This window comes from Macaca nemestrina, chromosome 11 (genome assembly GCF_043159975.1).
Source record: "Macaca nemestrina isolate mMacNem1 chromosome 11, mMacNem.hap1, whole genome shotgun sequence".
Taxonomy (NCBI): domain Eukaryota; kingdom Metazoa; phylum Chordata; class Mammalia; order Primates; family Cercopithecidae; genus Macaca; species Macaca nemestrina.
Window position 1 is genome coordinate 2,572,663 of NC_092135.1, and position 276,857 is coordinate 2,849,519.

The 276,857-nt window shown below is 47.3% G+C and overlaps 2 protein-coding genes, 1 long non-coding RNA gene and 1 pseudogene across 5 annotated transcripts; 2 read left to right on the forward strand and 2 right to left on the reverse strand.

The window, feature by feature from the left end:
• The first annotated feature begins 890 nt into the window (after positions 1-890).
• LOC105492412 (heparan sulfate 6-O-sulfotransferase 1) lies at positions 891-57,655 on the forward strand. The gene is made up of 2 exons (XM_011759462.2): positions 891-1,723; positions 54,295-57,655. The coding sequence occupies exons 1-2, from the start codon at positions 1,197-1,199 to the stop codon at positions 55,001-55,003; spliced, it is 1,236 nt and encodes a 411-aa protein (XP_011757764.1). The 5' UTR covers positions 891-1,196; the 3' UTR covers positions 55,004-57,655.
• A 5,167-nt stretch (positions 57,656-62,822) lies between these two features.
• Positions 62,823-100,871, reverse strand: LOC139357052 (uncharacterized). Its single transcript, XR_011609649.1, has 3 exons — positions 100,724-100,871; positions 96,916-97,006; positions 62,823-63,465 (listed from the first exon to the last, which is right to left on the reverse strand). It is a non-coding gene; the product is annotated as an uncharacterized lncRNA (long non-coding RNA).
• Positions 100,872-115,963: 15,092 nt separating this feature from the next.
• Positions 115,964-224,470, reverse strand: LOC105492633 (UDP-glucose glycoprotein glucosyltransferase 1). Of its 3 annotated transcripts, XM_071072506.1 has the most exons (42): positions 224,267-224,368; positions 220,266-220,391; positions 218,649-218,784; positions 213,174-213,256; positions 208,712-208,842; positions 206,679-206,791; positions 203,167-203,341; positions 201,410-201,506; positions 200,314-200,392; positions 196,029-196,129; positions 195,184-195,283; positions 193,192-193,252; positions 188,999-189,090; positions 187,122-187,272; positions 182,423-182,542; positions 180,748-180,833; positions 176,655-176,790; positions 172,298-172,429; positions 166,894-167,058; positions 159,859-159,979; positions 157,199-157,297; positions 156,368-156,391; positions 155,439-155,533; positions 152,827-153,033; positions 151,955-152,086; positions 151,201-151,331; positions 147,980-148,075; positions 142,448-142,550; positions 141,550-141,629; positions 139,880-140,069; positions 138,709-138,867; positions 137,793-137,878; positions 135,774-135,858; positions 134,756-134,844; positions 134,096-134,200; positions 132,784-132,868; positions 131,271-131,453; positions 130,065-130,225; positions 128,564-128,678; positions 125,106-125,222; positions 124,303-124,468; positions 115,964-121,914 (listed from the first exon to the last, which is right to left on the reverse strand). In XM_071072506.1, the coding sequence occupies exons 3-42, from the start codon at positions 218,768-218,770 to the stop codon at positions 121,889-121,891; spliced, it is 4,599 nt and encodes a 1,532-aa protein (XP_070928607.1). In that variant the 5' UTR covers positions 218,771-218,784; positions 220,266-220,391; positions 224,267-224,368; the 3' UTR covers positions 115,964-121,888. The 3 variants fall into 3 exon arrangements, with proteins under 3 accessions (XP_070928607.1, XP_070928609.1, XP_070928608.1); XM_071072508.1 differs by lacking the exon at positions 220,266-220,391 and having other exon boundaries at positions 224,267-224,470; XM_071072507.1 differs by lacking the exon at positions 220,266-220,391 and having other exon boundaries at positions 224,300-224,428.
• Positions 174,923-175,768, forward strand: LOC105492413 (spermidine synthase pseudogene; annotated as a pseudogene).
• Positions 224,471-276,857: the final 52,387 nt, after the last annotated feature.

Consider the following 276,857-nt stretch of genomic DNA (forward strand, 5'->3'; position numbering starts at 1 on the left):
GCTTGCCAGGCTGGGCAGCGACGAGCGAGGAACCCGCACCACCGGGGCCACACGTGAGCCAAAGGGGAGCGAGGCCTCCGCAGCCAGGATGGGCCCGGGCCGCTGGACTCTCCCGCCGACCCACGAGAGCCAGAATCTTTGGTGGGCACTCACGATTCTTAAGACCTGGCTCAATGTTTTATAACTCTTTCATTGGAGTATCATAAGCATGGAAGGGGGGAAACGCACCGTGTCTGAAATTGCTTTCAAACAAGGAGGGAGCCATAAAGCTGGTCCGCAGGCCTCGGCAGACAGCCCAACATCTCTCAATGCCGGGCTGCGGGGCACCGTCCCAAAGCCAGCCGCAGGGGTGAGGGGGTCGGGGAGGAACGGAAAGCCTGGTTTTCCCTCTCGGCTCCCGCGGTGCGCGGCCCCCGCCGCCCTGGTCCCTGGAAGTGCAGCCCAGTCGGCTGCGTCTCACTTCAGCGCCCCGGAGTGCAAGGTCAAGGCCTTTCCTCCCGCGCGGGCTGCAGGGACGCGGGCGGCGGGACTCGGGGAGGAGGGGGTACGGACCCAGGCTTCGGAGGCTCCAGCCGCCGCGCCCCCCACCCCCCACCGCGGCCCCAGCCAGGACAGCCTCCCACGCCTGGGCTCCGCGCGGCCGGTTGGTCCCCCACGCCCCTGTGGGAGGAATCACCTCCCAGTCCCCGGCTGCCCGCCCGCGAGCGGCCCTGCCACCGCCGCAGACCCTGGTCCCGCGCCCAGCACCCGCGGCGGCCCCCGGCACTCCGGGGGCGGGGCCGAGGATCGGCGCGGGCGGCGACGTCAAGAGACGCCACGGGGGCGGGCCGGGGGCGGGCCGGGGCGGGGCGGCGGCGGACTGCGGAGACGCGGCGGCGCGCTGGGCGGCGCAGAGCGTTCTCGGCGCGGAGCGAAGCGGAGCTTGCCGGTGCGGGGGGCGCGGGGCGCGCCGTGCGGGCCGGGGCCGGGAGCTGGGCCGAGCGGGAGCGGAGTCGGGCGTCGGGCCCGGGGAGCTGGGGCCGGGCGAGGAGCAGCCATGGCGCCGCGGAGGGTCGTGGCCCGAGCCGCTGCGGGCGGCCTGGGCGCCGAGTAGCCGGGCCGGGCCGGAGCGCGGGTGGCGGCGGAGGCAGCTGCGCCCGCGCCCCCCGCCCTCCCAGGCCCCGCGCCCCGCGCCCGGGCCCCGGCGATGGTGACACATGCGGCGGCGGCGCGCCGGCGGCAGGACCATGGTTGAGCGCGCCAGCAAGTTCGTGCTGGTGGTGGCGGGCTCGGTGTGCTTCATGCTCATCTTGTACCAGTACGCGGGCCCGGGACTGAGCCTGGGCGCGCCCGGCGGCCGCGCGCCGCCCGACGACCTGGACTTGTTCCCCACGCCCGATCCCCACTACGAGAAGAAGTACTACTTCCCGGTCCGCGAGCTGGAGCGCTCGCTGCGCTTCGACATGAAGGGCGACGACGTGATCGTCTTCCTGCACATCCAGAAGACGGGCGGCACCACCTTCGGCCGCCACCTCGTGCAGAACGTACGCCTCGAGGTGCCCTGCGACTGCCGGCCCGGCCAGAAGAAGTGCACCTGCTACCGGCCCAACCGCCGCGAGACTTGGCTCTTCTCCCGCTTCTCCACCGGCTGGAGCTGCGGGCTGCACGCCGACTGGACCGAGCTCACCAACTGCGTGCCCGGCGTGCTGGACCGCCGCGACTCCGCCGCGCTGCGCACGCCCAGGTGAGCGCCGGGGCGGCGGGATCCTCGCGCAGCTGCGCCCGCGAGGCCGGGCCGTATGCCCGCCGTGCAGTGCTGGGTCGGCCCTGCCTTCCTCACCCGCTTCTGCCCTCTTGGGGGCCCCCACTCGCCGCCACCCCTCCCGACCTGCCGGGCACCCGAGGCTCCCAGCTCCTCTGGTTTGGCCGGCTGTCACCGCGCTTTCTGAGCTCGCTCTCACCCTCTTTTCCTTGCATGGTGCTGCCCCACTGCCGGCTTGGCTGCGCAGCGCCCGGGTTTTCTCCAGGGTCCCCGCCCGCTGCCCTCGGGCCACCTTACCTGCTGTGCGCCGCGATGTCTGGCCCGCCGGACTTGGGGACGCGGGCTTCTGGGTGTATGCGTGGCCCACCTGGAGTATTGGCTTCCCCGTGCCGCTTCGGTGCTGTGGTCCCAAAAGTGCAAGGGAGAGTAGTGAGGTGCCGCCCCTGTGCCTGGAGTGCCTGCCTTCAGAGGGTGGGGGAGCTGCCAGGGAAGGGGGCTGGCTCTGCCCGCCTGCTTGCCGGTGTGTGCAGGTAGAACAAAGGCCCTGTTGACCTGGGGCTGGGGGCGGGGAGGAGGCAGTACCGCCTGTCCTCCCAGTGGGGCCTTCCAGCCAAATTCTTCCAGGCACAAGCTTGCCTGAAGAGAGGAACAAAAGCCAGCCGATGGGGGACCACCTTCCCCAGGAAGCCACCAGCCAGGATGGGGGTAGCTGAGCTGGTCCAGGGAACCTGTGCTGCCACACCTCTTTCTTGGGGTCCCCCAGCCCCATGTCTGCGGGAGTTGGGGAGCACAGAGCTGAGCTGCGTGAGGACACAGGGCATGGGAGGGGTGCCGGGGAAGCTCTCCTGGGAAGCCGTTTGTAGGGGAACCTGGGGTGCTGCTGGGTTTCAGGCAGTTAAAGTTGGGTTATTCGGGGCCTTCCTCCCCAAAGTCTGGGCTGGGAAGGGCCAGAAGCAGGGCTTCTTGTCTGCCTTTTGTTTCTCTTCCAAATTTGCCTTCGGGCTGAGTTTGCAGACAGGCTGGTGATAGGAGGCTGGGTGGTTGTAGGCATGTTGGCTGGCACTCTTGGGTCCAGAGGCTGCAGGCTCTCAGGTGTGCTTGGGGAGCCTGGAAGGTCCGGCCAGCCTGGAGCTGAGCAGAGTCCAAGTCACTGCTCCCCTGCACAGCCCTCAGTCCTTGCTCTGGTCTTTCTCAGACTGTCAGGAAATGGGGGTCCTAGAGTTGGAGGAGCATCTTCCCACTTTCCTTTCTCCCCCCACCCCCCACTGTACACACACACACACGCATGCACACGCACGCATGCACACGCACGCACAGCAGCTCCCAGCCTGGGAGGTGATGTTCCGAGCCTCTTTGGGCCACATTCTACACTTGGTGGTCACAGAAATGCCTGTCTAGGGCCCATGAAGGATTACTTCCGGCCCAGCACTTGGTCTGCTTTGCACAGATCCACGTTCCTGCTGCAGGGCCCCCCAGCCCCGGTCCAGCCGCTCTATGCTAGACTGAGCTGTGCCTGGGACTGCCGCCATGCCCCCACCGCCTTTCTGCCAGCCGGAGCAGTAGGCTTCCAGAATTGGTCACTGACCAGTACCAACAGGCGCCTCCCTACCTGTGGCGGGTAAGAGGGTGGGGGCCACCCCCTTTGCCAGAGGGACTTGGAACGGCAGCCTAAGAGGAGTGCGTGGAAGCTTCAGGCTGCCAAGAAGCCAGAGCCTTTGAAGCAAGCCTGCTCAGCAGAGGCCACCTCAGCCCTAGATTGCAACCAGCACACTCTCCCTGCAGCCCCGCATGCCTGTGGGTCCCCACGGTGAAGGGCCTTGGCCTTCTTTCTCTGGAGTTTGTCCATGAGAGTGGGAGGACCAGGTGGGGCTGATGGGGCGCCAGGTGCTGTGCCAGGGCGGCCCGGCTCCCCCTGCCCAGGGAGCATGTGTGGAGCAAGAACGGAAAACACAGATGCCTCTCGCGGAGGTGGGCTGCCAGCCTGGAAACTGCTAGCTCAGCAGCGTGCGGCGGGGTTGGGAGGGGCTTCCAGGGCCTTCAGGATGCCCCCTCTGCCGCCCACTCTGGAAGTGGGTTGTGCTATCAGGCAGGTGACAGCATCCTGCCCCCGGAGTCCCTCTTCTCTGCCTCCACTCCCTTCATTTCTGTTGCAAGCACTTGGTAGATTGCTTTTTTAATGGGCTTCCTCAGGAGGCCAAGGGAATCTTGGCTTTGTGCTGGCAGGGCCGAGCTGCACCGAGGTCCACCTGCTGAGTGCTACCCCGCCACCTGAGTCCTCTGGCCCAGGCTGGGGCTGGGCTAAGCCGCTGTGCTGTGGCGGTTGGGATGCGCTTCCCCCATCTGCCCAGGGACCCAGCTACTCTCTATCAGGGGCAGTGCCCGTCCCTGCTGGGGTGCCTGGTGTTAAGTGGGCTTGGTGTCAGGAGACTCAGGTGTCACCCTGGCCCTCCTGCGATGTCTTCACTCTGACTCTGCACTGCCCTCTCCGTGTTCTCTGGGGACTGAGACCCTCTTTTCCTCCTGTCTCTGCCCACCTCCCTGCCCAAGGCTGGCTCCTGGAACCTCTCCACCAAGCCCCTCCCATCCCCTGCCGCGGTTTGTGAGGGCCTCAGTGGGCCTGTGGTGCGTGTAAGAGAGGTGGGCTCTTCCCGGCTGCCAGCCTCCCCATTGCACAGCATCAGCCTGGGCTGCTCTCAGCTGGGCGTACACTCAGGTGACACATGGAGATGAACAGGATTTTGACATCTTCCTGGAATGTGGTTTGGAACTTCTAGTGGCTGTTAGTGCTTGGCTGCCTTGGTAGAGAGAAATGAGTGTGAGCAGAGCGTTGGCGGGTCCCTCTTTGGTCCTGTGTTCACTGTGGCGGCTGCCTCATCCGCCAACATCAGCCAGGGTGCGTGTAAGACTGCCCTGGAAGGACGTTTGCTGGCTGGCCTTGAAGAGGTGTGGCCATCCCCAGACAGCAGCCAAATAGCCAGCCATTCCAGGGACCACTCGGTTAGAATGTCTCAGCACCGCATGCTCTGCTGTCACTCAGAGGGTCCGGACGGTGCTCCAGAGCGAGAACCTCCCCCCTTCCTCTTCCCGTCTGCCTGACGGCAACACAGGAGGAGGTGTGGTCAGGGTCTTGCCTGGGCCACCCTGGAAATGTCCCTGAGATCATGTAGGCTTCATTTGGAGCCATGGAGGGCATCTGGAGCCCAAGTGTGGCATCTGGGCCACCTTGGCCGGGGTCCCGGGCCCAGCTCACATCCTCTCTGCACCAGGGCCTCTCTGGAGCCCTCAGTGGGCTCAAAGCCTCTGTGACATTGGCTTACAGAGACAATGCTTCCTTGCAGGAGGGTTGGCGCAGGAGGCCGCAGGTTCGTGATGTGCCCTCTCGGTGCCTGCAGCCTCGCCTTTGACCTGCCCTCCGTGATCCTGAAGCCTTCTCAGACTCCGGAAATCCGCCTGGTGCTAGGCCTGTGTGCCCTCTACCTGGCGTGCCTGCTCTCCTCTTCCACTGTTCTGCCTGCTCCTCCCCTCCCTTCAGTCTCTGCTCAGATGCCCCTTCCTCCAGGAAGCCTTCCCTGGCTTTCTGTTCCTAGACTCCCCTGTTGCCTTAGGCGCCTCAACTGCTCTCCCATCTGCCACCCTGGCACCTGCACAGTGCATTGGCACTGCTGTGGCCTGATGCTGAGTAGGCACTGCCCTCTTGCTGGCACCATGAGAATGTTTTTTCTTCCTGGGCTCTGCAGGATCTGGGCTCTGTCCCCGCCCTTTCCCTGTGACTCAAGTTCACGGAGTCGGCCTTGAGTGTCATGCTGTTCCCTGAGAACCTGGGGGGCTCTTTGGTGAGGCACACCAGGCGGGGGTGGGCTTAGATGAGAGCCTTTGTTTCTGTGGCACACGACAGTTCCCACCCTACCTGCATAATCCATTTCTTCTTTGAGATCAAGGGACAAGCCCTCATCTGCTGTGATGGGGACAGATGTTACCCAGAGCATGTGACTGGGGCCAATGAGCAGGACCTGGGGACCGGGCTGGGGGTGTCACTGTTGCCTGCATTGCCTAGAGAGTCCTTGGTTACGATGAGAAGGGAATCTGTGGTCAAGATGCTCCTGGATTTTCACTAAAAACAGATTTTTTTTTTTTAAAAAAGTCCTTTTTTTAAAGCAGACACATGATAAGGCAAACTTACAAATGGTTTGGTGACGGGATCATTTTAGACGGTCCTCTGGCTTGGGAGATCATTTCTGCTGTGCTGCTCTGGTGGTCTTCAAGCCAGAGTTTCCTGTCCTAGGCACTTCATCCGTAAAACGTGGGCTGCGGGGAGCCCTGGGGACTCCTGCTCCTGCATCAGAGAGCCCAGTCCCAGAGAGTGCAGCGCCCACCTGGGTCCCCAGGGCCAGGGAATCCAGGTTTCTTCCTCAGCGGGAGTTCGGCTGCCATGCGGGGGGAATGGCCACGTCGGGTCTGGCGTCCTCCAGGGCCTGGTTTTGTCGTCCTTTCAGGACTTGGAGGCTTTTTCTTTCACGCCCCCTTTGTTGTGGTTCTAATGATTGTTTGGTAGGTGAGTGGGAGGAAAGTACGAGGCAGAGGAAGAGAAGGAAAATCATCCATTCCCCATGCATGGTTTTTCCACTGTAATCGAAGCCATCGCATAAATTACACCATAAATGTTGTCTGTTGTCATTAAAAACTTAATATTTGAGTGGCTGCAGCTGCTGCGCTCTGGGTGTGCCACCGCTGGCTGGCAGTGGGTGAGCGTGCAGGTTGCCCATTCTGTACTCGGTGGGGACTGCTCCTTGTGTGTGAATATTCCGCTTAGCTCTGGTTTCCTTTGGTGATTGCTGGGAGTGGAATTTCTGAGTTGAAGAGTCTGAATGTTTTACTGCTCTCGGTGGAAGCGTTACCTTCCTCTTCGGAACACCCGCTCCTGGTGTGCTCCCACCTGTGGTCTATGAGCACCCACGTCAGGGACACGCTCATTGGTACTGAATAGCTTGTGAATTTTTTTTTTTTTTTTGAGACGGAGTCCCACTCTGTCCAGTGCAGTCTGGACCATGGCACAATCTCAGCTCACTGCAACCTCTACCTACCGGTTTCAAGCGATTCTCCTGCCTCAGCCTCCCACGTAGCTGGGATTACAGGTGCCCGTCACCACACCTGGCTAATTTTTTTATATTTTTAGTAGAGACGGGATTTCACCATGTTGACCAGGCTAGTCTCGAACTTGGGACCTCAGGTGATCTGCCCACCTTCGCCTGTGAAAGTGCTGGGATGACAGGTGCGAGCCACTGCACCAGCCTATTGTGAATTTCTTTTTTAATTTATTTTCTTCAATCACCCAAAAGTACCAATCTTCTGGCTTTTATTGCAAAGCCTTGCCCCACGAGTGCACCCTCGGGGTGGCCCATCTATGTAGGGCGCTTGGGAGCAGCCGTGCCCAGTCACCCACGTGTCCTCACCTGCTGACAGGTGACTGAGTTTCACCCCTGCTGAGAGAGGGGTGCAGCTCCCAGGGGCCTGGGATGCACCCTCTCTGGGTGCCCATCGCTGTCCCACGTGGCATTTTGTGGGACTGAATTCCACCTCTCTGAGGCAGGCGTGACAAGCCATGGGGCTTGTAGAGAGGCTGGCAGGGTGGCTTTTGTCCCCTGAGTGCTTAACAGGCACTTGGAATGGGTCATCTTTGGCCCCAGTACTCCCACAAGACACGTATATGAAGATCGGCCCCATTTTCCACACAAGTCAGGCCCCAGAGATGGTGGAGAATGTGTCAGCCCCTCAGCCTGGAGGGCCAGGAGCTGGCATGTGGACATCTGTCTGTCTGTCTGTCCTGAAGGCGGTATGCCGCAGCCAGCCCTCTGCTCCCCGCCACGTCTGCATGCCTGTGGAAGGCTGTCTGCAGGCGGGAACGATCGCCGCCGGCCCAGGCCAGCCAGATGCGGAACGCCGGGGCTTCTGAGACCTGGGCAGACCCGGGCAGTTTCCCACGTGGGCCTGTGTTGTAGCGTTTACTGGAAGACATCTGGCGGCCTTCAGTCAGAGCAGAAGGACGGGCATCACGCCTGGGCTCTGGGCTCTGCAAAGGTAGTGCTGGTGAGGCTGCCTGAGAGTCGGCCCCCTGGCAGCAGAGACTGCCCATGGCGGTGCCTGACTTCTGGCGCAGTGTGGCCAGCCCCTTCCGCCACCTCCCCGTAAGATCGGGCTGTTTTCAGGTACTCCTCTGGTCCTGCACCACCGATGCCACCACCAGCCCAGGGAGGGTCAGCCGTGCAGGGGCAGTCCTGTGAGCGTGTGTGGGTGCAGTTGGGTCTAGGCCATCCCTCTGCTCCTATGTCCTTGCTCTGCCCCAGTGGGTGCTGGAGGGTGAGGAGGTGGGAAGCCCAGGAGTCTCCACAGCCCCTCAGCTTCCCTCTCTGGGTGCCATCACCATCCCACGTGGCATTTTGTGGGGCTGAATTCCCCTATGAAAGACTTGGGGGTGTTTCTGGGTCAGACCTCGAGCATCACGGAGGCAGCAGGACTGGGCTCAGCCCCCACTTGGTGGTAGCGTGTGGTGGGTCTTTCGGGTCTGAGACGGGAAGAGCGTGAGAAGCCGAGCTCCGGGGAGCAGTTACCGAGTGGTGGCATGCGGGGCCCCGTCAGAGGGGAGCCCCACTGGAAGGGCTGCGTGATTCAGGCGGGAGGCAGACTCGGGCCATCCCCTGCCAGCTGCTTTTCGGGCACTTCTCTGCAGCCACCTGGACACTCATTGGCACCTGCTCTCCTGTCCTTGAGGCCCACTCCACACGGCAGCACTTATAGGTGAGGTGACATTTTGTTTGCAAAAAGGTTTTCATCTCTTAAGACCATTGTTCTGTTGCCTTTTCAGAGACTCAGTTGGCTCTTTCTATGAAGATTTGCTGTCTGTTTGGGGTTTGGGTGGGGTATGTTATGCTGAAAAAATAGGTCTAGATCTAGGGGATAAGGTTGCTCCACCCAAATGACAGTGAGCTGGTGGCAGCGAGAGGCATGGGCTGCAGTGCCCTGAGCGAGTGGAGAAGCCTCCCACGTACACGGTTTGCAGGATGAGCAGGGGTGTGGAATGGAAACCGCGCTTGGAAAGCACAGTTGGGTTTCAGACACAGCATCCGAGACCCGGCCAGTCACAGCAAGAGGGGCCAGTGGAGATGGGACGGCGTGAGTGGAGACAGGCCCCTGCATGCAGGCCGGCTGCTTTCTGACTGTGGGACTTGTGGCCTAATCTCTCTGTTCCTTTCCTGAAAGTGCCTCTTTCGTGATAGGGCATTGTCCCAAGTCCCCAGCGTGCAAGGGCTGTCGTTTTGGAAAAACATGGCAGGTACATGCGCACACAGGAGCATTCAAGTGCTGATCCCAGACCACCCAACCCAGGGTAGAGGCTGTTAGAGGGCATTTAGGCTCAGCAGATGGGTGGAGGGAGGCTGTCCAGTCACCAGAGACCACACACGTCCTACCCCAGCCGTGGTGTGAAGCTGGGGCTGTCTTCCTTGACCATGGAGCGAAAACCATGCAGGACAGCTCTCCCCCTCCGCGCCACCAGCTACTCCTGAGCCAGCTCTGTGGGTGCTGGGAGCTGCGCTGAGGATTTGCACCCGTCCCTGCCAGCCTGTGGCCTTCTGCTGCCGTGGTGCCCCTGCCCTGAACTCCCTCCAGGGCGCAGGACCTCTGGGGCCTCACACCCACCCCACTGTTGGTCCTTGATTCTTTGACTCACAGTGTGTGCTCTGGGGCTGGGGCTGGGGCCTGGCTCCCTGGGGGAGGGTGCCTGTGGGGGTGACACGCCCCACGTTCCTTGCCTCAAGGCCACCTCGGGAGCTCTTGGGTCCTCTCTGTGCAGACCAGGCACTGAGGCTGCAGTGGAGGGCACGGAATCCGTAGGGACTCAGCTGTCTGCTCAGGACCTGGGATGTGTGTTGGGTGGGCTTCTTCTGGAAAGTTCTGCTGAGAGTCCAAGGAAGAGAGGAGTGCCCTGGGCAGCCCCTCCTACCTTGTGGCTGGACCCGGTGGGTCTCATGGGCCCAGGTAGAGATCTGTCTGAGCCTCAGTCTTCCCATCTCTAAAAGGGGGTGGCAGTCTGCCATTTGGTTCTGTAGAGGAACCAGTGATTTATTAACCGTGACCCCTGTGACCTCATGATCCCTCAGCCCCGGACCGTGTCCGTGTCCTATGGGAGCCATGGCCTCTCATAACCCTTTGGCATTCCACAGCCTGGTGCAGGCCCAGTTCCTCATCGGGAGAGCGAGCCGTCAGCAGCTGTCCGCGTGCCGTGGGGGTACTGGCCGCGGGGCCAAGGCTTCAGTGAGAGGCAGCTCCCACGGCCTGCACCTGGCCTGCCTTTGAAGGCCACACGTGACCAGCGCAGCTGCCTGGGATTGTTTACACGGAGAACGTTAAAAGGCCCAACAGGAGGGCCGTCAGAGCAAACCGCTAATTGTCTGGAAAGATACGAACTGGAGAGACTGAAGCTCTGGAGTTAATTGTTTACGAAGCCTTGAAGACCACAGAGGTCGGTGGCCGTGGGTGACCGCCCCCGCTGGTCATCGGCAGGGGCAGGGGCCTGTTATCTCCCTGTGACAGGGCCTCCTGCTGAGGCAGGCCTGGTCCTTGTCCAGGATCCCAGTTGTTCCCTGGGAGTGGCTCTCCACTGGTCAGCCCAGGCCACTGCTCGGAAGTTGTGTCAGGTGGACATTGGAACGTCCGATCTCTGGGGCCAGCCCAGTTTGCATTCTAGCTCTGGCCCCTTTCCCGCCTAGAGAAGTTGGGAATACTTAGCCTTGTTTTCTTCTCCTGCCTCATGGAGTGGTGGGAGATGAGAGTCCACTCTGTAAGCTCCACGCCATCCTTCACCCTCCACAGCAAACAGGGACAGAAGGTTCTATGGGTAACCCAGCAACAAGGAGGGCAGGCCAGGCTGGCCGGGACCCACCTCGGGGCTGGGGAACCCCGGGACCATACCAGGGGTGGCAGCAGAACGAAAGAGAGGCCCCAGGCTTGCAGCCAGACCAGCTGGGCCAAATCCTGGCTTTGCATCTCATAGGCTTCTGCAGCTCAGGTTCCCCGTCTGTAAAATGGGCACACTGATAATGCCTATGCGGTGCGTAGGCACTTGGAGTTGCACCCACAGTTCCACTGTGGTCTCTGTACTGTAAGAGGCTAATGTGGCCCGGCTCTCCTGGAGACAGGGAAGAGACCTCCAGAGCCAGCTAGGAAGTCAGCCCTTGTTCTCACTCCATGAATCGGTTGGTTTGCAGGGAGCTTCCCGCAGAGCAGCTGAAGTCTGGGCAGGTTGGGTCCTGTGATCTGGGACATCACCAAGCGTCATCACTGGCCTTCCAAGGTGATGACCTGGAGCATGTTGTGCTTTGGCTGTGGGGGTCTCCTGCTTACCTTGGGCTATGGCCTTGGGACCGCCCAGTGCCTTCCTGACTGTGCCCACTTGACAAAAGGCTGTCTCTACCAGGATCTCCCAAAAGCTCTGGCCCTCCCTGGCCAGCAGCCAGGATATAGAGACTGTGCACGTCTGTCCTGCTGCCCAGGTCGTGAGACCCTGTGGGTGGCAGCCCAACCCCACCCCCAGCCATCTGAGAACCTAGAGACCCAACCAAGAGGAACTCAGGGTCAAGAGGAGGAAGGGGTGGGTGCCGCGTGATGCTGGCCCTGCGCAGAGGCCCTCCTGGCTGAGGGCCCAGGCCTTGTTCCTCAGATGCAGTGGTTCCTCCCTTCCCTGGACCCCACCAGCTGCCATCGCCCCCTACATGGCATCTCCGGGGGTGTAACTGGGGAGCCCTGTGGAGTTTCACCTCCGTTCCCGCTGCAGCCTCAGAGCTGGGTGCGGCTCACAGGTGAAGACCCCACGCAGTGTGCTCCCCCGCCCCGGCCTCCCCGCAGCCTCGCTCAGCACCACTGTCCTGCGTTTCGCGTGTTTCCTGCCCTTTTGTTTATGCTTTCGCTGTAGATGTGTGTATTCCTTAAACGATACACACTGCCATTTTGATGTTACTAATTTTCCAGAACCCTTATCAAACTCTGCTTGACCTTCTGCAACTTGCTGTCTTCACTCAGCTTTGTTTTGAGATCTATCCCTGTTGGTCCCTGACATGCATGTTTAATTCATTGACCGCTGGACTTAACATCAAGGTAGTCCGGACGGATCTGTGCTCGGTTGTAATGCAGCTGCGGGGAGCATTTCACTTCGGCTGTCACAGTCCAGGTGCGGCCACGGTGCTCGCACACCGTCCTTACGTGTCCCTAGGAGTGCGTCAGAGGGAGGTTCTCCTCACCACCATGCTGTGCCTGTGGTTCCCCATTGTTTGGGCGGGCACACTTGGCTCATTTCTGCCAGGCCAGGAGCCGGGAAATGGGACCTCTGTGCTCTTAGTGCGTGTCTTCCCTTGGCAGAGAGATGGCATCTCACCATGTGTTTATTGGCCACTGAGGTCTCCTCCACCGAGCTGTTCGTGTCTTTGGCCTGTTTTCCCTGCAGGGTTGTTTGTTCTTTGCACATCGGTCTGTAAGGGTTCTGTGGGTAGCATGCCGTCCGCTTCTCTCCTCCTGTTCATCGTTTCTCCGTGTGTGGGCTCGGGCCTGGGGCATCCCGGTGCCTGCACCGGGTAGGGCCAGGCTGGCACAGGCACATCCCATCCTGCAGCTGAGACAGATGCCAAGAAGAGGTATGCCTGCTGACCTCTGAACCCCATGGGACCCTGCTGGCGGTGAGAGCTCAGCCGGGACTTGTTAGTGTGAGCGGGTGGACAGACGGCAGCTGACCAGCATCCTCCCTGCAGCACGCACCCTCCAGGGCTTTCCCTGGAGATCCTCAGTAGTGCCCACAGTGGCACCTGCATGGCCCCGAGCCCAGGAAGACCAGATGAGCAGGCAGTTCTTCCTGTGCCAGGGCCCCCTCACAGCGATTTTGCCCCATGTATTGGGGTCCCTTTGAGATTGAGTTGGAAGGAAACCCAACTAACACCAGCTAAAACCAGAGCCTGGAACCCACAGCTCTGAAGTCACAGGGTCCCCCCACCCCAACTCCCAGTGAAAATCTGGGTGGGCCTTTCCCAGAGTGAAGCCTGCCTGTGTCACCCCCCAGCCCTGCCAAGGAGCTGGATGTCCACACCCTGTGCCTCAGCCTCCCCCCATGACACTGACGACACTGCTGTTTGTGCCTCCAGCCTGGTGCCTGGCCCTGCCCTCAGTCCCCAGGCCCCTTGGGCACTGTCTGCTGCGGGAGCACCCAGGGCTGCCCCTGCGGGACACTGCTCTGTGGATGAAGCTTCTCGCACCCCCTCAGAAAGGAGCGGGGGGGTGGCAGCCCCCCCATCATCCCAGCCTTGGAATGTGCCCCCACCCCACGTGGCCCCAGCCGCATGTTTGCGGCACCCCTGCTGCCGTGCCCCTACTGGCCTCAGACAGAAGGGCCTACGCCTCACCGTCCACATGAGAATTAGAAAGCGCCTTCTGCTGTAGGGCTTGCAGGAACAAATGTTTGCAGCCCCTAGGCAGCAGGGGTAGCATCTCCCCTCTGAGTTATGAGCTTTAGAGGCTCCCGTGTAAATATTTACCTCTCTGGAGCATTGGTGACCTTGGGAGATCGGGATCTGTAAGCACTGAGGTTTTGTGTTTGCGTCATCGTGGCCAGGGTGAGGTGGGGGTGTCGTCCTGGAGCAGGGAGCCGCCGGGCTGCGGAGTGTGCAGCTGCATTCTCCCTGGAATCCTGGTCCACATTTCCTGGCAGGGAAACCTTCGCAGCGGTGCAGCCACGTCCTCCAGCCCGACCGCAGCTGATGGAGGGAAGGCCAGGGAAGGTGCTGTGCTGTGGGGTGATGCCAGCGTGGTGGCACTGCTGAGGAGTGGAGGCACAAAGGAGGGCATTCCTGTCCCAAGGGTGCAGTGTGGGAGTGGAGAGGGTCTGTGACCGACTGCCACCCACTCCAGGCCAGGCCAGTCTCATTCAGGCCTCACTGTCAGGGGCCCCGTTTTGCAGATGAGAAAACTGAGACTCAAAGAGCCTAACTCACTCATCACCTAAGGCCACCGGTGGCAGAGCTGGGATTCACACACAGGCCCATGCCTCCAGGATTTCCCCCAAACTCCTCCCAGTGACAAGGTGCAGGCAGGTCACTCCCCAGCGTGGGAGCCAGGCATCAGCCAGGCATGGGGCTCGTGTCCACCACGGTCCCTGCCTCTGGGAGGGTAACGCAGCTGTTCTGTGAGTGGTGGGCTCTCCAGGGAGCCCAGGATGGTGCAGGGACCCTGGGCAGGTCCCAAGGGACCGCCGGCCCACCCTCCTCAAGGTCCAGCAGAATGAGTGGCCACCTGCTGGAAGCAGCTGTCACCAGGTGTGATGCGTCAGCTCCCCTGAGAGGATCAAGGGCAGGCAGAGCAGATGGTCTCCCGGGGAGTTGAGAGGGTTGTGATGTCACCTGTAAGGAGAGGCCCTGCCCAGGCCCTAAGCCGGGGAGAAGGTGGGCCCCGGAGTGAGAGCAGGTTCCAGCTCTGCCTGGAGAACAAGGGCCTCAGTGGGCCAGACTCCAACCCTTGCCACAGCCTCCTTCCTTCCCGCCCACCACAGCCCCCAGGGCTCCAGGCCCCTCCTCTCCTGCCTCTGTTCCCTCCTGGCAGGCAGGAAGGTGAGCAGGTCTGAGCGGTTGGTTTTGCTCACGCAAGTCCAGACAGGGGTGCTTGTCGGCCCACATCCTGAACCCTGCGAAAGTATACACCTCCCAAGTCATGCTTTCACCATCCAAGCAGGCCCGTCGGGAAGCCAAGCCCGGCAAGGAGGGGTTTGTTCCTCTGCTTTCCTGGAAGCTGGGCTGGCAACCTTCCCAGCAGAGAACATTGTTCTTATAAAGTGAGGGGTGTCAGCTTTCACCCAGTGGGTAAAAGGCAGGTAGTGGGACTGGTATGGCTGTTCCAGGACAGGAGCAAACCCCCATCCTTAAGCAAGTGGGTCAGATGGGGACCCAGGCAGGCAATGGGTCAGGCCAGCAAAGGCTGGAGAATCCCAGAATGGAGAGCTTAGGAGGCCCTCATCGCAGGGAGCCGCCTCCTGCATGACATTGACCCTGTGCATTTCACACAGATCACAGGTGCTGCCCTGGGCCACCAGGAAGACCCTGGGGACCACATTCCATGGTTTGCCACAGAGCCAGGGGATGATGGCCTGCAAGTATGTGTGGCTGCCCAGTCACCCGTCCTCCCCAGTGCAGCCCAGCCCAGCCCGGGTGCAGGAGAGGAAGGCAGCCACTCCTGAGTGTGGTGAGATGCTGAGTGCTCCAGGGTGGGTCCTCTCACTGACCCCGTGAGGGCTGCCACCGCTGTGCAACACTGCCGTGAGCTCTCTGATGGGACCGTGTCCCTGTCACTGTCCTCTGGTACCTGGGTGCCTCCATATCTTCCCAGTGGCAGAGGGGTTTTGGGCAGCATCTGACTGCAGTGATTGTGTGCATTGCTGCAGTGCTGGGCTCCTCTCCCGAGGGCACCCGCGGGCAGAGGTCACCAGCCAGATGGGCAGGGCCAGGGTTTGAACCAGCCAGCCCAGGGACCTTTCTGGAGTCCTATGCAGCTGTCCATTAGCAAGGCAGCCTCCAAGGGATGCCAGGGCCTTGCAGTCTGTGACAGGTACTTGTTTCGTCCTCCTGCCCCTTAACCAAAGACAACCTAGCACCCAGGCAGTGGTCCTTGTCCTGAGGGGCTAGAGGCCCTCCTCTCACCAGGCCTGTACCACGCACCATCTCCGTCCCTGGGGAGCACCCACACGGGGGAGACCCAGTTTCTGAAGGCTCGGACACACCTCCAGAGGATGAACATGGCTGGCAGCATCCCCTGGGGTAGGGGTCAGGGAGGGGAGCTGTATTCGGGTTCTCCAGAGGGACAGAACTTACAGGATATATAGAGGCAGGTGACAGAGGATTTGTTAGGGGAATTGGCTTATGCAATTAGGGAGACTAAGATGACCCGAGATCTGCCATCTGCAAGCTGGAGAACCAGGGAAGCCAGCAAGGAGGCTTAGTCCAAGGCCAAAGGCCTGAGAACCTGGAGGCTGCAGTGTTAGGTCCCAGAGCCCAGAGGCCTGAGAACGTGGAGTTCTGATGTCCGAGGGCAGAAGATGGGTGTCCCAGCTCCAGAAGAGAGAGGAGATTCGCCCTTCCTCCACCTTCCTGTTCTGCCGAGGCGCGTGGTAGATGGGAAGATCCTGCTCACGTTGGGGAAGGCGGTCTTCCTTTCTCAACCCACCGATTCAAATGCCAATCACAGACACACCCAGAAACAAAGCTTTACCAGCAATCTTGGTGTCTCTTAACCCAGTGAAGCTGACACCTAAAAGCCACCACAGTGGCCTTTGAGTGAGGACCTGAGCACCCACACTGGGCTGCAGTGGCATTCTCCCAAGGGAGCCTCAGCCATTTATTTCTAGGCACCTCCCAGATGTCGCCTTTAGCAGGCTGGATGTCATGAAGCAGAAGGACGTTGGCAGGGCCAGCTGGTGGCACGTGCCCACTTGACGGGGCTGCCCAGCGGTGTCCCCCCACCGTGTACGCAGGAGCGTCTGGGCCAGACAGGTGCATGTGCAGGTGGGACTTGAAGCTCAGGGTTTTGCGTGATTGGGTGCTAGACCTGGAAACTACGTTTTAGATACTTCGGTTTTGTTCTTACTGTAACAGTAATGCATGTTGATTCTAGAACTTGTTCGCAAGCACAGAGGCACTACATAGAGCTGTCCCCAGCCCTCAGGCGGCCCCGTGGGTGTTGTGCTGTTAGGGTCAAGGTCAACCTGCTCCCAACTTCTCCACGTGGCCCCGTGTCCCTGGCACTTCACACACCCTCCTGGCCCTGCCTTTACTGTTCTCTGGGATGCTGCAAAGCACGCCTTGGCTGCATGTTTGGTCTGCATCTTGGGGCGTCCTTTCAGAGAACATGGAGAGTGGAGGTGTCCTGACTGTGTGCCTCGCCCTTGAGCATCGGGGTGGGGCAGGCCAGGCCCCGGAAGAGCCTGGCATTCCGGTCGTGTGTGGGCCCGGCTCCCAGGGTTTACACTGTGGGGGACTAGAGAAACCTGTGGTCAGCACTGTGGAGGAGCACGCAGGGAGGGTGAGGACAGGAGGGCGTTGCAGGCAGAAGGTGCTGTGAGCAAGGCCCTCAAGGGCAGGCAGTCAGGGGAGAAGGGGCTGGAGCTGGTGAGAGGCCAGGCCTTGCCCTGTGCAGAGCAGGGAACTGGCCGGCTGTCTTCCCAGAAGAGGCCTTGGGAGGGTGGACTGAGATGGGGCCAGTGCAGAAGAGGCTCCACCACAGAGCCGTTGCAGTGGGAGAGCTAGCTGCCAGGGCCCGGAATCAGGAAACGCCCGAATCAGGAAATGCCTTGAAGCCCAAGGGTGGCAGGGGCTTGGTGGGGAGGATCCCATGTGCAGCTTGAAGGAGTGAGGGGAGGGGAGCCAACCACCAGGCACAGGAGTAGCGGGGGTTTGCGGAGGGAGCCACTGTGTCCAGGAGCCGCTTCTGTGTACAGAGCCATTCCTGGGCCCCAAGAGAGGACTGGGTGCACCCTTGGGGAGCCGCTAGCCCTACACCTAGAGGAGCTGCGGACGGTCACAGGGCCGGCGCTGGGAGGGAATGGATCAGATGGGAGTGTCCTCAGCTGGATGCTTAGTGAGAGAGCCCCCCACACGCACTCCCACAAGCGAACACACCAAGCATACATCAGTAAACATGCAGACACATACGCACCCCCAGCCTTGGCTGCACAGCCCCAGCTCAGCCTGACCCGTGTGATCTCAGGGTCCCCAGTTTAGCAGGTGGCCAGTGAGTCATGGGGCCTGAGACCAGGTGTCCTCCCCTAGCTATGCCTCTCAGACCCCCTGAGGCAGCGGCGCCAGCCCGGAGCACAGCACCTGGCCAGAAGTTCCCAGGCACAGCCTCCACTCTGGTCACACCGAGCGGCGACACCCACTGCCTCAGGATGTCCTGAGGGATGGGACTGGCTTCAGGACTCTGGCGGGAATATCTTCTGATTGGGGCATGACTTTATCCGGGGAGAGGAGCTGGCGGCACCGTGGAGAGCCCAGTCCTCTGCCTTCCCTCCCCTCAGGCCAAGCTGGAGCCTCTGAGCTGTTCCCATCAGGGAGACACCAGCCGGCACGGTGTCCCTGACTGCCTGGCAGCCCTGATGCCTGCGTGAGCCAGTGGGGCCCGGGGACGCATGCTGCCCAGTGTCCATGAGTGCAGGAGACCCCGTGGAGGCTGGGCCCAGCGGGCAGGATCAGCTGGAGGCTTCAGACCAGCACACATGTACCCCTGAGGGTGCAAGGCTGGAGGACTCCCAGGGCTGAGCAGCGGCTGACAAAGCAGGCATGCTCTCACACACACACGCACGCGCACACTCGTGCACACACCCCCCGCAGCAGCTCATGCTTTGGTGCCGGTGGTGACTCAGAAACATTCTGGAACAAGAATTCCTCTTTTCCTTACAAGTGGTTGGCACTTGGGGACGTTTCCTCGTGTTTGAAATTCCTTCCCGCTGGTCCCTCCAAGAGCTGAGCAATTTTCCACTCTGAGCCAGGCTGCTCTTCCATCCCGAGCCCTCAGAAGTCTTTGGAATGGTCCAAGGATATTAGAGGAGATTCTTTTCCAAAGAAGATCTGCTGTCACTGCAGACACAGGAAGGGTGGCCTGGAGCCACACGCCCCTGGGAATCCCTGCCTGACACACAGGGGGCAGGAGCCATGGAGCCCCTGGGGATGTCTGCCCCACACAGAGGGGTGGCTAGAACCATGCAGCCCCCAGGGACCCCGCCCCGTACAGAGGGAGGGAAGGCTGGTTTCTATAGATCGTTCAGGAGGCTGTCGCTGCGTGTGTCCAAGCACCCAAAAGCCCAGACTTCTCAAACGTTGTGATCCAGGGCTCCCGTTCCTTTCTTTTGCCCTCCTCAGCTAATGACAATGACAGAGACACTCATTTCTTGTCAGGCACATGCCATTGCACCCACCCCCATCACACACAGCACACGGTGGCAGCTCTCTCTGGCCGAGGCTAGGACGGGTGTGGGACTAGCCGCTCTGGAGGGCGAGACACGCCCTGAGCAACTGGGAGGAGGGTCTGCGCCAGGCACCTCCACTTTGTGGGACTCATGGATTGACTATGGGGGCAGCTGGCACGGCAGGGGCCCTGGGTGTGGCCAGATGATGATGCCGGGCAGGAGCTGGGCCCAGTCCTGGGCATCCGCGTCCTCCACCTGCGTCACTCAAGGTGGCCTGCCCACCCTGCCCTGCGTTTTTTCAGTCTCAGCCGAAGAGATTAATTACCAACAGGTGCTAGACAGACGGTCCTGTGGGGGTCCCAGCTGTCCTTCCCTACTTGCTGGGAGAGGGACTGGAGCTGCTCAGCTTCAGGGACCAAGAACCCAGAGAAACCCCCGTGTACACAGCACCCCAAGTAGACACCTCCGTGAACACACGGCCCCCTTGGTGTGGCCCAGGTGCAGGGCTAGGGGCAGGCGTACCCTGGAAGCCCCAGCTGGTCACCAGCATGGCCCAAGGCGACGCTGGTTTGGGAGAGGGTGGGTGGTCCCTCCGTCTTCTGCAGTGTCCCATCCCTGCCAGGGTCCAGGTAGGGATGGTAGCTGGGTCCTGGGGCTGCCGGCCCTTTCCGGAGGGCAGGCCTCCCTGCGTGGGCCTCCTGCACAGCCTCGTCCGTGCCAGCTCTGCCTTCAGCTTATGCCGTGGGTTGGGGCTGGGCCTGTAGTTCCGGTTTCAGGAGTTTGAAGTCTGCTTGGGACTATGGAGAAGCCCCCCATTTTACAGACGAAGCCGCTGGGGTCCTTGGTTTGGTGAATTCAGCAGTAGAAGCAGAGCGTTACCCAGGCCGAGGTCTGACTCCCCCATGCTGCCCCAGCCTGGGCTTCACAAGACAACTTAAGTGCTGATGGGAAGGGGCTGGCAAGACCCCAACTTGGAGGTGGGGTGTAGCCCTCTGCCCACCCAGAGCCACCTGCGTTACTGCGTGTTTGTGCTGCTGCAAGCCGGGTTTCCTCCGTCTGCTCAGAGCCCGGGGTCTGCCGCCCTCGCCTGCACCCCTAGCCTCCGCCTGGCAGATGGGCTGTGTTAGCCGGGCCGGGATGGGTGAGGGGTTGTGAGCCTCCCGGCCACAGCTTCCTACGCTGTGTGCCTCTGTCTCTCCACCAGCTGGGTTCCCTCCAGGGAGGCCCGGACCACTGTGATTACCCTCTGCGCCCCAGCTCTTTGCCAGGGCCCTGGTGCAGGTTATGCGTGGCCTTCAAAGACAGAGACAGGCAGCCCAGGCCCCGCTGTGCTGCTCACCGGCATGTGAGCTCCCTGCTTCAGTTCCCTCGTCCACCGCATGGGGCTGGGCCTCAGCGTGCCTTCCGCTGCTGCTGTGGCTCTTCCCCGCTGGGCCTGGGGTGTCCAGGGTAGGAGTCTGGAGGACAGGGCACGGCCTGCCATCCACTCAGTGTCCCCACATGTCACACTGAGACTGGGGCCAGCAGAGCCTCAGCAGCATAATTTGCAGTCTACGTTGTGTTGACCTCTTATAGTTTGCTAAGATTGGGCCGGCCAGGGCGGAGGGTTTGCTCCTGCTGGTGGGCCCAAGGCCGAGGGCACAGCCGCAGCCTCAGTTTGCTCTGGACGGGAGAGCAGGACACCTCCTCCTATGCTGTTGGGGTGCGTCGGGAGGCATGGTGCAGAGCAAGGAGGGAGCTGTGAGCTCCCTGCTGCATGGCAGGAGGCAGGCACTTGCGGAGCCTGCTCTGTCCCTCCAAAGGATAGAAACTGGGTCCTAGGTCCCACCTGAGCCCTGGGCCACGTCCAGGTGTGTTTCTGCCCCGTCTGAGGCTGATTCTGGTGTCCTTAGCCTCTGGGCCTCTCATTCCGAGAGCCGAGGAGTACCCCACGCACTTGTGCAGGAAGGAGAGGAGGTAAGGGGTGGGTTAAGCCTGGGCCAACCCCACTGGTGGACCGGGGGTGGCAGCACCCAGGGAAGTGCTCTTTTCCTTCCTGAGAAGCTGCAGGGACTTGGCTCTTGAGGACACTCATCGTGGGAAAGGCTTTTTTTGTTTTTTATTGTGGTGAAGTACACATAACATAAAATTTACCACTCTAACCATTTTTAAGTGTACAGTTCAGTGGTATGAAGTACATTCACACTGTACAGTCATCACCGTCATCCGTCTCCAGAACTTTTTCATCTTCCCAAACTGAGCTCTGACCCCATTAAACACGAACTTCCCATTCCCCTCTCTCCAGCCCCTCACGCCCTCCGTCCTACTTCCTGACTACGAATTTGGCTGCTCTAAATAGCGGATCTAAGTGGAATTATATGATACTGTCTTTTCAAACTGGCGTAGCATAATGTCTTTAAGGTTCATCCATATTTTATCCTGTGTCAGAATCGCCTTCCTTTTTAGGGCTGAATAATATTCCATCGTCTGTATGTACCATATTTTGCTCATCATCCCTTCATCTGTCGATGGACACTTGGGCAGCTCCCTTCTTGCTATTGTGAATGATGCTACTGGGAACATGGGTGTACAAATATCTGTTTAAGTCCTGCTTTTAGATTGTTTGGGAATATATCTAAAAGAGGAATTGCTAGATCATACGGTAATTCTATATCTCTTTTTTTTTTTGAGAAACCACCATACTGCTTTCCACAGTAGCGGTACCATTTTACCTTCCCACCAGCACTGCAGGAGGATTCCAGTTTCTCTACGTCCTTGCTAACATTTCTTCCTGTTTTTTGATAATAGCCAGTCTGATGGATGTGAAGTGGAATCTCATTGTGGTTTTGATTTGCATTTCCCTATTGGCTAGCAATGCTCATCTTTTATGTGCTTATTGGCCATTGGTCTGTCTTCTTCCGGGAGATGTCTACTCAAATGTCTGTTGCACATTTTTTAATTGGGTTGTTAAGTTATAGGAGTTCTTTATATATTCTGGATATTAATCTCTTATCAGATGTATGATTTGCAAATATTTTCTTCCATTCTGTGGGTTGCCTTTCACTCTGTTGATACAATCCTTTAATGCACAAACGTTTTTAACTTGTTTTTGTTGTTGTTGTTGTTGTTTGTTTTTTGAAACAGAGTTTCACTCTTGTTGCCCAGACTGGAGTACAATGGCACAATCTCGGCTCACCGCAACCTCCGCCTCCGAGGTTCAAGCGATTCTCCTGCCTCAGCCTCCTGAGTAGCTGGGGTTACAGGCATGTGCCACCATGCCCTGCTAATTTTTTTATTTTTAGTAGAGACAGGGTTTCTCCATGTTGGTCAGGCTGGTCTCGAACTCCTGACCACAGGTGATCCGCCCGCCTTAGCCTCCCAAAGTGCTGGAATTACAGGCATGAGCCACCGCGCCCGGCCTAAACGTTTTTAATTTTGATGAAGCCCAATTAATCTAGTTTTTCTTTTGTTGCCTGTGTTTTGCTGTCATATGCAAGAAATCATTGCCAAATCCAGTATCGTAAAGCTTTTCTTCTATGTTCTGAGAGTTGGCAGTTTTAGGTCTTATCATTAGTCATTAATCCATTTTGAGTTAATTTCTGTGTATAATATTAGATAAGGGTCCAATTTCATTCTTTTACGTGTGGAAATCCAGTTTCCCCAGCACCATTCGTTGAAAAGACTGTGTTTCTCCATTGAATATTCTTGACACCGTTTGACCATATATGCAAGGGTTGATTTCTGAGGGCTCTTTATTGTATTCCATTGGTCTATATGTCTATCTTTATGACAGTACCACACTGCTTTGACTAGCGTAGTTTTGTAGTTAAGTTTTGAAATCAGGAAATGGGAGTCCAACTTTGTTTTGTATTTGTTTTGGTTTGGGTGTTTTTTTGTTTGTTTGTTTTTGAGACAGGGTCTCGCTTTGTCATCCAGGCTGGAGTGCAGTGATGTGAACATGGCTCACCGCAGCCTTGACCTCCCGGGCTCAAGCAATCCTCCCACTTCAGCCACCACAGCAGCTGGGACTACAGGCACTCCACCATGCCTGAGTAATTTTTTAATTTTTTGTAGAAACAGCATCGCACTGTTGGCAAGGCTGGCCTCGAACTCCTGGGCTCAAGCAGTCCTCCCTCATCGGCCTCCCAAAGTGCTGGGATTACAGACATGAGCCACTCTTTTTTGTCAAGTACTTTGGCTATTCAAGATCCCTTGAAATTTCATATGAATTTTAGGTTAAGTTATTCTGTTTATGCAGCAAATACTGTTGGGGTTGTGATAGGGATTTCATTAAATCCATAGATTACATGAGCAGTATTTATATCTTAATGATAGTAGGTCTTTCAGTTCATGGATATGGGATGATTTTCCATTTATTGGTGTTGTCTTTAATTTCTTTCATCAGTAGTTTTTAGTATACAAGTATTTCACTTCATTTGTTAAGTCTCATCCTAACTATTTTATACTTTTTGATGCCATCAAAAACATAATTGTTTTGTTAATTTCCTTCTTGTATTGTTTGTTGCAGTGAATAGAAATACAACTGATTTCTTTTAATTTTTATTTTCTTAACAACACTGTTAAGTTAGTTTATTACTTCTAACAGGTTTTTGTGTGTGGGGGTGGATTCTTTAGGGTTATCTACATATAAGATTATGTCATGTGAGAAGAGAGATAACTTTCCTTTTTTGTTTCCAATCTAAATACCTTTTATTTATTTTTCTTACCTAATTGCTCAAGCTAAAACTTCCAGTACTCTGATGAATAGCTGTGGCAAAAGTAGGCTTCTTTGCCTTGTTCCCAATGTAGAGGAAAGCTTTCAGTGTTTCACCATTGCATATGATGTTAACTGTGAGTTTTTCGTATCTGACTGTCTTAGTTCAGCCTCTATAACAAACACTATAGCCTGGGTGGCTCAAGCAGCAAGCATTTATTTCTCACAGTTCTTGAGATCCAAGTCCAAGATAAAGGAGCCAGCAGATTTGGAACTGTTGAGGGCTTGTTTCCTGGCTTGTGTATCCTCTGTATGTCCCATGGCCAAGAGAGAGAAAATCATCTCTCATGTCTTTTCTTATGAGGCCACTGGTCCCATTCATTATGACTCCACCCTCATGACCTAATTACGTCCCAGAATCCCCACCTCCAAATGCCATCATATTGGAGATTAGGACTTCAACAGGAGTTTCGGTGGAACACACACATTCAGTCCATAGCAATGGTCTTTATTACATTGAGGTAGTTTTCTTCTGGTTCTAGTTTGTTGAAAGTTTTTATTATGCAAGTGCATTGAATTTTGTCAAGTGATGTTTCTGCATCAGGTGAGATGATCATATGGTTTTTTTCCTTCATTCTGTTATTGTGGCATACTACATTGATTTTCATATGTTGAACCATCCTTGCATTCTGGGGATAAATCTCACTTGGTCATGATACATAATCATTTTTATATGCTGTTCAATTCAATTTGCAAGTATTTTACTGAGGATGTTTTCATCAGAATTTATAAGGGACATTGGTGTGTAGTTTTCTTGTCCTATCTTTGTCTGACTTTGCTATCAGGATAATGCTGACCTTATAGAATGAGTTAGGAAGTATTCTTTTCACTTCAGTTTTTTGGAAAAGTTTGGGAAAGATTTGTGTTAGTCCCAGGAGAGCCTCTCGGGACTCAGCATGTGCTGGGAGCCTAGTCACAATGCCTTGCAGTCAAGGGTGTGGACACCCAGTCAGCTGCCTGGCTGTGTGGCCCTGAGCAAGGCCTCACTGTGCCTGATTCCTCAACTGTAAACAGAGAGGAATGGTACCCCCTGCCCTAAAGTGGAGAGAAGAATGGTACCCATTGCCCTGGAGTGAGGAGAGGACCAAACGAGGACAGGGGAGGCAGCAAGGATGCTGCTTGTGCCATCAGCTGGCAACATTTCACGGTGTTCACAGTAGCCCTTGAGGACAGAGGGACCCAGGGCCCAGAGGGCACTGAATCTGCACATGATCACTTGGCTGCTGGTTCCTCACTGGGCACATCCAGACCCCTCTGCCTTCAGAATCCTGCATTTCTGCCTTGCCACATAGGAAAGCCAAGAAGGGGAGGTGGGTTGGAGTAGGTCATGGGGCCCACTGAGCCTTGGGTATCCTGGCAACTGCCTCTTATTTTCCTTGTTCCTCTTGGAGCCTGTCTGGGGAGGCCAGGGCTGTGTCCATTGAGAATCAGCACAAATGTGCCTGAAGGAAGTAGTTTTAGGAAGCAGGAGGCTCCAGGGCCTGCCCACCCAGGCTGACACCCCTGTACCTTGTGGGCCACAGCCAGGGAATCCCAGAGCCTGAGTATGGGAGGGTGGTCCGAAGACCTCTTTTGTCTCCCCCTCCACACACACACACACACACACACACACACACACACACACGCCTCCCTTCTTCATGGTGGAGCCTCTCTACTGCCCAGTAGCCTGCCCTCTTCTCCTAGCTCTCCAGGCCCCGAGCACTTGTCCTCAGAGGGGCTGCAGCTCCCAGGTGGGAGTGTGACGGTGTCTCTGTCCTGCCTGGGCCACCAACCTATTGAAACTGGTGTTATCTTAAGGACAGCCAGCGCCTCTTGACTCTTAACAGGCTGCCCCAGGGTGAACAAGTTTTTAAAGGTGGCAGGTCCCACCCGCCCAGTAGACAGGCTGAGAACAAAGGAGGACCCAAGCACTAGCTAGGGAGAGCCCTCCCCTCCCTCGGGGGCTGTGGCATTTCATGGGCGGGGCCCTGGGCCCTCGATCACAGCCCATCCCGCCCTGTGCCCCCTCTGATGCAGTAGAGTCTCAGTGAGTTGTTACTGGCCTGGTGCAGGCCATCCAGAGCATGGTGCCAGGGCTGGGCAGAGGGCGTGTATGACAGAAGAGCCACGTGGGATCTCAGAAGGAGGCTGTCAAGTCCAGGCTCAGGTTCCATGGGCCCAGCGGCTGTGACGTGAAGGACAGTGCTTCATGGAGTTCGGGGCAAGTTTCCAGCAGAGGGTCTGGGCCAGCAGGGCAGGTGCAGAGAGGAGAAGGCAGGGCCCTGCCCTCAAGGAGGCCCAGAGCCAAGCCTACTGGCTTCGGGGCCCAGGAATGGTGCCATCCTGGTGCCCCTGTCTGTGTCCCTGCAGTGTGGTCTCAGCATGGACCCCCCAACCTGTGGCCAAACCATTGCCCTGGGATGTTCAGCAGGTCTGGGTCAGCTTCTGCCTGGCTCAGCATGGCCATTCCGCACCTAGAGGCTGACCACAGGACTAACTGGATCCCATGTGGCCACAGACCCTGCTCACATAGCGCTGGTCGCTGGAGCTGGTAGTTAATCCCACCTTCCTCAACCCCCAGAGGACCCCCAAAACAGGTGCTTGGTATAAATGGAACTCGCCTTCCGGTGAAGGCACTGGTGACTTGAGGCCACCTGATGGCCCCTCTTTGCCCTCTGTCCCCGTGGGCCCCAGAGAGTCTGGGAGCAGGTTCCTCCTCTGGCTCCGGGCCCCCCAGGCCTGAACGCCATCCACACCAGCCCCGTGGTTTTGCTAAACATCCCCCGAGGCTGTGGCCCCGGGAAGCGCCCCTCAGGACCGTGGTCTGCTGCTGCTCTCCCTCCAACTTCGGAGGTCCCCTCCCCTCCTGGGGTACGAGGAACGGTGGTTTCTGGGAAATCTGGAGCCACCCCAGTGTTCGAAAGGAAAGTGCCCAGCAGCTGGCGGCAGCCACCACCACCCCTCAGACTAGCTTTACTCATGGCTTTAGGGAGTGACAGTCATGCTTCATTCCAGGCCTCAAAGCCTCAGCCATTCCCAGGCCTTGCTCTGCCCAGGCCCAGGCTGGCCCTCGGGCAGGCTAATGGGGAGCCAGGCCAGCAGAGGAGAAAAGCGTCCTATTGTGTGACACGCCTGTGTCTCAGAGCGGGCTGTGCCTGGGAGCAGTGTGCTTCCACGGGAGACGGGGTGTGCGGGTGGGGCACTGGAGTGCCTGGCTGGTTTGGGTCCCACTGTGTGCAGAGCAAGGCCTGGCCTTTGGGAGGGAGGCCCGGAGTGGAGGGGCAGAGCAGGGACCATCTCCACCGGGCCCATGGGTGGAACCACACAGGCTGCGGGCAGGTGGGGGCCGCAGCCACGCCAAGGACCCCAGACCCAGGGTGGTCTCCAGGGCCCTTTTGCAGTAGGAGTGGCAACAGAGTTGGAGAGGCGGCCAAGTGGGAGGCCTGCCTGGGCTCGCCCTGCCCGCTGCCCTCCCCCATACCCCATGTCTCAGGTGCCCTCCTGTGAGTCGAGCCGCCTTTTCCAGCAGGAGCCTGTCAGCTGATAGCACCCCCGCCTGCCCTTCCTGCTGCCCTTGTTCCTCTGCCCGCCCCGTGGCCTTGTGAGTCATGCCCTTTCCCGTCCGCCCTGTTCCCCCCGTGCCATTTGCCCTGGCCTGCGGCACACTGAATGCCCTCGATCTGGAGCCTCTGCACGGGGCACTGACCTCCCTGCTTCCCGCAGCCCTTGCTGGGCTGTCCCTGCCCACTCACATGCCCACATGCCACAGCCTCCCTACGAGCCTGGCCGCCCTCCCCGAGGCAGGGGTGGGTCCTCCACCACCCTCCACATCCTCGCCGGGATGCCTGGCTGGTCCCTTCCAGCTCCTGGGAAGCGAGGTCCCAGAGCGCCGGGGTGAGGAGCACCGGCTTCTCCAGTACGTGTCTCGCCCCGGCTTGTTCTGTGTCCAGACTGGTGTGGGCATCCCTGCCCTGAGAAGGTGTTGGGTAGATAGCTGGGCCTGGAGCACAGGGCCCACCTCACCTCATCAGGAGCCCAGCCACAGTTAGAGCCGCTCCAGGCCAAGATCCTGCCAGGCATGGGTGCCATGGAAGGGCGGGCACACATGGTGTGAGCAGGCCCAGAGTGCCTGACATGGACCCTCTGGGGACCCCTCTCCCCACACCTTCACCGGGTGGTCTCTGTGGCCCTGGGAGGGCCTAGAGCTGGGCAGGGCCGGGAATCCCTGGCACTCTCTGGGCCCAGCCCCCTGGCCTCAATTCAGCCTCCTCACTGTTGCCCTGTGCCGCCTCCCCTGCCGGCTCCATCCAGGCCCCTCTTCTGGCATCCAGGGGCCTCCCCCTGAGCCGGACCCTTCCCCACACAGCCACCCTGGGATGGAGGAGCTTGTCAGGGTCTCCCCTGGGCGGGCCTTGAGAAGAGTGTGCATTCAGAGGAGCCTGCCAGCCCTGAGCAGGGAGGGTGTGGGACGGAAGGAACAGAGGGCAAGAAGCACTTATGGGGAAGCGTGTGTAGGCTCTTGGGGAAGAGCCTGTGGAGAGACGCCTGGCAGGCTACAGGGCCGGCGCCCCTGCGCAGCTGTTAGCCACGTCCTTGCTGAGTTGCCTCCGTGCGGTCTGTCCAGGGCCTCCCCGTGGAAGGAGGAGGGGCCAAGTGATGGAAAGCAGCAGGACTGGTATGAGGCAGCAAGAGCCCCAGGCTGGAGAGGCCATGCCAGGTGAGGCACACAGCCTGTGCCCGGGCTCCCTCGAGCTCCACCTTGCCCAGGCAGAGCATGAGCCTGTGGAGGGCCAGGTCCTGCAGCCAGGGGCTCTCCCTCAGGCCTGCGGAGCCCATTTAGAAGCCACCTGCTCCCGCTGACGCACCTGCTGAGCTCACCCAGTGCCTGGGGCCCTCCCTGCCAGAGGTCTAGCCCCCAAGAGACACAGTGAGGATCCAGACTGAGGAGGCCACTGCTTCCTCCTGCCGCTCCGGTGCCGTGGCCACCCCAAACCTCCAGGACTCACACCTCACTGAGCGCAAACCCATAGCCCTAACTATGGGGTGTTCTGGACCCAGGGCAAGGGCAGTGGGCAAGAAAAGTAGCCCTCCCCCATGCCGGGACTCCGGCTGTCTGAGAGGGTGTGTGAAGCCCCCAGCCTGGTAATGCCTTCCCGGGTGCTCAGTAAAGACAAGAAGGACAGGCAAGGGGACTCTACTGGGAGTTAGGTCCCTAGTTCCTCCTTGTTTTATTGTGTCAGCTGAGATCCCCAGTACGTGCAGAGTTGCCTCAGAGAGAGCGGACATCTTTGTCCTATTCGTGATCTTAGAGGGAATGCATCTGACTCTTCCTCAAGGGGACCATGCTTGCTCTAGGTTTTGGGGATACTTTATCAAAGTAAGGAATTTTTTTTTTTCTTTGAGACAGTTTCGCCCTTTTGCCCAGGCTGGAGTGCAGTGATGTGATCTCCGCTCACTGCAACCTCCACCTCCTGGGTTCAAGCGATTCTTGTGCCTCAGCCTGTTTATAGGTGCGTGCCACCATGCATGGATAATTTTTTTTTTTTTTTTTTTTTTTTTTTGTATTTTTAGTAGAAACGGTGTTTCGCCATGTTGGCCAGGCTGGTCTCGAACTCCTGACCTCAAGTGATCTGCCCCCCTCAGCCTCCCAAAGTGCTGGGATTACAGGTGTGAGCTACCACGCCCGGCCAAATTAAGGGACCTCTATTCCTAGTTGCCTGAGAGTTTTTATTATGAATAGTGTTTTTAGCAGATGCTTCTTACACATTTACTGAGATCTATAGTCTGTTGCTGTGATGAGTCACATGGATGGATTTTCTCCTGTTAAGCCATCCTTGCATACCTGGGGTTACTAAGTATGGTCGTAGTGTAATATCTTTCATCTGCTCAGTTGGGTTGGATTTGATAACATTTTTGTTCAGGAATTTTTGTATCTATATTTGAACTCAGTGAGCTTAGCAGATCTGTCCACCAGGCTGCAATTTTCCTCTCTTTTGCGTTTTTCCAACTTTGGTCTTGGAAGATTATGTTGGCGTCATAGAATGAATTGGGAGTGTCCACTGCTTTACTGTTGTCTAGGAGGGTTTGCTTACAAAAATCTGTTTCTTTTAAAACTTGGTAGAGAGAGCCTGGCATTTTCTTTGTAGGAATTTTCCCCCTAACTTTTTGTCTTGAAAAATGTCAGACTTACAAAGTCATTGAAATAGTAGCAAAATGAACCTCATACCTTTCACGGAGACCCACTGCTTGTTAACATTTTGCAGTATTTGTGCTTGTGAGTGGGTGCTCTCGCTTGCTGTTATATGTGTATTTATATATGTAGTTATATACGTGCTTTTGCATTTTAGTAGGAGCATTTGAAAGTAAGCTGCAGACATTTCCTCAATGTTTTAGGAAGATTTTAAACTACTGCTTTGATTTTTGCTTTTTGAGACTATTGGGCTGTTTGTGACTTTTATATCTGGACATTTTACACAAATAATTTGACAGTTATCCTCTCTCTGTCTCTTACATGTTCTCCTGGTGCCTCTGACCTGTGGATGGTGAAAGCAGGTAAGTCTGTTCCGGCAGCTTCCTCTCTTTCCCTGCCAGCTGGGGTGGGCCCATCCTCACACTGGGCGTCATGCTGTGACCTCCAGTAGGCATATTGTCTTGTCTTATGCAAGGAGGAAACAGATGCCAGATGCATTCCTTGGGGAACTCGTCAGGGCCACACGGCTGTTGGGTGGCAGATCCCTTAGCAAGCTGGAGACCTGTTTCCTGGTGCTGCCAATGGCACACCGGGTTCCCCTGGGAGCCCCGTGCTGCTCATCTCGGGGACCGTGCACGTGGGTGAGCGGCAGACATGCCTTGTGGCCTATGAAGTCAGACACCTCTGGTATCTGGGAGACTTTGGCTGCAGAAGGATCTCTGAGTCTCCATTTGCCCGTCTGCAGGAGGGATCTAATGGTGGTGACCATACCGGGGTTGCAGGAATAAAATGAGCAAAGTGCTTGATGGGGGGCCATAAAATGGCTGAGGGAGTCCTGGTTCTAGAAGAGTCAGCATTCCCGAGTCCCCCGGGTCACTGCTCAGGTGACAGCTTTCTCAGTGCATCACCCAGAGCTGTCGCCCTTCCTGTGAGTAGAGCCAGATCAGCAGGGCCACAGGAGTGTAGAGTTGGATGCTGCAGTTCGCTTGGGCACAGAATGGCTTATCTCTGCGGTACGCTGTTTAGGCTCTGAATTTCTCTGTCTGGGGAAAAATAGTCTACATTAAAGAGCATGCAAGGCCATCTCTCCCCAGCCCCCTCTGTGTTTATCTGGACTCGGGGCTTGAGGGGGCAGGCGTCGGCCCCTCTTCTCTACAGAGAGGCTCTGTGGGGTCATGCGGGTGAGAACCAGGTGGGCTTTGCCTGGGACCCTGAGATGAGTTGCTGTAGGGCGTGGCGCCTGCCACCAGCTGTGGGCTCAGCAGGAGGTGGAGCCTGGAAGAGTCCCAGGGACACTCCCAGTGATCCTTAGATGAGCTCTCACCCTCCTGTCCCTGAGACAGGCTGATGACTGGTGATGGTCCTGTGGCTTTGGAGATGTCCTGAGAGGCTGCTGGGGAGGCCCTGAGCCTCCCAGGCCTCCCTGACTCTCCTGCCTCCTGTGAGAAAGTCCGGTTCGATCGTGTACATTATCCTTTTGTTGTTTGTTTGTTTTCTAATACATGATTGGTTATATAAAACTGGAAAAATACAGCAAAAGAAAAAATGGCCCAGGGAGAAGCCGTCTTCACACCTGGCGCGGGTTGCATTTCTGCTTCGTCTCTGCAGTTCATGTGTTTTCCAGAGTTGGCATCAGGCTGTACCCACAAGCTTTAATGTGGCTCTTTTGCTCACTGCGCCTGCAGAAATGAGCTCCTGTGTTAATGCAGAGTCCCCGCCCCGGAAAGGGCTGTGCGTTTCTACTGCCATGGAGTCACCAGGCGTAGGTATCAATTCGTGCCGGCTGGTCTCAGGGCCCTGAGCACTTTCTCACCTGGCAGGGACAGTTTCATAGCTGGGTACGAATACTGCACACCCCGGCAAGACCTGACACTGCCTCCAGCCTCCGTCTCGGGCCTCCGCGTCTCTCTCTCTGGGCCCAAACAGCCATGGTGGGTGTGTAGTTACAGGCTGTGAGGAAGGGGAAGGGCCATGTGAGTCCCTGCAGTAGCCTCAGCAAAAGGCCTGGAAGCAGGAGTGAGGAGTGAGCCCCAGAACTCTTGGCCAGGGCAAGAGGAGGCTGCCGCTCTGGAGACAGGTCTCAGGCCGAGCCAGCCCGCCCCTAGCCGACTGCCCTGCTGCTCGACTGCGCGCCCTGGGAAGAAGCAGGGCACCGTCACCTTCCCGTGACCCGGAGGTATGAGTGTGTGCGTTCAGGCAAAAGGGACATCTCGCCTGCTGGCGTCAGAAGCCAGAAAGTGCCAGGCGGGCAGGCGTGCAATATGAACGGGCAGCCTTCATGCCCGGCAAGCAGCCCCGCAGGGCCCTCACGCCCTTGCTGGAGCCCTGCCTTGGAGCAGCAGGCAGGAGAATCTGAAGGGCAGTGGGACACAGGTGAGGAGGTGGTCCTCACCCCTTCTGCTCACGGAAGACCTCAGCAGAGCCCCATTCCAGGTGTCCAGTCAGCAGCATCTGGGGCCAGACTGCCCACAGCCATGCTGGGCTTTTTGACAGGTGTCAGGCTCCCAGAAAGGCACCCGCCTGTTCTCCCCTCATTGAAGAGGGTTGGTGGAGAGCACCCCTGGACCCGGCGTCTCTAGCTGGCCCTGCTAGGAGGATGTTGCCAGCACCTCCTCTTGTGGTCCTTACGCTGGGGGTGACTTCTAGGACCTCCAGCAGTCACAGCCTTCCCTGACACCTGCCAGGTGGGGGCGGTCCTAAGCCTCACATCCCAGCCCTCCGCCCAGTTCTCTGTGCACCCCCACTTCAGTGCTGTCGGAGGAGCAGCCCATCAGGGGCCTGCTGGGGTCTTGTTCACCCTCACTGAGTGGGGGGGCAGCTGTCCCTGCCCACAGCTGGGGACTGCATCTCGGGGAAAGAGGCCTCGCCTGCACCTTCTCTGGGGAGTGCCCCGGGCCCTGGGTATATCCACAGAGGTGGCTCTTGCCGGGGGACTGCCCTGGTTAGGAATGGCAGTGACCATTCCTGGGGCCAGGAGGTTGGGCGCTTCCTTCCCATCTGTGCTTTTGTGGAGGTGTGGTGGGTGTGGCCTGCGCAGCACCCCACAGTGTGTGTCCACCTTATGGCTCAGCCACCCCCTGCCCCAGAGGGTTCCTTCTCAGGGCCCAATGAGATCGTGCAGGTCAGGGGGCTTTGAAGGAAAACCTCTGGGCTTCCCCCAGTGTGGGGCCTCTGCTTCCTGGTCACTTGCTCCCCCACCACCCCAAGGGGAAGATGGGAGTTTCAGGCTCTTAGGAGACATTCATAGGGGCCTCCTGCCTTGGGGAATGCTGTTCCCCAGGCAGCCAGGTGGGGCTTTGGTTTCTCTATCTGGGAGGGCATAGCTTTACAGGGGGCGAGGCGTATCGTGGCCAGCAGCCTGCTCTGTTTTCTGAAACCTTTGCTGACCTGCACAGATTTTCATCCGCCTGCAGACATTGTGAGGGAGGAGGCTGAGAAGGTATTTCCTAAACCTACACTAATAAAGCCTTTTGTTTTTTATTTTTTGACAAGTCAGTATTTTTAAACAAAGTCAGAAGTTTTCCGTTTTCCCACCATTTAATAGCAGGGTCCTGTCCTTGAAACCATGAACTCATTTCCTCTTCTGACCGACCCGTGCACTTGGATGGCCTGCAAAGCCTGGGCGTGCAGTGCAAGCTCCCAGGGGCCCTCCCCGGCTTCCTGCATGTCCTCTGCTACTCTGCAGGTTTGTCTGAATTCAACCCCCGGCCCCCTTGCCAGGCCTGCTCCTCCTCGTCCTCCAGGCTCCTGACCTGGAGTCTGATGAGGCCCCTGACCCCCCTCTCCCTGGCGCTTGCTTGCCTGGGTCTTTAGTGGCCATGTTCCCATCCCTCCGGGATGCTGTGAGGGCAGGACCCTGACTCCAGCCTGCAGACATCGGCCGCGATAGATCCCCTGGGAGGGAGGAATAGGAATGGCAGATGGGATGGGACTGGGACAGGGACTGTGATGAAGTGAGGTCACACAGTTCACACCTGCTGCACCTGCTGGGGGCAGGGACTGTGACGAGGTGAGGGTCACACAGTTCGCACCTGCTGGGGGCAGGGACTGTGACGAGGTGAGGGTCACACAGTTCACACCTGCTGCACCTGCTGGGGGCAGGGACTGTGACGAGGTGAGGGTCACACAGTTCACACCTGCTGCACCTGCTGGGGACAGGGACTGTGACGAGGTGAGGGTCACACTGTTCGCATCTGCTGGGGGCAGGGACTGTGACGAGGTGAGGGTCACACAGTTCACACCTGCTGCACCTGCTGGGGGCAGGGACTGTGACGCGGTGAGGTCACACAGTTCACACCTGGTGCACCTGCTGGGGGCAGGGACTGTGACACGGTGAGGTCACACAGTTTGCACCTGCTGGGGGCCCCCACGCCTGTCCTGGGCTGGATGAGCCCTTACCCCTGCAGGGTGTTGTAGGCTATAATGCTCTCTACATATGCCACCCACCAGATCCTTGCCAGCCTTGGAAGTGGGTTTCTGTCTACCTGTTTTATGGAAACAGTCCCTGGGGCTCAGAGGGGCCAGGTGACTGTCCCTAGGTCACACAGGGGATAGCTGGCGGAGCAGGAATCCCACCTGTTCATCCATCTGACACTGGGACCTGTGTCCCCTCTGACTGTCTCATCCATTTCCTCAGCCCCCTTGCTGGACACAGCTATTTTGGGGCAGACGGCACCCGTCCCACTGCCGGCCTGAGGGTGGGGTGGAGGCCCTCAGCTCCCAGCACCACCCATCAGTGGAGAAAGGCCCTGGCCCATGGGGATGGTTGCCCAAGCCGGCGGGAAGCAGTAACTGGCAGGCAGGGACACCCACCACGGGCAGGGAGACAGTGTATGGACCCCCAGGCAGGAGTCAGCCTGGCAGGGTGGAGGCAGAGGCAGGGGTACGGCAGACGGGCCTTCCCTCGAGCCTCACTGGCCCAGGTGCTGGTCAGACAGCCCTGCCCATCCCCCAAGACCGCCCCAGTCCTGGAACCTTCCCCGCACAGTGCAACTGAGCCCTCAGGGTAGCAGCGCTGGGCCGTAGCGGCAGGCGTCCAGGTTAGCAGCTTGACTGTGAGGTGGGACGAGGTCTTGGGAGACTGGCTGCACAGGTGCCCAGTGCAGGGCAAGGTGGGGCCTCACACGGCTGGGCCCCAGTGGCGTCTGTGGACGCTGCCGCCAGGGCAGGCCAGAGAGAGCCACCTGCCCTGCCCATGAGGGGAGTGGGGAGCGCCCAGAACCCGGGGGCTGCCTCGTTCTCCCCACCTCCATACCACAGTCAAGGGCATAGGACAGAGGGGTCACACTTCCACCAGACCCCTGGCCGGGAGGCCACAGAGAAGAAGGGGAGAGCCCAGAGAGCGGGGAACACGCAGCTCCCTGACTCTGGGAAACAGGCTAGACGGGGACTGCGGCCCCGGGACCTGGCTGGTGGTCGGTGACCTAAAGCATGCAGTAGGCACTCCATCAGTGCGTGTTCTCTGGCATGCCGCCTGTTTCCTGGAGGCCAGAGGTCGGGTCACAGCACAGGGTGTTCTGGTGAGGCCTGGGCACCAGGCTTGCCAGCGGGGCCGCGGTGGTGGCATCCAGGGAGGAGTGCTTAGCAGGAGCACTGGCAGGTCCAGAAAAGCTGAGCTCAGCATTTAGGCCCAAACCACCGGGTGGGGGATGGGGGACTGCAGCCATGGGGTGCCTCTCCCTTTCTGGCTGTGGCCCTGGGAAACTCACAGCCTCTCAGGGGCTCAGTCAGCCCCATTGTTAAGAGGGACAATGGGGCCGGGCACAGTGGCTCATGCCTGTAATCCCAGCACTTTGGGAGGCTGAGGCAGGTGGATCACCTGAAGTCAGGAGTTCAAGACCAACCGGGCCAACGTGGCAAAAACCCATCTCTGCTAAAAATACAAAAACTAGCCAGGTGTCGTGGCACGGGCTTGTAGTCCCAGCTACTCAGAAGGCTGAGGCAGGAGAATCGCTTGAGCCCGGGAGGCAGAGGTTGCAGTGACCAAGATCACGCCACTGCACTCCAGCCTGGGCGACAGAGTAAGACTCCGTTTCAAAAAAAAAAAAAAAAGAGATGGTACCTCCACAGTGTGGTAGGTGCTGCTGTGTGCACAGCACCTGGGGCACAAGGATGAGTGACTGGGGCACAGGCTGGTGTGTGCCCGTGGGTGTAATGTGGGAGAGATGGCAGAGACTTGGGGCCTTGTGTGACTGAGGACAGGTGGCAACAGGTGGGAGGGAGGCAAGAGAAGGCCCCTAGGGTGGGGGCTGCCTGTGGATGAGGGGACCAGGTGCCTGTGTTAGCAACCTGGGCACAGAGGCCATTGGAGGGTGGAGCCGAGATGCCTAAGCCGGGTGCCCCTGCCCTTGCTGAGCACCTAGTTGCAGACATGGCTGCAGGAGCCTGAGGGCAGAGTCCAGCCAGGAAGCCTACATCCTTGCAGGAAAGCCCCCAGGAACAGGGCGGGCAGGAGGATGGCTGCGGGGCCCTGGAAGTGGGGCGAGGCTGTGGGGCTACCCCATGGGTATAACTCAGCCCTGCTCCAGCTCCGTCCAGGCCTGTGTCCCTCGGCAGGCGAGAGGGCCACCCAGCCTCCATTGCTTGACCTAGAATGTGGGATTTACAGCTGTGGGGTCGGTTTTTGCCATTTTTATATCCAAATCTCCACAGTCCCAGGAGTCAGTTGCGTTGTAACCCAGGCTTGCAGTGGGAGAGGTGTTTCGGGAGGAGTGGCGATAGCTCTGGAACTCAGGAAGCCACCAAGAGCTCCCTGCATCTTCCTCAGGAAGGAGCCGAGGTCGTCTTGCCAGCAGGCACCTCACACACAGGGGTTGACCCACACCCCGGCAGCCTGGCCAAAGCCCACCCCTGTCACCCCTATAATGGGGGAGGGAGGGGTGAGGCCGAGGCTGCAGAAGGCATGCTCATGAGGACCAGGCCATGGGGCCCAGCACCCTCCAGCTCTCACACAGTTCCAGGTGTAAGTGGCACTGCTGGAGGCCACCCCCTCACGTGAGACCTGGCCCGGGGTCACTTCCGCCATGGACCTCTCCCTGGCTGCTCCGAGTGGAGCAGACCGTCTCACAGCGTAGCTGCACAGTGACTCCTAAACCACCATGTCCTCTGCCGGGGGTCACTGGGATTGCCCCCCATCATGTGGGGTCCCTGCCACCAGGGAAGAACTAGGCCAGTGGGGAGACAGAGATGTGAGCACTGCTAAGCCCTAGGGCTGGAAACCTACCAGGGCCCCTTCTGTCCAGACAGGGAGCTGCTGCGGTGACAGAGGCCTGCAGTGCCCCCAGCTGTGAGCGGATTCCTGTGCAGTGCCCCGGAGCTCCTAAGCAGTCACCCGGGGGCTCTGGGGACACTGCCCCAGCTCTGTGATGGGGAGCAAGAGAGTCCTGGCGTTTTTCACCTGCAGGAAAGTGGGCTCACAGGGGTGGCCTGCCCAGGACACGCAGCTGTGGGCCTGGAGCCAGGTGCTTGGAATCTGATAGGACACCTGGTTTTTATTTGCTGGAGAGGTGACTTTGGAGGTGGAACTGAGTGGGTCAAAGTGGGGATGAGAGCCCCCTGACAGTGAGGACGGAGTCAGTGAGCCCCTCCCCAGGGTGTCTGGTCCCCTGAGGTCCAGAGGCCCCCGATGTGGGGCAGTCAGCACCGCCTGTGTTAGGAGCTGTGGCCTGCAGCACTTGGAGCCCAACATGCAGGGCTGGGCTGTGCATCCTGGGCACGCTCAGGCTTCCGGGCTGGGCCCTCTGCTTCTCCGCAGTGCCCAGCTCCCCTCCGAGTAGGAGCTCCTGGCAGGCACAGGTGTCTCCCCTGGATTCCAGGCCTCACCGGCTAGCGGGAGTTGGAAGGGACCGGGGCAGCTGCAGAGGCACAGAGGTGGGGTTCAAGCAGCCTGTCCCTGCCCTGCCACATCCTGCCTTGCAGGGACACACAGACCTGCCCCTGACATGCCCTCCTGCCTCGGGGTCTCTGCCCATCTGGCTTCCCAGCAGGGGCTGGCAGTGCTGTGAGGACGCTGGCCGAGCTGCCCTCAGCTCCTCGGGCCACAGCCCAGCTCTGCACCGGCAGCGTTTTCAGCCATCTGCCGCGGGCCGGTGGGGGCTGGGGGGCTGTGAGGGATCAGAGAGACCCTGTCCGGGAGGCTGGAGGGAGGCCCCCCAGCGAGCCACAGCGAGGTACCACCGGGTTGGGCCACAGTCCAGGGCTTCAGCTCTGTCCCTCCGGTGCCGCTAGACGGCTGCGGCTCCTGTTTCAAGTGGTTCAGCCCGCTCCTGCTGCGTCTTCACTGCGGGGCCGAAGGCGGTTTTTTCTTTATGCGACCACTCTGAGTCTTCACTGATTCACTGTGCTCTACGGGCTGTGTTTTCTGTTCCTGGTCAGGTTTGGGCATTGGTCAGCAGGGCGTCCTGAGCAGCATTGCTGGACCGTCGTATCTGCGTCGCCTCCGGAACTGGCGAGGTCAGCCTGCCCTTCCCAGCCCGGAGGCGGTGGCTCAGCAGGCGAATGGTTCTCTTCAGTCAGTCACAGCCTGGGTCCAGGTGGGTGTGGGCTCCAATCCCAGTGCCGCCCTGACCAGCCCTGTGGCCTGGGCTAGTTATCGAACCTCTCCAGGTCTCAGTTTCCTCATCTGCAACATGAGAATAATTCGTCCTATGGGGTTACTGGGTAAAGCGCCAAGAGTTCAGTAAATTAATAATTCAGTTACTCCTGAGCCCAGGCCTCGCCCGGGAGCCCAGCCTCTCCTCTCATTCAGGTCCTTGGTGTATCTCCCTGAATAGATGGATTAGGTTCAGAGGCCAAAACGGGGCAGCAGTTTATTTTTCATTTCCGTCCCTTTGGAAGGGAGCCCAGCATAAGCAGACCGGGCTGGTGGAAAGCCAAGGAAGCACCAGGAACCCAGGCTCTTTTTCTTTGCTCTGCAAAGCTCCTGCCTCACGGTCCAAGGGGACTGCTGGTGCTCAGCAGTCACGTCCGCTTTCCAGTCAGCAGGAGGAAAACAGGGCAGAGAAGGCTGTCTCTAAGGACATCGTGATGGCCAGTCACACAACCACACCTGGCTACACATCATCTCCTGGGCGTCTTCCTCCTCAGGGACTTTCTGCAGTTTTCTAGGCCTGTCTCTTGAGGGCCACGTGAGCACAGAGCCCTGTACCACCTGGACTCCCTTCCCACCCATCCCATCCGTAAGAATTCAGCTCCCCTGGATGAGCCAAGGAGGCTCCCCCGCGCCCCCATGCCACACTTTGCTGGAGGTAGGCAGGGCAGGAGCAGCGTCATGAGGCCAGCAGGCACCAGCTGGCCAGTCCTGTCCAGACCCAGGTGCCTCTGTCTGCCAGAGGGGGCAGGGCAGGGAGATGGGCCTCAGCCCTGCTGCTCCCTTCCTGCCAAGGGACTGGGCTGAGGCTGGACCTCAGCTGACCCAGCTCCAAGCCCAGCCCACGCTTGAGGGGCTGCGTGGCCTTGGCCTCTCTGGTGTTGCTTCCTCATCTCTCCAGCTGGGACACGCCCAGGCTGTCAGGTCACTGGCAAGGGGCTCCCTGGGGTTGGGTCAGCCTTGCCTGCCCTGAGCGTGTCCTGAGGCGAGAGGGGGCTCTCTGGAAGGGGTGTGGGCAGCGAGGACTGCCCCGTGTCCACACAGCACCTGACCGCTGATGTCATGGGGCCTCTCTCCAGACCTGGGTATGTTTGGAAGCAGATTGAGTTAATGAAAAAAAAAACTCACTACTCTTCTGCAGACGTTACCAAGAAGGGACAGCCTTAGCCCAGCATTTTCTGTGCTGCATTTGGAGAGGGGCTCCCCAGCCTGCTGCTGCCAGCTCAGAACTTGATGATCTGGGTTTTTCTGCAGGCAGAGGGGAGGGGCTGCCTGCCCTCGGGCCAAGCCAGGCCTGTGCTGCGGCACTGGGTCAGGTGCAGGCACACCCGCGCAGGGTCACACCAGAGCGATGGGGAAGCCGTTCCCTCTCAGGCCGTGGCTCACATGCCTGTGCCTCCTGGGAGCGGGTCGTCTCCTCGGGGCTGTCTCCCCACCCTCACCCTCCTGGACCTGCAGCTGCCCCCTCTCAGAGGGAATGACACCGTGGACAGCCAGCCCGGCCTTGTGGCCCTGGAGAGCCGTGCCTGAGGGCCCCTTCCTGCCACAGGAAAGAGGAGGCGGTCACCCGCCCCACGTGGGGTGCTCAGCGGCCTCCACCCCGCAGTGGGACTTGGAGCCAAAGTCAGACTTCCACTTTTTCTAACAAACTGAGTAGAAGCTGGACTGCTTGGTGCTGTCAGGGGCATAGGCACCAGGGGCCCCTGGTAGGGTTGGCAGCAGACAGTGCCGATGAGGGTGACGGTGGCGTGTTATGCCGTGAGCTCCCAGTTTTGGCATCCTCCTAAAGGTTGTCATTTCCTTCCTGTGATGAGGACCCAGGCCTCAGGGAGGCCCGGTCGCTTTCCGGAGAGAACCATCCTGGTGCCCTGTGGTGTCCCATGGGCCTGGGGCAAGGCCGGCAGTCAGGGTAGGCTGGGGTAGCAGGTGCCGTTGCTGAGTGCTGCCAGGTGCTCATGCAGTCCTCGGAGGAATGTTCTCCCAGGTTGCCTCTCTGAATTTCTGATGCCCCTTGGAGTCCAGGTTTGGTTTTATTTAGAGACAGAGTCTCGTTCTGTTGCCCAGGCTGGAGTGCAGTGGCAATCACAGCTCACTGCAGCCTTGAACTCCTGGGCTCAAGTGATCCTCCCACGTCAGCCTGCAGGTAGCTCGGGCCGCCCGGAGGTGCGCGTCACCATGCCTTGCCTGGAGTAGGGTTTTTAAAACTAATCATTGAGATGCAGCCTTCATGGTAATGGCCTCTGTCCTCATAGTGGGACCCCTGGTCCCTGAGAGATCCAAGCGCACTATTGGGAGAGAGGACTTTCGGGGCCCCTCTCAGAGCTTCCCTCACCACACCATGTCCTTGTCCTTGGGGGCTGGAATGTGACAGGCATGCTTGTGGCTTCACTGAAGCCGGCCCCGCAAGGACTCTTCCTCTGAGCCACGGAAAACCATTTTCTTCCAGTAACTGAGTCAGAAGAAATGCAACAATATTTCTTAAAAAAAAAAAAAAGTTCTGTCATTCTGACTCTAAATGGCAGTGTCCTCACTCCCTCAATTAGGGAGCTTCCCCTCTGCTGGCACTGGTAGAAAATTTGCCATTGTTTCAGGATCTGAGTTTAGGAACGTGCGGGTTCGACCCGTTTCATGGAACCCACCCCCGCACCGCCATCAGCTTCGGGCATGGGAGGGGAGGGGCACACCCTGGACAAATGCAATGCAAGCAGGACTGGCACGGCTGGCCCCGCGTGATGGCCCCTTTGCACCCTGTCCCAGGCAGCAGGGAGGCTTTTGTGATCTTCATTATTTCATATACATCATTCCTTCTTGGGCCAAATTTCCTGTTAGGTTGTTTATGTAATGTTTAATTACAGACAATATAGAAATAGACAAAGAAAACGTTATGGTCACATTTGGGCTTATGGGTTTTCACTGAGCTCTCACCTCCTGTCAGTTTAAACATTTTTATAGTAAAATGCTGAAAAAAATTCATCATCTCACTGCTGAGACAGCCACTGAACAGTCCATTCCTGTCTGGGCGGTGTTTTTTCTGAGCATGTGTGTATCTTACAAAACCAGGACCACAGCGTGCTGTTGTCCTGCACGTTGGAAAGGGACAGACCTTTGCTTGTGGAACCCCATGGTCAGCTCCAGGGCTGGTGCAGCATGTCTCCATGTCTTCAGGTCTTGCTGGCACCCCCGCCGTGGGCTGCGGGACCGTCCACTGTGTGCCTGCCCTCAGCCTCCACCTGCATGGCCGTGACTCCCTGTGACAGCTCACACTCCAGTGCACACCCTCTGAGGCAGCCCTGCCATGTCTCAGCCCTTCCCTCCAGGGCCAGCACCTTCCTAGAGGTGGAGTTACTGCACCAGCCCCTCACCAGGCTCGAGTCTCCTGTGCCCCTCCTTCCCCACCCCAGCTCTGGACTTCCCACATGCCCTGAACCAGGTTTGAAGTCTCATTTCTGGCTGGAGTCCTGAGCTTCCGGAAGGCAGAGTCAGCAATAAGAAGATGCAGGCGTGAGTTTGGGTCAGAGCAGCACTCGAAGGCAGAGGAGACAAAATGAAGCCCCCTGCAGCCATGGGCGTGAGCCACTGGAGGAGCGAGGGACAGGTACCATGGGCTGCAGGGCCCGGCCTGGTTGATGCTGGCCTCAGCTGTTACCTGCCTGCCCCGCCCTCCTGCCTAGAAGACACTCAGAGCGCATGGGCTGTACCTGCAGTATTTCCCTGGGGTGTTCTGTGTTTGAGTGGGGGCTCCCAGGCCAGGTCTAAGTTTGTCCTGTAAGAATCCAGACTCTGGATTTTAGAACTCGCCACGCCCTGACAGTAGTGTCTAGATCTTACCCGATTGTGGGACGCACTAAACCAGTGCCCAGAAAAATGTCAGAACAGCTTCAGGTCGCAGAGGGCATTAAACCAAGCATAATTAAATGCCAAAGTGCATGATCCAGGCGATCATTGTGTGCTATGTCACAAGAAGCTGCAGTTTGTGCAGACTAGAATTATTTCGTAGCGCATTTCAAGTCCTTTGACGTTTCATGCTTCATCTTTGAAATCCATGTGAGTTTTGCACTCAGGGCCATTACTCATCCAACCTCATTTTCCTATAGAGTGAACCAGACCCTCCTTGGTCTGGCCCTGCCTGTGTGCCTTAGCCTCACTGGCCATGCCCTCACCTCACCCGCCTTGGAGAAGCTGCCCTGTTACCCGCAGAGGGTCTCAGGGGCTGGCCCCTCCCGCCACTTGTGAGAGGGAGGGACGTTGGCCGGCGGCACAGACACAGACAACCCCAGCTGCCCCCATGTGGCGCCTCGGGGATGGCCACACGTCACAGCTGCTGCCCACTGACTGGACGGTGGTAGTGAGCAGCCAGTGGTGCGGACAGGGTCTCCCCATCACCCTCGAGTGACCAGTGTGTGCCCCATTCAGGATTGAACGCTGGGAGCCCTGGTCTGTCCCAGTACATGGCATGCACAGGTGTCCACAGAGATCTGCTCTGGCGGCCAGGGTGCTGTGAGTGCCGTGCAGCCGGACCACAGCTTGGGGCTGTGCTCACAGAAGATGCCAGAGGTTTGCCACCCTGAAAGAACATCATTTGCCAGCAAAGTCACTGGGCAGGGTCCCCAGCCTCCCGCATCAGGTTGGCAGCAATGAGGGAGATCCCTAAGGAGAGAAGTGGCCCTGTTTGCATCCCCAGGGCACTCCTGGACGGTGAACCAACCACCAGCCAGATGCTTGGGCTGGGCAGGACCTGTGGTTCCTTCCCAGAGTGGCCACAGAGCATTCAGACTCATTAATGCATGGTTAGTTACTAAACCTCAGGGCAACCCCCACTGCCTTGGAACCCGGCCGCCCTTGAGGTGGTCCGCCTTCACTGATACCCACAGGGGCCCTCCACCCCTTTTGTGGAGCCTGTCTTGCTCACCACAGCAGCATAGTTCGTAGGAGGAGAGGAGAGGGGAGAGGAAGTGCTGCAGACGCCTGGGATTTGCTGGGCATGGAGGTAGCAGGGGGTTGCAAGCAGAGCAAAGGGTAGAGACGGGGCGGGGAGCTCTGGGGATGCTCTGGCTTGACAAGACTGGTTCACCTGGAAGGCCAGCTGGGCCTCTCAGGCTGCCTTCTAGGGTCTCACTCTTGTCTGTCTTCCTTTCTTTAAACTTTGATTCACACGAAGTGTTTGGGACATACAAAAGAACTTCATAATGTACATAGGAAATAAATGGTCACAGTGAATACCTGTACCCCCAGCTGCTCACCGGAGGCACGAGAACATGATCGGCACCACGTAAGGCACTGTGAGCACCCGGTGCCACCCCAGCCCCACACCCCAGGGCTAGCCTCTGATTTGAATTTTCCTGTTTCAGCTCATCACTTGTTTAAAAAACAGGCCAGGCTCAGTGGCTCACGCCTGTCATCTCAACACTCTGGGAGGCCGAGGCAGGCTAAGCACCTGAGGTCAGGAGTTCGAGACCAGCCTGGGCAACATGGCGAAATCCCATCTCTACTAAAAATACCAAAATATTAGCACACACCTGTAATCCCAGCTACTCAGGAGGCTGAGGCAGGAGAATTGCTTGAACCCAGGAGACGGAGGTTGCAGTGAGCCCAGATCACGCCACTGCACTCCAGCCTGGGCAACAGAGCGAGACTATCTCCATAATAATAATAATTTCGGCCGGGCGCGGTGGCTCAAGCCTGTAATCCCAGCACTTTGGGAGGCCGAGACGGGCGGATCACGAGGTCAGGAGATCGAGACCATCTTGGCTAACACGGTGAAACCCCGTCTCTACCAAAAAATACAAAAAACTAGCCGGGCGAGGTGGCGGCGCCTGTAGTCCCAGCTACTCGGGAGGCTGAGGCAGGAGAATGGCGGGAACCCGGGAGGCGGAGCTTGCAGTGAGCCGGATCTCGGCCACTGCACTCCAGCCCGGGCGGCAGAGCGAGACTCCGTCTCAAAAAAAAAAAAAAAAAAAAAAAAAAAAAAAAAAAAAATTTCAACACATATATATGTTGAAAATATATATGTTGAGATATATATATATATCTCTCCCTGAATAGTGTTTTCTGGGGATTTATTTTTGAGAACTTGACAAAATACACGTTACCATCCTAATCCAGTCTTGATGTGCAGAACCACCTTCGTCACGTTTCCCATGGTGTTGTGAGTAGCTGCCGTTTGTTCATTTTTATTGCTGAGTGGAGTATGCCACTGTGGAGGTGAGCACACCACCGTGGTGGGCATTTGGAGCTGTTACCAGAACGCCACTGCAGCCTCCCCCACACCTCCTGTGTACACAGCAAGGTTTCTCTGCGATGTGCATCTGAGAGAGGACTCGCTGCGTCTTGGGGTATATGTACCTTCTGCTTTCCAGTGAAGACACTTGGAGATGGCTGTTCTCACTGTCTCATTCACATCCGCAAGCAGATGGCAGGAGGGTCACCCTGTATTCGTGCCTACTCTTTGCCGCTGCCCGGCTTTGCCTTCCCACCACTCTCCTGGTATTGCCTGTGGCTTCCTGTGCCACTGCCTTGGTAACTGACGCATGGGAGCCTCTTTCCATACGCTTTGTTGGTCAGTTTCCTCATTTTCTTTTACTTTTAATTTTTTTAAGTAATTCATATACGTACTTAAAAACAGATAGTTCCAGTTGGCTTATGATGAAAACCAGCAGATCTGCTTTCTCTTTCCAGCCGCTCCAGAGAACCGTTTGCAGGTTTCTCAATATACTTCTGGTGTTTACCTTCATATTTCTAAATAACGTATAGTGCCATTTCTTAATTTATTGACTTAGATATTCTTTTTTTTTTTTTTTTTTTTTTTTTTTTGAGACAGAGTCTGGCTCTGTCGCCCAGGCTGGAGTGCAGTGGCGCGATCTCAGCTCACTGCAAGCTCCGCCTCCCGGGTTCACGCCATTCTCCTGCCTCAGCCTCCCGAGTAGCTGGGACTACAGGTGCCGCCACCACACCCAGCTAGTTTTTTGTACTTTTTAGTAGAGATGGGGTTTCACCGTGTTAGCCAGGATGGTCTTGATCTCCTGACCTCGTGATCCGCCCATCTCGGCCTCCCAAAGTGCTGGGATTACAGGCTTGAGCCACCGCCCCCGGCTGACTTAGATATTCTGTTTACTTTGTTTCGATAGATGGTGAAGCGTTCTTACACCCTCACACAGTCTGTCCTCACCCCACCCATCATCCACATACAGTTAAAGCTCACGTTTTATTAAATCAGTATTCACTGTTACAGTAATCACCGTTTACATGATGATGCCTTCAAAACCATCATTTACCTCTGAGGCAAGTAGTATACTTCATTTTCTTTTCTATGTAGCTTTTTGTTTTTCCTGGAATTCATGATTGCCTTGTATTTTTACTTATTTTCTATCTTCATGGATTTTTTCCAAATGATTCCAGAATCTGCCACACACCTACCGTTCATTTTTTCCCACCAACTACTCAGTTGCGTCAGGCCGTCTGTCCATCCCCCACCCCACCCCCTTTTTTTGAGACTGAGTCTCTGTCACCCAGGTGTGATCTCGGCCGACTGTAGTCTCCGCCTACTGCATTCAAGTGATTCTCCTGCCTCAACCTCCCAAGTAGCTGGGAACACAGACATGTGCCACCACACCCAGCTAATTTTTGTATTTTTAGTAGAGACATGGTTTTACCACATTGGCCAGGCTAGTCTCGAACTCCTGACCTCAAGTGACCCACCCACCTCGGCCTCCCAAAGTGCTGGGATTACAGGGGTGAGCCACCGCGCCCGGCCTTTGCCCCTTTTTACCTAGAGCTTCTGTCCCCTTGCTCGTGTCAGGCCCAGTGGGATGTGTTGCTGACATCCTGGAACCGCCCCCGGGTTGGAGCTCCCGGCTCCCAAGTTTGCTTTTTTTTTTTTTTTTGAGACGGAGTCTTGCTCTGTCGCCCAGGCTGGAGTGCAGTGGCGCAATCTCGGCTCACTGCAAGCTCCGCCTCCCGGGTTCACGCCATTCTCCTGCCTCAGCCTCCCGAGTAGCTGGGACTACAGGCGCCCGCCACTGCGCCCGGCTAATTTTTTCTATTTTTAGTAGAGACGGGGTTTCACCATGGTCTCGATCTCCTGACCTTGTGATCCGCCCACCTCGGCCTCCCAAAGTGCTGGGATTACAGGCGTGAGCCACCGCGCCCGGCCTAAGTTTGCTTTTTTTTGTTTTGTTTTGTTTTGTTTCTTTTCCTTTTTTGCTAAATGAGATACCTACTCCAGGATCTTCCTAAAATAAGATTCACAGAAGGTGAATTTCCTAAGTCTTTGTATGTCTGAAGACATCGCTACTGCCCACACTTGATTGATAGTTTGGCTGGGTATGAGATCGCATTGGTCATTTTCCCTCTGCCTTTTGAAGACCTTGCTCCATTGGTTTCTAACATACGGCATTGCCATGGAGAAGCATGCCCTTTTTGTATTGTTTTTTCTGTTCAGATGCTTCAAGGGTCAACTTTTCAGTCATCTGTTCAGTCCCCACATTCATTTTCTCGGCACTTGGTAAGCCATTTCAGTCTCAGTGAATGATGGACTCCAATTCTGGTTATTGCTCTCATCATCTCCTCTCCTCTATTTTTCTCTTCCCTCTTTCCAGAAGCCTTGCTGGCAGGCACTTGGAGCACTTGGATGGATAGACCCTGCTGGATAGTGGTAGGCACAAAGCCCCCTGCTTTGTGGGGTCCCAGGCGTCACTGCAGGGAAGACTGGTCTGGGGCACAGACCCTTCCGCAGGGGGTGCAGGGCAGGGATTAGATGAGCCTGGGCACCTGAGGGCAGGGGCTGGGGACCACCTTGGTGTGCAGACCATTCCTCGAACATCTGAGCCATGAGCCGCCCCCTTGGCACCTCCAGAGAACACATGTCAGAGAGCTGACTAGATCTGGGGTGGGCCATTTGGGGAGTCCTGTGCACCTCACCACACCCCGCCCTCTTCCCACTTCTGTTCGACACCTCCACCCCACATTTTGGCAGATGACAGACTGGAGAGTAAACAGCAGATGCATCTGGCAATGCATGCAGTGGAGGAAAGAGGACAGAGCACGGGAGGTGGGACAGGGCGAGGTGGAGCTGAGGCACCGAGGCAGTGGATAGCCAGGACGTGCCTGTGGCCAGCAGTGCCTGCAGTGTTCGGCAGAGGGAAGGAGACAAGGCAGAGGGGAGGGGAGGGCTCTGCGTGGTGGGCATGGGACTGGACGCCTCTGGCTTGTAAAGAGTGCCACCGGCTCTGGAGGGTGTGCCAGGTAGGGCTTCCATGCTGTTTAGGCAGGGGTAGGTAGGAACTAGATGGTGGCCAAGGGCAGGTCACCGTCCCTGGCTCAGCTGTCACATCTGCAGAAAGGGACAGGAACAGACACATTTGGCTACTGGCCTCACAGGCAACTTCTAGAGTCTGCGTGGCCGTTTGTCTATACCACAGGCCGTGTCTGGGGGACAGAACCAGGGAACCCAGGGCATGGCAATGTTCTGAGCAGGGAAGGTGCACAGGGAGCCGTGGGGACAGTGTAAGCCCCTGGGCCTTAGGACGTGGGCTTCGGTCAGCTCCTCAGGGTCCCCCAGGCGCAGTGTCCGTTGCATCATTTTGTTGCAAGATGCAGAGCCGCTGGACCGGCACTGCTAATGAGAACACGCGTGTCTTTGCACACACCTGCCTCCCTGGTGTGGGTCCCCAGCAGCTGTCCCTGCAGCGGGAGGCCTTGGTCCAGAGGGTTATTTGGGAAATGGACGCAGGAAGGACAGGTGAGGCTGACAGGCTTGGTCATTCTAGGGACCATGAGAGTTTCGGCTGGCTCAGGTGCCCCTTGCCCCCACCGTTGCCCCTGTTGGTGCCTGCTGGGCCTTCTGTGCACAGAAGTCCTTGGCAAAGGAGAGAGCCAGGCCTGGGGTTGTCAAGGAGAAAGTGTCACCTCCAGTGCTGTGAGGGCCCCAGACTTAGATGGCTTTCAAATGAGTGTCTGTCGGAAGCAGCTCACCCTCCCAGCTTTTTCAGAAACCAAACAGTAAATTGCTCACGGCTTCTCTAAGTGGCTCGCACACGAAAAACCTAAGTCATTTCAATGGCTGGAGCCAGAAAACCGAGCCCTCTCCTCTCCTCCTCCCTGTCTCTGGCCCCCAGTTCTGCCTCAGTTGTACCGGGGTCTCACTGTCCCCTCAAGACACTGCCCCTGCAGGGAGGCCTTTGTTCCCCTCAGCTGTGTCCCGTAGAGAGGATGCCACCGTCGGACACGTGATAACTGAGCCGGCTGCCACCCTAACCCACGATGGTCAGTAGGTCGTGTGCCATCTGGGGCTACTAGAGCCGGCCCACTGTGTACACCACACGTGCCCGCTGGGTGCTCTGGGCTCTTCTTGCACTCCTGCACTGGCAACCGCTTATCTTTTTGAGCTGGGTCTTAAAGGTAGAGAGGTCTGACCAAGCGGCGGTCACTCACACTGGCGTTCCAACGGAGGGCATGGCCCATGCAGAGACCGGGGTGGTGTATCTATGTGCTCCTGCCTGCAGACCACGACGGGGCTGGGAGGGGAGGGCCGCAAGCCACACGGGGCGGGTGGCAGGTGGGTGCTCCAGCCCCTCCCCGGCAGAGGCCCCAAGCTTCGCAGAGGTGAGGAGACTGTCATTCAGAAAGGTCGCTGCCAGGGAGAAGGGACTCAGAGAAGGGAGCTGTGGCTGTGGCCCCTGCTGCCCTCACCACCAGGCTCCTGCCTTCGAGTGGCCAGGGACCACCTGAACTGCCAGGGGACCTGGGTATGGGGTTGGTGTAGACCGTGTCCTGGCCCTTCCCACGGTGCCGGCTTCACCTCAGTTCCTCCGCACTCTGCTGCTGACCTGGCATTTGCGGTCATGTGCCCTAGTGGCGGCTGCTCAAGCTTGGCTGCCAAGACCCACGGTGTGGTCAGACCGTGTGCAGCTGAGGAGTAAGTTCCTCCCCGGAGGGGGAAAGCCCTCAGGGGTCCGTGTGGCCGTCACTCACCGGGTCATTGGCTGGGGCTGGGAGGGCAAGCCTCTCTGTTGGTTGGCACATCACACTGGTTTTCTGTGTTCAGAAGAAACCCCTCACGCTGCCCTGTCTCCATCCGTTTGGTCAGGGCCCCACAGGGTGGGGAGCGGAAGTCCATGCAGCCCTATGCCTCCTGGACACAGGGTCAGCTAGGAAGGCATGGATGGCCTCTCTTCTGAGCGGTCAGGGCCTTGTGAGCCCGAGGCGGGAGACAGAAGCCTGCCCCGGCCGCCTCAGGCCCTTACTCCCTGGCCCCTCGGTCATTTTTGGTTCTAAAGCGTTTGTCTCACCTGCTACCTGAAGAAGGTCCCACCCTCTGGCCCTTGAGGCCCTGAGTACCCAGGAGCTGCTGCCATCAGCACGGATGGGTGGTACCAGGCAGGCGATGGGTGCAGGGTGCTCAGGGAGGGCCAGGTGTGCCTTGGGGCGTGTGAAGTGGGGAGCCTGGAGCAGGGAAGCTGAGGCCTGCTCTCGCCCCTGCTGACCACAGCTTGTCTGCCCCCTGGAGACCAGCGGTGCCTGACCCTGGGGTTGTCAGCTCAGTCCTGCCGGGTCCTCCCTCCACCCCCATCTGCTGGGAGCTCCTCAAGGGCAGGGTCTGGGCCTGCCAGGCCACAGAGAACACCGGGCGGGTGACAGCTGCCTGTCCCTTCCTGAGCAGTTTGCATGCAGTAGTGCTGGCTTTGCTGCCTGCCCCCTGGAGCCATCACTGGCCACCCCGCCTGCTTCAGAGCTGCCCCCGCTGGGGCTTTCTGACATGTCCCCACAGGCGGGGGTGGCCTGCAGTGGCACCGCACCACTTGCCAGGCACTGTGCCTCCCTCCCCACATAGGGAGGTGTGCGGTCAGATCAGGGGCAGCTGCCAGTGGCCTGTGTTCCCTGGGGCCCCCCCATGCCCCCCCCATCCCCACCCCTGCCCAGGGCAGTGTGAGGGAGGAGGAGAGCAGTGTGGGTACACTTCCATGCCAGGGCAGTGTGAGGGGAGGAGGAGGGCAGTGTGGGTACACTTCCATGCCAGGGCAGTGTGGGGGAGGAGGAGAGCAGTGTGAGGGAGGAGGAGGGCAGTGTGAGGGGAGGAGGAGAGCGGTGTGAGGGGAGGAGGAGGGCAGTGTGAGGGGAGGAGGAGGGCAGTGTGAGGGGAGGAGGAGGGCAGTGTGAGGGGAGGAGGAGGGCAGTGTGAGGGGAGGAGGAGGGCAGTGTGAGGGGAGGAGGAGGGCAGTGTGAGGGGAGGAGGAGGGCAGTGTGAGGGAGGAGGAGGGCAGTGTGAGGGGGGAGGAGGGCAGTGTGAGGGGAGGAGGAGGGCAGTGTGAGGGAGGAGGAGGGCAGTGTGAGGGAGGAGGAGGGCAGTGTGAGGGGAGGAGGAGGGCAGTGTGAGGGGAGGAGGAGGGCAGTGTGGGTACACTTCCATGCCAGGGCAGTGTGAGGGGAAGAGGAGAGCAGTGTGAGAGGAGGAGGAGGGCAGTGTGAGGGGAGGAGGAGGGCAGTGTGAGGGGAGGAGGAGGGCAGTGTGGGTACACTTCCATGCCAGGGCAGTGTGAGGGGAGGAGGAGAGCAGTGTGAGAGGAGGAGGAGGGCAGTGTGAGAGGAGGAGGAGGGCAGTGTGAGGGGAGGAGGAGGGCAGTGTGAGGGGAGGAGGAGGGCAGTGTGAGGGGAGGAGGAGGGCAGTGTGAGGGAGGAGGAAGGCAGTGTGAGGGGAGGAGGAGGGCAGTGTGAGGGAGGAGGAGGGCAGTGTGAGGGAGGAGGAGGGCAGTGTGAGGGAGGAGGAAAGCAGTGTGAGGGTAGGAGGAGGGCAGTGTGAGGGAGGAGGAGGGCAGTGTGAGGGAGGAGGAGGGCAGTGTGAGGGAGGAGGAAAGCAGTGTGAGGGAGGAGGAGGGCAGTGTGAGGGAGGAGGAGGGCAGTGTGAGGGGAGGAGGAGGGCAGTGTGAGGGAGGAGGAGGGCAGTGTGAGGGGAGGAGGAGGGCAGTGTGAGGGAGGAGGAAAGCAGTGTGAGGGGAGGAGGAGGGCAGTGTGAGGGAGGAGGAGGGCAGTGTGAGGGAGGAGGAAAGCAGTGTGAGGGAGGAGGAGGGCAGTGTGAGGGAGGAGGAGAGCAGTGTGAGGGGAGGAGGAGGGCAGTGTGAGGGAGGAGGAGGGCAGTGTGAGGGGAGGAGGAGGGCAGTGTGAGGGAGGAGGAGGGCAGTGTGAGGGAGGAGGAGGGCAGTGTGAGGGAGGAGGAGGGCAGTGTGAGGGAGGAGGAGGGCAGTGTGAGGGGAGGAGGAGGGCAGTGTGAGGGAGGAGGAGGGCAGTGTGAGGGAGGAGGAGGGCAGTGTGAGGGGAGGAGGAGGGCAGTGTGAGGGGAGGAGGAGGGCAGTGTGAGGGGAGGAGGAGGGCAGTGTGAGGGAGGAGGAGGGCAGTGTGAGGGAGGAGGGGCAGTGTGAGGGGAGGAGGAGGGCAGTGTGAGGGGAGGAGGAGGGCAGTGTGAGGGGAGGAGGAGAGCAGTGTGGGTACACTTCCATGCCAGGGCAGTGTGAGGGGAGGAGGAGAGCAGTGTGAGGGGAGGAAGAGGGCAGTGTGAGGGGAGGAGGAGGGCAGTGTGAGGGAGGAGGAGGGCAGTGTGAGGGAGGAGGAGGGCAGTGTGAGGGAGGAGGAGGGCAGTGTGAGGGAGGAGGAGAGCAGTGTGAGGCGAGGAGGAGGGCAGTGTGAGGGGAGGTGGAGGGCAGTGTGAGGGGAGGTGGAGGGCAGTGTGAGGGGAGGAGGAGGGCAGTGTGAGGGAGGAGGAAAGCAGTGTGAGGGGAGGAGGAGGGCAGTGTGAGGGAGGAGGAAAGCAGTGTGAGGGGAGGAGGAGGGCAGTGTGAGGGGAGAAGGAGGGCAGTGTGAGGGGAGGAGGAGGGCAGTGTGAGAGGAGGAGGAGAGCAGTGTGGGTACACTTCCATGCCAGGGCAGTGTGAGGGGAGGAGGAGGGCAGTGTGAGGGGAGGAGGAGGGCAGTGTGAGAGGAGGAGGAGGGCAGTGTGAGGGGAGGAGGAGGGCAGTGTGAGGGAGGAGGAGGGCAGTGTGAGGGAGGAGGAGGGCAGTGTGGGTACACTTCCATGCCAGGGCAGTGTGAGGGAGGAGGAAAGCAGTGTGAGGGGAGGAGGAGGGCAGTGTGAGGGGAGGAGGAGGGCAGTGTGAGGGGAGGAGGAGGGCAGTGTGAGGGAGGAGGAGGGCAGTGTGAGGGAGGAGGAGGGCAGTGTGAGAGGAGGAGGAGAGCAGTGTGGGTACACTTCCATGCCAGGGCAGTGTGAGGGAGGAGGAGAGCAGTGTGGGTACACTTCCATGCCAGGGCAGTGTGAGGGGAGGAGGAGGGCAGTGTGAGGGGAGGAGGAGGGCAGTGTGAGGGAGGAGGAGGGCAGTGTGAGAGTTGGAGGAGGGCAGTGTGAGGGGAGGAGGAGGGCAGTGTGAGAGGAGGAGGAGGGCAGTGTGAGAGGAGGAGGAGGGCAGTGTGAGAGGAGGAGGAAAGCAGTGTGAGGGGAGGAGGAGGGCAGTGTGAGGGAGGAGGAAAGCAGTGTGAGGGGAGGAGGAGGGCAGTGTGATGGGAGGAGGAGGGCAGTGTGAGGGAGGAGGAGGGCAGTGTGAGGGAGGAGGAGGGCAGTGTGAGGGAGGAGGAGGGCAGTGTGAGGGGAGGAGGAGGGCAGTGTGAGGGGAGGAGGAGGGCAGTGTGAGGGAGGAGGAGGGCAGTGTGAGGGAGGAGGAGGGCAGTGTGAGGGGAGGAGGAGGGCAGTGTGAGGGGAGGAGAGCAGTGTGAGGGAGGAGGAGAGCAGTGTGGGTACACTTCCATGCCAGGGCAGTGTGAGGGAGGAGGAGAGCAGTGTGAGGGGAGGAGGAGGGCAGTGTGAGGGGAGGAGGAGGGCAGTGTGAGGGGAGGAGGAGGGCAGTGTGAGGGGAGGAGGAGGGCAGTGTGAGGGGAGGAGGAGGGCAGTGTGAGGGGGGAGGAGGGCAGTGTGAGGGGGGGAGGAGGGCAGTGTGAGGGGAGGAGGAGGGCAGTGTGAGGGGAGGAGGAGGGCAGTGTGAGGGGAGGAGGAGGGCAGTGTGAGGGGAGGAGGAGAGCAGTGTGAGGGAGGAGGAGAGCAGTACACTTCCGTGTTGCCATGGGGAGTTCCTGACGGTGGGTCATGGCCCTTCTGGAGCAGCTCCCCCGGGCAGTGAGGGGCCCTGTGGGCTCCTAGGCTGTCTGCCCGGCCCTGGTACTCCTTGACCTGAGGCCCGCCCACCCACCCCGGCATGGGCAGGAGCCAGGAGGAGGAACCGTCTAAGAATGACTGCAGCCTCCCCAGGGCTGACCCCCCCCACACACACACTGGGCACATCCGCAGCTGCCGCCACATTTTACCCACCTGTCCAGTGTCCTGACGCCTCCAGCCCAGCGTCATCGCGAGCCTGGCAAAGACATGCTCCACGCTGGGCTCCTGCCGTGCAGGGGACGGTGGGAGGTGGAGCCGTCCTTGGGTCGTTTCTCCCTTGTGCACGCACCCGTACATACTGTGCAAAGCGCTGGCGTCTTGGGGGACAGCCCGCCAAGTAGAGTCGGAGACTGTGTAAGTCATGGCTTCCCCTGGGGTCCTGGGCTGGATGGTCCACTGGGCCCAACCACCAGGCCTTGGCAGGACCCTGGGACTGGGACTGGAGGTGACCCTCCCTGACCCCTGCCCACCCTCTGCTCCTGCTGAGTGGCTCCTTGGGTGGCACCGTGCCCAGGCTGTAAACAGCTGGCGAACACTGCTGGTCTCAGGCGGCTGTGGCTCTGGGACCTCCCTGGATGAGGTATTGGCGGCTTCACCCACCAGCAGGAAAAGTCAGGTTGTCCCCCCAGAGGAGCCAGGCCAGGCACTGCAGGGCGCCGTGGTGGTCACCCTGGGGAGCCGTGTGACCGTGGCGTGCTCCTTGGCATCTCTGATACCGGGTTTTGAAACGGCTGTTGGAGAGCTAAATGCAGGCATTGGTTGGCCTCGGAGGTGAAGCCCAGACCCCTGCAGTGGGGACTTTGACTCCGAGCAGCCCTGGTAGCACCCCTCATGCTGCCACAGCCCTCACCTCCTCTCCCCGTCTCCTTGCAGGAAGTTCTACTACATCACCCTGCTACGAGACCCCGTGTCCCGCTACCTGAGTGAGTGGCGGCACGTGCAGAGGGGTGCCACGTGGAAGACGTCGTTGCACATGTGTGACGGGCGCACGCCCACGCCCGAGGAGCTGCCGCCCTGCTACGAGGGCACGGACTGGTCGGGCTGCACGCTGCAGGAGTTCATGGACTGCCCGTACAACCTGGCCAACAACCGCCAGGTGCGCATGCTGGCCGACCTGAGCCTGGTGGGCTGCTACAACCTGTCCTTCATCCCCGAGGGCAAGCGGGCCCAGCTGCTGCTTGAGAGCGCCAAGAAGAATCTGCGGGGCATGGCCTTCTTCGGCCTGACCGAGTTCCAGCGCAAGACGCAGTACCTGTTCGAGCGGACGTTCAACCTCAAGTTCATCCGGCCCTTCATGCAGTACAACAGCACGCGGGCGGGCGGCGTGGAGGTGGACGAGGACACCATCCGGCGCATCGAGGAGCTCAACGACCTGGACATGCAGCTGTATGACTACGCCAAGGACCTCTTCCAGCAGCGCTACCAGTACAAGCGGCAGCTGGAGCGCAGGGAGCAGCGCCTGAGGAGCCGCGAGGAGCGCCTGCTGCACCGGGCCAAGGAGGCGCTGCCGCGGGAGGACGCTGACGAGCCGGGCCGCGTGCCCACCGAGGACTACATGAGCCACATCATTGAGAAGTGGTAGTGGCGGTGGTGGCCCCGGGGAGGCCTCTTGGGGGGTGTGGGGGTTAAAACAGGACAGACAACAGGTCCACCCAAGACTGTCACGGGGAGACTGTCCCACACCTGCTCCACAGAGATAGCTGCGTCCTGAAAATAAACAGAACAGGGACATAGTGGGGCTGGGCGGGGATGGGGGCTTGAGGAACCGACAGGTGCAGCCAGTGGGTCAGAGGAAAGCATGCTCGGAGGATGCCATGGGCAGGGCAGGGCCTCCAGAGCAGGGGTTGTGCCTGCTCTCCTGGCCCCCTTGGATTTATCACGAAAACTGAAGGTTTGCACAAGAGACAAGGACAGCAGAAAGTGGACCTGCCAGGCCAGGAGTGTGTCCCTCACCAGCTATGCACACGGCACTCGCTCTTAGCTCCTCTGTCCAGGCTACTAGGAGTGAGACCAGCTTCTGGCAACTGCCCCAGCTCCAGGCCATCCCATAGGCCCTCCCCTTCTGGCTGCCCCCGATGCCCCAAGGCCTGGGGAGCCCCCAGCTCACCCATGTGTAGCTCCCTCAAGGTCAGGGCCCACCCCATCTGAGGCAGAGAAGACTCGAGTCCAGCCCCCAGGAAGCCCACTCCGCTCTGGTCCATGGTCCTGCTTCATGCTTTGAGTCAGGAGGCCAAAGCTGATGTTCAGGCCCCACCCTCTTCCCACAGTCCTCAGACCAAGGAGGGGTTTGGGGAGTGGGCCCAAGCTGCATTGCCGGCCTTCCGTGGGCCGACTGGCAGCCCAGGAGTGGGGAGGCTTTGACCGGAGATGCTGCCACTTGTGCCTGAGTCCCTGGCTGGCCTTTGGAGGTGACCACCCAGGCAGACCTGGCTCAGACTGGAAGGGCTGGGGACCGAGCACTCCCCTGCCTCTGTTCTTTCTGACCCACTGGGATTTGCTAGCAGGCTGCCCCAGCCCCATCACCAAGACACGTACTCAAGAGCTCAAATACCACTGCTGCCACCAGCGTGTGGATTAAGTTCATCAGGCCTCCATGGGCTGGAGCGTGGGACCGTAGCCCCTGCCCAGGAGCCATACCCTCGGACCACAGTGGCTCTGGATGGCCAGGAATGGGGACTTGAGTGTTCAGATTCTCAACTAGCCTTGACAAAACAGCTGTAGGTGGCCTCCCTGACACCAGGTACTCAGCCCTCCCCACCCTGGCTCTCCTTGCGTTTCCCCGAGCTGCCCACCCCCTGGCAAAAGGCTGGCCAAGCTCTGTTCCCAGCAGCCCCGCAGGGTTCCCCACTGGCTGCAGTGGCCCTAGTAAAAGCCATGTTGCATATCCGCTGTAAGCACGGGCCCTGTGCCCTATCCCCACCCCTTATGCCCTAGGAGGCCAGGCTGGTGTCTCTAGGAGGGCCCCCGCAGGCGCCCTGGGTCCCCCAGAGGGCAGACGGGTGTGCTTAGGCCGCAGGCTGACTCCGATGCAGGGCAGTGGGCTCTGCAAGCCGCCTGGCTGGGGTTGGCAGGGGCCCTCTCTCCTGCCCCAGCTTTCACTCAGCCACCGCAGCTGCCCCACTGTGGGGTAGAGATGTGAGTCACCACGGGCTTGGGAGCAAGCGCCTTCTGCAGCACAAGAAGGCGAAGGTGTGGTCAGATGAGGCTGCTACCCCTGGAGGTGTGGCATACGGCCCCACCCTCAGGCCTCCTACGCTGGCCCCATTTTACTTTGGGGTCCAAGGACAGGGCAGTCAACAGGGTAGGGTGGGCAGCGTGCTAGCGCAGGGGCACCTCCCTGGGTGGATGCATCGCACTAAGGAAGTGAGTGCCAAGGGGATGTAGTGGTGTGGTTCTTTCAAAGGGAGGTCCGGGTCAATGGGAATCTGCTCGGACACTCGACACTGGGGTGGGTGCACTCCTGGGAGGAGCATGTTCAGGGGAGCCTGGGGTCTTGCACAAGCCACATGGGGCACCTTGGCCTGCTGGCAGGAGGTGGACACCCAGCCAGAGGCCTGGCTCAAGGTGGCCTCACCTGGCCACGGGCGTCCTGGGTGCACAGGCCCGAGCGCAGGTGGTTTTGTACATATTAGAGTATGTGTTAACTTATGCCCCGCAGCCCAACTCACACGGAAGCACGGGTCTCGTCTCAGTCTCCGCTGCATTTGGAAAGCAGTCTCGGGCCCGCGCCGGGCTGAGGTGTCCCAAGGTGGTGGCAACTGGCAGTGCCCTCAGCCCCCAAGTCTCCAGCCTGGCACTTCCCGTTCAGGCCACCTGCTTTGGGTCAACGGTTCCCTGGCCAGCAGCATCTCCTAAATTGTAAGAACTCTGTCCCCCAGGGCCCTTCCAGGGCTGCGAGGACGGAAGCAGGCAGGCAGTGGAGCTAACAGCTTAGTCACCAGGACCCCCAGGCCTGCAAACGTCCCTTCCTGGAGGGGGAAGCCAGGAACAGCAGAACTGCCCACGAAACAAGGCTGTGAACTTTTCGGGAACTGGAACTGTTTAACTTGAACCCAGGATCGTTTAAAGCTTTATTTATTTATAGCTTCTTAAAAAAAAGTGTTGAGAAGAAATGTTTTGGTTATTCATAACAAAAAAAAATGAGTTGATGATGGAAAAGCAAGTCATAATCATCTAATTGTTTTTGTCTAGGTCGAGAATGAATGTTAGCCGATGAAATAAACTCTGACAAGGAGTGGTGGGTGTGCTGTGGTCTCTGTGGCATAGCTGCCCCTCCCAGTGGGGGTCTCACACCGAGTCCCAAGGGCGGGGTGTGTGGCACAGGTGCAGGGGGCTCAGTGAGGAGTCACATGAAGGCATTCTGAGGCCGGGCGCGGTGGCTCAAGCCTGTAATCCCAGCACTTTGGGAGGCCGAGACGGGCGGATCACAAGGTCAGGAGATCGAGACCATCCTGGCTAACACAGTGAAACCCCGTCTCTACTAAAAAATACAAAAAAAAAAAAAAAAACTAGCCGGGCAAGGTGGCGGGCACCTGTAGTCCCAGCTACTTGGGAGGCTGAGGCAGGAGAATGGCATGAACCCGGGAGGCGGAGGTTGCAGTGAGCTGAGATCCGGCCACTGCACTCCAGCCTGGGTGACAGAGCGAGACTCCGTCTCAAAAAAATAAAATACAAAATAAAATAAGGCATTCTGAAAGAAAAAATGGGACTTTGTCATCACCATAAAGAGTAACCATTTATTCATCATCAGTGACAGTGTTTGGGAAGAACACCCAGCTGAGAGGGAGGCAGGTGCCACTGAGTTACATTCCCATTAACCTCTTCCCTCCCTGTCTTTTGAAATTTTGAAAGATTTCAAATGACAAAGAGGGTGGAGGAATAGTTGATGGACACCCACATGCTCTTAGCCTAAATTCTTCACCTTCTTTTATCCTGTGCCCACACTTTCTCATACACGCACACATGCGCACGCCTGTCTGAAACATCTGAAAGTAGATTGTGATCATCACAATACCGCACTTCTAAATCCATCAGCTCGTGTCTCCTAAGGACGTTCTGCCACAAAACTCAACCCTGTTATCCCAGCCCCCAAATTTTCTAACAATACAATATTTTCCAATATCCAGATCTTCCGCTTGTCCTAGAGATGTTTTCGGAGCATTTCGTAGCCCCAGGACCACACGATCCTCTGTGTGCCTCTCCTGTCTCCTTGAATGGAGGAGAGAGTCTCGGCCACCCCTTCTTTTTTCCCATCTTTCTCAGGATTGACTTATTTGACTAATACGGGCCAGTTGTCTTAAAAGGTCTGCACATGCAAGTTTCCCAGTGGTCAGATTTGGTGACACTGGGCAGGAAGGCCCTCGGGCGAGGCACCTTCTGTCAGCCCAGGTGTCTTCTGGCTCTGTTCCCTGGATGAGGGAAGTCCAGCCTCCCCACTGGGGCCCTGGGGAAACCCAACCATAATGGTCACCTGCCAGCTCGTATCTGCCACCATCCCAGTGACAAAGGTCACCATGGTGTTTCTAGGAGGGTCAAGGCTTGTACTCGCCACCATCCCAGTGACAAAGGTCACCAGGATGTTTCTGGGAGGGTCATGGCACAAGTAGGGCAGGAGTCAGAATGCGCCAGAAGGAGGCTGGGCGCAGTGGCTCACACCCAGCACTTTGGGAGGCTGAGGCAGGCAGATCACTTGAGGTCAGGAGTTCAAGACCAGCCTGGCCAACATGGTAAAACCCTGTCTCTACCAAAAACATAAAAAAATCATCCAGGCGTGGTGGCACGTGCCTGTAATCCTAGCTACTGGAGAGGCTGAGGCAGGAGAATCGCTTGAACCCAGGAGGCGGAGGTTGCAGTGAGCCGAGATCGTGCCACTGCACTCCAGCCTGGGCAATAGAGTGAGACTCCATCTCCAAAAATAAATTAATAAATGAAGTCCACCTGAGCCAAAGACCCAGGAGGCTCGGGTCTGCCCCCTGCCCAGCCCTCATCCCCACTTCCTGCCCACTGCCACAGAGTCCCGTGAGCGTCAGGCTCACCCGATTCTCCGAGGTCCCCTACCCCCTTCTATCCTGCCAGGGAAGTCCACATCTGTCCTTGCTCCTGGGCCTCTGGGTTTGGACAAAGGCAGCGCCTCCACCACCCAGCCTCATGCCCAGCACCACATGCCTCATCCCTCCTGCCCCGGCGTTCCGTCTTCACACAAGAGGCTCCAGCCATGGCCAGCCACGGCCCCATCCCTACTGGGCCTGCTCCCCACTGCTCCCCCTTGGGCTTCATGCCAAAGCCATCAGGCCAGTATCAGTCCTCACACCCTGCTCAGCTGGGGGCACCTCTGCACACAGCGCTGGGTTCTCTTCCTCGGGGAAGCTGGGCCCCCACGACCCCTACGTAGGTGTGGTCTCCCAGGTGCCTGGCTTGGGGCCCCTGGTCCCCTTCATTGTGGCACAGAGAGGAGCCCATCCTCAGGCCACCCTCGCAAAGGTGGGAGCCCCAAGACCTCTCCTGGGAGTGTACACCTGGACTTGGGGAGCTTCCAGACTAGGAGGATTCGGGGGGCACACAGTGTATTCATGACATGAGAACGCCTTCCTAGGAGGGCCTCACCTCAGGGCTCCAACGACACCCCTACAGGGAGAGCCTGGGTCTGGCTCCCCTGACATGTAGCGGCAGCAGCAGAGAAACCTGCAGGAGTCGCTTTGTCAGATCAGGTCTTGGGTTCCAAGTGGACCGCTGGCTGCTGTTCGCTCCTGTGCCTCCATTTCCTTCTCTGTGAAATGGGAAAGCTGGGCCAGGCACAGTGGCTCACGCCTGTAATCTCAACACTTTGGGAAGCCTAGGCAGGCGGGTCACCTGAGGCCAGGAGTTCGAGACCAGCCTGGCCAACATGGCAAAACCCCATCTCTACTAAAACTATAAAAAATTAGCCAAGAGTGGTGGCGGGCGCCTGTCATACCAGCTACTCGGGAGACTGAGGCAGGAGAATCACTTGAACCCAGGAGGCAGAGGTTGCAGTGAGCCAAGATCATGCTACTGCACTCCAGCCAGGCAACAGACTTCATCTCAAAAAAATAAAAAAATAAAAAAAAAGGGAAGGCTGCCGTGAGGATCCGGCTGAGGATCCGGCTGCATCGGGGGAGCCAGGCCTGGCCCTACACCTGCCCACAAAGGCGGACGAAACGTGGACCACAAATGAGCCACCTGGGGGCCTCGTTGAACACACAGAATCCTGGCCCCACCCACTGCCTTGCAGCTGCCAAGCAAAACCACGTGGGCCCAGCCCCTCCTGTGGGCACACCGACGCACTGTCCCTCTCTCCCCCCTTTCTTTCCCCGAAAGGGCCATGACAGTTTACCACGCAACCCTGCCTGGCCCTGCCATCCTGCCCCCAGCCCCACGCTGGGAGGACGCCTGTCTGCCTCCCTCCTGCCAGCCCTGCTGCCTCTCACTGGCCTCCAGCTCTGTCTGCACAAACACTCCCAGCTCAGCCCCGGGCCTCGGGCTTCAGGTGGGACCTGGGCTCCTGGGGCAGATCCAGAGGAGGGTCTGAATTCACTACTAAAATTCACTACTGAAAATACAAAAACTTAGCCGGGCGTGGTGACGGGCGCCTGTAGTCCCAGCTACTCGGGAGGCTGAGGCAGGAGAATGGTGTGAACCCGGGAGGCGGAGGTTGCAGTAAGCCGAGATCGCGCCACTGCACTCCAGCCTGGGTGACAGAGCAAGACTCCATCTCAAAAAAAAAAAAAAACCACCTACATCCTGTTCAGTCAGTCATCCCCCTAGCAGGGACAGGACGTTCACACATGGTCCCCCTCACCCCGCCTTGTAGAGGGGTCATTGGTCTCGCCAGGACCGCCAGCCTCTGCCCTCAGCAGCTCCACTGCAGGCGCGTCCAGGGCGGCCGGAACTCAGAGTCTAGTCTCTTGGCTCCGGCGAGACACAGAGACCCCTCTGATGCCCTGCTCTGAGCCCCCACCTCAGCCCCAGGTCCCCCTTGCACCTCAGCCGTGTCTGAGCGCCCACGGCCGTGTCTACTGCACTGCACCCCGCCAGGCCTGCCAGACGCCCCACGCAGGATTCCAGGTGGATGCCACGGCCCGCCTCCCAGCGCCCGGCCCCGGCAGAGGCCACAGCCGTGGAGGGCTGAGGTGGGGTGTCTTCCCTTTCACCTGTGCCCCCAGACTTCCCCACCCCTCGCACATTCTCACTGTCCCCTGCGACAGGGCGTCCTCACTGCCCCGTCCGCCCACCCCACACACTGTGGCTCCTCGGAACTCTGTGATTTCTATGCAAGAGGAAGCCCGGGGACTTTGGAAAACACTTTTCTTTCTCAAACAAAAAGCCAGGCATTCAAGACCAGCCTCTCCAAGACTCCAGGGAGTCGGCCTGGAGCCGCGTGGCTCAGGCTCAGGAACGCCTCTTTGTTCCCCGCGGTGCCCGCCCAGCCCAGAAGCCGCAAAGGCCGGGTCCCAGGCTGGGGAGCACCAGGCAATGTGGTTCATGAGGCTGAGCGGCTGGGCTCACTGCTGCACTGCGTCCTCTGCCTCGGGCGCAGGAAGAGCTGGACGGGGCCCTCGGCTCCGGGAGGAGGACTCCAGGAGAGCTGGCTGAGCTAACAAAGGCCGCCTGTGTGACTCATGCGCTTGCTTAGGAAGCGGCCCTGCGCAGCCTGGCTGCTGCTTCTGAGATTCACCCAGAGGTGCCGCTGGGGAAGCGGCCTGAAGTCGGTCCCTTTCTGGCGGGCACTCCATGAAGGCAGGGGTTTTTCAACCTGGAATATCGGAAACTGAGGCATGGTGGCAGAGCCTGCTAGCTGTGCCTTGGTAGGCGTTCTTCCCTCCTTTCTTAGCGGTAGAACCACTACGTATCAGCGGTGACACAGCCAGCCAGGATCGAGACTACATTTCCCAGCCCCCTTTACAATGACCTGTGCTGTCACTACACCCTGTGGCCAACAGTGTGCAAGAGGAAATGTTCCTTTCCGCTTTGGGAGACAATCCTGAAACAGAAGTAACTTCCTCCCTTTCTCCTACTGAATGGCTACAATGAGGATGTGATGACTGGAGCTCAAGCAGCCATGTTGGACCATGAAGTAGATGCCATGTGGTGAGGGTGCTCGAGCAACAAGATAGGTCCTTGATGATTGTGGAACCACCCTAATAGCTGTGGGATGCCTACCTTAAGACTTTATCCATGTCAAATAGAAATGTGTGTTCTGGCCAGGTGCGGTGGCTCACATCTGTAATCCCAGCACTTTGGGAGGCCAAGGCAGGTGGATCACCTGAGGTCAGGAGTTCAAGACCAGCCTGACCAATATGGTGAAACCCCGTCTCTACTAAAAATACAAAAATTAGCTGGGAGTGGTGGTGCACACCTGTAGTCCCAGCTACTCAGGAGGCTGAGGCAGGAGAATCGCTTGAACTTGGGAGGTAGAGGTTGCAGTTAACTGAGATCATGCCACTGCACTCCAGCCTGGGTAAGAGAGTGAGACTCTGTCTGAAAAAACGAAAGAAAGAAAGAAAGAAATGTGTACCTTGTTAAGGCCAGTGTCACTTGGGGTTTCTGTCACTCTCAACTGAACCACTAAAGATCAAATTCCTACAAAGAGCATAGCTGGAGGCTGCAGCCCATGTAATAACACCTTCTTTCCACCAACTACGCAAGACACTGCTGCTGTTCCTGGCTTCATTTATGTGCAAGTGTTAAAAGGCCCAGAGAGGGGAAAGGAGCTTTTTCCTTTTGTACCTTTTGATTTTTGAAACATGTGAATGAGGCCGGATGGAGTGGCCCACACCTATAATCCCTGCACTTTGGGAGGCTTGAGAGGATTGCTGAGGCCAAGAGTTCCAGACCAAGCTGGGCAACATAGCAAGACCTCGTCTCTACAAAAAAATAAAATAAAATTAGACAGCAGAGGTGATGCATGCCTGTAATCCCAGCTACTTGGGAAGCTGAGGCGGGAGGATCACTTGAGCTGAGGAGTTGGAGGTTGTCATGAGCCGAGATCGAGCCACTTCATTCCAGCCTGGGCGAGAGAATGAGACCCTGTCTCACAAAAAAGAAAGGAAGGGAAAGCAACGGGAGGGGAGGGGAGGGGAGGGGGAGGAGAAAGAAAAGAGAAAAAGAAAAGAGAGAGAGAAAGAAAGAGAAAGGAAGGAAGGAAGGAAGGAAGGAAGGAAGGGAGGGAGGGAGAGAGGGAGGGAGGGAGGGAAGGAGGGAAAGAGAAGATGAAGACAATGACGTTATGTTTGAATTACCCATTCAAAACATAAATCGCTGGAAATAAAAGCAAATGCAAAATGGAAGGGAAGATAAACACTAAATTCGTGACAGGAATTTTCTCAAAATTGCAAAATGGGGACTTCTCAGGTTGGAGGAATAAGAGAACATCAACTTTATCTGTAACAGTTTACATATTTTCATTAGAAAATAAGACAAATAAGGACAGCAATCATCACCTCTGAGTGATTTTATAAATTTATAAAAATTTATAAATTTATAAATCTATTAATCAATAAGTATAAATATTGGAATCATAAATATGTATATATCTTATATAACAATAGTATATATTAACAATATAAATACATATAATAAAGCATAAATACGTACTAAGGATACACGTTGTTCTTTGGACTTTCCTGTGTGGTTATGTGTCTCAAAATAAAGTCATAATTTGAATAAGCCTGCCTGTGAGGCCAGCGCAGAAGCCTGGGCTACCCCAAGCTACCCGCTCCCGAAACAGAAAGGGATCTGGCACCCACAGCCAGGTCCAAGCACTCCCAGGACATGGACAGAGGCCAGGCTGGTTGGCACCTCCTGGGTGGCCAGGTGCCATGAAGGCAGGGGAGACCAGGGACACGGGCTTTAAGCCGTGGCACATCGTGTTGCTGGATTAATCATAGAGCAATGGTGACACTGGTCCTGGTTCCCCCAGGGTGGGCCCACCTTCCCCCACACATCTGTTTTGTCCCCTTTCACAAGAGCCCCCAAGACCGGCTGCCATAGCCCTACCACACACAGCGTTGCTGGGTGAGGGGAAGTCCACTGAGCCAGCAACGTGGAGGCGGACACCTTGGGGGAAAGGGCCCTGCCTCCCAGCCACAGGGATTGGCCGTGTTGTGGTCACATGACACAAGCAGAACCAATCAGATCACTGCCCAGGATTTCTTATTTTTTTATTTTTTTCAGATGGAGTCTTGGTCTGTCCCCAGGCTGGAGTGCTGTGGCATGATATCGGCTCACTGCTACCTCCACTACCTGGGTTCAAGCAATTCTCATGCCTCAGCCTCCCAAGTAGCTGGGATCACAGGTGCGTTACCAAGCCCAGCTAATTTTTTTTTTTTTTTTTTTTTTTGTATTTTTAGTAGAGATTAAAGTTTGGCTATGTTGGCCAGGCTGGTCTCGAACCCCTGACCTCAGGTGATCCACCCACCTTGGCCTCCCAAAGTGCTGGGATTACAGGCATGAGCCACCGGGCCTGACCTGGGACTTTAGATTCTTGATTTGAATCTTTTCCTCTTCTCTAATGGAAACATTTCTTGCTGTACATTTGCCTCTCAACACTGCTTAAGCTGCCTTCTATAAATTTTACTGTTACATTTTTATTCTTAGTTCAATGTTTAAATTTCATTTAAATTTTAAATTTCATTTTAAACCTTCCTCTTTAACTCATGGATTACTCAGAACGACATTGTTTAGTTCTCAAATATTGGGAGATTTTTCTGTTATCTTTCTGTTATTGATTTCTATTTTATTTCATTGTGGTCAGAGAACATGCTCTGCATGATTTCAATTCTTTTAAACTTGTTGAGATTTATCACCCAGTATATGGTCTGTCTTGGTATATGTTCCATGGACACTTGAAAAGAAGGTATATTTTATATATACCTTCTTTGTTTTATAAATGCCAATTTATAAATTGGCTGTTGTTTTATAAATGCCAATTAAGTCTGTTTGTTGTTGAATTCTTCTACATCCTTGCCAATTTCTGTCTAGCTGTTCTATCAATTTTTGAGAGAGGGGCATTAAAGATTCTAACTATAATTGTGGATTTATCTATTTCTCTTTTCTCAGTTTTGTTTCACGTATTTTATAACTGTCTTGTCTGGTGCATAAACATTTAAAATTACAATGCCTTCCTGGTGGATTTTGACCGGTTTAGCATTATATACTATCCCACACTATCTCTGGTAATTGTCTGTGCTCTGAAGTTTGCCTTCTGATATTAATATTGTCACTCCTGCTTTCTTTTGATTAATCTTTACATGATATACCTTTTTTCATCCTTTTACTCTCAACTTGCCTATATTGTTTTGTTGTTGCTGTTTTTGGGTTTTTTGTTTGGTTGGTTTTGTTTGGTTTTTTGCTTTTTTTTTTTTTTTTTTTGAGACGGAGTCTCGCTCTGCCGCCCAGGCTGGAGTGCAGTGGCCGGATCTCAGCTCACTGCAAGCTCCGCCTCCCGGGTTCATGCCATTCTCCTGCCTCAGCCTCCCGAGTAGCTGGGACTACAGGCGCCCGCCACCTCGCCCGGCTAGTTTTTTGTATTTTTTAGTAGAGACGGGGTTTCACCGTGTCAGCCAGGGTGGTCTCGATCTCCTGACCTCGTGATCTGCCCGTCTCGGCCTCCCAAAGTGCTGGGATTGCAGGCTTGAGCCACCGCGCCCGGCCGGTTTTTTGCTTTTTGAGACATGGTCTTGTTTCCTCACCCAGGCTGGAGTGCAGTGGCACAATCATAGCTCACTGCAGCCTATACCTCCAGGGCTCAAGTGATCCTCCCACCTCAGCCTCCCAAGTACATGGGACCACAGGCATATGCTGCTACACCTGGCTAATTTTTGCATTTTTTGTAGAGATGGGGTTTCACCATGTTGCCCAGGCTGGTCTCAAACTCCTGGCCTCAAACAATCCTCCTTGCCTCAGCCTCCCAAAGTGCGGTGATTACAGGTGTAAGCTACCACACCCAGCCAGCTTATACTGTTTTATTTGAAGTTAGTTTCTTGTAAGCAACACAGAACGGAGGGATGTTTTTTCATCCACATTTTCTTTGTCTTTTAATTGGTATATTTATACCGCTTACACGTAATATAATTATTGATATGTTAGGTAGGGCTTAAGTCTAACATTTTATATTTTGTTTTCTGTTTGTCCTCTTTTTTCATTTTTCTATTTTGTTTTTCTTGCCTTGGTGTGGCTTGGCTGAACAATTCTTTAGAATTCTATTTTCATTTATCTGTAGTGTTTTTGAGTGTATCTCTAGATACAGCTTTTTTAGTGGTTGCTCTACTATTACATAAGTATACACAATTTATCACAGTCTACTAGTGTCATCATTTTACCAGTTTGCATACAGTATAGAAACCTTACCTCCCTTTTTTCTCCCCCATTTATAATTATCTTAATAAATACTTCTTCTACATACACTGAGAACCACATCAATGTTACAATTTTTGCTTCAACCATCAGATACAATTTGGAAACTCAAGAAGAGAAAAGCCTATTGTAGTCACCCAAATTTTTGCTTACCATGTTCTTTATTCCTTCCTGGTGTTTCGGGGTTCCTTATTTTATTGTTTCCTTTCTGTTTAGAGACTTTCCTTTAGCCACTCTTTTAGGGTAGGTGTGCTCATGACCACCTCTCTTGGTTTTCCTTCATCTGAGAATGTCTTGGTTTATTCCTGAAAGATCTGGGGAGCAGGGGTAGTAATGAGATTTTGGGTTGACAATTCCTTTCTTTCAGCACTTGAAAAAAAACTATGCCACTTTCTCCTGGCTTCCATGATTTCTGATGAGAAATACACTGTCATTTCAATGTTTTCTTCCTCTAGGGGTAATTTGTTGTTTTCTCTGGCTACTTATTAAGATTTTTTTTTTATCTTATGTGTTCAGAAGTTTAATTATGATGTATCTTGGAGTGGATTTCTCTGAACTTATCCTGTTGGGCATTCATTCAGCTTCTTGAATACATAAGTTTATGTCTCTTGCCAAATTTGAGAAGTTTTCAGCCATTATTTCATCACATACTTTGCCAACTCCACCCTCTTTCTTCTCTCCCTCCAGGAGTTGGATGGTATTAATGTAAGATCTTGTTATAGGCCCACAAGGTTCTGCTCATTTTTTAAAGCTCTGCTTTTAATCCCTGTTTTCAGATTGGGTAACTCCTTTTGTTCTGTCTTCCGGTTCATCAGTTCATTAGTTCTTTCTTCTGTCCCCTCCATTTGCTATTGAGACCATCGGCTGAGATTTTTACTTCAGTTATTGTGTTTTCAATTCTGAAATTTCCATTTGGTTCTTGTTTGTTTGCTTGTTTTTGCTTTTTGAAAGACAGTCTTGCTCTGTTGCTCAAGCTGGAGTGCAGTGGTATGATCTTGGCTCCTGCAACCCGTCTCCCAGCTTCAAGCAATTCTCATGCCTCCCAAGTAGCTGGGACTACAGGCGTGTGCCACCACACCTGGTTCATTTTTGTATTTTTAGAAGAGACAGGGTCTTGCTGTATTTCCCAGGCTGGTCTCGAACTCCTGGCCTCAAGTGATCCACCTGCCTTGGCCTCCCAAAGCACTGGGATTACAGACGTGAGCCACTGCACCCAGCCTGGTTCTTCTTTATAGCTTCTATTTCTTTGCTGAGACGTTCTATTTTATCCTGTGTTTCCAGAGTGCTCATAATTATTCATTGAAGCATTTTTATCATGGCTGTTTTAAGAATTATTGTCAAACTTCTCAAATAATTCTGACATCCCTGTCATCTTGGTATTGGCATCTACTGATTGTCTTTTTTTTTTTTTTTTTTTTTTTGAGACGGAGTCTTGCTCTGTAGCCCGGGCTGGAGTGCAGTGGCCGGATCTCAGCTCACTGCAAGCTCCGCCTCCCGGGTTTACGCCATTCTCCTGCCTCAGCCTCCCGAGTAGTTGGGACTACAGGCGCCCGCCACCTCGCCCGGCTAGTTTTTTGTATTTTTAGTAGAGACGGGGTTTCACGTTGTTAGCCAGGATGGTCTCGATCTCCTGACCTCGTGATCCGCCCGTCTCGGCCTCCCAAAGTGCTGGGATTACAGGCTTGAGCCACCGCGCCCGGCCCTGATTGTCTTTTTTCATTCCGCTTGAGATGTTCCTGGTTCTTGATATGATGAGTGATTTTCTGTTGAAATATGGACATTTTTCCTAAGACTCTGGATCTTATTGAATCCTTCTGTTTCAGCTTCCAGTCACTGGCATGGCTCTGGAGGTGAAACAGGGGAGGCGCTGATGCTGTCCCAGCACTTCCAGGTGTAGATGCAGGTTCCTCGCTTGGCTCTCCTGACACCTGAGGTGAGGGGCTCAATGTTACTGAAACCTGGGAGGGGCCCATAACCAGCCACTGGGGATAGAAGTCCCAGTCCCCTATTTGGCCTTCTCTGACACCATCCCAGCAGACGTTGAGGTGCTTTGTTATAGTTTAGGATCTCACCTTGGCCTTTGCTGGTGGGGGTTCGGGGGACTACAGATTTTTCTGTGGTGTTCAGCGGGGTTAGAATGGTTACTGCCTGAGACTTTTCTGTTCTGGTAGGCGACACTTTTCCTGGTCTTTGGACTAAGATAGCAGACTTTTGGCCGGGCGCGGTGGCTCAAGCCTGTAATCCCAGAACTCTGGGAGGCCGAGACGGGCGGATCACGAGGTCAGGAGATCAAGACCATCCTGGCTAATACGGTGAAACCCCGTCTCTACTAAAAAAATACAAAAAACTAGCTGGGCGTGGTGGCGGCGCCTGTAGTCCCAGCTACTCGGGAGGCTGAGGCAGGAGAATGGCGTGAACCCGGGAGGCAGAGCTTGCAGTGAGCTGAGATCCGGCCACTGCACTCCAGCCTGGGCGACAGAGCGAGACTCCGTCTCAAAAAAAAAAAAAAAAAGATAGCAGACTTTCTTGGGGTTTTAGTTTTTCCTATGTCCATGAGCATTTCTGGGTTGCCAGCTGCTTCTCCTCCAAGTCTGGGACACATGAGGCCAAAAAGAAAACCCAGGGACTCACCACTATTTCATTGGATATGATTTGACTCTGTGTCCACATCAAATCTCACCTTGAATTGCAGTTCCCATAATCCCCATGTGTCACAGGAGGGACCCAGTGGAAGGTAACTTAATCATGAGGGCCGTTACCATCATGCTGTTCTTGTGATAGTGAGTTCTCATGAGATCTGATGGTTTTATTAATATAAGGGGCTTTTCCTTGGCCAGGCGTGGTGGCTCATGCCTGTAATTCCAGCACTTTGGGAGGCCTAGGCAGGCAGATCACCTGAGGTCGGGAGTTCGAGACCAGCCTGACCAACATGGAGAAACCCCATCTCTACTAAAAATACAAAATTAACCAGGCGTGGTGGCACATGCCTGTAATCCCAGCTACTCGGGTGGCTGAGGCAGGAGAATCGCTTGAACAAGGGAGGCGGAGGTTGCGGTGAGCCAAGATTGCGTCATTGCACTCCAGCCTGGGCAACAAGAGTGAAACTCCATCTCAAAAATACATATATATATATAAAATTATATATAGATTATATATATACACACACATACACACATACACATATATATATGGATATGTGGGGCTTTTCCGCTTTTACTCGGCACTTCTTCCTGCCATCATGTGAAGAAGGATGTGTTTGCCACCCCTTCTGCCCTGATTGTAAGTTTCCTGAGGCCTCCCCAGCCCTGAAGAACTGAGTCAATTAAACCTCTTTCCTCTGTAAATCTTGGGTATGTCTTTATTAGCAGCATGACAATGGATTAATACATCATTCCTTGGGTCTCAAGGTCCCTAGCTGGTCTATCTTCTCTCCACCTTTCAGAGTATATACATGATGGACAGAGTTTTTAGTTTTACGTAGCAGGAGGAGGGGAAAGCATGTCTACTCCACATTCCCATATTACCAGAGGTGTAAGTTTCCTATCTAGAAGACTTTTATTTTAATCAACTCACCTTTAGGACATGGTTGGGTTTTTTTGGTTTGTTTTTTGTTTTTTTGAGATGGAGTCTCGCTCTTGTTGCCCAGGCTGGAGTGTGATCTCGGCTCACTGCAGCCTCTGTCTCCCAGGTTCAAGAAATTCTCCTTCCACAGCCTCCTAAGTAGCTGGGATTATAGGCAAGCGCTACCGCATCTGGCTAATCTTTTTGTATTTTTAGTAGAGACGGGGTGTTACCACATTGGCCAGGCTGGTCTCAAACTCTTGGCCTCAGGTGATCCGCCCGCCTCGGCCTCCCAAAGTGCTGGGATTATAGGCATGAGCCAACGCACCCAGCCTGGGACATGGTTATTCTTACCCCAGGACAGGCATCCACATTTCCTTTGGTCAATTCAGGGAGGCTCCCCTCAGAAGGCCCTTTCTCACGGTCACTGAGAAAGTGGCTCTGCGGCCATAAATAATGACCATGTCAGATCTTTGCTGCTCCCACCCTCAGCCAACAAACCCTGCCTCAGGTCAGCACGTGCAGCAACCATTGGCTGCAGCATCCCACCGTCTGGCTGGGCCCTCCTGACATGCTGACCGTGTCTGATTTTCCCCAGCAAGGAGAACTGTGTTCTCAGGACCTCCTGAGGGCTGTGTCATGGGCCGTGGTCACTCATATTTGGCTCTGCATAAATCTCTTCAAATATTTTACACAGTTTGACTCTTTTTTTTTTTAGATGGAGTTTTGCTCTTGTCATTTGGGCTGGAGTGCAATGGCGTGATCTTGGCTCACTGCAACTTCCGCCTCCTGGGTTCAAGTAATTCTCCTGCCTCAGGCTCCCGAGTAGCTGGGATTACAGGTGCCCGCCACCACGCCCAGCTAATTTTTGTATTTTTAGTAGAGATGAGGTTTCACCATGTTGGCCAGGCTGGTCTTGAACTCCTGACCTCAGGTGATCCACCTGCCTTGGCCTCCCAAAGTGCTGAGATTACAGGCGTGAGCCACTGCGCCCAGCCAAGTTTGGCTCTTTTCGTCAAAAGTTTCTACTGTAAAATGAGAGCTGGGAGTAGATCACTCCTTGAGAACTGGTGGTTCCACAACAGACAAGGATAAGTCTCCAGGATCCCCATAGGGATTGGCCCCACTTGCCCAGTGGAGCCTGCGTGATAAGACGCCCGCTCTATCCTCCCTCACTTCCCCGTTTGCACACTGGAGGTTCCTGAGATGACCTCCTGAATAAGCCACCTGCAATTGAAGCCTTGCTGAGTCTGCTCCTGGGGGAACACAAACCAAGACACCCTGATTTCAGGGCAGTCACCAGAAGCCCTCTTGCCAAGTTGCTTCTCCCTTGAGAGAAGCATAGCGGGACTGAGGAGAAGGAAGTCAGCCTTCTTCACACCCGCAGCCTGGGGGCCCGGTCGCAAGGCAGCCAGAGTCCTGGTGCAGCCAAGTGACCTCTTCTAGTGACTCCAGGGGCCAGTACAGAAAAGAGCCTCCTGGACTGTTCTCCACTCACAGCCACATTACAAAAGGCCCCTTCTTTATCCCAGCTTATTTGGGCCATGTCCCAAGAAGGAAATAAAGGGTAGAGGGTGAAGGGTGAGGCAAAACAAGCCTAATTAGGCCTGCTGGGAAGAGCTATTCCCACCCTCAGGCCAGTCCAACCAGGGGAGAGGACGTTCCTCACGGAAAGACAAACCACAGGCCAAGGTGCCATGCATGTATACACGCTATATCTGCGACATGCTATACATGGTATCTGCTGCATGTGGTGCATGCTATATATGTTACATGTTATACCTATTATGCAGTATGTATATTACTTGCTATACATATGTGTGTGTTATATGTTAAACATACATGTGTGTTATGCATTCTTTATGTATGCTATGAGTTATGTAGTGTACATGTTGCTATGCATGTTGCATGCCATACATGTACACATGCTGTCTGTTACATGTCATGCAGCTTGTGTTATATATGCTGTGCATATTATGTACTACATGTGTTGCACACATATGTGTGTTACAAGCTATGCATGTATGCATGCTATGCATGTTATATGCAGTATATATTACATGCTATATATGTTTCATGCTATTCACGTTGGGCACCATGTGTGTTACCTGTGACTCCTCACAGACACTGGCTGGCTAAGTCCAGTCTCCCTAGAAGAGGTGCCACTGGCTGCTACAGGCTGCACCATCTCCAACTCTGAGCTCCCTCTGGGCTCTCTGCCTGCCAAGATGCTGCTACAAGATCCTAGGCCAGGCCCAGAGCCTTTCAGGGTTCAGGACAGCGGATGCTACTAGCTGGACCTGGCCAGGCCTGGCTAGCGGCAAGGGACCTTTGCTGTTTTTTATGTGTCACATGAATGTACCATAATTTGTTTATCCATTCTCCCGTTATTGGACGTAGGGTTGTTTTGAGTTTTTACCTATTTATAAATAAAGTTGATACTAAATTCTCTCTGTAGACCTATCTTTTTATTCCTCTTGTGTAAATACCAGAGAATGTAATTTCTGGGCCATAAAAAGTGAATTTTAACTTTATACCAAATTTGCAGTTTTCCAAAGTGCTTGAACTGATTTACCTGTGTAGACAGTGGATGAGAATTTCCATGGCTCTACATCCTTGCCAACCTTTGTTGATGCCAATCTTTTCCATTTTAGTCATCCTAATTGCATAGTGGCATTTCATTCTAGTTTTTAATTTTTATTACTCAAAGAAGTAATGATGTTGAACACTTTTTCATATGCTGTGGGCCATCTGGATATCTTTGGATATCATAGCAAAATTAAGAGGGAGGTACAGAGATTTCTCATATAACCCCTGCCACCACGCTGGCCATTATCCACATCTCCAAACAGTGTGGTAGATTTGTTACCGTTGATGACCCTACATCATTAGCCTCCAAAGTTCACAGTTTACCTGAGGACTCACTCTCGGTGTTGGACATTCTATGGGTTGGACAAATGCATAATGGCATGGATCCACCATCAGAGCATCACACAGAGGATTTTCATTGCCCTAAAAACCCTCTCTGCTCTGCCTACTCATCCTTCCCTCCCCACGAACGCCTGACAACCACTGCTCTTTTCACTGTCTCATGGCTCTGCCTTCTCCAGGGTGTTGGAATCATACACTCGGCAGCCTTTTCAAATTGGCTTCTTTCACTTAGTAAGATGCATTTAAGGATCCCCGGCCAGGCGCGGTGGCTCATGCCTGTAATCCCAGCGCTTTGGGAGGCTGAGGTGGGTGGATCACCTGAGGTCAGGAGTTCGAGACTAGCCTGCCCAACATGGTGAAACCCCCGTCTCTACTAATAATACAAAAATTAGCTGGGCATGGTGGTGGGCACCTGTAATTGCAGCTACTTGGGAGGCTGAGGCAGGAGAATCGCTTGAACCCAGAAGGCAGAGGTTACAGTGAGCTGAGAGTCCAGCCTGAATGACAGAGCCAGATTCCATTTCAAAAAAAAAAAAAGGATCCTCTGTGTGCTTTTGTGGCTTGATAGCTAAAATCTTTTCAGTGCTAAATAACATTCCATTATTATGCATGAACCACCATGTTATCCAATCACCCACTGAAAGACATCTCGGTTGCTTCCGAGTTTTAGTAATTATGGGTAAAGCTACTATAAACAGCATTTTGTCAAATGTTTTTTCTGTATAGATATGATCATAATTTTTTCTTAGCCTGTTGATATGATGGATTACATTAATTCCTTTTCAAATGTTGAACCAGCCTTGTATACCTAGGATAAACCTCAGTGGGTCTTGGTAAATAATTCTTCGTATACATTGTTGGATTTAATTTACTAATATTTTGTTGAGAGTTTTTGCCTCTTTGCTAATGAGGGATATCAGTTTTCTTTTCTTGTGTTGTCTTTGTCTGGTTTTGATATTGTGGTAATGCTGTCCTCATAGAAAGAGTTAGGAAGTATTCTCTCTGTTTCTACTCTTTGAAAGACATTGTAGACAATTTGTAGAATTTCTTCCTTAAATGTATGTGAGGCTGGGTGAGGTGGCTCACGCCTGTCATCCCAGTACTTTGGGTGGCTGAGGTGGGCAGATCAGTTGAGGCCAGGAGTTTGAGACCAACCTGGCCAACATGGCAGAACCCCATCTCTACTAAAAATACAAATATTAAGGCCAGGCACGGTGGCTCACACCTGTAATCCTAGCACTTTAGGAGGCTGAGGCGGTGGATTACCTGAGGTCAGGAGTTAAGAGACTAGCCTGACCAACATGGAGAAACCCCGTCTCTACTAAAAATACAAAATTTGCCGGGCATGGTGGCACATGGCTGTAATCCCAGCTACTTGGGTGGTTGAGGCAGGAGAATCACTTGAACCCAGGAGGCAGAGGTTGCAGTGAGCCGACATCGCACTATTGCACTCCAGCCTGGGCAACAAGAGCAAAGCTCCATCTAAAAAAAACAAATACAAATATTAACCAGGTGTGGTGGCACAAGCCTGTAGTCCCAGCTAGCAGGAGGCTGAGGCATGACAATCATTTGAATCCGGGAGGTGGAGGTTGCAGTGAACTGAGATCATGCCACTGCACTCCAGTCTGGGTGACAGAGCAAGACTCTGTCTTTAAAAAAAAAGAAAGAAAAAAGTTTGGTAGAAGTTGCACTTATCTGGGCCTAGTGCTTTATTTTTTAGAAGGTTATTAATTATTTATTCAATTACTTGAATACCTATAGGCCTATTCAGAATGTCTATTTTTTTTCTTTGGTGAGTTTTAGCAGATTGTGTCTTTCAATAAATTGGTTCATTTCATCTGTGTTATCAAATTTGTGGACAGAGTTCTTCATAGTATTCCTTTATTCACCTTACAATGTCCATAGCATCTTTCATTTCTGATGTTAGTAATTTACATTCTCTCTTTTTTTCTTAGCCCTGCTAGAGACTTACTGATATTATTAATCTTTTCAAAGCACTGCTTTTGCTTTTGTGGATTTCCTCTACTGATTTCCTGTGTTCAGTTTCATTGCTTTCTGCTCTAATTATTTTATTTCTTTTCTTCTGATTACTTTGGAATTAATTTGCTCTTCTTTCTCTAGTTTTCTACTGTGGAAATTTAGATTTTCGATTTTAGATTTTTCTTCTTTTCTGATGTATGCATTCAGTGCAATAAATTCCCTTCATGTACTGCTTTTGCTGCATCCCACGATCTTGGATAAATTGTGCTATGGTTGGAATACACCCCTCAAAGTTCATGTGTTGGAAACAATCCCCAATGTAACAGTTTTGGGAGCTGGGCCCTAATAAGAGATGATTTGGTCCTGAGGGCTTTGCTCTCATTAATGGATTAATGTCATGATCACGGGCATGGGCTAGCAGTTATCTCAAAAGTAGTTTGTCATAAAAGTGAGTTTGGCTCCCCTCTTGCTTTCTTGCTCTTGCTCTCACCCTTTCTTGCCCTTCTACCTTCTGCCATGGGATGACACAGCACAAAGGCCTTTGCCAGATGCCATCACCATACTCTTGGATTTCTGAGCCTCCAGAATTGTGAGTCAAATAAATTTCTGTTCATTATAAATTACCCAGTCTGTGGTATTCTATAATAGCAACATAAAATAGGCTAAGACATGTTGTATTTTCATTTTCATTTGGCTCAAAATATTTTCAAACTTATCTTGAGATTTCTCCTTTAATCCATGTGTTTGTTGGTTTTTTTCCTAAGGAAGCGTCTTGTTTAATTTCCATGTATTTTGGCATTTTCCAGTTATCTTTCTGTTACAGATTTGTAGTTTGATTCCATTGTGGTCTGAAAGCAAATACTGCATGATTTCTATTCTTTTAAAGTTGTTAAGGAATGCTTTATGGCCTGAAATGTGGTTTATCTTGGTGAATATTCTGTGTGAGCTTGAGAGTATTTTGCTGTTGTTGAAGGAAGTAGTTTAGAGATGTTAATTATATCTAATGATTGATGGTGTTTTGAGTTCAACTACACTTTTACTGATTTTCTGCCTGCTGGATCTGACCATTTCTGATAAAATGTGGTTAAAGTGTTCAACTATGTTCATAGATTTATCAATTTTCCTTTCAGTTTTATTAGTTTTGTATACATGTAAAGGATTGGAGAACCTCAGTGGATAAGAGGGCATTACATAATGACCAAGGGACAAATGACCCCCTTTGTCATTATGCATTGCCTTTCTGTTTTTTTTTTTTTTTTCTGAGACAGAGTCTCGCTCTGTCACCCAGGCTGGAGTGCAATGGCACAATCTCAGCTCACTGCAAGCTCCGCCTCCCGGGTTCCCGCCATTCTCCTGCCTCGGCCTCCAGAGTAGCTGGGACCACAGGCGCCCGCCACCATGCCCAGCTAATTTTTTGTATTTTTAGTAGAGACGGGGTTTCACCGTGTTAGCCAGAATGGTCTCGCTCTCCTGGCCTCGTGATCCGCCCGCCTCGGCCTCCCAAAGTGCTGGGATTACAGGTGTGAGCCACCATGCCCGGCCTATGTATTGCCCTTCTTTATCCTTGATAACTTTCCTTGCTTTGAAGTCTGCTCTGTCTCAAATTAATAGACCTACTACTGATCTCTTTTGATCAGTGTTAGCATGGTGTATTTCTCTTCATCCATTTACTTTTAATCTATATGTGTCTTTATATTTTAAGTGAGTTTCTTGTAGACAACATATAGCTGGATCTTGTTCCTTGATCCACTGTTCTTTGTTCCTTGATCCACTCTGACAATTTCTCTCTATATCTATAGATATAGCTATAGATATAGGTAGATATATAGAGAGATATATAGAGAGAGAGAGAAACCTAGGAGGTGAAGGTTGCAGTGAGCTGAGATCGTGCCATTGCACTCCAGCCTGGGCAACAAGAGCGAAACTCCATCTCTCTCTATATGTATTTTTTTAATTGGTGTATGTAAACCACTGATGTTCAAAGTGAATATTGATGTAACTAGATTAATATTTACCATATTTTTTTTACTATTTTCTATTAGTTGCCCTTGTTCTTTATTCCTATTTTTGTCTTCCATTCTTTTTCTGCCTTTTGAAGTTTTAATTGAGATTGTAGGTTGGGTGCAGTGACCCACACCTGTAATCCCAGCACTTTGGGAGGCCAAGGTGGGCGGATCACATGAGGTCAGGAGTTCAAGACCAGCCTGACCAACATGTTGAAACCCCATCTCTACAAAAATACAAAAATTAGCCAGGCATGATGGCAGGTGCCTGTAATCCCAGCTACTCAGGAGGCTGAGGCAGGAGAATCCCTTGAACTCGGGAGGCAGAGGCTGCAGTGAGCTGAGATTGCGCCATTGCACTCCAGCCTGGGCAACAGAGCAAGACTCCATCTCAAAAAATAAAAGAGATAATATATGATTCTGTTTTCTCTAGACCATTAGCATATCAGTTATCTCCTTTTTAAACTTTTCTAGTGGTTGCCCTAGAGTTTGCAATATACATTTACAACTACTCCAAGTCTACCTTCAAATAACACTATACCACCTCACAGTCAGCATGAGATGAGTACCTTGTAACAAAATGATACTAACTCTTCTCTCCTGTGCTTTGTCTTATTGCTGTCATTCATTTTACTTATGCACATAAACTTACAGTATGTAGCTGTATTGATCTGTTAGATATTAATTGATCTGTTAGATCCATTAAGAATAAGAAAAACTAAAAGTTTTTTGTTTTTTGTTTTAAGATAGAATCTCGCTCTGTCACCCAGGCTGGGTTTTGCCATGTTGGCCAGGCTGGTCTCGAACTCCTGACCTCCGGTGATCTGCCTGCCTTGGCCTCCCAAAGTGCTGGGATTACAGGCATGAGCCACTGCGCCCAGCCCTCTTCCTTTCTTTATGTAGAGCTTGAGTTTCTGACCTATATTATTTTTCTTCTTAAGACTTCTTTTAACATTGCTGCAAGGCAGTTCTGCCAGCAACATAGCCCTTCGCTTTTTGTTTGTCTGAGAAAGTTTTCATTTTTCCTTCACTTTTGAAGGATAATTTCACAGTATGTAGAATTCTAGGTTGGTGCTTTTTTTCCTCCCAATATTTTAAATATTTCACTCCACTCTCTTCTTGCTTGCACTGTTTTTAAAGAAAAGTCAGATGTAATTATTATCTTTGTTCCTTGTAGGTACGGCGCTTTTTTCCTCTGACTTCTTTCAAGAATTTTCCTCTATCTTTGATTTTCTGTGGGTTCTAAATGATATGCCTAGGTGTGGGGGTTTGGGGGGCATTTATCCTGGCTGGTGTTCTCGGAGCTTCCTGGATCTGTGGTTTGATGTCTGACATTAATCTGGGGGAAATCCTGTCATTATTGTTTCAGATATTTCTTCTGTCTTCTCTTTCTGGTATTCTCATTACACATAGGTTACACCTTTCTATAGTTGGCCCCATAGACCTTGGATATTCTGTTCTGATTTGGTTTGGGGCGTGTTTTTTTGTTTTGTTTTGTTTTTTTCTTTTTTTCAGTCTTTGTTCCCTTTGCTTCGCAGTTTTGAAAGTTTCTGTTGATATATCCTTAAGCTGAGAGATTCTTTCCTCAGCTGTGTCCGGTCTACTAATGAGCTTATCAAGGCATTCTTCATTTCTGTTACAGTGGTGTTTTGTTTTTTTGGGTTTTTTTTTTTTAATCTATAGCATTTCTTTTTGATTCTTATGTAGGATTTTCATCTCTCTACTTATATTACTCATCTGTGCTTGCACGCTGTCTGCTGTATCCATTAGAGCCCTTAGCATATCAATCATAGTTGTTTTAAATTCCCGGTCTGATAATTCTAACATTCCTGCCGCGTCTCATTCTAATGCTCTGTCTCTTCAAATTGTGTTTTTTGCCTTGTGTTATGCTTTGTATATAGTTTTCTTGATGGTGTACATGGTGTACTGAGTAAAAGGAACTGCTCAGCCTTTAGCGATGTGGTAATGCTGGGGGGAGAGGACGTGTCCTGCTATGATTAGGACTTCTTGTGAGCCTATCGCTCTGTACCATGAACTTCACGGATCCTTGTCTTCCCCCTTAGGTGGAGCAGAATAGCTACTGTGGGCTGGAATTGCTACTTCCCTTCCTCCAAGTCAGTTAAGCTCTAATAATACTCCAGCAGGTGAAGGTGTGTGTGGCGGGGGGTGAGGGGGATGAAGAAAGGTTGATTAATGCATGCAAACATACAGCTACATAGAAGGAATAAGTCTCAATGTTCAATAGCAGAGTAGAGTGACTATAGTCAACAACAGTGTGTTGCATATTTCAAAACAGCTAGAAATGTTCCCAACACAAAGAAATGATAAATATTCCAGGTGATGCGCACCCCAAATACCCTGACTTGATCATTACACATTCTATGCATGTAATAAAATATCATATATACCACTTAAATATGTATAATTATAAGGTATCATTCAAAGAAAAAATTAGGGCCGGGCGTGGTGCCTCATGCCTGTAATCTTAGCACTTTGGGAAGTCAAGGCAGGAGGATCACTTGAGCACAAGAGTTTGAGACCAGCCTGGGCAACACAGTGAGACCATATCTCTACAATAATTTGTTTTTTAATTAGTCCAGTGTGGAAGCATGACCTGTAGTCAACAGCTACGAGGGAGGCTGAGATGGAGGGATTGCTTGAGTCTGGGAGGCCAAGGCTGCAATGAGCCATGATTATGCCACTGCACTCTAGCCTGTACAACAGAGCAAGACCTTGTCTCAAAAAAAATTTGAAAATAAAATATCCCTGCAGGTAGACTCTGACTGACTAGTTCTCCTGAGGGCAGGTCTATTAAGAACAGAATGCTATGGCTTATTTCAAAATAGTTCCTTTTCCCCTCCTCCTGCTAGAAATACAAGATTTTTCTCCAATATCCACTGTGGAAATCTGTTCAAGGTCCTGGAAGGAAATCTCACAATATTCTTCCCCTTATCCTGTGAATGGGTGCCCTGGAGTTTCGAACTCTCAGACTCATCCCCACTAGCCTCCAGCAACTGGCCACTGGCAGTTCAGGTTTCCTCCCGGCATTGATTCCTGTGGTGGTTTCTGCCCACAGTCTCTGCTTCAGTCAGCTGAGACTCCCTGTGTCTGCCTGTCAGTGCCTCCAGTGCTGGGGACGATGGTCTACCCTGTGTCCTCACCTCTCTGAAGGATCCAAGAAGAGCTCTTTGATTCTTCAGTATGTTCAACTGTGTACTTGTTGTTAGGATGGAGTGATGGCTTCTAAGCTCCTTAGAAGGAGCTTAGAACTGGAAATAAAAAGTCCCCATTTCCTCTTCTGCTCATTTTAAAAAATTGAATCATTTGGCTTTTTCTTATTCATTTGTAGGAATTCTTTAAACATTTTTACTAAGAATACTTTGACAGATACATGTTTTCTGAATATCTTCTCCTAGTCTTTGACTTGATTGTCTACTCTTTTCATGAACTCCTGATAAAGTGAAGTTTTCCATTTTAATAGTCTATTAATTTTTGTTTGTTTTATGGTTAGTGCTTTTTGTGTCTTTTTGGCTGAAGAAATGTAAACATAAATGTTATATAATACTTCTAGGAAGCCTCCTTTAAAAAAAAAAAAAAAAAAAGGCATGCCCTTCATCCTTCTTTCCCCTGTCCTGCTGCCTGGAACACACATATGATGACTGGAGCACTAGCTCCCATTTAGACATTGAGAATGAGGTGATCTTGGGAAGAGAAGTCACAAGATCAAAGAAGCCTAAGACATCATGAAGATGCTATTGTAGCCCTGAAACTGTCTACTTCCAGACTTCATTTACATGGGACATAATAAACTTCTTTTACTTTTTTTTTTTTTTGATGAAACAAGGTCTCCTTCTGTCACCCAAGCTGGAGTGCAGTGGCTCGATCTCGGCTCAATGCAACCTCTGCCTCCCAGGTTCAAAAGATTCTCCTGCCTCAGCCTCCTGAGTAGCCGGAATTACAGGTGCACACCACCATGCCCAGCTAATTTTTCTATTTTTAGTAGAGACGGGGTTTCACCATATTGGTCAAGCTGGTCTGGAACTCCCGACCTCAGGTAATCTGCCTGACTCAGTCTCCCAAAGTGCTGGGATTACAGGTGTGAGCCACCATGCCCCACCAGAATAAACTTCTATCTTGTGTAAACCTCTATTATTCAGGACTTTGTTCTTCACAGCTGAAACTAATCATAAACTGATGTATAAAGAAAGATCAGTTAGCAAACTCACTAGTGACCCTTCTGTTTCCACTTCAGTTCCAAAACTTTCTCTAAATCAGTGGGTCTTAATCCTCCATATCCATCACAGTTACCTAGTGAGCCTATAAAAAGTGGAAAAGTGGCCGGGCGCAGTGGCTCACACCTGTGAGCAAAACTCCATCTCAAAAAAAGAAAAAAAAAAATGATGGGGAGAAAGCCCTGAGTCAGGTTGGGCCTGAGTGAGGAGGCCCAGGCTTCCTAGTTTTCAAAGTCTCCCCAGGGGACCCTACATGGATTATCAAGGTTGAGAACTGGTGCTTTGAGTCAATGCTTTGCTCTTGGCATGGAAGTGTGAGCACAGTGGTCTAGGTGGCTGTGCTTTGGCCTCTGGTGGGAAATGAACTGACATACAGAGATTTATGAAATACAAATAGAACTGAACTCATGGATCCTAACTTATGCCTTGAAATATAGGCGTGAGCCAGCCACACAAGCACAACTTACTTAGAGTGCACAGGCAGTGTGAGGCCATGGAGCCCTGGGATCAGGAGCCAGCAGCTCTAGGCTCCTAGTGGGATGACCCTGGGCCAATTGTAACCTCTGCGAGCCAATTCCTCCTTTGAAATAGGGGTCTCAGGGATCTGTCAATAACAACAGCTGCCTGCCTCACCCTGGATTGTTGTGAGGATCATTTAAAGTAAGGGACTGTTTTTTGTTTTTTTTTTTGAGACAGAGTTTCGCTCTTCTCACCCAGGCTGGAGTGCAATGGCACCATCTCACCTCGCTGCAACCTCCACCTCCCAGGTTCAAGCAATTCTCCAGCCTCAGCCTCCCAAGTATCTGGGACTACAGGCTTGAGTCAGCCCCCCCCCCCCCCGGCTCATCTTTGTATTTTTAGTAGAGATGGGGTTTCACCATGTTGGTCAGGCTGGTCTTGAACTCCTGACCTCAAGTGATCCGCCCGCCTTGGCCTACCAAAGTACTGGGATTACAGGTGTGAGCCACTGTGCCCAGCCTAAAATAAAGTGTTTGGAAGTGCCTTGTGTATAACGCCCAGGTACGTTTCTGACATCTCTGTACCACAGGCATGTCAGAGATTCTGTCCTCCTCCACGTACTGTTCTAAAGGGCCACATGCACAACCTTACTCCTTCCGGGGCTTCGTGTGGACTCACCGACCCCAGCCACCTGGAGCAATGGTCCTTATCGATTTTCCCTTGGAGAATAAAGTGAACGTCGCTCACCTTCTCCCTGAAAAGTGCAAAAGGCATAGACTCACTTGTCCACAAAATATGCCACAGCCTGGGGTTCACTATAGTCAGGAAGCCCGCTAGGGACCTAAAGTAAGGACACTGGTTCTATAGTATACCACTCCACTAGGACCAGAGAGAGAGCAGCCACTCCAGGCAGTGGGACAATCTGCTAACTAGAAGGGGGCAGAGCATAAACCCGTGAATGTCAAGTCCTCAGAACTGGGACTGCTAGCTAGGCATGGTAGCTCACGTTTATAATCCTGACACTTTGGGAGGCCAAGGTGGGAGGATCACTTTTGGCCAGGAATTCAAGACCAGCCTGAGGAACATAGAGAGGCCTTATCTCTACAAAAAAAATTTGAAAATTAGCCAGGTGTGGTGGCCTGCGCCTGTAGTCCCAGCTACTCAGGAGACTGAGGCTAGAGGATCACTTGAACCCAGGAATTAAAGGCTGCTGTGAGCCCTGATTGAACCGCAGCGCTCCACTTGAGTGAAAGAGTGAGATCCTGTCTCAAAATAAAAATAAAAAAGGAACTGGGTTGCTCATGGACACCTTGGGCATATGTCTCTGACCACCTGTTATGGACTGAATTCTGTTCCCCCAAATTCCTGTGGTGAAGCTCTATCCCCCAGTATTTTAAAAGGTAATAGTATTCAAAGATAGGGCATTTAAAGAGATAATTAAAATTAGCCGGGTGTGGTGTGGGTGCCTGTAATCCCAGCTACTAAGGAGGCTGAGGCAGAAGAATCGCTTGAACCTGGGAGGCGAAGGTTGTGGTGAGCTGAGATCGCGCCACTGCACTCCAGCCTGGGCGACAGAGCAAGACTCTGTCTAAAAAAAAAAAAAAAAAAAAAAAAAAAAAGAGGTAATTAAGGTTAAATGAAGTCATAAGATGGGGCCCTAATTCAACAGGACTGATGTCCTTGTAAGAAGAGAAAGAGGGCCGGGCGCGGTGGCTCAAGCCTGTAATCCCAGCACTTTGGGAGGCCCAGACGGGTGGATCACGAGGTCAGGAGATCGAGACCATCCTGGCTAACACGGTGAAACCCCGTCTCTACTAAAAAAAAAATACAAAAAAACTAGCCAGGCGAGGTGGCGGGCGCCTGTAGTCCCAGCTACTCCGGAGGCTGAGGCAGGAGAATGGCGTGAACCCGGGAGGCGGAGCTTGCAGTGAGCCGAGATCGCGCCACTGCACTCCAGCCTGGGCGACAGAGCGAGACTCCGTCTCAAAAAAAAAAAAAAAAAAAAAAGAAGAGAAAGAGACAGCAGGGAGGGATGTGCACAGAGAAAAGACCACGTGCGCATGTGCGGACACAGCTGGACCATGGCTGTCTACCAGCCAAGGAAGGAGGGCTCCGGAGAAGCCAACCTGCTCACACCTTGATCTTGGACTTCCAGACGCCAGAACTTTGGGGAAATAAACTGCTGTTGTTGAAGCCGCCCAGTCTATGGTCTCAGTTCTGGCAGCCTGAGCAGACTCGGTGTCCACTCAAGTCTGAGGTTTGTTCTGAACGGCTGGGATCGGGATCGGGAGTGGGAGGCTGGAATGCAGGACAGTGTTGCGTCCACAGGGCACGGCCTCCCCCACCTGGCTCTATGTTCCATGTTCCTCTTAGCAAGGTCGTCCCTCTGCCCCTGGCCTGGGAGAGTGGGGTCCCTCCTGAACCCCCACCTCCAAATCAAGTTCCTTCCCACCCCACCCTGCCCACAACATCTGCTCATCTTCCGGGCTTGTGGATCTCATTTGGAAACCACCATTTTTTTCCCTGGCTTTAAAAGGTAGATTTACTCAGAAAATTTCATGCAGAAGAAAATTATAATCCCATTGTGGAAATAAACAAAGACCAGCCAAATGAGAACAGCAAGGCTATTGATTGAGAGCTTGCTCTAGCAAGGGAGTCGGCCATCCTCACTTTTGTTTGGCAGAGACTCAAAGGCAGGCTGAGGAGGGGAAGCCTCATGGTGGAAAACGGGAGGCTTCAGGGGTGCCCTGATGGAGGCTGCCATCATGGAGAAACTGGAGGCAGCTAACTAGAAGAGGGCATTTTATGGGATTGGTTAGGGGCAAATATTTGGTTTTCTTTGGTTGGTCCTAAGTTAAAAGGGTTGGTCCAAAAGTTAGAGGCTGAAGCCGCCTGGCCAACATGGCAAAACCCTGTATCTACTAAAAATACAAAAATTAGCCAGGTGTGGTGGCACACACCTGTAATCCCAGCACTGGGAGGCCAAGGTGGGCGGATCACTTGAGGTCAGGAGTTTAAGATCAGCCTGGCCAACATGGCGAAACCCTTTCTCTATTAAAAAAACAAAAATTCAGCCGGGCGCGGTGGCTCAAGCCTGTAATCCCAGCACTTTGGGAGGCCGAGACAGGCGGATCACGAGGTCAGGAGATCGAGACCATCCTGGCTAACACGGTGAAACCCCGTCTCTACTAAAAAATACAAAAAAAAAACTGGCCGGGCAAGGTGGCGGGTGCCTGTAGTCCCAGCTACTCAGGAGGCTGAGGCAGGAGAACGGCGTGAACCCGAGAGGAGGAGCTTGCAGTAAGCTGAGATCTGGCCACTGCACTCCAGCCTGGGTGACAGAGCAAGACTCCGTCTCAAAAAAAAAAAAAAAAAATTCACCGGGTGTGGTGGCGCGTGCCTGTAATCCCAGCTACTTGGGAGGCTGAGACAGAAAAACTGCCTGAACCTAGGAGGTCAAGGTTACAATAAGCCAAGACCATGCCACCGCACTACAGCCTGGGTGCTGGAATGAGACTCCATCTCAAAAAAAAAAAAAAAAATTTAAATTACAAAGGCAGGCAGTCATTAATCCTGGACATTTGGGGCTGATTGTCACAGGTGTCATTGTTTAGCGTGCTGGAGATGGTGGGCCAACTTTCTATCAGCCTGATATATAGGCAGCAGGCTGCCTTCCTGGGCTAGTTCCGGCAGGTAACGGGTCAGTTTCCTGGCCTGGTTGCTGCAGATTGCGGGTCTGAGTTCTAGTTTTATACATGCTCTGGCTATTGTCTGTTTGTATATTCATTCAATCTCTCACCAGGAAGGTTCCAATCAAGGCCTCACATTGTTATATAAATACCAAGAGCAAAATCCTAAAGTAACTATGTCACATCTTATTTTCACCAATAACTTTTTTTATTAGATAACTGGAGGAAAGCTGACATTTGTTGAGCAATCGTTCTTGTTCAACCTCCTCATTATATCTGGGATTGGGTAAAAAAATACATAGATGAATCAAATATGGCAAAAGTTAGGTGCTGAATCCAGGTGGTGGGTGTATGGGTGTTAAACTATTTTCTCAACTTTTATCCATGTCAGAAAATTGTCAGGATAAGTTGGGGAAAAATGCTGGACCTGCATTTTTACTTAAACACAGCACTGACCAGCAGTTGCAGAATATGAATCACCAGCTTGAATCACAAAACCCACAGCTTCATTTTAAGTTATGTATCTACATATTTCTTTGTACAGAGCAGTGCCCAAGAGTCGGGGATCGGCCAGTTGTGGCTTGTCCAAGCTGGACGGCCCTGCCACTGTGCTCCAGGACCACAGATGGCCAGCCCTTGCCAGAATGGCTGCCCGCTCCTTGGACCCCCACACAGCTGGCAAACCAGCCCTCAGCACTAGGGCAGCCTGGCCCCAGGCCCTCTTTCCAGACACTGGCCTCCCTGTTGGGTAGAATTGCTCCACCTAACTCCATCTCCTCTGGCTGCAGCTGCCCTGCCCCACTCACCAACGGCCACCTCACACTCACCCCCTGAGTTTCTTGGCCATCTGCGCTGAGCTCAGGATGACTACATGGGGCCAACTATAACAGAGCATTTTGATTTGTGTTTCTTCCTGAGTAAATGAATTAATCAACCAATCCGAGTCTACCCTCAAAGTACATCCAGGAGCCCCTTCTCACCCCATATTCACCACCCTTGTCCCCCAAGATCACACCTGCTCCAGTCTTCTGGCTCCCCTCTTGACCCCTCTGTGTGACTCCCACACAGCAGCCAGAGTGCCCCTCTTAAAACTGAGCCAGGCCTAGGTGCAGTGGCTCACGCCTGTAATCCCAGCACTTTGGGAGGCTGAGGCGAGTGAATCACCTGAGGTCGGGAGTTCGAGACCAACCTGACCGACATGAAGAAACCCTGTCTCTACTCAAAATACAAAATTATCCGGGCATGGTGGTGCACACTTGTAATCCCAGCTACTCGGGAGGCTGAGGCAGGAGAATCGCTTGAACCCAGGAGGCAGAGTTTGCAGTGAGTCGAGATCATGCTATTGTACTCCAGCCTAGGCAACAAGAGTGAAACTCTGTCTCAGAAAAAAAAAAAAAAAAACTGAGCCAGGATCATGCTATTGTACTCCAGCCTAGGCAACAAGAGTGAAACTCTGTCTCAAAAAAAAAAAAAAAACAACTGAGCCAGGCCAGGTTATTTCTTGCTCAAGTCCCCCAGCGCCTCTCCATGTCTCTCAGAGAAAAGGTCAAAGCTTTAACCATGGCTCCAAGGCTACGTCGGGGTCACTAAACTACAGCCCACAGCCACCTGCATTCGATTGCCCTATCTATGGCTACTATCTGTTTACCACAGTTCACCTGCGGCTGCCCGACACTGCCATGAAGACATCAAGTAACCCCACGAAAAGGCCAGCAGTTAACACCACGCTGCCAGCTGTGTGAGGCTCCACCTTGGAAAGGGGGTCCCCAGCACAGATGAGCCTTTAGATGGCATCTGACGCCAAGTGCAAACTCCAGCTGCACCTTTCCCCAGTGCCTGACCCACAGACTCCATGGCCATCTTACATTTATTTTGAAACAACAATAATGGTTTTTCTTCTCATGCCACTATATCTTGCCACAGAACTGTGTGTAATCTCCCTCTGTCATAAACATATCTGTATACACATTTAAGTGTGTATGTGTACATATATATGTGGATGTGTGTAACACCTTATAGAAATATATAAGCAAGAATTTTGCTTTAATTTACTTTAATTAGTCTTCTTTTCCTTCTTTTCTTGGCTGTATACTTCCCTTTCCTCTCCCGTCTCTGTCTCACCACCCACATACCCTATGTCAATAACCTAATTTGTATTCCATCTATTCTCTGTATTTTTCCTTTATCCTTATATATAATAATCAAGCACACGTGTGCATATTGATGTGTATATACCTCTACACACGTGCATCCACAGAGGTATTCTGTTAATTCATTACACAGTGGCATCCTGTTTCACACATTTTTCTGTATCATGATGTTCTCAGTCAATGATGCCTTGTAGAAATCCCTGTGAAATCTACTGCTCGCAGCCTCCTCACTGGGTCCTTTTTGTGGCTGCATAATATTCCATGCTGTGGGTGACTGTAATTTACTCATCCAGCCCTGGGTGACAGGCAGTCACTTTGCTACCAATTTGGGGCCCCATGGTAATGTCTCTGCACACAGGCCCCACCCACTTGTGCTTCATTTCTAGGTCTGGTTGCTCAGAGTGGGGTTGCTGGCCTGAAGACAGAGGCATGTTAAATTTTAACAGATGCTGCCCGACTGCTTTCCACATGGCCTGATGTCCAGCCCTGGGAAGACCTGAGCTTTTTCGTGCCGTGGACACAGGGCCTTCCAGCTGTGCCAGGCTATCACCGGCCGCATGGAGTCCCCACACAATCACCACAGCTCAGTGTGAAGCCTTCAGCAAATCCATGTCCTGTTGTTTCTCCAATTTTTCTCAGGCCCAACTAAACTTCACAGGCTGGTCAACACCACGTGGGTATAGAAAAAATGCACACCTGAATTTCTCTCTTTTTTTTTTTTTTTTTTTTTTTGGAAACAGAGTCTCTGTTGCCCAGACTAGAGGGCAATGGCACGATCTCAGCTCACTGCCACCTCCGCCTCCTGGGTTCCAGCGATTCTCCTGCCACAGCCTACCGAGTAGCTGGGACTACAGGCACCCGCCATCATGCCTGGCTAATTTTTGTATTTTTGTAGAGATGGGGTTTCACCATGTTGGCCAGGCTGGTCTTGAACTCCTGACCTCAGATGATCTGCCCGCATCGGCCTCCCAAAGTGTTGGGATTACAGGGGTGAGCTCACACCCCGCCTGAATTCTTCTTTTGAGTTTTGCTTTCAGAAAAGAAATGCTGCCCATCAGGGTTCAGCAGGGCAAGGGTAGCTTAGACATCCACCCCCGCCGGTTCCTGCCTGACATTAGGCCCCTCTGGTGTCCCGCTTGACCACATGGAACTGCCAAAACGCACCTGTGGCCACCCTCCTGAGGAAGAAGTTAATTCTTATATTTGGGAGCCTCCAGTTCCCAAGTTCAGTTCATGGAGCCCTCGGTGTCTGAAAATGTTCAGGGCCTCCTAGGGGCAGGCAACACCTGGCAGGTGCGTTTATTAAGTAGTTAGGTCAAGCCACCCAACAAGCACGTGTATGCTAATGACTTAGCTGGCGTTTGAGAAAGTGATCCACATAAGTAGAAAAGAGAATCGTTTTTCTTTAATTCTTAAATACCTGCAATTCCTTTGTAACAGGATGTTGGACACTGCGCAGCTTCTCAAACCCACCCACCTGGTGCCTGTTCCACGGTGATTTCCACGTGGTACTGAGCGCACCTTTGCACAAGGAGGAAGGAGGACGAGGAAGGAGGAAGGAGGACGAGGAAGGGCTGGCTACAGCCTGGTGACTGCAGGGGAGCCCGCCGTCCCCACCGCGGCCAGCAGAGGGCTCCGCCCTGCCCTCCAAACAGAGCCCCTCGCGCAGCCGCGCCACCCCCGCGCGGCCTCTCTCCCCGCCCCCCAGTCCCCGGGCCCTGTCCTCGAACCCCGAGGCCCTCAGGGATTTAGAAAGGGGGCTGGAGGCTGGAGGCCGAGGCGGGTCCTGTGCCGAAGCAGGAGCCTGGCTGTGGGGTCGCCCCTGGCGGAGGCGCAGGCGCCGGGATCCGAGCCCCAGGGACCCCACGGCACTCCCGAGACCGTCCCGGGAAAGGTCGCGCGGCCGTCGCCTCGCGGGCGCGCGAAGGGCAGGGCGGGCAGGGACCCTGGCGCTGTGTGCAAGTGGGGACAGCGTCTACCGGTCTTCTGTTTCTGCACCTTTCCCATCTTCCAACCCGGGCGGCCCTCCCAAGAACGGCCTCCTAAGGCAGTGGGGCCCCCAGCGACCCCCTGTGCTCCCCAGGAGGGCTGGAGGCTGCCGAGGCGGGCGCGGACGGGGCAGCCTCTCCGGGAACCCGCCGCTGGCGAGGAAGCGGGCGCTCGGGCCGTCCTTGTCCCCAGGCGAGCCTGGAAGGGAGAAGCAGGGAGGCGGAGCGCTAGGTGACTCCACCACAGCCACCGCAGCGCTCCTCCCAGCGCTCCCGCCTCGGCCCGAGGTGGTTGCGCGGGTGACAGGGCGCGGCCCCTCGGGCCTCCTCTCCCCTGCACAACCAAGCCGGCCCCGCAGCCTCACGGGGGAGGGGAGGGGCGCACTTGCGGGGTGCAAAACTCCCCAGGCAGCAACATGGGAGTGCGCCCCAGAAACGTCCACCAGCACCAGGGAAAGTCCAGACGGCTGCAGCTAGGGGTTCTTAAACGAGCGAAGAGACCAGAAGCCCAAGGAAAAGACTGATTTTTAGTCGGGCGCGGTGGCCCACGCCTGCAATCCCAGCATTTTGGGAGGCGCTGTGGCGGGAGGATTGCTTGAGCCCAGGAGGTCGAAGCTGTAGTGAGCTGTGAGAGAGCCCAGGCTGGTCTCCAACTCCTGGGCTCAAGCACTCCTCCTGTCCCCGGCCCCACGAAGTGCTGAGATTACAAGCGCGAGCCACCGCACCTGGCCCCAAGTTCTGTTCTTTAAAAAGACACCACAGGGCCGGGCGCGGTGGCGTACACCTGTAATCCCAGCACTTAGGGAGGCTGAGGCGGGAGGATCACTAGATTAGGAGTTCGAGACCAGCCTGGCCAAGATGGTGAAATCCGGTCTCTGTTAAAAAATACAATAATTAGCCGGGGTTAGTGGCGCGCGCATGTAGTCCCAGCTACTTGGGAGGCTGAGGCAGGAGAATGGCATGAATCCGGGAGGCGGAGCTTGCAGTGAGACAAGATTGTGCCACTGTACTCCAGCCTGGGCGACAGAGCAAGGCTCCACCTCAAAACAACAACAACAAAATGCTATTCCCTAAACAAAAAGGAAATGATAACAAAAGGAACCCTGGAACATCAAAAATAAAAGAAAGGTGGGGTGTAGTGGCTCACACCTCTAATCCCAGTACTTTGGGAAGTCAAGGCTGGTAGATCACTTGAGGTCAGGAATTTGAGACCAGACTGGGGAATTTGGCAAACCCTACCTCTACAAAAAATACATAAGTTATCCAGACGTAGGCGGGTGTGGTGGCTCACGCCTATAATCTCAGCACTTTGGGAGGCTGAGGCGGGTGGGTTATCTAAGGTTGGGAGTTTGAGACCAGACTGACCAACATGGTGAAACCCTGTCTCTACTAAAAATACAAAAATTAGCCATGTGTGGTGGCCGGCACCTGTAGTCCCAGCTACTTGGGAGACTGAGGCAGGAGAATTGCTTGAACCTGGGAGGCAGAGGTTGTAGTGAGCCGAGATCATGCCACTGCACTCCAGTCTGGGCAACAGAGCGAGACTCCATCTCAAAAAAAAAAAAAAAAAAAGTTAGCCAGACGTGGTGGCACATGCCTATAGTCCCAGCTACTCGGGAGGCTGAAGTGGGAGGATCGCTTGAGCCCTAGAGGTTACAATGAGCCGAGATTGCATCACTGTACTCCAAACTGGGTGACAGAGTAAGACCCTGTCTCAAAAAAAAAAGAAAGAAAAAGAAAAAGAAAAGAAAGAACAAATAAATTGGTTTTAAAAATAGGGTTAAGTAAAATAAGCTGTCCTTATAGTTTTTAATATCATGTTTGATGGCTGAAGCAAAACTTACAGTCTAATGTGATACTCAATATATGTACAGGAAACACAGTCATGTGTCACTTAATGACAGGGATACATTCTCAGAAATGAGTCATTAGGCAATTCTGTCATTGTGCAAACATCGTAGAGTGTAATGGCATGTGATTATACTGAATAATAGGCAATTGTGGCACAACGGTCAGTATTTGCTTATGTAAACATATCTAAACATAGAAGAGGTACTATAATCTTATGGGACAGCTATCTTATATGTGGCCCGTTGTTGACCTAAGTATCATTATGTGACACTAAGACAATTATATTTTTTAAGTGGGGAGGAAAAAAGGACCTAAATGGGAATAAGTTTTCCACGTTTTACTTGCAGTGGTGAACTATCAGTACCAATAGACTGTGATAAGTTGTATATGTATACTGTCATACCCAGAGCAACCACATACACAAAAAGTATACATAGAAAGCTAATTAAAAAAAACTATATGGCCCTTTCCTCTTGGAAGTCCCCTCCCTCTCTTTCCTTTCTCTTTCTTTCTCTTTCTCTTGCCTATTAAACCTCCACTCCCAAACTCCTTAAAAAAAAAAAAAAAGAAAGAAAGAAAAGAAAAAGAAAGAAAGAGGGAAATTGTAATGTAGACCACTCCTCTAAGTAGCCCAGAGGAGAGCAAGAAAAGGAAACAGGAGGCCGGGCGCTGTGGCTCACGCCTGTAATCCCAGCACTTTGGGAGGCCGAGGCAGGCGGATCACAAGGTCAGGAGATCGAGACCATCCTGGCGAACATGGTGAAACCCCGTCTCTACTAAAAATACAAAAAAATTAGCCGGGTGAGGTGGCGGGCACCTGTAGTCCCAGCTACTCAGGAGGCTGAGGCAGGAGAATGGCGTGAACCCGGGAGGCGGAGCTTGCAGTGAGCGGAGATCGCGCCACTGCACTCCAGCCTGGGCGACAGAGCGAGACTCCGTCTCAAAAAAAAAAAAAAAAAAAAAAAAAAGAAAAGGAAGCAGGAAAAAAAATACAAAAATATTGGAAATATTGAAATATTAGAAATATAGATGATCCCTAACTCTCTTATCTGAATATACACATAATAATAACGTCTTTTGGGACAAGCTTCTTGACCACTAAACTTTATTTATTTATTTTTATTTTTTATTTTTTTGAGACAGAATCTGGCTTTGTTGCTTAGGCTGCAGTGCAGTGGCATGATCTCGGCTCACTGCAACCTCTGTATCCTGGGTTCAAGCGATTATCATGCCTCAGCCTCCCAAGTAGCTGGAATTTCAGCACTTTGGGAGGCCAAGGCAGGTGAATCACCTGAGGTCAGGAGTTCGAGACCACCCTGGCCAACATGGTGAAACCCCTTTCTCTACTAAAAATACAAAAATTAACTTGGTGTGGTGGTGCACGCCTGTAATCTCAGCTACTCGGGAGGCTGCCTGAACCTGGGAGATGGAGGTTGCAGTGAGCCGAGATTGTACCACTGCACTCCAGCCTAGGCGACAGAACAAGACTCTGTCTCAAAAAAAAAAAAAAATCATATTAGTAATTTTTTTAAGTGTAAATAGTTTAAATACACCAATTAAGACAGATTGGCAAAGGGGATTTTTAAAACACAAACCAACCATGTGCTATCTACAGAACACTGACTTCAAACATAACAACATAGGTAGGTTGAAAAAGGATGAAAAAAGATATATGCGTCTTGGTTCATTTTCTGTTGCTTATAATGGGATATCTAAAACTGACTAATTTATAAGAAATCAAACTTATTTCTTATAGCTCTGGAGGCTGGGAAGCCCAAGGTCAAGAGGACTCATCTGGTGAGAATGTTCTGGCTGGTGGGGACACTCTAGAGAGCCCCAAGGCAATGCAGTATATCACAAGGTGAGGGGCTGAAGTGCGAATGTGCTTGCTTAGGTTTCTCCTCCTCTTCCTGTAAAGCCACCAGTTTCCCTCCCATGATAACCCGTTAATCCATTAACCCATTGATCCATTCACTAGGGCAGAGGCCTCATGAGCCAGTCACCTCTGAAAGGTCCCACCACTCAATACTGCCACATTGGGAATTACATTTCAACATCAGTTTTGAAAGAGACATTCAAATCACAATAGCAAACAAACATTGATTTTTTAAAAATCAGGAGTCACTATCTTAATATCACATAAAGCAGACTTCAAAAAAAAAATTACTAGAAAAAAAGAGGGATATTGTGTAATGATAAAAGAATCAATCTACCAGGAAGATAACAATCCCAAATATATATGCACCAAACAACAGAGCCCCAAAATACATGAAGCAAAAACTGAGCTGAAAGGAGAAGTAGACAAATCCACAGTTGCAGTTGGAAATACATAGAAATTAGATAGAAAATCAGTAAGGACATTTATTAGGCCATTTTTGTATTGCTATAAAGAAATAGCTGAGACTTTGTAATTTATAAAGAAAAAAGGTTTAATTGGCTCACAGTTCTGCAGGCTGTACAGGAAACATGGTGCCAGCATCTACTTGTGGTAAGGGCCTCAGGAGGCTTCCAATCATGGCCGAAGGCAAAGGAGGAGCCAGTGAGAGAGGAGGAGCAAGAGAGAGAGGAGGGAGATGACACATAGGTTTTTTTCTTTTTCTTTCTTTTTTTTTTTTTTTTTTTTTTGAGACAGGGTCTCATTCTGTTGCCTAGGCTGAAGTGCATTGGCGTGGTCACAGATCACTGCAGCCTCTACCTCCTGGGCTCAAGTAATTCTCCCACCTTTGCCTCCCAAGTGGCTGGGACTATAAGCGCATGCCACCACGCCCAGCAAATGTTTTCGATTTCTAGTGGAGACGAGGTCTCAGCATGTTGCCCAGGCTGGGTCTCAAACTCCTGAGCTCAAGTGATCCTCCTGCCTCAGCCTCCCAAAGTGCTGGGATTACAGGCATGAGCCACCGTGTCCAGCCAATGCCACAAACTTTTAAATAACTAGATTTCATGTGAACTAACTGAGAACTCACTCATCACCAAGGGGATCGTGCTAAACCATTCATGAGGGATCTGCTCCCATGATCCAATTCACCTCCCACCGGACCCCACTTCCAACATTGGAAATTACATTTCAGCATGAGATTTGGAGGGGACAAACATCCAAACAATATCAGACATGGAAGAACTGAGCAACACTATCAAACAGGATTTAACTGATGTTTATCAAACAGCCTATAGCCAACAACAGCAGAATGCAGTCTTTTCAAGTGCCTATATAATATGAATCAAGACAGACCATATCTTGGGTCATAAAGCAAACCTTAACAAACTTAAAATAATTAAAATCATGTAGAGTATATTCCTTGACCATAATGGACTTAAACTAGAAATCAGTAACAGAAAGACAACAGGAAAAAATCTCCAAATGCTTAGGAATTAACCAACACACTTCTAAATAATTCATGAGTAAAAAACAAAGCCTTAAATAAAGTAAAACATACATAGCCAGGCGCGGTAGCTCACACCTGGAACCCCAACACTTTGGGAGGCCAAGGCAGGTGGATCACCTGAGGTCAGGAGTTGGAGACCAGCCTGGCCAACATGGTGAAACCCTGTCTCTACTAAAAATACAAAAATTAGCTGGGCATGGTGGCAGCCCCTGTAATCCCAGCTACTCAGGAAGCTGAGGCAGGAGAATCACTTCAACCCAGGAGGCAAAGGTTGCAGTGAGCCAAGATCACACCATTGCACTCCAGTCTGGGTGACAGAGAAAGACTCTGTCTGAAAAAAAAAAAAAAAAAAAAAGTACATAGCGCTAAATTCAAATGAAAATACAACATGTCAAAATTGGTGGGATACCTCTAAAGCACTGCTGAGAGGAAATTTTTTTTTTTTTTTTTTTAGATGGAGTCTCACTCTATCGCCCAGGCTGGAGTGCAGTGGCGTGATCTCGGCTCACTGCAACCTCCACCTGTTGGGTTCAAGTGATTCTCCTGCCTCAGCCTCCTGAGTAGCTAGGACTACAGGCTCCAACCACCACGCCCAGCTAATTTTTTGTATTTTTAGTAGAGAATGTTGCCCACTCTGGTTTCAAACTCCTGAGCCCAGGCAATCCGCCTGCCTCAGCCTCCCAAAGTGCTGGGATTATAGGCATGAACCACTGTGCCCAGCTGAGAAGAGAAGTTATAGCATTAAATGCTTACATTAGAAAGCATAATAAGATTTATATCAATAATCTAAGCTCTGACCTCAAGAAACCAGGAGAAGAAGAGCAAAATAATCCCAAAGCAAGAAGAAAGAAGGAAATAAAAATAAGAGCAGAGGCGGGGCATGGTGGCTCCTGCCCGTAATCCCAGCACTTTGGGACGCCAAGGCAGAGCCAAGATAACGCCATTGCACTCCAGCCTCAGTGACAGAGAGGGACTCTGTCTCAAAAGTTAAAAAAAAAAAAAAAAAAAGCAGAATTCAATGAAATTGAAAAGGGGGCCAGACACCATAGTTTATGCTCATAATCCCAGCACTTTGGAAGGCCAAGGCAGGTGGATCACTTGAGCCCAAGAGTCCAAGACCAGCCTAGGCAACATGGCAAAACCCCATCTCTACAAAAAATACAAAAATTAGCTGCACATGATGGCATGTGCCTGTAGTCCCAACTACTCGGGAGGCTGAGGAGGGAGGATCACTTGAACCCAGGAGGTCAAGGCTGCAGTGAGCCAAGATCATTCCACAGCACTCAAGCCTGGGTGACAGCAAAATCTTGTCCAAAAAAAAAAAAACACAGTCTCCATGCCCAGATAGTTAGATAGTTTCACTAGAGTGTTCTCCAAAACATTTAAAGAATTAACACCGGCCGGGCGCGGTGGCTCAAGCATGTAATCCCAGCACTTTGGGAGGCCGAGACAGGCGGATCACGAGTTCGGGAGATCGAGACCATCCTGGCTAACATGGTGAAACCCCGTCTCTACTAAAAAATACAAAAAACTAGCCGGGCGAGGTGGCGGGCGCCTGTAGTCCCAGCTACTGGGGAGGCTGAGGCAGGAGAATGGCGTAAACCCGGGAGGCGGAGCTTGCAGTGAGCTGAGATCCGGCCACTGCACTCCAGCCTGGGCAGCAGAGTGAGACTCCGTCTCAAAAAAAAAAAAAAAAAAAAAGAATTAACACCAATTTTATACGATTTCTTCCAGAAAACAGAAGAGTTGGGAACACTTCCAAACTCATTTTATGAAACCCCGAAATCATGAACAGACAAAGACAGTACTGAAACATAAATAAATAAAAATCAAACTATGGGCCAATATCTTATAAACTAAGACACAAAACTCCCCCACCAGCCAGAAGACTCTTACCAAATGCAACCCCTCCAACTTGGACTTCTCAGTCTCCATAAACGTAAGATACAAGTTCCTTTTCTTCATAAATTACCCAGTTTCAGGGATTCTGTGGAAGGAAATCAAAATATTTTACCCCAGATATATTTGTTTGATGTATTTTGAAATGGCTGTCTCAGGGCCAGGAGGCTGAGGTAGCCTTGCAAAACTGTCTTTTGGGGGCAATTCTTACATCTTAGAAAATCTCCCTAAGGCCAGGTGCAGTGGCTCACGCCTGTAATCCCAGCACTTTGGGAGGCTGAGGTGGGCGGATCACCTGAGGTCAGGAGTTCGAGACCAGCCTGACCAATATGATAAAATCCCATCTCTACTAAAAATACAAAAATTAGCCAGACGTGGTGGCATGCACCTGTAATCTCAGCTACTCCTGAGATAGGAGAATCGCTTAAACCCGGGAGGCAGAGGTTGCAGTGAGCCGAGTTTGCGCCATTGTACTCCAGCCTGGGCAACAAGAGCAAAACTCCATCTCAAAAGAAAAGGAAAGAAAAGAAAATCTTCCTAAATGCCAGGCCTTCCCTTTCTAGCCCTTTCCTGGATCGCGGAGAGATTAACGCACTCTGACGCCTTTAAAGGTCTGAACAGAGCCATTTACCATCTATTCTCTCCGAGCTCTGCTACCTGTAAGGCTTCATCTGCATAACAAGCCCACCTCTGCCAGCCAGGCCGCTTCCTTTCTCCCTCCCAGGACCTGTTTTTGCCAAGATCCAAGCTCCCTTTCTTATTGTAACTGCAAGATGGTATGGAAGCTTCTATACCTTATTGGGAGGTGGAGTCTTCGTTCTGAAGGCTCCCATGGATACACCAATGTGTATGCCTTTTCTCCTAAATGTGTGTGCTTTTTCTCCTATTAATCTGCCTCATGTCAGTGATTGTTCAGCAAACCTTCAGAGGGCAAAGGGGATGTTTCCCCTGGGCTCCCCTACACTGTTAAAGCAACAGAAAATGGGCTAGTCTGGGAGACAGAGATGGAAAATAAGCACATGAAAAGATGTTCAACACCATCGGCCATTAGAAAAATGCAAACGGGCCAAGTGCGGTGGCTCCTGCCTGTAATCCCAGCACTTTGGGAGACAGAGGCGGGCAGATCACCTGAGGTCAGGAATTCAAGACCAGCCTGGCCAACATGGTGAAACCCAGTCTCTACTAAAAATACAAAAAGTAGCCAGGCACGGTGGTGCATACCTGTAATCCCAGCTACTCGGGAGGCTGAGGCAGGAGAATCGCTTGAACCTGGGAGGCAGAGGTTGCAGTGAGCCGAGATCGAGTCACTGCACTCCAGCCTGGGTGATAGAGTGAAATTCTTCTCAAAAAACAAAGAAAGAAAGAAAAATGCAAATGGAGACCAGAATAAAATGTCACTACACATTTTTTAGAATGTTCAAATAAAAAATCGGGATAATACCAAATGCTGGCACAGAAGCAAATAAACTGGAATGGAAAATGGTACAGCCAGTCTGCAAAATAATTCAATGGTTTCTTATTGTCGACAAAGAGTCAAACTGTAAAATATTTGAAGAGATTTATTCTGAGCCAAATATGAGTGACCATGGCCCATGACACGGGCCTCAGGAGGTCCTGAACATATTGCCTAAGGGAGTCGGGATATAGGTTGGTTTTATACATTTTAGGGAGACATGAAATTTCAATCAAATACATTTAGGAAATAACATTGGTTCGATCCAGAAAGGCAGGACAAATTGAAGTGTGAGAGTGGAATTGCAGGTTATAGGTAAATTTAAAATTTTTCTAATTAGCAATTGGGTGAAAGAGTTATTAATAGAAAAGAATGTCTGGGTTGAGATAAGGAGTTGTGGAGACCAAGGTGTTATTGCACAGATGAGGTCTCTAGGTAACAGGCTTCAGAGAGAATAGATTGTAAATGTTTCTCATCAGACTTAAGGTCTGTGTTGATGTGAATGCCAGAGAGGTATAATGAAGCATGTCTGACCCCCACTTCCTATCATGACCTGACCAGTCTCTCAGATTAAATTTTAGAGTACTCTGGCTGAGGAGGAAGTCTATTCGATGATTGGGGGCCTTAGAATATTATTTTTGATTTACATTATAAACTACACATGTACCTATAAAACAACCAGCACTAACACTCTTGGACATTTATCCTAAAGAAATGAAAACTCGGCCGGGCGCGGTGGCTCAAGCCTGTAATCCCAGCACTTTGGGAGGCCGAGATGGGCGGATCACGAGGTCAGGAGATCGAGACCATCCTGGCTAACACGGTGAAACCCCGTCTCTACTAAGAAATACAAAAAATAGCCGGGCGAGGTGGCAGCGCCTGTAGTCCCAGCTACTTGGGAGGCTGAGGCCGGAGAATGGCGTGAACCCGGGAGGCGGAGCTTGCAGTGAGCTGAGATCCGGCCACTGCACTCCAGCCCCGGCGACAGAGCAAGACTCCGTCTCAAAAAAAAAAAAAAAAAAAAAAAAAAAAGAAATGAAAACTCACGCTCACACAAAAACCTGTGCACAGGGCCAGGTGTGCTGGCCCACACCTGTAATCCCAACACTTTGGGAGGCTGAGGCAGGCGGATCGCTTTGAGCTCAGGAGTTTGAGACCAGCCTGGTCAACATGGTGAAACCCCATCTCTACTAAAAATACAAAAAAAAAAACCTTAGCCAGGCACGGTAGCACACACCTGTAATCCCAGCTCTTAGGAGGCTGAGGTGGGAGGATTGCTTGAGCCCGGGAGGCGGAGGTTGCAGTGAGTTGCGATCGTGCCTTTGTGCTCCAGCCTGGGCCACAGAGCCAGCACCTGTCTCAAACAAACAAAAATCCTGTGCACAAATGTTCTTCCAAACTTATTCATAATGTAAACCAAAAATAAAATTCTAAGCCCCTCAACCAACTGAATGGACCCCTCCTCTCAGCCAAGGGCTTTCTAAAATAAACCTGAAACACTAGCTCAGGCCATCATGGAAGTGGGATGGTCACTCCCTTCTACTGATTCCAAGGCTTTAGATAAACTCTCAACCAATTGCCAATCAGAAAATCCTTCAATCGACCTATGACCTAGAACCCCACCCCATCCCACCCACCTCCGCTTCCAGTTGTCCCGTCTTTCCCAACCAATGTACATCTTACACGTACTGATTGATGTCTTAAGTCTCCCTAAAACGTATAAAACCAACCTGTAGCCTGACCATGTTCTCAGGATCTCCTGCAGCTGTGTTGCAGACCACGGTCACTCACATTTGGCTCAGAATAAATGTCTTCAAATACTTTACAGAGTTCGACTTTCTTTGTCAACAATAATATTCAGAAGCCAAAAAAAAAAAACAAAAAACAAAATTTCCTTCAGTGGGTGAATGGTTTAAAACTCTCTGGATAAGGCTAGGCACAGTAGCTCATGCCTGTAATCCAGCACTTTGGGAGGCCGAGGCGGGAGGATCGCTTGAGCTCAGGGATTGGAAACCAGCCTGGGCAACATGCAAAACCCCAACTCTACAAAAAATACCAAAAATTAGCCAGGTGTGGTGGTGTTACCGGTGACCGGCAGCTGAGTTACCAGTGGCGAATCCTGACGGGTCTGCAGCAACCTCAATTCTTGCCTCCTCAGAAGAAAGAATTCAACTGAGGGGCATAAGGCAGAAAAAGAGACCGAGGCAAGTTTCAGAGCAGGAGTGGAAGCTTATTGAAAAAGCTTTAGAACAGGAGAGAAAGGAAGGTACACTTGGAAGGGACCCAGGCAGGCAGCTTGAAGAACAAGTGCACTGCTGAACCTTGCACCTGGGACTTTACAGGCTGACCCACCTCCAGCATCCTGCGCTCCTTTCCCATGATTCTTCCCTCAGGGCGGGCTGCCCGCCTGCAGTGCCCTCCTCACCCGTGGGAGGCGAGCACGCACAGTGGGTTTAGTAGCAAGTTGCATGCGTGTCCCTCTGAGGCTTTCTTCCCTTTTCTGGCGTCCCCTGGAAAATCACACTCAGCCATCTTGTCTCTCAATGCGCATGCCCAGGTGCACTCGCCCAATCCCTGAGACTTCATTGGAAGCCCTTTGCGCTTCTCCCTCGTGCCTGCATTCAATTCACACTTTAATGTTAACAGCTGTGGATCAGCAGGAGCTTGTCTCTTTTTGGTGCCGGCTGCCGAATTACCATTTTGAGAAAGGCAATGTGAATATTGTCAAACCATCACCTGACATTTCTAGCGGGTGGGGGAAGAGTCCTCTCCTGCCCCACCCGTGCCTGTCTAACTACCTGTAACAGTGGCATGACCCTGTGGTCCCAGCTACTCAGGAGGCTGAAGTGGGAGGATCCCTTGAGCCTGAAGGTAGAGGCTGCAGTGAGCCTACCTAAAGATCGTACCACTGCACTCCAGCCTGAGCAACAGAGTGACACCCTGTCTCAAAAAAAAAAAAAAAAAAAAAAACACCTCTGGATACTCTGGATACACACTCTGGATGGAGTGTACATCCATACAGTGGAATGCTACTCAGCAATACGAAGTAGCAGCTATTGATCCACTCAACCACTTAGACGGATCTCAAGGCAACCGTGTTTACAGGAAGAAAGTCAGTAGCAAAAGGTTACATACTGTAGTATAGTTCATATATTGTATGATAACATTTTGAAAATGATCAAACTATAGAAATAAAGTACAGATTAATAGTTGCTGAGAGACAGGGGCGGGGTGCAGGAGGTGAGTGCAACTATAAAGGGTAGCCCAGGGAATTTCTTCATGGTGATGAAATACTTCCATATTGATTGTGGCGGCAGTCCGGTCATTCTATACGTGAGATTAAATCACAGAGAACCACACACACAAATGAGTACATATCAAAACTGATGAAAGCTGAATGAGGCCTGAAGTCTAATTACCAGGATGGTAGCCTGTCAGTTTCCTGAGTTAGCTATTGTACTACGGTTACATAAGTAGTAACACTTGAGGGAAGATGAGGAAGGGTAATGGCACTCTATGTACTGATGTTGCAACTTCATGTGAGTCTATAGTTATTTTAGTTTTATAAATTATTTCTTCCATGATAGAACCCATGAGGGACTATTTTCAAACCAGTAAAAATGTTTCATAAATAATATCTGGCCATTTTCTTTTTTTTTTTCTTTTGTTTTTGAGATGGAGTCTTGCTGTGTCACCCAGGCTGGAGTGCAGTCGTAGCTCACTGCAACCTCCGTCTCTCCAGTTCAAGTGATTCTCCTGCCTCAGCCTCCCAAGCAGCTGGGGTTACAGGCACCCACCACCACACCCGGCTAATTTTGTATTTTTTGTAGAGACGGGGGTTTCACCATGTGATCCACCCACCTCAGCCTCCCAAAGTGCTGGGACTACAGGCGTGGGCCACTGTGCCCTGCGCCTGGTGTCTGACTGTTTTCTAACCAGTCGAGCAATTTGTTGCACAATAAGCTACCTCACATCTTTCAGCAAGAAATACATTAAATTTGGAGAGTAAAGACATTACAGAATGAATTAGGATCCAATTAAAATTTGCTTTAAATATTTCTTTGGGGGGAAAGATACCACACTTTGACTCGATGAAGAGAAACATTTTCACAGTCCAGAGGTCTTTTTGTTTCGTTAACACCTATGATGCCCTGAATCCATAGGGAATAGGTTCCAGCGGCTCAGACTCCTTCCCACTGGTTCTCACACAGTGTGCTTCTCTGGGTGGAACAGGCTGGCACTTCAGTTGAACACAGGCACCTTTCTCTTTGGCTTCTTTCTTTTTCTGATCATTTTCCTTCACGCATTTCAGGAAGTTATCTCGGCTGCACATTAATTCTCTTGGCAACAATCTGGCCCCGAATGTGTTTGTTTACAACAATGCCAACAGCATGCTGGGTAACACTGTAAACTCTTCCAGTTTTGCCGTGGTAACACTTGTGGGCATTCCTTTTTGAACAGTACCTTCCCTCGATGTCTACAATATCACCTTTCTTATAGATTCACATACATGTGACCAAAGGAACAACTCCATGTTTTCCAAAAGGCATAGAGAAAATATATCGGGGGCCTCTCTTCTTTCCTTCTGTGTTAGTCATTTTGGCGAATTACTGGAAGACGGTGCCATCCGAAAAAGTTACAGTTACTTTATCTTTTTGAGACAGAGTTTCACTCTTGTTGCCCAGGCTGGAGTGCTATGGCACGATCTCAGCTCACTGCAACTTCCACCTCCCAGGTTCAAGCGATTCTCTTGTCTCAGCCTCCCGAGTAGCTGGGATTACAGGCATACGCCACCATGGCCGGTTAATTTTTGTATTTTTAGTAGAGATGGGGTTTCACCACATTGATCAGGCTGGTCTCGAACTCCTGACCTCAGGTGATTCATTCACCTCAGTCTCCCAAAGTGCTGGGATTACAGACCAACAACTAGTTGGCCGGGCGCGGTGGCTCACACCTGTAATCCCAGCACTTTGGGAGGCCGAGGCAGGCGGATCACGAGGTCAGGAGATCGAGACCACCCTCGCTAATACAGTGAAACCCCGTCTCTATAAAAATACAAAAAATTAGCCAGGCGTGGTGGCGGGTACCCGTAGTCCCAGCTACTCGGGAGGCTGAGGCAGGAGAATGGCGTGAACCTGGGAGGCGGAGCTTGCAGTGAGCAGAGATTGTGCCACTGCACTCCAGCCTGGGCGACACAGCGAGACTCCGTCTCAAAAAAAAAAAAAAAAAAATTACAAAAATGAAAAAGCAAGCCACAAATGGAAATTATTTCCAAAACATATACTTGGATCTAGAATACATATATACAGCTATTATAACATAGTAAGACAAACAGTTCAATTTTTTTTTTTTTTTGAAAGAGTTTCTCTCTGTTACTCAGGCTGGAGTGCAGTGGTGCCATCTTGGCTCACTGCAACCTCCTTGCCTCCCAGGTTCAAGCGATTCTCCTGCCTGAGCCCCCCAAGTAGCTGGGATTACAGGTATGTGTCACCACACCTGGCCGATTTTTGTATTTTTAGTAGAGATGGGGTTTCATCATGTTGGCCAGGCTGGTCTCAAACTTCTGACCTCAAGTGATCCACCCACCTTGGCCTCCCAAAGTCCTGGGATTACAAACGTGAGCCACCAAAGCCCAGCCAGTTCAATTTTTTTAAAAGGACAAAATTTTGAACAGAGACTTCACCAGAGATGCTCTACAGATGGCAAATGAGGACGTGAAAAAATAATCTCACTATCATTAGGGAAATGCAGATTAAAACTTCAATGAAAACAAAAACTTCTATAAGATACCACTGTATCTCCACTAGAAAGGCTAATTTTCATTTTGAGAGACAGGGTTTTACTGTGTGGCCCAGGCTAGAGTGCAGTGACAGAAACTTGCGGTAACCTGTAACTTCTGGTTTCAAGTGATCCTCCCGCCTCAGCTTCCAGAGGAGCTAGGGTACCCGGAGTTTGGTTCCTGCCACTGGGGGTTCATGGTCTTGCTGACTTCAAGAATGAAGCTGCAGATCTTCACAGTATTTGCGGTGAGTGTTACAGCACAGCCCTTAAAAGTGGCATGGACCCAAAAAGTGAGCAGCAGCAAGATTTATTGCGAAGAGCAAAAGAACAAATCTTCCAGAATATGCAAGGGGACCCGAGCAGGTTGCTGCTGCTGGCTTGGGGGGTGGCCAGCTTTTATTCTTATTTGTCCCCACCCATGTTCCGTTTCTGTCCTATCCGAATGCCCTTTTTTAAATCCCTCCCTGCGATTGGCTACTTTTAGGATCCTGCTGATTGGTGTGTTTTACAGAGCACTGATTGGTGCATTTTACAATCCTCTTGCTAGCTACAGAGCACTGATTGGTGCATTTTACAATCCTAGCTACAGAGTGCTGGTTGGTGCATTTTACAATCCTCTTATAAGACAGAAAAGTTCTCCAAGTCCCCACTCGACCCAGAAAGTCCAGCTGGCTTCTCCTCTCAATGGGACTACAGCTGTGTGGGCTAATTTTTCATTTTATTTTATTTACTTATTTTTGTTTTGTAGAGACAGGGTGTCGCTATGTTGCCCAGGTTGTTCTCCAACTCCTGGCCGCAAGGATTCTCCCATCTTGGCCTTCCAGGCACTGAGATTACAGGCATGAGCCATCATGCCCAGCCCCAGAACGGCTAAAATTGTAAAAGCGAAAAGTGCAGCAAAACAGCGAGTCTCATACCTTGCTGGTGGAAATGAAAAACGGTAAAATTATTTTTGGAAATCAGCCAGGCAGTCTTTTAAAAAGTTAAACATTTACCTTTCATATAATCCCACCTTCCCATTCCTAAATATGCACCCAGGAGGAATGAAAATCCACATCCATGCAAAGGCTTGTACATGAATGTCTGTGACAGCTTTTTTTTTTTTTTTTTTTTTTTTTTTTTTGAGACGGAGTCTCGCTCTGTGGCCCAGGCTGGAGTGCAGCGGCCGGATCTCAGCTCACTGCAAGCTCCGCCTCCCGGGTTCCCGCCATTCTCCTGCCTCAGCCTCCGGAGTAGCTGGGACTACAGGCGCCGCCACCAAGCCCGGCTAATTTTTTGTATTTTTTAGTAGAGACGGGGTTTCACCATGTTAGCCAGGCTGGTCTCGATCTCCTGACCTCGTGATCCACCCGCCTCGGCCTCCCAAAATGCTGGGATTACAGGCTTGAGCCACCGCGCCCGGCGACAGCTTTATTTGTAATACCTGGCTGCCACCGTGACTTATCCAGGGTTCCATGGCCAGGGCGGGGTGAGCTACATTTTCACCCTGGAATTCCCTCTTGGGTCATGTGTAGAGCTTAGGTTTACGCCCATCTTCATGTTCGTAAGTATACTTGCACAGAGGGATAACAGGAAGCAGAGCATGCCGGGGACCCCTGAGGGGACAGCACTTGCCCTGCTCCGTCCTCCCGCCAGCCCTGGGAGCACAGCAGAGACGGGCGGGCTGGCGTCCATCTCCTGGAGCTGGCAAGGAAGGTGGGAGCAGGCCCAGGTCCTGCCTCATACCTCACGGTAAGGAAGGAGACCAGTACTACTCCTGCTGCCCTCCTCCCCCAACCTTGCCTAGTTCACAAGACAGGAGGAAAGTGAGAGAGAAACAAAAGTAAGATAAATAGCCAGACAACCTTGGCACCACCACCCGGCCCTAGGAGTTAAAAAAAATAACAACATCAACCCCTGGCCTAAACTACTTGTGTTATCTGTACATTCCAGACACTGTATGAAAAAAGCATTGTAAAACTTTCTGTTAGCTGATGCATGTAGCCCCCAGTCACGTTTCCCACGCTTGCTCGATTTGTCACGGCCCTTTCACGTGGATCCCTTAAAGTTGTAAGCCTTTAAAAAGGCCAAGTATTTCTTTCTCGGGGAGCTCGGTTCTTAAGATGTGAGTCTGCCGACACTCCCGGCCGAATAAAAAACCTCTTCCTTCTTTAATCCGGTGTCTGAGGAGTTTTGTCTACGGCTCGTCCTGCTACAACGGCACCTCCCACCCTCCTAGAGCCAGCTCTCTAAACAGCATTTTCGTCATCAAGACCGCGAACAACTTTTTAAAGTGTTGATACTCAGGTCTGATGGAAATACAAAAACAGCACAAAACAAAGGCACTCAAATAGGGTGGTGCTGGAAGGGCGTCGTGCAACATGTATCGTTTTAAACCTTTAAAAATGTGTCAACCTTTGACCCATTTAGGACTTTATCCTAGAAAATTGGTTTAGCTGTTTTTAAAAAAAAAAAAAAAAAAGCACTAGGCTGGGCATCGTGGTGTGCACCTGTAGTCCCTGTGCTTCGGGAGGCCGAGGCAGGAGGATCACTTGAGCCCAGGAGTTAGCAATTACAGTGAGCTGTGATGGCCCCACTGCGCTCCAGCCTGGGCTACAGAGCCAGACCTTGTCTCTTCCAATAAAAAATAAAGTGAAATAGGTAGCACCTAACACAGCCTTGATAATATGAAAAAGTAGAAACAACTGAAAATCCTCAACAATAATGTAGGAAAATAACTCCCAGCCTCAAATTTCATTTTCAGCCAAGCGTCAGGGAGACTTAAAACATCTTCAGGTGTGCAAGGACTCCAAGACACCTGCCGTGCATTCTTGTTCACAAAGGATGTCCTTTGGGAAAACAAGGTGGGAAGCCAAAAGTGAGGAAGCCGTTGAACCCGGAACACAGGCTCCACCAGGGGAGAGGCAAACAGAAGGGTGGGCTGGGGAGGGGGAGTAGAACCCTGGCCTCGAGGCCACCGGCCAGAATGGGGCCCACCTGAGGATGGAGGGTGGCAGGCACAAACCGTGGATTTGAGGTGTGGAGTCGGAAAGAAGATAGAAAGGCATTTTCTGTTGGACTTCTTGTGGGAAAAACTGATGTATAGAAAACTGGACGTGAGGCCCTGTGTGGTGGCTCACTCCTGTAATCCCAGCACTTTGGGAGTCCAAGGCGGGTGGATCACTTGAGATCAGGAGTTTGAGACCAGCCTGACCAACATGGTGAAACCCCGTCTCTACTAAAAATATAAAAATTAGCTGGGTATCGGGAGGCGGAGCCTGCAGTGAGCTGAGATCCGGCCACTGCACTCCAGCCTGGGCGGCAGAGCGAGACTCCGTCTCAAAAAAAAAAAAAAAAAAAAAAATTAGCTGGGTATGATGGCACGCGCCTGTAATCCCAGCTTCTCGGGAGGCTGAGACAGGAGAATCGCTTGAACTCAGGAGGCGGAGGTTGCAGTGAGCTGAGATTGTGCCATTGCACTCCAGCCTGGGCAACAGAGTGAGACTCTGTCTCAAAAGAAAAAAAGAAAACTAGACACAAAAGAGAGAGAGACAAAGACAGAGAGATTTTACCCTCTGGTTAAAACAAAATAAGTTATTCCAGAAAGGAAAAAGGTTGCAGTATACAGCTTGTTTCAGCAGCAAACAACATTTGCATAATTAGAATTATTAAATCACTATTGATTTAGCCAAATTGATACTGTATTTGTCTAATAATTACTAATGATTAACACTGTATTAATCTCCTAGGACTGCCATAACAAAATACCACAGACGGGGAGGTGTAAACAGCAGACGTTGACTTGCACACAGTTCTGGAGGCTGGAGGCCCACAATCAATGTGCTGGCAGGGTTGTTTTCCCCTGGGGCTGCTCTCCTTGACTTGCAGCTGGCCATCTTCTGTCTTCTCCCTGTATCCTGACGTGGCCCTTCTCTGTGTACACCCACGCCCAGTGTCTCTTCCTCTCATATGGTCCCTTATGACCTTATTTAAGTGTAACTACCTCTTTAAAAGCCCTACCCCTGAATACAGTCACATGGGGGCTTGGGGCTTCAACATATGTAGGGGAACACAATCCCAGTCATAATGGCTCCTAAGCTTGATGCCGTAGGAGGGGAAGAGGGGAGGCGGGAGATGCAGCTGTAGGGGAGCGGAGGGAGTCCTCAGTCTCCACACTAGGTACCAAGCAGTGGTAGTGCAGGAGGATAGGAGGATATGCTTGAGAAACTTGGAGGGGAATCCTGGGAAAAATAGCATAAAGAGTTGAAAAATATTTGCCACTAGATGAAACACAGTGGGTCAGCTTGCTGGGGGTGTGTGTGTGTGTGTGTGTGTGTGTGTGTGTGTGTGTGTGTGTGTGTGACTTTTAAAAAACAGAGACAAAGTCTTGCTATGTTGCCCAGGTTGGTCTCAAACTTCTGGGCTTTACTGATCTGCTCTCCCTGGCCTCCCAAAATTCTGGGACTGCAGGTGTGAGCCACAGCGCACAGACTCATTGAGATATATGTATTTTTTTCTTTCCTTCTTTTTTTTTTTTTTTTTTTGAGATGGAGTTTCATTCTTGTTGCCCAGGCTGGAGTGCAAAGGCGTGATCTCGGCTCAGTGCAACCTCCGCCTCCCGGGTCCAATTAATTCTCCTGCCTCAGCCTACCAAGTAGCTGGGACTATAGGCACACGCCACCAAGCCTGGCTAAATTGTGTATTTTTAGTAGAGATGAGGTTTCACCATGTTGGCCACACTGGTCTGGAACTCCTGACCTCAAGTGATCCACCCACCTCAGCCTCCCAAAGTGCTGGGATTACAGGCATGAGCCACCGCGCCTGGCCGGCTCATTGATATTTTTAAGCACTACTTGACTTTTTGAACTTTGGTGGTGCACACTGTGATGGACATGCTAAAGCCACACCCCTCTCCCAGCCCACCTGAAATAGCAGTAACGAGGCTGAGTAATTAGCCTCAGTTCAAGGGACAGGCTTGGTTTGTGCCAAGTGGCTGGCTCTGGAAGAGGAGAGGCTTGCCAGTCTTCGGGAAAGGTCTCTCCTGACACTAAATCCAGGGTCATCACTGTGGGAAGCCAGGTCCTCCCACCATGCGGACAAGCGAGCATGTAGCGCCGCATGCTGCGGGCAGCCATCCTAACACAGAGCTGATGTATGGATGACGGGGCAGGGAGGCAGGAAGAACCTGAGACCTAAGGACATCTCGGAACACCTGAACCTTTCAGACAGACGACCATCCTCGCTCTGGCTTCTGATGTGTTAGCATTAGAATATTTTCTGAGTGGGTATGCCAGCCCGAGCAGGGCTTTCTCTTACACGCAGCTTTAAGGACCTGAAGAGACATACAACTGCATTCATATGCAAAATTGCTACGTAAAACTGTCTTTTAAAAAGTGGTAGATACAAGGCTAGACGCAGTGGCTCATGTCTTTAATCCCAGCCCTTTGGGAGGCTGAGGCGGGGGGATCATTTGAGGTCAGGAGTTCGAGACCAGCCTGGCCAACATGGTGAAACCCTGTCTATACTAAAAATACAAAACTTAGCTAGGTGCAGTGGTGGGTGCCTGTAATCCCAGCTACTTGGAGGCTGAAGCAGGAGAATCGTTTGAGCCCGGGAGGCAGAGGTTGCAGTGAGCTGAGATCGTCCACTGCACTCCAGCCTGGGCAACAGGGCAAGACTCTGTCTCAAAAATAAACAAATATAAATGAAAAGTAGTAGATACAATACGTCGTACTTTTAATATAGATGTATATGTGGATATAGATGCAAATATGTGAAAATGTTAATAGTAGTAATCGCTGATAGCAGGCTTTTCTTTTTTTCTTTTTTTTTTTTTTTTTGAGACGGAGTCTCTGTCGCCCAGGCTGGAGTGCAGTGACCGGATCTCAGCTCACTGCAAGCTCCGCCTCCCGGGTTTATGCCATTCTCCTGCCTCAGCCTCCCAAGTAGCTGGGACTACAGGCGCCCGCCACCACGCCCGGCTAGTTTTTTTTGTATTTTTTAGTAGAGACGGGGTTTCACTGTGTTAGCCAGTATGGTCTCGATGTCCTGACCTTGTGATCCGCCTGTCTCAGCCTCCCAAAGTGCTGGGATTACAGCATTTTGCTTACAAATTGCATGCTTGTCATCTAGCACACTAATAAATATTACTCTTTTTTTGAAAGGATACACTAATTCTTTTTTTTTTTTTTTTTTTTTTTTGAGACGGAGTCTCGCTGTGTCACCCAGGCTGGAGTGCAGTGGCACAATCTGGGCTCACTGCAAGCTCCGCCTCCCGGGTTCACGCCATTCTCCTGCCTCAGCCTCCCGAGTAGCTGGGACTACAGGCACCGCCACCTCGCCCAGCTAGTTTTTTGTATTTTTAGTAGAGACTGGGTTTCACCATGTTAGCCAGGATGGTCTCGATCTCCCGACCTCGTGATCCACCCGCCTCGGCCTCCCAAAGTGCTGGGATTACAGGCTTGAGCCACCGCGCCCGGCCAGGATACACTAATTCTTAAATTAATGGCTTTAGCCCAACATTTTTAGTCAGTTACAGAACAATAGCAATGGCAAAAATGTTGACAATACAGTTCATGGTCTGGTTCTCCCATCTTATGGTACAGGTTCCATCAGATGTGGTATTCCAAAAACAGGAGCTGGCTGTTTGAAAGCCATGTGTGCTCTTCTGGACCACTGCACAGGTCACAATATATTTACAAGCTTTTCCCAACTTAACCAGATGTGTTAAGGATTGTTCCACTATGCTTGGTTGATATTGTTGTGATTATAATCTTCACCAGCTGAAACCCTATCTACACACTCTTCGACAATACTGTGGGCTTCCTTAGCGCTGAAGCCAACCTCAGGGTGGGGACAACGGGTCAGGCGGGGTGGAACCCAGGCCCATTGGAGAGGACCAGGGCTTGGAGGACACTGAACCCCAACTCTTGGGACCACCCCCGCTGGGAGCCTTTTTTTTTTTTTTTTTAGCACTTTTTTGTAGTACTTGCCTCCTACAATGAACTCTGTCAGCATTCAGTTACTCCAAAATGTTTTTATTCCAACTTTTTTTTTTTTTTTTTTTTTGAGACGGAGTCTCCCTCGGTCACCCAGGCTGCAGTGCAATGGCATGATCCTGGCTCAATGCAACCTCCGCCTCCTGGGTTCAAGCGTTTCTCCTGCCTCAGCCTCCCGAGTAGCTGAGATTACAGGTTCCTGCCACCACACCTGGTTAATTTTTGTACTTTTGGTACACATGGGGTTTCACAATGTTGGCCAGGTTGGTCTCAAACTCCTGACCTCAGGTGATCCATCCACCTTGGCCTCCCAAAGTGCTGGGATTACAGATGTGAGCCACCGCGCCTGGCCCCAAGTTCATTTTTGAGGAATATTTTCCCTGCACGTAGGATGTTAGCTCTTCTTTCAGCCTTCCATGATGTCACTCCCCCGTTCCTGATGGAAAGTCAGCTGTCACTTTCCCCTACACATCAGGTGTTTTTTCCCCCGGCTACTGCTTTTTCATGATTTTATCTTTAGTTTTCAGCATCTGACTATGATGCACCTAGGTGTGGCCTTCTTTATATTCATCCTGCTTTTGAGGGGAGGGGCTGGTGATTCCGATGAGGCCAGATGCAGATCAAGAGAGAAACGGTAAATTTGACATGGCGCGCTCAGTTCCCTGGGGAGAAACAGCACTCCACGCAGGGCCACTCAGGGGAAGCGACCACTGGTTATGGGGCACCGGGACCAGGGGAATGTGGGCAAGACCCCTGATTGTGGTTTCCCAGGAAGGAGCAGGTGAGGCAGGGGCAGCAGACTGAGGCGGACTGGAATAATCTCAGCGGGCGCTGGGCCACAGGGACTGTTGCAGGTTGACACCGCCCTGAGGTGTCAGGGTGCTGGCCTGGAGCTTGACCTGAGGAAGGGAGGTAGTTCAGGGCGTAAACCTGATTGGCTGCTCTAGAGGACTGACTGGCCTCTAGCCAAGACCTCAAAGCTAGGGCCTCAAAACTGGGTCCAAACCACATTTTTTTTTTTTTTTGAGACAGAGTCTCGCTCTGTCGCCCAGGCTGGAGTGCAGTGGCGTGATCTCGGCTCACTGCAAGCTCCGCCTCCCGGGTTCACGCCATTCTCCTGCCTCAGCCTCCCGAGTAGCTGGGACTACAGGCGCTCACAACCGCGCCCGGCTAATTTTTTGTATTTTTAGTAGAGACGGGGTTTCACCGTGGTCTCGATCTCCTGACCTTGTGATCCGCCCGCCTCGGCCTCCCAAAGTGCTGGGATTACAGGCGTGAGCCACCGCGCCCGGCCCAAACCACATTTTTAAAAAACAGAATTTTGGCCAATATTTCTCCGTATTTTTTTTTTCTTTTCTGCCACATTTTCTCTCCTCTCCTGGGATTCTAGTTACGCATTTGTTATACTGTCTCACAGTTTATTGAGTCTCTGCTCACTCTTTTTCAATCTCTTCTTCCTCTTTGTTTTTCAATTCAGATACTTTCTATTAACCCGTCTTCAAGTTCACTGACTTTTCTTCTGCAAATGAGGAAATGAGGAGATGCTGATCAAAGAGCACAAACTCTCAGTTTAAAGACAAGTTCTGTGGGGACTGGGCGTGGTGGTTCATGCCTGTAATCCTCGCACTTTGGGAGGTCAGGGTGGGCGGACTGCCTGAGGTCAGGAGTTTCAGATCAGCCTGACCAACATGGTGAATCTCTACTAAAAATACAAAAATTAGCCAGGTGCAGTGGCAGGTGCCTGTAATCCCAGCTACTCGGGAGGCTGAGGCAGGAGAATTGCTTGAACCCAGGAAGTAGAGGTTGCAGTGAGGCCAGATTGCAACATTGCACTTAAGCCTGAGCAATAGGCCAGGCGTGGGGGCTCATGCCTCTAACCCTAGCACTTTGGGAGGCTGAGGCAGGCAGATCACGAGGTCAGCAGTTTCAGACCAGCCTGAACAACATGGTGAAACCCCATCTCTACTAAAAACACAAAAATTAACCGGGCATGGTGGCGCATGCCCATAATCCCAGCTACTCAGGAGGCTGAGGCAGGAGAATTGCTTGAATCTGGGAGGCGGAGGTTGCAGTGAGCCAAGATCACACCACTGCACTCCAGCCTGGGCGACAGAGCGAGACTCCATCTCAAAAAAAAAAAAAAAAAAAAAGATCAATTCTGGGGAATCTAATGTGTAGCACAGGTGGGGATGGGGTCCTAACTCAGTGGTGACAATCACACAATGCACATGTGTAGCAAATCATCACACTGTACAGCTTGAATATACACAATCTTTGTCAATTAATACATATATATATACACATATACACACACAAACTCAGGACATATCAAAAGTAAGGACAATAAAAAAAGCATCCACTTATGTCTAAGAAAAACGTTTATAATTATTTTAACATTTTTATTGAATGATTTCAACACCTTGATTTATGGGTGGTTTGATTTTGTTGTTTTTTTGAGACAGGGTCTCCCTCTGTCACCCAGGCTAGAGTGCAATGACAGCTCACTGCAGCCTCACCCTCCCAGGCTCAAATAATCTTCCCACCTCAGCCTTCTGAGTAGCTAGGACTACAGGCACACACCACCACGCCTGCCTAATTTTTTGTATTTTTTGTAGAGATGGGGTTTCACCATGTTGCCCAGGCTGGTCTCGAACTCCTGGGCTCCAGTGATCCATCCACCTCAGCTTCCCAAAGTCCTGGGGTCACAGGTGTGTGCCACCGCACCAGCCTGATTTCTTTTCTTGATTACATGTCACATGTTCCCACTTCCTCTCATGCCTACTGACATGGTTATATACTGGACATTCTGAATAATATACTGTCAGGCCTCTGAGCCCAAGCCAAGCCATCGCATCCCCTGTGACTTGCACGTGTACGCCCAGATGGCCTGAGGTAACTGAAGAATCACAAAAGAAGTGCAAATGCCCTGCCTCGCCTTAACCGATGACATTCCAACACAAAAGAAGTGAAAATGGCCGGTCCTTGCCTTAAGCGATATTATCTTGTGAAATTCCTTTTCCTGGCTCATCCTGGCTCAAAAAGCTCCCCCACTGAGCACCTTGTGACCCCCACTCCTGCCTGCCAGAGAACCACCCCCCTTTGACTGTAATTTTCCTTTACCTACCCAAATCCTATAAAACGGCCCCACCCTCATCTCCCTTCGCTGACTCTCTTTTCGGACTCAGCCCGCCTGCGCCCAGGTGAATAAACAGCCATGTGGCTCACACAAAGCCTGTTTGGTGGTCGCTTCACACGGACGCGCATGACATATACTATAGAGACTCTAGATTCAGTTTTTCCCACAAAAACTGTTTGTTTTAGTCGAGTTCTGTTAAGCCTTCATTTTAGGCTTTATGAAGGTAGGTCTATTTTAGTTTTGCTCTCAGTCCTAGACCCTAGATTGGAGTTCTGTGATGTGGTCCTAATCCTAAGGCCTACAACCTGGGTTTTCAATGGAAAGTCTGAAATAGTTACCAAATTCCTCTAATTTGATGAAACATGAACTCTTAACTTCTTCTCCCCAGCACATCTTCTGAAATCTCTGCTCAGCTTTTCCAGCCTTCCAAGTGTGGCTTTCCGTTTGGAATTCTGCCCTGTTTATGTACAACACAGGAACCCGCCAAGAACCTGACGAGACTATACAAGGCAAAGTTGGGGGCTTCTGTGGTTTCCTCCTTTCTGGGATGTGCCCCCACACCAGTGTGCAGCTGCCAAGAATGTCCTGAAGTGACTTGGCTCCTGGGCCTAGTAAGACTGCCACCTTCTGTTTCATTCCCTGTGAGCCACATGAGGAACAGCCCCTCAGACGTGGCTCTGACCCAATGTGCTTCCCTTCTTCTGATGGCTGGTCCCCTCCCTCTTGCCTATATCTCAGCAGGCTTCAGTGCATGTCAACAGTGCGTGTAATGATCAGGCGTAGGCTGGTCTGATACAAGCTGCTGGGCCCTTCCTGGAAGTCAGACTGTAATCAGATGTTTAAATGTTAAAATAAACTCCAACTTCCTTTTCTTTATCTGGATGATACGCTAGTGCTTTCACTTTGTGAAAATCAATCAAGGTGTATGTTTATGTCCTTTTCAACATGTGCTACAGACCTCAATACAAAGTTTACTACAAGAAGAAACCCATTTCCTGCCAGCACCCAGTTTAAACCCCTCAGGGGCCTTCTTGTGCCCCCAGGATCAAACCCATTCCCCCTCTCCTGGCCATGAGCAGGCTTCCATGCAACCCCCTCGATGACACTAGCTCAAGCTCCTCCTCTCTGCCCACCCCTCGCCCACAGGGATCGCCCTCCTTAGTCCTCAGGCTGCAACCTGAGCACCACCTCCTGGTAGCAGGTGTTCCTGACCAGCAAGTCCCTGCTCCTGCACCTTAGGGCCCTCTCTTGTGCCCTCACAGGCAGCAGGCCCCCCTCCCCGCCCTCCCCATCATCACACAGAGCCTACATCCTCCATGCATATCCACCCTGGAGTAGGAGCTCAGAGAACTGGCAAAATGCAAAGTCCATGCCACCCGCCTAAGGAACTCCACGGGCCCAGGGGTCTCATGACACCTTCTTGCCTTGAGGTTCCCCCTCCCAACCCACCCGTTATGCCAGCCTGCCGAGTTCTGCCTGGGGCAGCTCCCAGAGGCTGAGGACCTGGAGGAGACCTGGGTGCTATCCTCAGATTCCAAAGAACTGGCTGCCACCCGAAGCCAGCCCCAGCAGCAAACAAGACTCAGGTAAAGCCCTCGTTCCTCCATCGGGTTTGCAGCTTCCACCAGATGAACAGGTCGGACTCTGCAGTCTACCAATCTGCCCTCCCTAAACACAAACGCCGGATGACTGCGCAGGTGTAGAGAAGAGAGGAAAAGTTTATTGTTGAGCAGACCTTATTTTCATTACAGTACCACGAAGTTCCTTCTCAGTTCCCTTCGAGCGCAGAGATTCTGCAGACATTTAAAAGCCCAATGCTGTTCCCAAGCAAGGGCAGCACCCGACAACAATGTTGCATTTAATGGAGCAGGATTACAGTAAATTTGGATATTCATAAAGAAAGTACATAGTTTCCTTAAAAATTCTAACAGTTTCCCACCTTTCTTTTGTTATTACCATGAATAACTGGTTGGCTGAAAAACATGGTACTTGAGATCATCTTTTGTTGTCAACCTTAGGTGAATGTGTTTTGCTTTTTGTTGTTGTTGTTAAGAATTGTTATGCCCATTTCTCTGGAAATCTCAAAGGTGACAAGTAAGGCAAGGCGCACAGTACACTCCTGTCCCACTGCAACCTTCCCCGGCCGGCCCCTGCACTGCTGAGTATCTGTGAAAGACTCAGGAGAGGACCACTTGCAAATCCTCAAACCCCTGGCCTCGGGTGATCTGCCCGCCTAGGCTTCCCAAGGTCCTAGGATTACAGGCGTGAGCCACCATGCCCGGCGCTTGCGAACACTGACCATGGAGTTTAACCTTCATGGGCTTCTTCTAGGAAGCAGGTGGCTGCTTGCCGCACGCAGACTTGTAGTTTGTTTTTATAAATTGTCACTGATCAATGAGAGCCTGAGGGAAGGGACCCTCTACTCAATTCATAGACTTCCTGCTACTGCTGCCTCCCAGAAGTGTCATTTCTGTATACAGAGAAATGAAAGATCGAAGAATGAACGAGAAATCTGTATCCTCCAGGCATTTCAGGTGTATACCCTGAAATACCAACCACCACTGAACTTCATGATGTCTCATTTGTTTGAATTCAGGTAATTACCAAAATCCTGATTAAGATCTTTCCCTCACTACCTCAAGGCAGAGAAAACATGAATTTAAAAAAGTCATCTTACCAAACTACACACATGACAAGCTATATTTGATTAACTCCAATCATCCCACAAAAATGTGCCCATAAAATCAAGTACTTAAAAAACTAATTATTAAAATTACACAACAATGGGCCAGGCGAAGTGGCTCACGCCTGTAATCCCAGCACTTTGGGAGCAATGTGGGTGGATCACTTGAGGTCAGGAGTTTGAGACCACCCTGGTCAACACGGCAAAACCTTGTCTCTACTAAAAATACAAAAATTAGCCAGGCGGGTGGCGGGCACCTGTAATCCCAGCTACTCAGGAGGCTGAGTCAGGAGAATCGCTTGATCCCGGGAGGCAGAGGCTGCAGTGAGCTGAGATCGTGCCACTGCACTCCAGCCTGGGCAACAGGGCGAGACTCCGTCTCAAAAAAAAAAAAAAAAAAAGCAAAAATTAGCTGGGCGTGGTGGCGCACACCTGCAATCTCAGCTTCACTTGGGAGGTGGAGGCAGGAGGATCACTTGAACCCAGGAGGCAGAGGTTGCAGTGAGCCGAGATCACACCATTGTACTCCAGCCTGGGCAACAGCAGCAAATCTCTGTCTTGGGGGGAAAAGAAAACACACTCAACAACGGAATACAAATATTTAAATAACTGCACATAATACACCCTCCATTTTTGTTACCAAGAGAAGGCTTCCATCAGGTGGCTTTACCAACACATTTCCACTCCCATGAAATGCAATACCATAGTACTAATATTCTATTCAGAAAAAGACTAGAATGCCCTTGTAACTCTTTTTCTTTTTTCCCTTGTAACTCTTGAGTTATTTCTTTTAATCATTCAGGCCAAATTAGGTATGGCAATTTTAGAAAAGGATTGCTTTCAAGTATCTAACTAGACTTCCGGAGGGTGGGGGAGGAAGGGGGTCATTTTACACTTGTCACTATCAGGGTGGCATCTGACTGTCCAGGTCACGGGGTCAGTGGAGTAGGTTTCCTGGCTAAGGGAAACTCTGGGAGTTCTTTCCTCTCTACCACCTGGGCCAGGATCTTCCCCGTCCCTAGCTCTTGGCCCTCTACTCAGGGACTTGGTCCCCACAATCAGATGAAAACTCATTCAGGCAGAGCCTTGACAAGGTTCAGAACACGAGGGCTTGGCCGGATGTAGTGGCTCACGCCTGTAATCCCAACACTTTGGGAGGCCAAGGTGGGCGGATCACCCGAGGTCAGGAGTTCGAGACCAGCCTGGCCAACCAACATGGTAAAACCCGTCTCTACTAAAAACACAAAAATTAACCGGGCATGGTGGCAGGCACCTGTAATCCCAGCTACTCGGGAGGCTGAGGCGGGAGAATTGTTTGAACTTGGGAGGCAGAGGTTGCAGTGAGCCAAGATCGCACCACTGCACTCCAGCCTGGGTGACCACACTGCACTCCAGCCTGGGTGACGGAATGAGACTCTTTCAAACAAACAAACAAACAAACAAAAAACCTCATGAGGGCTTAAGGACAGCCGAGCAAATCAAGCTCCATTTATGGAAACCAGTTTTTTTTTTTTAATTTAATTTTTTTTTTAGACGGAGTCTCGCTCTATCACCAGGCTGGAGTGCAGTGGCGCGATCTTGGCTCACTGCAACCTCTGCCTCCTGGGTTCAAGTGATTCTCCTGCCTCAGCCTCCCGAATAGCTAGGGCTACAGGCGTGCGCCACCATGCCCAGCTAATTTTTGTATCTTTAGTAGAGACAGGGTTTCACCATGTTAGCCAGGATGGTCTCAATCTCCTGACCTCATAATCTGCCCGCCTCAGCTTCCCAAAGTGCTGGGATTACAGGTTTAAGCCACCGTGCCTGGCCGGAATCTGTTTCTTAACATACATCATGCATGTAATCTGTGCTCTCCCGAGGCATTCACCCAAGTAGACAGGCAAGCATCTATGTGTTCAATTTGAAATGCAACAATGACAGATGTACAACTTTATCACTCTTACAGAAACTAACATGCCATCCATTACTCTCCATGTGGGAAACATTCAGTAAACTTCTAAAACCAAACACAGGACTCTGGCATATCCCCACACCCCCAGCAGCAGCTGTGACAGGCTTTGATCTCAACCAAATGCCACTGTTCACAGAACACAAAAACAGGCTCATGGTGCTGCATGTCACTCTGACGTATCACAGTATTTCATATTACTCTGTCACTTACTCAGAAACAAAAGTCTCCACTATGGCATGATTGAGAGAAAATAATTCATTATATATAAATAACAGCTAAGAACAACATACTGTGAACAGTTTCCAGACTTTGAACATTCAACACAATCAATTCTTACTTTTTTGGGGAAAAATCTCTTACCTATCTTTTCCGTTACAGTATGCCTTCTTGGAGACAATATTTTAGTGGTAACATCATTTTCTGGGGCATTCAGTTAATTCTGAAAGATGACTATGCCACATGAACCAAAAAAGAAACTGGCAGGAGGAGGAGGGTCCTGGACCATTCCAGAAGTAAGCTGGGTCTTGCATTATTCAGAGTCAACTATTCAGCTGACTTTTGTCAGGGTGGTGACAGAGAAGAGGCAATGAGTGACACCAGGACATACACAGCACACAGAGAACATGGTCTACTCTTTGTCTTCCTTGCATAGAACAAACATAAGAGGCTTGGTAGAAAGACATGGGGAAAGGTGCCATGGGGGCCAGCATCTGGAAAACATACACCTCGGCGATTTGAGTATTTCCCGTTCAACCTCCTGGACGATAAACCGGGAAAAGGCACCCTTCTGCCCACAGTTGTGGACAGCAGCAGCCACCTCTCTGAATGCTTCATTCAGTGTGAAGATGCAGCTTGAACAAAAGTTTTTTTTTGTTTGTTTTCTGAGACGGAGTTTTGCTCTGTCACCCAGGCTGGAGTGCGGTGGTGCGATCTCAGCTCACTGCAACCTCTGCCTCCCGGGTTCAAGCGGTTCTCCTGTCTCTGCCTCCTGAGTAGCTGGGAATACAGGCATGAGCCACCACACCCGGCTAATTTTTGTATTTTTAGTAGAGAGGGTGTTTCACCATATTGGCCAGGCTGGTCTTGAACTCCTGACCTCATGATCCACCAGCCTCGGCCTCCCAAAGTGCTGGGATTACAGGTGTGAGCCACCACGCCTGGCCAAACAAAAGTTTTTTAATCTCACTGATTCCATCTCTCAGCTGCTCTGACCAGAGGGGCAGGGCGGGAAAAGTCATGCCACAGACTCTGCCCACAGCAGCCATTCTGAGGTGCCTTTTCAGTCTCTTATCCTTTTTTGAGCTCTCCTCTCCTTAATTTTTGTTTTGTTTTGTTTTCCTTGTACCCGTTAATCCCCTCAATTTTTTCTTGAATTATAAAAGCAAAGTCAAAAGGCCCTTCGGGATGACTGGGAGGCTTCCTAGGCTAACTTTTGTATTTGAAAATGGAAAAAATAAATTACTTGATATTTGTGATAAAACTTAAGATTTCTTAAAAAGTCTGCACATCAATATATTACCTGGCTTAGAAGGGTGAGGGCACAGCTATCCATCTGCACCCTCTCCTATTTTTTAAAAACAGGCAAAATATGTAAGAAAAGGCTGGTGCACATTGGAAGACAGAGCGTGCCTGTCTATGTCAGTGCTGCTGTGCCCTGCAGCCTGGCAGATGGAGTCAGATGCCGAGGCCTCACGCCCACTCAGACCAACAACATACCCAAGACTCGACAGCCCGTTCACCAGCACAGGCTGCCCCGAGGGGCAACACTTGCTGTGGAAGTGAAGACACACAAAGCAGGGACTAAAGGCAAATGGGGCTTCATGATGCAGAGACATGAAGACAGAATTGCTGTGGGCGCCAAAGGTAACCTGCAGTGCTCAAATAAAAGGAAAACAGGACAGAAAGCCACATGTTCCACAAGCAGAATCATTCCTGGTCTTAGATCTGAGGGCATTTGTAGAGGAAAGTCCAAGGCAATGTCCCCTGGGTCTGAGAGAAAATCCCGCGCAGGAGAGGGCAGACAATGCGATGCTCGTCTTGAGGGAGCCTGACCCTGATCCTGACGGGCTGGATACGAGGGAGGTTGAGTATGGCTGTATCCAGTAAGGAAACTGGTAACAGACTTTTCTAGAAAGTGGAAAGAAAAAGCAAAGACTTTCACAGATATAAAATTTGTTTTCAAAACAATTTCCTAGAAAGTTCACTGTGGTTGGGTGGGGAATAAGTGTAACATTTTCATTTCAAATGAGCCGTGGTGCTACTAATGGATTATAAAAGAGGATGGCCAGTTCTGGTCTTCCTTCCCTTCCCATAACCCCCGGAACGTTCCTACTCCTGATATTTTCCCTACCCTCACTGCAACCCACCGCCATCCCAGCCCAAAATTAATTTGCCCAGCCACCGCACTGAACCAGCCTTGACACACAATTGTCGGTTGGATTTCAGTTAAACAATGCACCTAATGCGTGGGAAGAGAAAGTGGGGAGGGCACAAGGAGCATGTTGGCATCAACCTGGAGATGTGTGGACCTTGGACAGAGCTTCTGCCGGCCAGACCCTGGGGAGCATGGGCATCTGCAGCGCAGCGCAGGCTGCAGGTAAACTGAGGTAAGGAAGAACATGGCGGCTTTAGCTGGCCCTGCTTTCTGAGACACCGCAGCATGTGTGTGCTCTTGGGTGTGGGCACCAAAAAACCCATTTCCTTCCAGTTGCTGCTGCCGTTCCACCCTCTGGCTAGAAGAATGCTCTTTACAGAGTCCAGAAGATCAGCCACTTGGTCTTCCTCTGAGGTACAATTCCAATAGAGCTTTAATCCCAAAGATCCAGCGGCCACCAGAGTGCAGAAGTCAGAATCAAATGCTCAGAATCAAAAGGTGTGGCACTCTTGCCCAGCCAGTTTATCAGCAGTTGTATAGACAGATCAGAAAAAACTAATATTTAGTATAAAAACTGTTTTTCAAACGGGGTAATTTCCTGTCCTTCTCCAGAGATCATAATTCTTCATGTTTCTGAGGACCTAAGGAAAAGGAGAACCACAGAAAAGAAAACAGATGATCTTCAAATTACAAACACCACTGAGTGGGCATTTTTCATCGCTGGAACTTAGTCTTTGTACCTCCACCTCCATCTTATCTCACTTACTACATCTTTGGGATTTGTGTTTTTGTACTGTATTTTGAAAGCAAAAACTAAATTAAGGATTTTTTAAAAATGGAAACTATCTGTAAATCCCACTCCAACTGAATTGGTTTTTTTTTTTTTTTTTGAGATGGAGTCTCGCTCTGTCGCCCAGGCTGGAGTGCAGTGGCCGGATCTCAGCTCACTGCAAGCTCCGCCTCCCGGGTTCACGCCATTCTCCTGCCTCAGCCTCCCGAGTAGCTGGGACTACAGGCGCCGCCACCTCGCCAGGCTAGTTTTTTTTTTTTTTTTTTTTTGTATTTTTTTAGTAGAGACGGGGTTTCACCGTGTTAGCCAGGATGATCTCGATCTCCTGACCTCGTGATCCGCCCGTCTCGGCCTCCCAAAGTGCTGAGATTACAGGCGTGAGCCACCGCGCCCTGCCAACTGACTTGTTTTTACAAATACAATATTTACTTTCAGTAAACATGCATGCATTTTTTTAGTCGGGATTTTTCTTTTATCATTTAATAGCATCTAAACATTTTCTGTGTATCAGTGTAGCTCATTCTTGGATGTTTAAACTGTTTTTAATGCTTTTGGCTTACAAGTAATAGTAAAATAAATTTTTTTCATGTATATAACTTGATTATTTCTTTAAGATATATTCTCAAGAGAGTAATTACTGAGGGTATAACGCCTTGAAGGCTTCTAATGGCAGGTGTACTGCTTTTCAACAAGGGCGATTCGAATGCACAAAGCTTCATCAAGGTAGATCCACAACAGTTTCGTCACCACCTCCCAAACAAATGGCATTATCACTATGTCTGTTTTCTTCCACGTCGCAGATACTAGTGACGGAGCGCTTTAATTTGATTAGTTTCCTCAAATTCATTTATGATTTGTGTTTCCTCTTACTTGAACAGTGTGTCCACATTCTTTGCCCATTTATCTATGGAAATTCTCAGGGTTTTACTGACGAATCTGAATTAATTATTGTTATGGTTACTATGTAACCTTCCAGCTGTGATATTTAGTATCATAGTACAGTCTGAGGGATATACAGGCAAATCACTCAAGATCCATGTTCTGGATATTTTTATTTTGAGACAGGGTCTTGCTCGGTCACAGGTTCTCTCTCTGTTACCTAGGCTAGAGTGCAGTCGCTCACTGCAACCCTGACCTCCCAGGCTCAAGCAATCCTCCCACCTCAGCCTCCTGAGAGACTAGGATTATAGGCATGAGCCACTGCGCCCAGCACTTTTTTGGAATTCGTCTAAAGCAGAATAAATCTAAAAAATCCAGAGCCCATCTACATATCAAAACATCACTATGGACTGCACAAATATGTACAATTATTATGTGACAGTTTAAAAGTAAATACGTTTAAATTTTTTCTTAAATCTAGAGCCCAGCTTATTAATATTTTAAGTCACTTTCGTATTCTAATGATTTTTTCAAGTAGCTATTATTCAAGACACACACAACAGGGAAAACATTAAAAGACTTAACGCTAAATTAAATACAAGCATTCCATCTCCATCCCAACATGCTTGTTTTAAAGAATACTTTTTTCGGCCAGGCGCAGTAGCTCACATCTGTAATCCCAGCACTTTGGGAGGCTGAGGCGGGTGGATCACTTGAGTCAGGAGTTCAAGACCAGCCTGGGCAACATGGTGAAACCCTGTCTCTACTAAAAATACAAAAAATAAAAAATAAATAAAAAGTTAGCTGGGCATGGTGGTGCATGCCTATAATTCCAGCTACTTGGGAGGCTGAGGCATGAGAAGTGCGTGAACCTGGGAGGTGGAGGTTGCAGTGAGCCAAGATCATGCCACTGCACTCCAGCCTGGGCAAGAGTGAGACTCTGTCTTAAAAAAAAAAAGAATAGTTTTTTCAAATACATATTTGTCTTGATCTAAATTTATTCATTCACTAGTACACTGACAGATTTAATGAAAAAAACAAGGAATCTGACAAGAACTCCGCAAAAGGTTTGGTTTATGTATCACAAAACTCATGAACTTAAATAATTATAATCATAATTAAAATCCCTTTCTCTTCCTCACAAGAAAATTGAAAAAAAAAAAAAAGGCAATTGCATTACTAAATACTGCTTAGAAGACCAACATAAAAGGAAAATGAAAAATATACACCGGTCGATGTCAGAATGGAAGAATCAATAGGAGATTTTTCTCTTCCTTTTATCCATTATTCTATTGTCCTTACAACAAACAAATCATAAATGGAAAGAAGTACTGTCCCAAAGCCAGCGGTTTGTGTTTACCTTCTCGGCGGGGTTCTTCTGCCTTCTCCTTGTACAGCGTTCCCGTTTCCTTCTCCTTCTGAAAGCGGAGCTGGAGCTGTTTGATCTCTTGGTCGTAGTCCTGCCACTCTGGGACAATTCGCACGGCTGCTTCCAGTTTGGGCTCTTTGGTCATTGGATTATTACACTGTGAAAACCAAAAGAACACACTTCAGCTGAGTTGAAGAAAGGCCACATCATAGAGAATTCAAAGGTTCTTGGGTTACAAGTCCTAACTAGACAAAAACACAATTGTAAGGAACCAAATGATACACTACCGGAAGCAATATGGTAGTGCGCTATGGAAAGCTGTATTTACATCTGCAAAGAATGTGTGAGTGGCTACTGGAAGGCAGAAAAAGTAAAAGTCCATTTGGAAAAACTACAAGGCGCAGAGATCAACTGGAAGCCAAGGAGCGGCTCAGCAGATTGTAAGTCGTGGGAACAGTCCCATTAAGTGCTCAGGGGTTTGGTTTCCTAACGTAAGTGGGGAAATAAAACCACTGAAGTATTCTATAAGGTAAGAATATTCTGTAAGAATAGCCCTGAAAAACCAAATACTTATACTTACTATACAACAAACGATACTTATTCTATAAGATAAGAATATTTATAAGAATATTCTCTAAGATAATTATAGCCCTGACAAAAACTATATAATTACAGAGAAAGTCTAAATAAGAATCTAGGAAATTCTGAAATTTAAGAATCTAAATAAAAATCATTAATCATGATTCGCTCATACATCCACTGGATGAACATGCAGAAGCACCGCACACACTTACCAAATCAATGGTTTTTGCCCTTTTCTTAGAGGCGTCATCACACCACGTTTCACACCAAAGCCATTCTTGAGGGAGGGATTTAATTGGCACCTGATGGATCATGTTATTGGGCAGATCCTGTTTGGTTAAAAATAAAAATAAAACACATGTATCTAAAGTTCTGGTGGTACTTATTTATTTATTTATTGAGAGATGGGGTCTCGCTCTGTTACCCAGGTTGGAGGGCAGTAGTACGATCTCAGCTCACTGCAACCTCCACCTCCCAGATTCAAGAGATTCTTGTTCCTCAGCCTCCTGAGTAGCTGGGACTACAGGGGCCCGCCACCACGTCTGGCCAATTTTTGTATTTTTACTAGAGACGGGGTTTTGCCATGCGGCCCAGGTTGCTCTCAAACTGCTGAGCTTAGGCAATCCACCCACCTTAGCCTCACAAAGTTCTGAGATTACAGGCGTGAGCCACTGCGCCCAGCTAGTTCATGGGGAGCTTAAACGCACAGAACATCAGTGATGTGTACACCTGCTCGTTACGGATCACATGCCAATCACAAATGTTTAAAATGGAAAAGGTCCTTACCAATGCCTTAGAGAAATTATTCAAAACTACAAATTTTAGAGGATCCATAAAACATCTGCCCATAATAAGCAACTGAAAAGCTCTGGCTTAAAACTTACAAATAGCCTGCACCTAACCCTCCCTTCATTAGGGCAATCCTAAGAAAAATACTCCTACTGACTTCTGAACGTCAACTAGAGTGGTGGTTCATAAATTTTACAGGCTTCTGTCAAGGAAGTTCTGAATCTACCTCGTCTTTTGAGACTTGCTCCCAAATAGGTGACATATTTTCTAGCCAATTCTACTCTATGCTTTAAACCTTTTTTCTGAGGAGACCTTCTGACTTTGCCACAATAAAATGTTCCACTGTCCTAAGACTTACGTGGAACAAGGAAATGTACAGAAATGATTGACTGCCATACTCGTAAAGAATGTTCCATGATGGTACAAAAACAAATAGATACTTCTCTACAAAACCCTGTCAACAAACTAAAATTTAAAAATACCTGCTGAAGTGGGTAGATCGCTTGAGCCCAGGAGTTCCAAGACTGGCCAGGGCAACGTGGCAAAACCCCATCTCTACAAAAACTTAGCCAGGCCTGGTGGTGCAAGCCTGTCGTCCCAGCTACTCAGGAGGCTGAGGTGGGAGGATCGCCTTTGCCTGGGAGTTCAAGGCTGCAGTGAGCCACGATCGCATCACTGCACTCCAGCCTGGGTGACAGAGTGAGACCTTGTCTTAAAAAAAAAGAAAGGTGGATTAAGGTATCACATACTCATCTTGATTTATCTTAATTTCACTTAAAAGTCTTACACACTGTTGACCTTGTGGTACTGCTATAGAAAGCTGAATCAAGAACACAATATGAGTTCCAACTCTGTACTCTGCTGGAAAAAGAGCAGAGCTCTACTTTCAGCATTGGTGGACTTAGGTAAATGAGACTAGCTCACCTCCTGAGGAAAACTAGAATAGCTGAATGAATTACAAAAAGCACACACCTTTTGAAGGCACCAGAGAACTACAAGACAGTAATTACTGGTCCGGGGGAGAACAACGGCCAGAAAAGATAACTCTGGAATCAGGTTTTTCCCTCAGGATCTATGCTGCTTGGTGAGGCTTTCTGAGGCTTTCGACAGCTACTCAGGCCTGAGGTAACAAAGCTTTGTATGGAAGATCTGTGGCGGTTGAGGGGAGTTCTAGCGAAACCCTTTGCTTTGGGTTGGCATACCAAAAGAACATACACTCCGATTTCGAGTGAGCCAGAAAAGGCCCGAGAAGAATGCAGCTCAAATTCCAATCATCAGAATCTTTAAAACGGATTAAAACACTCCTGGATAGCCATTGCCAAGTTTCTGACAAAAAGTGTGACAAAAAGAAACAAACAGGCCGGGCGCGGTGGCTCACGTCTGTAACCCCAGCACTGTGGGAGGCCGAGACGGGTGGATCACCTGAGGTCAGGAGTTCGAGACCAGCCTGGCCAACATGGTGAAACCCCATCTCTACTAAAAATATAAAAAAATTAGTGGGGCGAGGTGGCTGGCACCTGTAATCCCAGCTACTTTGGGAGGCTGAGGTTGCAGTGAGCCGAGACTGTGCCACTGCACTCCAGCCTGGGCAACGAGAACAAAGCTCCATCTCAAAAAAAAAAAAAAAAAAGAGAAACAAAAACTGTTAGGTGATACCATTTTTGAACTCAAATTATTTCCCAAAATAATTCTGCAAAAACAGCGCCTGACACACTACAGAAGATAAACAGATATGTGATAGATAATATGAACAAAAGAATAACAGAAATAATACAACAGAATCAGATCCACAGTCACTCCACAAATTAGAAGATACCAGGTATCGCACAGATTTTTTTTTTTTTTTTGAGACGGAGTCTCGCTCTGTCACCCAGGCTGGAGTGCAGTGGCCGGATCTCAGCTCACTGCAAGCTCCGCCTCCCGGGCTCACGCCATTCTCCTGCCTCAGCCTCCCGAGTAGCTGGGACTACAGGCGCCTGCCACCTCGCCCGGCTAAGTTTTTTTTTTTGTATTTTTAGTAGAGACGGGGTTTCACTGTGTTAGCCAGGATGGTCTCGATCTCCTGACCTCGTGATCCGCCCGTCTCGGCCTCCCAAAGTGCTGGGATTACAGGCTTGAGCCACCGCGCCCGGCTATCGCACAAATTTTAAAGCAAGTAGAGCCAGGCACTGTGGCTTCTGGGATGCTGAGAATGCTCTAGTTCTTGAACTAGGTTGTGGTATCTGGGTATTTGCTTCACAATAACTCCTGGATGTATGTGAATATGTGTGCATGTTTTTTGTATACTTTTCTTTATGGATGTTACATATCACAATAAAGGTTTAAAAAAATTTAAGTAGACTTAAGCAAAACAAAATGCTTAAAATATGTGAAATATGTATCCAAAACCCTTAAACTACAATCTCACCTCTGAAAAATGCTTCACATTAACAAACAGTAATTTAGCTAGCCTTGAAACACATCATGGTTTCTGACATAGAAAAAGGGGAAGTTGTGATACTATACTGTGATTCTCTACTACGAATCCTGAGCTATTTAGTTCCTACAGCAGAAAAACAAACTGACCCAAGCTGGTAGAAAAACAAACCTACGAGGTTAGTTTGAGTACAAAATACAAAGATATGCTAATGGTTCAGAGAGGCAGCATCCTCCTTCCATCTCTCTCCCCAGCCAGCATCAGATCTATGACATTTTTCATGCTGATACGTCTTCTCTTGAGGGCAGATAAAAATCTCTCTCACACACACACGCACACACACACCATGAAAAAACAAGACACCGTCTTGAGAGGAGAGGATTGAGGACACAAATAATACTTCATTTTCTGATGCAACTCTGTATACCCGCCACTCATAGTTAACCATAAAAAATGGACACTTACTTGATCAAGATTTGAAAGGCTGTTAGGGTCCTGACTCAGACCTTGGTACTGTCCCCTGAGTCTGTCACCAGCAGCTATTTTCCTAAACTTCTTCAGATCCACAACATATAGTGCACTGAACAAAGAAGACCCGCTTGTTACAACCAACCATGGAATACGACAGGAAAACTAAACCCCATGAATAATGGAACAGGCCACTAGCCAAATATTCCGGCTTTTCTTTGAAAAGGTATGCTGCAGCCCTACAGTGGAGTTAAACTGTGCTGCTTTAAGATCTCTAAGAAAGTCATTGCAAAATCTATCCTGTGCCATGCTTTTGTTACTGTTCCGTATTTGCCATCCAAAAGAAATAATCTCAGACAAAAGATTTCTAGCAAATGCGGCAGTAATAAAAGCCATAGTAACTGGTAACTATTATTCAATGATATCCTGATGATGTCTTCAATGTTACAAGGGAGAGAAAAAAATCCCAGAGTGTTTCAGTCCTTACAGTTCTTTTGGACCAGGACTGTAAAGAATGAAGCCGCCATCACTACACTACACGTGCAGCAGTGATGCACGAGCCGCTTTCTACAGGCTCCTCTTCCCTGCACGTCTTCAAATCACACTTCTCGCAGAGAAGAGAATGGAGTGCTCATTAGAAATGTAACAATGCACACAGTTCGACCTAAAAGGTCTACTTCGAGGAATTTATCCCACAAACATATCTGATATGAAAAATAATTTATTTATTCACTGCAACATGGTAGGTCATAGGAAAAAACTATAAATAACACTCACGCACTGGAATAATATGCAGCTATGAAAAGGAATCAGGTCTCTTTCTATTCACTTAGAAGATGTATATGACATTAAGTTAAAAAAAAAAGCCAAGTTACAAAATGTATAAATAGGTAGCATATTTTGTGTGAAAAAAGAATACACATTCACAGCTGTTTCTGTAAGAATTAAGAAAATCTGGAAAGACAGACAGTCAAAAGTTGGGAGGTTATCTGTTGTGAGAACAGGAACTGAGTAGGAAAGAGAGAGACAGGATTAGGACTTTTTTTTACACTGTGTATTTTATTTTATTTTATTTTATTTTTATTTTTTTGAGATGGAGTCTCTCTCCGTCACCCAGGCTGGAGTACAGTGGCGTGATCTCAGCTCACTGCAACCTCGGCCTCCCAGGTACAAGCAGTTCTCCTGCCTTAGCCTCCCGAGTAGCTGGAATTACAGGCGCCCATCACCACGCCCAGCTAATTTTTGTATTTTTAGTAGAGACAGGGTTTTGCCCTGTTGGCCAGGCTGGTCTTGAACTCCTGACCTCAGGTGATCTGCCTGCCTAGGCATCGCAAACTGCTGGGATTACAGGCATGAGCCACTGCGCCCAGCCACTGTGTATTTTTTATAATTTTTATTTTTCAACCATACCAATGTATTACCTATTCACAATTTTAACCACACAAAATCAATTTTAGGAAAACCCCATCACGGTGTTAGGAGTGCTTCTTTTCAGTACCTGATATGATACTTTCGCCCAGCTAAATGACTGGCCCAGTACCCTGACTTCCAGAACCTGTAGCCGTCCATTTCTCTTCGGCTGTCACAGAAGGGAGTGTAACCGTAAGGAGCACCATCCAAACTGAAATCTCTCAACTCTTTCAGATCTGTTCGGACAATCTGGAGGATATCGAGAGTCATTCGTTAAGCAACCATGCAGACAGCTCTAATGCCGTTTTCTTAAGATACAGAGTGGCTCGCTTAAAGCAGCATGGAAGGCTGCTCAGTGGTGAGTGGCACAGGCACTACCGGCAGATGGACTTTGCTTCCTCCACTTGTCAGTAGGTTGACTCACTAACATATAAGACGCTTAGCAAGGTGTGTGGGAGTAGGAATAAAACAAATTTCAATTGCTTAGGCTTTCTGTGCCTCAGTTTCTTCATCTATAAAATGGAGATAATGACAGTACCTATGTCATGGGGTTGTTGGGAGGATTATGTAAGTTAACACACGGATGGACAGATGTAGAATAATGCCTTGCCCATCTTAAGTACTCAACAAGGATTAAATGTGGCTATGTTAGAATCAGGAAGGCACACTTCAGGCTGAGCCAGTGGAAGAGAATTCCAAAGAGGTGAGTGAAGTCTCCGTCCCAGTGACTTTCACACACATTACATCCTTCCACTCAGGTGGCTGACTCAGGTTTCCGCCCGCTTGGGCTGAAGTGGAAGGCTGTGGGCAGAAATACATTTATGCTGTTTGAGTTTGTACGCTCTAAAATCACATGTTCCCTTTCATTAAGTCAAACCCTGACAGCTGGAAGAATATCCGGAGGTTCCCTATTGCCAAAGCCATGCATCCACTTAAGTTTCGTCTATTACCCGTGACAATAACTCCTACCTTTTGGGCAGATAATTAGAGATGATGACAAGCACTGCTAAACGTTAATTTTCTAATTTTTAGTTTTCAAGTTAAATGAATTAAGTCAGATACAAAATTGCACACATCATGTTATCACAACGATGTTAAAAAGACAGAGAAAAAGATGTAAAGGAGATAAGCTAAATGTTTAAAAAGTGATCACATCTGTGTGATACATATTTCCATATTTTCTAAATGTAAAATAAGCATGTCCTTTTCCATAACTGGAAAAAAATAGCATTTAAAAAGAAGCAATTTGTTGCTTTTAATACAAACTGTCAAAACTTGGCCTTTAAGGGCCTACCTGATCAGCATCCACAAACAGGAACTTGTCAACAACTAGTGGGAAAAGTACATCCAGGAAGAGGATCTTGTAGCCCCAGATGATGCGCTGTTTTTCAGTCTGTTGATGAAGCCACCGGGGCCATTTGTACTGAACAAGCTCATACTGAAAATTGTATTCGTTTGCCATGTAAGGTATAAACTCCTGTTTTGAGACATGAGAACAACAAATAATCATTTCTTCTGATTAAGAAAACTGCTTTCATAATGTAAGCCAACCACCATGATACGGGACAAATAAAACACATTTACCAAAACAGTGGTCTTACAAAGACTGGCCCTGAGCCACTCATGACTATAGGGAAGAACAGATATAAACCTGTGTGAAATCCCCATTTCTTTATGACTTCTGGTCACCACATGAAATCAGAGAATGTTCAAGAGAAGGATTTTAGATGTACATCCCTCTGTGTGTGTTTTTACCGCACATGAACTTTAAGCCCATTTGTCTGAACTTGATTTCAGTAAGGCATTTACCGAGCTTGATGACAAGCCTTCCTCAAGGCCAGATCTAATCCGGGGAATAACACTGCAAAGCCAGAACTCTGGACAAATACGTTGTCCTTTATGAATAAGTCTTTCAGATTCTAAGTACAAGCACCTTTAGGGGCCCAGCAGGAAAGTGCTTATCAAGGAGAATGGTTATTGAATATATTAAAAGTCATTTAGTAAATTCTACAGGAAAAATAAGGATGCAAATAAATCAACTTAGATGACAAATACTGGCTGATATAAATAATGCAGAAAGCATTCCAAGGACGTGTTTTGTTTGGCACAGAGGAAGCATGACTTCCATACATCATCTGGGAGTGGTTCATGCTCACACCAGTCATGCTCCTGAATGTAAACCATTGCTGTGCTTTCTAACTGAAAGCAAGCACGCAGGCTTCCGAGGAAGGAAACGTTATCTCCTAAGACACCGCTCCTAATAACAACAACAACACGCTCTCCTACTATATTATCCAAGTTTTTAAACACAATTTTTTTTTTTTTTTTTGAGACGGAGTCTCGCTCTGTCACCCAGGCTGGAGTGCAGTGGCCGGATCTCAGCTCACTGCAAGCTCCGCCTCCCAGGTTCCCGCCATTCTCCTGCCTCAGCCTCCCGAGTAGCCGGGACTACAGGCGCCCGTCACCTCACCCGGCTAGTTTTTTTTTGTATTTTTTAGTAGAGACGGGGTTTCACCGTGTTAGCCAGGATGGTCTCGATCTCCTGACCTCGTGATCCGCCCGTCTCGGCCTCCCAAAGTGCTGGGATTACAGGCTTGAGCCACCGCGCCCGGCTTTAAACACAATTTAACTGTTTCCCTCAAACAGACCAATCTGGAAGAATAACCAAAATAGAAATATGCAACCAAATTAGGGTATCTTAGTAAATGGAAAATTTGCTAAAGTATACAGATAAAACAAAAGTCATGAAACATATACAGTAAATATCTCCTTAATAAGAATGTTTTCCCTTCCTCTGCGAAACAAACCTTAAATGTGGGGGACAAGTAATTCTTCAAGAACCAGAATTTCACAGGAGTCTTGGTATTCTTCAGCACGGATAGCATCATTATGCTGCCAAACAAAAGCAGAAAATTAATAATAGTTTTCCAATGGGATTTAACCTCCACATGATGTAGAGTCAATCACGAGACACCTAAATGCTCTTTACGGCAGAGCTAACTAATGGCTCAATTAGGCAGAGGGAGATGCTCAGTCATGGAAAATGAAAAATTGTACTTACTCCAGCTTATTAAGTTATCACTGAAAAGAAGGGGCATTCCTCACCTACAAAACTACACTTAACTGACAGAGGCAAATGTTTTAATTCTGTTACACCTCTAAATAAACTGCTTCATGAACTGGTAAGTTGGTTATGGTCCAGATGAACACTGGAGATGGGGGTAACTGACATCACTCTCCAAAACCCCTGTCACACACAGCAGCATCTGGTGCTGAGGGAAGAATGTGTAACCACAGCGCCTCCTGCAGCCTACACAGAGGTCCTGCTTCAGAGAGGAAGGCTACCAGCTCCCGCCTCCTTACTCAGAAAACAAAACCACATTTATGAACCGAGGAATTTAATCAAATTCAGTTGTTATTAGTGTCACTATTTTAGGTAGGCTATTATTTCTTGGAAATAAGAGGGCTAAAAATATGAAAAATGACATTTTGATTTTCTATACTAGATCTGTAGTGAAAAATTAAGAGTGAACAGAGCCCTGGCAATGAGAAAAGTGACTCTCAGGCCTTCCTGACACTGTAACAAGGCACTCCCGAGTGCCTCTGGTCACCACTACATCAGTCAGCCCTGGCCTGTGGCCTCTTCTGCCTCTAGCTGTGTGACCTTAGACAAGTCCCTTCACACTTGAGGCCTCAACCTGTTTATAAAATAGAAGTGTTCGTATGTAAGAACTAAGGTCTCTCCTGGCTCTAAAATCCTGTGAATCTTTAGAAGGCAGCGAAGTACCATGGTTCTGTTCTCATTCTATTCTCTATGTCAACCTCCTAATCTCCGGGTTAAGCTATGCTTGGCAGGCAGTAAACATTAGCACAGTCTATGAAGGTGTACAGTGATGTTAAAAGGCTACAGCCTTGTAATATCCAGAGGCACTCACTACATAGCTCAACTTCACAGAGATGACGGGATCAAAACAAATCCAATTATAAATGGCAAGCCAGTCACAATGCTCAGAGTGCTTCAAACACACAGAAGTATGAGCAGAATCCCATAAAACCTTTCCTCTCTAAATAAGAACACTGACAAATTCATTCATACATAATGAAATCATCAAGACTGACCGAAGAAATCTTTCGTAGAGATGACCAGATGCAACGGAGAAAATATTAATTATGTCATCTTTATCTTGCTTCATTTCCTCAGTCTTCTGTCCTCCTGTAAAGCCCCTATAACAATAAGAGTAAAAACAAGACCACTTGAAACACTGGTACAGACACACAGCCTTTTAAAGTAAGAGGAAAGAGATGGCGCTTCCCATCCTTCCCTAGCAGGTGAGCTGCAGCAGGAGCAGTTATGAAGCTTCCCTCACATCCTGGAGAGAGCACGAGACCGACAAAACCAACCTATGGGAAAACAAAAAGAATGCTCACTCCCTGACAGTGGTGCTTTAGGAAGAGACTGAACACAGGCTGCACCAGAATACAGCTTACACAACGGGAAGTCAACTGAGCAGGGAGCAGTCAAATTTCCAAAGAGCAGGAACAGGTAATGAGAGTCACAAAGTATGGAGCAGAAGTAACTTCCCCATTAGGAGACACGAACCTCTTTTGGATTAATCAAGTGAAAATATTCATCTATGCCAAATATAAGTGTGAGATGTAGCTGCACGAAGGAGAATGTGAAAGGCCCAGATGGGATCCCAAGATGCAAAAAGAAGGGATGGACGGTGCTAATATCTCAGTTTTTCCTTAAAAACATAACTCTTTATAATGTCAATTTACCATTTGAAGGAATCCCAAAATCCAGATTCATTCTCACTCGTTCCATCACTCAGCAAGTCTTCGTTCACCATGTCTGCCTTCTTCTGAACCTGCAATCAAACGTGGTAAACCTTACTCCCAGTGTGTCTCACAGGCATAAAACTGCCTCTCACTGGGTGTACGCTGTGAGCCTGTCAGCAACAGGGAATTATCAACCAATTCTCTCACAAATAGGCACGACCCCACCCAGAGTCTAGAAGGATTCAACAGAAGTATCTCCACCAGGACATTCACATCATAACCTTATGTGAGGAGACAGCAACCACTTTTAATTAGATGAACCCCATTTTCAGCTTGCAACATAGGCAGAGAGCCGCAAACTCAACTGTGCAGTGAAATGAGAAGCACGATTCAATGAGCCAACAGCTAGTTCCAGGGAAGAGTGTGGTGCTGGGGCGCTAGCTGTTGGGAGGGAGGTATTTCATGCTACGACCAGTTTTCAGATTCACTGGCACAAACAGGGGTTTCTTCTTGGCAGCACAGTGACCATTTTTCTGCTCGACTATGCATAGCCTATTTTAGGTTTCACTGTGTGTAATGATCATTTATTCCAGAATACACTGTACTTGAATTTAAGGTACTAAACGCGTCAACATTCAGAGAACGGAAAGTAGAAGTCAAAAGAAATTAAATAGGACTATCATTTTATTATTGAAAATTTTCATGGCCATTTCTCCCAATATTCTGAGAAGAGAATCATCAACAATACTATGAATTGTGGCTATATAAACAACATAGCATCTGTGAGAATATTTTATAGAAAATGGGACATGTTCTGCACACTGAGATTACCCAAAAGGTACAATCTTCCAGTTGAGGAAAGCCACAAACTCACACTTACCAAGACATTTTGCCTTAAAGCAGTATCCCTGTAATTGCCACAGCAAATTCCAAAGACACTCTTGGGCTGGTTCCAAGATACATATTTTTACATGACAGCTGTCCAATAACAGAATGCCACTACTTTTACCAAACTCACCTTCACTTTAATAATTTTGCTTTTGAAGTTGTTGAGGACGATAACCACATCATCAGCATCAGGGGGAGAATCGGTGCCATCATGGCTTTGCGAGAAAAGAAAGGTCAATATTTACAAGGTACAATTCTCAAAAGGCAGCAAATGCTCTCAGAGCATCTGAGTCCATCATCCTTCTCATAAAGGAGTTTTCCAGATCCAACTATCTTCTTGCTCCTTAAGCTCCTTCAAGCTGCACAGAAGCACGTGTTGAAATCTCTCTTTATATAAGGTGCATGCCCAAACCTCCTTCGTGAGTCCTCTTTCAAATTACCCATCACGCAGTGAGAGGAGCCGATGTGTGGTAACCACATGGTGAGTACTAAACAAACGCCTGTGTTCAGAAGCTCTGAGCCAAGCAGTGTCTTTGGTAAAGGAGTGCAGGGGGAACAGGACCCCTGAACCATTACTGGAACCACACTGCTTCCGTTTTTTTGTTTGTTTGTTTGTTTTTTGAGACAGAGTCTTGCTCTGTCACCCTGGAGTGCAAGTGGAGCAACCTCAGCTCAATGCAACCTCCACCTCCCAGGTTCAAGTGATTCTCCTGCTTCAGCCTTTAGGTAGCTGAGTTTACAGGCGCCCACCACCACATCTGGCTACTTTCTGTATTCTAGTAGAGACAGGGTTTCACCATATTGGCTAGGCTGGTCTCAAACTCCTGGCCTCAAGTGATCCACCCTCCTCGGCCTCCCAAAGTGTTGGGATTACAGGCATGAGCGATCACGCCCGGCCACTACTCTTTAACTGGAACAGTGTTGTAAAGAAAATCTGCTTGCTATTTCTGCCTGGAGGCAACAATCAGTCAACAACAGGCCCTGTACTCAACTCAGTGTCTATACGCTATGAGAAGAACTACAACAAACTCTATTTGCAGGGAGACAGGAGCAGAGGAAGAAAAATTAAATTTATGTTTCCCTATTAATCAACAGCAATGCCTAAAATTTCCAGTCACCAAATTTCAAGGTGCGGAAAGTGATAATTACAACATGAACTCACTGCATTTGCTGTCAGCTAGCAGAGAGTGGCGTTCTCAGACAAAGGAAGATTCTGTGGGGGGGAGCCCTGAACAGCTAGGAAGAGGGGGCACCACGCTCCTGGGAAGGGGAGGGCTGGCAAGGGCCACGGCATCCAAAAGGGAAGGAGTTTGGAAGTGCATCCAAAATTTTGTAAAACCTTATCTGAAGAAAATGTTATTTGGAAAAAAAACCTTCTACTGTTTACAATGGTGTTATTATAACACAGAATGCTTCTCTTTCCTAGGTAAGAACCAGGCACTAATCCACTGTTTCATGTGTGTCACTACGGAGCTAATTAAAGCAAGGATATACTATAGGGTGCTTCCAATGTGCCCTAATGGAAATCATCACCTAAACAAACCGGCAGGAGGTCTTTTCACACAGCTTAAAACTAATTTAAATTGTGTTAAGCAGAATTTATATCAAACTCTTTTAAAGGCAACATAATTATTTTTAAACTAATAAATATGTGCAGTACAGCTTAAGGTAAAAGCTGGCCACAGAGGGAATGTTCTTACTATACCACCACAGACCAAGGAAGACCACACGAACAGCACGAAGTTTCCATGTATGGTGCATTTGCACATCACTCAGGGTCAACACACACACTCCCTGGGCAGAAACGTTTGGCTGTTCTTTCTTTCTTTTCTCCTTTCTTCAAGTTTCTCATCTGCCTGTCTATGAGCTGCATCACAGTGATAGAATGATTAGATTCTGGGATATTGTTAGCACAAAGGAATAATTAAAGAATAAAGCCTGACTATACTCATTAGCATCTATACCTCTTATTATCTAATTCTACTCTAACAATTCTTCTCTATTTAATTTCCTGGGAAAACCACGGTTTCATCACACATACAACTGCAAATTAAATTCAGGTTGCCTGACTGCCAGGGTAGAATTCAATTAGAGCTACTGCTCATTTCTAAATGTTCTGGGAAAATGTACCTGCATCACTTACTCCTACCTGTAAATTCTATAAATATCTTCAGAGCGTCCCTTCCTAAGTCTGAGGATCCAAGCTCCTGGGTTGGCTTTCAGCTGAAAGTAGCCCTAGGACAAGAAGAAAAGTCCAATGTTAGCTCTCTTCAAAACACCAAAATGCTATTTCTGAGGAACAGTTACTTCTATCTCTGAAATATCAATCAACTATAATGTGAATAACACAGTAAACAAATCAATGTAACTCTTAAAAAACCAAAACTACACATTAAAACCTCTAGCACAGGCCAGGCGCGGTGGCTCACGCCTGTAATCCCAGCACTTCGGGAGGCCACGGCAGGTGGACCACTTGAGGTCAGCAGTTCGAGACCAGCCTGGCTAACATGGTAAAACCCTATCTCTACTAAAAAAGTACAAAAATTAGCTGGGCGTGGTGGTGGGTGCCTATAATCCCAGCTACTCAGGAGGCTGGGGCAGAAGAATCGCTTGAACCTGGGAGGTGGGGGTTGCAGTGAGCCGAGATCACACCACGGAACTCCAGCCTGGGCAGGAGTCTCAAAAACAACAACAAAAATCTGGTACAATAAAGGCCAGTCGCACCAAGAAATCGTCTGCTCTTTAGCTGTGCTTCAGGGAAGAATCAACGTGTGATGCATGAATTTAAGTGTCGCACTTCCAAAGAAAAGAAAAAGGCTGTCAGCTCGTGAGCAATCTATTTTCAGGAGCCAATTCAGTTACAGTATTCCAGCATGTTTTTTCTTTTGACATGTAATTCCAACCTACAAATTTAGCTGAACTAACGATTTCTATATTGACCAAATTCACCCCATAATGAATTTTAATCTCACTCTGTGGTTAAGAACGCTAACTGCTCCATCGTAAATTACAGGGCCCAAATTAACGTAACTACAATATCGCTATCTGATGAATAGATTATTTACCAGATTGGCCATAACAATGGTGTCCACGATGACCGGGTTGGCTGAAGTTCCTAAGGTAAACTGCAGTCCCCGTGGAGGCTGGCCTGTGGTGATGTCGTAGCAATGACCTTCCAGTAACAGGTACTCCAGCTCATACTCAGCAGCCACTATACTGTCCACCTGCAAGCCAAAATCCAATCACCTGAAGGCACTCAGAGACAACATGAATAAATCTGAAATGCATTATGCAACGTAAAGGAAGCAGACAAAAATGACTTACATAATATATGATCATATTTTAAGAAATTCAAGAAAAGACAAAACTATAATGACAGAAAGCAGATCAGTTGCTGCCTGAAACCAGGCGAGAGGAGGCTAATGTCTGCAAAGGGGTATAAAATAACTTTTGGGGTAATGGAAATGTTCTGCATCTTGGCTATGGTGGTAGTTAATGACTGCATACAATTATAAAAACTGGGTTGGAAAGAGAAAGGAGGAAAAAAAATAACGAAGTTACTCTAAAAATACGAATGAGGATAAGACACTAAACGTTGAAAAAAATTAAAGACCTATATGCAAAGACATCCTGTAGTCACATATCAGTAGAAAAACTTGCACACAACCTTCATAGCAGCATTATTTACAACAGCCAAAAAGTAAAAACAACCCAAATGTCCATTTGTGAAAGGATAAATGTGATATGTCCATAAATGAAATATTATCTAGCAAGTTAAAAAGAATGAAGCATCGATATATACTACAACATGGATGAATCTTGAAAACAATCTGTTACGTGAGAGCAGCCAGCTACAGAAGACCACATTTGATTCTGTTCAGACAAAATGTCAGAAGAGGCAAATCCACAGAGATAGAAAGTAGACTAGCAGTTGCCAGGGGCTGGGGAAATGGAGAGTGACTGCTAATGAGTATGGGGCCTTTGCTGGGGATGCTGAAAACATTTTAAAATTACATAGTGGTGATGGCTGCACAACTCTGTGAGGACACTAACACCTCTCAACTGTACACGTTAATGAGGAAAATTTGATGGTACATGAGTTCCATGTGAACAAAGCTGTTGTTTTAAAAAATATCTTCCCTGAACACTGATGTCTCAGAGGCCCCCTAGACTGGGATTCAATCTGCTCTATTACACATGATTAGGTATTTGGAAGCAATGATATGATAGTCTTACCTCTTCTAAATAAATATTATCAAGATCATATGGTGTTCTGACAGATTCTACCATCCAGCTTTCAGGTGTGTTCAAATTCAGAGTGAACAATGGAGACTGAGGCATATCCAAAAATTTTGCTATTGGACCCTTAGCAAAACTATTGTCTGAAGTGAAAGAAATCTCTGGTTCTAAGACATAACGGTAAAAGCTGAAATTGAAAAGGAAAGTGTTAGATATTTTTCTATGTGACAACAGTACTTGAGTGTACAAGCCCTTACACAGGTAAACAACTGGTTAAAACAAATTAGATTTGGAGGAGTACCCTTCCAGATTGGGAAACGTGTTTCCAGAACCATCTTTGACCTAATGATGCCTCCTGTGGTTGCTACAGATGTAAGAAAAGGCAAACAAGGACAGCACTGAGGAGGAGGCCACTCTTTCACATGGATGGCCGTCAGGGTCACAATTAGGTCCTGGGCATTTTCCTCCCTTCAGGGAGGATTCATTTTTCTCTTTAAAACCAATTCCTAAAAGCTGATTGGACTCCCAGGCTAGTCCTGAAAACACTAATAATTTAAACGTTTCCCCTGTACAAGAATAATGGTGGAAGCTGGGAACCCTTTGGTTACTTGCAAATGCTGTTTCAATCCACCTAGAAGCTAATCTATAAAACACAGCACACTGGCAAGTTAGAAATTTCCCACAGCCACAACATTAACTGCTTTTTGTATCACTTTTTTCATAAATAACCATTCCTAAACTCATGACAATATACAGCTAAGCAAGCCTCCTCTAACATGTATATTCCAACTTGAAATGAATATTCTTCTTCTTTTTTTTTTTTTGAGACAGAGTCTTGCTCAGTCGCCCAGGCTGGAGTGCGGTGGCGCAATCTCGGCTCACTGCAAGCTCCGCCTCTTGGGTTCACGCCGTTCTCCTGCCTCAGCCTCCTGAGTAGCTGGGACTACAGGCGCCCGCCACCTCGCCCGGCTAGTTTTTTTTTGTACTTTTAGTAGAGACGGGGTTTCACCGTGTTAGCCAGGATGGTCTCGATCTCCTGACCTCGTGATCTGCCCGTCTCGGCCTCCCAAAGTGCTGGGATTACAGGCGTGAGCCACCGCGCTTGGCCAATATTCTTCTTTTAAGATGAAAAGCACAAATGGGGCCAGGTGTGGTGGCTCATACCTGTAAACCCAGCACTTTGGGAAGTGAGGCAGATGGATCACCTGAGGTCAAGAGTTCGAGACCAGCCTGGTCAACATGGTGAAACCCCGTCTCTACTAACAATACAAAAACTAGCTGGGCGTTATAGTGTGCACCTGTAATCCCAGCTAGTAAGGAGGCTGAAGCAGGAGAATCGCTTGAACCTGGGAGGCAGAGGCTGCAGTGAGCCAAGATCATGCCACTGCACTCCAGTCTGGGTGACAGAGCAAGACTCCATCTCGGGGGAAAAAAAAAAAAAAAGAAAAGGCACAAATGCAAGCAGCCTGGATTAATGCCACCTAAATGCTACAAACACACTATGTTCCTAGAACTTCTGAAAATGAATCTGGCAAAACTGAACATTTAGTAAATGACCATTTCAAACATGATGTCCACCTATAAATCCATCTGATCCTCCGACATGCAATATCAGACCTTGGATTCAGTACTATTCTTCAACTGTTTTCTTACATAGCATGTTTTACCTTTTTAAAGGCATGTCGGAAAGTTTGGATTGGCAGTTCATAAATACTCTCAGATTCATGTTTATCAGCTGAGCCAAAACCTAGAAGGAAAACCAGATGACAAAATACTTAGGATTTGTTTCTTCAGAAATTTATTATTTGACACTGAGATATTAATATCTCAAGAAAAGATATAAAGATAACAGCCATAGAGTCTGCACTGGAGAAACTTCTGGAAAACACAACTCTACTGCACAATCTACATCACACATACATAGGACGTAGCCAAAAATAATGGGAAGTAGGCTGCTGCAGCTCACTGCTCCTCACACAAAGGCAGTTCCTGTGGGGAAGCAGCAGGCAGATCGTGGAAAAACTACAGGCCTCAGAGTCACCACTGACATGCCAAACGATGAAAAAACAGAGATACCAACACTCACAAAAAAGGTTAGGGATTTATTTGGCAATGAATGTTGGACTGACTGTCTTTGTCAAAGCTCTTTTAAATGTCCTAAAATTGTAACACACTATACATGTCTAAAACACATGCCAAAACAAATAATCCATGGCAGTTATAAAAAAGGAAAAATGAAAAAGCATATTTATTTTACCTCTTTGCCATTATAAATTAAAATACAGCACAACTTAATTCCAGGATGTTTTACTGTAAATGAGGATGTTAATCACTTTTTTAAATTACATGAGGCAGCCACCCACATTTGCACCAACGTTCCAGGGCTGTGAAGCTATTTCAGAGCCACTGTCAATCTTTGTGAAGACTGCTCTGCCCTAGAACCCCATATAGCATTGTCCAGTGCCTGCTGAAGGTAACTCAAGGAAAATGAAGCTCTCAGTGAATCTCAGAGCATGTGACAACTTCAAACAAAGGTGATGTGCACTGCCTGCACAGCGTTCCTACCAAGAGCAAGGGAGCAAGTCTCTGTGCTTCTCTGGTGACAGGGTCAACGACAGCCACGACATCAAAGTACGTCTCCCCTTCCTTCGGCCTCAGTTTAATTGCACTGAAAGATCAAAAGGATAAAACATTAACCTGGAGGACACAGGAAACAAAAGCTTTTTTTGTACAATATAACCTTCAACCTTCTTAGCATTTCAAAGAACTTTAGATCTAGAAAGACTAGACCTTGATAATGGCCAACTATATGATTCTGTCTATCCCAAAGATTGCAAAACCTTAATAATGGATCTGAAATGGATTGAAAGGTCCATGGGAAGAAAGGAAGAACAGCTTGAAATTTTATTTAACCAAAAACTGAGAAAAGCTACTGAAGTTAGCTTGTGATAGTCATTAAACATTATGCCAATTTTTACTTCTTGGCAAGAAGAGTACGAAGAGAAAAGGAATAAATCAATTTTTAAAAAATAATAAAAGAGCATTCCAGAAAACCTGCAAAGCAAAGAAAAAGGAAAAATATCACAAAATATTCACTATCTCAGCCCACTTAGCTGCATCTCTATGTAATCCTTTCTAGATCCCTGTATAAACATTAGTTGTAGATACAGATTAGCAATTTCAAAACAGTTTCCTTCCATCTCCCACTACTGTAGCATAAAGATTTCCACATGCTGTTACACAACAAGCACCCTGAGTAAGAAATAATACGCTATTTACCAAATGAAGCTGTCAGAGTTTACTCCAGCTTTTCTTTACTGCTGGACATACAGATGGCTTCCAACCTGTAAACAATTTGTACGACCAACTTTCTCCACATTTGGAAATTTCTTTAGAGTCAAGGAAGTGCTAGACATGAGATGACAGAGTCAAAGAATACAAATACTTTTGTGGCTAATAAGTATTGTCAAGCACATTTCCTGAAGAACTAAACAAATTTACAAGGCCAAAAAATAAATTGCACCATATCCTTTGTCAGCATTAAGTTATAGGTATTTTGCCTGTTCTTTTCCTTATTTACTTTTTTAGAGACAAGGCCTCACTCTGTGGCCCAGGCTGGAGTGCAGTGGTGTGATCGTGGTTCACTGAAGCCTCTAACGTCTGGGTTCAAATGATCCTCTCAACTTAGCCTCCTAAGTAGCTAGGACTACAGGCACATGCCACCATGCCGGGCTAATTCATATTTTTTTGTAGAGATGGGAGTCTCACTATATTGACCAGACTAGTCTCAAACTCCTGGCCTCAAGTGATCCTCCTGCCTTGGCTTCTCAAAGCGCTGGCATAAGCCACCACACCTGGTCCTCGTCTTTGTTTTGTTTTGTTTTTAAAGACAGAGTCTCGCTCATTCACCCAGCTGGGAGTACAGTGGCATGACCTCAGTTCACTGCAACCTCCACCTCCCAGGCTCAAGCAATCCTCGTGCCCCAGCACCAAAGTAGCTGGGATTACAGGCACATGGCACCATGCCCAGCTAATCTGCGTATTGTTAGTAGAGACGGTGTTTTGCCATGTTTGCCAGGCTGGTCTTGAACTCCTGGCCTCAAGTGATCTGCCTGCCTTGGCCTCCCAAAGCACTGGGATTATGGGCGTGAGTCATCATGCCCAGCCCCCTTGTCTGTTCTTAACTGAACGGTAACTTCCTGTTGCATGGACTCCCTGTGAAGTCACACTGACTTTGGTGACTTAAAAGGAGCAGGGACCTCTAATGAATGTTTAAAAGGACTCGACTTGAAAGGATTTAAAATTATACTCAATTTTTGAAAACCGTTAACTGTTTAAACCATTTTAGTTTGTTTGCTCTGAACAATACTATAATGTGGTTACGATACTAACCACTACTTTTATTTTTTTACCAAACAACATTTACCTAAGTGGAATGAATACAAAAGAATACTACAAAACAGCATAACCAAGAAAACTGGAAACAATTTACATGCTCATGAAGGTTATTTCACATCTTAACTGCTTTGGAAATAACCATCAGAATAGCTTTGGGACCGTGTTGAGGTAGGTGCTTTCAATCTCTGGTATTATTAACAATTTCAGATTAAATCCACTGCCGGTGATTATTTTCCCAATACAACAAAACTTCTGTTACTCTAACACAACTGTTCTCACCGTGCGGCTCCAGAGCAGCGGCATCAGCTTCCCCTGGGCACTGGTGAGCAGCAAGACAGGATCCAACCCAGACTTACTGAATCAGAAACTCTGGGGACGGGTCCAGCAATCTGCATTTTAACAAGCTCTCTAAGTAAAAGCCACATTTTGAGAGCCACTGCCCTAATATGTTTGCACCTCTCTGCTATTCTAGAATTCCAGAAGGAAAAGCTCATTAGAAAACGGCATTCTACAAAGGCTCACAAGGGAACCAGAGAGTCTCAAACAGGACTCTACACAAGAGGGTAACCTCAAGTCACGCCTGCCCACACCAGGTTTGGGGTAGAGTTTCACACATGTTCACATTCCGAGCCAGCAGTGTTCTAGGTGATCAGCAACAGGCACACCAGAAATTGACCCTGTGAGCTCCTTTACTCACCCCACATCTCCAGAACAAGAAAAAGGGACTAGGAAAAAAGCAAGGAACGAGGAGTATTTGTGTGGAAATGGAAACAATATGAACAACATTATGTTTAAGTGTATTCACTATATTGGTCAAAGACCAGAATAAAACTAAAAGTGACAAAGACAGGAACGAGATTTGGAGATTACACACATTTGCCTAGGGTGCGTAGAGTAAATGTCGAAGAACACTGTGCTCACTAGCATTAATGCACACGGGAATCCCCCAGGAGCAACCTGTTAAAACGCAGACGCTCATTCCTCAGGACTGCTGTGGGTCCAAAGCCCGCATTTCCAACAGGCTCCCAGACAATGTCTTGCTGCTGCTCCATGGACCACACTTTGAGGGCAAGAATATACATAACTGATGGTTCAGATCTTTCTATTTCTAGCATAAATGAGAAACTCCTGAGTTAAATGTAATAAACATTAATTTAACTGACACAACTCCCAGTAAGAGGAATTTCTCTAATAGTAATTATAATTTGTCTCATAATAGAATTTATAATTAAGGTATTTTAATTATACAAAACATGGAGACCCATGGAGAAGAAGATTTCTATAAAGGGAAGAGGTCTTTGCTCAGGACTCGCTACCTCTGACGAGAAGGGTAAACAAGACGGCAGGTTGATTCGGAAAGGTTTCCTCCCGCTGGTGACTAATGAGTTACTACCTGAGAGTTCACAAAACCTTGAGAAAATGGGTGCAATCTGGGTGCTAATGGCCAAATTCCACAAGATTATCCAGGAGCCATAAGAATCTTCACCCACTGCTGACACAAAAAACTAGGACACACAACTAGTGCAAACAGAGGGCCTCCATTCCAGCCTACAATCATCAAATGATCTGACCACACAAACCTCATCCCCAGGAGGACTGGTCATGAGAAAACACAGGTCCACTAAACCAAAGTCCAATCCATGCCAGACTAATCAGGTCAGAATCACAGACGAGTAGCACACAGGCCTCTATATCTAAAGCCTCCCTGGGGATTCCAAGGCACAATCAGTGTACATGGATATACTTGCCAGCTACGGCAAAGGCTACATACATTACTGTGCAGGGCTCTCTCCTAGAAACAATTAAATCTAATCATGAAGAAGCAACTCAGACTGTGGGATATCCCATAAGACAACTGTCCTGGACTCTTAAAAAATGTCATCGTAAAAGACAAAAGACTAGAAAAAAAAATGGCAGAGAACTCTTCCAGATTAAAGGAGACCAAAGAGACACAACTCTGTAATATGTAATCTGGACCAAAACAAATACAAAAAACAGTTGTAGAAGGTCATTACAAAGACACCGGAGACATGTGAATAGAAATTGTTTTTTAATATTACTATATCAAGGTTACATTTCTGAGGTCAGCTAACAGTACTCTGGAGAAGTCCTAGCACTCAGGATACACATGCGGGAAACGTCAGACATGTTATGTCAGGATGTCTGCAATGAATTTCCAAATGGCGCAGGAAAAAGTATGACCATGTGTGTATGCAAACATACAAATAAACTACTAATGCAGTTACTGTAAGTACTACACAAACACACACATGCAGACACACACACACACCATGCACACGTGCAGATGATGGAGATAAAGCAAATGTGACACACTAACAACTGGTGAATCTAAGTGAAGGACATTTGGATGCTCATTATATTAGTCTTTCAACTATTTCTAGGTTTTAAACTTTTCAAAACAAAAAAGTGAAGAACAAAAAGGCAAACTCCCTCATTATACTAAGCTTATTTAAAACAAAAGTTTTCGGCCAAGCACCTTGGCTCACGCCTATAATCCCAGCACCTTGGGAGGATGAGGCAGGTGAATAACTTGAGCCTAGGAGTTTGAGACCAGCCAGGGCACCACAGTGAGACCCCATCTCTATAAAAAATACAAAAATTAGCCAGGCATGGTGGCAAGCACCTGTGGTCCCTTCTACAGAGGAGGTTGAGGTAGGAAGATCACCTGAGCACAGAAGGCGGAGGGTGCAGTCAGTCAGCTGAGATCACGCTACTGCATCCTAGCGCAGAGGACAGATTGAAACCCTGTTTTTTATTTAAAAAAAGTTTTCAATAAAAGATGAATGAGACAAGTACTTTAATAATCTGTTTATTTTATTATTATTATTATTTTGAGACAGAGTCTTGCTCTGTCTCCCAGGCATGATCTCTGCTCACTGCAACCTCCACCTCCTGGGTTCAAGCTATTCTCCTGTCTGTCTCCCGTGTAGCTGGGATTACAGGCATCTGCCACCACGACTGGCTAATTTTTGTATTTTTGTAGAGATGGGGTTTCACCGTGTTGGCCAGGCTGGTCTCAAACTCCTGACCTCAGGTGATCTGCCGGCCTCAGTCTCCCAAAGTGCTGGGATTACAGGCGTGAGCCTCCACGCCCAGCCAATCTATTTTTTTGTGAGACAGGGTCTCACTCTGTTGTTCAGGCTGGAAGTGCAGTGATGCGATCATGGCTCACTGCAGCCTCTACCTCCAGAGTAGCTGGGACAACATGCTCATGCCACCACACCCAGTTAATGTTTTAAAATGTTTTTGTAGAGACAGGTCTCCCTTTGTTCACTGGTCTCGAGCTTCTGGGCTCAAGCAATCCTCCCACGTTAGCCTCCCAAAGTGCTGGAATTACAAGCATGAGCTACCCTGACCTGCCTTTGTATATACTTGAATTTAAGAAAAGTACAACTGCTCTGTTTAATAAATGCAGTCTGTTTTCTACTGCAAGGGTGCACTAAGAGTTATTTCAGATTTAGTTAGAAATAAATGCCAGTTTTCATGCAATGAGATTTGCATATGAATTTTATCTATGAACGCAAATATATGTATTATAAACTGCACACCAAACAAATGTTCGATTCCTATAAGAACTTACATATAAATCTTATATGGTAAAATGAAGGAGCTGAGGTAAAGGCAAATGTAAGAGTTTAATATTCAAGAACATGCACAAATTCAACATTAATTCTATACCTGTGTCTGTCTTCAAAAAACTGATACTCGATTCTTGCATCTCCTTTGGGTTGTGCTGACAGAAGAGCATCCACCTTCATTACCAAGTCACTTGCCCTGAAAGAAGGGGTCAGAGAAATCTTAGCATCTTTTTAACTGAAAGTTTTCCAATTATTGCCAAACATATCATCAGCCCAAATACTGAATGCTAACAAGATGGTTTGAACCAGGTATAAAGTCTGTACTGACAGGACTAAGAAAGAGTGATTAGTAGCATAACCTTGGAGAAGTTACTCATTTTCCCACACGTGAGATGGAGACGGCACCCACTCTGCATGACTCTAGTAAAACTGCGTAAAACTCTGTAAGGCACCTAGCTGAGGCCCTGCCCCATTACAGGCTGTCACTATTATTTACATTCTCCCTTGTCCTTTTAAAACTATTACTTTTTATGACTATTAGAATAATAATTCACTGGAAAATAAACACAAAGGCAAAAACTGAAATTACACATAATATCAAGAAATAAGCTCCAATATTTTGGCTTATAATTGTATAGTTTTAAAAACATAAACAAATTATACTAACCGACGGCCTGCTTTTTCACTTAAAACATATTATAAAAATCCTTTCCTTGGTTAATAAATACAGTGGGATTTCAATATTTTTGCTTGTTTGTTTTAGTCAGGGTCTCACTCTAGTTGCCCAGGGCTCGATCTCAGCATCCTCGAGCTTCCAGGCTCGGGTTATTCTCCTACCTCAGCCTCCCGAGTGTCTGGGACTACAGGGCGTGCACCACCAGGCCCAGCTAATTTTCATGTATTTTTAGTACAGACAGGGTTTTGTCATGTTTCCCAGGCTGGTCTTGGACTCCTGGGCTCACGCAATCTGCCTGCCTCGACCCAAAGTGCTGGGATTACAGGCGTGAGCCACCGTGCCCGGCCTATTTCAATATATTTATGACTGCATAATGTTATATTTATGGACACAAAATAATCTAAATATTCAACCAACTACTGAACATCTATGTTGTTTCTAATTTCACTATTATAATCAACACTGCAGTAAACCACTATTGTCCCTGCCCCTTCTAAAATTGATTTCCAACTGAAAAAGATCTTGAACTAAACCTGAAAAAAAAAAAACAAAACTCCAACTTGCTGAACCAAAGACTAAATCCTGAATAAGAATTTTAAAAGAGCACTTGCGAAATGTATTTGAACTGTAATTAAGCCCATACATTTTCTTTGAACCCAGCAAATACATCAAATTAACTATTTTGGTTCAACATCTCAATATAGATGCCAAATATATATAATACAGGCCATTCTCTTCCTGTGATGGGTCACAGGGTTACAAAACATGTCAAGGGGCACTTGGTTACGTGGACTGGGGTGAGCAGGCCAACAAGAAACTCCCTGAAGGCTGACAAAGTACAATGATCAAAGTGTACAGAGCTAAGCTTCAGGGCAGCCATGGGGATGCAGACTGGGTCATGAATGAAAGCTGTGGCTGTCACGGGGAAGGGGCCACTCCAAGGTGGAGCAGCTCTGGCACTAATGAAAACCCGACGCAGACAAGGTAATTTTGGGAAGCCTAAGAGTTTTAGCGTTCGTCTTTTGGCCCCATGACTACCTGATTTCCCTAAATTCACCCAGGAAAGATAGACAGCCATCTCTCGTTGGCAAAAGGCAAGTCTTCAAAGCACAGTCTGGCAATTATATCACCCAAAAAGACTCTAAGGAGCTCCCTGCAATGGCCCAACAGCACGCCACACCAAGCCTATGCCTGTGACGTGGCTGCTTCGAGTCACGAGTACCTCCTGGCCTGCATCAAGGGAAGCGTTTCACAGGTCGGGACAAGGGGCGTCACTCAGGAGTCACTGAGGTAAGAGGGATCCTCCTTATCTGCAGCCCCAGTACTGGCCAAAATGAGAAAAGATTTCTTCCCAGGTCATACAAGATATGGCAACAGCTGACTCTGACAGCTATCCAAGTCAACACTTCTCTTGAACTCTGTAGTATGAGGACGTAAGAAAAAAACTCAGCAGAACTTTTTTTTTTTTTTTGAGACAGAGTCTCACTCTGTACCCAGGCTGGAGTGCAGTGGCGCAATCTCGGCTCACTGCAACCTCCCGAGCAGAACTTTTAAATTTTATGTCCTCCAACTATGCATCAAAGAACACATCTCCACAGAACGGGAGAAACTGTTTACAAATCATGTATCTGGTAAGAAAGTGACATCCAGAATGTATGAAGAACTGCCACATCTCAACAACGAAAAACAACACAATTAACAATGGGCAAAGGACTTGAATAGACATTTTCCCAAAGATATATAAACGGCCAATCTGCACATGACAAGATGCTCAGCATCACCAATCATTAGGGAAACGTGAATCAAACCACAGGGAGACAGCACTTCATACCCACGAGGATGGCTATTATGAAAAGCAAACAAACCAACCAACCCCTCCCCCCACCAGAAAATTACAAGTGCTGTGAGGATGTGGAGAAACCGGAACCCTGAGCATTGTCAACAGGAATGTAAAATGTACAGCCACTGTGGGAAAGGTATTGTGGCTCCTCAAAAATGAAACACAGAAATAGATCTTCCAACTACCCAGTTATTTGATGTTTAACGCAGAATCTACGTATATATAACTATGGAATCCAGGGATTCATCCAAACAATTCATTTTCTTCCATTAAGAGAAATAACACACTAAAATAATCAGCTTATAATAATACTGACAGAATTAAAATTAAAAAAACAACAACAACCGATTCATCACAGCTTTGAAGATACAAGGGAAACAACTCAGTATTCTGCACTGGTAAATAAAAGAAAGATTTAAACTGCCTTTCCTTTCCTGAACACAATAAAACTGAAGGGTAACCAAATAGATAATGAGGAAAAGTATCATTTTACATAAGTATTCCAGGTAATAAATAAACTAGCCTCTTTACTTCTGCATATATTTGAAATTTTCCACAACCAAAAATCATAAAAATAAAAACAGAGAGAACTAATTCCGTTCTTTAAAGAGTACCCTACAAAATAAATTATCTTGTTTCAACAGAAGCATACATTAAAACTGGAATTGAAGAGTACTGTTAGATTTTAAAACTGGAAATAAAACACCTTGGGATATGTAGTATGAGAAACAACATACAATCCTAACTGATCAATGAGGAAAGTCCAATTATATAACCCCGTAATTCCTCGTACGGCAAAACTTACACATCTTCTTCTACCCGAAGCTGTTGAATGTGAGATTTTATTTTCTGTCCTGAGGTTTTTAAGATGATATTTTCGAGGAGGTGGAAATCGTCTTGATTAAAGAGCTCACTATCCTCCAGTGGCCCAATGATCTGTGAAGGAGAGAAGAGCGGGCGCTCAGAGCTGGAAGGCTGCCTGCACTCAGCAAGCTGGTAAGGAACCCTCTGGCGTCCTCAGGCTACCTCATATACCAGATCACCCTAAAGACCTGAGACAGGTACATGTCTAGATAAAATCAGTGAAATAATAGAAAGTGAAGCCCAAAACAAATACTTGTAGTTATTTACTTATCAATTCCTCAAGGACACAGTGTAAAACTGTGTGCATCACAGTATATTACAGTAAGCAAACTCCAAAGTAAAATAAAATCGTAACGTAGTTTTCATTAATTCTCCCTGAATAAAAACAACAAAGGCTACTTTATGTACAAAGGCCGTACCGCCTGACTTTCTGAGAGCCACCACACTCTCACCGCCTCACACAATCGCAGGACACAAATCCACAGCAGGAAGGCTCTATCATACGGGGATATTTGTCTGTGTCAAAAAGCACAGCTCCTTGGAAATAGGAGGCAGAAACATCAACGGCACTTCATAAACCCCAATCACCTTTGAAAAAAGAGTGGCTCTGTTTGAAGAGTTTACTAGCTTCAGAGGAGAATGCTGCAAAGACTGTTCACGGATCTAATGTGAAGTCAAGCTTGACAAATCCTCACCCTTCCATTGCTGATCACTGCCCTCTGTCCCTTCTTCAGCTTCAGAACATCCCTGCAGTACACGGCATGAGACAAAATGAAATCCATTTTGGAAGACTCAAAGACCTCTTTAAAAAGACTGAAATCCATTCCCTAGGAAAGTAATCATTATTAAGGAAAAATAGTCGTTATTAAGCAAATCATATAAACAAATAAACACAGTGAATAAACCACAAAATTTTATTTCCCTGGGAAGTAATAACTAATTTTCATAATTAAGATGTGTCAATTCTCCAGTCTCCCCGCCATCTCCCTACTACTTAGAGTAACTGCTATTTCCTTATCTTTTCCTGTGATTTGTTCGACTGGCAGACTATTCATCATTCCTTCACTCTGCATTTTTAAATCTTGCTAATTTCCAGTGACAGCCTCTTTTCCTAACTGAAACGTCAAATAGTGTATACTCATCATTCTGTAAAAAATTTAAAAACTACAAAACTGTGATAAGTAACAAAATATAAATGAATAAACACAGGCTTATTCTGGAAACACATCAAGAACACATAAGCCTTGAACCTGTAACTGGCTCACAAGTTGCTCTATAAATAAGCCATATTGTCTCTTTTAAAAACTGTGCCTAACAAATGGCCCCACGCTTAAAACTCACAAAAACCCCAATCATGCACCGCACGAAAGCTAGGCAAGGTTAAAAGTAATAAAGGGAACGTGACAGAATTATTTCTTGGAAATATTCTTCCAAATTAAAAAAGAATTCCCTGAGACTCTGGACTAAAATGACAAATCACGATCATGAATGGACCACGGAAGCTGTAGTGGGTGAGCTTCCGTGGCAGACAGAATGGGGCAGCCTCATGAGAGGCTCGGAGCCTTACCCCAACAGAGAACTCCGCAATGTCAGCTCCTGCAGCCAGGGCCTCTGCAGCCCCCTCCTTGGCCATTTTGGTGATGAAGTTCTTAGCAGCGTTGGAAGTCTGAGTTTGGAGAGCTGCCCAGATTGCTCTGGAGATCTGAGTGTTCTCGTAGCTTATCTCTTTGGCAGGATTATTGATCATGCTTATTCTAACATTGTTACTGGATTTCTGTTCACAAAATGGGAAATGGGAGTCATATTGTAGATATTTTTGAACTTAAAAAGCAGCATTAACATTGGTCATGTTCAATAAGTAGCAAATAATATCTCTTAAAAGTCTCAGGCTGAGCGCAGTGGCTCATGCCTGTAATCCCAGCACTTTGGGAGGCCGAAGCGGGCAGATCACGAGGTCAGGAGTTCAAGCCCAGCCTGGCCAATAGAGTGAAACCCCGTCTCTACTAAAAATATAAAAAATTAGCCAGGCATGGTGGCGGGCGCCTGTAATTCCAGCTACTCGGGAGGCTGTCGCAGGAGAATCGCTTGAACCTGGGAAGTAGAGGTTGCAGTGAGCCGAGATCACGCCACTGCACTCCAGCCTGGGTGACAAAGCAAGACTCCATCTCAAAAAAGAAAACAAACAAACAAACCAGTCTCGACCAGGCACAGTGGCTCATGCCTGTAATCCCAGCACTTTGGGAGGCCGAGGCAGGCAGATCACGAGGTCAGGAGATCAAGACCATCCTGGCTCACACGGTGAAACCCTGTCTCCACTAAAAAAATACAAAAATATTAGCCAGGCGTGGTGGTGGACGCCTGTAGTCCCGGCTACTCGGGAGGCTGAGGCAGGAGAATGGCATGAACCTGGGAGGTGGAGCTTGCAGTGAGCCGAGATCACGCCACTGCATTCTAGCCTGGGCGACAGAGGGAGACTCCGTCTCAGGAAAAAAAAAAAAAAAAAAAAAAAAAACCTCTCAAGTAGTTCTCTGCATTCAGAATAAAATTAAAATGCCATCATCAAGCACTCAAAACCTTACATGAAGTGGCCCCCAGCCCACCTTTCCAACTTCATTTCTTACCACCCCTGTAAATATAGCATAAATTACAGACCCTCAGAGTCCCATCTCTACTCAACACATTTTATATTCTTCTACCACACATGTTGTTTCTTCTAACACACTTGTGTTAGAAGTGTTTTCAGTGCTCTGCTCAAACCCTTCTTCATTCACATGGCCTTCCCACATTTTGGGACACAAAAAGCCAAAACAGGGCTCGTACCAATAACATAAGCAATAGAAATTTATATTTGGGTGTACCAAAAGACATCCAAGAATATTCGTCGCAGCAGTCTTAGAATAGCACCAAGCTAAAAACCCAATTGTCCTTCAAATAACTTCAACAAACAAAACTTTGTGGTACAGCCATACGATATAATACTACAGAATGAAAAAGGATTATACACACCTACCTGTAACAACATGAATAAATCTCACAAAAGATTGGGCAAAGAAGACAAACACAAATGAAATTGCGTAAGATTCCATTTTACTAAACTAAAAGATAGGCATACCTATTCACTAATATGAGAAGAGGGAAGAGGGGTACTGTCTGGGCACAAGTGTGGGAAGGCTTTCAGGAATTTGAGAGTTCTCTATTTTTTGACCTGAGTGGTGGTCACAAGAGTGTGTTCTCTTTGTGACACTGTGTATCCTATGATTTGAGCACTTCTTGTGAACCTACATTTTACTTCAATTAAAATAGTTATTAAAAAACGCAACTCTCCTTCCCCATTCTCCCACCTTACCACCATGTGAAGATTTATGCATTTGTGTTAGAGTGCCTTTCACATATAACTACTGCCCTTAGCTAGAACTGCCCTGATCTAACTTCGAATTGACCACAGCATTTGGTTCACTCCTTGGACAATAAAGGCACTCGGCACATGAGTGAAACTGAAACCACCTGGATAGTTCCTTATTTCAGTAAGCCTTCCCAGGTATAGGGTGGAAAGGGGACCATGAGGAGGGTTGTGAGGCATGGATGAAGACGCAAACTGAAACAGCTCAGGAAGAATAATTTTGCCATCTCATCCTCCAACAATGACACTCTCCAGAACAATCAGCTGCTTCCCAACCACCTGCCACTGCCACTCACTCAAGCCCAGCTATTCACGGCAGCGTATCTTTTCAGAACGTCTATGTGTGTATCCCTCAGTGCATCTGGATCTACTTCTACTAAACACACACACTACCATTCCTGTGTGCTACTACCCCCACGTCCAGACCTCTGTCGTGGTAAGGACCCCATCTCCCCGATACAGCAGACAACACAATTGTTGGAGCAACTCTGCTCCAAGAACATGAACAGGCATGTGATAAAACTTGTCTATGATGAGGATCTCGCTATTTATTTTTTTCTCTGTAAGAATCTACCCCGTTCAACAAAGCCTGGATACTGTAGTCTTAGATCTCTTTTCTTGAGAGCTGGCAGAGCTCTATAGAAACGATGCTCCGTTCCCTCGAGCATTAAGAAAGCAGGACTCCGAACTCCCACTGAACAACCCAAGCCGCACAGCGACGCCCATGAGGACAGCTACAGCTGCAAACGAAAACATAAAATGAAGTCACAGATACTTGCCTGATGTTTGATGGCATCATACAGTAACTGCCGTCCAGAAGGGCTATCAAAATCCCCAACAATCCAAAAAGTGACTGGCCTAATAAAAGAATCATCTGTAGAAAAACAAAAACAGTTAATTGAGTTGGAGGAGAAAAGCACATTCTGTGTTTCAACATTCTGAAAATGAAATTGACCAAATAATTTGTGAGAACCATGCAAAAAGAAGAAAATGACAAGCTTAATAAAGATAGAAGAAAAACTGGTAAACCTTTACTATAATGAAAGCAGGGGAATCTTCCCATAGAATTTAGTTACAGACTAGGAACATGCACTGATTAATTCTACTGTGGTCTGGGCATCTGTTAGCATGTAAAATGAAAAACAGCCTTTGAACATGTGGGTAACATATTGTCATTTTTAATCATATTAATTTGTTATTTTCTGAAAATAATTCTTCGCAAATGTTTATACAGAATGTATCTACATTGGCCAGGTGCGGTGACTCATGCCTATAATCCTAGCACTTCAGGAGGCCGAGGTGGGTGGATCACTTGAGGTCAGGAGTTCAAAGCCAGCCTGGCCAACATGGTGAAACCCCGTCCCTACTAAAAATACAAAAAATTTAGCTGGGCGTGGTGGCAGGCGCCTGTAATCCCAGCTACTTGGAAGGCTGAGGCAGGAGAATCACTTGAAATCACCTGAACCCAGAAGGCAGAGCTTGCAGTGAGCCGAGATCACGGTACTGCACTCCAGCCTGGGTGATGGAGCAAGACTCCGTCTCAAAAATAATAATAATAATAATAATAATAATCTACATTGATATAGCTTCCTGTTACCCACAGATTCCAGAAACAGTATAATTAAGTGTTGATAAATTCTAAATTACAATGGTCGCAGAAATCAAAGAAGAAAATTAAGAAATAGAACATTTTGAAGTTTTAAGTTACCATAGATTTCCTTGGAAGACATTCCTGGACAAAGGTAAAGAGAAGAGAGTAGAAAAAAAGAAAGTATCATTTCTGTAATGAATGCCTACTGTAACAGTCAAAAGTCTAAACAATGGCTAACATGGTCTATGGTTCTTCCTGCTGCTTAGTCCTGTCGGCATCATGGTGCTGTCCCAGTACCCTAAGAAACAGTTTCTTTAAAGAACCAAATGGAGTAATTGCTTGTACTTTACATATAGCTGGGAAACCAGAACTTCCCTCAGGGAGAAACCACAGCGGGGATTTAAAAAGGCGGTAAAAATAGCTGCCTTAAAAGACAGCCAGTGCTTTTTTGAAGCACTGACCCAAAGGGGACAGAATCTGTCCGCCACTAACGGGGCGTCATTTTACACAATCTTAGCCTAAATAAATACCTCTACCTAAAATCAGCTTCAAAGATTATACAAGGCTTTCTAAAACCAACTTTATCTTATAAACCCCAAAATTATATTAACCCTGTACTGTCATTTTTAATCCATTAACCCACTTTTATATCACAAATGTTTTTCCATTTGAACTATGAAATATTTTCCTTTTGACTAAAGTCAAAACGCAAAACAGGTAATATGAAATTTATGAAGATATTTGAAGTTTTAAACAAACGTATATTTTCAACAAATATACAAAGAATTAAATTTTAAATAGATATTTTCTAGACTCAAAGCACTATAAGAAATAATAAGAAAATTATGAAGTCTCTCCCTTTTTTCTCTTGATTTGCACACTAAGATGAATATGCAAATACTTTCAAAAAAATGTTGAATGCAAGATAATAAGCCTCAAATGGATTACCTTTCTTTGTCAGATAGTTCATACTATTGGCTACAGCAGCAGTCTTGCCTGGGGAATCCAAGATAGTAAATCTAGCATAATCATCCACAAAGAAGTTATCTGGGAGAAAAAATGAAATACATATATATTAGTTCCAGTCCAATCTATTCTTAATATTCAACTGATAACCTGACTTGATCATCATATAAGATTTATAGAAATGCATGAGTGAAGTATATTAAGTTCCATGTTTACTGAACAACTTCACAGCATGGCCCCTATCCCTATTGAAGTCGCACATCAAAGACACAAGGCTGATGAAAACATACATATCTCACACAGCTATCATATAAGTACGTGTCAGTTTAATGGTTGAAATTCATCCCATTCCCATTCCTGTCACTTGTCAACTGGAGAACAGTCTCAAAGAGATCCCCTTAACTCATTTCTCCCTTCCCTAGTCCAACTAGTAGAGTAAGCTCTTCCTGCTCCTATGGAGGAAGCAGGGGTTAAAGAGAAAATACATAAGAAAACTGATTTTTATTTTTCAGGTCTAACAAAATATCACCTTTTAGACCCTTAACAGAAATAAAAGGTCATTTCCACTCTTTTTAGATATGTTCCTTCTCCAATTAGTGTCAAAGGGCAATCCTCATTATTCATTTCCCCTCATATTATTATTCCTAGAATTCCAGTTTCATCAAGTCATTCTCTTGCTCTAAACCACCCAGTAATTTCTTACAGGCTACAAAATGGTCTCCAGCCTAGTAGTGTAAACCCTCTAACAATCTCCCCAGTCTTAAACATTACTGCACCCTATACAAATGTCAGCCTTCTCATCACAGTCTGCCACACACACCCTGCCTGCCTACCCACCCATCTATTCATCTGTGCACACGCTCATCCATCTACACTGTTACTCGACAATGCACGCTGAACACCTACTATCCATAGCATACTATTCAGGAAAACAGTAGAAAATAAGTCACACACGGTCCATGATATCATGTGGGGGAAGTGAGAGAACACCATGCCAGTAAAAATTAGTATCCTACTAAAAAGGTTCCAGGACACCAAAAGCCAAAGAAACCTGGGTGATAGTGCCACCACCACCAGGTCAGGAGGATGCCAGTGCCTCCTAATTGATGTCTGCACTGGGTTCAGCTGACAGGTGGCATCTTTGCCACTGCTGACTAGCGCTGTTTCATAGCTCACTGCTGCAACACTCAATGGAAAAGGAAATTCTAAAAGAAAACCACTATTATGTTCCTTATTCATGTGTATTCCAGAGACAACCCTTCAAGTTCAACGGTTGTCTTAAACTCGAATAAACATGTTGAAAACAACAAACAGGACAAAGAGCCACAACACGCTCACCTTGCTCTACTGAAACTTCAGGAAAGAAAGGAAAACCCAGCTGTGAAGAAAAAGCTCACTTTCTGGGTAGTTTCTTTCTCAAATATAAGCCTACATTTATACTTTTTCCTCAGTGTGTGTGCTTATGTATAGAGGTGTGTATGGGTATGTGTGTGTGTGTGTGTGCATATATGTATGTATTTTTCCTCTACCTAAAAGAAACTTTCAGTTTCAAGTATATTAGAGATAATGCTTTAAGTTAACAACCATAAATAGATTGATATGTTCATTATACTCAACTATAACAATAAATAGCTGGTTATGACTTCATTATACACATCTTTCCTTCCCCAGTGAGATTTCATGGGCTAGTGATGACAGCTCCATCTATTTCCAGGTGTTTGCTGAAGAGGCCTGAGTCTCGAGGAAGGCACAAGGAACAAATTGCCCCTGGGCTTCACATATCTGGCCCTTGTAAGGTATTCTAGCAGAAAACACCCAAGCGTCCACCAACTGAGGAACACATACATGCGGACTATCCATAAAGTGGCTACAAAAAGGAATGAAATGCTGACATACACAACAACAGGCATAAGCCTTAACAACACGTTAAATTAAAGAAGCCAGGCACAAAAGGCTTCCAGTTATATGAAATGTCTAGAATGGGCAAAGCCATAGAGACAGAAAGGAGATTAGCTGTTGCCAGGGGATCGGGGAAGGGAGGAACAGAGAGTGACTACTAATAGGTACACGGAATTTTGGGGAATTTTGGGGGGTGATGATAATGGTATAAAATTAGACAGTGGTGACGACTGCACAAAGTTTGTGGAGTTTTTTCCATTAAAAAACCATTGAATTGTATACTTTAAAAGGTTGAGTTCTACAGCATATACATTATATCTTGATGAAGCTGCTAAAGGCCTTCCTAAGTTCTCACAGTGAAATTCAGTGAGATATTTGTTGACTGATTCTAGAATGAGGATGAAGAAAGAGAACTCTTTTTGACGAGGGGAGCCAACAATCCAGGTCCATTCTCATCATCTATTGTCTATACAGTTGGCATTTAAATGGCACTAAATATGTTTCAAAGTTCACAGACTTTTGCCCGGGAAGATGTTTTCTTCTTTAGGTGGAAACTCTTGTGAATTTAGAAGCTCATACCATGAACTAAAGGTGCAAAGAGTTTACACATAAAATTTTTTCACAATCTTGGGCTATCCTCTGAACACTGCAGAAGATAATTGGAATATTAAAATCTGAAAAATGTAAAGACTCTGAAGCACAAGTCAAAAAAAGTGTAAGGTTGTTCCTGAAATGCTCCTTACTACTCGCTGTTAAATCCAGGTAGTCTCGTTCAGCTGTCAAAATCCTAGAATTGATTCGTGGAACAACGTTTGGCTGATTCATGATATACTCTACCACGTCTTGATCAGGGGGCACTTCACCCTGCAAGAAAAAAAATAGGAGGTTGAGGGGGGAGTGTAAAGCAAATGTTAGCAATAATAATTCATTAGGAACTAAAAAATTATGAACTTTATAAACTGCTTCCTCTGTGCTAATAATAGTTAAGACAGAAGTTAGTATGTTATTGGTCCCTGTCACTGCCAAGCATACCTGGGCACGTCACCTACAGCATCTCTACCTCTATCAACAACGTGAGGCAGATATTGTTGTTGACATTCATTGCAAAGATGAGGAAGCTAAGGCACAGAAGGTTAAATAACTTACTCAAACCCACAAAGCCAATGCAAAGTGATTATGAAATGCAAACCCAGGCCGGGAGTGGTGGCTCACGCCTGTAATCCCAGCACTTTGGGAAGCTGAGGCAGGCAGATCACTTGAGGTCATGAGTTCAAGACCAGCCTGGCCAACATGGTGAAACCCCATGAAACCCCATCTTTACTAAAAATACAAAAGTAGCCGGGCGTGGTGGCGGGTGCCTATAATCCCAACGACTCGGGAAGCTGAGGCAGGAGAATCACTTGAACTTGGGAGGCGGAGGTTGCGGTGAGCCAGGATCACGCCACTGCACTGGGCTACAGAGCGAAACTCCGTCTCAAGGAAAAAAAAAAAAAGAGAAAGCCAAAGGTCTTCTCTCAAGCAGTTAATATACTTTGTAATAAAAATACTCCCATCTTTGTTCAATCTCAGCCATCCAAGTAACCCTATATCTCCGGAGTCAGAATTACAACGAGAGGATGAGAGATCATTCGTTATTCATTCTTCCCTTTCGCACAGCTCATATTACAGAAATAGTCACACTTCTTGAGGGTGATCTCAGAGCCACGTGTCAACAACTATGCAAATGTGCAGATTTATCACACTTAAAATATTTAACATACAAACACACTTTAAAGCCATTTTCTTTTTTTTCCTTTGAGACAAGGTCTTGCTCTGTCACCCAGGCTGGAGTGCAGCAGTATAATCAGAACCATAGCTCACTGCAGCCTCAACTTCCAGGGCTCAAGGGATCCTTCCACCTTAACCTCCCAAATAGCTGGGACTACAGGCATGTGCCACCACGCCCAGCTGACCTTCGCATTTTTGTACAGATGGGGTTTCACCACATTGCCCACGCTAGTCTCAAACTCCTGGGCTCAAGAGATCCTCTCTCACTGTGCCCCACCTAAAGTCATTTTCAAGATAAAGATGTGAATCAAATATACACATTTAAGTCTAAATAATTCTAATTAGACATTGTTTGTAGCTATTTAATAAGGAGCATATGAACCAACCATACAAATCAAAAGACAAAGGTATTAGATGGCTCACTGTCCATGTTGGCCCATGTACACAACTTTGGTCAAGATTACATATCGACTTGACTCCAATTAGAAGCCTATCTAGTTCAAGGAGGGGAATTTGCCAAAGTCTACAAAAATTTTAAATGTAGGGGGGCAGGACCTGGGGAAGGCATGGCAGGAGCCATGTCTGGCTGTGAAGGTGCTGCTGAAACAGCCCAAGAAGCAGGCCAAAGAGATGGACGAGGAAGGTAAGACTTTCAAGCAGAAACAAAAAGAGGAGCAGAATAAACAAAAACAGGAGCTAAAATCGAAGTCTATGGGGAAGGGTCCCCTGGCCGCAGGTGAAATTAAGAAATCTGGGCCGCGCGCAGTGGCTCATGCCTGTAATCCCAGCACTTTGGGAGGCTGAGGTGGGTGGATCACCCGAGGTCAGGAGTTCAAGACCAGCCTAGCCAACATGGCAAAACCCTGTCTCTACTAAAAATACAAAAATTAGCCAGGCCTGGTGGCAGGTGCCTATAATCCCAGCTACTCAGGAGGCTGAGGCAGGAGAATCGCCTGAATCTGGGATGCAGAAGTTGCAGTGAGCCAAGATCACACCACTGCACTCCAGCCTGGGTGACAGAGCGAGGCTCCGTCTCAAAAAAAGAGAAGAAAAAAAAATCTGGCAACAAGTAAGCTGTGCCTTGTGCCTTGAGGAGATGGTGACCCTTGATTTCATTCCTATTCAAACATCTGTATTCCCTGCCATAGCACCTTTTGCCATCTATAGCTGGAATGAAGTGTTTTGAAGCCTGTTGTACATATAAGAATAAACATTTGTTTAAAAAAGTTATTAAATAATTGTAAATGTAATACCTTCTAACCAGCTCTTGTATACACACACATGCACACATGCATGCACACACACACACACACACACACACACACACACACACACACACAGTAGTTGTCTTGAGGAAGAAATAATGAGTAATACAGGACAGGAGTGTATAGCTAAAAGTTTCTCTTCATTTACATCTCTATGTTTTGAATTTCATACCATTGGCATAGCGTATCTCTTAATTCTTTTTAAAGAAACAAGGTCATGCTCTGTTGCACAGGCTCAGTGCAGTGGCATGATTATAGCCCACTACAGCTTCAATTCTCAAGCAACCTTCCTGCCTTAGCCTCCCGAAGTAGCTCAGACTACAGGTACATGCCACAATGCCTGGCCTCAACTAATCCTCTAGCCTCGGCCTCTCAAAAGTGTTGTATTACAGGCGTCAGCCACCACAACTGGCTGGTAACGTATCTTTCTGTAGTGTATTTAGTTCAAATTTTCTAGTACTTGGTATTTTTCAAGACAATGTACAAAGGTATATACATATTAGAATATTCACTGTAGCACTGTTTGTAACTAGTGAAAATGTAGAAGTAATGTCCAATACTAGGGAATGAAGTAAATGTTTATTTTATTTTATTTATATATTTTTTGAGACAGTTTCGCTCTTGTCACCCAGGATGCAGTGCAATGTCACAATCTTGGCTCACTGAAACCTCGGCCTCCTGGGTTCAAGCGATTCTCCTGCCTCAGCCTCCCGAATAGCTGGGATTACAGGCATGCACCACCACGCCCAGCTATTTATTTTTTATAATGGAATATTAGCCAGGCACAGTGGCTCACACCTATAATCCCAGCACCTTGGGAGTCCGAGGTAGACAAATTGCTTGAGCCCAAGAGTTGGAGACCGGCCTGGGCAACCTGGCAAAACCCCAACTCTCCAAAACATACAAAAATTAGCCTTGTGTGGTGGCACACACCTATGGTCCCAGCTACTTGGGAGGCTGAGGCAGGAGGATTGCTTGAGCCCAGAAGTTCAAGGCTGCAGTGAGCTGTGATCACACTCCCTACACTCCAGCCTAGGTGACAGAGAGACCCTGTCTCAAAAAAGTTTTGCTAAGGAAAGTGACCTTTGTGACAACTGATTTGCCCCACTACGTACATCTCCCCAGCTGCACAAAGCCTTGAAAATCAATGGCCCCAAAATAAAACAACTAGGACACTAGATAATTCTCAGGGTTTCTCTTTATTTGGGCTGAAGCAGACCTCACTCAGTGCCAACAGCCTTTTCCCTCGGGGTATCTGTCAAACACAACTGGACAATGGTTTAACATCTCAGCTGCCTGAGGTGGCAGATAACACATGGGCTAACATGAAGCTAGTCAAAAAACAAAGAAAAAAAAGGCCGGGGAATGGGATGTCCATAAGGGACTTTGAAAAGCTCTGACAGGCCGGGCGCGGTGGCTCATGCCTGTAATCCCAGCACTTTGGGAGGCCGAGGCAGGTGGATCATGAGGTCAGGAGATTGAGACCATCCTGGCTAACAGGGTAAAACCCCGTCTCTACTAAGAATGCAAAAAATTAGCTGGGTGTGGTGGCAGGCGCCTGTGGTCCCAGCTACTCGGGAGGCTGAGGCAGGAGAATGGCGTGAACCCAGGAGGCAGAGCTTGCAGTGAGCCGAGATTGCGCCACTGCACTTCAGTCTGGGCAACAGAGCAAGACTCCGTCTCAAAAAAAAAAAAGAAAAGCTCTGACAAACTTCTTGGAATCTGAACGACCATAAGCATCATGCCCAGGGGTATGTGAATGACCAGGAAAAATCTCAGAAGGCCTTAAACCCTTGCCTCTAACCTTGGGGTTCTGTGCAAGCAAAAACAGAAGACTAAGGCCGAGTTGCCAACTGCCTGATTGAGTGTGGAAAGTGTGCCCCAATGCAACACAGAGACCCTTGGCAAAACTGGGAGATTTTTGAATTCATGCATCAAAGGAAATCTCTGTTCATTCATCAGCTGACCAGTAAGTTAAACAAGCTGAAACTTCAGAAGCCACACATGAAAAAGAATACAGATGTTAAGGAATTGGTTCAGGGCCGAGCACGGTGGCACATGCCTGTAATCACAGCACTTCGGAAGGCCGAGGTGAGTGGACCACTTGAGGCCAGGAGTTCGAGACCAGTGTTCTGAAATTAGAGCCTGGCCAATGTGGTGAAACCCCATCTCTACTAAAAATACAAAAATTAGGCCGGGCGCGGTGGCTCAAGCCTGTAATCCCAGCACTTTGGGAGGCCGAGACGGGCGGATCACGAGGGCAGGAGATCGAGACCATCCTGGCTAACACGGTGAAACCCCGTCTCTACTAAAAAATACAAAAAACTAGCCGGGCGAGGTGGCGGGCGCCTGTAGTCCCGGCTACTCGGGAGGCTGAGGCAGGAGAATGGCGTAAAAACCCGGGAGGCAGAGCTTGCAGTGAGCTGAGATCCGGCCACTGCACACCAGCCTGGGCGACACAGCGAGACTCCGTCTCAAAAAAAAAAAGAAAAAATACAAAAATTAGTTGGGCTTGGTGGTGTGCTCCTGTAATCTCAGCTACTCGGGTGGCTGAGGCACAAGAATCACTTGAACCCAGGAGGCGGAGGTTGCAGTGAGCCGAGATGGCACCACTGCACTCCAGCCTGGGTAATAGAGCGAAACTCTGTCTCAAAAAAAGGAAAGAAAATAAAAGAAAGAATTGGTTCAGGAAAGTCACTAAACAAATAACAGTCGCAACAACAACAAAGAACAACACAAACAAACCCTGGTACGGTGAAGAAGTGTCACATTATTTCAAAGTCCTAGTTATCAAAAGCAAAATTATTAAATATGCAGAAACTGTGGCTTATGCCTGTAATCCCAGCACTGTGGGCAGCCAAGGCAGAAAGGTCGTTTGAGGCCCGGAGTTCGAGATCTGAGACCTGCCTGGGCAACACAGCAAGATCTCGTCTCCACAAAAAGATACAAAAATTAGCCACGTATGGTTGCATGCACCTGTAGTCCCAGCTACTTGGGAGGCTGAGGTGGGAAGATCATTTAAGTCCAGGAGTTGGAGGCCACAGTGAGCTAAGATCATGTCACTGTACTCCAACCTGGGTGACAGAGCAAGACCCTGTAACAAAAAAAAAAAAAAAGGACATGCAGAAAGAAAAAAGTATGGTGTATACTCAGGAAGAGAAGGAGCCAAGACATACTATTCTTATTATTATATAAGTAAAATGCATAATGTATATTCTTACATTATGTTCATATATTATTCTGAGTAAGTCCAAACATTGGACTTAATTAGACAAAGAATTTAAATAAATGATTTCAAATATACTCAAGAACTAAAAGAAACGAAGTCTACCAAAGTAAAGTTTAAGACCTACGTCTCGCAAAATAGTATCTATAAACCTAAGGAAATTATCAAAAAGAACCAAATAGAAATCTGGATTTATACTAACTGAAATGAAGCATTCACTAGAGAGGCTCAATAGCAGATTTTAGTTGACAGAAGAAAGAATAAGTGAATTTGAAGATAAACTGAGATTATCCAGTCTGAGGGACATAAAGAGAGAGATCTATGGGACATGAGAGAGTACCAACATACGCATATTTCCAGAATGAGAGGAGGGAAGAGAAAAGGACAGTGTGTGGCAAATAATCTGGCTGGCCCTAGTTCCTGGGATGTAAACTGTAAATCCAGTGATTCATGGTGAGCCCCTCAGCTCACATGTGATGGTTTCTACTCCGGGGTGATGCACAGTGGGGCCTGAGAGTCTGTGCTAATGCCATGACTCAGATTGGGGGCTGGTAACACTAGAAAGACCAACCATGATTAGAGAGTTGGGGTTCTGAGCAATAGGCTATCTGTCCAGTAATATCCTGTTCTCTGCAAATTTGATTTGTATAAAATGTCCAGAACAAGCAAATTCATGAAGCAGAAAGTAGGTCTGTGTTTGCCAGTGGCAGGGTGGCGGGGAGTAGGACAAAATGGGCAAAATGGAGAGGAGTCCTTGCTACTGGATATGGGGTTTCTTCTGGGGGTGATGTTAATGTTCTGAAATTAGAGGTGGTAGTTACATAACTGTGTATAGAGAATAAAAACTACTGAATTAAACTACCCTTTAAACAGCTGACTTTTATGCTGTCTGAATTATAGCTCAAGAACTATATATATTAATATTTATATATAAATGAAAAATAAGATTGAGTCTCTCCAAAGTCAAAATTTCCTACAAACAGAATAAACGTTTCTTAGAACTACTTGCAATTTTTAAGATAAACATTTAATCCTGAAATCAATAATACTAGTTATTTCAATTACCATATACAGAAGATTTATGAATATTTTCATCATAGCAGGACTTGCCAAGAGTTTGCAAACCAATTACTAGTGACATATAGAAAATAGTTTTTTTGTTTGTTTTTTTTTTAACGGGACAGGGTCTCACTTTGTCACCCAGGCTGGGGTACAGCGGGGCAGTCACAGCTCACTGCAACCTCAAACTCCTGGGCTCAAGCGATCCTCCCACTTCAGCTTCCTGAGTAGCTAGGACGACAGGTGCACACCACCAAGCCCAGCTAATTTTTTCATTTTTTTTTTAGAAATGGGGTCTTGCCATATTGCCCAGGTTGGTCTCAGACTTCCTACCCTCAAACCATCCTCTCACCTCAGCCTCCCAAATAGTGATACTAAGAATTTTACTGCCTACTATACAGGCAACAAAAAATGTAAGCCAACTGTTGTCTCTAAAAATCCCACCTTGAAACATGACTCACCAAGTACACCGCTCTTTGGAAGAAGGTGGTGGTCTCCAGGATTTTATGCATTGTGATGGTTTCTAACTCATCAGGGTCTAGCTGTTCCCTTTCAAAGGGCATTCCATTGAACAGCACAACGGGCAGGGGTCCAATCCCAGTCTGCTCATAGTAGCCTCTTGCTTCCTGAAACAGAAGGAACAAGAAAAACAGCAGATTTTTGCCTTTTGTGAGACAAATGGAACAGAGCATATTTTTCTTACATGACTGTTCTAACAACAATCAACAGAAATATTGTAAAGAAAAAATAAGATACTTCTTTTTAAAACAATGAAAAATGACATCACAGTTAATATCCTACTATGTAAATCTGAGATTGAATTACTGAGTTGGAGTTTTTACAAAACCACAAAAGCTTGCAGATTATGAAGAGTGTGTGTGTGTGTGTGTGTGTGTGTGTGTGTCTGTGTGTGTGGCACAGGCTATCAAAACTGAACTACATATACTATGGTCAGCACTACACAACAGAACTTTCTGCAGTGATGGAAATATTCTATCTGTGCTTGTCTGTGCTGTCCAATGCAGTGGCCACTACTAACTACATGTAACTACTGAGCACCTGAAACCTGCCAACTATGACCAAGTAACTAAATCTTTAATTTTAGTTAATTTCCATTTAAAAATCTACATGTGACCATGGGCTGCCAAAATGAAGTACACAGGTTTTGACTACCATAAATTATAAGCGCTCTATGCAAAAAGCCTGAGGGAAATATTTGCACCCAATTCTAAATAAGGGTCCATATCACTAACAAAGAAATTGCACCTGCAGAAAACAAAACAAGGTTTGTGGGGAAACAGTGCTCAACAATTGCTCTAAGACACAATACACCCAATCTTTTCCCTTCTCCAGGACAAAAGAGGTTCACTGGCCAGAAAATACTGGAGCAACAAAACGGCAAATGTATCCAAGATAGACATTCTTCCTGACCGTCAACACAGGCGCTCATCCCTCAGACGAGATTTCCGGAGTAAAAACTATTACCACCCAAGCTGTAAAGTGGGCCACTTTACAAATGCCTATCGCACACCCTGTAATTGCCGTTTTCTGAAAACAGCAGAATGTAATTATTTATAACCATTTTAGATAGCACCAATAGAAAAGTACTCCCATCGGGTAACTAATCCGAGCCATCGGTAACAGACTGCTTACTTTCTCATCAGACTAGTACGGTAACAGATAACGGCACAGAAACGGACAGCCTAAAACATGGCACAGCCAAAAAACCCTTCTAGGTTGGTTTCAGCCATTTCTCTACATCATAGTTTAAATGTTTTAAATATACACCCCTAAAACTCTTACCATGTTAATTCTGTTCTTTGACATCTCAACTATTTCATAGATATCCATTAAAACTCAATTTTAATCTAACTTTAGTTTTGAAAATCATCCCCGTCAACCAATTAAAACAAGACCAGAAAACTTGCATTATAATTCCAAGTGACAATAAGATAAATAACAGTGGTTTTCTCTGCAAACGGTAACTGAGTAGAAGTCAGGAGTGAGAGGGAGGTGTTTGCTATGTAGCTTCCTTTTTCACCACTCAGAAATAGTTTACAAGACCAAATAACAGAATGCAGCACAATTATCAAACAGCCAAACTGAAAATTCATATGGACAAATTTTCTATCAACAGCTAACTAAAAATATTCAATAATGATAAATAATATACAAACATTAATTTTTGGTAGTTGTATACTGAGCCACTCACATGCAACTGAGATTAGTAAGGACTCAAAGATAATATTCTAAAGGTAAAGTGTTTGCATGTGCAGGCTAGAACTTTTCCTAATGTCATTATCTTACCGGCTTTGAAAGATATAAATATACACCTATCAGACTATATTCTCGCCTGTTTAAAATTTCAACTTTAATTGCATTGCCTACTTTTTAAAATAATTACTTCTTTCAGACACAGAAGATATCATAGCTTCACTGTAACAAAAGGAACAGATTTACAAGTGCAATGACATTTATTAGAAGCAGTCATTTTTCCTAAAATTAACCATTTCAAAAGAATCCATTCCATTGGATTTTTTGTATAGGGGTAAAGCTCCTGTAGTTAAAAAAAAAAAAAATCTCATGAATTTTTAGATTGTTAGGACTTCTGCGATACTCTCCACATCCCTGCCTTGGGAGTACTTCTATTCAAACAGCTAGACAATTAAATGGATGAAATATAAATAATATGACCTGTTTGCATACAGAAGAGCCTCTAATCAGTACAGATGGCCACGTCTAGCAAACCAAGGAGCATGGTGTGTGATACTCTCATTCAATTTTTCAGCACAATCAAGATTTCAACACAGGTAAAGATATAAAAATACCCCTTTCTCCAGTTTGTCCACTCTATTCAATATTTTTCGAGTAAATACTTTTGATATTGTAATCATCCACAATAAAAAGCTACTGGTACTTTTTCTTCAGCAGGGTAAGAGAAAATGAGACTTAAACAGTTTCTAAATATGAAATATAAAAAAAATTCCACCAAGTCCCTCAAAACTTTCATATTCTCAAAGTGGCCTTTTTCTTTTACTTCACTTAAATTCTTTTTCTACAGACTACTATTATTGCTGTTTGTGTCTATCTGGGAGAAAAATAGTTACTAGGTACCCACAGCAATATTATTTTACTTAAAAACCCAGAAAAGATAAGTGACTGGACAGAAGGCTACAATAAAATAATGGTAATCGGTCGGGCACGGTGGCTCATGCCTGTAATCCCAGCACTTTGGGAGGTCGAGGCAGGTGGATCACCTGAGGTCAAGAGTTCAAGACCAGCCTGCCCAACATGGTGAAACCCCATCTCTACTAAAAGTACAAAAATTAGCCAGGTACGATGGTGAGCGCCTGTAATCCCAGCTACTCAGGAGGCTGAGGCAGGACAATGGCTTGAACCCGGGAGGCAGAGGCTGCAGTGAGCCAAGATGACGCCACTGCACTCCAGCCTGGAAGACAAAAGCGAGACTCCATTTCAAAAAATAAAAAATAAAAAATAAATAATAATAATAGTAACCCTTCTCAGGCTATACTGAGTAGATGTCACTTCCAGCTTCAATTCCAAGCTTGACTGGATATACCTTAAAGTGAGCAGATACAATACCAAAGCACAGAATCAAAAACAGAAAAGAGAAAGAAGAGAGGCAGACTGGCATGCTCAAAGACCTTCCAGCTCCTGGCATGAGATTACCTTTGTAAAAGAGCTGGTACAGAGCTAGTATTTTAATTCGCCTTGTATTCAACATCAGCTTACACACACAATAAATATGTGTTCCTCTATGAACTTGAATTCACAGAGCAGGCAGCTGTCGCTATACCTAGGAAGCCTTCCATAATCACCTTGTCCCAAACTAGCAGAGCTGCCATCCAGCTTAGCTGCCATCTAGCTCGGCGGCCACTGAGCCTCCACATACAAAGTGTAAACACTCAGAACCTCACCATCACCAAAGCCATACTGCTGTCATGTGTTGTCTCCCCCAGCGAGGCTGTGTGAACTGCCCAAGTTCATACCACATCTTGTTCAACTTTCTAGTCTTAGGACTGGCACGATGACTCAATACTACCGTTTTAAAACTGAAACTCTGTTACTTATTCTAAAGCAATTCAGAAATTTCTCTAGTTGTTAAATTCTTGTGTTTTGATCTTGCTAAAGATGATTTTGTTCTCTCCCTCTAAAACCTGAATCGACTTACAGGAGCAGATCTCTCAACCAATCCCAATTAACGAATTTATCTGATTAACAAATACCAGCTATTAAAGTATGCTGAACACTTACACTGGTGAGCTACTCTCTAGAACGCCCACATACGTTTTTATTTTTATTTATTTTTTATTTTTTAGTAGAGATGGGGCTTCACCATGTTGGCCAGGCTGGTCTCAAACTCCCACCTTAGCCTCTCAAAGTGATCGGATTACAGGCATAAGCCACCACACCTGGCCTATATTTTGTTTTTTTGATCTGTGATTTTGTTTGTAATTATCTTAAGCCTTATGATCACACATAATTTTTAACTGTTTATCTCCTCCACTTAAAACTTTCCAATGAGGTGGCAAAAGCGCCATTAACAAGCACACATACGCAGCAGTTCCAGGGTTCTACGTGTTTTTGAATAGTTGTTTGAAGACAATCCTAAAGTATAAACTAGTCTAACTTAGTAACTCGAAAGTTTAACTTGCTACTATTTTTGTCACACTGACCTTTAAAAACATCTGACCTTAAAGATCATCTATAAAATGTGAGAGGTGTCCAATATTCTTTCTTTGGTATTACACATAAACCACACTAAAATGCCTGTCAACAAGTAAAAGGCAGCATTTTAGATACAGGGAATAGGATGCCCACATCCTTTTGCTCCTCCCAGTTGAGCTATCTGCTTACCAAGGATTAGCTGTGTCTGTTCCCAAACCGACTATTCCTGTTAGTGAAATGATTTAATAGTATGTAAACCAATAAAATATGAGTACAAAAAGAAGGTTACTCTTCCCACTAAAACGAACTGAATGACTAGAAAACTCATAAAGATGAGAGGCTAAAACCAAATGATATTGAACTGGGTGTCTGTCAAACAACTAGCATAAAGACTTCGGAGGGAGATTATAAAACTCTACAAGGATTCTGTATCAGATGAAACAGGACTCATAAACAATTCATGCTGAATATCATTTATAAACGGATGATAGCTCAGATCTTAAAACAGGAATCACAGGCTGTTTTTCATTTGGGGGAAAAAAAAATCCTCCCTTAAAAAAGGAGAAAAAACATTGAAACACTAGTAAATAAATGCATTTTGATATGTTTAAAATCAGAATGTTTCAGAAATGTATAATTCCTTTCGTTAATACATTTTCAACAATTTGTGCTTTCAATAGGTAAAGACCCTTGACTGTGTCTAAAGCCTCAAAAGAAAAAAAATTATCTTTAAGTTAAAAATTTTTAAACTTTCTTATTATATCCTTATTACTACAATACTTTGCCATTCTGTTACATTTCTTAATATACTTCCATCCTTAGCCTAAATAACGAAATAAAGCCAGTATGATATATATTAAGCTGTACATCATATCCTGGCTGTATACAGCCAGCAGATGTTATCCACAGCAAACTTCATGGAGGTACTACCATTCATTATGAAAAAAAAATTGTTTTTCAATGTAATAGTTAATAAGCAAGTTAAAAATCAGTCCTATCTTCACAAGACTGAAACAACTTTTTCAAACACTGAAAAAGTGATCTGTTTTCTAAACTTTTAAACACTAAGTACTGAAACACTTTAACCACCAACACCATTATTTACCAAAGCCCCCAAACAGGGGGTTAAGGACAGTACAGGGTTGCAATCAAATAAGAAACAAAGAAATTTTTTACCTTCCGATTCTGATCGTAAGCAGAATCAATCCCCAAAATGCTATTCACTTTTACATACGGGTATTTCTTCTCCAGGACACTGACCACATGTTCAACTTCCACTTTTTCTCCAGTCCTCACCTTGTTATAGATCTGAAGGAAGAAAAAACAGTTGGTTAACTACACTTTTAAGTTCAAATTTCAAAGTGTTTATTCCACATTTTTCTGAATTTAGAGGAAAATATGATAACTTTTCTTTTTTTTTTTTTTTTTGAGACGAAATTTTGCTCTGTCACCCGGGTTGGAGTGCAACGGCACAGTCTCAGCTCACTACACCTTCGCCTTCTGGATTTGTGTGATTCTCCTGTCTCAGCCTCCAGAGTAGCTGGGATTACAGATGCCTGCCACCATGCCCAGCTAATTTTTTGTATTTTTAGTAGAGACAGGTTTCACTATGTTGGCCAGGCTGGTCTTGAACTCCTGACCTCAGGTGATCTGCCCACCTCAACCTCCCAAGCTGGGATTACAGGCGTGAGTCACTGAGCCTGGCCGATTACTTTTCTTGAAAGGTCAAATTGGGACATGTTAGCAATTCTTCCTTTTCCTTATTAAGATGGCTTTCTAGGTTGGAAATTAAATATTCTTTTTTTTTTTTTGAGATGGAGTCTCACTCTGTCACCCAGGTTGGAGTGCAGCGGCGCAATCTCAGCTCACTACAACCTCCGCCTCCCAGGTTCAAGGGATTCTCCTGCCTCAGCCTCCTGAGTAGCTGGGATTACAGGCACATGCCACCATGCCCGACTAATTTTTGTATTTTTTAGTAGAGACGGGGTTTCACCATACTGACCAGGCTAGTCTTGAACTTCTGACCTTGTGATCCGCCCTCCTCAGCCTCCCAAAGTGGTGGGATTATAGGCGTGAGCCACCGTGCCCGGCTGGAATCAGCTCAGTCATGTTAAGTCTCAAACAAAAAAATACGTTAAGAAAAATCTAAATAGGCCAGGCAGGTATGATGGTGGCTCATACCTGTAATCCCAGCACTTTGGGAGGGGGAGGAGGGTCAATCACTTGAGGTCAGGAGCTCGAGAACAGCTTGGCCAACATGTTGAAACCCTACTAAAAATACAAAAATTAGCCTGCCGTGGTAGTGCACGCCTGTAATTCCAGCTACTCAGGAGGCTGCGGCAGGTGAATCCCTTAAACCCAGGAGGCAGAGGTTGCTGTGGGCCAAGATCACACAACTGCACTCCAGCCTAGATGATGGAGAGAGACTGTCTCAAAAAAAAAAAAAAAAAAAGAGAGAGAGAGAGAAATCTGAACACTTATAAGTAGTCATTGAAATAAAAACTATGTCCATGATGTTTAGGAGGGATGAGGAAAGGGAGAGGGGAGAGACGGAGAAATCGAAATCGACACGAATATTATTTATTTGAATTTTTTTTTTTTTTTTTTTTGAGACGGAGTTTCACTCATCATCCAGGCTGGAGTGCAATGGCACAATCTTGGCTCACTGCAACCTCCGCCTCCCAGGTTCAAGAGACCCTCCAGCCTCAGCCTCCCAAGTAGCTGGGATTACAGGTGCCTGCCACCATCTGGCTAATTTTTGTTTTGTTTTGTTTTGTTTTGTTTTGTTGTTTGAGATAGAGTCTCACTCCATTGCCCAGGCTGGAGTGCAGTGGCGCTATCTCAGCTCACTGTAGTCTCTGCCTCCTGGGTTCATGCCATTCTCCTGCCTCAGTCTCCCCAGTAGCTGGGACTACAGGCACCCGCCACCACGCCCATTTAATTTTTTTTATTTTTAGTAGAGATTGGGTTTCACCGCGTTAAAGCCAGGATGGTCTGATCTCTTATCTCCTGATCTCGTGATGCGCCCGCCTTGGCCTCCCAAAGTGCTGGGATTACAGGCGTGAGCCATCGCGCCCGGCCCAATTTTTGTATTTTTAGTAAAGATGAGGTTTCCCCATGTTGGCCAGGCTGGTCTTGAACTCTTGACCTCAAGTGATCCACCCACCTCAGCCTCCCAAAGTGCTGGAATTACAGGCATGAGCCACCAGGCATGGCCAATTTTTGTATTTTTAGTAGAGACGGGGTGTCACCATGTTGGCCAGGCTGGTCTCAAACTCCTGACCTCAGGTGATCTGCCTCCCTCGGCCTCCCAAAGTGCTGGGATTACAGGTGTGAGCCACTGCGCCCGGCCTTAACTGTTTTTACAGTGAGCAGTATTACTTCACTTCTGAAATAAAAAAAACAGCAGCCAAGCACCAGTGGCTCACACCGAAAATCCCATCACTTTGGGAGGCCAAGGCAGTAAGATTGCTTAAGCTCAGGAATTCGAGGCCAGCCTGGCAAACACAGTGAGACATCATCCCCAGCAAAAATTAAAAACGACAACAACAAAATTAGCTGGGTATGGTGATGCGTGCCCGTAGTCTCCGCTATTCCAGGAAGCTGAGGCGGCAGGATCACCTAGGGCCGGGAGTGAGCCCTGACTGTGCTGCCGTACTCCAGCCTGGCCAACAGTGAGATCCTGTCTCTACAACAACCCTTTTAATAGAATAAAATAAACAGCGGGTGGTGGGTGTAGCTGGTCCTGTTGTGCTGTGGCTCTGCACAGCCTGCAGTCTCAGGCCACAGGACCCAAAAGACATGGAGCCCGGCTTCAGTGGTCACGCTGCCATTTCGGAGGGCTGGTTCCATGAGACCTGCAGCCTGAGGCCCAAGGAAGCCTTGTTCCTACAGATGGAGCAGCTGCTCCACTGCCAGCACTCACGCATCCAGGACATCCTTGTTCCCCACAGTAAGACCCATAGCAGTGTGCTGGTGTTGGATGGCATCATCCCCTGCATGGACAGGGGTAAGTTCTCTACTAGATGAGAATTAACCTGCCACTCTGCAACCACCCCATCCCACAAAAGGTGCTGATCATCGGGGACAGAGACAGCATCCTGCACAAGGTGGTGAAGCACCCCTCTGTGGAGTCTGTGGTCCAATGACAGGCTGAAGAGGATGGCATTCAGGTCTCTTAAGAAATTCCTGCCGGGTATGGCCATTGGCTCCTCTAGCGCTAAGCTGACCCTGCATATGGGTGACAATTTTGATTTCATGAAACAGAACCAGGATGCCTTCAATATGATCACTGACTCCTGGGATCCATGAAAGCCTCTTCAGGGAATCCTATTACCACTCATGAAGATGGCCCTCAATGAGGACAGCATTCTCTGCTGCCAGGGCAAGGACCAGTGGCTGCACCTGGACCTCATCAAGGAGACACGGTGGTTCTGCCAGTCACTCTTCCCCATGGTGGCACACGCCTACTGCACTGTCCCCACCTATCCCAGCAGCCAGACTGGCTTCATGCTCTGCAGCAAAAACCTGAGCACCAACTTCCAGAAGCCCAAGCAACAAGTGACATGGCAGCAGGTGGAGCAGGTGCAGCTGCTCAGACGTGTAGTGCTGCCTTCGTACCGCCCCCATTTGTCTGCAAGTCCCTGAATAATGTGAGCTGAGCCCAGGCGCCACAGCGGATGCCACCTGGGACCTCAGATCTGGGAGCCTCCAGGGTGCCTGGGCCCCTTCAGTCCTAGGCCAGATCCCCTGCTGACTGTCACCTGCCAACCAAGTGTTACACGCCTCAGAATAATGCCCAGCCTTCCCTGCTGAGTGCTGGACTGTTTCTGTGTCTGTCTCTGTGTGGCATTCGGCCTCCAAGCCTATACCAGCGGCACACAGTACCATCTCTCTGTCTTCTGCGGCCCCCTCAATCAAACACATGTACTTATAACAATAAAAATAGATGAATGAATAAATAAATAAAAACTTTAAAAAGCAGAGTTAAAATACTTATTCTCTGGGCATGGTGGTGCACAGCCAGCCGTAATCCCACGTATTTGAGACTGACATGGGAGGATCCCTTAAGCCTAGGAGTTTGAGACCGGCCTGAGCAATATAACAAGACCTGGTCTCAAAAAGTACATAAATAAATAAAATGTTAAGGTAGCCATTGTGGAAGATATATTAAAACAAACAAACAAAAGCAAACCTTAGGCACAGACAAAGTGAATAAAATAACAAAGTATAAAATACTTACTACTCTGAGTGACTTCTTTTGAACCCATTTCATTCTCCACAGCCCTGCTGCTACCTTCCCCATTACTTCTCATGGAGATCACTGCAACAGCTCCTCAACTGGCATCCCTGCCACTTTGCTTTGCCCTTCCTCAGATCTATCTCTACACACTGCAGCAGACATGACTTTTAAATTCAGGATCCACCCCTGAGCTCTAGATACCACAGCTATCCAGCCTACAATGGCCACACGTTGCTATTAAGAGTAAGTTGGATCTGAAAAAATTATGTGCCATCCTGAACAAAAACGTACTTGTGTCAGAGTCTGGAAGGCATGATAATCGTCCACCTCTCGGGCAACATAATTATACGCTCTAAGAACAGCCACTCCAGCATCTTGCATCCCATCAACATCTTCAGAGTCATTAACCACAAAGATAAAACCAATTCTGGAGGGGAAGGGAAAAGAAGAAAAAGAAACATGTCAAATAATGCAAACGGCTAAAAAGCATGACATCCTTGCACCCTTCTCATACATTATAGCTAACAGAGGAAAACCCGTTGAGAGAAAAGCACAGTTCACAGCCCACTCTCCTCTAACATGATTGGCAAAGATATACATACACGACTTACAAAGTTTTTTTTTTTTTTCTCAGACGGAGTTTCACTCTTGTTGCCCAGGCTGGAGTGCAATGGTGCAATCTCAGCTCACTGCAACCTCCATCTCCCAGGTTCAAGTGATTCTCCTGCCTCAGCCTCCCAAGTAGCTGGGATTACAGGCCACTACTGCCGGCTAATTTTTTGTATTTTTAGTAGAGACGGGGTTTCACCATGTTGGCCAGGCTGGTGTCGAACTCCTGACCTCAGGTGATCCATCAGCCTCAGCCTCCCAAAGTGCTAGGATTACAAGCATGAGCCACCACCCGGCCACTTACAAAGTATTAATAAAAAAGCAGGCTTTCAAATGTGGCTTAGGCCTTTCTACTGTTAAAGCAAGCCATTTCCACGTCATGAAAAGATTGCTTTCACTGACATGAAGAGTGTTGCTATAGTTTTAAGAAATTTTTTTCTGCTTTTAAACAAAAATTAGAAGAAACAAAAATTTTCACACTTTCAAAGTAAACAGAAAGGGGGGGGGATTGTGACATTTAGCACATGCAGTATGAGAATTATTGGTAAAAGAAAAGCCGAAAAAGGTTTACAACTGTCCCACGACAAAAAGCAATAATCAAGGTTAACGTTTACCAGATTTTACATTTTAAAATAAAGGAATTAACCACAAACATACCATTATATATCTATAGATGGGCTGGCAAAAAAGACATCGCACTGACCATACTGGGGCAAAGGCAGTTCAATGGACAAAGAATCATCTTTGCAATAAATGGTGCTGAACAACTGGACATGCACATGCAAATTAATCAGTCTAGACACAGACTTTCTATCTTTCACAAAAATTCAAAGTGGATCACAGGTCTAAATGTAAAACACAAAAACTGAAATTCCTAGATGACAGCAGAGAAGAAAATTTAGGTGGTATGGAGCTTGGCAATGATCTTAGATCCAAAAGCACAATCCATGAAAGACAACATCTGGTTAATTTGGACTTCACTAAAATTAAAAATGTCTGCCCTGTGAAAGATATTATTAATAGAACGAAAGGACAAACCATAGAGTGGCAGAAAATCTTTGCAAAACCACCATCTGATAGAGGACAGGTAAACAAAATATGCAACTCTTCTTGTTTGTTTTTCAACAGGTTCTTGCTCTGTTGCCAAGGCCAGAGTGCAGTGGTACGATCAGCTCACTGCAGCCTCAAACCTTTGGGCTGAAACAATCCTCCACTTCAGCCTCCCAAGTAGCTGGGACTACAGGTGTGTGCCACCACACATGGCTACTCTTTCTTAAGTCTTTGTAGAGATGGAGGTCTTCCCATGTTGCCCACAGTGATCTCAAATTGTGGCCTCAAGCGATCCTCCCACTTTGGCCTCCCAAAGTCCTGGGATTATAGGCGTGAGCCATTGCACCTGGCCTACAAAGAACTCTTAAAACTCAACAATAAGAAAACAACCAAAGTTTTAGAAACGGACAAAAGGGCAGGGGGAAAAAAAAAAAAGGACAAAAGATCTGAACAGACACTTCACCAAACAAGATATACAGACAGATGATAAATATAAGTAGATCTTGAACATCATATATCATTAGGGAACGGCAAATTAAACTACAACGACATACCACCACACACCTATCAGAATGACCAAAATCCTAAATGCTGGCAAAACCAAATGCTTGCAAGGCTGTGGAGCACGGCAAATTAAACGACAACGACATACCACCACACACCTATCAGAATGACCAAAATCCTAAATGCTGGCAAAACCAAATGCTTGCAAGGCTGTGGAGCACGGCAAATTAAACGACAATGACATACCACCACACACCTATCAGAATGACCAAAATCCTAAATACTGGCAAAACCAAATGCTTGCAAGGCTGTGGAGCAACAGGATCTCTCATTCACTGCTGGTGGAAATGCAAAATGGTGCCACTACTTTGGAACACAGTTCGTCAGTTTCTTACAAAACTAAGCATGCTCTTAACACAATAGAGCAATCACGCTCCTCAGTATTTACCCAAAGAAGCTGAAGACATGTCCACACAAATAGCTGCGCCCAGATGTTTACAGCAGGTTTATTCATAACCGCCAAAACTTGTAGGCAACCAAGGTATCTTTCAATTAAGTGAATGGATAAATAAATGGGGGACATCCATATAATGACTATTATCCAGTGATAAAAAGAAATGAGCTATCAAGCCATGAGAAGACACAGAGGAAGAAGCTTAAATGCACATTGCTCAGTGACAGACACCAATCTGAATAGGCTACATGCCGTATGATTGCAACCTAGAACGTTCTGGAAAATGCAAAACTATGAAGACAGTAAAAAGACCAGTAGTTGCCAAAGATTTAGGGGAAGGGAGGAAGAGATAAACAACTGAAGCACAGGAGATTTTTAGAGCAGTGAAACTAATCTGTATTAAACTGTATTGTAATATGAATACTTGACATCATACATTTGTGTCATCAACACAAATAACAAATCTTAATGTAAACTACAGAGTTTAGTTAATAATAATGTATCAATATTTAGTAGTCAACTTGCAGGACCACATGAGCTCCTACAAAGAAGGGAAGAGGAGCCTGCACACCCGGCTCTCTCCAGCTATTCACAATCTCTCAGGTGCCTAGGAGTTCAAGTATCTTCTTCGCATCTGCCTTTGCAATCTGAAGACCACATGCCCTCTTCTTGTTCCTCAACTCAAGAAATACTGTATTAGTGCCAACTGTCGACCACGACCCAACTTCTTCTGTGTTCTTATATTCCTCTTTTAATCAAAACATAGCTCTGGTTGTGATCCAGTAATAGGTTCTTCCATCTAACCAGATGTATCATGCTTTATACGAAAAATGTCATCAAACTCAAAATATCTGCATTTCCAACTATCAGAACTCTCTGTTTTCCTCAAAGCCTATCTGAAATCAAGCTTCTCCATAAAGCTTTGTGCTTCCCAAATATCTCAATGATGTTTTTGTTTCTCTGAAATTCTAATGCACTTATAACTAACCAGTAGGACATAACCTAGCAGTTGATCACGTATCTCCCTAAAGGGTTTAAAAGTATACAGAGGATCTTTTCCAAGAAGGTAGAATAAGGCAGATATATTTATAGCATTTAGCCCAGTAGTAATCATGGAACACATAGTAATATTTATTGAATAAAGAGTTGTTTTCTTATTTTCAAATTTTCTAAGAATTAAAATTTCACCAACATGTAAAATTACCAGAATTATTCAAAATGTAGGTGAAAATACCTTAGCATTTATATGTAAAACCTTTAAAAAATAAAAAAATAAAAAATAAAAATAAACTGTTCTTAAAAGGACAGTGGAAATCCAATCATTCAGCACCCTGTTGGCAGGTCTGGCAACACAAGAGACGTAACTGTTACTGTTCGCATCTACAAAAGGTTGTGTATATGTTTAGTCCTTGACAGGCTAACAAGTTATTGGCAATGCTCTGTACCTCTGCTGAAAGTGGAAATAGGTTTTGTGATGTGGACACTCACCTAGGAAAATTCCCTTCCATTGGGAAGCAAGCTGCAGCCAGAAACTACTTTTACATGGGCTATTTATTGATAATTCAATGGTGGTAAGCTTCTATTCATTGAGAAGCAAATTCTCAGTCCCAAAAGACACTGGCTTCATACTGACCAGAAGATAAAATTGCCATTAGTGATGTGCACTATTAATTATCCTACAACTCAGTAGCACCACACTTGCATTTAAAAATGACAAATAAAACCTCAGCTAAATTAGATATATCATCAAATCAATACCAGTGTTACCTTAGTGGTATATGATTACTAAGGAACATCTCGGCTATGTTAATCAACTCTGCTGTGGTCTCATGTGCAGGATCAACTATGAAAACCTGTTGAAGAAAGGGAAAAGAACACATGAAATGACTTTTATTCGAGTATCCGTGGGCTGAGAAAAATGTTATGAGTCACTGTACATGAAGTCAACCTTTTTCGAGCTACGGTTGAACCACATAAAAGATGAATTATACAAACAGCAGCTACCTCCCTCTAAGTTCAAAATACGTGGTACTGAAGGGCTAGGCGATTTTCTCACGGACTTAGGCTGATAACAAGGGAACTGTACTCCAGAGTGCTGATGCTGGTTCTTCTACTACACCAAACAAAAACCAAGTTTAGCAACTCTCTCACCTTAAAAAATGGAGCCTGCCTTTTTGTATATTCATTTCTGAGGATCTCTGAATTAAGAATTCACTTAGAACCTAATTCTTAGACCACAGTCACAGCTGTCAGGTAAGCACATAAACACGTATTAGGTGCTAAGCAACTTAGACATATTCTCTCACTTAATAAAGTTCAGGCATATGGTAAAACAGAACGAGATTTAAATTCTGACCAGAAAGGAAAAGAGTGGTTTCAAGAGACAGAAAAGTGGCCAGGTGTGGTGGCTCACACCTGTAATCCCAGCACTTTGGGAGGCCAAGGCAGGTGGATCACCTGAGTTCGGGAGTTTGAAACCAGCCCCGCCAATGTGTTGAAACCCCGTCTCTACTAAAAATACAAAAATCAGCCAGGTGTGGTGGCATGTGCCTGTAATTCCTACTACTTGGGAGGTGAGGCAGGAGAATCGCTTGAACCCGGGGGGACGGAGGTTGCAGTGAGCCAAGATCCTGCCACTGCACTCCAGCCTGGGCAACAGAGCGAGACTCTTTCTGGGGAAAAAAAAAAGAGAGAAGAAGAAAGGTAGAGACGGCAATTTTCCCTGCAAGTTCTGAGGAGGCCAACCTTGGCACTAACCCTACCACTATCTCCTTCCCAGCTATGTGAGGGAAGGGAAAGAAACGAGAGGGAAAAGTGGGCCAGTTAAGAACCTTCTTTCTCTCTCTCTAAAGCAGCGCAAGAAGGAGTAACAAGTAGGAGTTGGCAAACAGCCTTATTTAAGAGAATAAATGAAACTGCTGAATTTTAGGGATTACGATATTAAAGAAAAACAGCAGCAATATGCACCTTCTTACTTAAAAAAAGAGCTATCTTAAAACTAATAAAACAATATTGCTATGAACCTAAAACTGCTCTAAAAAATATAGTCTTAAAAACAAACACATCACTGAATGGTGTGAAGAGTATGAAAACTTATTCAATCTGGAAAAGCTGATGAGAAAAAATAAAAATTAAAAACTAAAAAGTGTTTTAAAATTAAAAACAAATTAAAAGAGTAAAACCACAGTCTAAACCTTCATGTTAGAAATGAGCATTTCCCCACACTCTGAGGGGGGCTGTAACGCTCCTGTTACGTCCCACAGCCCCACAAGAGGCCAGTACACTACAAAGCCCTCCCAGTGTGAACAGGGAGAGTATTTGGTGGAGGGTGGGGGAGGAAGCAGCTAGTAAAGGCGAGACGTGACCATTCTACACGACAAAAAAAGAGGGACTAGGCCAAGGGAGAAACAGAATTCACAGGCAGACAATAAGAGTTACTTACCATATTATGTAAGTTTTTCCTGATCTGCCGAATAACACCAGGAAAGGTGGGTCGAAGCAACTCTTGTAAACTAGAAGGCCACGAATTATATCTGCTATCAACCTCTAGGTTGTTGACCCACTACAAAAAATAACACAACAGGATGTATGCACATTAGTCACCAGGTGTAAAATCTGCAATAACAACAATAAGACTTTGAATTATTTGAAGAAGAATCACATGAGACAAGACCATTTTCAAAGATAAAAAGATTGGGTGCAGTGCCTCACATCTGTAATCCCAGCACTTCGGAAGGACAAGACAGGAGGATCACTTGAGCCCAGGAGTTCGAGACCAGCCTGGGCAATATTATGAGACACCCATCTCTGCAAAAAAAATATAAAAATTAGCCAGGCATGGTGGCTGCTGTCCCAGCCACTCAGGAGGGTGAGGCAGGAGGATCACCTGAGCCCAAGGGGTTCGAGGCTGCAGTGAGCCATGATCGTGCCACTGCACTCCAGCCTGAACAACAGAGCAAGACCCTATCTCAGAAAAACAAACAAAAAAGATAAAAAGATTGAGTGGAAAAATAAGTGACTAAAAGACAAGCCACAGGATAGATAAAGACATTTGTGCCGGGCGCGGTGGCTCAAGCCTGTAATCCCAGCACTTTGGGAGGCCGAGGCGGGCGGATCACAAGGTCAGGAGATCGAGACCACAGTGAAACCCCGTCTCTACTAAAAATACAAAAAAATTAGCCGGGCGCGGTGGCGGGCGCCTGTAGTCCCAGCTACTCGGGAGGCTGAGGCAGGAGAATGGCGTGAACCCGGGAGGCGGAGCTTGCAGTGAGCCGAGATCGCGCCACTGCACTCCAGCCTGGGCAACAGTGTGAGACTCCGTCTCAAAAAAAAAAAAAAAAGACATTTGTAACCTACAAACCCAATAAAGGACTAATGTAAAGAATGAAGAAATACATAAAAATAAGAGGAAGAAGCTATATAGATATATATTTTGTTTGAGATGAAGTCTCTCTCTGTTGGCCAGGCTGGAGTGCAGTGGAACAATCTCGGCTCATTGCAACCTCCGCCTCCTAAGTTCAAGCGATTCTTGTGCCTCAGCCCCCCGAGTAGCTGGGATTACAGGCGCCCACCACCACACCCGGCGAATTTTTGTATTTTTAGTAGAGGCGGGGTTTCGCCATGTTGGCCAGGCTGGTCTCGAACTCCTAACCTCAAGTGATCTGCCCACCTTGGCCTCCCAAAGTGCTGGGATTACAGGTGTGAGCTACAGCACTCAGCCCTAAACTTTTTAAGAACAAAGGAAAAAAGAAAAAGTAAAAAAACAATTGGAAAAAAAAATATGAATAAGAAATATATAGAGGAAACCCAAATGGGCAATAAACATAAGAAATGTGTACACCCTCAACTGTAATCTAGGAACCATGAGCTAAGACCTCAATGAAATTTCATACCTGCTAGACAAAAAAAGTGAAAGTTTGTCAAGATCCAAGAACAGGAAAAGATACAGAGCAAAGAGAACTCTCATGAAATGCTGGTGTGTGGACAATCACTTCAGAGAACTGGATCTAATAAAGTTGAAGACTATATTAGTACTAATTTTTCTAAAATGAATGCAGTACTGCTGGGTGCAGTGGCTCATGCCTATAATCCCAGCACTTTGGGAGGCCAAGGCGGGCAGATCACAAGATCAAGAGATCGAGACCATCCTGGCCAACATGGTGAAAACCTGTCTCTACCAAAAATGCAAAACTTAGCTGGGCATCGTCATGTGCACCTGTAGTCCCAGCTACTCGGGAGGCTGAGGCAGGAGAATCGCTAGAACCTGGGAGGCGGAAGTTGCAGTGAGCTGAGATCACACCACTGCGCTCCAGCCTGGCAACAGAGCAAGACTCCGTCTAAAAATAACATAATATAATATAACATAACATAACATAACATAACATAACATAACATAACATAACATAACACAACAGCAGCACCACTAAGTAGTTCCAGGTATCTACCCCAAATAAATTCACATGTATACACAAAAAGAGAGGAAAAAAGAGCCTAATTAAAATAGTGTTTACAACAGCAAAAAATCAGAAACAACTTCATGTCCGCAAAGAGCAATGGTTCAGGAGGCTGAGACAGGAGGACCTCTCGAACACAGGAGTTTAAGGCTGCAGCGAGCTATGATTGCATCCCTGCACTCCATCAGGGTTTTGTCATGTTGGTCAGGCAGGTCTCGAACTCCTGAGCTAAAGTGATCCACCCGCCATGGCCTCCCAAAGTGCTGGGATTACTGGTGTGAGCCACCGCGCCTGACTGGATTATCCAATTTTTTTTTTTTTTTGAGACAGAGTCTCACTGTCGCCCAGGCTGGAGTGCAGTGGCACGATCTTGGCTCACTGCAACCTCCGCCTCCTGGATTCAAGCAATTATCTTGCCTCAGCCTCCCAAGTAGCTGGGATTACAGGCGTGTACCACCACGCCCGGCTAGTTTTTGTATTTTTAGTAGAGACGGGGTTTCACCATGTTGGCCAGGCTGGTCTCGAACTCCTCATCCCGAATGATCCACCTGCCTCAGCCTCCCAAAGTGCTGGGATTACAGGTGTGAGCCACTGTGCCTGGCCTCAAATTTTTAGAGTATTAGATAGGAGCCAGGCAAGTATATGGTATATGCCTATGGTTCCAGCTACTCAGGAAGCTGAAGCAAAAGGATTGCTTGACCCCAGGAATTTGAGTCCAGCCTGTGCAACATAGTGAGGCTTGTCTCTAAAAAAACAGAAGAAAGAAAGAAAAATATATTTGATAGAAAATAAAAGGACAGGCCGGGCGCGGTGGCTCAAGCCTGTAATCCCAGCACTTTGGGAGGCCGAGACGGGCGGATCACGAGGTCAGGAGATCGAGACCATCCTGGTTAACACGGTGAAACCCCGTCTCTACTAAAAAATACAAAAAACTAGCCAGGCGAGGTGGCGGGCGTCTGTAGTCCCAGCTACTCCGGAGGCTGAGGCAGGAGAATGGCGTAAACCCGGGAGGCGGAGCTTGCAGTGAGCTGAGATCCGGCCACTGCACTCCAGCCCGGGCAACAGAGCAAGACTCTGTCTCAAAAAAAAAAAAAAAGGAAAGAAAAGGATAAAATAAGGGACAAGGGAATGCACACCAACTTGAGAAAAGATAAGAACTTCAGGAAGGAGAGGGGTGGCTGGTAAGGGACAAAGAAGAGCTTCAACTAAAACTGCCTTTTTTTTTTCCAAGAAAACAATTAAATCTGACACAAAATGATTAAACGTTAACATTTAGTAAGCATGATGATGGGTCGTATGGTTGTTAGTCCTTTTATGTTTGCATAAATATGTCATGTTAATGTTATTATCTTTTACTCTTTATAAGTACTTTTAACAGAAAAGCAAATGACATTAACAATGTGTTCATCAAAATAAGTTACATCACCAAGTATGAATTCAAGTAATGATTATCTACATTCTACATTATTTCTCCTAAATAAAATTTTTCTAAAATGAATGCAGTATAGAAACCAAGAAAAAATAAGAGCAGCTCTCCCCCCATCTTATTTTTACCACAACTGCCCAAGATGGCACTATCCCCACATCTCTTTTTATTTGAGACGGAGCCTTGCTCTGTCGCACAGACTGGAGTGCAGTGGCATGATCTCAGCTGCCTGCAACTTCCACCTCCTGGGTTCAAGTGATTCTCCGGCCTCAGCCTCCCAAATAGCTGAGATTAGGAGGTGCACAATGCCACATCCGGCTAATTTTTGTATTTTAAGTAGAGACGGGGTTTCACCACGTTGGTTGGTCAGACTGATCTTGAACTCCTGACCTCAGGTGATCCACCCGCCTTGGCCTCCCAAAGTGCTGGGATTACAGGCACGAGCCACCATGCCCAACCCTATACCCCACATCCTCTGACAGATGATGAGACAAAGGCTCAGAAAGATCATACAGCAGGCAAAAATCTATATAAATCCTTTAAATCCCAGATATCAAAATCCTACTAAAGAAGGTTCTTAGCTAAAAAGTGACATTTTCAATAATAGCTTTAATTTACAGAGGTCACAGAATCACACCAGATCGTATGCCATTGAGAAAATACAGACTAAACACTTTTTCCCGAGAGATGCTCAGCTGAATCCCAGGGGCATGCTCAAGTGAAAAAAATCACTGTCTTGGCTGGGCGTGTGGGTTCATGCCTATAATCCCAGCACTTTGGGAGGCAGAGGTGAATGGATCACCTGAGGTCAGGAGTTCAAGATCAGGCTGACCAACACTGTGAAACCCCCTCTACTAAAAATACAAGAATTAGGCGTGGTGGCAGGCGCCAGTAATCCCAGCTACTCGGGAGGCTGAGGCAGGAGAATTGCTTTACCCCGGGAGGTAGAGCTTGCAGTAAGCCAAGATTGCACCACTGCACTCCAGCCAGGACAACAGAGTGAGAGCGTCTCAGAAAAAAAAAAAAAAAAAAAAAATCACTGTCTTAACCACACTAGCAACAATGACTCAACTTTTTGAAGCATTTAAGGGCCTACTTTATTACATTCACTACATTCACTAAGTCCCATAAGCAACAGTAAATCTTCCACACCAACAAAAGAGATGGTGGGAGGAACTTCACCCTCACAGGAGACAAATTAGAAAACCATAAAAAAGATTCCTGGTCAGAAAGTCCTTTGATCACCCTAACAGAATACTCACTGAAATAGCAGGGCTCCGGATGTCTACTGCATAGTCTGCCTCAGAGGGCTGGATGTTCAGCTTCAGAACATTATGCAGAGAAAGGCCTTCTATTCCCAGCCTATGCAGACCCTCCATTACCCGAGCTTCATTCCTCAACACATCAAACAGACTGGGGGGAAAGAAAAAAAGGCATTTACTAGGAAAAAAAAGCTTTTAAAAAAAATTCTTACCATGAAAATAAATGTATCAGTTCAACCTCAATGCCAAATCAAATTAATTGAGAAATTTAAAAAGGGAACTCTTCTCCAAATTAATTGAGAAATTAAAAAAGGGAATAAACACACAAATTGAGCATAAAACCCCAAATCTGTACTTTTACACGACATGATTTTAAAAACAGTATATTAATCTCTCTGTATTCTTTCTTATAACTGCATGTGAATTTACAATTATCTCAAAATAAAGATTAAAAAGAGATACTACATTATATATGCTCAATATATGTTTCAATGTCAGTACCAGTTCATACAGACAAACATGACCACAGAAAAAAGCCTGGAAGAATCCACACTCAACTTAGAGGTTTGCTGGGAGATATAGAAAAGATAGAGATGAAGGGCCAGGAGCGGTGGCTCACGCCTTGTAATCCCAGCACTCTGGGAGGCCAAGGCAGGTGGATCAGAAGGTCAGTAGTTCGAGACCAGCCTGGCCAACATGGTGAAACCCCATCTCTACTAAAAATACAGAAAAAATAGCCGGGCATGGTGGCAGGCGCCTGTAATCCCAGCAATTTGGGAGGCCAAGGTGGGCAGATCACAAAGTCAGTAGTTCAAGACCAGCCTGGTCAACATGGTGAAATTCCATCTCTCTAAAAATACAAAAAAAAAAAAAGCCGGGCATGGTGACAGGTGCCGTAATCCCAGCTACTCAGGAGGCTGAGGCAGGAGAATTGCTTGAACCTGGGAGGCAGAGGTTGCAGTAAGCTGAGACCGTGCCACTGGACTCCAGCCTGGGGAACAGAGTGACATTCCGTCTCCAAAAAAAAAAAAAGATAGGAAGGAGAAATAAGATGTGATTAAAAAAAAAAACCAAATGAATAAAGTCTGAATTCTACCTGACTGTCTGCTACCCACCCCAAAATCATGAAGACAATCAAATGCAATTTAATACTGAACCACATTTTACCAAAAAGTGGTATTAAATATATGTAGACAGAACACCTTCTGAGACACAAGAAACAGGTTTTTTTTTTGGTTTTTTTTTTTTTTTTTTTTTTTTTTGGTTTTTGAGATGGAGTCTCACTCTGTTGCCCAGGTTGGAGTGCATGGGTACAATCTTGGCTCACTGCAACCTCCACCTCCCAGGTTCAAGTGATACTCCTGCCTCAGCCTCCCAAGTAGTTGGCACTACAGGCATGCACTACCAGGCATGGCTAATTTTTGTATTTTTAGCAGAGATGGGGTTTCACCACGTTTGCCAGGCTGGTCTCGAACTCCTGACCTCAAGTGATCCGCTGGCCTCAGCCTCCCGAAGTGCTGGGATTATAGGCGTGAGCCACCGTGCGCAGCCCAGAGGCAGTATTCTTAATAAATCTACTCCACACTGTTCCAAAAGTCAAAGAACCTGTTCCCATGGTTAAGTGGAAAAGTATCGTTTCTAAAAGGACAGCCTCAGAAAACACTCAGGCCCCGAACATACACTGTAACACAAGATGGAGACATGTCATCCTGCCCACCCATCACAGCATGTGCCTACTACCTACATCCATCCAGTGGGGCCTGGTAAGCCATCAGGCTTTGCATTACGCTGTATCAACAAGGAACAGCAATATGAACATGTTACAAGGTGCTACATGTTACAAAAACTTTTCAGAGAATGAAAAATATTATCCTTACCTGAAAATATCCTGTGTATCTAAATCAATGTGAAGTCCATTGATGAAGAGGGCTGAATCTCCAGGTTGTAATCCTAAAGTTCCCTTGAAATACTGAAAAATTTTAATGATTATTAGGGAGCTGTGAGAGAATGTTTAAAAAAATTTCAGTGTTTCTGGGCTTCACTACCTGTACAAATCTTGGCATCCTAAAGCAGGGCTAAGATTTGCTTCAAGATGCTGTTGGGATTCAATGGCAAGCAAGACAGGGGATACCATAGTGTATACACATTTCAAAACATGTTGTACACCACAAAAATATGCATTTTTTACTTTTTAATTTTAAAAAGAGGAGAAAAAACAAGGAGATCATGGAAAGGTGAGTCAATCGAGAACTGGAATTTCTTCCAAGGGAGAGAGGAATTCATATCTTCTCACGCCCCGGCTACGTGCACAGCACCCGCAGACGATACAAAAAGGCTGACCCAGGCCAGGCGCAGTGGCTCACACCTGTAATCCCAGCACTTTGGGAGGCCAAGGCGGGTGGATCACTGGAGGCCAGGAGTTGGAGACCGGCCTGGACAATGTGGCAAAACCCCGTCTCTACTAAAAATACAAAAATTAACCAGCTATGGTGGCCTGCACCTGTAGTCCCAGCTGCTTGGGACGCTGAGGCACAAGAATCGCTTGAACCCAGGAGGCAGAGGCTGCAGTGAGCTGAGATAGCACCATTGCACTCCAGCTTGAATGACAGAGCAAGACGCTGTCTCCAGAAAAAAAAACAAGACTGACCCTGAGCTGGTGAATACAGTCGTTATCTATTTCTAGGTCTGGACACTGGTAATATACATGGGTTCATTTTGGGAAAGTTCATCAAATGAATGAGAATTTGTGTGCTTCTTTATGTTTCATATAAAATACATACATTTTGGGCTGGGCACAGTGGCTCATGCCTGTAATCCCAGCACTTTGGGAGGCCGAGGTGGGTGGATTACCTGAGGTCAGGAGTTTGAGACCAGCCTGACCAACATGGTGAAATCCCATCTCTACTAAAATTACAAAAAATTAGCTGGGCGTGGTTGGCAGAAACCTGTAATTCCAGCTATTCAGGAGGCTGAGGTAGGAAAACTGCTTGTATCTGGGAGATAGAGGTTGCCATGAGCCAAGATCATGCCACTGCATTCAGCCTGGGTGACACAGCAAGACTTCATCTCAAAAAAAAAAAAAAAATTTGGCCAGGCATGGTGGCTCATGCCTGTAATCCCACCTCTTTGGGAGGCCAAGGTGAGTGGATCACAAGGTCAGGAGCTCAAGATCATCCTGGCCAACATGGTGAAACCCCATCTCTACTAAAAATACAAAAAAATTAGCTGGGCGTGGTGGCGCACACCTGTAGTCCCAGCTACTTGGGAGGCTGAGGCAAGAGAATCACTTGAATCCGGGAGGTGGAGGTTGCAGTGAGCCAAGATCATGCCTGCACTCTACCCTGGGCAACAGAGCAAGACTCCATCTCAAAAACAGAAGTATATATTTATGCTTTAATAAAATGTTTTACTCAAAAAAAATTAAGACTCCATGAAACAGCAATATAGAATAATTTCGTCTTCCTTAGGGGGAAAAAGGCCCTAAATTTAAGATAATATTTGATGTTTTAATTTTGGAAATTAAAAAGTAAATATAAACTCCCAATAAGGTTTTTCAATTTAGTAAACATTTGAGAAGCATTTATTTATCCCTCAGATGTACTTAATTCACTAATATCTCAGACATGAAGATCAAGGAAATCTGGGGTAAAGATAGTGAATTGAACGTAAGAACTTTTTTCCCTCCTGAAACTCTACTGCAATGTCAGTAGAGCAACTTTTTCAGTTATAAATCCACAAAGACAGAGAGAACAGGAAAGAAAAAGGCCACCAAATTTTGGAAGCTGGAAGAGAGGTGCGTGAGGAGTTACTGTCCCAGTAGCCCTGAGAAAGCTGAATGCTAGACCAACAACGGGCAAGCTCAACAAGAAACCTGTGTCACCCCGCGGAACTCACCAAAGGCTCAGGAACTGGCAGCACACAGGACGTGTACAAGGGGTGATTCTTAGCTAAGTTCTGAGATAAAGCCCTTTAAGACAAAACCCCCCAGTCCCCCAACTGATTTCCCACAGCCAGGTGACTGCAGTCAGTGCCACCCTCTACTGTAGCAAAAGGAAGGCTCATTCCCTGGAAAAGAACAAAACAGAACCTCTGTGGACAACAGCAAATCAAGCATAAGGAGGCCAGGGACCCCCACACACAAAATGGGGAACAGAAGGCAAGTCACCAAATGCTCTTCCCTACTGTGCTTCTACAGCTCTAGCAAACAGATTTCACCCTCCAGACAGAAGACTAACGGATCCTTTTCTGGAGACTGACAAGGACTGACCAACCCAAAAGAAAAGGAACAAAGATACTGTCACTGGGGTTCCCTAGGAAACGGTCACAACACAACACCTTACAGTCACAAAGCCAATCATTAGGACTTCCAACCAGGTCCTTAGTGCCTCACTCTGGGTGTGACTGCCAGACACCTAAGGAAGGCCTCCACCACTAAAGAGACCAAAACCCAAAAACGTAGAAGGAAACAGACTTTGCAGACAGAAAACACAAGCACCACTGTCTTCAGAGATACACAGGAACACCACAAAAAGAACAACAAAAACACCTGAAAATTAAATATTTGACAACTAAAGGAAAAAAGACACACACAGGTTGAAAACTCTTACCAGAAAGTTTTTTTTTTTTTTTTTTTGAAAAAGAGGCTGGGCGCGGTGGCTCAAGCCTGTAATCCCAGCACTTTGGGAGGCCGAGACGGGAGGATCACGAAGTCAGGAGATCGAGATCATCCTGGCCAACACGGTGAAACCCCTTGTCTACTAAAAATACAAAAAAAATTAGCCGGCCATAGTAGTGGGCGCCTGTAGTCCCAGCTACTTGGGAGGCTGAGGCAGGAGAATGGGGTGAACCTGGGAGGCGGAGCTTGCAGTGAACTGAGATGGTGCCACTGCACTCCAACCTGGGGGACAGAGTGAGACTCCGTCTCCAAAAAAAAAAAAAAGAAAAAGAGAAAAGAATAGGAAATAAAAGACTTTTAAAGTTAAAAGGCCAACTAGTCAAAGAGGTGCAACATTTAAAAAAATAAACAAACATTTCTAGGAAAAGAGGAGAGAGAAACCAGAGAGAAGAAACACAAAAAAGAATTCAAGAAAGTTTCCCAAAGCTAAAGGCAATGATTTTTCCAGATTTTAAGGGCCCATGAACCATCCTACAGGAGAGATTTTTTTAAAAAACACATATAATTATGAAATTTCAGATAACTAGAGTCAAAGAAAAGATCCTTGAGAGATCTCATACAAAGGCTTCAGACTTCTCAACAGCCACAATGGAAACTAAAATTCCAAGAGGCGAAGTCTTGTTTCAAATTTCGAAATGACTTCCAACCTAGAATTGTATAACCTGCCAATACTGTATAATGAGCTATCAATAAAAACAAGTAGAAAATTGATTTCTCAGAATTTCAAATTTGCCTCCCAGGCAACTTTTCTCACAGAGAATGATGAGCTGTACCAAAATAAGGAAATTAACCAAAAACAAAGATGACGTGGAATCAAGCAACAGTGGATCCAACAAAAGAGGTTAAAGGAAGGTCCCAGGATGACCAGCACGCACCGGGTATATAGAGTAACCAGTCCATGTTAGACCACGTCAAAACTAGATAAAATCAAAACCTCCAATATTGGGAAGACAGATAGACAGGAACCGTGCCAATATGGAACAGTGGTGGGACAGAGGGAGAGAACTGAAAGAAAGTTAAACCTCATTGTTTAAATAGGAGGCCAATATATAACGTCTGAACGGGAAAAATAAAGTACCGATGTAAGCTAGAAATCTGGAGAGAAATATCAGAAGAATCAGCAAAATGTTGAAAGTGTATGTTTTCAGGAATGGGGTGAAACATGTTAGGGGTGCGGCTTTTCTAAACAACATGGTAGCACCATCTCATGCTTTCAGTTATATGCATACTGAACTTTGATTAAAAACTAAAAATACAAAGATCACAGAAATGAAAAAAAATCACAATCTTAGATAAAAGAAGAGTGACACTGTTAAATGCTGCTGATTAAACTCAGATTTCTTTATCTTGAAAGACAGAATACAAAACAGGTCAGTATTTTCTATCGGTGAATACCTTCTGATTCTCTTCCACTTCGGTTCTAAGTTCTGAGCTCACAGCTGTTTTTGTTATTGCTCTAAGGAAATAAAAACATTATGAGTGCTTGGCTTAGTATTTGATATAAAGTCTTCAATTTCCATATTTTAAAATATGAAACACATTATTCAACAGATTAGAAAAAATTAGATGGCAAAAACCTTAAATCTTTATAATTGATAAATACATTTCTCCTTTCTCAGATGTGTATATTTTTTGTAAGATACAAAATCAAAGAAATGTAGCAGCCATAGCATTATAAAACAGGTGCAGTTGCTTCCAAGTTCTTAAACATATGCACCCCATTTCTATATATGATCTGTACTACTCTCAGGCTAAAAGGATAATGTCGAATACACCAAGGCAGCAGATTGTTCTTCCCACTCAAGCACTTATGGTGGAGGTGGAATCATTCATGTATACCTTCAAGTAGCAGCTGGACTAAATGAGAATTCACTACATGATGTCTAAGTCCCAAATAAACAAACTTAGTTACAAAATATCTCACATCAGAAGTCAAAACACTTCATTCAGTGACTCAAGAAAATGACTGGGAACCATTCAAGTCAATAGTTTCTAAAGATTTGGCTTGTAAAACAATTTTGCCTTGCATTTATGTGACGTGCAGCAATATTACAGAATTGAAGGCAATGCCAGAAAATGTACAAACAAAATCTTTTTTTTTTTTTTTTTTTAGATGAAGTTTCGCTCTTGTTGCTCAGGCTGGAGTGCAATGGCATGATCTTGGCTCACTGCAACCTTCGCCTCCTGGGTTCAGGCGATTCTCCTGCACTAGCCTCCCGAGTAGCTGGGATTACAGGCGCCCGCCACCACACCCAGCTAATTTTTGTATTTTTAGTAGAGAAGGGGTTTCACCATGTTGGCCAGGCTGATCTGGAACTCCTGACCTCAAGTGATCCACCCACCTCGGCCTCCCAAAGTGCTGGGATTATAGGTGTGAGCCACCGCGCCTGGTCCACTTCCCCCTTTTGGGTACCAGACAAGGTGGGTGGATCACCTGAGGTCAGGAGTTCCAGACCAGCCTGACCAACAGGGCAAAACCCTGTCTCTACTAAAAATACAAAAATTAGCCAGGCCTTGGCCTCCCAAAGTGCTGGGATTACAGACGTGAGCCACCAAGCCCGGCTCAAACAAAATCTTATTCTGTCACTATGAACTTAGCCTCTACGGCTTAGCCTAGAGGTCACTTAGCCTCTATGGCTCAGTGTCTTCAAGATTCAGTAAGATGACATATATAAAACCTTCCGTGAAGAAAACCACTGTGGTCTGGGACAGACTCTAGATTAGTCAGTTACATGAGCAAGACCCATCCAATCCTGAAAGGCAGGTATTTTTATTCCCATTCCACTGCTGAGGAAACTGAGGTAAAGAGAGGTTGTTTATTTGCAAAGGTCACACAACTAATAAGCAGAAGTGCCAGGAACATAACCTAAATCTGTCACTTCAACCACACGATGCATGGTTTTGCCATCTTCAAGACACAGGGCACCATCTGCAGTAGTAGTGGTGGTGGTGGTCATAAAGAATCTTAATTTTCACTGGGTGCAGTGGCTCACGCTTGTAATCCCGGCACTTTGGGAGGCCGAGGTGGGCAGATCACTTGAGGTCAGGCGTTCGAGACCAGCCTGGCCAACACAGTGAAACCCTGTCTCTACTAAAACTACAACAAATTAGCCGGGCATAGTGGCACACGTCTGTATTCCCAGCTACTTGGGAGGCTGAGGCAGGAGAATCACTTGAACCCGGGAGGCGGAGGTTGTGGTGAGCCGAGATCGTACCACTGTACTCCAACCTGGGCAACAAGAGCGAGACTCCGTCTCAAAAAAAAAAAAAAAAAAAAAAAAAATCTTAATTTTCTAAGCATTTTCATATTTTTATTACCTCATTTGGCAAGTGAACATGACGACAACTGGGTATGATGTTAAGGAGAGGAGCATTATTCTGTATTACCTGGCTTTGGTAGGAAAATTCTGACTAAGATCCTTCATAACAACCAGAGCCAACTCAACAGGAGAAGCCAAGATTCGAGCAGCAGTCTGGAAACTGAGATCTGCGATGATGTCAAATATAATTAAAAGTGGATTAATCTAATGCAATGAGAAGCAGAAAACAAAATCCACATTTACTTCCCACTCTTTTCTTGGTAATTAAGAATGTCTTAGAATGCAACCATTCCAGAGAGTGCCCGGGATTTTATTTCAGGTTGTATTCACTTCAAAGATCCCTGGAGTGTTCAGCTGAGCCGTTTCTGATAAACCTGCAGAAGACACTAGGGCACACACTAATGCACGCAGCAGAGGCTGGATCAGGCCCAAGTCCTTTTCCCTGTTCTAAATTTACAGTACATCACAAAATACAGCATGGAGACTTTCAGCAAATGATGTTGTGAAAAATACTTGAAAAATAGTTCTTTGGAACAGAGAAAAACACACACATCCTGCCACAATGACATGTCAATAACATGTCTTTAACACTCTATAGAGAAACAGTTGAACAAATGTGTATATATATGTAGGAACTTAAAGACTATGACCTGTTTCTCGTATTACAAGTTTATGTATGGTTACACAGAAAGACTTGCCGCTTGTTTATATATATTACTTCCACCTAGTGTTGTCTGTTTATAAAAGGATTTCCTTTCTTCCCTGACTAATCGTAATTAACCATTCTTATCTTTAAAATCAGAGGCACCCTCAGAATCACATACTACATACAATTAAACCCAAATTTTGCATTTTTAAAGCCATAAAACTTAGCCAAAAAGTTGGCCAATGACCTCTCCCTGTTTTCATTACCTTGCAATTGCCAAACTTTTAAAGGTGCCATTTCATTGGTGCTCTCCACAAGATGCTTTCTGAGCTCTTTCAACTGTCCCTCCAGGTCGGGGTGCAGATCTCTAAAAGAAACATAAAAATCAGTCCTTTTCATTATTTTTTCTTTCCCAGAACACAAGAAGAAGTAAACCAACTTTATCTTCATGGTTTTCCTCTTCCAACCCTAGGAAATTTTCTACAATATAAGGGGAAAAAATGAAGTATAATTATTCCTCTTTAAAAAAAATAGAAAATTAGAAGTTAGTTTAAAACTCACAAAATTTATAGAAAAATTGCTAGAATAGCAATTCCCTGTGAGGTAGATAAGGAGACTGGGAGTGGTTAACAAAAGAGACTTTTCAGGCCAGGTGTGGTGGCTCACGCCTGATATCCCAGTCACTGAGGAGGCCAAGGCAGGAGGATTGCTTGAGCCAAGGAGTTCCAGGTCAGCCTGTGCAACACAGCAAGACCCTGTCTCTTAAAAAAAAAAAAAAAAAAAAAGAAAGGAACAAAGGAGACTTCAGCTATACCTGCAGTGTTTACGGATCTGTTTTATTTTGTTTTCTTTTGTTCTTAAAGTAAAAGAAGGCTTATATAGGAAAAAAAAGAAAGCTTAATAAATAGTTCTATAGGACAGAAAAGCAAGTATGGTAACAGCAATCTATTCTGGGTCGTAAGTATGTGGGAATAAATTCTCCTCTATGCTTTTGTGAATCATTTTAATTTCTCAAAGTAAAACTGAGGGGAAAAAAACTGCTACCAGTCCCAAAATGAGTTTCCTTTAGCCTACATGCTCATAAATCTCTTAGTCACATGAATACAATTTAGGCTAACCATAGTTACTGAGTTTTATCTTTAAATATAGCATATTCCACTACAGTAAAGGAGAGGTGATCTGGGGCAGAGATATAACATTTACATCAGACAGACAGATGGTTAGTACATTACTTTTTTCTTTTAAATGCTATAAACTCAAAATTTCTTAATACAAAATACAGAAATTAGAATTCCCTCAGACCGTTCACTGTCCAACCAACCCACTTCCTGTCAGTTACTACAGCCTGAGCATCCCAAGTCTAAAATTCTGAAATCCAAAATGCTCCAAAATCCAAAACTCATTAAATGTCAACATGACATCAAAGGAAATGTTCATAGGAGCACTTCAGGTTTCAGATTTTCAGACTTAGGAGTGCCCAACTGCTAAGCATAATGGAAATATTTCAAAATTGAAATCTGAAACTCTTCTAGTTTAAACATTTCAGAAAAGACACTCAACCTATATAAACTCTTAAATACCAAAAATGAGGCCAGGCACAGTGGCTCACACCTGTAATCCTAGCACTTTGGGAGGCCAAGGTGGGCAGATCCCTTGAGCCCAGGAGTTCAAGGCCAGCCTGGGCAACATGGCAAAACTCCATCTCTATCACAAATACAAAAACTGAAGTGAGAGGATCACCTGAGCCTGGGGAGGTGGAGGCTGCAGCAGGCCATGATGGCGCCACTGCACTCCAGCCTTGGTGACAGGCTGAGAGCCTGTCTCAAACAAACAAACAAAAAAAACGGCCTAATTACTTTGGATAGCTAAATAACTATTCTGAATGTCCAAAAGGTAAAACAGCCTCAATATTCTTGATAATACCTTTGTGCTGTGAATGCATAAAATCATAATGCTACCCAAAAAATAAACATAAACAACATAAATGTGAAAAAAAGATTCTGAAGCTGGGAGTGGTAGCTCACACCTGTAATTCAAACACTTTGGGAAGCCAAGGCAGGACAATCACTTGAACCCAAAGTTCAAGACCAACCTGGGCAACATAGCAAGACTCTATCTCTACAAAATATTTAAAAATTAGCCAGGCATGGTGGCACACACCTGTAGTCCCAGCTCTTCGAGAGGGTGAGGTGGGAAGATCCCTTGAGCCCAGGAAGTCAAGGCTGCAGTGAGCCGTGATTGTGCCACTGCTCTCCAACCTGGATGACAGAGCAAAGCCCTGTCTCAAAAAATTTTTTAAAAAAAGAATTCTGAAAGCCTGAGTCAAATAAAAATAGAATATGATTACATTCTAATGAGGCCAAAACTGATGTTAAACAAGAAATGTATATATGTGCAGGACAAACTCAACATGTAATTCAATGTAAACTAAGATACATCTTCTAAATTGTTAATCTGGTTATTTCACTTGGCCAAATCTCAGAGCTGAAGTATATAAAACTGAGCCTAGCATATACTATTTCTATTTGATCACTTTCTCTCTCTTTCCCTCTCTCTCTCTCTCTCTCACACACACACACACACACACACACACACAAAATGTCCTAATAAAAATTTCCAGATAAAGCAGAATTCAGGGCTCTAAACAATTATCAAGCCATGAGGGAAATAACTTCAACTTTTAGAATAACAGCTAAGAAGACTTTCCAGGCCGGGCGCGGAGGCTCACGCCTATAGTCCCAGCACTTTGGGAAGCCGAGGCGGGTGGATCACGAGGTCAGGAGATCGAGACCATCCTGACCAACACAGTGAAACCCTGTCTCTACTAAAAAAAAAAATACAAAAAATTAGCCAGGTGTGGTGGCGGATGCCTGTAGTCCCAGCTACTTGGGAGGCTGAGGCAAGAGAACAGTGTGAACCTGGGAGGCGGAGCTTGCAGTGAGCCAAGATCACACCACTGCACTCCAGCCTGGGCAACAGGGCAAGACTCCGTCTCAAAAAAAAAAGAACAACAGCTAAGAAGACGACTTTCCAGCTATAAAACACTATGATACTTACATTAATTGGTTATGATGCTTTCATTAAATCATTATGTAATTACGGAATTTTAAAAAATACCATTTCCTTTCACATAAAGCAAATTATAATAAAACGTTTTTTTCTGAGCTGGGCGCCATGGCTCACACCTGTAATCCCAGTACTCTGGGAGAGTGAGGCGGGCAGATCACTTGAGGCCAGGAGTTCAAGACCAGCCTGGCCAACATGGTGAAATCCTGTCTCTACTAAAAATACAAAAGTTAGCCAGGCATGGTGGTGGGTGTCTGTAATCCTAGCTACTCAGGGGGCTGAGGAAGGAGAATCACTTGAACTCAGGAGGTGGAGCTTGCAGTGAACTGAAATTGCGCCATTTCACTCCAGGCTGGGCAACAGAGCAAGACTTGGTCTCAAAATAAATAAACAAATAAATAAATAAAAATAGTAATAATAGTAAAATGTTTTCTCCATTGAGCATGTATAAAATTTACTGTATCTATTTTGCATTTTTGCTCAGACTATGTTTGAAAAAAACTTTTAGGCCGGGCGCGGTGGCTCAAGCCTGTAATCCCAGCACTTTGGGAGGCCGAGATGGGCGGATCACGAGGTCAGGAGATCGAGACCATCCTGGCTGACACAGTGAAACCCCGTCTCTACTAAAAAATACAAAAAAACTAGCCGGGCGAGGTGGCGGGCGCCTGTAGTCCCAGCTACTCGGGAGGCTGAGGCAGGAGAATGGCGTGAACCCGGGAGGCGGAGCTTGCAGTGAGCCAAGATCACGCCACTGCACTCCAGCCTGGGCAGAAGAGCGAGACTCTGTCTCAAAAAAAAAAAAAAAAAAAAAAACTTTTAAATACATTTTTTTCCTGGGAAAATATTAAGTGAAACAATTCAATTTCTCCTCTTACGGCAATCAAAAAATGGTATGTAACTTAATGCCATCAACTGAGAGGTAAGAAAAATGCACTTAAACTGTGGGCAGGTAGCCAAAGTATCAATTAAGAATCATGTGCTTCAAGCTGGACAGTGGTTAATGCCTGTAATCCCAGCGCTTTGGGAGGCTGAGGCAGGTGGATCACTTGAGGCCAGGAGTTTGAGATCAGCCTAGCCAATGTGGTGAAACCCTATCTCTGCTAAAAATACAAAAATTAGCCAGGTGTGGTGGTGCACGCCTGTAATCCCAGCTACTCGGGAGGCTGAGGCAGAAGAATCACTTGAACCTGGAAAGTGCAGGTTGCAGTGAGTTGAGATCACACCACTGCACTCCAACCTGGGCAACACAACAAGACTGACTCCAAAAAAAAAAAAAAAAAGAATAAGGTGCTTCAGAATAATGTGAAATCATAAACTGTACTATAAACTAAGTGGTTGACTCTCCACATAGGATTGCATACATGAAGTACTGTTAGGAGATGGGTAACTCAGACAGTAATCAACAAGATGATGCTTAAAATGCAAGAAAGCCTGGAGGCTTAAGGAAAATGAGGGCGTTTCCCAAAATACACAGAACATACATACCTTAATTTTCCAAAGAAGAATCCCTGAACCTCATCAATAGGATCATTTTCACCAATCACTGTGGTGTTTACCTCAGTTCCTACGAAAGAACAGAAAATCCATATTATTAATAATTGCTCACATTTGAAGCAAAAATGTTACTAGTCTCATAAACATCATAAAATTGAATAATGTGAAAAAAATCAGAAACCCCTGAAATTATACCATTTAAAATGTTGACTATCACAATTACCCTTTGGCAATGGTTCTTTAAACAAACAAATGCATTTTAGTATCTCCTGTGTTCCTGGATAAAGAATGCATTTTTCCCTTAAACTTTGGAAAATTTTATATGCTAAAATCTTCAAAATTAATAGATTTAAACATTATGGACAACTATGAAATTAACAGTTTTAAACACTATGAACAAAGAATTTTTCAATATCAAAATTCTGAAGAATTTATAATTAGTCAACTTAATCCTAAACACATTATTGAAGAAAACAGAAGGATGAGGTAGTAGTTTATTTTCCATCTGCTTTACTACTCAGATTTTTTATCTTTAAAATGAGCTTAAAAGAAATGAAAAAAACAGCATTTAAAACTTGTAGATAAAATAAATTCAAAACCCTAGAGTATTACAACAGAAAGTATCCACAGTAAACTGTTCCATGTACAGAACTAATAAACACCACAAAATTGTTTGCTAAATATAGGATACTTTAAGATTTCACGTTGGAGTCACAAATAAATGGCTATTTGTAAACCCCATATAACATCAACAACAATAGCTACTACTTGCTGAACGTTTTTGGGCAAACTGTGCCAGGTTCTTTCTTGGTGTGTTTTCTTTTTTTTTTCAGTACATGAAAAAATTCTTTACTTACACATCTTATTTATTCCTCCCCAATACTGGAAGAGACATGTATCATTACCTGCATTTTACACAAGAGAAAACTGGGACCTAGAGAACTTGCTTCAGGGTCACCCATTCAGATGTAACAGAACCAGGATGCAAACACAGGTTCAGCATACGCCTAAACTTTTCATAAGGAAACAAACTCCCCTTTAACTCATATTTGAAGAAAGCACATTGGTCCCACTTTTACCAATTCACCTTTCACCTGAGTATCATCCTTGGCCTTGTACTCAGTGCTCTTAATGGCCAATTCCACACCATAGCCAGAGAGGTAAACAGGCTCCTTCCTGGGATTCTGCAAGGAAAGCAAGAATTCCACCATTACCACCTAGCTCTTTCTATGTCACAGTGTACACAGCATGACCATGTTAATGTTGCATCTACTAGCCTTTACCTAGGATTATGCACTCAAAATATCTTTAAATTGTTTTTTAAGGGTATTAGCTATATAGCTAAGAAAGTTCACTAAATAAATTTTTTTAGTCCAAAATCTACCAAAAAATCAAGAGTAATAAAAGCACTTATCTACCATTAAAATATTGATCATGCGTTTTAAAAATCAATTCAGAGTCTGTATCTCTCTCCTTATAAAATCCTAGGCTCCCTTACATGTTGTAGGCTGCCACAACTGTGGGAATGGAATTCAAGGTAGATGCAAAACCAGAAGAATGGACAGCCGAAAGTGCTAAGGTTCCAACCACAAGAAATGGAGAAAGAAAAGAAGAAGTTCCAGAACCTACAGAGCAGGGTTGAAAGGTGGTGAGGTCTCAATCCCAGAGATGTTTCTGAGGCCCATGGGAGTCTGCTTTTTATTAAATTTAAATGCCTTTGAGCGGAGCTTGGACTGACCAGATGTCACAGACTCACCAGCATCCTGACTGAAGATGGCCCTTCAGACATTAACATCTATCCTAACAGCAATAGAGGGGGCAGAGGGAGAGTCAAAAACTGGACTTTGATAAAACTTTCTGCTTGTACAAATTTTCATTTACAATTTTATAAAAATAATTATAAATAATTATTTAAAATATTAAAATTAAATATTAAAAATGTTGAATTAAAAATAATTTAAAACAATTATTAAAATATTAAAAATAATTACGAAAATAATAATAATAATAAAATGTGACTCACGCCTGTAATCCCAGCACTTTGGGAGGCTGAGGCGGTCAGATCACCTGAGGTCAGGAGTTCGAGACCATCCTGGCCAACATGGTGAAACCCCGTCTCTACTAAAAATACAAAAAATGAGCTGGCATGGTGTCATGTGCCTGTAATGACAGCTACTGGGAGGCTGAAGCAGGAGAGTCGAACTCAGGAGGCAGAGGTTGCAGCAAGCTGAAATTGTGCCACTGTACTCCAGCCTAGGTGACAAGAGCGAGACTCCCTCTCAAAAATAAATGAATCAATCAATAAAATTTTTATTTTTTTGGCATGAACTTAGTACTGAGCTTATTATGACACAGAAACTTTAAAGGGCTAACAACCTTTACATATAAATATTTTAAATGACTAAATATTACACAGAGTCTTAAAAGCTTAATATTATATCAAGTCTACCTATGAATCGCCTGTTTAGAAAATCCTCCCGCTTCCAGCACATAAAAAGGTGGCAAAGAGAAAACAGAAGAAAAAAGATTGGAAAAGAAACTGAATTCAACAATCAGTTCCATAGTATAATGACCATATTAAAGTTAGAAAAGATTATTTACATGGTTCACTTTGAAATAAAATGTAAACTTTATCAAGCCATTTTTTTAGCATGTTTTTTATTTCTTCAGAAAGTGAAGCAAAGCACATCTTATGTGCAAATAACAAACTCAATGAAACTATTGGATTTCTCAAAAAAGGGGTTCAAATAACTAGATTATTTTATAAAGAGGGAGATTATTATGTTCTAAGGTCACGCTGGGCAAATTACATTCAAAACAGGTGTAAAATAAATCAATACTTACAAATATATAATGTCTGAATACATAATTGATTTTGCCTGCATTGCTTTTTGATATAAGTTGGCGGTGAAAATTAGAAAATTCCTCAGAGCCAATCTCAGAGTAGAAAATCACCACTGGGCTTTCAGGATTAGATGACGGATATCTGTGATCTCCTTTGAACAATAAAGGTTTGGGTCTGAAAATAAATAATAAAAGCTTAAAACTTTAAGAATAATTGTGAAACACTAAAAATGTCACAAAATATAAAGTACAGCTATGAAAATTTAAATAAAGATTATAAGCATCTTAATATGAAGGGCAGCATGATATTATTTAAGTAACATTTTCTTAAATAATTACTATCAGGTATAAGTCTTGTTTATTCATAATTAAAAATAACAAAAGTACATTATACAAAACACTAACTATAAAATATAAACACTGGCCAGGTCCAGTGCGTGATGCCTGTAATCATAACTAAGAAGAGCCTGGGCAACATGGCAAAACCTCGACTCTATAATAAATAACAAAAACTAGCTGGGTATGGTGGCGTTCACCTGTAGTCCCAGCTACCCGGGAGGCTAAGGTGAGAGGATCACCTGAGCCCCAGAGATTGAGGCTGCAACAGTCCATGATCATGCCACTGGACTCCAGCCTGGGTGACAGAGCAGGACCCTATCTCAAAAAAAAAAAAAAAAAAAAGAATAAAATAAACCTCAATTAATAATAGCTACCAATTCCTAAAAAGGGAGGAAAAGGGCCAAAAAAGGACACATATTCAAATGACCACTAAATCTTGAGTATGTATGTATGTGTTTTTTTTGTGTGTGTGTGTGTGTGTGTGTAAAACATAATATAATATTTCTGTTTGTTTGTTTTTTTGGAGATGGAGTTTCGTTCCTGTTGCCCAGGCTGGAGTACAATGACATGGTCTCGGCTCACTGCAACCTCCGCCTCCTGGGTTCAAGTGATTCTCCTGCCTCAGCTTCCTCAGTAGCTGAGATTACAGGCATCTACCACCACACCCGGCTAATTTTTGTATTTTTAGTAAGAGATGGCGTTTCACCATGTTGGCCAAGCTGGTCTCAAACTGCTGACCTCAGGTGATCCACCCGCCTCGGCCTCCCAAATTGCTGGAATTACAGGCATAAGCCACCACGCCCGGTCAATATAATATGTTATATACTCTGTTATATTTTAAGAAGTCCTCAGTCTGTCGCTCAGGTTGGAGTGCAGTTGCATGATCTCTCCACTCACTGCAGCCTCGACCTCCAGGGCTCAAGGAGGGACTACAGGTGCATGACACCATGCCAGCCAAATTTTGTATCTTTTGTAGACATGAGGTTTTGTCATGTTGCCCAGGCTGGTCTCGAACTCCTGGCTCAAGCAATCTACCCGCCTCTGCCTCCCAAAGTTCTGGGATTATAGACGTGAGCAACCACGGCTGGCCAAGTACTTTTTTCTACCCTATAAATAGAATATGATTACCTTTTCATTTAAAAATGTAAGTATAGGCCGGGCACGGTGGCTCAAGCCTGTAATCCCAGCACTTTGGGAGGCCGAGACGGGCGGATCACGAGGTCAGGAGATCAAGACCATCCTGGCTAACACGGTGAAACCCCGTCTCTACTAAAAAATGCAAAAAAAAAAAAAACTAGCCAGGCGGGTTGGTGGGCCCCTGTAGTCCCAGCTACTCAGGAGGCTGAGGTAGGAGAATGGCGTAAACCTGGGAGGCGGAGCTTGCAGTGAGCTGAGATCCGGCCACTGCACCCCAGCCTGGGCGACAGAGCAAGACTCCGTCTCAAAAAAAAAAAAAAAAAAAAGTAAGTATAAATAATGCAAAAAGCAGAGGCTAACATTAAGCATATTACTTGCCAATTATATTAAGTCTATCTCCTCTACTATTTTTACTACTATGATCTTCCTAATGGACATTTTTGTTTCTGTTTTTATTTTGGAGTCAGGGTCTCACTCTGTTGCCCAGGCTAGAGTGCAGTGGCATGAACACAGCTCACTGCAGTCTCTACCTCCCAGGCTAAAGTGATCCTCCCACCACAGCCCAATAGCTGGGACCAAAGGCGTGTGCCCAGTTACTGCCACCACGCTCAGCTACTTTTTGGATAAACAGTGTCTCACTTTGTTGCACAGGTTGGTCTGGAATTCCTGGGGTCAAGCAATCCTCCTGCCTCAGCCTCCCAAAGTGCTAGGACTACAGGCTTGTGCCTCTAATGGACTTAACATTTCAGTTTTCCTCATAAATTTTAAAACTTCTCCCCAAAAAACTTATCTAAGGATGGCATCAAGATATTAACAGATCTTAATGCAGACTTTATGACCTACCAATAACTCAGCAGAAAGTAAAGACATGAATAAGGATGCTCCATATAACCTTATTGTAACAGGGGTAAAAAAAGAAAATGACTTAAAAATCCATCAGTAAGAGATAAATTATCAATGATGGGGCAGTCTTACATAGGTTATGCATGTGTTCAAAATGATGAGATACACCCACTCGTACTACATGGAAAGATGCCTTTTATAAAAATAGAACTACCTACATGGATAAATTTAAAACCATAGAAAAAAGTCTGAAGGTACATATGCCAAACCATTAAAAGTAGTTACCACTTCTCAGAGAGGAGACACTATTATTCTTTTCTTTATAAAGGTGTGCATTATTGTTGTAGCAAATCAAATAAAGTTTTTTAAAAGAATTACAAAGCCATCAATGTTGTTTCCCCCGAGAGAGCACGAATGTATCACATGCAGCCATTTCTGAATGTCCATGTCTTGACCCTGAGAGGGCTGGAGTGCACACTGTGTTTTTTGGTTAGCACTCTGAGTAAGAATCACTACTGACGTTTGGTGGGCAGAGGATGGGTGCTGGGCAGACAATCTCACTAAAGAAGACCTGCACTACCTCACTGCCATTAGCAGTGCTGACAGGGCAGGCCAGCCCCATGTAGAGCTCACTGTTGTGTTTATGAACAGCATTAGAGGAGGTACAGGCGGCTTGCTGCCCTCGCCAGTCAGCAAAATGATACACAGCCGAGTTGTCTACCACAGGAAACCTACCTTTGGGCAAAAAAGCTGGTACATTAGTTACCAAATTAATATTCAAATCAAGCCTGCAATTATCTTTCAAATATCCTCCTTTGTCTGAAACAAATAATATCCTGAGAGATATTATCATTAAAGTCATTATTTCAGGCACTGGCTTTAACACACACAGTATTTCTTACTAAGCTAATGACAAAGCCCATGTCATTGCTCAGATGCAGTCATTACTAAATAATAACAGTTAATACTGAATACTTGTATTATCTCCATTTTGAAATGAGATTTGCCACATTTCACAAAACGATTTTAAGTGACGGAGCTGAGATTCAAATCTAGTCAGTCTGGTTCCAGAAGCCATACTCTAAACCATTACACCTAATGATACAAAACAGAGGAGAAAATCAGAAGGTAGATGACATACAGAAGCAGCACTGGAAATGCGTGATATGAAAACAAAGGAACACACAATCTACCTTTCAGAGGCTGTCAGTAGAAGAGTCTCCAGGGTATCAGATTCACAAGTCGTCTTTCCATGCACGGAAAAAAACGAATTACATCCTTCCGGTGGAGGTTCATCAGCTGCGATCTGTCACAGAAGACACACACTTTTTAAAGTTCTAACCAAGGATGAGATAAAGACATGTATAATCAAAACAGGTGATTAAATTATGACAAGACAACATTGGTGAAAGTGGCTGAGTGTGGTAGCTCGTGCCTGTAATCCCAGCACTTTGGGAGGCCAGAGTGGGAGGATCACTTAAGCCCAAACCTGGGCAGTTAAGCCTGCCACTTAAGCCTGGGCAGCATTGAGACCCCATCTCTACAAAAAATAAAATAAATAAAAAATTAGTTAGTCACAGTGGCATACGCCTGTAGTCCCAGCTACTGAGAAGGCTGAGGTAGGAGGATTGCTTGAGCCTGAAAGGCTAAGGCTGCAGTGAGCCACAATCACAGAACTGCACTCCAGTCTGGGCAACAGAACAAGACCCTGTCTCAAAAAAACAAAATCAATAAACGCAAAAACAGGCCAGCCACAGTGGCTCACGCCTGTAATCCCAGCAATTTGGGGGGCGGAGGCAGGGTGGATCACCTGTGGTCAGGAGTTCGACACCAGCCTAGCCAACATGGCAAAACCCTGTCTCTACTAAAAATACAAAAATTAGCTGGGTGTGGTAGCAGGCTACCCCAGCTGAGGTAGGAGAGTCACTTAAACCCAGGAGGTGGAGGTTGCAGTGAGCTGTGATTGCGCCACTGCACTCCAGCCTGGGCGACAGGGCAAGACTCTGTCCCAAAATAAAGAAAAATGAAAAAATAAAAAACAAACCACTTCATATTATGACGATGTATCCTTGGGCAATACAACAATACAGTAACACAGCAAGTGATTCCAACAGAAGTTAACAGGGTGGTTGGTTTCAGAGGGCGAAAGGTGGCCACAGTCAGGACACAGTGCGTGGAGGGCTTTCCATGGCACCAGATCAAGTCCTGCTTCTTGACTTGGGTGAAAATTACAAGGCTGTTCACATTATAATAATCCATTACTATATATTTTTTGTGAGTGGTTTTTCTATGTTTTATTTTATAATAAAAAATAATTTTAAAATCAACTTTGCTTTTATATCAAATATCTAGTTGGTGAAGACACCTTTGACTGTCTCTTCTTAAGTCTCTCTCTCTTTTTTTTTTTTTTTTTTTTTTTGAGACGGAGTCTCACTGTCGCTCAGGCTGGCGTGTGGTGGCATGACCTCGGCTCACTGCAAGCTCCGCCTCCCGGGTTCACGCCATTCTTCTGCCTCAGCCTCCCGAGTAGCTGGGACTACAGGCGCCTGCCACCAGGCCTGGCTAAGTTTTTATATTTTTAGTAGAGACGGGGTTTCACCATGTTAGCCAGGATGGTCTCGATCTCCTGACCTCGTGATCCAACTTTTGGAATTTGGCCTTCCAAAGTGCTGGGATTACAGGCGTGAGCCACCACGCCCGGCCTTAAGTCTCTCTTAACTTGAGGTTTCTCTGTCCCTCTTTTTCTTTTCAATTACAATAGAAATTTCCATAATTTATTTATTGAAGAAACTGGATTACTACAACGATTCCTGTATTCTTGATTTTCCTGACTGCATCCCTGTGGTGATGCTAAACATTTCTTGCCTCCTGTATTTCCTGTGAACTGCTTTTAGAACTACAGGCTGTGATTAGATGCTGGTTCATTGGTTTAACAAGATTACATCTCCCAGGCTACAATGCATAAATAAAATATTGCTGTCTCTTTTCCATACCGATATTCTTTTTCTTATTTTTTTTAAACCTGCGGGTTGAAGACTTAACATCAATTTTGCTTATTATTTCTTTTTTTAAATCATAAATCCTAGAAAATTTCAGGCAAAAAAGTGATAGCTCTGTAATTCAATTCCAGGACAGCTGCAGTCTATCCATTCATCATGACATCCATTCATCATGACATCCATTCACCGTGACATAAAATGCTGTTCTTTAAGAGCACGGGACCCACCTGCTGGAAGGCTTGGATCGTAGCTGAGTAGGAACGAAGAGACAGACAAAATTTCAACAAATTCTGCTGGAGAGGTGACAGAAACTGAAACGCAGCTTCCAGTATTGCATGATAATAGGAATAATCAGTACCTGTCAAGGAAGAACATTAACCAAAGTAATTGCATATGACTGGAGAAATCTAAAGAAGATAGCTCATGAAGCACAAAGCTGTGTTACAAAGGTATGTGATGGCAAGTTTTACCAGTATATTGTCTTGAACTCTCATCAAATGCTTAAAATTCCCTGGAATACACAATGCAGTTGGGCTCTTCCTCTCCTCTTCCCTTTCAAACTATTCCCTCCCCTGGACCACTATTTTCCCACGTACCTGGATGACTGATAGTTACGTACTTCCTCAGAAATAATTCAGCTGTGAAATCACCTACTCCAGGAAGTCTCCACAGTCCCTACCCCATGCTTCAATGGACCAGTTACATCTCTTCCTCAATCCCAGAACACTTCTCTGTTTGCCTCTTTCACTTATCATATCATTTACTAAATGATTTATTCACTGTCTATCTATACCCCGCCTAGACTTCTGGTCCCCAGAGGCAGAGGCTATGACCTATTTATCCTTATATCCATGATGCCTAGCACATGGTAACTATTCCAAAAACTAAACAAAACTGAGCAGTGTGATGAGGAAGTTACAGTATTAAAGAATACTGATGACATTTTAAAGTTTGAAAAGAAGCATTTAAACAAAAAGTTGGACCAAATTATTTTAAAGAAAAAAAATCCAAATACTAACGTGAAAAAATCCCCAGGATAAATGAAAAGCAAGGACACAAAACAATGTACATAGTAACTTATTTTTTTTTAACTAGGAGAAAGAATGAGAAATAAGAATACATATGTATATATTTGTTGTAAAAAACACTGAAGGCTAAACAAATTAATTTAAAATGTTATAAAAAGCAGGAAAGAAACAGAAGGAACAGGGTCAAGGAGGAAACAATTTTTTTTTATATATATACAAAATTTTTTTTTTTTTTTTTGAGACGGAGTCTCGCTCTGTCGCCCAGGCTGGAGTGCAGTGGCCTGATCTCAGCTCACTGCAAGCTCTGCCTCCCGGGTTCCCGCCACTCTCCTGCCTCAGCCTCCCGAGTAGCTGGGACTACAGGCGCCCACCACCTCGCCTGGCTAGTTTTTTTTTGTATTTTTTTAGTAGAGACGGGGTTTCACTGTGTTAGCCAGGATGGTCGCCATCTTCTGACCTCGTGATCCGCCCGTCTGGGCCTTCCAAAGTGCTGGGATTATAGGCTTGAGCCACCGCGCCCGGCACAAATAATTTTTACTGAAAAAATGTCATCTTAAATGTCGAAGTTCAAATGTGATTATTTCAAATTTTTATAAATATAAATATAAAGGTTATTTGCATATAACCTTTTATATAGCTTTGACTTGGGAATCACATGTTATCCATGCACAAAAACTTAAATTTTGCATTTTAAAGGACAAGCACACTGGCTTACGCTTGTAATCCCAAAACTTTAGGAGGGTGAGGCAGGAGGATTATTCGAGCCCAGGAGCTCAAGAGATCAGTCCTGGTAACATAGTGCGTCTCTTTTTTAAAAAATAAAAATAGGCAGGGCACGGTGGCTCATGCTGTAATCCCAGCACTTTGGAAGGGGGAGGTGGGTGGATCACCTGAGGTCAGGAGTTCTAGACCAGCCTGGCCAACATGGTGAAACCCCATCTCTACTAAAAATATAAAAATTAGCCATGGGAGGTGGCAAGCGCCTGTAATCCCAGCTGAGGCAGGAAAATCACTTGAATCCGGGAGGCAGAGGTTGCAGTGAGCTAAGATCGCGCCACTGCACTGCAGCCTGAGCAAGAGGAGACTCTGTCTCAAAAAATAAAGAAAGAAAATAAAATGTTCCATTTTAAAAAGAAAATACAAATATTAACATTTTATGAGGCAGAATATAAAAGGTTCTATACTGCAATAGCATCCTCTACGTAAAAAATAGATAAGAAATATCTCAAAATGATGCCAGAATGTTAATGGTGTCAATCTTGGGTGGCAGGAATATAAATAATATTTCAAACAAATAAAATGTTTAACACGCTTTTATGTTGTTCATAGAATTCATACTCCTATAGCTTTAATGAATATGTATTATCATTTTTACTGAAAAAATGTCATTTTAAATGTCAAAGTTCAAATTTGATTATAAACCCACTTTGATAAATTTGTTCTATAAAATCTTAAAAATAAAGTATTTTTTGATAACTTAATTCTAGTTGCCTTGAAATTAGTAAAACTTACAGATGCTTGTTTAAAATATTTACATATCTATATTGCCAAAAAAAAAAAGATTCAGGCTGGGCATGGTGGCCCACCCCTGTAATCCCATCACTTTAGGAGGCCAAGGTGGGAGGCGGGGACAGGGATGCCTTGAGGTCAGGAGTTTGAGACCAGCAAGTGCAACATAGCAAGACCCATCTTAACAAAATTTAAAACTTAGGCAGGCCTAGCTACACGCACCTATAACACCAGCTACTAAGGAAGATGAAGCACGAAGACTGCTTGAGCTCAGGAGTTCAAGATTGTAGTGAGCTATGATCACACCACTGCACTCCAGCCTCCAGAGCCAGACTCTGTTTCCAAAATCAAAATAGGCCAGGCTTGGTGGCTCACACCTGTAATCCTAGTACTTTGGGAGGCTGAGGCGGGTGGACTGCCTGACGTCAGGAGTTTGAGACCAGCGTGGCCAACATGGCAAAACCCCATCTCTGCTAAAAATACAAAAATTAGCTGGGCGCAATGGTGGGCACTTGTAATCCCAGCTACTCAGGAGGCTGATGCAGGAGAATGGCTTGAGCTCAAGAGGCAGAGATTGCAGTGAGTCGAGATCACGCCACTGCAGTCCAGCCTGGTGACAGAGCGAGACTCTGTCTCAAAAAAATAAATTAAATAAAATAAAATAAAAATAAATAAAATCTAGCTGGGTGCAGTCACTCACGCCTGTAATCCCAGCACTTTGGAATGCCAAGGCAGGAGGATCGCTTGAGTCTCAGGAGTTCAAGACCAGCCTGGGCAACACACAAGACCCTGTCTCTACAAAAAAAAAATTTTTAATTAGCCCAAATAAAAAATAATAATAAATTAAATAAAATAAATATTTGGATAGATCACACCGAGTGAAAAAAGTGAAATAAAATAAAAACAAAACAAAAAGATTCAGACAACTTTTAAAATATGTATTATTTTAATAAAAAATTAAAAAGTTAAAAAATCAATACAGGCCAGGTACAGGGGTTCATGCCTATAATCCCAGAACTTTCGGAGGCTGTGCTGGGAGGATCACTTGAGCCCAGAAGTTTGAGACCAGCCTGGGCAACACAATGGGACAGACCTCAACTCCATTGTATTTTTTTTTTTTAATTAAATAATTTTAAAAGAAGAAAAAAAACCAACCCATTAACATCAACAGCAATCACACAATTTTGAAACAGTTCCTATTCTGTAAGAACCTGTATCTGGCCAGGTAAGGTGGCTCATGCCTGTAATACCGGCACTTCGGGAGGCTGAGGCGGGTGGATCACTTGAGGTCAAAAGTTCGAGACCAGCCTGGCCAACATGGGGAAACCCCATCTCTACTAAAAATACAAAAATTAGCCAGGTGTAGTGGCGAATGCCTGTAATCCCAGCAACTTGGAACCAGGAGAAATGATTGAACCTGGGAGATGGAAGTTGCAGTGAGCCCAGATCACGCCACCGCACTCCAGCTTGGAAACAAAGCAAGACTTCGCCTCAAAAAATAGTAATTAAAAAAATAATAATAACCTGTATCTGTCAATGTAAATTAATATTCAAGGTTTTAACTACTCACATATCAGCATCTCCAACTATTAATGTTTACACCCTATATAGCTTATACTAAGTTTAAAAAATGTGAAAGCACATCATAAAAACTGTAAATGAGGTTTTACAGGATAATCATTAATTTGACACCTTAACACTCAAGTTGTGGGTGGCTGGCAGGCATAGTGGAAAACATTCTGGATGATACTAACTTAACGACAATGAACTTAATAGATAATAGATCAGTTGTGTAATTAGTTCATAACACAAAAAAAAACAGTGAATCAGATTAGATGGTTATTAATACTGAATGACTTAAAATGAAATGTACTTCCACAAAATATTCACATAGCATTTCAATAAAAGATCATGACAGAACAAAAACAAAAGGGGAAAAAAACAAAGGTACCACTTATAGCCAAAGTTATAAACTGCTTCAAAACTAATTATTTGTGTTGTGTTGGCTCTTCCTGACCACGATCATAACTCCAATCATTAAAGACAACAATGTTTTCCACTAACGGCCATGCCACACATACTACACAGAGGCCATTTTCTCCTAATATATTCCCAGACACCAAAGTCAAAGAGGAGTTTGCTTCAATTTTACCGTGATGATCTGATGATCCAATATTTTGACTGGCTTCTACAAAATTCCAAAATTTCTCTTGACTGTCTTCTGCTAAAAACTCACTGGGAGAAAAGATCAGAAATAAAACAACTTAATAAAATTTTCTAATATAAGCTATATGACTAAAGAGAGTAAAAATAAGTTTTGAAGTTTCCAAATGTCCGTAGTTTGACTTTTAATCTATAATACATAATACTCCTTTATGTATAATATGTTTTTAATGATAAGCAAGTCCTACCAGCATATTAGTTATTAGTAACTTAGCCTATGAACTTTTTCACCCAATAGCTATTTCTTAAGAAACTTGGAATAATAAAAACATAAAAGGGAAGTCTCAATATAAAGAAAGCTTATGAAACCCCACTGACAAAAATACTATGAGTAGTGGAAGCAGAACTAGGAACTGATGATTCTAGTATTAGTTCTGTTTACTTATTTTCTGAAAGGCCTTACAAAGAACAAAAAATATGTTTCGCCTAAAGTTCTCCCACAGTAAAATATGAACCACAGAAAAATTTCTGGGAGACTAAAGGCAGCATGTTGTAATCTTTTAACACCCCTAAATCCAAATTTTCAAGATCACCAAACTTAGTTTAAAATTAGCACTGATCTAACAAAATCAGATCCAAGAACTTAATGCCATCTTAATTTTTTTTCAACTTTACACTACTAAAATAATGGCCAATCTAAATTTCCCTTCATTCAAGAGTCTAAAACCCCTAAAAGGAAATGCATGTAGTAATTGAATGACTCATGTCAACTGCTTCTCTTCTCCTCTGAGCCATAATACTAATGCAGTAGTGATCTTTCACTGTCTTAAAGCAAACTACAGATCTGGATCTCAGCTTACCTAGCCAAAGGAAGACCTTCCCATTACTTGTCAACACTGAGGTGTACAATCTCACTCTACTCCACAGCTAGACACAGAAATATGGGAAAAATAAGACACATTTCCTGGTGATGCACAGCTTCTCTAAAAATAGGTTTCTGAAAATACTCATTATCATAATATATTAAATTTCTTAATGCCTCCTTGAGAGTAGTATTTTTCTAGGCTTTCTAGTAACTGACATAGACACCACACCAAGCTTAGCATAGCTTATAGTCTAAGAAAACAAGTACTAAGACAGATACACCAGGATGTGCAAATAAACACTAAATTAATTAATTAAAGGCACATTCACAAGATAAGCAGAGAGGGGGAAGGTGACACACTCACCAGTGTGGTGAAAACTAAGATTCAATCAGGCGAAGACTCTCCCAGTAAAGGCCACACACAAATACATGCTTTTCATACAATTACAGGGAAGCTTCTTAAAACATACATTCTTTTCACCCCACTGCCTACATAAGTCTTACAAGGTCTAAACTTGGAACAGTCCTAATATTGCTTACTAGATCCACTGAAACAACCCAGGGGAGAGAAGAACAATACAAGATATTATTAAAGAAATGCTGCCAAGGCCGGGCGCGGTGGCTCAAGCCTGTAATCCCAGCACTTTGGGAGGCCGAGACGGGCGGATCACGAGGTCAGGAGATCGAGACCATCCTGGCGAACACGGTGAAACCCCGTCTCTACTAAAAAATACAAAAAAAACTAGCTGGGCGAGGTGGCGGGCGCCTGTAGTCCCAGCTACTCGGGAGGCTGAGGCAGGAGAATGGCGTAAACCCAGGAGGCGAAGCTTGCAGTGAGCTGAGATCCGGCCACTGCACTCCAGCCTGGGCGACAGAGCGAGACTCTGTCTCAAAAAAAAAATAAAATAAAATAAAAAGAAATGCTGCCTTTTTTAAAAGCATATGTTTGTTGCTTTTTGTTTTTTTAGCTTCTTATCTAACACTTATTCCACCGAGTATAAATTATGATTTTACAGGCCGGGCGCGGTGGTTCACACCTGTAATCCCAGCACTTTGGGAGGCAGAGGTGGAACATCTGAGGTCAGGAGTTCGAGACCAGTCTGGCCAACATGGTGAAACCCCATCTCCACTAAAAATAGAAAAAATTAGTCGAGGGTGGTGGCGGGCGCCTGTAATCCCAGCTACTCAGGAGGCTGAGGCAGGAGAATCACTTGAACCCAGGAAGGGGAGACTGCAGTGAGCCGAGATCATGCCATTAAACTCCAACCCGGGCAACAAGAGTGAAACTCCCTCCCCCTCCCCCCAAAAATCATGATTTTACAAATTATATGATGTCTGGGATTTGCTTTAAAATATTCTAGTGCGGGAGGAGAGAAGGTGGTGGTGATGGTGGTTATTGTACTTAAATTGATAATTGTTAAAACAGGGTGATGGGTGCAGAGAGAGTACATTATACCATTCTCTCCATATGTAAATGTTTTGAAATGCCATAATCTAGGACAAGTTTTTAATCTACAACACAAAAAAAGCTACAAACAACCAGAATGAATGCCCACAAGATAGTACAAATAGGGTAGCAACTTGTTTTCTTAGATTTCCAAAGCTATTGTGGGAGATCAGCATTGGTCTTCCTTCTATGTAGAACTAGAAGGAGAGAAGAAACTAATATTTAAGGAGGGTCTATGACGTGACGGTCACTAAGCTTGGCATATTTACTTGTGTCCTCAAATCCACACAGCCACCCTCAGATATAACCGTTTTTCAAGTAAATAAGCTGTAATTCAGAGATGCTACTAACTTGCTTACAGACATAGAGTGAGTCAATGGAAAAGCTGGAATATAAATTCGTGTCCATTTAATTTATACTTCTATCATGCTACATTCTGGGTCATTACAAAATTTAGCACTCAATAAATGATTATTAGTTTTGATTTTAATAATACCTGCTTATGTAATATTTCTGTAGCTACAGCTACAGAAAACACACTTAGTGTTTTACTTCAATTAAAGATAAGTATCACTTCATTGACAACCACAAAGCTACAACTCCTTCACAAACATCAGGTCCAATCTAAAAATACACAACAGGAATATTTTTAGTCCCTGAGGGATAGATGCAAGGAAGGCAAAAGATCTGTGGTGGCCGCATGCCATAAAGTGTAGTAAAAGATTCTGACCCTTCATCCTTAACCAGATGGACAGAGTACCTGGATCCTTCATCAGGGTCTCCCACAGACATAAGAATGAAGAATAGTGGGCTCTGCTAGCTCTGGAGGTGAATACTAAGTGGATTCAAATAAGCATAGTTCATTTCTATGAGTTGCCTACATGTCGTATTACCTTGGCAAACTGTATACAAACAGCCACAGGAGAAGGGGCCTAAAAATAGTAAACCAAAATGGCAAATGTAGCTCTTACTTCACATGCCAAGGAAAAAAATTAATAAAAATAAAAATAAAACAAAATGGCAAATGACCAGGGATATCATGAAAGGGGGAAATGTTTGTGATAAGCAAGTTGATGAAGAAAACAGTATACCCTGTTCACCTCACAGTGACCAAAGAAACTGAAAATATTGAGCAATTAGGGCTGGCAAATTTAGCATTCTTTCTCAAAACTCCATAGTTTTATGCCATAGGAATCTTCTAGTACAATGATCAAGAATGTACAAATATCAAGAAGTTAGTGTAAATAAAAGTGAAAGTAACGAAATGTAATTCGGGGTAAGAATGTTAAACAGAGGCCGGGCACGGTGGCTCACACCTGTAATCCCAGCACTTTGGGAGGCCAAGGAGGGGGGATCACCTGAGGTGGGGAGTTCCAGATCAGCCTGACCAACATAGAGAAACCCCATCTCTACTAAAAAAAAAATTACAAAATTAGCCAGGTGTGGTGGTGCATGCATGTAATTCCAGCTACTCAGGAGGCTGAGGCAGGAGAATAGCTTGAACCTGGGAGGCGGAGGTTGCGGTGAGCCAAGATCACGCCGTTGCACTCCAGCCTGGGCAACAAGAGCAAACTCCATCTTAAAAAAAGAATGTTGGCCGGGCGTGGTGGCTCACGCCTATAATCCCTGCACTTTGGGAGGCTGAGGCGGGCGGATCACGAGGTCAGGAGATCAAGACCATCCTTGCCAACACGGTGAAACCCCGTCTCTACTAAAAATACAAAAAATTAGCCGGGCATGGTGGCGGGCGCCTGTAGTCCCAGCTATTTGGGAGGCTGAGACAGGAGAATGGCGTGAACCCAGGAGGTGGAGCTTGCAGTGAGCCAAGATTGCGCCACTGCACTCCAGCCTGGGCGACAGAGTGAGACTCCGCCTCAAAAAAAAAAAAAAAGAATGTTAAACAGACTCACAAAAACAACTGTTACAGTTAATTTTACAAAATGAATCAGAAAGTGATAGTAAATCTTGGCCAGGCGCGGTGGCTCACGCCTGTAATCCCAGCACTTTGGGAGGCCGAGACGGGCAGATCACGAGGTCAGGAGATCGAGACCATCCTGGTTAACACGGTGAAACCCCGTCTCTACTAAAAAATACAAAAAACTAGCCAGGCGAGGTGGCGGGCGTCTGTAGTCCCAGCTACTCCGGAGGCTGAGGCAGGAGAATGGCGTAAACCCGGGAGGCGGAGCTTGCAGTGAGCCGAGATCCGACCACTGCACTCCAGCCTGGGCGACAGAGCAAGACTCCGTCTCAAAAAAAAAAAAAAAAAAAGAAAGATTGAACTGCATGGGCATAATCTCCTAATCTGATGCTCAGGCACGCGCCAGCACACACAGCTAATTGTTGACAGGCTAGTCTCGAACTCCTGACCTCAGGTGATCAACCCACCTTGTCCTTCCAAACTGTTGGGATTACAGGCGTGAGTCACTGCACCCAGCCTTCTTCCAGGTTCTTATGGGAAATAAGTCCTCTTTCCCCCACGTTGCTAAGCCCTCTTCTTTTCCTTTTATCAATCACCTCTTAAAACTTCCTTCAAATAAGGAGAAAATTGGAATACAACTGTGCAGGCACAGTGGCTCACATTTGTAATCCCAGCACTTTGGGAGGCCAAAGTGGGCAGATCACATGAGACTGAGGAGTTCAAGACCAGCCTGGCCAACATGGTGAAACCCCATCTCTACTAAAAATACAAAGAATAGCAGGGTGTGGTGGAGCATTTCTGTAATCCCAGCTACTCGGGAGGCAGAGGCATGAGAATCCCTTGAACCCAGGAGGCGGACGTCACAGTGAGCCAAGATCTCATCACTGCACTCCAGCCTGGGAAACAGAGCGAGACCGGTCTCCAAAAATAAATAAATAAATAAACACAACTCTGTCTTCCCTTGTTATGCTTTTTGGAAAGTAACATACTAACTTATCCAACAGTTATTTGTCTAAAGTTCTACATATCTCTATAAACCCACATAGCCCTTGTCCTACTGAATGATGCTATGCCCTAACAGCCTTTGTACAGTACATACCACAGTGCACACTGAAAGAGGCTCTTCATAAATGCATTTGATGATAATCTCACTGCTTAAAAAGCTCCTGAATGTTCACTGTCAGAGCCTATATTTATACTCAAATACGTGGAGGGGAAAAAAACGTTCTCTTACCTGGCTTCTAACAACAATGGAGTGGAAAACCATTTTGTTGTAAGAGAGGTTGTAATGGCTTTTGAGTCGGCCTTTACTGAGGGGAACAGCCACAGAACAGTGAGTACAATCAGAACTCCCATTTTATAGCAAACTCCTAAAAGGAAAAAAAGAAAAAAAGTTTTGCTACGAGGAAATTTTTTTTTTGAGACGGAGTCTCACTCTGTCGCCCAAGCTGGAGTGCAGTGGTGCGATCTCGGCTCATGCAACCTCCCCCTCCCAGGGTCAAGCAATTCTCCTGCCTCAGACTCCCGAGTAGCTGGGATTACAGGCATGCACCACCACACCCTGCTAATTTTTTGTATCTTTAGTAGAGACAGGGTTTCACCATGTTGGCCAGGCTGGTCTCAAAGTCCTGACCTCGCGATCTGCAGGCCTCAGCCTCCCAAAGTGCTGGGCTTACAGGCATAAGCCACCACGCCCGGCCTGCTACAAAGTAATTTTAACCTCATACTTGGAGACACAAAATAACAATGCTAATACTTGGAGACACAAAATAACATAAGTTAGCAAAACAGAAATGCTTCTGACATATAATAGCACTTAATATCTAGCTAGTCCAACAGATATTTGCTGAGTGACTGATACTGTAACTGAAGGCATTTAGGTTATTACATTCTTTCCTACAAAGGCTCTGCTTCATTTCCCAAGGAATCTACACTATACAGGGGTATAAAAATCAGTTGGTGGCACCCCAGCTTGCACACAACCATTCTTTATAAAGCAGGAAAGCAAAGCTGAGATAGATGAAAATATAAATGATGGATATTAAGGGTTGAACTGTGTCCCCCAAAAAAGATATGGAAATCCTCTCCCCCAGTACCTCGTAATGTCAACTTATTTGTAAATACAGTCTTTACAGAGGTCATCAGTTAAAACAAGGTTATTAGGTGGGCACTAATTCAATGACTGACGTTATAAAGAGGACAAATCTGGACAGAGATAGACAGCACAGAGGGACAACTATGTAGAGACCCAGGGAAGCACCAGGGGAAGAGAGAGGCACACACTAAAATTATACTGTAAACTAAGGAATGCCTGAAACTACCAGAAGCTGAAGAGTCAAAGACAGATTCTCCTAAGAAGAGTTCAGCGGGAACATGGTCCTGTGAAACTTTGATTAAGGATTTCTAGCCCTGTGAGACAGTAAATGTCTGTTGTTCTAAGGCACCCAGTTTGTGATACTTTGTTGTGGTAGCCCTAGGAAACGAACATAACGGGTCTCAAATGTAAACTCAGACAGGTTCTGAAATAAATGTAAAATTTTAGTGGCTTGCCAAGCCAACTGTCCCCATCCACAAAATGAGGGATCTGGGGTCACTGGCAAAGTGGATGGCCACAGAATGCAGGCCTCCTGACTCCCTCAGTAGCCGCTCCAAGCCTGTCAAGATCCTCACAGACAGCATCCAGACAATTTCAGAAAAAGGTGTCCAGCTGCAGATGTCTCTGATTTTCATCCCAAAAGTCCACCTAACAGAACCCTAATCAGACCTCCCCTGAGCCACAGAAAAGTCAGTATCCAAGCTCTACCCATTTGAATGAGAGCTAAAGGGGGATGACTATGTGGGAAGCACTAACCTGTCCTTGGCTTCAGGATGTTCGCTCTGCTAAGGTTCACTTCCGTCTCATCCCAGTTCCTTCGTACTGCTTATAAAATCTATCATTGAGGGAGGCCGTCCACATTGGGGACCAGTCAATACCTTCCTTTTATAAAAAGCATCATTTGTGTTAACATCCTGCTTCATATAACACACAATATCTCTGAAGAACGATGGGCAAAAGCAAAATAAACTACACCAAATAGAAAAGTGGCTTTTAGAAGCATTTTAAGTTTAGGCACTGCCAGCTTCTTTTGAAACAAAAAAAAATTAATAAATCAGCCAGGCATGGTGGCATGCACCTATGGTCCCAGCTACTTGGGAGGCTGAGGTGGAAAGATAGCTTGGGCCCAGGAGGTCCATGCTGCATCTGGGCAACAGAGCGGGATAGGAGGAAAGCGGGACAGGAGGACAGCGGGACAGGAGGAGGAGGAAAGAAGAAAGAAGGAGGAGGAGGAGAAGGGGAAGAGGAACGGGAAGAGGAGCGGTCTCTGGTTTGAGTATGTCTTCATTTTATAGGCTCCCTTATCACTCTGACCCTAGGGGTCCTTAAATGTTGCTTATAAAGACAAAACAGTCTGAGATAATGGCCATCAGAATGTGCCATGTGGTGTTGCATGATCATAGGCATTATACTTGCAGCATGATGAATAAACAGAAAACACTCTTTAACAAGTTCTAGGCCCAACTATCAACAACCATCTGTAGGAGGCTGAGCGGGGAGGATCGCCTGAGGCCAGGAGGTGGAGGTTGCAACGAGCAAGATCATGCCACTATACTCCAGCCTGGGCACAGGGCAAGACTCTGTCTCACGAACAAAAAATAAAAATAAAAAAATTAAAACACTATCTCTTGCTTATTTATCTGCAGTAAAATATAGGGAATATTAATAAATATTATGTGCCAGGCATGGTGGCTCACACCTATAATCCCAGCATTTAGGGAGGTCAACCCAGGAGGATTGCTGGAGGTCAGTTCAAGACCAGCCTGAGCGACACGGATCCCATCTCTACAAAAAAATTTAAAAATTACCAGGGCAGCCTGTAATCCCAGCACTTTGGGAGGCCAAGACGGGCGGATCACGAGGTCAGGAGATCAAGACCATCCTGGCTAACACAGTGAAACCCCGTCTCTACAAAAAATACAAAAAACTAGCTGGGCGCGGTGGCGGGCGCCTGTAGTCCCAGCTACTCAGGAGGCTGAGGCAGGAGAATGGCGTGAACCCAGGAGGCGGAGCTTGCAGTGAGCTGAGATCCGGCCACTGCGCTCCAGCCTGGGCGACAGAGTGAGACTCCGTCTCAAAAAAAAAAAAAAAAAAAAATTACCAGGGCAGGGTAGCACACGCCTATGGTCCTAGTTACTTGGGAGGCTGAAATCAGAGGATTGCTTAAAGCTGCAATGAGCAGGAACAGCACCACTGCACACTGGGCAGTGAGATCCTATCTCAAAAAAAAAAAAAAAAAAAAAATCCTTTACCCTTTTTGGAAAACAGGAGAGGCATGAAAATTCTAAGTCATCACCAACTTTTTCTTTTCCCGTTTTTAAACTAAAATAATAGTTTTTTTTAGTTAAAAAAAAAAAAAAAACAGACTCTTAAAAAACAATATGCAGGCCCAGCAGGGTGGCTCACACCTGTAATCCCAGCACTGTGGGAGGCCAAAGCAGGTGGATGGATCGCTTGAGCTCAGGAGTTCAAGACCAGCCTGGGAGACATAATGAGACCCCGTCTCTACTAAAAATACCAAAAAGTAGCCAGGCATGGTGGTCGCTTGAGCCTGGAGGGTGCAGAAGCTGTAGTGCGCCAAGAACGTGCCACTGCACTCCAGCCTGGGTGACAGCTGTCTCAAAAAAAAAAAAAATGCCATCTGCAAGTTTATACACGGCCATCTGAGATTCTATATATGAGATAGTAGCAAGGAAAAATATTAGGAAGTATCCTTTTAAAGAAACAAATTAACTTCTCAAATTATTAAGCATAACACACATTTACTATGTATCTATTAGCAAAGCCATTTCCTGTGAACCACATAAATCTAATTTCAGCTAGAAGTGGTTATTATACATCTGATATGAAAATGATCACATCAGGCCGGGCGTGGTGGTTCACACCTGTAATCCTAAGGGAGGGGATCACCCCTCATATTGTCTTATGCCCAATTTCTGCCTCCAAAGAAAGAAGTAAAAACTAAAATGCAGAAAAGAAATCCACAAGCAGACAGCCCCGCACCACACCCTGGGCCTGGTAGTTAAAGATCGACCCCTGACCTAATGGGTTATGTTATCTATAGATTACTGACATTCTATAGAAAAGCACTGTGAAAATCCCTGTCCTGTTCTCTTCTGTTCTTACTGGAGCATGCAGCCCCCAGTCACATACCCCTTGCTTGTTCAATCGATCACGATCCTCTCACGCGGACCCCCTTAAAGTGGGACAGGAATTGCTCACTTGGGGAGCTCCATTGTTGGAGATGTGAGTCTTGCCAAAGCTCCCGGCCAAATAAAACCTTTCCTTCTTTAACTCGGTGTCTGAGGGGTTTTGTCTGTGGCTTGTCCTGCTACAATCTTAGCACTTTGGGAGGCCAAGGCGGGTGGATCACCTGAGGTCAAGAATTCGAGGCCAGCCTGGCCAACATGGTGAAACCCCATCTTTACAAAAAATACAAAAAATTTGCTGGGCGTGGTGGCACGTGCCTGTAATCCCAGCTACTTGGGAGGCAGAGGCATGAGATTCACTTGAACCGCGGAGGCAGAGGTTGTAGTGAGCCGAGATCGCCTCATTATTGCACTCCAGCCTAGAAGACAAGAGCGAAACTCCATCTCAAAAAAAAAAAAGAAAAAAGAAAATTATCACATTGTCTTGTATTGTTACAGGGAAACTTAAAAAAGAAAATGCTCACAGACAGCTGCAGGAAAATTCTAAAAGAATTTTCTTCATAGTTTAATATATTCCCCTGAAGTTCAATGTGCATTATAAATGTGCTATGCTACTATACGAGTATTATGCTCACTTCCTTTAATAAGTTTCATGTGGCCAGGAGTTCAAGATCAGACTGGGACATAACAAGACCTCGTCTCTACAAAAAAATAAATAAGAATTTTTTAAAAATAAGCTTCAGCTAAGTTTATCAAAAGGAAGTCAAGTGTTGCTAAATTCGACTTGCTTCAAAAAAAAAAAAAAAGCAAAGTGAAAGGCTACAATCATTCCAAGTTTTTTGGTGCTGTCTTCAAACGCTTGCAAGTGTAAGATTATTGAAAGAAAGAGCGCACTTTACACTAAAATTGGCTGGCAAGTGCATCAGTGAATGTTTCCGAAACAGTTAGTGTGGCACAATAAGGCAAAAGACCCCAGGACTTCAAACGAACAAAATATGCTCCTTCTCAAATCTGGCAAGAAATGCAAAACAACTGCAGATTCTGGCCAAGGAACAAAAACAGTTCATATCTATAAGTTATTGGCGACGCTGCAGATCTCAATCTGGCAGGTCCCACACTAAAAGTGAAACCGGATCATCCAATTTCCAGCCAACAGATCACAGTATTAAACGAAAACAGCAACCAAGGCACATCAACCCGAATTCATTTTAGGAAAAATAGAAATCTATTTTAAAAGGCACGTCGTTCTGCAATCAGGGTCCAGCAAAGTGCTGGTTCTCAACTCACTGAGGATCAAGCTTGGTCTAAATTCATGGTAGGACACTTCCCCCACTTCCTTCTGCACTTGGGCACAAGGATCCAAAGCTCTTCAGAAAAGGTTCAAGATCTCTGAACAGAGCCAGCCGCCACCCCCGCGGAAGCGATACCTTGCCAAGACCACCACTGAGGGCAACTCAGGGCGCTCGCGAATAGGGGAAGGGATGGGACACCAGAGGGGAAACTGAGTCACGGTAGAGGCGAAAGCTCAATGTGACGGGGGCACAGGGTCGCCTTGCGCTCCAAATCCTCTCTCCATCCATGAGGCCTCCTCACGCCACCCCTGAGTACCTGTCACCGGCAGCGCAGCCGCGGCACACGCACCGCTCGCGTCTCCCTTGCCGCCTATGCCCGGGCCGTGGTTAGTCCGCCACAGGGCCAGGGACAACGCCAGGGCGGGGCGGGGCTGCAGCGGCGGTGCAGGCTGCGCCAGTGAGAAGCCGACACGCGCCTTTCCCGCGGCTCGGCTCAACACCCAGTCTCGCAAAGCAATTGCCCGGCTGCCGGCCGCCCTCTTACTTCCGCTTCCTAAAGGCGAACGCTAGAGGACTTCCGGCTACCGAGTCGAGACCTAGCAGGCCAGAGCGTCGGGCGGTCGGCGTCTTATCCCCGAGCGGGGGCGTCCGGCGTCTCTCCGCATTTCCGCTCTCCTGGGTGGCGGGTCGGCTGCCAGTCCTCAAGGTCTTGGGAAGGTTCGTTGTGCCAGCAGCTGAGACCCGAAACCTTTAACAGTCGATGAAATCCAATTTGGACTCTGGGACCTACTCCGTTAAACGTTTGTTAAAAGCTGACTCCCTTTAGCCTTTCGGTGGCACAGTAAGGACACTTGGCTTAATGTTTCTGAGCATCTTCGACTTTATACTAAACCCTAAAATGTTGATAGCTACCTTCCAGGGGGCATGATGAAAGGAAGACTTTTTAAATTTTAGGAGCCGATTTAGCTTATCTTATTCGGGCAGCGGCAGCTTAGTCTGCAGGGACTGCTTTGTCCTTTTATTTATTTATTTATTTATTTATTTATTTATTTATTTTTAACTAATGTAAACCAGTTTAAAATTGTTTTGCAATAGGTAGCATTTAACCCACCCAGAAATGAATGTCTCTTTGGAGGGTATGTGTTTAACTATATTAAGTCAAAGTGAATGAAAAGCCAAAAATACTTTTGTATTTTTTTGGATTTGGAGTCTGGCTCTATCTCCCAGGCTGGAGTGCTGTGGCGCAATCTCGGCTCACTGCAACCTCCGCCCCCGGATTCAAGCGATTCTCCCGCCTCAGCCTCCCCAGTAGCTGGGATTACAGGCGCCCGCCACCGCACCGGGCTGATTTTTGTCTTTTTAGTAGAGACGGGGTTTCACTCTGTTAGCCAGGCTGGTCTCGAACTCTTGACCTCAGGTGATCCACCCGCCTCGGCCTCCCCAGTGCTGGGATTACAGGCATGAGCCACCACACCCGGCCCAAGATAATTTTAGGAAATAAACATGAGCCAAGATGATGATGAAGGGGAGGAAGGAGAGGAGGATGAAGGAGATGAGTAATAGAACACTGATGGATTCCAGCCTTCCTTTTTTTTTTTTTTTTTTTTTTTTTTTACATTTTCTCCAGTCCCTGGGAGCAAGTTGCAGTCTTTCCCCCCCGCCCCCTACTTGTGCTCAGTCTCCCTGTTCTTGAGGTTTCTTTACACTCTGGTTCTCAACTTATTTTGGGGGAAATACCTTGAGCAGAATACAATGGGAAAAGAGGCTCTAACGCTTTCTGTTCGAAATTCATTTTTATCCCTTGCCTGTCTGAGCAAAAACTGTATGGAATCACCACCACCCAGCTCTGTGGAAAAAAAGAAAAACCTACCTCCTTCGCTCTGCTGGAAGCTGGAGGGCTCTAGGCCCCTGCGTAGCAGAGCCTTCAATTCTAGCTTTCTTCCTGCTGGCTCTGTATGTTGGGCTCGGAGAGTACACTGGGTCTCTAGTGAATATGGACAGTTAGCATTTACCAACATCTTTCTGTCTACTTTCTCTTGTTTAAAAAAAGAAAGAAAAACTTTTTTAAAATGGGATTCTAGAATTCAGCAAAGAATGGGTCTGAGATGTTTGGATGGGTTCAGTGGACATTTTACAACATGGCTTCTCCTTTGGCATGTTTAATTGTGATGTTTGATAGACATCCTTGCGTAAGATGACACTTTTAAAATAAATTATCTCCTAATGATGACTTGAGCCCTGCCACTCAGTGGGAGAATCAGCAGAACCCCTAGGATCTTATTTGGAATTGACATTCTCGATTGTAATTTTGTTGCTGTTTAGTTTTAAATTTTGTTTCACTGGAAACGAAAGCTCATGCTCAGTTTTAAGGGTTAAAAGTGTACAAGTTGCTTTGTTACAATAAAACTAAATGTGTACACATACAAAAAGAAAAAACAATGAGCATTTTAAAATTTATTTCACAAGGGAGATGTTGCGTTAGCTTTCCTTAGCGTGTTTTCTAGCCCTCTTAAAATCACATCAGCTAATGCTTCCATAAAAAGGAAATTGTGAATTCACCATATTACAAAGTTGATTATATACTTTTAATTGGCCTTATCTTGATCTTCTGCTATGTGATACATGAACAAAACCAAAGTTTGCTTAGTTTTAAAATACAACTAAGTGGTAGTGCAGAGCTTCTAAGAAAGTTGGATTTCACCTTTTCCATTGCAGTGAGCTGAGATCCGGCCACTGCACTCCAGCCTGGGTGACAGAGCGAGACTCCGTCTCAAAAAAAAAAAAAAAAAAAAAAAAAAAAGAAAGTTGGATTTCACCTTTTCCAAACCTTTCTCTGAAAAGTGCTACCTTACTTGAACAAAAACAGATTTTAAAAAACTTAAACTTTTTATTTAGAAATAATTGTAAATTCACAAGAAGTTGCAAAGATAGTACACAGAGGTTTTTTTTTGTTTTTTTTTTTTTGAGACAGAGTCTCGCTCTGTCGCCCAGGCTGGAGTGCAGTGGCGCGATCTCGGCTGCACTGCAAGCTCCGCCTCCTGGGTTCACGCCCTTCTCCTGCCTCAGCCTCCCGAGTAGCTGGGACTACAAGCGCCACCACCACGCCTGGCTAATGTTTTGTATTTTTAGTAGAGACGGGGTTTCACCGTGGTCTCGATCTCCTGACCTTGTGATCCGCCCACCTTGGCCTCCCAAAGTGCTGGGATTACAGGCGTGAGCCACCGTGCCCAGCCCACAGAGGTATTTTGTACCCTTAAGCCCATTCCCCCGATGATTACATTTCAAGTATCTATGTTACAGTATCAAAACCAGAAATTGACTTGGTACATTGTGTGGGGGAGACAGGGGTATTTCCATAGTTTTGTATGTGTCTGTACATTTCTGTAACTACTGCCAGAATGAAGACCCGCAACTATTGCAGCGCCACAAAGATCTCCCTCGTGCCACCCTTTTATGAAGTCAGAACTACCTTCCCACCCCCAAGACCCCTAGACTGTGGCAACCATCATTTTGATCACTAAATATAAGATTTCCCAATTCTACAATGTTATATGAATAGAATCATCTAGTGTGTAGCTTATTTACTTATTTTACTCAGCATAGCCACCTGTGGAGCCATACAAGTTGTAGATATCAATAGTTTGTTCCTTTTTATTACTGAGTAATATTCCATGGTACAGACACGGATTCATTTTAGCATCACCTATTGAAGGACATTTGGGTTTTTTCTAGTTCAGGACTATTTCAGATAAAGCTCCTATTAACATTCATGTACAGATTTGTATTTTTATTTATGTATTTATGTATTCATTTATTTATTTATTTATTTAAAATTACAAAAATCAGCTGAGTGTGGTGGTGGGCGCCTGTAATCCCAGCTACTTAGGAGGCTGAGGCAAGAGAATTGCTTGCACCCAGGAGGAGTAGGTTGCAGTGAGTAGAGATTGCGCCACTGCACTCCAGCCTGGGTGAGGACCAAGATGCCATCTCAAATAAAAAAATTTATTTATTTAATAAATCAGGTCTTACCATGTTACCCAGGCTGGTCTCGAACTCTTGGGCTCAAGCAGTCCTCCCCGCTTGGTCTCCCAAAGTGCTGGGATTATAGCCGTGAGCCACCACGCCCAGCCTTATGTACAGGTTTTTTACATAGACACAAGTTTTTTGTATGTTTTTGTTTTTGTTGGGATGGAGTGTTGCTCTGTCACCCAGGCTGGAGTGCAGTGGCATGATCTAGCTCACTGCAACCTCCGCCTCTGGATTCAAGCGATTCTCCTGCTTCAGCCTCCCGAATACCTGGGATTACAAGTGTGTGCCACCACACCCAGCTACTTTTTTTACTTTTAGTACAGATGGAGTTTTGCCACGTTGGCTAGGCTGTTTTCGAACCCCTGACCTCAAGTGATCTGCCTGCCTTGGCCTCCCAAAATACAGGGATTATAGGCATGAGCCACCATGCCTGGCCTAGACCTAAGTTTTTGTTTATCTGAGATGAATGACCAAGAGTGCAATTACTTGATCATATGGTAAATGTACATTTTGCTTGTAAGGAACTGCCAAACTATTTTCTAGAATGGCTGTACCATTTTACATTCCCATCACCAGTGTATGAGAGATCCATTTTCTCTGCATTCTTACCCACAATTGGTACTGTCATTTTTTAAAAATTTTTGTCATTTTGATAGGCATATAGTAATTCCTCATCATGGTTTCAATTTGCACTTCCCTAATGGTGGTGATGAACATATTTTCACATGGTCATTTGCAATCTGTATATCCTTCGGTGGAATGCCTCGTCATGCCCTAGCTTACTCTCTAATTAAATTATTTGGTTTTCCACTATTGAGTTTTGAGGGTACTTTATATATTTTAGATACAGGTTATTTGTCAGATACGTTGTTTGGAAACACTTGCTCCTTGTGTATAGCTTGTCCTCTCATGCCTTTAACAGGATCTTTCTTAGAGCAAAAGTTTTTAATTTTGGTGAAGTGCAGTCCATCCATTTTTCTCTTACGGATCTTGCTTTTAGTGACGTGTCTAAGAACTATTCACCAGAGCCAGGCGCGGTGGCTCACGCCTGTAATCCCAACACTTTGGGAGGCTGAGGCGAGTGGATCACCTGATCTCAAAGAAGTTCCAGACCAGTCTGGCCAATGTAGTGAAACCCCATCTCTACTAAAACTGCAAAAATGAGCTGGGCGTGGTGGCACAAGCCTGTAATCCCAGCTACTCGGGAGGCTAAGGCAGGAGAATCACTTGAACCCGGAAGGCAGAGGTTGCAGTGAGCTGAGATCATGCCACTGTATTCTAGCCTGGGGGACAGAGCAAGACTCCATCTCAAAAAAACAAACAAACAAAAACAAAGGACCTTTCCTGACTTTTTGAAGTTCAGTCCTCAAACTTACTATCGCTCCTCCACCTTTTTAATTTTTTTCCATTTTATGTATGTTGATAGTTTGCATCCCCCCGTAGGTATCACTCCATGAGGACAGGGACATCATTTAGTTTAGTGCTACATCCTTAGCCCCTAGGACATTGCTCAACCAATACTGGATGAACAGTTCTCTCTGCACCTCCCTCCTCTATCCATGAGGATACACTCAACTGAGCCGGCCGGCTGTTCTGTTCACATCCAGGTGGCTGATGGGCAAAGGACACACCTTGAAATCAGTAAATGCCCCTTGAGCTGCTGGAGACACAGCATAGAATCCTCTAGGTTTCTAAGCTCCCACCCAAACCTCATGTTGAACTATAATTCCCAGTACTAGAGGTGGAGCCTTGTGGGAGGTGTAGGGGTCTGGGGTGGGGGCAGATCCTTCAAGGCTTGGTGCTATCTTTGTGATACTGAGTGCGTTCTCTCAAAATCTGGTCATTTAAAAGTGGGTGGCACCTTATCCCCCCCCTTACTCGCTCCTGCTTTCACCATGTGACATGCCTGTTCCCCCTTCACCTTCTGTCATGATTGGAAGCTTCCTGAGGCCTCCCTAGAAGCCAAGCAGATGCCTGCATCATGGTCCCTGTAGAGCCAACAGAACTGTGAGCCACTTACACCTGTTTTCTTTTTAAATTACCCAGTCCCAGTTATTTCTTTATAGCAATGCAAGAGTGGCCTAATACAATAGCCAAATTGATTGTGGAAAGCAAAGTTGGCGTTTAATGTTTGATTTCCAGATGGAAAAGGAGTGCAACTCAATGAGAGTTACAGTGATGAGGCCGGGTGTGGTGGCTCATGCCTTTAATCCTAGCACTTTGGGAGGCCAAGGTGGGCAGATCACAAGGTCAGGAGTTCGAGACCAGCCTGGCCAATATGGTGAAACCCTGTCTCTACTAAAAATACAAAAATTATCCAGGTGTGGTGGTGCGTGCCTGTAATCTCAGCTACTTGGGAGACTGAGGCAGGAGAATTGCTTGAACCTGGGAGGTGGAGGTTGTGGTGAGCCGAGGTCACACCACTGCACTCCATCCTGGATGACAGAGCAAGACTCGTGTCTAAAAAAAAAATTTATAGTGATGGACTGCACATGTGCAAAAGGTGACACATGAGAAGGCCATCACTTGCACTCCAAGTTGGTGAGACAAAATGCAGAAAAAGTGTTATGGTCACTAAAATATTATGCTCCATAGAGTACCCATCCCGGGGGAAACTTGTTCAGCCATGAAAAGCAGAGGGTAACCCAGAGGGGGAAGATTAGTTCATCAGAGAGGAACAGGAGGAAATCACTGAGATCAAGATTTGAGGGCTGGGCAAGGTGGCTCATACCTGCAATCCCAGCACTTTGGGAGGACGAGGCAGGAGGGTCGCTTGAGCCCAGGCGTTTATGACCAGCCTGGGCAACATGGTGAACCACCCCCCACCGCAAAATATTACAAAAAAATTAGACATGGTGGCTCGTGTCTGTAGTCCCAGCTACTTGGGATGCCCAGATGGGAGGATCATGTGAGCCTGAAGAGGTCGAGGCTGCAGTGAGCCATGATTGCACCACCGCCCTCCAGCCTGGACAACAGAGCAAGACCCTATCCCCCACCCCAAAAAAAAGAAGAAGATTTGGGGGTTGTTTTCCTTCTAATTCCTAGACTTCAGAGCAGGAGGGAGAAAAGTATGGCCAAACAGTCTGTCTTAGTGAAGTGGAGTCCCTTAGAAGAGCTGAATGCTTTCCAGCAAATAGGACCACTATTCTTTCTAGGTGAAAACAAGTAACACCTTACGGTTTTTCTTAATTGGTTGTTAGAAAAAAGCATTTGCAGCTGGGCGTGGTGGCTCACACCTGTAATTCCAGCACTTTGGGAGGCCAAGGCGGGCAGATCACCCGAGGTTAGGAGTTCAAGACCAGCCTGGCCAACATGGTGAAACCTCATCTCTACTAAAAATACCAAAATAATGAGCCGGGCGTGGTGGTGGGCACCTGTGATCCCAGCTACTTGAGAGACTGAGGCAGGAGAATGGCTTGAACCCGGGAGGCAGAGGTTGCCATGAGTCGAGATTGCACCAATGCACTCCAGCCTGGGTAACAGAGCAAGACTCCATCTTAAAATAAATAAATAAATAAATAAATTAAATAAATAAATAAATAAAGCAAGTAAGCAAGCAAGCAAGCAATTGGATTTTTTTTTTTTTTTTTCCTTAAGATGGAGTTTTGCTCTGTTGCCCAGGCTGGAGTGCAGTGGCATGATCTTGGCTCACTGCAAGCTCCACCTCCCAGGTTCACACCATTCTCCTGCCTCAGCCTCCCGAGTAGCTGGGACTACAGGCATCCGTCACCATGTCCAGCTAATTTTTTGTATATTTGGTAGAGATGGGGTTTCACCGTGTTAGCCAGGATGGTCTCGATCTGCTGACCTTGTGATCTGCCCGCCTCGACCTCCCAAAGTGCTGGGATTACAGGCATGAGCCACCATGACCGGCCACAATTGGAATTTAAATTTACAACAATCCATTGTCCTCCTCAAAATCATTTTTTTGCACAGAACTAATAGGTAAATGAAGTGGAGAATCACTAATTCCACATCTTTGTGTTCTTTAATGGTGATATTAATCTCTGAAGTTGGCCGGGTGCGGTGGCTCAAGCCTGTAATCCCAGCACTTTGGGAGGCCGAGGCGGGCTGATCACAAGGTCAGGAGATCGAGACCACAGTGAAACCCCGTCTCTACTAAAAATACAAAAAAAAAATTAGCCGGGCGCGGTGGCGGGCGCCTGTAGTCCCAGCTACTCAGGAGGCTGAGGCAGGAGAATGGCGGGAACCCGGGAGGCGGAGCTTGCAGTGAGCCGAGATCGCGCCACTGCACTCCAGCCTGGGCAACAGCGTGAGACTCCTTCTCAAAAAAAAAAAAAAAAAAAAAAAAAAAATCTCTGAAGTTTCCCAAGGGATGCTGTATTGCTTTTGAAGGGGTGTGGGGGCAATTTCGGGGCTTCCACTTGGCACTTCGTACCATAACAGCAGCTTTCCTTCCATGGGTCAGAGAGCCATTGTGAGGATTTTACCAGTTATTGAGTATAGAAAAAAAATACACAGTGGGTTCGCAGAACACTAGACTTACTGTGGGATGAACGTAGACGATAACTCCATTTATCATGACTCCAAAAGTTGCCACTTTGACCAGTGTGGAGACTCTAGTGACTCCATCTTGGACGCTAATCTTCTGTGTTGACTTCTGATTAACCCGCGTCCTGGGAATGCCTCCAGGATTTCCACTTTATTTACTGTCTTTAGCGTAAGAGCGTGTCAACCTTGATGTTATCAAATTATAGGCCATGACTCATGTACTCTCCTTGGAGGGTTGCCTTCAACCGTCCTTTACTTTTTTTTTTTTTTTTGAGATGGAGTCTCGCTCTGTCACCCAGGCTGGAGTGCAGTGGTGCGATCTCGGCTCACGGCAACCGCCGCCCCCCCGGTTCAAGTGATTCTCCTGCCTCAGCCTCCCGAGTAGCTGGGAATACAGGCATGTGACACCATACCTGACTAATTTTGTATTTTTAGTAGAGATGGGGTTTCTCCATGTTGGTCAGGCTGGTCTCGAACACCCGACCTCCAGTGATCCACCCGCCTCAGCCTCCCAAAGTTCTGGGATTACAGGCGTGAGCCACTGCGCCCAGCCAACCAGTGATTTTTTTTTTTTTTTAAGAGATGGGATCTCATTATGTTGCCCAGGCTGGTCTCGAATTCCTGGGCTCAAGCAGTCATCCCACCTTGGCCTCCCAAAATACTAGAATTACCTGCGCGAGTCAATATGCACAGTGCCTACAGCCCTTTCAGGAAACAATTAGAATTCAAAGTCAGGCCGGGCACGGTGGCTCAAGCCTGTAATCCCAGCACTTTGGGAGGCCGAGGCGGGCGGATCACAAGGTCAGGAGATCGAGACCACAGTGAAACCCCGTCTCTACTAAAAATACAAAAAATTAGCCGGGCGCGGTGGCGGGCGCCTGTAGTCCCAGCTACTCGGGAGGCTGAGGCAGGAGAATGGCGGGAACCCGGGAGGCGGAGCTTGCAGTGAGCCGAGATCGCGCCACTGCACTCCAGCCTGGGCAACAGCCTAAGACTCCGTCTCAAAAAAAAAAAAAAGAATTCAAAGTCTTACCGTTGTGGAGGTCAGGAGTTTAAAATGGGTTGACCAGCTGCATTCTTTTTGGAGGCTCTAGGGGAGAGTCTGTTTGCTTGCCTTTTCCAGCCTCTAGAAGTTGTCCGCGTCGCTTGGATCGTAGCCCCACATACTCCAACCTCTCCTTTGTTGTCGCACGTCCTTCTCTCTCTCTGACCTTCCCGACTCCCTCTCATAAGGACCTTTGCCATCACGTTGGTTCCACATGGATAATCCAGGATAATGCCCCCATCAAAGATCCTCAGCTTAATGACATCTGCCAAGCCACGTATTCCCAGTTTCCACTCCAGGGATTAGGAAGTGGACTACATTTTGGGGGGTTATTATTCAGCCCACCACACAAAAGTTCCTCAGGACACAGCATCAGTTAAGAGACCGCATCCAGCAATCCCTGACAATTCTGGGTATTTTCCTTTCTACAATGCACCTTCTCTATGGTAAAAGGCCACAGATCCCCCGTGGGAAGGCAAGGAAGAAGAGGGCATATGTCTGTGTGGCCACGCTGCAGGGTCATCCTCCCCGGGGCTTTTCCTCCCCTTTATTCAAGAAGCGCTAAGTCTATAAACTGGCTCAGGTGTGAGAATTGGATGAGGATAATGACCCTACAATCAGGTCTGGGGACTCCATAATTATAACAGTTGTACTTATTCGGCCAGGTGCGGTGGCTCATGCCTGTAATTTAAGCCCTCTGGGAGGTCAAGCTGGGTGAATTGCTTGAGCTCAAGAGTTAGAGACCAGGCCTGAGCAACATGGCAAAACCCTGTCTCTACTGAAAAAATAGAAAAATTAGCTCAGAGTGGTGACACATGCCTGTAGTCCCAGCTGCTCTGGAGGCCGAGGCAGGAGGATGGCTTGAGGCCCAGGAGACAGAGGTTCCAAGATCATGCTGCTGCACTCCAGCCTGGGTGACAGAGCGAGACCCTGTATTGGTGGGGGGTCAGGGGTGGGGGAAGAACATTTGTACTTCTTAATATCAAGTAAGGCCAGGCACGGTGGCTCATACCTGTGATCCCAGCACTTTGGGAGGCTGAGGCAGTAGGGTCACCCGAGGTCAGCAGTTCGAGACCAGCCTGGCCAACATGGTGAAACCCCATCTCTACTACAAATACAAAAGTTAGCCAGACATGGTGGTACGCACATGTAATCCCAGATACTCGGGAGGCTGAGACTGGAGAATCACTTGAACTCAGGAAGCAGAGGTTACAGTGAGCCGAGATCACGCCACTGCACTCCAGAGAGGGAAAGACTCTGTCTCAAAAAAAAAAAAAGAAAGCAAGACTTTAGTGCAGTTCCTGTATGTTTTATGCCTAGGGACATCACAATCAGTGAGACATCGGGGAGAATATCTTGAGTAAAGTCATTCTGATTATTGTCCATCCATACTTACTGTCCACTATGATAATGATGACCCTATTTCTTTCTTTCTTTTTTTTTTTTCTTTTTTTGGCTAGTCAAGAGATGCAGTGGGAGTGGAGAAGGAACAAAGAAATCTGTAACTGGTTTTGATCAATTGTTTGTAAACACCACTGCACTTGGACCAGCAAGATGACCCTATTTCTAATGGTGCTTGGCCTGTACTTGGCCTCTGACACTTTGGAAACTAACTAGCAGCAGTCAAAACCACGGTCGCCCTCTTTGTTTTACATGTGTGTGTTTTTGAGACAGGGTCTTGCCCTATCACCCAGGCTGGAATGCAGTGATCATAGCTCACTGCAGCCTCAAACTCTTGGGCTCAAGTGATCCTCCCATCTCAGCCTCCCAAGTAGATGGGACTATAGGCATGTGCCACCGTGTCAAGCTAATTTTTTTTTAGTGGGGGGGAGACAAGGTTTTGCTATGCTGCTCAGGCTGGGCTTGATCTCCTGGGCTCAAGCCATCCACCTAACTCGGCCTCCCAAAGTGCTGAGATTACAGGCATGAGCCACTGCTCCTGGCCAGGAGCTCCTTCTTTACACTGTCGGGTACCAGGGCTCTGCCTTTTGGAGTGATTTCAACCACCAAGTCATCAACAGGAATGTGCTGCTGTTCTTTCTCTTTAACTACTTTTACAATTCCAGCCACATTCAATTAATTTAGCTCTCAGCGACTCTTTGAGGTGTTTTCTTTCTGCAGTTTCTATCGACTTTTGGTTAATTTCTGCTCTTATCTGCACATCTTTTTTTTTTTTTTGAGATGGAGTCTTGCTCTGTTGCCCAAGCTGGAGTACAACAGCACAATCTCGGCTCACTGCAACCTCCACCTCCCAGGTTCAAGTGATTCTCCTGTCTCAGCCTCCCAAGGAGCTGGGATTACAGGCATCCACAACCACGCCGGGCTAATTTTTTGTATTTTTAGTAGAGATGAGGGTTCACCATGTTGGCCAGGCTGGTTTCGAACTCTTGACCTCAAGTGAACTGCCTACCTTGTCCTCCGAAAGTGCTAGTAGTACAGGTGTGAGCCACTGCACCAGCTCATCGGCACATCTTTATCTTGCTAACCATACTCTGTGGCGGCCTGGACTTAGACCTTCACTCTGGTCACATGCTAGCTATTTATTTATTTATTTATTTATTTATTTATTTATTTATTTATTTTGAGACAGAGTCTTGCTCTGTCACCCAGGCTGGAGTGCAATGGCGTGATCTTTGCTCACTGCAACCTCTGCCTCCTGGGTTCAAGCGATTCTCCTGCCTCAGCCTCCCAAGTAGCTGAGACTACAGACATGTGCCACTACGCCCGGCTAACTTTTTGTATTTTTAGTAGAGACGGGATTTCACCATGTTAGCCAGGATGGTCTCGATCTCCTGACTTCGTGATCTGCCCGCCTCGGCCTTCCAAAGTGCTGGGATTACAGGCATGAGCCACCACGCCCGACCTTATTTTCATTTTTTTTCTTTTTGAAAAGGAGTCTTGCTCTGTCTCCCAGGCTGGAATGCAGTGGCTCCATCTTGACTCACTGCAACCTCCGCTTCCCAGCTTCAAGTGATTCTCCCACCTCAGCCTCCCGAGTAGCTGGAATTACAGGTGCCCGCCACCACACCCAGCTAATTTTTGTATTTTTAGTAGCCAGTTTCACCATATTGGTTGGCCAGGCTGGTCTCCAACTCTGGATCTCAGGTACTCCACCTGCCTCAGCCTCCCAAAGTGCTGGGATTACAGGTGTGAGCCACCCCGCCCGGCTCATCTGCACATCTTTATCTTGCTAACCATGGTCTTTGGCTGCGTGGACTTAGACCCTCATTCTAGTTACATGCTTTTAAAGTATTGTTGGAAACGTGCAGAACAGCATATATAATGTGCTACTGTTTCTATAACAAAAAAGGACCATATATATACACAGATTTGCTTGTAAACATGTCGGCAACCTTGGGAATGACACACTAGAGCTGGTAAGTTTGGTTTCCTCCAGAGGGAAGTGAGCAAGCAAGAGACAGAAGTGGGAAGACTTTGCCATGTACATACATTTAAAATGTGTGAATGCAGGGCCTATTTTTCGTTTGTTTGTTTTGTTTTGAGACAGAGTCTCACTCTGTCACCCAGGCTAGAGTGCAGTGGTGCAATCTTGGCTCACCACAACCTCTGCCTCCCTGGTTCAAGAGACTCTCCAGCCTCAGCCCCCCGAGTAGCTGGGACTATAGGCACAAGCCACTGTCTGGCTAATTTTTTAATTTTTTTTTTTTAGTAGAGATCGGGTTTCACCATGTTGGCCAGGCTGGTCTTGAACTCCTCACCTCAGGCAATCCGCCCACCTTGGCCTCCCAAAATGTGCTGGGATTACAGGTGTAAGCCATCATGCCTGGCCTTTTTTTTTTTTCTTTTCTTTTCTCTTTTTTTTTTTTTTTGAAGCAGAGTCTCGCTCTGTCACCTAGGCTGGAGTGCAGTGGCATGATCTCAGTTCACTACAACCTCTGCCTCCTGGGTTCAAGCGATTCTCCTTACTTAGCCTCCCGAGTAGCTGGGATTACAGGCGTGCGCCACCATGCCCAACTAATTTTTGTATTTTTAGTAGAGGTGAGGTTTTACCACGTTGGCCAGGCTGGTTTCAAACTTCTGACCTCAAGTGATCCACCCACCTCGGCCTCCCAAAGTGCTGGGATTATAGGCATGAGCCACAGCACCCGGCCACAAGGCCTGTTGAAAAAGAATAAAATGTGAAACATAAAATAAAGGGATTACTGGGTTTTTTGTTCCTGGGAAGCCTGGAATCTGAATGACTGGCCTCTTAATTAGAATCAGGACTAGGCCCCACCGAACCATTAAAAGAGAGGCTCAGTGGCTGGCCCTTGGGAACAGCTGGAGGCAACAGCCTGGCACTGGGTGCCTGCCTGCCCCTACTGATCCACCTGCTGAGAAGCCACCTGCGGGGATAACTGAATAATAAAGGACCCAGTTTCTCTGGGGACCCTGGAGCTCATTGTAGCAAGTCAGTGTTGGAGAAAATTATCCTTCTTAGGGGATGCTTACTGAAGTATTTTATAGTGAAGCAACTACGACTGAACGTATATTCAGTTCAGGGGAAAAAAGTGGGTGTATACAAATGTACACAATTATATACATGTATAGGGGGATGACTGAAGGTACAAGAAATGCAGATGTCCAAAATGTTAAAAATGGTTGAATCAGCCAGGCATCGTGACTCACACCTGGAATCTCAGTACTCTGGGAGGCCGAGGCAGGAGCATCATTTGAAGCCAGGAGTTTGAGACCAGCCTGGGCAAAAAAAATTAAAAAAAAAAAGTGAGACCCCCCCATCTCTACAAAAAACAAACAAACAGACAAATAATCAGGTGTGGTGGCATGCACCCTGTAATCCCAGCTACTTGGGAGGCTGAGACAGGAGGATCTTCTGAGCCCAGGAGTTTGGGGCTGCAGTGAGCCCTGATTGCACCACTGCATTCCAGCATAGCCTGGGTAACGGAAACTGTCTCAAAAAAAAAAAAAAAAAAAAAAAAAGGTTGAATCCAGGTAGGTGGAATATAGCTGCTCACTATACTTTTTTTTCCATCTCTTCTATGATGTTTGGAAATTTCAAAATAAGATGGAAAAAGAAAAATATTTTTAAGTACTTCAGACAGTAAACTTAAAGGACAAAGTCAAAACTAAACATAATGCAGAACACTGTTTCATCCTAGACAGATGCCTAGATGAGATTGGATATGTACATTTGCCCATGTTGCTTTCTAGATATATCCACTGTACCTGGTTTACCTGTTTGTCAAACTCGGGATTTTTTTTTTTTTTTTTTTGAGACAGAGTCTCGCTCTGTTGCCGAGGCTGGAGTGCAGTGACGTGATCTCGGCCCACTGCAACCACCTCCCAGGTTCAAGTGGTTCTCCTGCCTCAGCCTCCTGAGTAGCTGGGGTTACAGGCATGCACCACCACACCTGGCTAATTTTTGCACTTTTAGTGGAGACAAGGTTTCACCATGTTGGCCAGACTGGTCTCGAACTCCAGACCTCAGGTGATCCACTCACGTCGGCCTCCCAAAGTGTTGGGATGACAGGAGTGAGTCACTGCGCCTGGCCAAACTCTGGAGTCTCCATTAAGGGAGCGCTTGGGTACTGATGGTGAGGCCAGGCTCAGCCTAAGCAGTCACAGATGAATGTTGCCAGCGGCCAGAGAGAAAAAACAGGCCAGGCGGGGTAAATCAAGTAGGACGTGCTTGCCCAAAGGATACCAAAGGACATCAGTGCATTTAGAGACACCGTCAGGACATGAGCCCCCTTTTCCAGGGCAGCTGGTGAGGTAAGCTCCTGGACCCCCATTCTGTGACAGTGCAGAGCCTCCTTCTCTTCCTTGTTCTTGGAGATCCCTCTAGAGGCCAGAGTGTGCCACTGACGCACGGGGAGTGCAGGAGCTGAGCTGCACAGGGTTCTCTCTGGGATGACCTCTCCTACAAATGGGGTTGGTTGGCTGGAGATTTAGGAGTAGTTCTTTCCAGCCACCTGAAGGCATCATTCTGGTCTTATGGGAGCGTGGAATTCCTCCAAATGCTGAGCAGGTGCCACAGTGGAAATGCTAAGGAAAACCAAGGGAGTGGCGAACCTAATTACTGCGAACTGGCAGACGGGCTATGCAAGGATGCTCTGTGGGAGGTGGATATGTTCCATATGGCCACTGACGGGGTTAAGTGAGCAATGGAAATGCGGACGTCTTCAATCTAGAAGGCCATGTGTGGCACTACAAATGCAGGTCATGAGCCAGGTGTCAAAATATGAAATGACATGGTCAGGGAAGCCACAGAAGTAGGGCCAACACCCTCAGGAGGCAGGAACAGGTCCACGGGGCGTGGGGCCGCAGGAATTCCCATTCTGTACTGCTGATGCTATTAGCTGTTTTTCTTTTTCTTTCTTTCTTTTTTTTTTTTTAAGATAGAGTCGCACTGTGTCCCCCAAGCTGGAGTGCAGTGGCACAATCTCAGCTCACTGCAACCTCCGCCTCCTGGGTTCAAGCGATTCTCCTACCTCAGCCTCCCTCTTGCCACCATGCCTGGCTAAATTTCTTGTGTATTTTTTTTAGTAAAGACAGGGTTTCACCATGTTGGCCAGGCTGGTTTCGAACTCCCGGCCTCAAGTGATCCACCCGCCTCGACCTCCCAAATTGCTAGGATTACAGGCATGAGCCACCACTCCCAGCCTGATGCTATTAGCTGTTTTTCTAAGGGCGATTGGCTTCTTGGGTGGCCTCGTAGCCTTGGGTGGCTAACATATCTTCTGGCTGGTGCATGGCAGTCCTGAAGTCACAGCACTGTGGGTCATTGCCTGGGCCAGGTGCCAGAGCAGGACCGCTACCCTTGAGCTGCACTGCCAGAGCAGAGACGGAAAATGAAGAGGCAGCCTCAGGAAGATGTCAAGTCAATGTTAGGACCAAAGAAATCCTCAGTTAAAAGAGACTGGTCAGAAGGAGAGTTCTCGTAGTCGCCAAAAGGATGGAAGTTGAAAGAAACAGGTAAGACAAGAATCAAGGTGAAGTGCAGAGGAGGCAAGGCCTGAGTCTCTAGGAATAGAGCTGTAGAAGTGTCCTTAACCTTTTATTTGCCACAGACCACCTTTGACAGTCTTAAGAAACCCAATCATCCTTTTAAGACAAACGTCCTCAGCCCAGCGCAGTGGCTCACGCCTATAATCTCAGCACTTTGGGAGGCCGAGGTGGGCGGGTCATGAGGTCGGGAGTTCGAGACCAGCCTGGCCAACATGGTGAAACCCCCTCTCTACAGCAGGGCGCCTGTAGTTCCAGCGACTCGCAAGTCTCAGGCAGGAGAATCGCTTGAACCCCAGAGGTGGAGGTTGCAGTGAGCCGAGATCGAGCCACTGCACTCCAGCCTGGGCGACAGAGCGAGATTCTGTCTCAATTTAAAAAAAAAAAAGAAAAAAGAAAGAAAAATGTCCTTAAGTGTGTAAGATAAAATACATAGGGCCCCAAAGGGAACAAATTATATACACACATGTTTATTATCAAAATGTATGAAAACAAATCTGGGCCAGGCATGGTGGCTCGTGCCTGCAATCCCAGCATGTTGGGAGGCCGAGGTGGGAGGATCTCCTGAGTCCAGAAGTTCAAGATCAGTTTGGGCAACATGGTGAGACCCTATCTCTACAAAAACATTTAAAAATTAGCTGGGCACAGTGAGTAATCCCAGCACTTTGAAAGGCCAAAGCGGGCGGATCACCTGAGGTCAGGAGTTCGAGACCAGCCTGACCAACATGGTGAAACCCCGTCTTTAGTAAAATACAAAAGTTAGTCGGATGTGGTGGTGCACACCTGTAGACCCAGTTACTTGGGAGGCTGAGGCAGGAGGATTGCTTGAGTCTGGGAGGTGGAGGTTGCAGTGAGCCAATTTTGCCTCACTGCACTCCAGCCTGGGTGGCAGAGGGAGCCCCTGTCTCAAAGAGAGAAGAGAATAGAAGAGAAAAGAAGGAAAAAGAAAAGAAAAAAGAAAGGAAAGGAAGGGAAAGGCAAGGCAAGGCAAATTTGTGCATAGTAATACCTATGCTTCTTTATCAATGTATTAAGGAGCAACCTCTATCAGTAAATCTAATAACCAATGTACCTTCAAGATAGTGATGATTGCAATTTGTATTTTGACATAGAGTTTGTGCAATGTGATTTGAAAATACATGTAACTTCTATTGGTGACAAAATTACAGGTACTGCTAATATTACCAAAATCTGTTCTTGTATTTATAATGGAAGGAAATGGCAATTTTCAGAGACACTGATGAAAATTAATATGCACTTTTTTCCCATCCAAGTTCACGGACCCACTAGATCCTATCTCGATGACTCCACTTTAGAACAGTGCTCTAGAGTCTTTTACCTATAGAATCCAAAGCCATAGAGGCCATTTCTTTTTCTCAGTCCTTCCCTGGGAAATGTGGGACTAGGGTTTCTCTAAGTTTGCCTTGTGGAAGTTTCTACTTCAACCGTCTTCTTTCAGAGGGAGAGGCAAAAGCTTTCCTTTCTTCTAGCTCAGTATTTTTCAAACATTTTGACCTACACCCCATAATAAGAAATGCATCTTGGCTGGGCGCAGTGGCTCACATCTGTAATCCCAGCATTTTGGGAGGCCGAGGCAGGCAGATCATTTGGGTCAGGAGTTTGAGACCAGACTGGCCAACATAGTGAAACCTCGTTTCTACTAAAAGTAAAAAAATTAGCCCGTGTGGTGGCAGGCACCTGTAGTCCCAGCTACTCGGGAGGCTGAGGCAGGAGAATGGCGTGAACCTGGTGGCGGAGGTTGCAGTGAGCCGAGATCATGCCATTCATTGCACTCCAGCCTGGGTGACACAGTGAGACTCCATCTCAAAAAAAAAAAAAAAGAAAAGAAAAAAAAAGAAATGCATCTTGTATTGACACCCAGTACACATACTCACAGCTGAAACTGCAATTTCAGAAAAGAATATTCTACTCCATATAGTGCATTAATTTGCTAGCGTTGTCATGACAAAATGCCACAGACTGGGGGGCTCAAACAACAGAATTTGTTTTCTCATAGTTCTGCAGGCTGGAAGTTCAAGATCAAGGTCTCAGCAGAGCTGGTTTCTTCTCCGGCCTCTCTTCTCGTGGTAGCCACTTCCTCGCATGATGTTTCCTCCACGTAGTTGGATGCTCCTGAAGTTGCTCTGCGTCCAGACTTCCTCTTCCTATAAAGACACCAGTCAAACCGGGGAGGCGGAGGTTGCGGTGAGCCGAGATCGCTCCATTGCACTCCAGCCTGGGCAACCAGAGCAAAACTCCATTTCAAAAAATAAAAAAAAAAGACACTGGTTAGATTCTATTAGGGCCTGCCCTAATGACCTCGTTTTAACTTAATCACCTAAAAGCTCTGCCTCCAAATACGGTCACATTCTGTCGTCCTGGGGCTAGGACTTCAACATATGAATTTAGGGGGAACATTATCCTACCCGTAATATACAGTAAGGAAAAACAATTATATTTACATAAGCATATTCTTTGTTTCGTTTTTTTTTGAGACCAAGTCTCACCCTGTTGCCCAGGCTGCCATGCAGTGGCATGATATTGGCTCACTATAACCTCTGCCCCCTGGGTTCAAACAATTCTCCTGCCTCAGCCTCCTGAGTAGCTGGGATTACAGGTACCCGCCACCACGCCTGGCTAATTTTTTGTGTTTTTAGTAGAGATGGGGTTTCACCATGTTGGCCACACTGGTCTCGAACTACTGACCTCAAGTGATCTGCCCTCCTCGGCCTCCCAAAGTGCTAGAATTTCAGGCATGAGACTCCATATCCGGCCACATTCTTCCTTTTTTTTTTTTTTTTTTTTTTGACAGAGTCTCGCTCTGTCACCCAGGCTAGAGTGCAGTTGCATGATCTTGGCTCAGTGCAACCTCCACCTCCCGCGTTTAAGCAATTCCCCTGCCTCAGCCTCCCAAGTAGCTGGTACTACAGGCATACGCTGCCACGTCCATCTAATTTTTTGTATTTTAGTAGAGACGAAGTTTCACCTTTTTGCCCAGGCTGGTCTTGAACTCTTGAGCTCAGGCAATCTGCCCACCTCAGCCTCCCAAAGTGCTAGGATTACAGGTGTCGTCCAAGCTGGAGTGCAGTGGCGCGATCTCAACTCACTGCAAGCTCCACCTCCTGGGTTCACGCCATTCTCCTGCCTCAGCCTCCCAAGTGGCTGGGACTACAAGTGCCTGCCACCACACCCGGCTAATTTTTTTTGTATTTTTAGTAGAGACAGGTTTTCATCATGTTAGCCAGGATGATCTTGATCTCCTGACCTCATGATCTGCCCGCCTTGGCCTCCCAAAGTGCTGGGATTACAGGCATGAGCCACCGTGCCCGGCCCAAAATATTCTTTAAATACAGCAGTGTCTTAGTCCATTTGGGCCACTATAACAAAGCCATAGACTGGGTGGCTTAAAAAACAGACAAAAAAAGAAAAAAGACAGGTTCTTGGCTGGGCCATTGGCTCTCACCTATAATCCCAGCACTTTGGGAGGCCAAGGTGAGTGGATTGCTTGAGGTCAGGAGTTTGGAATTCAAGACTAGCCTTGCCAACATGGCAAAACCCCGTCTCTATAAAAAATACGAAAAAATTAGCCGGGCTGATGGCATGTGCCTGTAGTCCCAGCTACTGGTTAGGCTGAGTGGGGAGGATCACTTGAACCTGGGAAGTTGAGGCTGCGGTGAGCTGTGATGCTGCCACTGTACTCCAGCCTGGGCAATATTGTGAGACCCTGTCTCAAAAAAACAAACAAAGAGACAGGCTCTGTCTACATTGCCTAGGCTAGGGTACAGTGGCTATTCACAGGCATGACCGTAACACACTGCAGCCTGGAACTCCTGGACTCCTGTCCCAGCAGTAGCTTGAGACTACAGGTGCATGCCACTACACGTGGCTAACAACAGACGTTTATTTCTCACAGTTCTGGAGGCTAGAAGTCCAGGATCAAGGCGTTAGCAAATGCAGTGTCTCCTAAGGGCGCTCTTCCTGGTTTGCGAACGCCATCTGCTCCTTGTATCCTCAAATGGTAAAGAGAGAGAGAGATGGATCATCTGTCTTGTGACTCTTTTATAAGGGAACTAATCCCATAATAAGAGCTCTGCACTAATGACCTCATTATCTGCCAAAGGACCCCCTCCGAATCCCATCACAACGGGGACATAGGAATGTGAGGAGACACACAACCCTTCAGTACATAACAAACAGATCAACAAATCCTTTCTCTTCCACTCGGAAAAAAATTTTCTTATATCATATATTTTATAGTTTTATATTAATGTATATATTACATTATATTTTCCATATATTTTGTAATGAGTGTCCTTGCTTCTTGATAAATTCAGTACAGCCTGAAACACGTGGACAATACACCAGGCACAAGAGCCACGACTCGCTTTTGACTTTAATCAGGTCAGGGTTGCCTCTGTGTTTGACATTGGAAGGTCACTGGAAACAGTGATAATAATAACACTACAATCTTTCTACTTGATAGTTACATTTTTTCATCTTAATGTTTCATAATCATTCCTTAGTGTAAATAAGAAATCAGCTTGTCCTTCAGGCTCCGCATTTAATTCAATTATCAACACATGGATACTTTTATCTCAATATTTTTCTTTAATGTTTCACATTTTTCTTGTGGAATGGCAAGAGCAAAAGTTAAAGTAAGACAGATAATGTGAGATGTAACAATACCTCCCATTTTGTTTATTCAACCTATCTTCACTCTAATGGTTGCTTCATATTGTAGCTAAGGCAATCATCCTTTTTATTTTTTAACTTACTGTAAAAATAATGTCCTTTGAGCCATTAAATATCCTGAATGAGCTAAAATCATGCTTCCTGGCCCTACGTGGTATGTTGCAATGGTGCGTGCCTGTAGTCCCAGCTACTTGGAAGCTGAGGCAAGAGAATCATTTGAACTCAGGAGGCCGAGGCTGCAGCGGCTTAAAAAGACTGGGTGGCTTAAAAAACAGACTTTAAAAAAAAAAAAAAAAAAAAAGAGGCCGAGCGCGGTGGCTCAAGCCTGTAATCCCAGCACTTTGGGAGGCCGAGACGGGCGGATCACAAGGTCAGGAGATCGAGACCATCCTGGCTGACACGGTGAAACCCCGTTTCTACTAAAAAGTACAAAAAAATAGCTGGGTGAGGTGGCGGGCGCCTGTAGTCCCAGCTACTTGGGAGGCTGAGGCAGGAGAATGGCGTGAACCCGGGAGGCGGAGCTTGCAGTGAGCTGAGATCAGGCCACTGCACTGTAGCCTGGGCGACAGAGCGAGACTCTGTCTCAAAAAAAAAAAAGAAAAAGAAAAAGGACAGGGTCTTGGCTGGGCCATTGGCTCTCACCTATAATCCCAGCACTTTGGGAGCTGAGATGGCGCTACTGCACTCCAGCCTGGGCAGCAGAGTGACATTCTGTCTCAAAAAAACAAACAAACAAACAAAAAAGGGCGATTGTTTAGAACAAGAGATCACTCTAAAATCTTTTTTTTCTTCTTCTTCAATTTAAGGGTCTTTCTAATTGATAGGATTCATCTTTTGGCCACTGATGGTTAGAATTTCCCATGCTGTACTCATTCCAATAGTGACTCAATTCAATAAGCTTTTTCATGGAAAACTTAGAGGTAGTTTTCCTGGTTTAGTGTAACTTTTTACCATGTAAACTGGGTGTTTCCTGGAGAGGAAATCAAAGAGGCAGTCCTGATGATCGAACCCCCTCACTTCAAGAAATTCATTCCCAGGAATAGGCTAAGATGGCAAAAGACTTGTTGCCACAGAAGGTTAAGGATGGTGCTTGTGCACACAATACCTCTAGTATCCCACAAATTTGTGGAGGGCCACCAGTCAGGGACCCATTAATCTATGACACCTGGTAAGGTCCTCCTGGGCTTGGACTTCCCCAGGATGAACCAGGAAATAAGAGTTGAGATGACAAAAGACTCTTACGGATTGGAACAAAGAGTGTGCTGGTTAAAACCTTACATGTCTCCAGGTTCTCAGCCATTTTTAGATTGGCCACCGGACATGCCCCAAAAATGACACCTTTCAGATGGTGGAGAGCGAGAGTATTCCCACTCGGTCACAAGTCAAATTCTCAGGGACCTAAAACAAGATGAGGCTTTTTATTTTGGGGACCGACAACGAAGTTTATCTAAATGGATGCCAGTGTGGTCAGAACCACAAAACTGACCAGCGTGCAGCGCCAACTGCAACAACGGGCTTACGGGGGTTTCAGGCCAGGTTCTCCCCCTCCTGGTATCTCTCTTTAGGACGGGACAACACAGAAAGACAGTGGCAAATGACAAGACTATTTCTGGGAGGAAAGGGGTCAGACAATATGAATATTCATACCAAAAATATCCAGAGTCTCTATACCCAACTAGTCACACAAATCTTTTTCTCCCATTTGTAAATCAAAGAAAATGACGGAGGTAAGTCTCAATGTTTGAGGAGGCTTACTTGCCAAAGTTAAGGACACTCCCAGGAAAGACCTTAGGTCCACAGGAAAAACTGTGGTCCATGCTTTTTCCAAAGAGAGTCTAAGGGGTCTCAATATTTAAAGGGAAAAGGGAGGGTATTGGAGAGAGAAGAAGTAATTTTTTTTTTTTTTTTAGACGGAGTCTCACTCTGTCGCCCAGGCTGGAGTGCAGTGCCGCGATCTCAGTTTACTGCAAGCTCCGCCTCTCGGGTTCAGGCCATTCTCCTGCCTCAGCTTCCCCAGTAGCTGGGACTACAGGTGCCCGCCACCACGCCAGGCTAATTTTTTGTATTTTTAGTAGAGACGGAGTTTCACCGTGTTAGCCAGGATGGTCTCGATCTCCTGACCTCATGATCCGCCCACCTTGGCCTCCCAGAGTGCTGGGATTACAGGCGTGAGCCACCACGCCCGGCCAAGAGAAGAAGTAATTTTTAAAAGGGTGTGCATAGGTAAAAGGCAAGTGCCTGTATCCTTTTGAGTCTTTGATCAACCTTTCTTCCTTTCTTTTTTTTTTTTTTTTTTTTTTTTGAGACAGAGTCTTGCTCTGTCACCCAGGATGCAGTGGACTGGCACAATCTCGCCTCACTGCAACCTCTGCCTGCTGGGTTCAAGTGATTCTCCTGCCTCAGCCTCCCAAGTAACTGGGATTACAGGCATGTGCCATCACACCCAGCTAATTTTGTATTTTTAGTAGACACGGGGTTTCTCCATGTTGGTCAGGCTGGTCTCGAACTTTCAACCTCAGGTGATCAGCCCGCCTTGGCCTCCCAAAGTGCTGGGTTTACAGGCAGGAGCCACTGTGCCTGGCTGTACCTATCCTTTTTCATAGGAGAGGGAGGACATGGGAATGTAGACAATTCTTTTGAAGGGCAGTAAATGATAATTAGGGAGAATGGGCCGGGCGCGGTGGCTCAAGCCTGTAATCCCAGCACTTTGGGAGGCTGAGACGGGCGGATCACGAGGTCAGGAGATCGAGACCATCCTGGCTAACACAATGAAACCCCGTCTCTACTAAAAATACAAAAAAATTAGCCGGGCGAGGTGGCGGGCGCCTGTAGTCCCAGCTACTCGGGAGGCTGAGGCAGGAGAATGGCGTAAACCCGGGAGGCGGAGCTTGCAGTGAGCCGAGATAGCGCCACTGCACTCCAGCCTGGGCGACAGAGCGAGACTCCGTCTCAAAAAAAAAAAAAAAAAAAAAGAGAATGAATGGACAAGGGGAATAAAAATTAATTTGCAAATGATTCTGTTTGGATTTTGAATGAGCCTCAGAGGCATGCATTAATCTTGTGTAAAAGTTCATCCAGATATAGTTTGGTGCAAAAGTAATTGCAGTTTTGGACCATAAATTTTAAATCATTATACCTACACTCAAACACATCTTTATTAATCAAAATAGGAACCATTACAATCAACACATTTTTGTCAATGACAAATAAGTTTATTTCCGCAGCATAAAAATCCATGCTTCAGGGCCAGGTGCGGTGGCTCATGCCTGTCATCTCAGCACTTTCGGAGGCCAAGGTGGGTGAATCACCTGAGGTTGGGAGATTGAGACCAGCCCGACCAACATGGAGAAACCTCGTCTCTACTAAAAATACAAAATTAACCTGGCGTGGTGGCGCATGCCCGTAATACCAGCTACTTGGGAGGCTGAGGCAGGAGAATCGCTTGAACCCAGGAGGCAGAGGTTGCAGTGAGCCGAGATCACATCATTGCACTCCAGCCTGGGCAACAAGAGCGAAACTCCATCTCAAAAAAAAAAAAAAAAAAAAGTCCGTGATTCTTAGAAAGCATTTTCTGCATCCTGCTGGTTGTGGAAGCATTTTCCCTGCAAAAAGTTGTCGAGATGCTTTAAGAAGTGGTAGTCAGTTGGCAAGAAGTCAGGGTAATGCGGTAAATGCAACAAAACTTTATAGCCCAATTTGTTCAACTTTTGAAGCGTTGGTTGTGCGACGTGTGGTTGGGCATTGTCATGGAGAATCGGACCCTTTCTGTTGATCAATGCTGGCTGTAGGCGTTGCAGTTTTTGGTGCAGTTCATCAATTTTGTGAGCATACTTCTCAGACGTAATAGTTTCACAAGGATTCAGAAAGCTGGAATGGATAAAAAAAAATAGATGTTTGGCTGGGGCTGGATCATGGGAGGCAGGACTAGATTGCAGCTCTGGACAGAGCAGTGTGCGGAGGCTTGCACTGTGAATTTTAGCTCCAGATCCGCTGCAAGAACAGACCAGCAATCCTGAGAGAACCCACAGACCCTTTGAAGGAAGTGGACTGCTCCTGCAGGACCTGTGAGACACCCCAAATACGGTGAGCGCCCCAACTGCAGAAGAGGAAAAGGGAGACCCCCTCTCCTGAACACACACCCCCACTGGAGAAGCTGAAGGTCTGTTTACAGGAGAAGTTCCCGACTTTACCTGGAACTGAGTCAAGTTAGAGCCAAGCCCAGTGAAACACAGGGGTAGAGGAAGGAGCAGAAAGGCCCTGGTAGCTCACTGGGTCCCAAAGCAGCCCATTCCTGCCTGGCACGATAGGGATCTATTAGGAGGGTGGCCAGAGGAGCAGGTGAGAGGTGAAGCCAGCTGGACTTCTGGGTCAAGTGGGGACTTGGAGAACTTTTTTGTCATACAAGAGGATTGTAAAATGGACCAATCAGCACTCTGTAGCTAGGATTGTAAAATGCACCAATCAGTGCTCTGTAGCTAGCTAGTGGTTTGTAAAATGCACCAATCAGTGCTCTGTAAGAACACACCAATCAGCGCTCTGTAGCTAGCTATAGGTATGTAAAATGGACCAATCAGCACTCTGTAAAATGGACCAATCAGCGCTCTGTAAAATGGACCAATCAGTAGGATGTGGGTGGGGACAAATAAGGAAGTAAAAGCTGTCCCACCACCCCAACCAGCAACAGCAACCCCCTCGGGTCCCCTTCCAAGCTGCGGAAGCTTTGTGTCCTCAAAATAAATCTTACTGCTGCTCACTCTTTGGGTCCGTGCCACCTTTAAGAGCTGTAACACTCATGGTGAAGGTCTGTGGCTTCATTCTTGAAGTCAGCGAGACCAAGAACCCACTGGAAGGAACCAACGCCGGACACCCAGGGGGTAAAACTCCACAGGGAGAAGGGATTCTGTAGCTGAACTTAGTAACAATTTGAACCGGGCGAGAAGCCTCCTGGCCAGAACCGCATGCGGTGGCGGTAGGGTGCGAATCTGACCGACTTCACAGGCGGAGGAGGAACTAAAGCCCAATTCTTTCACAGCTGGGAGGTGGGAAGCCATGGGCAAGTTTTCAAGCCCATCTTACCCTCCACCTGGAAACAGACTTGGGGCTATTGCAGGGGACACGGTGGGAGTGAGACTGGCCCTTCAGTTTTCGTGGCAGCTGGGTGAGGCCTGTGATTGCCCGTCTTCCCCACTTCCCTGACAACCTGCATGGCTCAGCAGAGACGGCCATAATCCTCCTAGGTACACAAGTCCAGTGACCTGAGAACTCCACCTCCAACCCCTACAGCAGCTGCAGCAAGAACCGCCCAAGAAGAGTCTGAGCTCAGAAGTGCCTAGCCTTGACCCCACCTGATGGTCCTTCCCTACCCACCCTGGTAGCAGAACACAAAGGGCATGTAATACTGGGAGTTCCAGGACGCCGCCTACCACTGGTCCGTCTCCACACTGCCACAGTTGATGCTTTCTGGAAAGCGCCACCTCCTAGCGGGAGGCCAACCAGCACAAAAATAGAGCATGAAACCACCAAAGCTAAGGACCCTCCTGGAGTCCACCGCACTCCCCCGCCACCTACACTGGAACAGGTGCTAGTATCCGTGGCTGGGAGACCCATAGACGGTTCACATCACAGGACTCTGTGCAGACACTCCCCAGTACCAGGCCAGGAGCCTGGTAGACTCGCCGGGAGGCTAGACCCAGAAGAGAGACAACAATCACTACAGTTCGGCTCACAGGAAGCCACATCCACAGGAAAAGGGGGAGAGTACTACCTAAAGGGAACACCCCGTGGGACAAAAAAATCTGAACAACAGCCTTCAGCCCTAGACCTTCCCTCTGACAGAGCCTACCCAAATGAGACAGAACCAGAAAACCAACCCTGGTAATATGATAAAAGAAGGCTCGTCAACACCCCCCAAAAATTGCACTAGTTCACTAGCAGTGGCTCCAAACCAAGAAGAAATCCCTGATTTGCCTGAAAAATAATTCAGGATGTTAGTTGTTAAGCTAATCAGGGAGGGACCAGAGAAAGGCAAAGCCTTATGCAAGGAAATCCAAAAGTTGATACAAGAAGTGAAGGGAGAAATATTCAATGAAATAGATCGCTTAAAGAAAAAACAATAAAAAATTCAGGAAACTTTGGACACACTTTTAGAAATGCAAAATGCTCTGCAAAGTCTCAGCAATAGAACTGAACAAGTAGAAGAAAGAAATTCAGAGCTCAAACACAAGGTCTTCCAATTAACCCAATCCCACAAAGACAAAGAATTATAAGAAAATATAAACAAAGCCTCCAAGAAGTCTGGGATTATGTTAAATGACCAAACTAAGAAAAATCGGTGTTCCTGAGGAAGGAGATAATTCTAAAAGCTTAGAAAACATATTTGGGGGGATAATCGAGGAAAACTTTCCCAGTCTTGCTATAGACCTAGACATCCACATACAGGAAGCACAAAGAACACCCGGAAAATTCATCGCAAAAAGATCTTCGCCTGTGCACATTGTCATCAGGTTATCCAGAGTTAAGATGAAGGAAAGAATCTTAAGATCTGTGAGACAGATGGAAGCACCGGGTAACCTATAAAGGAAAACCTATCAGATTCACTGCAGATTTCTCAGCAGAAACCCTACAAGCTAGAAGGGATTGGAGACCTATCTTCAGCCTCCTCAAACAAAATAATTATCAGCCAAGAATTTTGTATCCAGTGAAACTAAGCATCATATATGAAGGGAAGATACAATTGTTTTCAGACAATGCTGAGAGAGAATTCGCCATTACCAAGCCACCACTACAAGAACTGCTAAAAGGAGCACCAAATCTTGAAACAAGTCCTGAAAACACATCAAAACAGAATCTCTTTAAAGCATACATCACATAGGACCTGTAAAACAAAAATACAAGTTAAAAAACAAAAACAAAAAACGAAACTAAGTACGCAGGCCAACAAAGAGCATGATGAATGCAATGGTACCTCACACTTCAATACTAACTTGAATGTAAATGACCTAAATGCTCCACTTAAATGATACAGATGGCCGGACATCTGTATCTTTGGCATACATCTTTGGGAGGCTGAGGTGGGTAGAGGGAATGTTGAACACCTGAGGTCAGGAGTTCAAGACCAGCCTGACCAACATGGTGAAACCCCGTCTCTACTAAAAATACAAAAATTAGCCGGGCTTGGTGGCACACACCTGCAATCTCAGCTACTTGGGAGGTTGAGGCAGGAGAATCTTGAACCCAGGAGGCGGAGGTTACACTGAGCCGAAATTATGCCATTGCACTCCAGCCTGGGCAACAAGAGCAAAACTCCATCTCAGAAAAAAAAAAACGAAAGAAAGAAAGAAAAAAAGATACAAAACAGCAGAATGGATAAGAACTAACCAACCATCTGCTTTCTTCAGAAGATTCACCTAACACGTAAGGACTCACATAAACTTAAAGTAAAGGGGTGGGAAAAGGCACTTCATGGAAATGGACACCATAAGAGAGCAGGGGTAGTTATTCTTATATCAGACAAAACAAACTTTAAAGCAACAGCAGTTAAAAGAAACAAAGAGGGCCGGACTCGGTGGCTCACACCTGTGTTTCTGGCACTTTGGAAGGCCGAGGTGGGTGGATCACCTGAGGTCAGGAGTTTGAGACCAGCCTGGCCAACATGGTGAAACCCCATCTCTACTAAAAATACAAAAATTAGCCGGGTGTGGTGTTGCATGCCTGTAATCCCAGCTACTTGGAAGGCTGAGACAGGAGAAACTCTTGAACCCAGGAGGCGGAGATTGCAGTGAGCCGAGACTGCACCACTGCACTCCAGCCTGGGTGACAGAGTGAGATTCCATCTCAAAAAAAAAAAAATTAGCTGGGTGTGGTGGTGCACGCCTGTAGTCCCAGCTACTCAGGAGGCTGAGGCAGGAGAATCGCTTAAACCTGGGAGACAGAGGTTGCAGTGAGACAAGATTGTGCCACTGTACTCCAGCCTAGGCAACAGAGCAAGACAAGACTCTGTTTCCAAAAAAAAAAAAAAGAGGAATGAATTAATGGCATTTGCAGTGACCTGGACGAGATTGGAGACTTTTTTTTTTTTTGAGATGGGGTTTTGCTCTTGTTGCCCAGGCTGGAGTGCAGTGGTGCAATATCGGCTCACTGCAACCTCCACCTCTCGGGTTCAAGCAATTCTCCTGCCTCAGCCTCCCGAGTAGCTGGGATTACAGGAATGTGCCACCACACCTGGCTAATTTTGTATTTTTAGTAGAGATGGGGTTTCTCCATGTTGGTCAGGCTGGTCTCAAACTCCCAACCTCAGGTTATCCAGCCACCTCAGCCTCCCAAAGTGGTGGGATTAAAGGCATGAGCCACAGCGCCTGGCCTCTGGAGACCATTATTCTCAGTGAATTAACTCAGGAATGGAAAATCAAACATTGTGTCTTCTCACTTATATGTGGAAACTAAGCTGTGAGGATGCAAAGGCATAAAAGAAAGACACAATGGACTTTGCAGGCTCAGGGGGGCAGGGTGGGAAGAGAGTGAGGGATAAAAGACCACAAATTGGGTGCAGTGTATACTGCTCGGGTGATGGGTGCAGCAAAATCTCACAAATCACCACCAAAGACTTACTCATGTAACCAAACACCACGTGTTCCCCAATAATCTATGGAAATTTAAAAAAATAATTAAAAAGAAAGAAAGAAAGCTGTAGTGGATCAGACTGGCAGCAGACCACCAAACAGTGACCATGACCTTTTTTGGGGGGCAAGTGTGGCTTTGAGAAGGGCTTTGGAGTTTCTTCTTGGTCCAGCCACTGAGCTAGTTATCACCAGTCATTGTATAAAATCCACTTTTCTTTCTTTTCTTTTCTTTTCTTTTCTTTTCTCTTTTCTTTTCTTTTCTCTTTTCTTTTCTTTTCTTTTCTTTTCTCTTTTGTTCTCTTTTCTTTTCTTTTTTTAAGATGGAGGTTTGCTCTTGTTGCCCAGGTTGGAGTGCAATGGCTCGATCTGGGCTCACTGCAACCTCCACCTCCTGGGTTCAAGTGATTCTCCTGTCTCAGCCTCTTGAGTAGCTGGGACTACAGGTATGAGCCACCACGCCTGGCTAATTTTGTATTTTTAGTAAAGACAAGGTTTCTCCATCTTGGTCAGGCTGGTCTGGAACTCCTGACCTCAAGTGATCTAAAATCCAATTTTTACTGTCGTAATTTGATTGAGAAATGGTTCACCACTGTTGCATAGAATAAGCAAAGATGACACTTCAAAACAACAATTTTTTTTATTATTTTTATTTTCCCTGAGCTCAAGAGGCACCCACTTATTGAGCTTTTTCACCTTTCCAACTTACTTCAAATGCCAAATGACCATAGAATGTTTGACGTTGAGTTCTTCAGCAACCTCTCAGAGGCCACCCACCTCGGCCTCCCAATGTGCTGGGATTACAGGCATGAGCCACCATGCCCAACCCATAATCACATTTATTTAAGAATGAATTCCAATATCAAATTGCAAATTCCAACAATGCAAAAACTGCAACTACTTTTGCACCTAGAAATTCAAACATCCCTAGGTCTGAAATGAGATTCAGTAAGGGGTTTAGAAGGCAATTGTGTTTCTTTTGATAAGAAGCTTTCTTAGTGTAGATAAGAAAATTTCAGAGAGAGTCCCTCTGTGCACTTTGGGGGACAGGAGGGGAGAAAGAATGAGACAAGATTAGAGGGTCCTTGATTCTGGGGCTCATTCCTGAGGCATTTAGATTTTCAGATATACTCAGCATGTCCAAGTGCCATATTTTAGAGAATCATTTCTGCATTTCTGCATACGAACATCACTTTTCCCATATTCTGATGCCTCCTCTTCCCTGGAGGATTCCTCTGCTGTGTCCCTGCTTAGCTTTAGTTTTTGTTTTTTTATAGGGCTGGCCTAAGACTGAGCTAGTGTTAGAAACAAGTTTTGGTGCCACAAAAGAAATAGCACTCGAACAGAAATTTTCTCAGCAAGGCAAATTTACTTCTGCAGAAGGGTGCAGCTTGCATCGGTCACTATCGCAAGAGCACACGGAACAGGATAGGGCAGGCATTTTTACCCCTAATGAGATAGGTTCCTACTGCTGTGTTCTTTCTTCATTGACTGGGGTTGGACTGCACAGTCTAAACTAACCCAATTGGCCAATGTTTGAAATTGAACACAGCTTTCCAGGTGGGAAGGGGAAGGCTATCCATTAGGCATGTCTAGGCATATCTGAAGGCATATCAAGGCTTCTCAGGGCATGTCAGGGCACAGCAAGGGTGGGAAGGGTTGGTTAAGCACTGGTAACTATAGAAACTAGAGAAAAAAAGAACTGGAAGAACAGGGTATTAAAACCTTTTGAAGAGGAATTTATCATCTCTGCAAATTTTCCCCTCTAGATTTTATAGTTGTTTCTCTTCAAAATGCCTTAGCATATCTCAGCTCTGTTGTTCTTCTTGGGCATCTAGAAGGAAGAGTTTATCTGAATAAGCTGGGGGTGAACTAAGGGAGGTTTTGGTGAGAGCTGTTTCTATAATCTTTGCACTAAACCACGAATACAGTATATGATACAGCATACTACAAGAATGAGCACACCTATAATGATTACAAGGGAGGTGAGTACTGAGGTCGTAATTCCTTTCCATTTTCCTAACATTTTTCCATGAGGCTTATAAAGGGGTCATTTATTCTAGAATTTTTAGCTAACTAATTTGATAAGGAGGTAAGGCCTTGTAAAGCTTTTGTTATTGTTCCATTGGGGATGATGTTATTAGGAATAAAAGTACAACATTGGACTCCAATCATGACACAAACCCCAACTTTTTCAGCTAATATCACGTCAAGGGCTATTCTATTTTCCCAGACCATTTAGCTGGTAGGGACTAATTGTTCAACTCTTCCTTTCATAGCATCTCTAGTATAATTAACAAAGTGTTGTTGAATTCAGGATTTGAATTTATCTGGTATCCCTCATGGTACTCTGATAGGATCTATACAAAACATGAGGATCAAAGGGTCCGTGAGAGACATCTCTCTTTTTACAATATTCTGTTTTCAACTTTCTTGGTTGACGAAATGCCAGGTGAAAGGGATAGCCAATTGGATTAGAGCGTAAGTGCTGCTCCAGTTACTTGGCAGAGTACCCAGCAATAGTCCCCCGCAATACCACCACACATTTGCTCGGGGATGAACAAGGGCAGACTGATTGGTAAGCTCTTGAAAAGGCTTGGTTTCAATGAACCCTGTTAAGTCTCCAAGGAATTCTAACATATCCCCCTGCCGTGAAAGGCACGAGGTGAAGTTAACATCAGGGGCTGGAGGTCTGATGGCCCTCAGGGCTGACCCACAGGGCTCTTGACCTCAGGGAACAGCAGTGAAAGAGTCTTGCATGACTCATCGCCTCCAGCCGTGGGATTCTGGAAGAGAGCTACCGTATAGCTCACGCCCGGTCGGGAAAGGACCACCCAAGTGGAAAGGGGACAATTTGGGTCTCTGACCTGCCTGTCGCACAACCATAACAGTCGCTTTTGTTTAGTGTGTGAACAGAATATTTAATCCATTCCAGCCAAGCATTTGCGTCCTGATACCCTGTTTCAATTGCTATAATTTATTTTAAATCTTTAACCACTACAACAGCTACTTTGGTTTTATCATTGGGTATATAATGAGAAAAGGTTTGGTTAGCAGAGAACTTAGGAGAGGGAGAAGGGGGTGCAGGAGGTAGGGAAGCAATGAAGCACAGTTCAAAGGATCCTATGGGGTCCTTCCCCGACACTTCTGCTCCTATATCATAGAAATGGTTAATGAAGGGGAAGAACTCTGGGGAGCAGAGATGGTAATCTGCGCTGGATTACATTGGTTCAACTGACAGTTGGGAAGGGTAATTCCTTTAGTAAAATGAGTATATGGTTTTAAGAAACTGCAAGTGCTAGCTGGGGCGGTCCACGCTTGTTCTTTAGTATTTCATAGAACATTGGACCAACTTCAGCAGAGAAGCTCTGCTCTAAGAGGACAAGATTCCCAGTTGATACTGGAATCTTTATCAAACGCTTCCCAAACTAACTTATCCCAGTTAACAAATGTCCAATCTGAGGAGAGCCAGGAAGGACAGAGACACTTTTCTGAGGTGGAGGAGAGTTGCTTTTGACTTGACAAATCTCCGCCGGGTATAACAAGGCAAGCATCAAAGGTAATAGTTTGGGGTAAGCTTGACTTGGTTACATTAATGATAATGGGACTAGTGATGGTGGTGGGGCGGGGAGGAAAGAAATACAAAATAAGAGGGTTAAACCCGCTTTAGACTTAGTTTGGAAAGAGTTGGTCCTGGAACAATGGTCCATGATTCTGGGAAGGGTGGTGCCCGCTTAACTTGAGTGTGATGAGTCCAGCCCTTCTCGGTGGTCCAAACTGCTGTCTCAGTTGTGAAGAGCATTAAATAAGGTCCTTCCCAAGTGGACTCGAGCTTCCCTTCTTTCCAACTCCTGATGAGGACGTGATCTCTAGGCTGGTGTTGGTGAACTGGAAATTCAAGAGGTGGAGTCTGGGCTAGAATGCCTTGAGTCTCAAGGGAGGAGGGGGCAGAAGACAGACCTAATATATAGTTTTTGAGAAATTGAGTGAGGGTTTTCTTACTCAAAGGCAAATAGGTTTCGGCTGTCCTCCGCTACTGGACAAGCCCAGCAGGCATCTTTAAAATCTATTACTATAAACCACTGGTGGCTGTATGGGATCCTACTGATAATAGTATAAGGATTGGGAACAACAGGGTGTGTAGTTTGGACTATCTGATTAATAGCTCTAAGGTCTTGCACTAACCGATATGACCCGTCTGGCTTCTTTACAGGCAGTATTGGAGTGCTATAGGGAGACATACAGGGTTCAAGAAGCCCATCACAGAGAACACCTTTAATTATAGGTTTTAAATTTACCCTGGCTTCTTTTTTTTTTTTTTTTTTTTGAGACGGAGTCTCGTTCTGTCACCCAGGCTGGAGTGCAGTGGCGCGATCTCGGCTCACTGCAAGCTCCGCCTCCCGGGTTCACGCCATTCTCCTGCCTCAGCCTCCCGAGTAGCTGGGACTACAGGCGCCCACAACCGTGCCCGGCTAATTTTTTGTATTTTTAGTAGAGACGGGGTTTCACCGTGGTCTCGATCTCCTGACCTTGTGATCCGCCCGCCTCGGCCTCCCAAAGCGCTGGGATTACAGGCGTGAGCCACCGCGCCCGGCCTAAATTTACCCTGGCTTCTAAAGGAATTGGGTATTGCTTTCTCTTTACTACTTCCCCAGGGGTTTTTAATTTAACATGAATCAGAGGAATCTGTAACTTTTCTCGATTCCTATCTTTTGACCATACCTTGGGATGAATGTGTTCTTCGTCTGCGGTGGTGAGCGAGTTTAGGGAGGGGGAGAATTTTCCATGATTGATTTGGAGACCTAAGCCTAATTTTAGCATTAAATCCCTTCCTAATAGATTTGTCCCTGCTTCTGGAATTAACAGAAATTTGATACTAACTGATTGGTTTTTATATTTCACTTGTGTCTCCTACTTACTGGTTCCTTCTCTAAATCCGTATTTTCATTCCTGGGTGTTATGTCTCCCCAATCTCTCTCAGACCCTGTGTCCTACCCAGGACAAAGCACTATTGGTTGGCCTAGCAGAGAGGAGCTGAGCCGCTGGCGGGAGTGTGCTGATGGTCCTAGTAGGCCCTGACTGCAGCCAGCCACACCATTGCAGGGACTCTGGTTGCCGTAAACACTGAAGGGCTGAAGTGGGGAATGCCGGGCACAACAGCCCTCCAGAGTGGTCCCTCGGCCAACCTGTCCCAGCCACCCAGCTTGCAGCTGAACGTGCCCTTCTTTCTCTTTCCTCTCCAGCTTCACGGTCATGCCCGGATGGGGTAAAATGACAAGCTTTTATGTACTTTAAACAGTCATGCCACACTGCCAACACAGTTTTCAAAGCATTATAGCCTTCAAAGAGATTCTTTCTTCCTTTTCTAATTTTAAGTTCCCAGGCTTCACTTTTTGGTGCTCTTCATATGGCCTGGAAAGTGGGGGCCTAGGCTTTTTATAGGTTCTTGCCCCCTGAGTACTTTGCTGTATGGTGGACAGCAGAATTTTTGCCTTCTGATTTTGTTTTTTGTTGTTTTTTCTTCCCTTCTTACATACACTTTTGAGCCTCCCTAAGAAGTTTACTCATGGGACGGTCTTTCCAATTTCCCATCTTTTGTAATTTCTTTGAAATATCCGTCCAACTGTTAGTAACAAAATGAAATTTTAAATTCCCTGCCCAAGAGGATCCTCAAGATCTAGACCAGCATACTTTCTCATTCGTTCCTTTAATCTGTCTAAAAATTCTATGGCCCTTTATCTCTCCCTTGCTGTATATCAAATGCTCAGGTAAGATTCTGGGTTCAGGGTACTGAGTTTTTAATCCCTTTTATTACCATTTCCCTGAGGTCTTGCATATTTTCTTGGTGGGCTGCATTGTTCTTGTCCCACCAGGGGCCTTGGGAGGGGAATGTTGGATCTGCTACAGGAACACTTTGGCCAGGAGGGTATTCACGTTCCCAGACTACCATAGCAGCTCTACGGATGATATTTCTTTCTTCTGCTGAGAAGAGGTTGCCTAGCACGGACATTAGCTCAGCCTAAGTGTATAACTGTGCTCCTAGAAATTGGTCAATTTGGTTTGCTACCCCATAAGGGTTGTCTAATAGTGGCGTAAGCTCTCTTTTTAGGTTTTGTACTTCTGAGCTGGTTGAAGGAGCATTTACGAAGCCAATGCCTCCTCCTCCTTGGGGCACCTCCTTCAAGGGGAAGAGAACTGGAGCTGATTCCCTTGAGGTAGAGGGGAAGGGGGAGTTTTTTTACATTTTTTTACATTTCTCTATTTCACATTGAAGTCCCTTTAGGGAAGGGTACTTAGGCTGGTAGTGAGTGGGCTCTTGGGATGATTCCCAAGAGGCAGGGTTAAAAGGACGGGGAACAATGAGGGTAGGAGAAGGGTCTGGGACAGCAGCTGCTTGAGAGGGAGGAAAGTTAGGGGTGTTTAGTGGGGGAAGGTGATTTAGCAGGTCCCAAGGTGTAGATTGCTTGGGGTTAAGAGTTTCGGTTTCCTTAGGGGAAACATTCTCTGGCTTATGCTTATCTTTTAGTGCTTTTATGGGGTAGAGAAGAATAGGTCTTTGTCACCAACACAAGGCTTAATCTATCTCTTCTTGGGAAACTGGACTCTTGTTATCAACATGTTCTATTAGAATTGACAAATCCAATCCTCATTTGACCCAAATTTTGGCCAGAAAACTGAGTTTGAGGACTGGTTCCTGGGTCCAAATAAAACTACATATTTTATCATTTATTGCTTTTTCTTAGGCTTAGTCCTTTTATCTTTCCAATACTTTAACATGAGACCTAGGGGACTATCAAGGGGAATATCATTGCTGTTAGGTTTATCCTTTTTACTCTCTGTCTTACTTGAGGTATTTCCCATCTTGATGGTTTTGGGGTGAGGCTTAACTTCCCCTACTGGACATTTGTTTGCCTTCTCTATTACTGTAGGTTTGTGTAAGGCTCAGTGCCCCCTACTGGATATTTCTCCCCATTACTTTCTTCCAGAGGCTCAATGTCTCATATTAGGGATTTCTTGCCTTCCTTTTCTCAAGAGACTCAACCCTCCCTAGTGGGGGGCTTCTTGCACTCTTTTCCTTTCATTTTGCCCTCTCTGGCCACTTCCCTGAAGGGAATGTTGGGTCCCTCTTAACAGTGGCGGGTCAGTTTAAACCCCTGACAGGACCCTCAAAAGGCCACCATATGAGGTGACCATGGAACCACAGATTGAACTCACTCACTCCACACACTAGTAGTGCTTATTCACACACTTTCAGCTTTCAAACTCCAAGATGTCCCAACAACCAAGGAAATACTTTGTCACCCCAGCGAGATTTCTCTTTTTTTTTAGAGACAGATTCTCACTTTGTCACCCAGCCTGGAGTGCAGTGGTACAGTCTCAGCTCACTGCAAGCTCTGCCTTGTGGGTTCACACCATTCTCCTGCCTCAGCCTCCCGAGTAGCTGGGACTACAGGCGCCCACCACCACGCCTGGCTAATTGTTGTATTTTTAGTAGAGACAGGGTTTCACCATGTTAGCCAGGATGGTCTTGATCTCCTGGCCTCATGATCTGCCCATCTCAGCCTCCCAAAGTGCTGGGATTACAGGCATGAGCCACTGCCCAGGCCCGCCCCAGCAACATTTCTTACCTTGGTCTGTGCACAGAGTTACCTGGTCACCATGATATATGATGATCTTTTTTATTTTTTCCCCCAAGTTGTTGGTCTGTTTTTTCCTGTGTTGCTGAGAGTCTGGGTTTATTCATCACACTGGGTGGGTCTCGATTCCTTACCCCTGAGGCCACCTCAATGAGGCAGCAGGGCACACCTCCTCACAGGAGAGGACCGAACCCTTCCCCAGAGGAGAATGGGAATCCCGGACGAGCCCCCAAATTTGTTAGAAACAAGTTTCAGTGCCACAAAAGAAATAGTGCTTGAACAGAAATTTTCTCAGCAAGGCAACTTTACTTCCACAGAAGTGTGCAGCTTGTGCCAGCCATGATTGCAAGAGCACACCGAGTGGGGTAGGGCAGGGGTTTTTATCCCTAATGCAATTGGTTCCTACTGCTGTGTCCTTTCTTCATTGGCTGGGGTTGGACCGCACAGTCTAAACTGACCTGATTGGCTTGTGTTTGAAATTGAACACAGCTATCTAGGTGGGAAGGAGAAGGCTATCCTTTACGATGCAAGGCATGTCTAAGCTTGTCAGGGCATGTCAGAGTGCAGCAAGGGCAGGATGGGTCATTTACAGCCTGGGTAACTATAGAAACTAGAGAAACAAAGAACCGGAAGAACAGAGAATTAAAAACTTTTGAAGAGGAATTTATCATCTCTGACACTAGGAAGGTCAAAAGGCAGTTAACCAATGTCTGCATTAGTGGTGTTACAACAAAAATGTGGGTGTAAATCAAAAATAAAATTCTAAGTCCTCCAACTGACTGAAGGGAGTCCCCTCTCCACCAAGGGGACCCAAAGAAATCTGAAAAACTAGTTCAGGCTGTGACAGGAACGGGAGGTTTCAACTTGCCTCATTATACTCTCCTTCTCTTCCAATTCAGGCGCAACTTACCAGCATTAACATTGAAATAGAGATCATAAGACTGACAAAACAGATTATTTGTAGCAAGAAGACAGCAAATTCCAACCTGACTCTAGTATATCATCACATGACAAAGAAGGAAATGAAAATATTTTACCTCAAAATATATTTCTTTGCCATACTTTGTGATGACCCTGCAAAGCCATATTTTGCAGGGAGAAATTTGCATCTGTGAAGAATCTCTGTTAATATAACAAAATTTTTTCCCCTTGCAGGTCCTCCCAATCCTGAAGAGAGTAACTGAGAGTTTAGCACCCTTTAAAGGTCTAAATAAGAAACATTTGGCCAGGCACAGTGGCTCATGCCTGTAATCCCAGCACTCTGGGAGGCCAAGGCAATTGGATCGCTTGAGGTCAGGAGTTTGAGACCAACCTGGCCAACATGGTGAAATCCCGTCTCTACTAAAAATACAAAAATCAAACAAACAAACAAACAAAAAAACACCATTTGCCATCTGTCTTTAAGGGTGACCACCTATGTAGACTTCATCTATACAGTAAAAACCTTGTTCTCCACAATCCCTGATCTTAATCCAAACAGTCCTTTCTATTGATTCCAGGTCTTTAGAAAATCACTTCTTTTTCTGGGGGAGGGGGGTTGGAGGGAACAGGGTCTCGCTATGTTGCCCATGCTGGAGTACAGTGGCATGATCATAGCTCAATGAAGCCTCAATCTGGTCTCCAGTGAGCCCCCACCACCCCCAGCCTCATGAGTAGTTAGGACTATAGACATGCACCAACATGCTGGGCTAATTTTTTTTTTTTTTTTTTTTTTTTTTTTTTTTTTTTTTAGTAGAGAGGGTTTCACCATGTTGCCCAGCCTGGTCTCAATCTCTTGGGCTTTAGGGATCCTTCCACCTTGGCATCCCAAAGTGCTGGAGTTACAGGCGTATGCCAACATGCCTGGCTAGATAATCACTTAACTCTTTCAACCAATTGCCAATCAGAAAATCTTTTATTCTGGCTGGACACAGTGGTTAATGCCTATAATCCCAGCACTTTGGGAGGCTGAGGCAGGTGGATTACTTGAGCCCAGGAGTTCAAGACCAGCCTGGCAACATGGCGGAAGCTTGTCTCTACTGAAAATACAACAACAACAAAAAATTAGCCAGGCATGGTTACAAGCGCCTGCAGTCCCAGTTACTAGAGAGGAGGAGGTGGGAGGATCACCTGAGTCCAGGAGATTGAGGTTGCAGCGAGCCATCATCACATCACTGCACTCCAGCCTGGGCAATGGAGTAAGACCCTGCCTCAACAACAACAAAAAGAAAATCTTTGAATACACCTATAACCTGTAAGCACCCCTTCCCCTGCTTCGAGTTTTTCTGCCTTTCCAGACTGAACTAATGTATACATCACATGTACTGATTGATGTCATCTGTCTCCCTAAAACATATACAACCAAGCTATAGTTCAACCACCTTGGGCACATGTTCTCAGGACCACTTGAGACTGTGCCTCAGGCCATCGTTACTCATATTTTCCTCAGAATAAACCTGTTAAATACTTTACAGAGTCTGGGCTAGGTGCGGTGGCTCACACCTGTAATCCCAGCACTTTGGGAGGCCAAGGCAGACAGATCACTTGAGGTCAGGAGTTTGAGACCAGTCTGGCCAACATGGCAAAACCATGTCTCTACTAAAAATACAAAAATAGGCCAGGCGAGGTGGCTCACGCCTATAATCCCAGCACTTTGGGAGGCTGAGGTGGGTGGATCATGAGGTTAGGAGATTGAGACCATCCTGGCTAACATGGTGAAACCCCATCTCTACTAAAAATACCAAAAAAAAAAAAAAAAAAATTAGCTGGACGTGGTGGCAGGCACCCATAGTCCCAGCTACTTGGGAGGCTGAGGCAGAAGAATGGTGTGAACCCAGGAGGCAGAGCTTGCAGTGAGCCAAGATTGCACCACTGCACTCCAACCTGGGCAACAGAGCAAGACTCCGTCTCAAAAAAATAAAAATAAAAATACAAAAATTAGCCAGGCGTGGTGGCAGGCACCTGCAATCCCAGCTACTCAGGAGGCTGAGGCAGGAGAATCACTTGAACCCAGGAGGCAAAAGTTGCAGTGAGCTGAGATGGCACCACTGCCCTCCAGCCTGGCGACAGAGGAGACTTTGTCTCAAAAAATAAAAAAATAAAACAATTTACAGAGTTTGGCTTTTTTTTTTTTTTTTTTTTGAGATCGAGTCTCACTCTTGCCCAGGCTGGAGTGCAGCGGCACCCTCTCGGGTCACTGCAACCTCTGCCATACAGATTCAAGGGATTCTTATGCCTCAGCCTCTCCTGTAGCTGGGACTACAGGTCCATGCTGCCACATCTGGCTAATTTTTGTATTTTTAGTAGAGACGGGGTTTTACCATGTTGGCCAGACTGGTCTCGAACTCCTGACCTCAAGTGATCTGCCAGCCGCAGCCTCCCAAGTTGCTGGGATTACAGGCGTGAGCCACTGTGCCTGGCCAAGTTTGGCTTTTTTTGTCAACATAGGTACTCGGGTATATAAAAATATTATGGTAAGAAAACAAGCCAGGCACGGTGGCTCATGCCTGTAATCCCAGCATTTCAGGAAGCTGAGGTGGGAAGACTGATTGAGCATAGAAGTTCAAAACCAGATTGGGCAACATATCAAGACCCCATCTCTACAAAAAATACAAAAATTAGCCAGGCATGGTGGCACATGTCTGTAGTCCCAGCTACTTGGAGGCTGAGGTAGGAGGGTCACCTGAGCCCAGCAGTGAGCCATGATCATGTCACTGCACTCCAGCCTGGGCAACAGAGTAAGACCTTGTCTCAAAAAAGAAAAAAGGAAGGAAGGAAGGAAGGAAGGACAGGAAGGAAGGAAGGAAGGAAGGAAGGAAGGAAGGAAGGAAGGAAGGAAGGAAGGAAGGAAGGAAGGAAGGAAGGGAGAAAGAAAAAGGAAGGAAGGAAGAAAGAAAGGAAGAAAGAAAGAAAGGAAGAGAGAAAGAAAGAAAGAAAGAAAAGAAAGAAAGAAAGAAAGAAAGAAAGAAAGAAAGAAAGAAAGAAAGAAAGAAAGAAAGAAAGAAAAGAAAGAAAGAAAGAAAGAAAAAGAAAAGAGAAAGAAAGAGAGAGAAATAACAAAGTATACCCAAATACTAAAAAGCAGTACTGCCATCTCTAGAGCCGTCTGCCCCCAGCCTATTGTGAGAGGAGGTCAGCTTCCTGGGAGGCGTGTGTCAGGGCAGTGTAAATGGTCTGGCTGGCTACCTGGGCATTTCCTATTCCACATCCAAAGGAGGTTGCAGTGGCCCCTGAGCCTGTTTTTGGATGGCCTTGTTCCTGAAGGGGCTGGACTGCAACTCATGGCTTTGCTGCCCCCAGGTATGGTCAGTAGAAGCAGCCAGGCTGCAGGGAGCATTAGGGGATTTGTCATACAAAGCCTTGTAGGAGGAGCAGGGAATAGGCCTGATGTAAGTCTCCGAGCCTGGGGAAAGTGTCCATAGGGCTTCTATAGGACTGCAGGGCCTCTGTGTCCAGGAATGGGATCACATTCCAACTGTTGTGTGTGCCTGAGGCCACAAGGCCACCAAGAGTCAAAAGGGACCAGGCTGAGCAGCTGAGAAGGTCCCTGGAATCTACAGGCATGGGTGTGAGACCCAGCCCTGCTGCCTGTCTGGGCTGTGCTGAGTCTCGATGCTAACTGATGTACCGCTCACGGTGTGGCTGGCACCCAGCATGGTGAGCTCTGATAGCCCAGCCTTTCCTGCCTTCCTAGAAATCCCCAACCTCAGTGCTCCTGCTGTGCCTCTCTAGGTTATCCCGGGCTCGGCCCAATCACGTAACAGCCAATGGTTCTTCTCCAGCCTGATCTCCTCAGGAACAGCTTTGCTTTTCATTCACAGGCTCAGTGGACCCTGATGTCTCTAGGTAGCTGACCTGTTCCACCTGCCCTGGGCCCATGAATCCCACCGCAGTGTCAACCTATATGGCAGGCTCTTCAAACATGGCTTTGCAGGACATGAAATCTTGATGTGACCTGGTAGCTCCAAAATAGAGAGTATCTGGCCCAGTGTCAGACAGCTAACTAGTAGCAGAATTAGAAGAGAAACCAGGTCCCAAATTCCCAGGGATTAATCAGACATAGAGTATAGGTATAACAACGCTCCCTGCAAAGATGCCCACGCCCTAACCCCTGGATAGAATCTGTGGAGGTGTTACCTTCCATGGCAAAAGGGCGTCTGCAGATGTGATGAAGGTATGGACCTTGAGGTAGAAAGACAAGTCTACATTATCCAGGTGGGCCCAATTCAATCATGAGTCCCTAAAAGTAGAGAACTTTTCCTGGCTGGGTAAGAGAAATGAGATGGAAGAAAAAGGCTGACGACAAGGAAGGTTCTACTCAAGCTAGGAGGAATGCAATTAGCCAGCCTCCCCAGTTTTCTCCAGAATTTGAAAATGATATAGAAAGAACAGAAGGAGCTAAAGCTGAAAAGCCTGAGCCCCATGACAGCCATAGGAAAGCTAAGCCATGCATTGGCTGAAGCCATAAGAAACAGAAGTGCAGTGTAGAGTTTCCAGGGACAACCAGCAGTCAGGGGCAGCCTGCAACAACTGACACACAGAGGCCAAGTCACCAGGGGGTGGGTGGGAGACGGACAAACTTCTCTTGGTAAGCCAGAACAGCCAGCTCACCCAGACCGTGTTGCTGATGGGGAGGCTTTTGTGGGTCCTCACCTACAGCCTACAGAACATCTGCCCTATGATCAGATGTTACCCTCCTCTTGTTGTATTCCTTCTCTATTGCTGTGTAACAAGTTACCACAAACAACAGCTTAAAACAATACATATTTATTAAGTCACAGTTGCTGTGGGTCAGGAGTTCAGGCATGTCTTAGCAGGTCCTCTGCTCAGGATCTCATGAGGCTGCAACTAAGGTATCTACTGGGCTGTGTTATCATCTGGAAGCTCGACTAAGGAAGAATCAGCTTCCAAGATCATTCAGGTTATGGCAGAATTCATTTCCTCCGTGTGTAGAATTGAGGGCCCCAGCTTCTTTTTTTTTTTTTTTTTTTTTTTTGAGACGGAGTCTCGCTCTGTCGCCCAGGCTAGAGTGCAGTGGCGCGATCTCGGCTCACTGCAAGCTCCGCCTCCCGGGTTCACGCCATTCTCCTGCCTCAGCCTCCCGAGTAGCTGGGACTACAGGCGCCCACAACCGCGCCCGGCTAATTTTTTGTATTTTTAGTAGAGACGGGGTTTCACCATGGTCTCGATCTCCTGACCTTGTGATCCGCCCGCCTCGGCCTCCCAAAGTGCTGGGATTACAGGCGTGAGCCACCGCGCCCGGCATGCCCCAGCTTCTTGTAGGTGTGTGGCTGGAGGCTGCCCTCAGTTCCTAGAGGTTGCTGCAGTTCACTGCCAGGTAGGCCACATGGTTGCATCAGACCAGCAAGGACAGTCTCTAGACAGAGTCTGGTAGCAAGACAGAGTTGTGTGTAGTCACACATTGCTTAACCATAGGCGTACATTCTAAGAAATGGATCATTAGGCGATTTTGTTGTTGCGTGAGCATCACAGAGGGTACTTACACAAACCTAGCTGGTACAGCCTACGACACATTTAAGCTACGTAATAGAGCTGATTGTCCCTAGGCTACAAACCTGTACGGCACATTACTGTACTGAATACTGTAGGCAATGGTAACACAATGGTAAGTGTGCATCTAAACATAACTAAACATAGAAAAGGTACAGTTAAAACATGGTATAAAAGATTTAAAATAGTACACCCGTATAAGACGCTTACCATGAATGGAGCTTGTAGTTGCTCTGGGTGAGTCAGTGGGTGAGTGGTGAGTGAATGTGAAGGCCTCTAGGATATTACTTTACACTACTGTAGGTTGTTTTTTTTTTTCCCAAACAGAGATGGGGGGTTCTCGCTACGTTGACCAGGCTGGTCTCAAACTCCTGGCCTCAAGTGATCCTCCCATTTTGGCCTCCCAACACTGCTGTAGCCTTTATAAGCACTGTACACTTAGCACTAAATTTACAAAAAAATTTATTTCTCCAATAATAAATTAATATAGGTTCACTGTAACTTTTTTACACAAACACATTGTATGGCTGGACAAAAATATTTCTTTTATTTTTTTGAGATGGAACTTTGAGCTGTCGCCCAGGCTGGAGTGTAGTGGCACAATCCTGGCTCGCTGTAAACTCCACCTCCCGGGTTCAAGCAATTCTCTGCCTCAGCCTCCCGAGTAGCTGGGATTACAGGCACCCGCCACCATGCCTAGCTAATTTTTGTATTTTAGTAGAGACAGGGTTTTGCCCTGTTGGCCAGGATGGTCTTGAATTCCTGACCTCAAGCGATCCACCCACCTTGGCTTCCCAAAGTGTTGGGATTATAGGCATGAGCCACCACACCCGGCCTTCTTTCTTTATATCCTTATTCTATAAACTTCAAAAAAAAATTTTTTTGAGACAGAGTCTTCCCTGTTGCCCAGGCTGGAATGCAGTGGTGCAATCTCAGCTCACTGCAACCTCTGCCTCCCAGGTTCAAGAGATTCTCATGCCTCAGCCTCCCAAGTAGCTGGGATTACAGGTGTCTGCCACCACGCCTGGCTAATTCTTATATTTTTATTACAGATGAGATTTTTTTTTTTTTTTTTTTGAGATGGAGTCTTGCTCTGTCATCCAGGCTGGAGTGCAATGGCGCAATCTTGGCTCACTGCAACCTCTGCCTCTCGGGCTCAAGCAGTTCAAGCAGTTCTCTGCCTCAGCCTCCCAAGTGGCTGGGATTACAGGTGCCCACCACCACACCCAGCTAATTTTTGTATTTTTAGTAGAGACAGGGGTTTCACCATGTTGGCCAGGCTAATCTTGAACTCTTGACCTCATAATCCACTTGGCTCAGCCTCCCAAACTGTTGGGATTAGAGGTGTGAGCCACCATGCTCAACCAAGGTTTTGTTTTTTTAGTGGAGCCTCACCACGTTGGCCAGGTTGGTCTTGAACTCTCAACCTCAGGTAATCCGCTCCCTTCGGCCCCCCAGAGTTGCTGGGATTATAGCCATGAGCCACTGTGCCTGACCTGTAAGCTTTTAAAATGTTTTATTTATTATTTTTTAAGTCCAAACCTCACTAAGCCCTTTTTTTTTTTCAATTAAAAAAATTTTTTCAACTTTTTTTGTTAAAAACGAAGACATGAACACACACATTAACCTAAACCTACATGGGGTCAGGATCATCAACATCACTGTCTTCTGCCTCTACATCTTGTACCACTGGAAGGTCTTTAGGAATAATAACAACGCCTTCTTCTGGAATACTTCCTGAGAGACCTGCCTGAGCCTGTTTTACAGTTAACTTTATTTATTTATTTATTTATTTTGAGAGGGAGTCTCACTGTGTTGCCCAGGCTGGAGTGCAGTGGTGCAATCTCTGCTCACTGCAACCTGCACCTCCGAGGTTCAAGTGATTTTCCTGCTTTAGCCTCCCGGGTAGCTGGGATTGCAGGCGCCACCACCACACTGGGCTGATTTTTTATGTTTTTAGTAGAGATGGGGTTTCACCATGTTGGCCAGGCTGGTCTCAAACTCCTGACCTCAAGTAATCTGCCGGCCTTGGCCCCCCAAAGTGCTGGGATTATAGGTGTGAGCTACTGTGCCGGGCTTACAGTTAACTTTTTTAAGTAAGTAGGAGTACACTCTAAGGTAACGATAAAAAGTATAATGTAGTAAATACAGAAACCAATAATATAGTTGTTTGTTTTGTTTTGCTTGTTTTGTTTGGAGACAGAGTCTCTCTCTGTTGCCCAGGCTGGAGTGCAGTGGCACCATCTCAGCTCACTGCAACCTCTACCTCCTGGGTTCAACCAATTCTTGTGCCTCAGCCTCCCAAGTAGCTGGGATTACAGGCCTGCGCCACCATGCCCGACTAATATTTGTATTTTTAGTAGAGATGGGGTTTCGTCACGTTGCCCAGGCTGGTCTTGAACTCCTTTTCTCAAATGATCTGCAAGCCTTGTCTTCCTGAAGTACTGGGATTACAGGTGTGAGCCACTGCGCCCAGCCAACATAGTCATTTATTACCATTATCAAGTATTATGGACAATACATAATTGTATATTCTATACTTTTATACAACTGGCAGAGCAGTAGTTTTGTTTGTTGTTTTGTCTTTTAAAATAGATATGGCAGCCGGGTACACTGGCCCACGCCTATAATCCCAGCACTTTGGGAAGCTGGGGCAGGCGGATCACCTGAGGTCCAGAGTTCAAGACCAGCCTGGCCAACAGGGTGAAACTCATCTCTATTAAAAACACAAAAATTAGCCAGGCATGGTGGTGCACACCTGTAATCTCAGCTACTCGGGAGGCTGAGACAGGAGAATTGCTTGAACCCAGGAGACGGAGGTTGCAGAGGTTGCAGAGGTTGAGCTGATATTATGCCACTGCACTCCAGCCTGGGTGACAGAGTAAGACTGTGTCTTGAAAAAAAAATTAAAATAGATATGGCATCTGACCATGCTGCCCAGGCTGGTCTCAAACTCCTTGGCTCACGTGATCCTCTTGCCTCAGCCTCTCAAAGTGCTGGGATTCCAGGCATGAGCTACTGCACCTGACTCAGTAGTTTTGTTTACACCAACATTACCACAAATATATGAGTAATGCTTTGCACTACACATTATGACAGCTAGAAGGTCACTAGATGACAGGAAGTTTTCAGCTCCATTATAATCTCATGAAACTAGTCATATATGCAATCTGTCCTTGACCAAAACATCGCTATGGACCACATGCTTGTATAAGTTAACATGGTACAGGAAGTGCCATCCCACCACCTCCGCCATTTGCCATTGGTTAGTAGAAAGTCACAGGTCCTACCCACACTCAAGGCAAAGGAATGATCCCTTTGCTTTGGTTCCTACATAAGGGTAGGACCACAGGGAAGAGATCATCGGGGACCATCCTAGAGTCTTCTGCCACACCTGGCATAGGTGCTGCTGGGGTGGGGACAGTGGTATAGAATGGGATACCAGGAGGAGAGAGACGCTGACTTTGCCTGGGGTAATAAACAGATGGAAGTTATAAAAACAATGGATATTGGCAAGTTCAAAAGCAACACATCCTTTATGTGCATAGCTCATTTAATCTACACAACAAGCTGGACATAAGTAAGGGTATGCTCCTGTTACACGAGTGACCTGGAAGACACTAGGCTTTCCCTGACTGGGAGGTTGAGTCAAGGGGAGGATTTGGACAGAGGGCAACTGCGAAGAGTCAATATCATTAGACTGCTCATGCAGTGACTAAGTGAGAACCATCTGGGCCCAGTGGTAAAGAGGCCCACCAAAGTGTAATCACCTGGCTGACTCTGGGCACACTGCCTATGAGTTAGCCCTGCTCCACAAGGAGCAGCACTGTTCAATAAAAAGTGGCAGGCTACCGCCACCAGTTTGCCCTTGAATTCTTAAAAAAAATTGTTTTTAAAGAGAAAAAAAAATGCAACAAACTGTTGGATCACCCAGTAGGTTCTTCCTGTCTGCTGCACAGACAAAACTCAATCCACTGAGACTTTGGCATTGCAGCAGAGAAAGTGTTTAATTGACAGGAGGCGGGCAACACGGAAGAACTAGAGTTATCACTCAAATCAGTCTCCCTGAAGGCTTAGAGCTTAAGGTTTTTATGAACAAATTGGTGAGCAGGGGGATAGGGAATGAGTGCTACTGATTGGTTGGGGATGAAATCATAGGGGTGTGGAAAATATTTCTTATGTGCTGAGTCGGCCTCTAGGTAGGGCCACAGGACCAGTGGAGCCATGAGTCACAAGTTCAGATAGGATCAGTATGAAAGATACCTCAGAAAAAACAATCCTTACAACAGTGATGCTATCTACAGGAGCAATTGGGAAAGTCACAAATCTGAGACCTCTGGCCACATGTCTCCTGAGCAGTAAGGGATTATAGAAACTGACTACATTTTAGCAGAGTTCAGGCCCCCTCATAATCCTATTCTTGTGGCCTTTCGTTGGTTTATAAAGGTGGTTTTGGTCCCCAAGCAAGGAGGGGGTTAGTTTTAGAAAGGGACTATTATCATCCTTGCTTTCAAGTTAAACTATAAACTAAATTCTGAAACGTAGCTTGGTCTATACCCAGGAATAACCAAAGACGGCTTGGAGGTCAGAAGTAAGATGGAGTCAACCATGTTAGATATCTCTCACTGTCATGATTTTGCAAAAGTGGTTTCAATCACATCACCAAGTCTCACGGACCATTCGCTGACATCTGACTGACTTCCACAGAACACTCACATGGAGAACCTGTCTGCTTTGTTGGCAGAAAACAGTAGTTATTTACTTTTCTCTAGAAAATCACTGAGCAGATATGATGCCTATGGTATCTTTGCTTAATCTATTCAAAAGATCATCGGTGGACAACAGTTTTTTTTATGTTTATTTTTTGAGACTGAGTCTTGCTCTGTCGCCCAGGCTGGAGTGTACTAGTGCAATCTTGGTTCACTGCAACCTCCACCTCCTGAGTTCAAATGATTCTCCTGCCTCAGCGTCCCACGTAGCTGGGATTACAGGCATGTACCACCACAGCCAGCTAATTTTTGTACTTTTAGTAGAGATGGGGTTTCACCATGTCAGACAGGCTGGTCTCGAACTCCTGACCTCAAGTGATTCGTCCGCCTCAGCCTCCCGAAGTGCTGGGACTACAGGTGTGAGCCACCACACTTGGCCAATTTTCAAGAACCATATTCAAATACTAATAAGCTCCTGAAACTGGCGTAGAGCTTCAATACTTGAGGAGTGTGGAAGGTTCAGTCTGGCTGGGGCACAACGTGTGTTTTCTGCACAACAAGCTCAATTGATGGGAATTCTAAACCCTAGTGATAAAAGGTGGGTGAAGCACCTGTTTTCCTTTAAGTGTCCACTGTGTGTGAGACTAGAGACATGGATGAATAAAGCCGTAGCTACTGTCCCAAGTAACTCAGGAAAATTCCAATTTCAATCATATAGTAGCACCGATGTATTTGTGATTATATTTAGCAAACATTTATTGAATGCTTCCTGGATCTAAAACCCTGTTGACAGGAGATATAAAGACAAATAATTTCTCTCTCCGCCTACTCCAGGAGGAATATGGGCAGACAGAGATCAGTGCTGTAAGAGAGGTACTGAGGAAGTTCTATGGAAGTATTCTAAAGGGTGGAGAAAGGAGAGGAATTGGAGGAAGGCTTCTTGCAGAAGGGAAACAATTTTCTTTCCGGTTAAGCATTATAGAATTGGCAGAACTCTTCTAGATGATTGCTGAGCATCCTAGCCTATTAGAAGGCACTTCAGGCCAGAGCAAAATGTTGGAAGCCAAACTGCGCAGATAAGTAGTAGAAACTGTTGTTGGCAGAGTATCCAGTTTTTGGAGAGGTAGGAAAGACAAAATTATTAAGGCCTTTGGATACTGGGCATAGGGATTTGGAATATATTCTGAAGATATGAAAGTATTGTGGATGGGAAGGATAGATCCAGATTAGTGATTTAGAAAAAGAATTCTGGAGGACATATTGGGTGTAGGAAGAGATTTCAGTGGGGGCAGCAGCATTGCTGCAATTCAGATAAGAAATAGTGACAACTTGAGCCACAGCTATGGAAACAATAGGAAAGGAGGCAGAGGTGCATATCAATGTAACATGGCAGCTGTGGGAGATGGAAGAGTGTGAAACAACATATATGAAGCCAAAGACAGAAAGGATGGTGATGCCAGTAAGTAAACCCAGGTATCAAGGGGAGTACATAGGTGAGGCAAATCAATAAAGGTGTTCAATACATTAACTTTGAGGGGCTTGTAAGACTTCTGTGTGGATTGGCCCATGAGGTGGAAATACAGGTATACAACTCAGAGTGGTCACCTATGCACAGGTAACATTTTCAAAGATATTTGAGGCTGGGTATAGTGGCTCATGCCTATAATGCCAGCACATTGGGAGGCCAAGGTGGGCAAATCACTTAAGCTCAGGAGTTCCAGACCAGTCTGGGCATATGGTGGAACCCTGTCTCTACAAAAAAAAAATATATATATATATATACACACACACACACCACACACGTATATGTACACTTATATATACACACAGACACACACACAACTCCATCTCAAAAACATATATATTTATATATATGAATATATTTCTATATTTCATATAGAAATTTATATATATCATTTATATATAAATTTATATGTATCATTTATATATAAATTTATATATATTTATATCATTTATATATAAATTTATATATATTTTTATATATCATTTATATATAAATGATATATATTTATATATATCATTTATATATAAATTTATATATATTTTTATATATCATTTATATATAAATTTATATATATTTTTATATATCATTTATATATAAATTTATATATATTTATATATATCATTTATATATAAATTTATATATATTTATATATCATTTATATATAAATTTATATATATTTATATATCATTTATATATAAATTTATATATATATCATTTATATATAAATTTATATATGATATATAAAAATATATTTATATATAAATGACATATATATCATTTATATATAAATATATTCATATATATAAATATATATTTTTTGAGACAGAGTTTCGCTCTTGTTGCCCAATCTGAGCTCACAGCCACCTCCACCTCCCAGGTTCAAGCGGTTTTCCTGTCTCAGCCTCCCGAGTAGCTGGGATTACAGGTATGTGCCACCATGGCCAGCTAATTTTGTATTTTTAGTAGAGACGGGGTTTCTGCATGCTGGTCAGGCTGGTCTCAAACTCCCGACCTCAGGTGATCCACCTGCCTCGGCCTCCCAAAGTGCTGAGATTACAGGCGTGAGCCACATGCCCGGCATATATATATCCATATATAGATATAGATATATAGATATAGATATGGATATATATATGTTTAACTAGCAGGGTGTGGTGGCATGCACCTGCAGTCCCGGCTACTCAGGAGGCTGAGGCAATAGGTTCGCTGAGGCCAGGAAGTTGACGCTGCAATGAGCTATGATCACGCCACTGGACTTCAGCTTTGGCTGAACTGAGACCTTGTCTCAAAAAAACACAAAAAACAAAAAGGAAGACATTTGAAACTGTGGAAACACATTAAACCATTTAGGAAGGCAGTATAGCATTTGAGTGTTGGAGCCCTGAAGAATGCTGTATTCATGAGAAAGAGGAGGTATAACGGAGCTTGAGATAGGAGTAGAAGCAGGAGACACCCTGGTTCTAGAGTCAAAGGGAAGACACGAGGAGGAGTTACTGCTGGTCAGTAAGCTAAACGAGATGAGCTCTAAGCGAGGACCGATGAGTTTGAAGTTGAGTAGGTGTTGGCAACTTTTGGGGAGCAGTCTGAGAAGAGCGGCAACTCCAAAAGGGATAAGGACTGCCTAGGCAGACAGGAGGCTGATCACAGCAGTCACTCTTTAGAAGTTTGAGAATGAAGGGAAGAAGGTGGAAAAGGAAAGTGGCTTGAAAAGGAGGAGTATCTTGGCCGGGCGCGGTGGCTCAAGCCTATAATCCCAGCACTTTGGGAGGCCGAGACGGGCGGATCACGAGGTCAGGAGTTCGAGACCATCCTGGCTAACACGGTGAAACCCCGTCTCTACTAAAAAATACAAAAACTAGCCGGGCGAGGTGGAGGCTGAGGCAGGAGAATGGCGTAAACCCGGGAGGCGGAGCTTGCAGTGAGCCGAGATCTGGCCACTGCACTCCACCCTGGGCGACACAGCGGGACTCCGTCTCAAAAAAAAAAAAAAAAAAGAAAAGGAGGAGTATCTGAGACTCATCCCTGGGCTATAGCCAGGAGCTACTCTCTTCTAACCAAACAGTTGTCTTACACAGCTGTGCATGACAGCAAGAGAGGGGGTTGAGCCCCATTTATTTCCTAACTAATCACAAAACTCCAGGCCTAAACTACCATCTGGTAAGGGAAGAGGGAGACTTAATCTCTTATGCAAATGTGGCCTCAAAAGATATGGCTATGTCTTCTACAGGCGCATAAACTCCAACCCTGAACCCCAAACAAAATGACAAAATAAAACTGCCCCCTTCAGCGCCTTCATAATCTGGAAAGTGCGCGCAGGTGCGCCCCGGCCGCCCCGAGTCTTGCATCCTGCCGGCCTGCTTTCACAGAGCCGCGCCCGCGCCGCGCCTGGCGGCTCCCGCCGCGCGTAGGCTGTGCCGACCGCGGTCCCCGGTGGGGACACCGAGTCCCACTCGCGGCGTAGGGAGGCGGGCACCGTCACGACACTGGTCCGGCCCGCGGATCCCTTGGCCGCCGCAGTTGGCCTCCATTACCCTTTCCCGCGCCGCGCCTCCCCGCGGGGAAAATGAAACCTAGTGCCCTCAGGTTGAGACACAGGGTGGGATCCACTGTCTTCTCACTTAGCCAAGAGAAAAGACAGAACCGACTTCAGACAGCAAAGGGGTGTGTTGCCCTGGCCGGGTCGCCTGC

Excerpts from the sequence above, each read along its gene's own strand:
- LOC105492412 (XM_011759462.2), top strand. The coding sequence starts at position 1,197 with ATGCGGCGGCGGCGCGCCGGCGGCAGGACCATGGTTGAGCGCGCCAGC. Across the intron at positions 1,724-54,294 it reads GCCGCGCTGCGCACGCCCAG|GAAGTTCTACTACATCACCC; the intron begins GTGAGCGCCGGG and ends GTCTCCTTGCAG.
- LOC105492633 (XM_071072508.1), bottom strand. The coding sequence starts at position 218,770 with ATGGGAGTTCTGATTGTACTCACTGTTCTGTGGCTGTTCCCCTCAGTA. Across the intron at positions 187,273-188,998 it reads GATACACAGGATATTTTCAG|TCTGTTTGATGTGTTGAGGA; the intron begins GTAAGGATAATA and ends CTTTCCCCCCAG. Across the intron at positions 141,630-142,447 it reads GACTTGCTCCCTTGCTCTTG|GTTTTGGCTCAGCTGATAAA; the intron begins GTAGGAACGCTG and ends TTTTCCTTCTAG.